This window comes from Tricharina praecox (genome assembly GCF_024521635.1).
Source record: "Tricharina praecox strain CBS 144465 chromosome Unknown BZA05scaffold_8, whole genome shotgun sequence".
In the NCBI taxonomy this organism is placed as follows: domain Eukaryota; kingdom Fungi; phylum Ascomycota; class Pezizomycetes; order Pezizales; family Pyronemataceae; genus Tricharina; species Tricharina praecox.
The window spans coordinates 724195-968192 of record NW_026250410.1 but is presented as its reverse complement, the minus strand read 5'-3'; the positions used below and the strand labels follow the sequence as shown (position 1 = coordinate 968192).

The 243998-nt window shown below is 54.3% G+C and overlaps 71 protein-coding genes and 1 non-coding gene across 72 annotated transcripts; 40 read left to right on the top strand and 32 right to left on the bottom strand.

The window, feature by feature from the left end:
* Positions 1 to 2547: 2547 nt before the first annotated feature.
* Positions 2548 to 4098, top strand: BZA05DRAFT_335194 (S-adenosylmethionine decarboxylase; the record flags this gene model as incomplete). Its single annotated transcript, XM_051480755.1, has 2 exons — positions 2548 to 2632; positions 2711 to 4098. 2 exons carry the CDS (start codon positions 2548 to 2550, stop codon positions 4096 to 4098), a joined length of 1473 nt encoding a protein of 490 aa, XP_051340891.1.
* Positions 4099 to 5280: 1182 nt separating this feature from the next.
* BZA05DRAFT_394061 (mitochondrial carrier domain-containing protein) lies at positions 5281 to 7623 on the top strand. Its single transcript, XM_051483294.1, has 4 exons — positions 5281 to 5970; positions 6062 to 6314; positions 6371 to 6578; positions 6640 to 7623. Exons 1-4 carry the CDS (start codon positions 5458 to 5460, stop codon positions 7127 to 7129), a joined length of 1464 nt encoding a protein of 487 aa, XP_051340890.1. The 5' UTR covers positions 5281 to 5457; the 3' UTR covers positions 7130 to 7623.
* BZA05DRAFT_264149 (uncharacterized protein) lies at positions 7328 to 8276 on the top strand. The gene has a single exon (XM_051480163.1). It carries the CDS (start codon positions 7526 to 7528, stop codon positions 8150 to 8152), a length of 627 nt encoding a protein of 208 aa, XP_051340889.1. The 5' UTR covers positions 7328 to 7525; the 3' UTR covers positions 8153 to 8276.
* On the bottom strand, positions 8197 to 10236 carry BZA05DRAFT_264164 (methionyl-tRNA synthetase-like protein). The gene is made up of 3 exons (XM_051480164.1): positions 9905 to 10236; positions 8316 to 9841; positions 8197 to 8241 (listed from the first exon to the last, which is right to left on the bottom strand). The coding sequence occupies exons 1-2, from the start codon at positions 10086 to 10088 to the stop codon at positions 8316 to 8318; spliced, it is 1710 nt and encodes a 569-aa protein (XP_051340888.1). The 5' UTR covers positions 10089 to 10236; the 3' UTR covers positions 8197 to 8241.
* Positions 10237 to 10319: 83 nt separating this feature from the next.
* On the top strand, positions 10320 to 11181 carry BZA05DRAFT_425067 (Rrp15p-domain-containing protein; the record flags this gene model as incomplete). Its single annotated transcript, XM_051485941.1, has 2 exons — positions 10320 to 11067; positions 11129 to 11181. 2 exons carry the CDS (start codon positions 10320 to 10322, stop codon positions 11179 to 11181), a joined length of 801 nt encoding a protein of 266 aa, XP_051340887.1.
* A 243-nt stretch (positions 11182 to 11424) lies between these two features.
* BZA05DRAFT_335505 (2Fe-2S iron-sulfur cluster binding domain-containing protein) lies at positions 11425 to 12140 on the bottom strand (the record flags this gene model as incomplete). Its single annotated transcript, XM_051480771.1, has 4 exons — positions 11425 to 11533; positions 11618 to 11750; positions 11807 to 11913; positions 11974 to 12140. The coding sequence occupies 4 exons, from the start codon at positions 12138 to 12140 to the stop codon at positions 11425 to 11427; spliced, it is 516 nt and encodes a 171-aa protein (XP_051340886.1).
* Positions 12141 to 12419: 279 nt separating this feature from the next.
* BZA05DRAFT_394053 (thymidylate kinase-domain-containing protein) lies at positions 12420 to 13232 on the top strand. The gene is made up of 2 exons (XM_051483293.1): positions 12420 to 12574; positions 12631 to 13232. The coding sequence occupies exons 1-2, from the start codon at positions 12463 to 12465 to the stop codon at positions 13167 to 13169; spliced, it is 651 nt and encodes a 216-aa protein (XP_051340885.1). The 5' UTR covers positions 12420 to 12462; the 3' UTR covers positions 13170 to 13232.
* Positions 13233 to 13549: 317 nt separating this feature from the next.
* On the bottom strand, positions 13550 to 15413 carry BZA05DRAFT_264123 (translation initiation factor eIF 4e-like domain-containing protein). The gene is made up of 3 exons (XM_051480162.1): positions 14969 to 15413; positions 14042 to 14893; positions 13550 to 13986 (listed from the first exon to the last, which is right to left on the bottom strand). The coding sequence occupies exons 1-3, from the start codon at positions 15007 to 15009 to the stop codon at positions 13863 to 13865; spliced, it is 1017 nt and encodes a 338-aa protein (XP_051340884.1). The 5' UTR covers positions 15010 to 15413; the 3' UTR covers positions 13550 to 13862.
* Positions 15414 to 22634: 7221 nt separating this feature from the next.
* BZA05DRAFT_335629 (uncharacterized protein) lies at positions 22635 to 26384 on the top strand (the record flags this gene model as incomplete). Its single annotated transcript, XM_051480780.1, has 4 exons — positions 22635 to 23273; positions 23332 to 23799; positions 23862 to 25433; positions 25488 to 26384. 4 exons carry the CDS (start codon positions 22635 to 22637, stop codon positions 26382 to 26384), a joined length of 3576 nt encoding a protein of 1191 aa, XP_051340883.1.
* Positions 26385 to 26652: 268 nt separating this feature from the next.
* On the bottom strand, positions 26653 to 29113 carry BZA05DRAFT_371696 (methylenetetrahydrofolate reductase-domain-containing protein). The gene is made up of 3 exons (XM_051481687.1): positions 28725 to 29113; positions 26987 to 28656; positions 26653 to 26912 (listed from the first exon to the last, which is right to left on the bottom strand). The coding sequence occupies exons 1-3, from the start codon at positions 28809 to 28811 to the stop codon at positions 26699 to 26701; spliced, it is 1971 nt and encodes a 656-aa protein (XP_051340882.1). The 5' UTR covers positions 28812 to 29113; the 3' UTR covers positions 26653 to 26698.
* Positions 29114 to 32765: 3652 nt separating this feature from the next.
* On the top strand, positions 32766 to 35302 carry BZA05DRAFT_467965 (Dynamin central region-domain-containing protein; the record flags this gene model as incomplete). Its single annotated transcript, XM_051487831.1, has 7 exons — positions 32766 to 32927; positions 33007 to 33101; positions 33162 to 33201; positions 33271 to 33975; positions 34033 to 34512; positions 34571 to 35082; positions 35134 to 35302. The coding sequence occupies 7 exons, from the start codon at positions 32766 to 32768 to the stop codon at positions 35300 to 35302; spliced, it is 2163 nt and encodes a 720-aa protein (XP_051340881.1).
* Positions 35303 to 35775: 473 nt separating this feature from the next.
* Positions 35776 to 37110, bottom strand: BZA05DRAFT_435372 (uncharacterized protein; the record flags this gene model as incomplete). The annotated part of the gene is made up of 5 exons (XM_051486365.1): positions 35776 to 35959; positions 36010 to 36715; positions 36769 to 36903; positions 36961 to 36987; positions 37032 to 37110. The coding sequence occupies 5 exons, from the start codon at positions 37108 to 37110 to the stop codon at positions 35776 to 35778; spliced, it is 1131 nt and encodes a 376-aa protein (XP_051340880.1).
* An 830-nt stretch (positions 37111 to 37940) lies between these two features.
* On the bottom strand, positions 37941 to 39601 carry BZA05DRAFT_394034 (putative farnesyl-diphosphate synthetase). The gene is made up of 4 exons (XM_051483292.1): positions 39310 to 39601; positions 39110 to 39250; positions 38977 to 39057; positions 37941 to 38918 (listed from the first exon to the last, which is right to left on the bottom strand). The coding sequence occupies exons 1-4, from the start codon at positions 39424 to 39426 to the stop codon at positions 38214 to 38216; spliced, it is 1044 nt and encodes a 347-aa protein (XP_051340879.1). The 5' UTR covers positions 39427 to 39601; the 3' UTR covers positions 37941 to 38213.
* A 1066-nt stretch (positions 39602 to 40667) lies between these two features.
* BZA05DRAFT_435370 (anaphase promoting complex subunit 8) lies at positions 40668 to 42996 on the top strand. Its single transcript, XM_051486364.1, has 3 exons — positions 40668 to 41034; positions 41108 to 41660; positions 41725 to 42996. The coding sequence occupies exons 1-3, from the start codon at positions 40937 to 40939 to the stop codon at positions 42772 to 42774; spliced, it is 1701 nt and encodes a 566-aa protein (XP_051340878.1). The 5' UTR covers positions 40668 to 40936; the 3' UTR covers positions 42775 to 42996.
* A 293-nt stretch (positions 42997 to 43289) lies between these two features.
* On the bottom strand, positions 43290 to 45983 carry BZA05DRAFT_263925 (Mst3-like protein kinase). The gene is made up of 7 exons (XM_051480160.1): positions 45741 to 45983; positions 45601 to 45668; positions 45407 to 45536; positions 45307 to 45344; positions 45137 to 45245; positions 44571 to 45075; positions 43290 to 44515 (listed from the first exon to the last, which is right to left on the bottom strand). The coding sequence occupies exons 1-7, from the start codon at positions 45790 to 45792 to the stop codon at positions 43438 to 43440; spliced, it is 1980 nt and encodes a 659-aa protein (XP_051340877.1). The 5' UTR covers positions 45793 to 45983; the 3' UTR covers positions 43290 to 43437.
* A 754-nt stretch (positions 45984 to 46737) lies between these two features.
* Positions 46738 to 50239, top strand: BZA05DRAFT_472984 (uncharacterized protein). Its single transcript, XM_051488037.1, has 4 exons — positions 46738 to 47474; positions 47532 to 48736; positions 48789 to 49557; positions 49828 to 50239. The coding sequence occupies exons 1-4, from the start codon at positions 46898 to 46900 to the stop codon at positions 50088 to 50090; spliced, it is 2814 nt and encodes a 937-aa protein (XP_051340876.1). The 5' UTR covers positions 46738 to 46897; the 3' UTR covers positions 50091 to 50239.
* A 157-nt stretch (positions 50240 to 50396) lies between these two features.
* On the bottom strand, positions 50397 to 52525 carry BZA05DRAFT_394025 (uncharacterized protein). Its single transcript, XM_051483291.1, has one exon. The coding sequence runs from the start codon at positions 52365 to 52367 to the stop codon at positions 50454 to 50456; it is 1914 nt and encodes a 637-aa protein (XP_051340875.1). The 5' UTR covers positions 52368 to 52525; the 3' UTR covers positions 50397 to 50453.
* On the top strand, positions 52526 to 53459 carry BZA05DRAFT_394022 (uncharacterized protein). The gene is made up of 2 exons (XM_051483290.1): positions 52526 to 53143; positions 53199 to 53459. Exons 1-2 carry the CDS (start codon positions 52585 to 52587, stop codon positions 53417 to 53419), a joined length of 780 nt encoding a protein of 259 aa, XP_051340874.1. The 5' UTR covers positions 52526 to 52584; the 3' UTR covers positions 53420 to 53459.
* Positions 53460 to 56173: 2714 nt separating this feature from the next.
* Positions 56174 to 59766, top strand: BZA05DRAFT_394018 (cation transport protein-domain-containing protein). The gene is made up of 10 exons (XM_051483289.1): positions 56174 to 56706; positions 56771 to 56891; positions 56949 to 57085; positions 57150 to 57438; positions 57502 to 57710; positions 57763 to 58173; positions 58224 to 58335; positions 58389 to 59106; positions 59159 to 59344; positions 59398 to 59766. Exons 1-10 carry the CDS (start codon positions 56640 to 56642, stop codon positions 59527 to 59529), a joined length of 2382 nt encoding a protein of 793 aa, XP_051340873.1. The 5' UTR covers positions 56174 to 56639; the 3' UTR covers positions 59530 to 59766.
* A 565-nt stretch (positions 59767 to 60331) lies between these two features.
* On the top strand, positions 60332 to 62520 carry BZA05DRAFT_263847 (uncharacterized protein). Its single transcript, XM_051480158.1, has 3 exons — positions 60332 to 60508; positions 60611 to 61644; positions 61711 to 62520. Exons 1-3 carry the CDS (start codon positions 60496 to 60498, stop codon positions 62173 to 62175), a joined length of 1512 nt encoding a protein of 503 aa, XP_051340872.1. The 5' UTR covers positions 60332 to 60495; the 3' UTR covers positions 62176 to 62520.
* A 345-nt stretch (positions 62521 to 62865) lies between these two features.
* BZA05DRAFT_417695 (uncharacterized protein) lies at positions 62866 to 64020 on the top strand (the record flags this gene model as incomplete). The annotated part of the gene is made up of 2 exons (XM_051485471.1): positions 62866 to 63325; positions 63395 to 64020. The coding sequence occupies 2 exons, from the start codon at positions 62866 to 62868 to the stop codon at positions 64018 to 64020; spliced, it is 1086 nt and encodes a 361-aa protein (XP_051340871.1).
* Positions 64021 to 65066: 1046 nt separating this feature from the next.
* BZA05DRAFT_472979 (uncharacterized protein) lies at positions 65067 to 66356 on the top strand (the record flags this gene model as incomplete). Its single annotated transcript, XM_051488036.1, has 2 exons — positions 65067 to 65436; positions 65659 to 66356. 2 exons carry the CDS (start codon positions 65067 to 65069, stop codon positions 66354 to 66356), a joined length of 1068 nt encoding a protein of 355 aa, XP_051340870.1.
* Positions 66357 to 67472: 1116 nt separating this feature from the next.
* On the top strand, positions 67473 to 68428 carry BZA05DRAFT_443866 (uncharacterized protein; the record flags this gene model as incomplete). Its single annotated transcript, XM_051486874.1, has 3 exons — positions 67473 to 67992; positions 68073 to 68224; positions 68309 to 68428. 3 exons carry the CDS (start codon positions 67473 to 67475, stop codon positions 68426 to 68428), a joined length of 792 nt encoding a protein of 263 aa, XP_051340869.1.
* Positions 68429 to 69072: 644 nt separating this feature from the next.
* BZA05DRAFT_t125 lies at positions 69073 to 69155 on the bottom strand. Its single transcript has one exon. It is a non-coding gene; the product is annotated as a tRNA-His (tRNA).
* Positions 69156 to 73470: 4315 nt separating this feature from the next.
* BZA05DRAFT_443865 (uncharacterized protein) lies at positions 73471 to 74800 on the bottom strand (the record flags this gene model as incomplete). Its single annotated transcript, XM_051486873.1, has 2 exons — positions 73471 to 74281; positions 74361 to 74800. 2 exons carry the CDS (start codon positions 74798 to 74800, stop codon positions 73471 to 73473), a joined length of 1251 nt encoding a protein of 416 aa, XP_051340868.1.
* Positions 74801 to 80974: 6174 nt separating this feature from the next.
* Positions 80975 to 81424, bottom strand: BZA05DRAFT_394003 (uncharacterized protein). The gene has a single exon (XM_051483288.1). The coding sequence runs from the start codon at positions 81368 to 81370 to the stop codon at positions 81083 to 81085; it is 288 nt and encodes a 95-aa protein (XP_051340867.1). The 5' UTR covers positions 81371 to 81424; the 3' UTR covers positions 80975 to 81082.
* Positions 81425 to 86726: 5302 nt separating this feature from the next.
* Positions 86727 to 90139, bottom strand: BZA05DRAFT_393998 (uncharacterized protein). Its single transcript, XM_051483287.1, has 5 exons — positions 89670 to 90139; positions 88926 to 89616; positions 88010 to 88849; positions 87476 to 87951; positions 86727 to 87411 (listed from the first exon to the last, which is right to left on the bottom strand). The coding sequence occupies exons 1-5, from the start codon at positions 89992 to 89994 to the stop codon at positions 87014 to 87016; spliced, it is 2730 nt and encodes a 909-aa protein (XP_051340866.1). The 5' UTR covers positions 89995 to 90139; the 3' UTR covers positions 86727 to 87013.
* Positions 90140 to 90317: 178 nt separating this feature from the next.
* BZA05DRAFT_393997 (uncharacterized protein) lies at positions 90318 to 92391 on the top strand. The gene is made up of 3 exons (XM_051483286.1): positions 90318 to 90844; positions 90904 to 91015; positions 91063 to 92391. The coding sequence occupies exons 1-3, from the start codon at positions 90449 to 90451 to the stop codon at positions 92277 to 92279; spliced, it is 1725 nt and encodes a 574-aa protein (XP_051340865.1). The 5' UTR covers positions 90318 to 90448; the 3' UTR covers positions 92280 to 92391.
* Positions 92392 to 94754: 2363 nt separating this feature from the next.
* On the bottom strand, positions 94755 to 96631 carry BZA05DRAFT_335470 (uncharacterized protein; the record flags this gene model as incomplete). Its single annotated transcript, XM_051480769.1, has 2 exons — positions 94755 to 96215; positions 96275 to 96631. 2 exons carry the CDS (start codon positions 96629 to 96631, stop codon positions 94755 to 94757), a joined length of 1818 nt encoding a protein of 605 aa, XP_051340864.1.
* A 781-nt stretch (positions 96632 to 97412) lies between these two features.
* Positions 97413 to 99540, top strand: BZA05DRAFT_393992 (uncharacterized protein). Its single transcript, XM_051483285.1, has 3 exons — positions 97413 to 97613; positions 97675 to 99036; positions 99120 to 99540. Exons 1-3 carry the CDS (start codon positions 97577 to 97579, stop codon positions 99125 to 99127), a joined length of 1407 nt encoding a protein of 468 aa, XP_051340863.1. The 5' UTR covers positions 97413 to 97576; the 3' UTR covers positions 99128 to 99540.
* Positions 99541 to 100313: 773 nt separating this feature from the next.
* On the top strand, positions 100314 to 101972 carry BZA05DRAFT_263671 (uncharacterized protein). Its single transcript, XM_051480157.1, has 2 exons — positions 100314 to 100482; positions 100547 to 101972. The coding sequence occupies exons 1-2, from the start codon at positions 100446 to 100448 to the stop codon at positions 101734 to 101736; spliced, it is 1227 nt and encodes a 408-aa protein (XP_051340862.1). The 5' UTR covers positions 100314 to 100445; the 3' UTR covers positions 101737 to 101972.
* A 1253-nt stretch (positions 101973 to 103225) lies between these two features.
* BZA05DRAFT_263649 (uncharacterized protein) lies at positions 103226 to 104830 on the top strand. The gene is made up of 2 exons (XM_051480156.1): positions 103226 to 104373; positions 104452 to 104830. Exons 1-2 carry the CDS (start codon positions 103366 to 103368, stop codon positions 104473 to 104475), a joined length of 1032 nt encoding a protein of 343 aa, XP_051340861.1. The 5' UTR covers positions 103226 to 103365; the 3' UTR covers positions 104476 to 104830.
* A 1524-nt stretch (positions 104831 to 106354) lies between these two features.
* Positions 106355 to 107923, top strand: BZA05DRAFT_263623 (uncharacterized protein). Its single transcript, XM_051480154.1, has 2 exons — positions 106355 to 106517; positions 106571 to 107923. Exons 1-2 carry the CDS (start codon positions 106457 to 106459, stop codon positions 107833 to 107835), a joined length of 1326 nt encoding a protein of 441 aa, XP_051340860.1. The 5' UTR covers positions 106355 to 106456; the 3' UTR covers positions 107836 to 107923.
* BZA05DRAFT_263624 (uncharacterized protein) lies at positions 107924 to 108449 on the top strand. The gene has a single exon (XM_051480155.1). It carries the CDS (start codon positions 108011 to 108013, stop codon positions 108353 to 108355), a length of 345 nt encoding a protein of 114 aa, XP_051340859.1. The 5' UTR covers positions 107924 to 108010; the 3' UTR covers positions 108356 to 108449.
* A 290-nt stretch (positions 108450 to 108739) lies between these two features.
* On the bottom strand, positions 108740 to 112577 carry BZA05DRAFT_467917 (nuclear condensing complex subunit). The gene is made up of 4 exons (XM_051487830.1): positions 111555 to 112577; positions 110220 to 111501; positions 109898 to 110167; positions 108740 to 109848 (listed from the first exon to the last, which is right to left on the bottom strand). Exons 1-4 carry the CDS (start codon positions 112496 to 112498, stop codon positions 109051 to 109053), a joined length of 3294 nt encoding a protein of 1097 aa, XP_051340858.1. The 5' UTR covers positions 112499 to 112577; the 3' UTR covers positions 108740 to 109050.
* Positions 112578 to 112829: 252 nt separating this feature from the next.
* Positions 112830 to 115420, bottom strand: BZA05DRAFT_263586 (phosphoribosylaminoimidazole carboxylase). Its single transcript, XM_051480153.1, has 5 exons — positions 114984 to 115420; positions 114648 to 114881; positions 114061 to 114571; positions 113251 to 113990; positions 112830 to 113190 (listed from the first exon to the last, which is right to left on the bottom strand). Exons 1-5 carry the CDS (start codon positions 115020 to 115022, stop codon positions 112981 to 112983), a joined length of 1734 nt encoding a protein of 577 aa, XP_051340857.1. The 5' UTR covers positions 115023 to 115420; the 3' UTR covers positions 112830 to 112980.
* A 5001-nt stretch (positions 115421 to 120421) lies between these two features.
* Positions 120422 to 123041, top strand: BZA05DRAFT_335290 (glycogen synthase; the record flags this gene model as incomplete). The annotated part of the gene is made up of 7 exons (XM_051480757.1): positions 120422 to 120491; positions 120582 to 120679; positions 120863 to 121138; positions 121228 to 122280; positions 122334 to 122643; positions 122700 to 122892; positions 122945 to 123041. 7 exons carry the CDS (start codon positions 120422 to 120424, stop codon positions 123039 to 123041), a joined length of 2097 nt encoding a protein of 698 aa, XP_051340856.1.
* A 2790-nt stretch (positions 123042 to 125831) lies between these two features.
* BZA05DRAFT_393956 (tryptophan synthase beta subunit-like PLP-dependent enzyme) lies at positions 125832 to 127650 on the bottom strand. The gene is made up of 3 exons (XM_051483284.1): positions 127358 to 127650; positions 127196 to 127300; positions 125832 to 127101 (listed from the first exon to the last, which is right to left on the bottom strand). The coding sequence occupies exons 1-3, from the start codon at positions 127461 to 127463 to the stop codon at positions 126209 to 126211; spliced, it is 1104 nt and encodes a 367-aa protein (XP_051340855.1). The 5' UTR covers positions 127464 to 127650; the 3' UTR covers positions 125832 to 126208.
* A 4342-nt stretch (positions 127651 to 131992) lies between these two features.
* BZA05DRAFT_371661 (uncharacterized protein) lies at positions 131993 to 134486 on the top strand (the record flags this gene model as incomplete). The annotated part of the gene is made up of 3 exons (XM_051481686.1): positions 131993 to 132187; positions 132248 to 132523; positions 132712 to 134486. 3 exons carry the CDS (start codon positions 131993 to 131995, stop codon positions 134377 to 134379), a joined length of 2139 nt encoding a protein of 712 aa, XP_051340854.1. The 3' UTR covers positions 134380 to 134486.
* A 1-nt stretch (position 134487) lies between these two features.
* Positions 134488 to 135259, top strand: BZA05DRAFT_393949 (uncharacterized protein). Its single transcript, XM_051483283.1, has one exon. It carries the CDS (start codon positions 134500 to 134502, stop codon positions 134809 to 134811), a length of 312 nt encoding a protein of 103 aa, XP_051340853.1. The 5' UTR covers positions 134488 to 134499; the 3' UTR covers positions 134812 to 135259.
* Positions 135260 to 137005: 1746 nt separating this feature from the next.
* BZA05DRAFT_324471 (ankyrin repeat-containing domain protein) lies at positions 137006 to 138010 on the bottom strand (the record flags this gene model as incomplete). The annotated part of the gene is made up of 1 exon (XM_051480465.1): positions 137006 to 138010. A coding segment is annotated over one exon (1005 nt), but the record flags the coding sequence as incomplete, so codon positions are not given.
* A 189-nt stretch (positions 138011 to 138199) lies between these two features.
* On the bottom strand, positions 138200 to 139733 carry BZA05DRAFT_335734 (uncharacterized protein; the record flags this gene model as incomplete). Its single annotated transcript, XM_051480784.1, has 3 exons — positions 138200 to 138578; positions 138630 to 139386; positions 139436 to 139733. Coding segments are annotated over 3 exons (1434 nt in total), but the record flags the coding sequence as incomplete, so codon positions are not given.
* Positions 139686 to 142096, top strand: BZA05DRAFT_263415 (uncharacterized protein). The gene is made up of 4 exons (XM_051480152.1): positions 139686 to 140310; positions 140370 to 140971; positions 141032 to 141121; positions 141175 to 142096. Exons 1-4 carry the CDS (start codon positions 139933 to 139935, stop codon positions 142001 to 142003), a joined length of 1899 nt encoding a protein of 632 aa, XP_051340850.1. The 5' UTR covers positions 139686 to 139932; the 3' UTR covers positions 142004 to 142096.
* A 796-nt stretch (positions 142097 to 142892) lies between these two features.
* Positions 142893 to 143534, top strand: BZA05DRAFT_443850 (uncharacterized protein; the record flags this gene model as incomplete). The annotated part of the gene is made up of 1 exon (XM_051486872.1): positions 142893 to 143534. The coding sequence occupies one exon, from the start codon at positions 142893 to 142895 to the stop codon at positions 143532 to 143534; it is 642 nt and encodes a 213-aa protein (XP_051340849.1).
* Positions 143535 to 144582: 1048 nt separating this feature from the next.
* Positions 144583 to 144868, bottom strand: BZA05DRAFT_393943 (uncharacterized protein). Its single transcript, XM_051483282.1, has one exon. It carries the CDS (start codon positions 144818 to 144820, stop codon positions 144608 to 144610), a length of 213 nt encoding a protein of 70 aa, XP_051340848.1. The 5' UTR covers positions 144821 to 144868; the 3' UTR covers positions 144583 to 144607.
* Positions 144869 to 145242: 374 nt separating this feature from the next.
* Positions 145243 to 147614, bottom strand: BZA05DRAFT_263378 (uncharacterized protein). The gene is made up of 4 exons (XM_051480151.1): positions 147357 to 147614; positions 147182 to 147239; positions 146369 to 147075; positions 145243 to 146303 (listed from the first exon to the last, which is right to left on the bottom strand). The coding sequence occupies exons 1-4, from the start codon at positions 147480 to 147482 to the stop codon at positions 145398 to 145400; spliced, it is 1797 nt and encodes a 598-aa protein (XP_051340847.1). The 5' UTR covers positions 147483 to 147614; the 3' UTR covers positions 145243 to 145397.
* A 3381-nt stretch (positions 147615 to 150995) lies between these two features.
* Positions 150996 to 152267, bottom strand: BZA05DRAFT_313020 (uncharacterized protein; the record flags this gene model as incomplete). Its single annotated transcript, XM_051480344.1, has 1 exon — positions 150996 to 152267. A coding segment is annotated over one exon (1272 nt), but the record flags the coding sequence as incomplete, so codon positions are not given.
* A 2110-nt stretch (positions 152268 to 154377) lies between these two features.
* BZA05DRAFT_393928 (Spc98 family-domain-containing protein) lies at positions 154378 to 157873 on the top strand. The gene is made up of 6 exons (XM_051483281.1): positions 154378 to 154633; positions 154722 to 154751; positions 154842 to 154918; positions 154974 to 155551; positions 155609 to 155962; positions 156020 to 157873. Exons 1-6 carry the CDS (start codon positions 154505 to 154507, stop codon positions 157732 to 157734), a joined length of 2883 nt encoding a protein of 960 aa, XP_051340845.1. The 5' UTR covers positions 154378 to 154504; the 3' UTR covers positions 157735 to 157873.
* Positions 157874 to 157997: 124 nt separating this feature from the next.
* On the top strand, positions 157998 to 159691 carry BZA05DRAFT_371646 (glycolipid 2-alpha-mannosyltransferase-domain-containing protein). The gene is made up of 3 exons (XM_051481685.1): positions 157998 to 158552; positions 158626 to 159244; positions 159312 to 159691. Exons 1-3 carry the CDS (start codon positions 158117 to 158119, stop codon positions 159469 to 159471), a joined length of 1215 nt encoding a protein of 404 aa, XP_051340844.1. The 5' UTR covers positions 157998 to 158116; the 3' UTR covers positions 159472 to 159691.
* Positions 159692 to 161288: 1597 nt separating this feature from the next.
* BZA05DRAFT_335300 (glycosyl hydrolase family 26-domain-containing protein) lies at positions 161289 to 163135 on the bottom strand (the record flags this gene model as incomplete). Its single annotated transcript, XM_051480759.1, has 5 exons — positions 161289 to 161379; positions 161439 to 162237; positions 162295 to 162623; positions 162689 to 162947; positions 163009 to 163135. 5 exons carry the CDS (start codon positions 163133 to 163135, stop codon positions 161289 to 161291), a joined length of 1605 nt encoding a protein of 534 aa, XP_051340843.1.
* Positions 163136 to 163601: 466 nt separating this feature from the next.
* On the bottom strand, positions 163602 to 165359 carry BZA05DRAFT_393924 (kinase-like domain-containing protein). The gene is made up of 2 exons (XM_051483280.1): positions 163980 to 165359; positions 163602 to 163914 (listed from the first exon to the last, which is right to left on the bottom strand). The coding sequence occupies exon 1, from the start codon at positions 165031 to 165033 to the stop codon at positions 163987 to 163989; it is 1047 nt and encodes a 348-aa protein (XP_051340842.1). The 5' UTR covers positions 165034 to 165359; the 3' UTR covers positions 163602 to 163914; positions 163980 to 163986.
* Positions 165360 to 168467: 3108 nt separating this feature from the next.
* Positions 168468 to 169531, top strand: BZA05DRAFT_263257 (uncharacterized protein). The gene has a single exon (XM_051480150.1). The coding sequence runs from the start codon at positions 168708 to 168710 to the stop codon at positions 169443 to 169445; it is 738 nt and encodes a 245-aa protein (XP_051340841.1). The 5' UTR covers positions 168468 to 168707; the 3' UTR covers positions 169446 to 169531.
* A 2081-nt stretch (positions 169532 to 171612) lies between these two features.
* BZA05DRAFT_467901 (uncharacterized protein) lies at positions 171613 to 173648 on the top strand (the record flags this gene model as incomplete). Its single annotated transcript, XM_051487829.1, has 3 exons — positions 171613 to 171802; positions 171926 to 172263; positions 172311 to 173648. 3 exons carry the CDS (start codon positions 171613 to 171615, stop codon positions 173646 to 173648), a joined length of 1866 nt encoding a protein of 621 aa, XP_051340840.1.
* A 652-nt stretch (positions 173649 to 174300) lies between these two features.
* Positions 174301 to 175877, top strand: BZA05DRAFT_393915 (uncharacterized protein). Its single transcript, XM_051483279.1, has 3 exons — positions 174301 to 174728; positions 174810 to 174926; positions 174996 to 175877. The coding sequence occupies exons 1-3, from the start codon at positions 174552 to 174554 to the stop codon at positions 175578 to 175580; spliced, it is 879 nt and encodes a 292-aa protein (XP_051340839.1). The 5' UTR covers positions 174301 to 174551; the 3' UTR covers positions 175581 to 175877.
* A 17-nt stretch (positions 175878 to 175894) lies between these two features.
* On the bottom strand, positions 175895 to 178537 carry BZA05DRAFT_393914 (MCM2/3/5 family-domain-containing protein). Its single transcript, XM_051483278.1, has 4 exons — positions 178268 to 178537; positions 178074 to 178200; positions 176601 to 178006; positions 175895 to 176550 (listed from the first exon to the last, which is right to left on the bottom strand). The coding sequence occupies exons 1-4, from the start codon at positions 178405 to 178407 to the stop codon at positions 176061 to 176063; spliced, it is 2163 nt and encodes a 720-aa protein (XP_051340838.1). The 5' UTR covers positions 178408 to 178537; the 3' UTR covers positions 175895 to 176060.
* Positions 178538 to 179474: 937 nt separating this feature from the next.
* BZA05DRAFT_335191 (Vps54-like protein-domain-containing protein) lies at positions 179475 to 182341 on the top strand (the record flags this gene model as incomplete). The annotated part of the gene is made up of 3 exons (XM_051480754.1): positions 179475 to 181520; positions 181583 to 182088; positions 182140 to 182341. The coding sequence occupies 3 exons, from the start codon at positions 179475 to 179477 to the stop codon at positions 182339 to 182341; spliced, it is 2754 nt and encodes a 917-aa protein (XP_051340837.1).
* Positions 182342 to 182660: 319 nt separating this feature from the next.
* On the bottom strand, positions 182661 to 184034 carry BZA05DRAFT_393909 (cytochrome c oxidase subunit VA-domain-containing protein). Its single transcript, XM_051483277.1, has 3 exons — positions 183726 to 184034; positions 183274 to 183437; positions 182661 to 182981 (listed from the first exon to the last, which is right to left on the bottom strand). The coding sequence occupies exons 1-3, from the start codon at positions 183881 to 183883 to the stop codon at positions 182860 to 182862; spliced, it is 444 nt and encodes a 147-aa protein (XP_051340836.1). The 5' UTR covers positions 183884 to 184034; the 3' UTR covers positions 182661 to 182859.
* A 1680-nt stretch (positions 184035 to 185714) lies between these two features.
* On the top strand, positions 185715 to 187414 carry BZA05DRAFT_263183 (GNS1/SUR4 family-domain-containing protein). The gene is made up of 5 exons (XM_051480149.1): positions 185715 to 186309; positions 186366 to 186435; positions 186490 to 186563; positions 186619 to 186757; positions 186820 to 187414. The coding sequence occupies exons 1-5, from the start codon at positions 185875 to 185877 to the stop codon at positions 187146 to 187148; spliced, it is 1047 nt and encodes a 348-aa protein (XP_051340835.1). The 5' UTR covers positions 185715 to 185874; the 3' UTR covers positions 187149 to 187414.
* A 527-nt stretch (positions 187415 to 187941) lies between these two features.
* On the top strand, positions 187942 to 189399 carry BZA05DRAFT_393901 (uncharacterized protein). The gene is made up of 2 exons (XM_051483276.1): positions 187942 to 188691; positions 188756 to 189399. The coding sequence occupies exons 1-2, from the start codon at positions 188134 to 188136 to the stop codon at positions 189338 to 189340; spliced, it is 1143 nt and encodes a 380-aa protein (XP_051340834.1). The 5' UTR covers positions 187942 to 188133; the 3' UTR covers positions 189341 to 189399.
* Positions 189400 to 190130, bottom strand: BZA05DRAFT_393897 (V-type proton ATPase subunit F). The gene is made up of 3 exons (XM_051483275.1): positions 189934 to 190130; positions 189699 to 189869; positions 189400 to 189637 (listed from the first exon to the last, which is right to left on the bottom strand). The coding sequence occupies exons 1-3, from the start codon at positions 189991 to 189993 to the stop codon at positions 189497 to 189499; spliced, it is 372 nt and encodes a 123-aa protein (XP_051340833.1). The 5' UTR covers positions 189994 to 190130; the 3' UTR covers positions 189400 to 189496.
* Positions 190131 to 190169: 39 nt separating this feature from the next.
* BZA05DRAFT_429625 (programmed cell death protein 2) lies at positions 190170 to 191668 on the top strand. Its single transcript, XM_051486138.1, has 2 exons — positions 190170 to 190362; positions 190421 to 191668. The coding sequence occupies exons 1-2, from the start codon at positions 190243 to 190245 to the stop codon at positions 191522 to 191524; spliced, it is 1224 nt and encodes a 407-aa protein (XP_051340832.1). The 5' UTR covers positions 190170 to 190242; the 3' UTR covers positions 191525 to 191668.
* Positions 191669 to 193951: 2283 nt separating this feature from the next.
* On the bottom strand, positions 193952 to 195178 carry BZA05DRAFT_393894 (galactose mutarotase-like protein). The gene is made up of 2 exons (XM_051483274.1): positions 194612 to 195178; positions 193952 to 194552 (listed from the first exon to the last, which is right to left on the bottom strand). Exons 1-2 carry the CDS (start codon positions 195082 to 195084, stop codon positions 194036 to 194038), a joined length of 990 nt encoding a protein of 329 aa, XP_051340831.1. The 5' UTR covers positions 195085 to 195178; the 3' UTR covers positions 193952 to 194035.
* A 397-nt stretch (positions 195179 to 195575) lies between these two features.
* On the bottom strand, positions 195576 to 207620 carry BZA05DRAFT_263112 (uncharacterized protein). The gene is made up of 9 exons (XM_051480148.1): positions 207440 to 207620; positions 207203 to 207366; positions 206477 to 207136; positions 206280 to 206408; positions 206093 to 206220; positions 202092 to 206037; positions 197700 to 202043; positions 196002 to 197639; positions 195576 to 195950 (listed from the first exon to the last, which is right to left on the bottom strand). The coding sequence occupies exons 1-9, from the start codon at positions 207492 to 207494 to the stop codon at positions 195684 to 195686; spliced, it is 11331 nt and encodes a 3776-aa protein (XP_051340830.1). The 5' UTR covers positions 207495 to 207620; the 3' UTR covers positions 195576 to 195683.
* A 1847-nt stretch (positions 207621 to 209467) lies between these two features.
* BZA05DRAFT_335218 (RNA polymerase III transcription factor IIIC subunit-domain-containing protein) lies at positions 209468 to 210986 on the bottom strand (the record flags this gene model as incomplete). Its single annotated transcript, XM_051480756.1, has 6 exons — positions 209468 to 210098; positions 210153 to 210258; positions 210315 to 210392; positions 210447 to 210537; positions 210583 to 210738; positions 210798 to 210986. The coding sequence occupies 6 exons, from the start codon at positions 210984 to 210986 to the stop codon at positions 209468 to 209470; spliced, it is 1251 nt and encodes a 416-aa protein (XP_051340829.1).
* A 1887-nt stretch (positions 210987 to 212873) lies between these two features.
* On the top strand, positions 212874 to 215248 carry BZA05DRAFT_425035 (phosphatase 2A regulatory B subunit-domain-containing protein; the record flags this gene model as incomplete). Its single annotated transcript, XM_051485940.1, has 8 exons — positions 212874 to 212900; positions 213000 to 213320; positions 213395 to 213596; positions 213651 to 214051; positions 214118 to 214471; positions 214532 to 214702; positions 214758 to 214885; positions 214933 to 215248. The coding sequence occupies 8 exons, from the start codon at positions 212874 to 212876 to the stop codon at positions 215246 to 215248; spliced, it is 1920 nt and encodes a 639-aa protein (XP_051340828.1).
* A 1092-nt stretch (positions 215249 to 216340) lies between these two features.
* Positions 216341 to 217482, top strand: BZA05DRAFT_335181 (RmlD-like substrate binding domain-containing protein; the record flags this gene model as incomplete). The annotated part of the gene is made up of 4 exons (XM_051480753.1): positions 216341 to 216413; positions 216480 to 216521; positions 216568 to 217287; positions 217391 to 217482. The coding sequence occupies 4 exons, from the start codon at positions 216341 to 216343 to the stop codon at positions 217480 to 217482; spliced, it is 927 nt and encodes a 308-aa protein (XP_051340827.1).
* Positions 217483 to 217724: 242 nt separating this feature from the next.
* On the bottom strand, positions 217725 to 219500 carry BZA05DRAFT_371600 (putative eukaryotic translation initiation factor eIF-4A subunit). Its single transcript, XM_051481684.1, has 3 exons — positions 219089 to 219500; positions 218135 to 218998; positions 217725 to 218074 (listed from the first exon to the last, which is right to left on the bottom strand). The coding sequence occupies exons 1-3, from the start codon at positions 219372 to 219374 to the stop codon at positions 218025 to 218027; spliced, it is 1200 nt and encodes a 399-aa protein (XP_051340826.1). The 5' UTR covers positions 219375 to 219500; the 3' UTR covers positions 217725 to 218024.
* Positions 219501 to 220116: 616 nt separating this feature from the next.
* Positions 220117 to 221585, top strand: BZA05DRAFT_393876 (uncharacterized protein). Its single transcript, XM_051483273.1, has one exon. It carries the CDS (start codon positions 220177 to 220179, stop codon positions 221350 to 221352), a length of 1176 nt encoding a protein of 391 aa, XP_051340825.1. The 5' UTR covers positions 220117 to 220176; the 3' UTR covers positions 221353 to 221585.
* A 491-nt stretch (positions 221586 to 222076) lies between these two features.
* On the bottom strand, positions 222077 to 223412 carry BZA05DRAFT_262890 (uncharacterized protein; the record flags this gene model as incomplete). The annotated part of the gene is made up of 2 exons (XM_051480147.1): positions 222077 to 222727; positions 222776 to 223412. Coding segments are annotated over 2 exons (1263 nt in total), but the record flags the coding sequence as incomplete, so codon positions are not given.
* A 4456-nt stretch (positions 223413 to 227868) lies between these two features.
* Positions 227869 to 229679, top strand: BZA05DRAFT_262847 (uncharacterized protein). The gene is made up of 2 exons (XM_051480146.1): positions 227869 to 228839; positions 228913 to 229679. Exons 1-2 carry the CDS (start codon positions 228316 to 228318, stop codon positions 229619 to 229621), a joined length of 1233 nt encoding a protein of 410 aa, XP_051340823.1. The 5' UTR covers positions 227869 to 228315; the 3' UTR covers positions 229622 to 229679.
* A 554-nt stretch (positions 229680 to 230233) lies between these two features.
* BZA05DRAFT_472938 (uncharacterized protein) lies at positions 230234 to 232468 on the top strand. The gene is made up of 2 exons (XM_051488035.1): positions 230234 to 230526; positions 230607 to 232468. The coding sequence occupies exons 1-2, from the start codon at positions 230371 to 230373 to the stop codon at positions 232350 to 232352; spliced, it is 1902 nt and encodes a 633-aa protein (XP_051340822.1). The 5' UTR covers positions 230234 to 230370; the 3' UTR covers positions 232353 to 232468.
* A 3384-nt stretch (positions 232469 to 235852) lies between these two features.
* BZA05DRAFT_443822 (uncharacterized protein) lies at positions 235853 to 236289 on the bottom strand (the record flags this gene model as incomplete). Its single annotated transcript, XM_051486871.1, has 2 exons — positions 235853 to 236046; positions 236112 to 236289. The coding sequence occupies 2 exons, from the start codon at positions 236287 to 236289 to the stop codon at positions 235853 to 235855; spliced, it is 372 nt and encodes a 123-aa protein (XP_051340821.1).
* Positions 236290 to 243998: the final 7709 nt, after the last annotated feature.

Below are 243998 nucleotides of genomic sequence, written 5' to 3'. Positions count from 1 at the left end.
AGGAGAGTTCAACTTTCAACTTCCAAGTCCCCCCTCCCCATTGCCCAAGCGTGATGCCACCGGCCATCTGCAGCAGTGTGCTTCATTACTCATCTCTCGTGCCATCCCCGGGCTTTCCCCAAGTTTCATCTCCACACTGCGCAGGAGTTGAAGCATGTACCTGTGTACCTGTGTACCTTTGTACTCCGGGGTCGAGAGAGAGGCTGTTGTGCGAAAGGCTAAAACGCGATATCTGGCCCTTAGAGTAGTTAAACATAGTACCGCAGGCTCGCAGCGCCTTCCAGGCGCCCAGCATTAGCCGTATTTACTGCACACAGGTACGGCAAGGTACCAGTACATACATGAGTACCCATCCAGCCGCGCCTGCAGTCGCGCTCCCAGATGGAGCCCAAAAAAAAATTCCTCCGCTCCCGTAGCGTAGTGCAGCCTCCCCCGTGGCCGCCCTCCTAAAAAGTGCAATTTTCCGCCGTGTCGTCACGATATCCCCGTGGGACAGGGGGGCGGGCGAGTGAGGCGCAGTGATTCGACCTTTTCTTTTCAGGGCAGCTCGCTTCGCAGTTGCACGGAGAAGCACAGCTGTCGAATCTGCTTCGGTGGGAGAGAGAGGAGAGCTTTTTACCGAGGACATGGCTGGTGAGCGGGGCCAAGACGGTCGTGCCGGTGGGCCGGTGGGCCGAGCACTCGGCGGCACGCTTCGGTCGTTGATCGCGCGCTTGTCGTGATCCAGAGGCTAAGAGCCGATCGTGAGACCAACTCGGGGCACGGACGGTAGGCGGGTTGAACAAGTATTACCCTCGTCCCGACGACCACACTATGGCCGGGGGGCGGGGGGCACGGTCGTTCGAGCGGCACCACCAACACGTCGTCGTCGCAACGGGGGGACCAACTAGCGTGGAACTGTGGCCAAGCCAAGTTGTGACTTGTGTGGGAAGATTCGCTTGCGGCATTGAGGGGGCTTCCCTCCTCCTTCTCTCGACATCATCATCTTCACCTCGGCGAGCCGCACAGGCAAAAGGGCGGTGACGGTGACATGGGGCTAGGAGGAATACATGCCAGGAAGCAGGCGTCCACTGCGCTGCAAGTGATGTTGTTACATAGAATAGGAATACGACAGCAGGGATTCCCTTTGTCTCTCCCAGCAAGCAGGGTGGTGGCGCGAGTACCAGCTACCACATCCATACATACATCGCACTCTACTCGTCCCGATGAGTGGCCCACAGACGTTTTTTCGGAGAGACAGAAAACAGAAAGAAGGAACAAGACACGACAGGGAAAAAGGCCTTTGACAGGATTGACTTACAAGAGCAGAGAAAAGGGCCATCGACCACCGTCCACCGTCCACCATCGGGCATCACCATAAGAAAAGGAAAGAAGAAGAAGAAAAGAAGAAAAAAGAAGGGAAAAAAAAAAGAGATCAACCCACCGCCCAACCAACCCCACTTCGCCTCCCAGATTTTTTTTCTAGACTTCCCCTCCTCGTCCTTGTCCCACAGAACCTACTTGTTACTTACGTGCCATAAATCCCGCTCCGCTCCTCACCGCTCTCCCCGACTACTACGCTTCCCTCCTTCCCACCAACTCCCCGAAGAAAAAAAAAAACCGAACCATCCCCCCATCCTTTGTCTTCTCCATCGCCATCTCCACCCTCATCGATAAATTCCCCTCAGACAAAAAAAATCCTCACGCAACTTCCCGTACCAAATCAATACTGCGCTTTGGCTTCGCACCTACCACTACAACAACAACCTTAATTCTAGTCAGCATTCAACTCATCCTCCCCCGCCCCGCCCCGCACCGCCCACCCCAAAGTTGCAAAGCTGTCGGACCCACGGCTCGACGTCCTAAACAAACACCCCGTCGACGGCTGTCAGGTTTGTTCGTCTAGACATTAGTTCTGGCGAACTATCCAGGCACCGTTCTCTAGGCTTGGAAAGCCAAACAAACCTCTTTATTTCCAAAGTTTTTCAATTCTTATGAGCCGAAGGCAACTGCTTCGATTCCTCAGCCTCCGCAAGAAGTAGGTTTTCTCCTCCGTTCTGTGTTTGTGACGTGATGCCCCCGGCAAAGGCCGTGTGGCGGTGGTGGTGTGGCGGTAGCTGGGAGAAGTGACATAGTTCAATTCCACCATTGCGGGGCTTCTTTCTAAAGACAATGGACTGACCATGGTCTTTTTTACCCATCTCCACAGGCCCAGATAACACGACTCCCGATAACCAACCTACAAGATCAATTCAAACTTCGTTGAACCTACGAAACCCCATCCACGCGTTCCCCATCAAGCACACCTCGTCTGCTTGACCGATACTTACGAAGAGGTATCGGTATCTTGACGACGGGGCGGCGAATCGTTTCCGCCCATCCATAAATCAACAAAAACCACTCAAAACCGTCCTCCTCCTTCTCCTCTTAATCCTCATCCTCTGCGTTTCCGATTCTTCTCGGTTCCGGTAATTGGATAGATTCAGCATCTCGAAGCAGGTTTCCCCGCAAGATCGCCTTGAAAACTTGATTTTCAGCAAAATGGTGGCTACTGTTGACGTATCGGCCATGCCGGAGGTTTCCCTGCCTCTCACCACCTACTCGATCAATCACGAGGCTACGATCGATTTGGATTCTACCAATGCCTTCGAAGGTATGTTCCACTACCAATGGGGCCGTGGTGGCCCCCGCACTTGTGAGGTGGATTGTATGTACTAACGGTTTCCTCAAGGGCCCGAGAAGTTGCTTGAAGTCTGGTTCACGCCGTCTCCCGAACTCCTCCCGATGTCTGCCCAGCCGGACGGTCTCAAATCGGTCTCGGAAGACACGTGGAAGGCCATGCTGGACATTGTCCGATGCAAGGTTCTCTCGGTCGTGCGTAACGAGCACGTCGACGCGTACCTGCTCAGCGAGAGTAGCATGTTCGTCTTCCCCCACAAGCTCATCCTGAAGACTTGTGGAACCACGACCCTTCTCAGCGGACTCCCGGAGCTACTCCGCATTGCTGCCCAGGAGGCCGGATTCACCGATGCCGGAGAGGCTGCAGCCACTCCGTACAGGGTGTTTTACTCGCGCAAGTCGTTCATGTTCCCCCAGAAGCAGATGCACCCCCACCAGAGCTGGAAGGACGAGGTCGACTTCCTGGACAGATGGTTTGGCAACGGTAGCGCCTACATGCTCGGCAGGACCAACGGCGAGCACTGGTACCTGTACATGACCACTCCCGGCTCCGAGCTGTCTCCCCCGCTCACTCCTCAGAGTGAGATGGAGGATATGGAGTTTGCGCTCCACCAAACCGAGACTAAGATTCTGCACTTCCCCGGAGAAGACGAAGCCGCCATCTTTAAGAACATTGGCGGAGGTCGGGACGGAGGCAGTGGAAACGGAATCTTCGACGAGACGTTGGAGGTGTTGATGACGGACCTGGACCCAGTCAAGGCCAGGCAGTTCTATCTCGAAGACGCGAGTACTATCGCAGCAGGCCAGTACCGCAAGGAGAACGGTGACAATTCAGCCGACGAGTCTGATGACGACTGCGGAAAGTCGATCGACAGCGGGGTCGCCGACTTGCCCGAGAACCTCAGGAGTGAGGGCCACGCCCTGGGCGCCATAGTCTCGGAGGCATGCGGACTCAACGACGCATACCCTCGGTCCAAGTACCCCGATGCGTGCGTCGACTCGTACATCTTCTCCCCGTGCGGGTTCTCAGCCAACGGTGTCATTCCGTCCCCCGACCCGAACGTCACGACCACACACTACTTCACCGTGCACGTCACCCCCGAGCCTCACTGCTCATACGCCTCGTTCGAGACCAACGTTCCGGGTCGCCAGTCTGGACGGGAGACCGCCGAGATCTTGGAGCACGTGGTCGAGATCTTCCGTCCCGGACGCTTCTCAGTCACCCTCTTCGAGGCTAAGCCTGTGGCCCTTGAGAGCCGCCCCGGCAGGGAGGCATTCCATGACATGACCGCGGCCCGCCGTGCGCACCGCATGGACAAGATCAAGGGCTACAAGAAGATCGACAAGATTGTGCACGAGCTTGACGGTTACGATCTCGTTTTTAGGTACTACGAGCGCGATGACTGGCGCGGCGGAGCAAAAGCCTGCAGGGGTTTCTAGGTGGGAAGCACTTTACCATCTTTTCCTACTGGATAATCGCCTCGATGAAAAGTTGCTCTGCTGTTTCTTGTGTCTGGATTTTATCGTTTTTTATCGTTTTTTTATTTTTATTTTATTTTGCTCGTTTCAGCGAATCGGTTTAGTTAACGGCAGCACACTCAGTTGATGTTGATGGTAGAGTTGTTGTGGTTTTTCTTGGTTTTTTGGTTTTTGCAAGCTTTTTAATAGAAATGGAGGTCTCCGGAATTTGGCACAAAAATCCCTACGAGCATACATCACATACATCACATACACTGGGAGGGGAGTTCATCCCAATCGCCTGACGTGTGATTTGGGTTCCAATTGCTTTCTTTTCTTTTCTCTCGCTCGCTCGTTCCCGCCGTGCCGTGAGCAATTAGCACCACCACCACCACCCGGCGCGCCGAGATAAGCGAATGGGGGATCTTCAACGGGTTGGTGCACGCGGTTGGTGGCGAATCATTGGCTTATGTAAAGACGGAAACTGAAGTCATGCCATTGGACGTCTTCCTATACTTCCTTCACCCGGATTTATTGCCGTGGGAGCTCGTGATTTCGGCTCTATAGTGATAATAATTGGGCATCTCGATCCTTTTCTTGAAGCTTCGAGGATAAAAGGTGGTTTAGCGGCTACTATAGCCAATGGGTTGGCCAATGGGTTTATATCTCCTGAGACCGCGAGACCGCGGGATCGAGTCGATAGGTACTATACTATCTCTACGGTAGAGTGAACCCATCACTGCGGGGTCGGGGAGCAGCTTCAGCAGCAGTGTCGATTCCAATTCTAATCTGCTGACGAGCGGCATGAGGCGGATGAATAGTGGTTGAGCGGGGGCCTGGGCGGGGGGCGCGCGGCGACGCAACGTGGAGAGGCCTCAAAGGCGTAGTTACCGGTGCTGAAAAACACTCCACGTCACTCGAACTTGGCTCGACGAAGTTTAGTTGCGGGGTCTTTCGCTGCTGCTGCCTCGCTGTCATTTGCTGGGGGAGGTGGGCCGTTACTTTAATAGATGGGCTGGGTGCGTGGATTGGATTGGATTGGATTGGATTGGGTTGCGGAACTGGGAGAGGGGGGTGTGAGTTGTTCACGAGTGACAGACATGTGAAGATAAGCTTTGTTATAGTAGTTACCCGGAACGGAACTCCTGGCCCCCCATGGCGGGGGGTGTACACAGCACACACACCACACACGACATAAGCCTTAGAAGGGCAATTATTTCCCACTTTTTTTTTTCTCCTTCCCGCTTGTGAGCGAGTTGAAAGGATATTCCACCCCCACCCCTACATACGCCCTCGACTACGGCCCACGAACGACTACGGTACGACAGACAGCTAGCAATCATGGCCTCCTTCAACAACCACCAGAACCATCACCACCACCACTACGCCCACAGTCCGAATCCGCTAAGACCGTACTACGTACCGACGACGCCGAGCCCGTTCGAAGCCGCCGTTCCCACGTCCTCCTCGTCGGCCATCCCCGTATCATCCTCCTCCCTGCTGCCAAAGAATGGCGGGGCGCCAAGTAGCTTCACGATCCTCCAGGACTTCCAGGATTACTCGGCCGACTACCTCGACAGCCCGTCGTCGACCGGCGAGGCCATGCGAAACTTCCTCGAGCAGGCCGTGCTGAAGTACACCAGCATCCTGATCAGCCAGCCGTTCGAGGTGGCAAAAACAGTCCTGCAGTGCCAGTACGTGCCCAAGAAGGAGGGCAAGGGGAAGCATCAGCATCATCATCCGCGTGGGGCGTCGGCGACTGCGGAGGAGGAGGGCCACGAGTCGGATGCGGACGAGGAGAAGAGTGCCGAGGGGGAGGAAAGTGATAATCCGTGGACTACGTTCGAAGAAGAGGTGTGTGCATGTGTGTGTGTGTGTGATCAATCGATCGATTGATCATGGGCCTGCGTGTTCCCGGGAGACTGATTGGATGAAATTTCTCAAGGAAGCGGAGGATTCAGACGACGAGCCAAAGTACTTTGCCTCGACCGATTCCGCCGATGATTCGCCAAAAGTCGGGCCGTCGAAGGTGCTGGCTACCGGCCCGAAGAAGACGACGGATAGAGCCGGCTACGTGATCGAGGAGAAGGAGACTGCCCCAAGACCGGACTATCAGATCCGGAAGTGCAGCAGCAGTGCCGTCAACGATGCTCTCAAAGCTCTATGGGCTAAGGAGGGCGCTTGGGGTGTCTGGAAAGGTATTTCCGCTGGCCCCTCTGTGATGCCATAGAGGAATTAAACTCACACGCGACAGGCACGAATGCTACATTCATCCACTCTTTCCTGGTGTCGACAATGGAGGCGTGGTCCACATCGTTATTATCGGCAGTCTTATCGCTGCCGGACCCGGGTGTCACCGAGATTGCCGATTCTACGCACCCACTGGCGTCGCTCGGAGTTGCAATTGCCGCATCAGCACTCACTGCACTGCTGCTTGCCCCGCTGGATCTGATCCGCACAAAGTAGGATTCTCCCTCACCCCAAAATTGAGAAGCGGGCATCTGATCTAACAATTTCTTTCAGACTAATCCTTACTCCCCGCTCCTCAAAACCGCGAAATCTCCTCCCATCGCTTCGCGCACTGCCGAGCTACTTCATCCCCACCAGCCTAATCCTCCCGACGACCCTCCATGCCATCCTGCCATCACTAATCAATCTCGGCACCCCGTACTTTCTCAAAGCGAAACTCAACCTGGACCCGCTTCTCACCCCCGCCTCCTACAACATCCTGACCTTCTTCGCCAACAGCGTCGAGCTCTCGGTCCGCCTTCCCCTCGAGACGGTCCTCCGCCGCGCCCAAATCGCCGAGGCAAAACCGGAACGAACAATCGTGCCCGTGGGCCGCTACGCCGGCGTCGTCGGCACCGCGTGGGTCCTCATGAAGGAGGAGGAGCGCGGGAAGTGGGGCATCGAGGGGCTCTACCGCGGATGGCGCGTGGGTGCTTGGAGCAATGCGGGCGTGCTGGGACTTGGACTGCTGGGTGTCCAGGGTGGTGCTAAGCACGAGTTCTGATTGGTGAAAGCAAGCGGTGTGGCGCGGTGTGGCCTTTTCCCTTCCTTCCTTCCTTCCTTCCTTCCTTCCTGTTTGGAGGCATGGTATTTCGGCATTGTTCTATTCTATTTCTATTTCTACTTTTCTTTTTCTTTTCTCCGATGGGGGTTTTCTTTACTTTACTGTTTAAAGGGAAGCGTTTGCGTGCTTATTCTTTTATTTCTTTTTGGAGTTTTTTGTCTTTGTTGGTTGGTCGGTTTGCATTGGTCGGTGAAGGGTGAAGGGTGAGGGGGGAAAGGAAGGAAGGAAGGGGGTGGAATAACCCACTTATTTTACTACACCTTCTACCTACTCACCTAGCTTAGAAGGTATAGACAGTGTGTGGGCCAGTGTGGGCCAGTTGATGACAGTTACGATATGATCTCCGCTTTTCTTTTTTTTTTTGGCTTGGTTTTCTGGTACATACACATTCGGCCTTTCTTTGGCGGGTTGGCGGATTGTGATAGACGGGAGGGGAGGGTGGTGGATGGGAGGTGGTGGATGGGAGGTGGTGGATTGGAATTGGGGGATGATGGAGATGGGAGGGGATTGGTGGAGAGTACATATTCTCATACACACATAACAAACAAATCTCTTGCTCGTTTGCTATCAGGTGGGAAGGAGGAGGATGAGGAGGAGGAGGAAGAAGAAGAGTTGCAATTACGCCGCTATGATACATTCCCAACCCGTCCGTCCAACCAATCCAAAATCAACCCAGTAATCATACACCCTCGCCCTACTCTTTGCTCTTGTTCTCATCCTTCTCCCTCTCCTGCAGCATCTTCCCCTCCCTCTCCATCCTCTCCCACTTCTCACGCTGCCTCTCCTGGCCCTCCCTCCGCGACCTCACTCTCTCCATATTCTCCTTCCACTTCCTCGTCTTCTCGAGCTTCTTGGCCCACATCTTGGGCACCGTCTGCACCTTCCGCAGCAGCGGCGGCACCTTCAACGTCTCCTCGTCCAGATCTTTCCCCTGCTCGTCGCGTATCGTCCCGCCGAACTTGAGCACCCGCTGCTGCACGTTGCTCAGCGCCTTCCACTCGACGAAGCGGAAGTTCGGGTCCTTCTCCGTGCGGCGGAGGATCAGCTGCCAGCTGGAGAGTACACGAAATTGGTGGTTAGTGCTGCGGTGTCGTGGGGGAGGGGAAGGTGGGGGTAGGGGACGGACCTACTCGCTCAGCGGCGGAAAAATCAACCCCTTCTTCCCCTTCGTGCCGACGCCGTAGGAGTCGTCTTTTCCGTAAGCGGCGAAGTCGAAGGACCTCTTCTCGGGGGCGACGTTAAGCTGATCGAGCACGGCCTTTGCCTTGTCGGGCATGAAGGGCTGGAGCATGATGCCAGCCACGCGCACGCACTCGGCACTCAGGAAGATGACCATGTTCTGCTCAGACTTCTGCTCCGGTTTGCGGAGCGACCACGGCGCAGAGTGCTGGATGTACTTGTTCGTTTCGTGGATGATCGACATGATGGTTTTTACTGCGGTGGGGACGTCGAGCGCAGCCATTTGCTCGGCGACATCGATCGCGGTGGTGGTGGGGAGCGCTTTCATCAGCTGGTCGCGTGTGGAGAGCGTCCACACGTCGGTGAATGCCTCGGCGCGCGCGAGGTCCAGGTCGAAGTTGACGCCGCAGACTCGGTTGGTCAGGTTGCCCAGGCCAAATTGGAGTTCGTGACGGTAGCGCTCAACGATATGCTCGTTTGAATAATCGCCGTCGTCGTGGATCCCGCCATCGCGTGCCATGTAAAAACGCATCGAGTCTACGCCGTAGCGCTGGATGGCGTAGAACGGGTTCACAACATTGCCGTCGGATTTGGACATCTTCTTACGGTTCATCGTCCAGTGCGCGTGCGTGAGCACCTGCTTTGGCGGCGGAATGTCGAGCGCAAGAAGAAACGCCGGCCAGTATATTGCGTGAAACTTCACGATGTCCTTGCCCACGACGTGGAGATCCGCCGGCCACCCACCACTCCGCTCCTGGCCGGGGGTCCATGGGTATCCCGATGCCGTGATGTAGTTCACCAATGCGTCCAGCCAGACATAGATCGTCTGGGTGTCATCGTTCGGTACGGGAATACCCCACGTAAGTCTGTCCCTTGGTCTGGACACAGACAGATCATCGAGTCCAGCCTCCACCGCCGCAACGACATCCGCATACCTTGCGGCCGGCACAACAAACTCTGGATTCGCCTTGTAAAACTCCAACAACTTCTCCTTCATCGCTGACAGTCGGAAGTGGTAATTCGTCTCGCTGGTCCACTCGACGACCCTTCCGGTCTCCTTAGAAAGGACGATCTTCCTTCCCGTCGCCGGATCCAGGGTATGCTCCACCCCGCCCTCCGTATAAAACGTCTCATCGCCGACACTATACCACCCCTCATGCTTCCCGGCATAGATATAGTCCCTCTGCAGCAGCATCTGCCAAAAATACTGGACCGCATCGTGATGCTCCTTATCCGTCGTCCTGATGAACGTGTCCCACGAGCACTGGGAAAGGTTCGCCAGCGACTTGAAGCTGTTCGCGCCCGTGTTGCAGAATGTCCGTGGGTCCATGTCGGCGGCTGCCGCCGCCTGCTGGATCTTCATGCCGTGCTCGTCCGTGCCGGTGCACATCTTGGCGGGGCGGCCGTGGAGCTGCTGCCAGCGCTTCAGGACGTCGGTGAGGACCATGGTGTAGAGGTGGCCGACATGGGGGGCTGTAATGTAATCAATGCATCAGTCCGCAATCCCCAACCCTACAGAGACACGGGAATACCAACCCGCGTTAACGTAGAATATCGGCGTGGTGATGTAGTACGGCTTCTCCCCTGCCGGTACTGTCGGAGGTGTCTGTGCCGCCGCCGCAGTGGAGGTGGCGGTGGAATAGCGATTGACCGAGAACAGTCTCGGCGAGCACGCTGGCCGTATCCGCAGCTGGCGTATCAACAACGAAGGCCGCATCATTGTTTCCGGTTGCTGTAAAGATCGTTTGGCGGGGTGGGGGGCGTCACGGATGTGGGGTGAGAATTGAGTTATCTAACACTTGGAGCGTGCGGTAACTACCGTACATGGGCTGCAGGGTTAACTAGAGGTGACACAACGCCAAAGAAAGATCTGAACTTTCTCACCGACGAACGAATTCCACTACGAAGAAGTAGTTACCACCACCGCGACCCACACACGACACACTACACAATGCCACCCCACGCACGCGCCCAGAAGAAGCGGAAGACCAGCGGTGGAGCCGCCGCCGCCGCGCAACTCAGCGAGCCCGCCCGCGCCGCACCCTCACCTAAACCCAAACCTGCACCCAAACCCGCCGCCGCAGCAGCCGCCAAGGAGACCTCCGAGCCCATCAAGCCCTCGAAGCCCGCCAACGACGACGATTCAGACAAATACGCCTCTGCCGAGTCGTCATCCGAAGATGAGTTCGATGAGGACGAGGACGAGGAGGGGGACGAGTTCTCGCTCGACGGCTCTGGCTCCGACAGCGACGACTCGATCAGCTCGCTGGTAGCGTCGCAGAACCTGCAGACGAAGAAGAAGCGCAAGCGCAACGACCCGTTGGCGTTCAGCACGTCGATGTCGAAGATCCTCGGGTCGCACCTGACAACCGCGGCGCGGAAAGACCCTGTGCTTGTGCGCGCGAAGCAGACCGCCGATCACGTCGACGAGGGGAAGATCGAGGCGAAGGCGAGGAGGGTGCTCAAGGATGAGATTAGGAAGGAGAAGGAGAAGGGCCGTGTCAGAGACCTGGTGCCCAGGGATGACGATGAGGCCGCCGGAAAGGCACTTGAGAAGGAGAAGGTCCTTAGGTCCATTGCCAGGAGTGGTGTGGCTAAGCTGTATAATGCCGTCAGGGCCGCGCAGATCAAGGGCGAGGAGGCGGCGAAGGGCGTGAGGAAGGAGGGCATTGTGGGGATGGATAATAGGGAGGCAAAAGGTGAGCTCTTCTTCTTTCTCCATGCCTTAAAGCGGCCTGGAATACTGACGGAACATTGTAGTCACGGAGATGTCAAAACAAGGTTTCCTGGATCTCATCCAGGCCTCGAAATAAGGCTGCGGCTGCGGCGAGTAATGACTGTTGGGATGATTCTTTTTGTTTCCTTTTTGTACATTATAAAAGTTTCCCGGCGCTCCTTTTGTTGTTGTCTATCGAACACAAAAACCTGGCGAAATCTCATCAATCGTACAATGATCCCAGTGACCACACGTAGAGTTATTTTACATGGTTCCCGCATAGATATCAGCCTGCTCCATCACCACCACCGTCGTCGTCTCGCCTGCACGACAGTGCTCTCTACTTCTTTGAGAAATCGCTGCTCTGCAGATTTCTGGTCATGCTCGGCAGCCGTACGGTCAGTCCATCCAGGTCTTTGCTCATAAGCACCTGACACCCGAGACGTGACCTGCACACAACACCACCCGTGTCAGCTCCCATTCCATTCAAATCCCTACCGGCCCGTCATCGTCATCTGATCTGGATAACTCACGTCTCCGTCAACCCAAATGCGAGGTCCAGCATATCGTTCTCGTCATCGCTCGGTTCCGGAATTCGATCGTACATCTCGTCGCCCTCAACGATGATGTGGCACGTTGAGCAGGCGGCCGATCCGCCGCAGGCACCTACCCGGAGTCGATAAGTACTCTGTGTATTCCTCCTGGAAAAATGCGCTACTCACCCTCCATCTCCAAATCGTTCGCCTGTGCAATGTCTAGCAGGTTGTCGCCCGTGGCGACCTGGAAGGTGTGCGAGGTGCCGTCCTTGTCGAGGAAGGTTATGTTGAGTCTAGTTATCGCCATATCAGTATCTTCGCATGTAGAGAAATATTGGTGGGAGGGTACTGACTCCTCTCCGGGAGCTGGCGGGGTGAGCTCATTGTGAGCGCGCACTGCGGAGACTGTGAAGTTCCTTAACGGCGCGGGGGCAATCCGGGGGGCGACTCGGACTCGTGGTACGGGAGTGGGTAGCGCGCGGAGGCGGAGGAGCGACTTGCTGAGGCGCGCGAATGACATAGTCATAGTCGTGGTTGATTGCTCGTAGTGGTGGGGGGAGATGGCGGTGGCGTGGCGGGGCGGGCGGATGTGGGATTGGACGTGGGACGTGGGAAATTTATTTTAATCAGATTCGGATCGGATCGTATTGAGAGTTCGGGCCGATGCCCGGGGTGCGGTGTTGAGTAGAGTACACTGCGGGGAAAGCTGCGGACCGAACTCGGCAGCAAAGCGCCGGATGGGGATGCGTGCGTAGGGCAGTCTGCTAGGGCTTGTCTATGTCACCCCCCACCCCCCACCCCCCGCCTCACCCATATACACAACAGGAGAAACAACGAAAACAATGCCTCGCGGAGCCCTGATCGTGATCGAAGGCCTCGACCGCGCCGGGAAGACGACGCAATGCGCGCTCCTGGAGTCGCGGCTCTACAACAGCCGACTGATCAAATTCCCCGGTTCCACCGCCCCGCGCCGCCCCCCTTCTGTTCTCGCTAACCTTTTCTTTCCACAGACCGCACGACTCCAATCGGCCAGGTGATAAACACCTACCTAACCACCGACTCCGACTCCGACTCTTCTCCTCTACTGGAAGACCACGCAATCCACCTCCTCTTCTCCGCGAACCGCTGGGAAGCGCTACCGTCCCTCCTCGCCTCACTGGAGGCCGGCGAGACCCTGATTCTCGACCGCTACATCTACTCCGGCATCGCGTTCAGCATCGCCAAGGGGACGCTGGGATACGAGTATGCGCGGGCTCCGGACGTGGGGCTGCCGAGTCCCGACGCGGTGGTGTTTCTGGATTTGCCAGTGGATGTTGCGAAAGGGAGGGCGGGGTTTGGCGGCGAGAGATATGAGCGGTCCGATGTGCAGGAGAGGGTTAGGGGGTGTTTTGACGAGGTCAGGAGGAGGGAGGGGGCAGGGGAAAGGCACGGCTGGTGGACGGTCGTTGATGCAGGCCAGGGGATCGAAAAGGTCGCAGAAATGGTGGAGGACCTGGCGGTGAGGGCGATGATTTGGGCGAAGAAGAATGAGCTACGGAGGATCGAATAATCGAATGACGGTCATCTACTCTAGGGGTTTTGCAGGAACGAGATGGCTTGACTTGATATCTGATCATCCAGCTACATTGTAATGATGTTTCTTGCTCGCATGATTCGACACTATGGTCGAAGCATCTACCCACACACCTAACCCATACTCCATACACCTCAAATTCTTCCCTCCTCCTCACCCCCTTCCCCACCCCCTTCCTTAGACCAACCAGAGCGCTAGATATCTGAACAAGCAGAAAGAGCCAACCCTACCGACGGAATAATAAAGGCAGCAGACGTCCCGACTGGAAACCGCAAAAGCACACAAATGAAAACACGACATTCCCCCCACCCATCACTACTAACCCAACCCCAAAAGTAAAACCTAAGAAGTATCCAAGAAAGAATAGTTTCGCTCAATGAACCAATGCAATCCCAAAGATCAAACCCAAAGACGCAAGAAATCGGAAGTAAAAGGCCAGAACGAAATGAAAATGAAGAAAGATAAACCCTAGAACCAAGCGTGAAACGATGGCATGGCAAAGAAAGATGGGCTCGGACCGGACCCAACCCCATAGAAAAGCTAGTTTACAACACAACAGATTCTCGAGTTTTGCAAAGACGCGCGCGGGTAGGCTGACAATGGGATACGCAACAAGAGCACACGGGATTTGAAGCTATCGGGCCTAAGTCCCTTGCTTTAATTCGGTTTCTATTGGGCCTGTGGCTGAGTCTGTGGCTGAGTCTTGCTGTTGACAGCCTCGAGGGAAGAGGCGTGCGACTTCCAATCGATGCGCGTTCCCGAGGGTAGGTTGAGCTTGTTGATGATCGTGCCCCTAGAACAAATATAGTTAGCATCGATATGCGCCTGGATCGAAGGGATGAACATACTTGATCTTCAAGCAGGTGCCTCCGTCTACTCTCGTCCACACGCTCAGAACATCCTCATTTCCCCTGACACTCAGAACCGCACCGCAGAGATCCTCGCCAGCGTCGCCGAACTGGTTTCCGACGATAGCCAACATCAGATCCTCCCAGTACCTGTTGGCAACACCCTTCTTCAGGCGAATGTTCCACTTGCCACCGTTCCGGTTCTCCTTGTCCTCCCAGACCGGCCTGATACCTTGCTTGAACAGGTGGTAATCACTCACGTGCGGCAGGGTGCTAGGCCGCCGCAGGTGCGAGTAGACTGTCCAGAACTCCTCCACTGTCCCAAAGTGTGCAATCTTGTGGGTAGATTTCTCGTAGTCCTGAAATTTGTTTCCAGGCGCGCGGTACCACACAACCCAGGTGTTCTTGAGAGGGTGAACCTCCTGCACCGGAGGTATAGTCACCTTCTTACCACCAGCAACCACCTCCGATGCGGTCAGCTTACCGGGCAAGCCGGGGATAGCCGCGCCCACACCCGCGCCGGCAGCGTTCAAGCCATCACCGCCACTACCGGCACCAGGAGTCTTGGGTGTTTTAAGCCCAAAGGAACCGAAGGCACCTCCGGCACCCAGGTTAAAGGCAGCGGAAGCGGACTTGGCGCCACTCGCGGTGGTAGGTGAGGGGAGAGCATTATTGGTGTTGATGGAATGCAAGTCGAAAGGATTTTTGGCACGGTGCGAGGAAGTGACGCGTGCCGACGGCGGACCGGCAAAAAGTCTGGAGGCAGCCGATTCACCTGGAGTAGTAGTCGTGGTTGTAGTGGAAGAAGCAGCGGCGGCTGCACTTGACATGGAAAGGGAAAGTTTGGTCGAGCTGTTTAAAGAGAAAACGTGTCAGCGCACAAACCAAAAGAAGGTATCAAATCTCAACAACGGCCGGGAATGTTACTTGTTGGAGCGGCGATTCCAGAGCGGGTTGGAAGTATCCATTGGAATGCCGGAGAGCTTGAAAAGTGTGCTCGAGTATCACTACTGAGAAAAGGATAAACGAGCGGCAAGTAACTGAACGGCTTGAGAAGTTTGAGCGGCGGCGGTCTTGAGACGAGGGCTTTGGAAGAGAAGATAGGAATGGCGAAGAGGTAGAAGAAGAGGGAGATGAGAAGGTGGCGTAAGAGACGTGAAGAAGAGGCGGCGGCGGGAGGGGAAGAGAGGAAGGGAGAGGAGGGAGGGAGGGAGGGAGGGGGAGGAGGAGGGGGATGAACTAGAAGCAGGCGATGAGTGGACTATTCAGATGGTAAAGTATGGGGTGGGTTGTTGATGCGATTGACGAGGTCAAGACGTGATTCGTAGAAGGAGAAGTCTCCGTAAGACGGTAGTGGTATTGTAGTAGTTACAGGTGAAGTATCGAAGTAGTTTGCTATGGGTGTTGTGGTTGTGGTTGTGGTGTAGCGGTAGTGAGAGCGTTTGTTGGTGGGAGGTTGTAAGGTTGTGGGGCGCGGCGAAGAAAGTTGATTGAGAGTTGAGAGAGACGGGTGTTGTGTTGTGTGGTGGGTTGTGGTTGGTAAGGGTAGTGGTGTTAGCGGGATGACGGATGGAGAGGATGATGGACAACGGCGGCGGGGGGTAATTCGTCGGCGTCAAGTTTCCGAGAGGAGGGAAGTGAAGGAAGGAGGAGTTTAGTTGACAGGGGAGGACACGCAAAATGACGATTTGCTGGGTGGATCCGTTATTCCTATTGAGTGGGATTGGTGCGGGTAGTAAAGTTCAGTAGGTAGGTGGTGGTTCCTGACGAGGTGGGATGGTAGGAAGGTTCTTGTTGATTGAGTGTGGTGGTGAGGGAAGTCTTGAGAAGGCTAGAGAAGGCTTGAAAAGTTCGGAGGATTCGAGAGAACAAACTGTTTTTTCCTTTTGTATGGGGTCGGAGGGTGGACGAGAAGGAGGGGGGCGGTGGGTAGGATGAGTTTGTTAGGGGGGTTTAGGTAGAGTTACTGCAACGGTTCTTGCTGTTGCATCACAGGAAAGAATCAGAGAAGGAGGAGAGAAGAGGAGACGACTGTCATTCGCCAAGAACGAAGGAACCTTGCAGACGGCCATCACCTGTCACCTGGGAAATTCTTGCGGTTAATGGGAGAAACAAGCCCACGAAAAAAAAAAAAATCGGAAAGTTGTGAAGGAATTTCCCGCCAAACAAAGTTTGACTTCTGTTAATCATCACTATAGCCTAGGGAATGGCCAACAGTATCAGGATATTTGAGTTCGCTGAGGGTATCTGTTCCAATTCAAGACGGCGCGGCACAAACCAGATCTACACAGGTACATGTTGCAGCGCAAGATCTGGGGTACAGCACGTAGAGTGCGAGCACACCATATAGGTAATTATTATACCGCGAATATTACCGTTCCCCAATTACTTCAGGCGAATCATATATCCCTTCCCTTTCGATCTATCGAGTCCATTCTACCGTCGCGTTTCAACGTCACGCGGCGGCACGTGAAGCAGCATTTTCGTTCGGATCTTTCACGAGCGAGATCTTATGCTGCATCTGTAATAGACCACGGAGCCGTCTGCATTTCCATATATAATTCTCCACTCCCGCCGCACCATGTGTGGGTATATAGGAGGTGTGTATGTATAAGTGATTTGCGTGTCGTGGAAAAAACCGAATAGGTTCTCGCGATTGATAGAGGCACGCGTTCCCGCCGGGCAGCCAGCCAGCCTCGTCGGCAACCTCCAGCCGTGCTCGGCCACATCTCGAGCAATCGGCGCCGCGCAATCGCGTCGAGCGTGCTTTCCGTGCGAGCGTGCTTTCCGTGCGAGCGTTATGTCCGTACGTCTCCGTACATCTCTGCGGTATTGCTTCCTACGATCTCACTCCGAGTCAGAAATCTTCAATTATCCCACAGGTTTTGTTCTAACAACGCACGGCGAGGACGACTCGGTATGATCCTGCTGGTTCAGACTGTGCCTTTTTAGATGTCATTTCCTACCAGTATCGGAGCCAGACAGGCCCCGACCGGTTGGTTCTAATTACCAGAGCTCTGTTTGTATCATCTCCACGAGCAGGACGAATCGATGCGGTCGTCCCGTCTGCGCGCGGGCGGTGTAGGGAGGGAGGAGGGTGTTCGGCTTACATACAAGAAAAGACAAACTTCCGAATCTCGTTTCGGTCACACATCGGCACGGATGTAGATATAAATGTTCCTCACTTCAGGTCATCACCAGGTCATGGAGCAGCATCAGTTCAGGCAAAGCCCGAACGAGCGTCTCGTCGCGATGGTTTTTAAGGAGAACTTTGGTCATGAAAACCGCAATCTGATCTCGACACACAGTTCGAGTGTTGCCAGCGGAGTTGTAGCGTTCTGCTGGCGGATTTGTTTATTCAAACAATACGAATATTGGATGATGCCGTGTGTGTCTGGTAAAGAAGGAGAAAGGAAAATGAGGGGTCGCCGGGCTTTTGTAGTCGCGCGCGGGAAAAAATTGCTGGTGCAGCGTTTACCCGGAGGAGTTGATGCACCCTGAATTATCAGCGGGACTACAGTTGCCGGGGGTGACGCCTCATACACGTGATGGTGGAGTTCAGGTTCGTGCCCGACACTGCAGCTGCGCCCTGAGAGTCGAGATGGGCAAGCGGGGGAACCGATGAGGCCGAGATGAGGCATCGGGATGAACTCCACAAAAGTGCCGCTGTGAATGAAGGTCAGAAGTCAGAACACCGAAATTGGTTCGAACAAAGATTGATGACGTAGGTATGGTACATGTGCAGTCGAACACAGGCGTGGGCACTCCAGAGCACCATGTACCGGCCGTTTCTTTTCCGGCAGCAGCAGCGAGTAGAGTGTTTACTATGCCGCCCCGAACGACCGACTCTCCGGGATACCCCATCAGCAACGATGCCTTCGCACTTCAGACGGAGACTTTCCCTGCGTGCTGGACAGGTACGGTATGTACATGAAAGTCGTTCAGCGTTGTGCGACAACACCACGCGAAACCCTGTGCAGATCATCGGTATCACCGGTTACATAATCATACAGCTGCTCCAGACCTACATACGTCAGTAGAAATCCAAGATATGATCCCTTGCAACAACGGGCAGTTTGAAGGCGTATGTAGAGGCAGGTGACAGGTCGGAGGTTGCTTAGGCGACTGGTAGCTACAACACGGGAATAGTACTTGTTGAAGTCTTTAAGGAAATAGGTATCCAAGGAGGTACATAGCAATCAACGCATCGTGATCTCTGACTTCCAAGGGCCAATTCTCTATCTACTCTCCAAATGTCGTTATGTGGATGTGCCAAGAATTTCTCGTGACATAATGCTTTTAGCAGCCACATCTACTACACAGAAGCTTAAAGGGAGAGCGAGCGCAAGTGAACCATTACTGACATGAAGACAGACCCATCATGGAGCGGACAGTTCCCCCTACCGGCAACTCAGCGGACAGTTCTCCCTACCGGCAATCCTCAGCGGCAACTCAGCGGTCGGCCGGCATGGACTCCTCTATAAGTTCACCCTCTCAGCTTGAAGCACCATTCACTCCGACGTCATCACAACATACCCCACAGGCGACGGAATCGCAGACTACCTTACAGGCGTCACTTCTACAGATCAGCGAAAACCAGTGCGAAAGCAGTCCCGCCGTCTCAGCTCACCTCGCTACTCGATGATTCTGATGATGAAGAACCAGTTTCTTCTTTACGCAAGCGGTCCAACTACACGTGGTGTATGTTATACTAGCTGAAGAAGAAATTCGATAGCTTTGCAGGAATGCTTACGTTCAGTGGTTTTGGGGTGGGATGAAGTCCGTGGTGTGCCGACAGCAGACGATGATGTCTGGGAGATGTTTCTTAAAGCCAACCTGAAGACGAGTTCCGCTTGAAGCCCTTCAAGTACTATAATGAACTTAGGGACGTCTTCACCGGTATAAGTGTAACCAGTGCGGATGCAGACCCGCCATCTCAGCTTACCCCGCTACTCGATGACTCTGATGATGAAGAACTAGTTGACATTTCTTCTTTACGCAAGCGGCCCAACTACCTTTCTTCCGACGATGAAAAACAACAACATCCGGTACACGACGTTCCCGCCCCGCCACGAAAGGGATGCATAAGCGTAAACGGATTCGCAGCCAACCTCTCAGGCAACCGGCCGGCAGTCCATCGCAGTTGCATTACTGGAGATCAGTAACCGTACGACAGCCCTCAGCGGCCAGAATCAGACCAGCCGAGCCCTGAAAATTGTACTTGAAGAAGTATTCAACCCTTTCCAAACCGAAGATGTTTCCCCTTTTACTACTGCTTGAGGACAACATGAAAGCTACGCACTTTCTAAACATGGAAGAATAACAGAATACATGCGGCGTGATTACAACTTGTATCTAGAAAGGTAGAGGCTTTCGCGTTAGCTGGATCAACCTTCAGTTGGGTGAGAAGAGGGTAAATTCGGAGTAGAAGGATGTCTTTTTTTTATACATCTTCTCTACCTTTCTAGATACAAATTGTAGTCGCGCCACATGTCTTCTGCTATTCTTTCCATGTTCAGAAAGTGCGTAGCTTTCATGTTGCCCTCAAGCAGTAGTAATAGGCCAAACATCTTCGATCTGGGAAGGGTTGAATACTCCTCAATTGGAACTTTCGGGGCTCGCTGAGGGCTGTCGCACGGTTACTGATTTCCAGTAATGCAGCTGCGATGGACTGGTTGGCCGGTTGTTTCAGAGGTTGACTGTGAACCCGTTTGCGCTTATGCATCCCTTTCGTAGCGGAGCGGGAACGTGGTGTACCCATCGTCGAAGAAAGGTAGTTGGACCGCTTGCGTGAAGAAGAAACTTCAACTGGTTCTTCATCATCAGAGTCATTGAGTAGCGAGGTGAGCTGAGACAGCGGAACCGCATCTGCTGCATTCATACTGGTGAAGACGTCTTTCAGTCCATTGTAGTACTTGAAGGGCTTCAAGCGGAACTCCTCATCAGAGTCATCAAGTAGCGAGGTGAGCTGTGGCGGCGGGACTGCATCTGCACCAGTTGCATAAGTCTGTCTAACATACCGACACATAGGAGCTCGGAGGTTATTTCGGTCTCGTGGAGTGGCGGCCAGACTTTATATGACGACAGTACACTTTATATAAGCTCAAGTTGACAGGGTACGCCATTGCATAAGCTTTTCTTTGCCGTGCCTGGACGTAGCAGCTGCTGCACTCCAGTTCCACGACCTATCAACAACAACCACAGACCACTCATTCTCTTCTCCAGCATAATTTAAGCATCCCCTTACCAAGTTGCATACTTTACCCTTCCGGAAGCAAAATCAATACCCATTCATCTCCTTCCTTGACTCTTCAATTCAAAATGAAAGTGTCTTCCTGTCCGTGCCAGCCCGCCGCACCTGATCCCGGTGCCATCCGCGAACCCACACTTCAATCATTCGAGGACGTGCAAAACAAGATCCAGACCATCTTCACGCTCGCCGGGATGCTTCGGTACATGTGGAAAAGATACCCAGCCGTCGCGGTGAATCTAGACACAGATAGGGATCATCTGGAGAGGATCAGGCTCGCTCTTGTCGAGCTAGTGTAAGCTCTCCCACCACCTGTTATCTCCTCCCTGCTCTCCTCCGGATTGCTGACCAGATACAGTGAACATACGAAGCGTGAGTGCGGGGATGCGGCGATACACTCTCTGAGCTCAGATACCTTCGAGATGCTCGAGGATTCGGAAGTAGGGCTGCCCGTGCTGCTGTCGGTGTGACGGTGTCCGCCACGAACGAAGGCTGATACCTACCCACCAGCAGCAATAGCTCTAGCTCTACGCCGGCTCCGGCATACCAAACCTATCGCCCGCCACGAACGAACGAACTGCAAAACGACTACCGGCCGGCCGGTTAAGGATCGGCTATGTACTCAGCGGTGCTCGAGCACGGATCCATGAATTCGTCTGGATTTATGTTGCTTGAATTGTATGGTCTGTTATTCCATAAAGGTCTGTTTCTGTGGAGAACGGCACTGTGATGTATAGAAGAAGAGTCTTTCTGTATGTGTGTTAGCGTATTCAAGATTTGTATAGGTATCTTGAATTTCTTCCTAAGGCCTTCGTGAGTTTTTGCTGGTTTTTGAATGCCTCTACCTATCAGTTCGTCGTCACGGGTGCTACACGAAAGGTATGGGCTCTATCATCCTCTAGCATGTTCTAACCCTTCAGCTAATAGTACCAGACCATTCATATCCTCCTCGACGGCTCTCTACGCCTCTCTGAGTAATCGGGGATACACCACGCCCCGAACAACTTGGATTACCGCCCTCGCACCCGCTGTGCCCATTCGACGTTGGTGGGCCTGGATCTGTGAAGGTTCTTTGTGGGCTGTGTCGAGTTTATATTCGCTCCCGTGGGGGGAGGTACGTTGTCGGTGTTAGGGAAACCCCCTTTCGTATCATACACGGAATTCATGGGGTTGTTCTCGTGTTGTCCGCTGTGAGGACTTCTGGACTTGCGGTGTATCCGGTATTGCACAATAGACGGGCGACCACGGGGGACTCACCTGTGCATGAGTACAGATAGTACTGGCAGAGGTCACTACGTAACCATTTTCCGCCTCATCAATGGAATATCTTCGTATAGATCAAGCATTCAGTGACTACTCGTGCCCCCGCCGTCCCTACTACCCTCCAGAGCTTCTTCCACCTTGTCTATAGCTTTGATACATTGTACAGAATAGCAAAAACCGGAGATCGAGACATGTTCTTCGGTGATCGTGCTATGCTATCAACAACATTGTGTTTTTGTCTTTAAATCTGGTAATCGGCAACCCAAGTACTGAAGCTCTTGTAGGAGTTAAATATGTGTTGCGAGAGGGGAAAGGAGATGGTGGGATGGGAGGATGCCGTTGTCGTTGTTGTCGCTGTGAGGATCGAGCTCACGTTATGCATTGCACCTATATATGACATAAGTATCACTATTTCACAAGCAGGGGCCCAAAGTTAGTATGGATCACGCCGCACGGTACTAGTAAAGTAAATACTTTAAATGCCAAAAGGCACCTGGCACCTGCGATAAATTGCCGGCTGCTCCTACTTTGTATGCAGAACAAAAGCTATGCACGCTCAGTTGGATGCGCAGGGTCCACGCAACATGTCGTGCTGTTGCGCACGCGGGGGTGGTTTCCTTTTGTCCGCAAACGACGTTTGGAGGGGGGGAGGGGTGAAGGTAATCCGCAGCTGCGGACTTAATCATCCAATGATGTTGGAGGCCTTGCGCCTTGCGTGTGCAACCGCCTGGCATGGCCGGCAATTAAAACGCATGCATCCCGTCATCCCCTTGCGAGCGAGCTGAACACTGCCTTCACCCCCCTCCCTCCCTAACTACCTTACCCCCCAGGACAGTTCGCCTTTCGTCCCTATAAACCACTCACCAAACGCGAAACGAACACTGCGAAAGTACTGATATGATCCTCTGAGCAACCATGGTGCTACCTACGATCGTTGGCCTGACCTCCGGCTCCGGAATACGGCACGGCGACGGCGATGGTTCGCGCGAGAACCCGTTTCCGCAGGACGAAGCCGAAGCGTTCTACTACGGGAGCGAAGGGTCGGTGGCCTCGCCCGCGCCGATTCCAGCGTCGAACCGCATGTCGTTGAGCGTGTTGAACCCGCTTTCGAAGCACTCGCAGTTCACATTGCACACGCCGCTGCCGACCACCACCGAGTATGTGGACCCGTTCATCGCCGTCAAGGAAATGCTGTGGCTGCTGCCGGGAATCAATGGGATCGTCAGCAGCACGCTGGACAGGATGGAGAAGGCCTTCGCTTACAACTCGGTCTACCTCCTCAAGATCATATTGGATCTGCAGTCGCAGTATCTCCCGTTGCGGCCCGTGTCGCCCGAGGCGATGCTCAGCGAACATGGCATCATCCGGATCGCCTGCGTGTTGTCCGGAAGACTAGCCAAGAAGGATAGCGATGCCGCGTCGCTTTCGCGAGAACTGCAGCTGCGCACGCTCATATCTGCACTTTCGTTGCTGCACCAGTTGAATTCCGGGAACTTGGACAGCGATTCACATACCAAGCTGCTGCGGAACCTTACCGAGCGAGATTCGCACAACGAAGCGAAGCGGGAGCAGGGTGGGCCCGACAGCTTTAGGGCCGGCGAGAATGAGTTTCTTACGAGATACGGTTGTGACCTGGTCAAGTGCTTGCAGGCAGAGCTTCCGATACCAAAGGAATTGAATCGGGAAGCTATTCACTTTTTGTTCGCGGCGGGGTTCATCGTAAGTGGCAATGACGTGCTGGCTACTACATATATCCGTTCGCTCACACGAGTACCAGAATCAACTGGAGGCCCAGCCTAGCAAGCAGATGATCGCCGCGGTCTTTGCCAGGGTTTCTGCTCCGCCGACGCACTGGTTCGAGGACATGCGGGGCCTCTACGAGAGCGCAGTCGACGCCATCCTCCTGCATCACCAGGAAAGATCGTCGAACTTGAGACAGGGTCCTTCACTACAGGCTGCAATTCGGGCCAGCGCCGTTGCTCAGACTATCATCGAAAGGTTGGAGCTACAGCTCGCGGCTTTCGATGAAAACAGAGGCAACGACGAAAACAATTGGGGAGCTGCAGACGGCAGTCACATCGGGCTTTCCAAATTGGATGTGCAAATATTCACATGTGGCCTTTTGGATCTCCTCAGCCAGTTGGTAGCAACATTCCCAGGATCGGAGGATATTGTTCTAGGTGCTAGAGCTCTCGCGCTAAGACTTATCCGGACTTCGGGCGAGAAGGCATTCAGATACAAAGGTGTACGTGAACTGCTGTCAGGACTTGGGGTGTTACTGGATTTTTGCTGAGGGTGAACCTTTAGTTCGAAATCGTTATCTGTTCTACGCTGGGTGTCGGCGAGAAGGAGTATTATGACACCATGCGTAACCTAGAGTTTGAGATAGAGATGACCTCTGCGCCCGATGTGCTCGATGCCCGGTCCATGGAGGAAAAGCTGGAATGGGTGCAGCAGCTCAAATTGGAGAAACGAGAAGCCATGGACCGCTGCGAGAAAAAGAATGTGCTGTCCACCGGAGCGGCAGAGTCAATCCAGAGACGTCTGCAAGCAAACACGGTGCCTCAAATGCAGGCGTCACCCGGCGAAATTGCCCAAATCGCGGCCAGGTCAATAGAGGATGTACGTACCGCGAGCCCAGTCCCGAGCAGTTTACCAAGCCAAGTTCCAACACTCTTCAGCACGGAGGGTCAATCCTGGGAAAGCGTTTCTAGTGACAGCCCTACATCCACTCCCACATACGAGCCTTTGACGATATCACCCAGCACAATCAGATCGTCCGAATTTCCTTTCCCGTCAGCAATCAATACACACAATATCGTTCTTAGTCCTGTATCTCCTTCTTCTTGCTCTCCCAAGGAATCCCCAATAATCCAGATTTACACCCCTACGATCCCCCGTAGGCTTCCCACAGCTTCCCCCGAGCCAGAGAATACTGATCCGTACCTTCACCGCGAACTGAGCCAATTGTTTTCCTCTAGCATTTCCCTCTTCGATGAACCAGAGGATAGCGAAGGCCAAATTACCCCGATAACGCCAACTCGGAATGCAAGTCTCAACCCAACTCGGAAGCCAGTCCCAGTGTCCCGCCCATCGTACTACTCTGCCCAAGATCTGCCATTCACGAACAAGCACAACCAGTCCGACCAGACGGTAGGATCCTTCCAAAGCGACACCCTCGCGGACCAATCCTCGCACTCTAGCGGGTCCGCACATTCACTCTCCCGCATGGCATCTGCACAAACAAAGTCCACATCTTCCCGAAGACCGGTAGCTAGACGGGCATGGAGTCTCCAAATTGATAAATCACTACCGCCAGTTGCTGACGGCGTGGAACCCTCAGAAATGAGAAAGAAAGCGGCAGCAGCAGAAAATGCGCCTGAACTGGCGGAAATACAATTACCCATTTCAGACCAATTCCAAAATACACTAGGAACAAACGTAGAGACATCTAACTATGACTCGCTGTATGGATTCCACACACTGCAGCAATCTCAATTCGGCGGTGGTGGTGACGGTCGTGGTTCTTCGCCGCTCCCGCCGATTGCTGATATCTGTGTCGAGTCTGTGACCGAACACCCAGGCCCCGTGGCGGACTATGATAAACCTGCAGTCGAGACAATGTACAAATTTCACTCGAAAGACTCGTGTTTCAGCACGTGCATATCTGCAGATGGAAAGCATGCGGTGTTTCTCTCGCCTCATAGCTTCCAGGTCTTTGCTATCCCCACGCCAGAACAGGGACCGGCCTCAACATTGAAGCCGAAGTTCCACTACCGCCTGGGAGACTGGGAGGGTCTGAAGAAGGGGAAGGTCCGGTGGCAGTATATAGCTGCGGCAGTTTCCGACTCCTACGTTGTTACGATTACCAAAGAACGGGTATGCCCCACCCTCCCTTCGTGTGTCCATTGCTTCCATGACTGACTTCCCCAGCTACAAGTCCACGACCTTGCCGCCGACAACCACGTAATCTACAACGACACTATAAAAGGCTGGGAATACAGCGCAGTTTCCATCTCCAGCACCGTGCTGATCGTCGGCCTTTCTAAGCCCCTCAAGTCCGAAGCAATCGGCATGCTCCGCCTCTACCGGCAAAACGCGCACAGCTACGACGGCCACCGCTACGAGTGCGTGGGGAAAGACATCCACCTGCCGATCCACCCGCGGCAGCCGCAGGACTCGCCACACATCCTCACACTCTCCAAAGACGGGCGTCACGTCGCCTGTGCCACCCCGCGCTTCGGCTACTACTTCGTCTGGAATATTTCCCGCCCGCACGAGCCGCAGCACCTCGCCACATCCAAGACCTCAGGGGAGCACCTGACCTCCGTCACACTCCTGCCAGACGCACGGCACCTCCTCGTCAGCACGCTCCCCGCGAACTTCACCCCCAACAGCAACTCGACCAAGCACCGCTCCGCCGCGGCCGCCGAAGACGCACTCGCCGCGGCCGGCGCATTCACAGAGGCGATGTACGCTTCACCACTCTCTGGCACGGCAAGCCAGCGGCCGCTATCGCTCCTCCCGCCGCGCATCTTCCACGCGGCGGTCAGCCCGTCCGGCGATGCGGCGGCAGTGCTCGGCAGGAACGGCACTGTCTGGGTCACACCCCTGGTCTGGCTCGATGGCGACGATAACCTCACGGAGCTGCCGCCCGCAAGAAGTGATGCTAGACTACTAGACCCCCAGGCGGGGAAGGTGGCGTTTACGCCGGATGGGAGGAGGATTGTTGCTGTGGATCGCAGGGGCAGGTGCTTAGTCTTGACGTTTGTGGAGCGTGCCGGGAGGGCGGGGGGTGCTGAGGGGATGGCGGGGAGCTCGATGTGGTAGTTGGGTAGTGGACGGAGTTTTGGTTTGGGCTTTGGTTTGGCGTTCGGTTTATAGCGGGTGCATTCACATAACCGGGGATTTGGATTATGTAGAATATTTCATTCATTGCGTGCGACCTAGCTAAGCAAGTAGGTCATGACAATGGATCATGTAGCGGAGACACAGACACCTATTCCCATCCCTTCACTCTCCATCACGAGTGACTTTCCAAAAAGGTACATTCAGTAATCAAAAACCATGTAGGTATAATTCCCCTCCCCCCTCCTCCCCCAGTAACCATATATACAACCCCCCATTCCCCCGTCCCCATTCTCTTACAACCCCGCCAACAACTCCCACAGTGCCGCGGGCTCCGGAAAATCGTGGTGTATGACATTAACGAGCCAGTACTTTCTCGCGACGCCGGCAAGGAACTGTGCGGTCGGCGATCTTGGCGGGTACACGCGGCTCCACTCGTACCAGATGCTGAACGCCTCTTCTTTCCACGCCTTGAAGTTTACCTCCTCGATTATTGTTGGAGTGATAATCCTACTGCTGTCAGCCGGGGGATCGCAAGGAGGGGGGGATGGGGTAGGGGTAGGGGGAAATGGGGGGGAGCGTACTCTTTGCCTGTAAACACGCCCCATGTGACGGCGTTCAGGCTCTCCTCGCTCGGCGGCATGTTGGACCTGTACTCGCCGGCGTCGTTTGCGGCATAGAAGCTGACGACGTCGCCGAGCTGTCTTAGTTTTCCCTCGAGGCGGACCAGGTCGTCGGTCGAGCAAAAGAACTCTACAAACGCCTTCTGGAAGACGAAGCCGCCGGTGGGGCCCCAACCGAAAGTAGCGTCGTCGCTGCGGCAGCAGTTTACGGCGGGCTGCGAGGCAACCGTCCACCAGCCCTTTTTGTTGAGCGCAACCAGTTCGTCCCGGATCACCTTCGACTCCTCGTTGAGGTCCTGCTCGGACCAGGGGATGGCCGAGAGGTCGCCCGTGATGTGGCGCACGAACAAGGCGCTGATGTCCTCGGGCGCGGCGGGGAAGCCCCACAGCTTCGCCGCCTGCGAGTGCGACATGTGCAGCGACGGGCCGTAGCCGTCGATGTCACCGAAGGCGGGGGAGCGCGCGTCGCCGAACCGCCCGTTCGGGAAGTCGTCCCATGTTGCTTCGCGGCCGAGCGTGCCTTCACCTTCGGAGATGGTGAGCGTCACGTCCGCGCGCTGCTCCGATTGGTTGTTGTTCTGGAGGAAGCCGGCGGTTTTGGCCGTCTCGAGGAGCATGCTGTCGCCCCGCCCTTCGAGGCCGTCGACGACTAGGCGGTTGTCTGGGACTGTTAGGGAGGATGTCCTGCGGTCCCGTCGTTGCCCGTGCACAATTATCGTGCCGGCTTCGTCGTCTTCGATTATGGCCGTCTCGTCAGGGGGCGGGATCAGGTTGCAGCGCTCCAGTACGAGGGAGACGACTTTTTCCAGGTTGAGAGTGTAGAAGTGGAATCCGAGGGGCCGGGTGGGGAGAGTGTTGCGGAGCTTGGTAACGATATCTTCCAGGATGTCAACGCCGACGGACTTGACCTTCGCATCGTCGCCCTTCACCTTCTCGAGACGGTCCTGGAGACTCTGTGGCAGCGAGGCGTTGGAAAGCTTCGTCGTCCGCCGGAGAATGGAGTAGCTCTGGATCGGCATCAGGCCGGGAACGATCACCATGTCCGCAAACACCCCCGACGGATCCTCCCGCAGCATCTTCTCGAACGCGACGTACTTGTCCACACCGTAGAACAGTTGCGTCATCAGGAAGTCCGCACCGGCCTTGACCTTATCGATCAGGTATGGAAGATCGTGCACGGGGTCCTGGTGCTCAGGGCACGTCCCCTCCGCGTATCCCTCCGGGTATGCCGCCACGCCAATACAAAAGTAATCCCCGTACTTCTCGCGAATATACCTGACGAGGTCAATTGCCCACACGAACTCCCTCCTTTCCGCCTCGTTCTCCCCTTGTTTCTCATCCGTCGCCGGATTGAAATACTCATCGTGCCTCGGCGGGTCCCCCCGAAGCGCCAAGATATTCCGTATCCCGATCTCTTTCGCCGACTCCAGCGCCTCGTCCAATGTCTTCTTCGACATGTTCGTACACGTCAGATGTAGGCACGTGGTGAGGTTCAGATGGCTCTGGCAGATCTCCGCGAGTTGTAGTGATTTGGTCGCTGTCGAGCCGCCGGCGCCCCACGTCACCGTCACGAAGAGCGGCCGCAAGGCGAGCGCCATCCGTTCGAGTCGTGCAGTGAGGTTTTGAAGTCCCTAAGGCAAGCCCCCACAGTTAGCAAGAGGGGATGGGGGGAGCTGATGATCACCCCGGAGTCACGAACCATCTCTGTCTTTGGAGGGAAAAATTCAAGACTGTGGTACACATCGCCTGGCGGCAGCGCCGCGATCTTGTCGGTGATTTTCTGCATGTGGGTTTCGTGGGCGTGGGCGTATGTAGATGTCGATGTAGATGGGGTTGCGGTGGAATTGGATGTGGAGGCCGCGGTTGTGGTGTAGCGGGTAGCGGCGGCGCGGCGGGGAGCTGATCGAGCTTATCGATAAGTGCTCTAGTAGGGTCCCGGATGACGAAATGGGAGCGGGGGGGGGTGGTGGGGCAGGGCAAGCAATGAATATGTAGATCTATATGTGTAGAGCTGGGGATTTCTGGAGAAGACGTCGTCGTCGAGGAGGACCCTTTTCTATCAAGAATCCGGCAGCAATTGAGTTCGAGGCACGGCCGAGAGCTGCGAATTAAAAAGGCTTGTGCCAGCTCTCACGTGAACACGGACAACGGCTCGCGTCGTGTGTGGCTGGCTAGAAGAAATACACCGTCATGCAATGCCGGTGCAGCAGTCCGAATCCAGCTTTTCTCCACCTCTAGCGTGCGCGGCGTAGCCGGTTGTTGCTCTTCGGACCAGAAGACACCGTTGGGGATGGCAGGGTCCAATTGAGACCTGTCACCTCTGCCTGTCAGCCTCAAATCCACTGATGCTTTGAGTGTATGTAGAGTACGACAGCCTGTGGATATTTGCACCCCGATGGAGCACCATGAGCCGCATATTGACAGTGGCCCCGATCTCCCGCAGATGCGTTTACATGCACATTCCGCTGCCTCGTCTCCAGTAAACCCTGTAGAAAAAAGAAAGAAAAAACCGATCGAAACGGTAATACTTGAAATCCGCAGTGGGACGTTGAACCAAGATGCAATTCCATGTGTCTATAGATCGCGCCGTGGCATGATTCTGAGCACTGATACGTATGGCGTAGATTCGAGAGGGAAGCTAAAATACCTAGACATGGCACAGACCAGCACTCGGCATACCATTCCTTCCATTCACTGCATATCATCCAAAGCCTCACCATGCTGGCGGGGCTGGACCGGGGAGAGGGATAAAGTGAAGGGGTGATACTGGTAGTCTTTCCTCAGTGCGATAATTGTTCGAGCCCAGGCAGCAGGCGTGGGGAAGGGGGAAGTGCTGCACCAAGCCCGTCAACGGGACTGCAGATAGGGCGGTTTGGACACGGATTACTATGATCTGGATAGGCCGTATGCAATAAATGATGAACAGAAGAGGAGAATCCAAGGCCCGACTACCGAATACAGAATGGTGATACAAAAAGATCCCGCCACCGTATTTACCACTCCGCATCCCCCTATAATCCATGACCTCATCCGAGCTCTGGCGTAAAGTTTAAGGAAATACCAAAAGCTCTCATCGAATCACCATGAGATGCAGGAAACCCGTGGTTTTCACTGCGACTGTGCAGGGCATAGGTAGTGCTTTGAGCGGCATGGATTATGACTCGAGATATCAACCAACAGTGGAGGAGGGAAAGAGGCAACAGCGCTCTATATCGTCACTCATTCATATGAGAAGCCTCGAGATTGCGTACTTCTGGGCTCCGTACGCCTGTCTCGCCCGGGTATGCATATCTAGGTTAATAGACCGTTCTTTCCCACGGAACAGATATTCATATCATATAAACATCAAAGCACAATTCTGAACCGTATATACGGCAAGCAGTGCTCCAGATAGTCCAGTCTGGACGGCAGTCCATAAAATTGGAGGACGGTTTGAATTCAGTCCGTCCCAAAGATTTGCCGTCTCAGACAGCAGTCGACTGCAGTCGACTGACAGACTGCCACTTTTTGAAAATTTTGGGCCGAACTATGTGGCTAGCGGGCATCACTCTTTCAACTTATCAAATGTTCTCTTTTCGTACCATGCCAGCTCTCTATCTCTTACCCCACCGTTGTCTGAATAAAGATATGATGGAGGTTTTCTAGCAGGAACCGCCCCCATGCGATTCCATCGACAATGGGGTACAGTACCCGGCGAATAAATCACATGAACCTCGCTGGAAAGATCTCGACAGAATAGCCCTCGAGTATTGGAGCATTCCCGCCATGAGAGCAGAGCCGGAATGAGTTTTAGTGGGGCTAAAATCAGTCTCTCTCATCGTCGCTTTTGCATGGGTGAGGACCCACTGAAGGCCCTGGAGTGTCTCAAAAGCTGGCAACGAGATGGTCATGTATGTAGCTACTACAAAGGGCGATATCAGAGAGATGGAGACTATATATCCTCAATGCACTGTGCGAGGGGGATCTGCAGTAGCTGTACTATACGTGTATAAAAAGTTCATTACTGAGTTCAAACATTTTCTATTGAAAGTACTAGTCCATCCAGTCGACTGCAGTCCGTCCAGTCGACTGCAGTCCGTCCAGCCCGGCTGCTGTCCGTCCAGACCTGCCGGTTGCGCAGACTGCCCAGTCCAGTTCACGCCTCCTGCCAGACTGAACCTCTCAGTCCAGTCCAGCTTTTGCCGAAAGACGTACTGGACTGGACTATCGGAGGCACTGACGGCAAGGCTTATGTTGAGGCACCAGAATTTATTGAAGTGCTGGAGAGATAGATTTACTCGGGGAAGCGACTCGTATTTCTTCTGTGGAGCGGACGAAGTTCACCAAAACGCTTACGCAGACGATGTACGGTTGCCATGTACTCTAGTGACAGGATCGACTAGTCGGTGGCATCTCTAATGACGTCAGCGGACCTTAAGGCTCGCCGAGATGCTCATCGTTGGAGTCACCGTGATTCTGGTCATAAAGACAGAGTACCGGTATAGTAGAGTGGGCTGGCCACAAAAGTTCCGACGCTCTGGCTACCGGTAACACTATGTCCCGGTGTATTCCTGGACCTAGGCGGACAAATCGGTACAGTATGTGCCTGCCTTTCCTTCGAAATTTTATTCCATTTCAGTTTAGGTTGGGTTTCTGAACGGGTCATCGGGGGTGATGGGAGTTTGCAGCTGCAGCTTTGGTAACCTTCAACTCATCAGAAACCTAATGTTTGAAAATGCAGCTGGCAACCGGCTAGGCCCTTATTTTTTGTTCGATCATCAGCACATTATTTGAAGGCCTGGATTCTCCGGTACCGCGGCACGTGATGAAATATCACTCTGACTGTCAACACGACGGCGATCGCCTGTGATGCGTATTCTGCAGATCATCAAGTCTCCTACTGATCTAATCGGATCATCTCATTGATTTTAGAGCTACTAAAAGTCGTAAATACAGTATCTTCGCTGTTACCGCGTCTTCCTAGCCATGAGTGCCCAAACTCGAAGGGTTCGCCGACCTCTGAACTTATGCCCTGCAGTCGCTCGTGGATGAGATGTAGACTGAGAACGAGCGCAAGAAAGCAGATCGGCCGCTCTCCCTCGCCTCCCTGTGGTATATACCTAGCCTCTGTCTTCTGCAAGCGGATTGACGCTTGCCTCATGATTCAAATCTATGATTCATGGATTCTTGCCTAGGCTCGCAAGCACTCGCTTGACTTGTGAAGCATGGGATCCCTCGACCATAGCTCTCATAGTTAGAGCACTAGACAGAGGGAGTCCTCGCACGTCCCGTTCAAAACACCTTGGCTTTTGCCGGCCATTTCCTCTCGACCGGTATGACACATACAATGGTCTACCCCAAGGCTAGAGCCTTCCATCCAGCGGCGCGGTACAATTATTTCCCGGTCACTCGAAGGTGGGCGACAGCCGCACAGACGCGCGGATGGGCAGTAGATGCATCCACGTAACCCCCTGCGTAAGCTACACAAGATGTGATCACGTGCAACCCTAGTCATTTGTGGCATAGGTTCACTTGGAGATCCAGCGCATACCCAACCTAACTTCCCCCCAAAAAGTGGGCCACCTGTCTCGAGATACCAACACAACCCCGCTACGACATTCCATCTCTCACAAAGATTCAACCAACAAGGACCGTAGGGGCTTTCTGATACCAAGAACTCGACTACGCATCTCATCCTCAAACCCCACCATCCTACCGAACCAACCCCCTCCCCCTACTACCAACCCACCAACCAGCGCCGATGTCACAGCCAACGTACGTTACGCCTTCCTCGCCTCGAGCCATCACCACCGCCGCCGATGGTGAGGATAGCATCACTGACCAATACAGGAGCATTAACGTGAACGATCCCGGGTTGATCACACTCGTCAACAAGCTACAAGATGTGTTTGCGACAGTAGGGGTGAGCTATCCCCGATCATCCACACCTCCCCCTGATACTCACTGGTCCCTCCCGCGTGCTAACATACCTTCCCTCGAAGTCCACTAACCCCATCGATCTGCCCCAAATCGTCGTCGTCGGATCTCAGTCCAGTGGAAAGAGTTCAGTGTTGGAGAACATCGTCGGAAGAGACTTGTAAGGGGCTCATCGGGTGCACGCGAGATGGACGACGGAGCTGACGTATGTGTGCGACAGTCTTCCTCGAGGCACGGGTATCGTCACGAGACGACCACTTGTAAGTTGATTCCGGGGGAGTTATTTGGGTGATCGATCACGCGCGTGTGCTAACAAGTAGCGATGATAGGTCCTTCAACTCATTAACCGTCCCGCGGTACCACAAACAAATGGCGAAAACGGCGATATGAAGACCACAGACGTCGCCTCGAATGTCGACGAGTGGGGCGAGTTTCTGCACATTCCGGGCCAAAAGTTCCATGACTTCAACAAGATTCGCGAGGAGATCGTTAGGGAAACCGAGGCGAAGGCGGGCAAGAACGTCGGACTGTCGCCTAAGCCGATCGGTCTTCGTATATACTCTCCTCGCGTGTTGACGTTAACGTTGGTGGATCTGCCGGGTTTGACGAAAGTGCCCGTCGGGGACCAGCCGGTGGATATCGAGCGCCAGATCAGGGATATGGTGATGAAGCAGATCCAGAAGACCAACTCGATCATCCTGGCCGTGACAGCAGCAAATACGGATTTGGCGAACTCGGACGGTCTTAAGCTCGCTCGTGAGGTGGATCCCGATGGACAGCGGACGATCGGAGTTCTCACCAAGATCGACCTGATGGACGAGGGCACCGACGTTGTCGATATTCTTGCTGGCCGCATTATTCCTCTACGGCTCGGTTACGTTCCAGTTGTCAACCGTGGTCAACGCGACATTGAGAGCAGGAAACAAATTGCTGCCGCGTTGGAACACGAGAAGGCATTTTTCGAGAACCACCGAGCTTATAGGAATAAGCACGCCTACTGTGGAACACCTTATCTTGCTCGTAAGCTCAACATGGTAAAATTCATCCCCAGCGAGCCCCGAGTAAGGATGCCGACACTGACGATACTTTAGATCCTTATGATGCACATTAAGAATACGCTTCCCGAAATCAGAACCCGCATCCAGGGCTCACTCGCGAAGTACCAAACCGAACTGGCGCAGTTGGGCGACTCCCTCTTGGGCAACAGTGCCAACATTATCCTCAACATCATCACCGAGTTCTGCAATGAGTACCGCACGGTTCTGGAAGGTAACAACCAGGAGCTCTCTAGCGCGGAGCTATCGGGCGGTGCTCGTATCAGCTTCGTTTTCCACGAATTGTACTCCAACGGTGTGAAGGCTGTGGATCCTTTCGAAGATGTTAAGGACACGCATATCCGAACCATCCTGTACAACTCTTCGGGATCGTCACCTGCTCTGTTCGTCGGTACCACTGCTTTCGAGCTCATCGTCAAGCAACAGATCAAGCGACTAGAGGATCCTAGTCTGAAGTGTGCCAGTCTAGTCTACGACGAGTTGGTTCGGATATTGTCGCAGCTCCTCCAGAAGCAGGTAGGTGTATTCAGTGGTTCTGGGGTATTCACGAGTTTGATACTAACGCATGTAGCAGTTCTTCAGACGGTACCCAGGACTGAAGGAGAAGTTCTACCAAGTCGTCATTCAGTTCTTCAAAAAGGCCATGACGCCAACCAATAAGCTGGTGACCGACTTGGTGTCGATGGAATCTTGCTACATTAATACCGGCCATCCTGACTTCATCAACGGCCACAGGGCGATGGCAATCGTGAACGAGCGACACAGCTCGGCTAAGCCCGTCCAAGTCGACCCCAAGACCGGCAAGCCGCTGCCTGGCGGTGGACGGGAGTCGCCGAACCCGCAGAGTCTGATGGCCGGCGACAGCGAGAAAGAAGGCTTCTTCTTCTCCTTCTTTGCCGCCAAGAACAAGAAGAAAATGGCTGCCATGGAGCCTCCGCCAGCGAAGCTCATGGCTTCCGGTACCCTGTCGGAGCGCGAGAACCTCGAGGTCGAGGTCATCAAACTCTTGATCCAATCGTACTACAACATCGTTAAGCGGACCATGATCGACATGGTGCCCAAGGCCATCATGCTGAACCTCGTCCAGTAAGTTTAACCATTCCCTAGCACTCATGCAGTAACTGACACTCTGGTTAGATTCTCGAAGGAGGAGATGCAACGCGAGCTCCTTGAGAACCTTTACAAGTCTGACGAACTCGACACTCTGCTCAAGGAGAGCGACTACACAGTTCGCCGACGGAAGGAGTGCCAGCAGATGGTCGAGTCGCTCACCAAAGCCCAGGAGATTGTCAGCAGCGTGGGCTAGAGATCACCAGAGGGACTGGGGGCTGGCATGGAGGTTATAGGATAGATGTGGTGCAGTCTTATACAGGCCATTTTTGTGTTCTGGCTTCTACTTACTCTCTACTACTCTTGCAGTGTGGGTGGGTGGGCCTTTCTGTTGTATCGCTGGTTCACACTCTTAGATTGACGATTTATGTATGATGCGATGCGTTCGTGCTTGTTTGTTTGGTTTTATTGAGTGATGATGGATGACGGGATGAGTTACGGGCATGTTGGGGAAGGGGAGGGTGGTGGGGAGTTTGTTGTAATGTCAGAATACCTTTTTTTCTTCAAATATCCCTCTGTGGTTACCCCCGTTCAATACGATTGGACTGTCATCGTTTTTTTTCCATTCCAACACCGCCGCCACCGCCGCTGTAGAGTACATAAATGACTAGCCCAAATGCTCCCTAAAGTTACCGATCTAACTTTTTTTTTGCGCTTCTACTTCTGCATTTACGGCAGAGTGGCGACCTTGTCCTTGAATAGCTTCTCGGCCTCCAACCACACGCGCGCGGTCGAGCGGTCCTTCAGCTGCAGCAGGGACGGCAACAGGTCCGCTGAGAAAGCCTCGCTGCTCTCGCGGGGGAGAAGTGTGGGCAGGTGGTCGATCGAGATCACGCTCAGCTTGGGCTCGCCGCTGGTTTCTGTTAGTCCGCTGGTGACCGTAACAGGGGTGGGGAGACATACGTGACCTCCACGGGAACGGTGGGCTTATCGAAGGTGGTGTTGATGGAGTAGATAGGGATAGGATTGTGGGGGTTAGTGGTATCGCAGCTGACATCGACGACTACGGCGAGCTTCCTGCTGGGGCTAGCCAGGGACTTCGCATCGATGAACGGGGGGATGGGGCTGGAGAGGTAGATGCAGTTGACGAAGATATCGCTCTCGATGATCTCCATGAACGGGCCTCCCTTTGCCGTCTCGGCCATATCCCAGCGAATGATGTTCTCATCCGCGATGCCAGCCTTGATGCACAGGTCGACAGCGCCGCGGCCGCACCTTCCCAGCGCGCCGATGACGAGCACGCGCGGCTGCCGCCCGGTCTTGCCCACAACCGCCTTGATGTGCGAGATCAGCGCGTCCTCGTTGGGGTACGGCGACACGGCGGGGAACTCAGCGTCGGACACCTGCTGGTGCGCCCAGACCTCGACACCGAGCGCGGCGCCAGCAAAGCCGGCGTGGTATCCGAACGCCGCTACACGCCGCCCCGACTCGTCTTGCAGGAACTCGAGATCGTACAGCGTCCCCTTGCCGGCGGGGAACCGCGACAGCACGTCCGCCCACCCGCCCTGCGTCTTGTAGCAGTGCGCGAACTGCACGTGCGTATGCTTCAGCGGGAAGATGTCCTCGGGCAGCTCTTTGAGGCCGAGGATGATGTGGTCGGCGGGCGCCTCTGCGACTCATCAGCAATCCACCCAGTAATCCACCCGAGAAGTGGGTGTTTACCGGTCCAGGAGCCTTCCGGCAGCAGCGGGCAGCCAACGGCAGCAAACTCTTCGTCGTCGAAAATGCGCTGCGTGCTCCGCTCCACGCGGACTTCGTAGCCGGCGTCGAGGAGGGCCTTGGCCGTGGTCGGCGTCACTATTCATTCCGCCATCAGTCTTGCACCTGCCCCGCGCCCAAATCGAAAGAACTTACGGGCAGAGCGGTGCTCCAGCGGCTTCGCTACATATCAATCCCCATCAGCTTCCCCACATACACACACACACACACATTCAAACGGGCGAGGGTGAGGGAGAGAGACGGACACTCAGCGCGCAGGTGGATGATCGTCTTCTGGTCAGCCATTGTGTGTAGGAATTGGACTTTTTTTTGTGGGTGGTGGTTTAGGGTGCGTGTTGTGATGTGATGTGTCGGTGCACAGCTGTTTAAGAAGGGAAATGGAAGCTCTGAGTCAATCGAGGTCGGAGTCAGAGTTTTGGTCGGCGGGGCAGGGGGAGGGGGATCTGCACGCCCATTGACTTGATGTTGGTGGGGTGGGGCTGAAAACCCCCGCGCTAACTAATGGGGAATCCCGCTCACTCGGCCATGGGCTGGTGCATGGGGAGTCACTCGGCACTCGGTACTCGGAGCGGGTGGGGACGAGAACGGCGGTGATAGAGTATGGCCAGACCTTCTGCAGTCAAGCGCCGCAGCGAGGCAAGGCTGGAATTCTTGGGGACAATGGACGTGGGTGAAAAAGTCCCCGTAGACAAGAAGTGGGTTCTCTAGGGCCGAACAGGAGTGCCCGGTGGGAAAGGTTTCCTTCGCTCCGGTTGCCACAGTCCAGCAAGACTGTATGTAGAACAAATTTACGTTCTCTCTCCGGGAGAGTAGTCAACTACCGTATGCCTCGTACCAGTACGAGAGCATTACATGGCGTGATTCGTCACAAAAGCAAACCATATCCAGGGCCTCAATGCAAAACCGGGAACCCACACAACCAAGCTGGCCACGCGAGCATAAACTTCCGGAACCCCCTTCCCCAGGGGCACATGGCGACGCAGTGTTAGTTAGTGTTCCGGATGGTTTGCCTAGTGTTGGCTCTAAAGGAAGCCGGCCTTACAGATTTGTCTCGATGGAGTATGAGGGCGCATCTCCATCCCCTGGCATTCACATCGATACTTATGATGTAGTTAGCCGTGTATGGTATCATTTCCTCTCTAGTTACCGCTCATCAATCAACGCTCTGTTACATGCAATCGTGCTCCCATAGAACTGCCGGGAAATGATAATACCAAGCTCTCCGCTCCGAACGAACGAAACGACAGCAAATAAATCAAGCCGCAATAGTCAAATCATTAATGGTATAGTTTACGCAGCCCGCTTCCATTGTCCGGGTGATGCGGTCACCCACACAGGACATTACAACCACACGCCACATCATCCCCTGATCAATCCCCCCAAGCGATCTAGCGCGAGCGGCCAGCGATCTTGTTCAAGAAGCCGGTAAGGACAGCACGCTTGAGCCCCTCGGACTCGTCGACCTTCTCGACGAGAGCGGCGATCTCCTTGACGGACTGGGCCTCGTACTCCTTGTAGTGGGTCTCGATGTTGAGGTCGAGGTAGAGCTTCTTGATCTTCGCCTCCGAATCGGCGTTCTTGCGGCCGTAGTGCTCGTCGAGGAGAGCGCGCTGCTCGGGCGTGACGATTTCGAGAGCCTTGTTGACCAGCCATCCACACTTGTTGTCCTGGATGTCGGTGCCGATCTTGCCGATGTGCTCTGGGTCGCCGTAGCAGTCGAGGTAATCGTCTTGGACTTGGAAGTACTCGCCGAGCGGGATCAGGACGTCCTTGGCCTGCTGGAGGTTCTTCTCGGTGGCCACGCCAGCCTGGTACATTGCGAGGGCAACTGGCAGGTAGAAGGAGTAGAACGCGGTCTTGTAGCGGACGATGAAGTAGTACTTTGAGAAACCAAAGTTGTCGAGGTTGACCTTGTCCTCGGGGGCCGTGATCAGATCGAGAAGCTGTCCGAGCTCGGTCTTGAACGTGATGTCATGGAAAAGCTCAACGACGTCAATGTAGTAGGACTCCTGACGGAAGAACTTTTTAAGGAGAAGGTAAATCGCCGATTCGAGGATGAACGAGTCGTTGATGGCGATCATGCCAACACCGTCCTGCAGGCAGTGTGAGTAGGAGAGCTTTGCCTCACATTTCTGAGCGAACCGAGCATACCATTCGATACCAGCAGGGGGAGCCACGGCGAGTGATGGACGAGTCCATAATGTCATCGGCCACCAAGAACATTGCTTGCAACTGAAGGGGTCAGCCATTGTGGCAACCACAAAATCCAGGTACGGAGGCCCACAAGCTCGGTGCACCATCCCAAGATGGAGGACATATTATACTCATCCTGAGTGAGCTCGTCCACACCCTTAAGGATGCGGTAGGTGTCGGGGACGGTCATTCCGCGGTTGTACTTTCCTCCGATGGTGTTGTGGAGGATGCTCTACATGCATGCAGTCAGCGAGCCGAAACGTCAATCGGCGGAGAGGAAGAGAATCGCACGTTCTGCGCCCAGTCACAGGCATTCGGGGCAATGCCAGTCTTTTGCACTTCCTCCATGATCTTGGGGACAATAACATCCCTGAAGACGGCCTCGAAGGTCTGACGGGTGTTGGCCATTGTGTCGAGCTATGCGGGTGTCGATTGATGAAGATAGGAGGCGATGGCTAGAAGAGAGAGGTATGAAGAGAAGAGTAGAAGAGAGAGGTGTGAAGAGATGGGTAGAAGAGAGAGAGCAAGAGATGGGTTGTAGGGGGGGTATTGTAATAGCAGCGAGCGGGCGAGGACCGCCGGGGGCGGGGGCTGCAGGGGTTCGTTTTCGGAACATGGATGTGTGAGCTGCCAGCCCTAATTGAGGTTAGAAGGATCTGATAACGTTCCGCTTCTTGCTGACGTGCAAATATGCGGCAACGAGAGATGTGGGGATATCACCACACGGCTTCGCCATTCACAACGATAGCACTGGTGACACCGTTTGCACGTGCGGGTGGCTGCTGCGAGCGAGCGGGTGCAGTGCAGAACACAATCAAACCAACCTGGGCCACAGAAAGTTACCATCAGCACACATCTACAATGGACGGTTAACTATTAGTACGGCGTTCGAAAAAGGCCAAGATCACTAGAGTAGTCAGACATACAAGCCGTTCGATTGCGGATGTGCGGCCTTCTTCCGGTAGGTATCTTCATGAGCGGGAGACACCCTTCTTTCAACCATCGAGGTCTCGTGTCTGTCTCCGTTGGAGGTCCAAAGCCGGACGCCGAACACCGAACGCCAAACACCAAACGGTCCAACAAAGCCAGTGGATATGGTCACGCCCGCTTGCGTGCACGCGGACAGCAAACGCAAGCTCTTCTAGATATCTCTCTGATCTCCTGAAAAGTCTTCTGGGTACGTGTGCCTAAGCTGCAATATACTCTCCTACAGAGTGCCTGATATGCACATACTCTCGATGTCAAAGCCCGATCTCTCGCGCACCATAATAAGACACTCTTTGCCCGCAGTGTTGCCTGGCGCTAAGAGAGCCTGGATATCTCTCGGCACGGGAGGGCAAGAATATCTCCCGATCAGCTGGTAGGGCTTCATGGGCTCCACGAACTGGCGAGAGGAAGTCTCTGGAGAATCGAGGGGGGTTTCCCGTTTTTTGGCCTTCTCTTCCGAGCTGGATCTCCGAGTGGGCGAAGCATTGAATCTCCGGCGTCAAAGGAATAGAATACTCTGCAACATCAGTACATACCAGTAACCGAATAGTAGGCAAGAACTTACATCCTAATGTAGGTACTTGGTTGGGCTTCCGGTTAGAATATAACTAGTACTCGGGCTGTGGGTACTCTAGGGCGGTTCGGCTCAGTAGTGTCGGCGGCCCTCAATTGCGACGGCCGTCTCGGCAAACACCCCTGCAGACACATACGAACCCCCTTCCCGGTCCCCGGCCCGCTTCTATCTACCGACGAGAACGTTGCACAAGAACAACGCTGGTAGTACCGGTGTTCAACTCACTAACTACCACCCCCCAAATCAACTTCCCCACCACCTCCTCCTCTACCTCCTCTACCTCCTCTACCTCCACCTTCTCCGCCTCCTCTTCCGGAACTCGTACTCACCTCCCTCCAAGACGACCGCCCCGCTCCCATGGCGACCGAAATTCCCGAACCCCACCAGCTGCAGAGCCTCCTGCAAACCGCGATGCTTAAATGCAGCGAGCGGTGTCTCTACCAATCAGCAAAATGGTGAGCTCACGGCACCATTACTCGTGTTCAAGCTCCCCCGTTACCGGGCGATACAGTTATTGACGCGTCCTAGGGCCGCCGAACTCCTCACATCGATGGACGTACCTCCTCCGTCCGCCGAGACCTCCGTCGCCCTCCCGCAGGCCTACCTCCACCCCATGTCCGCAGACACCGCCGAACTCGCGCTCGAAACCGTCGAATTCAACCAATACCTCCTTGCCAAGTCGTACTTTGACGTGCACGAATATGACCGCGCGTCGTTCGTACTCCAGAATTGCAAGTCGTCCAAGGCGCGGTTTTTACACCTATACGCACGATACATAGCTGGCGAGAAGCGGCGGGATGAGGATTCGGAGATGGTGCTGGGCCCGCTAGATGGTGCCGAGACGAGGAATAAGGAGGTTGCGGGGATTCTCACTGCGCTGGAGGAAATTTTCGCGGAGAAGGATGGCGATACGATGTGGGGCGAGGATGATAGCTGGTTGTTGTTCTTGTATGGCATTGTATTGCAGAAACAAAAGAATGAGGAAGAGGCTAGAGGCGCACTGTTAAAGAGTGTCAATCTATATCCGTACAATTGGTCGGCCTGGCAGGAGTTGGGCGCAACGATAGGGACTTTGACCGATGTACGCTCCCCCCCCCCTCTCTCTCTCCCTCCTTACGTATCGCGATGCTAATCCACAGGAATAGCTCAACACCATCCTCCCGTCGCTCCCAGCGAACATCATGACCAATCTCTTCGTCCTGTCCACCAACCAGGAGCTCTACCAGACCGCCGATCCAATCCACTCGCAGCTGTCCGATCTCCTCAACCTCTTCCCCGGCTCATCGTGGCTCAAAACGCAGCGCGCACTACTTTACTACCACGCACGCGATTTTGAAGAAGCCGAGTCAATCTTCGACAGCCTGATCAAAATCGATCCGCACCGGATCGACGCCCTCGACCATTACTCCAATATCCTATACGTGATGGAGCGGCGCCCAAAACTCGGCTTCATTGCCCAGCTCGCCAGCTCGACCGACAAATTCCGCCCCGAAACCTGCTGCGTGATCGGCAACTACTACTCACTAAAATCTGAGCACGAAAAAGCCGTGATGTACTTCCGGCGGGCGCTCACCCTCGACCGGACCTTCCTCTCCGCCTGGACCCTGATGGGACACGAATACGTAGAAATGAAAAACACCCACGCAGCGATCGAAGCGTACCGACGGGCAGTGGACGTGAACCGCCGCGACTACCGCGCCTGGTACGGGCTGGGGCTGTCCTACGAAGTCCTGGAAATGCACTACTACGCCCTCTTCTACTTCCAGCGCGCAGCCGCCCTCCGCCCCTACGACTCGCAGATGTGGCAGGCAATGGGCCAGTGCTTCGACCGCATGAACCGGCCGACAGAGGCTATCAAGTCATTCAAGCGGGCGCTCATCTCGCTGTCGCCGTCGGCGGCCGGCGGCCACGACCCGCAGATCCTGTACCTCATCGCGACTATGTACGAGAAGCTGCGCAACAGCAAGGAGGCCGCCAAGTGGATGGAGGCGTGCATGGCCGAGGAGGAGAACTCGGGCGTCACGGGCGTCACCGGACAGGCGAGGCTGTGGCTTGCTAGATGGGCGTTCGTCAGCAGCGAGTGGAACCGCGCCATGCAGCTTGCTGAGGAACTTGCACAGGACGGCCAGGAGGTCGAGGAGGCGAAGGCTCTGATTAGAGATCTGAGAGCTAGGGAGGCGAGGGAGGCGAGGTAGTGCGGTGTGCGGTGTGCGCTCGGTGTGTCTGCTGAAAAGGTACGGGTGTAGATGGCGTTTGGGCTGGCATCTTTTTTGTTTTTTCTTGCGTGTGCTTTGAGCGTGGAAAATCTCGGGGTGGTTGTTACTATGGGCTTATACCATGAGAGCGAGAGAGAATTCAGACCGAGGCTATCATAGGTAGTAGGTAGGTCCCGTTTCTGGAATTCGATGAATGAATGCAATTGAAGTTCTTGTTTCTGTGCCATGTGTGTGTAGGTATAACGATATCACTCCAACCAACTGTTCGATGAATACACGTACATCGAAGGCATATGTATTCACCCCTCACCTTCACTCGTCGTCCCCCGGTCCCTTACCTACATAACCTACCAACCTAGTCACTCGCTCGCTCGCTCAAAACGCTCATGATCCAAAACCAAAAGCAATAAAACCAGACCCAAAAGAGAAAAAAGAAAGGACAGAAAGAAACGAATCTAAAACCGCGCTCAATGCAGGCTAAAAAATGCTGTAACGCCCCGCTCTGTAGTAGAAGAAGAAACTAAGGTAACAAGAAGCACGAAGCAAGAAAGAAAAAGGTATGAGAAACTCATTACATAGAAGTAAAGTTGGTAATGTGCAGTAACGTGCGGTAAAGGTGAAGAAAGGTAATGTAAGGTAGTCTCAATGCGAAGTACCAGAAAAGCTCCTATCATGCTGCCACCTCGATTGCAGTCCCTGCAGCCAGCGGGAATACAGCACATCGGCCAACTTCTCACCCTGGGTCTTGAGGTGTGGCTCCTCGTCAACATCCGAGTAGCCGCCACTGCCACCGCCGCCCGAGCTCGAGGTTCTAGTGGTCGCGTTGCTGGAAGTACGTTTGCGCCGAGTGATGTCCTTTTTCGGGGTCGGGATGGGTGCAAGCGGGACCGGGTTGAGGAGGGTCTGTCCCGAGAGGTTTAGGCGGGGTTGGAAGCCGACTTTGGTGGGGAGGGAGGGAGGGGGGGTAGGGAGGGCGGTGGGCGGAGGGGTAAGCAGGGATTGCATCTGGGGTTGATGCTGGAGGCGCTCGAGGAGGTTTCGGACGAGGAGGAAGCCCATTTCTGGGTTGATCGCATCCAGGTCTTTCCAGGCGCCGTCGAGACGGGCGAGGGCATCGCTTTCGGCAGAGGAGATGGTCTGCGGTTGAATCTGTTCGATTGCCGGCTGGACGATGTCCGAGTGCACTTGTCGACCCAAGAGGCCTGCTTCGGTCGATGGGATTATTACCGGCGCTCTGTGCTCGTTCAGGTCTGGTCGCTCGTGGTCGTAGATGGGACTGTAGGATGGCGGTGCAGCGAAAGCATCTGGCACCCTCTTGAAAAGCCTAACCGTCGATCCCATCTTGCCATAATCTGTCTCTGGCGCGCCCATGGGAAGTGCCTGGTCCCGCTCTCGCATCTCCCGGTCGAGCATGAATTGGTCCGCCTCCGTAGTCATTTTCATCGTCCGCCTGCGAGTGGTGCCACTGCCTCTGATTGTTCCCCCAGCGTTTCTGCCACGGGCCGATATGTTCTCACTATTTGGTGGCGCGTTTAAGGAGAGTTGGTGAAGTGCTGTGCTAAGGGCGCCCGGATTTACAGCGGATTTCCTCCGATACGTACCCGGATTCGCCATCGCAGCCAGCCCGAAAGGATTCGTTCGAACAGTGTCCATTGTGCTGCGGATGGTGTCGAAGTCCCACGCCTCATCGGATCCTGAACCGGACGAGTCCATCGTTCTCCTGGTTAGGTAGTTAGTAACCACCTTACGGGGACACGGAGGAGGGGGCGACGCACATTGACTCCTCATACATCTTTGGGTACGGAGAGTGTCCTATTTTCTCCTGTGCCTCTTCCCATTCCTGCTTCCGCTCTATCAACTCAGTCAGAATTTCCACCGGGCCAGCACCCCGGATGAACTTGTGTCGTAGCAGATCTTTTGCGGTAGCCCGCTTGGACGGGTCTTTGTGCAAGCACCGAGCCACAAAGTCTTTGAATTCCTTGCTCCAACCACTCCCGGGAAGAGTCGGCGGCGGGTCCCTCGGGATTTGAAACAATACTTTCATCGGATGTACATCAGCATGTGGCGGGGCACCGCATGACATCTCGATGGCGGTGATGCCGAGCGACCAGACATCCGCTTTGTAGTCGTAACCGGTCTGCTGTGATATCACTTCCGGCGCCATCCAGTATGGAGTTCCGACGAACGTATTCCGCTGCGACTTCAAGCCGGTGAGTTGTGCGGCGACACCGAAATCCGCAAGCTTGACTTTGCCCTGATCCGAAAGGAGAACATTGGCAGCTGGGAGCGATGACATCAGCAGCAGTTCCCCTCCATCCCATGCACAGTTGATCATTCGCACCTTTGATATCCCGATGGATCTTGCCTTCGCTGTGTAGGTAATTCAGTCCGAGCAGCAGCTCCCTCATCATCACGGCGATATGTTCCTCCTCGAATGGACCAGCTTTCAACTGCGGCGAAGGTCAGATCAACTTGCATACCACTCCCGTTCCGTCCCGCAGCTATACGTACCAGATCATGGCACGAACCACCCCCGAGATACTCCATCACTACCCCAGGTTAGCCTCGCTTCCCATCCTATCCCATTCCTTCCCAATCCGTCCGTACTCACCAATCCAAAGCTTGAACCCCTTCACGAAACTACCGTAATACTGGGTGACGAACGAGCTAGAGCAAGTCGCCAGGACCTGTATCTCCTGCTGGATCTCATGTATATCATCTTCGCTGGACTCGAGGTCGATCTAATGGGCGCACCGACAAGTTAGGCGCAGTCCGTTGCGCGCGGGCAAGGAGGTGGGTGAGCACCTGTTTTATCGCCACGATCGTTCCGGATTCCTTTTCGTAGGCTTTGTAGACTGATCCGAAGCTGCCGCCTAATATGATAAGCGTCAGCATGTTGCCTCGCTCGCCCAGCGGGCGGGGGTAGCAGCTGGCAGCTGACTCACTTCCGAGCAGCTCCAAAACCTGGAACTTGGATGCTAATGACTCGCCCGACATGATGGGGCGGGGCGATGATATGCAGTGACAGGTGGGTATCGCTGCGACACGAAGATGCGGGAGGACTGGGTCGGTGGCGCTGGAGGGAGGTGCAGTCGGCTGGCTGTTCGGGCGGGATTGAAGCGCTAGACTCGCTATCGCCGACGACGTGCCAATAGCTGGAGACGCGCGGGGGACAATGCTGCCGAGGCGGATAGCAGTGGTAGAGGTTGGTAGTTGGGACGTTGACGTCGAGTTGGTCGTCGGGGGTGGGTGTGGTTGCTCTCCTTCGGCTAACCTGCTCTCTCACTCTCTCTTTCTTCCTTCTGAGTGATGCGCTGTTGTTGACAAGCGAATAAAGTTAGCGTTGTCTCAGTAACGCGCCCACGACACGAAACGCGAGCGAGCATTTTTGCGGTGAATACGAGCAATTGTGATTGTTATTATTGGTTGCCAAGAATATTGTTCGGATATTGAAATCGCAAGACGAGGAAATGAAGATTTCGGAAGACCTGCGAGGCAGGATCTCTGCAGCTGAGTCGATAGCGAATAGAGTACCGGTAGGATGTATGTATGCACCTGCTCTCAGGCCGCGGCCCCACAAAACATGGAGTGCAGGTGCTGAGTACGCAGATAGTATCCTGCCAAGTAAGGGCAGAAAGCAGAGTAGAAATCATATGATGGACCAAATGAGGGCTGAGCGAGGTCAATCGAATTGGCAGGACTGGAAGTGCTCAAGTGTTCTGGCTGATGATGCATTCTCCTTCATCCACGGTGGCCACCATGACTGCACACCCACCTCGGCGGTCGCCTGTCCGACTCCTCATTTATCACCTCCCACTCTCCCCGCCTTATCGCCGATCACGAGTACGGTCACATGTCTACGCTTCACGTTCGCGTTTCTAGTTTAGAGAATCCGACAACCTTGTCGGTGAAACGGACACACTCTGCAGCCCAGTCCGTTATCTCCTGACAGCAACCGCTCCCTAACTATAAGAGTAAGGCGGGTAGCGCATTTCCTTTTCGACTTTCGAGAATTGAAGTTTTTCGCACAACGATGCGACAGCCATAACCGCCAAATCGCAAGGTCTCGAGTCATCTACATTGCACACACAACCGCAACACCATGCCCGTCCCGTTCCTGCGTGTGGTCGAGCTTCTCGAGGCGATCGAAGCGCTCCAGTCCAACCACAGCCTCCCGCCAACAAAGGTCAAGACGCTCGTCAAAGCCCTGATCTATAGGTGGTTCTCCTCCAACCGCTGTGACATCGACGGCGACCCAAAGACTGTTCTGGCGATACAGTCGACGCTGCAGCCCGCGCTGAGGCCCGATAGGGTGTATATGCTACGTGAGGAGGGCCTGGCAAAGGCAGTGACCAAGGCGCTGTGCATTGCGGGTACGGGGAGGGGAAATGATCTTGCGCAGTGGCGAACGTGTGGGGATCTGGGCGAGGCGGTGAGGAGGGTTATGCGTGGGGTAGATTGCGAGGGAGGCAAGGTTACGGTGGGTCAGGTTGATGAGTTGTTGGATAAGCTTGCTGCGAGAAGCCATTTTTCGAATAAGGAGCTGGCGCGGAGGGTTAGGACCGACCAGCTGGCACCGCCGGCGGAGCTTTTGGAGCTGTTCAATCAGCTCAGTTCGGTGGAGGGGAAGTGGTTGACGAGGTGCATACTCAAGAGTCTTGCACCGGTTCGGATGCCTGGTGAGTGCTGACAACGGCTGGGTCGCTGTCAATCTCTTGGACTGACGACATGGCCAGAAACCATCACCCTCCAGGCATACCACTTCCTCCTTCCCAAGCTTTATATGGTCCAGGACAATCTGGAGAAGGCTTGCCAGCAAATCTGCGACGAGAGGTTGACCAAGGCCTGTCCGATAGCCCAGCCGGACCCGAATAAGTATCAGGACTGGCTGGAGAAATCCATCAGCTTCGTCAAGCCGGTAGCAGGCGTCAAAGTGGGTCGTGGTGAGTTCGTGAAGGCTACTTCGACTGCACATGCCATCCAGCTTGCTGGGAACAGAAAGATGATGATGGAGCGCAAGTATGATGGAGAGTACTGTCAGATCCACATTGACCTCACAAAGAGCCCGAACAACTGGATCAAAATATTCTCCAAGAGCGGGAAAGATTCAACGCAGGATAGAGTGGGACTTCATGAAGCTATATATCGAGCTTTGAAGATCGACATGGACGATGAACGCGAGTTCAAGGAGAAATGTATTCTGGAGGGGGAAATGGTGGTCTACTGCGACCGTGAGAAGAAAATCATGCCGTTCCATTACATACGGAGCCATGTGTCGCGATCCGGAGTGTACATTGGGAGTGCCAACGATGGGATCCCAAGATCGGCCTCCTCCCACGTCATGATACTACTGTTCGATATTCTGTTGATGGATGGCACTTCTCTACTGAACCACTCGTTGACTTCACGTCTCGAACGCTTGGAAAGAGTCCTTGTCGAGCCACAGGAGGGTTACTGCCAGCAGATAGAACGCACCAAGATCGACTTTTCGATCAATAAAGAGGCCGCTGGTCAGCGTCTGCGCCGATACTTTGCCCGGGCAATTCTGAACCGCTGGGAAGGATGCGTGTTGAAACCATGCGACGCTCCGTATTTTAACTTTTTAGGAACCAGACCAGACAAGTCTTCGCGAGGATATGGATTCTATGGAACCGAGAACGCCTGGGTCAAGCTGAAGAAGGATTATATCGTGGGACTCGGAGACACTGCGGATTTTGCGATCGTTGGCGGAGTTTCCGACCATAAACGGGCGGCCACGGTAAAGCAGGCCGCTGGAAGCCTGAACTCGTTCCATGCAGCGGTGCTGTTGAATAAGCAGGACGTCAAGATGTACGGCGCAAAGCCACAGCTCAAGGTGGTCTTCGAAGTTACCTATAGCATCACCCAAGCCGACCTGAGCTGGATCCAGAAATGTGCCTACTTCGATGCTATTCCGTACAAGGTACCCCCGCCTGCCATCCTTCAGCGAACGAGTGTTGACGCTCCATTCCTAGCCGGGCGCACCACTGGAACAATTCGACCTCCTCTTCCCCAGCGAGCTATCGCTCACCAAGCCCACACACATCTTCAGCCACCCGCTCGTCTTCGAGATCTGCGGCGGCAGTTTCGATCGGCAGACAAACTGTGGCTTCTTCACTCCACGCCACCCACGCGTTTCCAAAGTGCACTGGGACCGCGAATTCAGCGATGCATTGTCATTCGACGAGCTGCAGCTTCTCGCACACGATGCGCTGCACGGTGCTCACGGAGGCAGCCAGCAGGAGCGACTATGGATTGCAAAGCTTGAACGAGGCGATGTGGGAGAGCAGATCGAAGAAACCCCGCAGAATTCAACGAGGAGGGGGGACGAGGTTACTCCGTCTGTGACGGGATCACTCGCCCCCGGAACCCCGAAGAGGGCGAGACATGTTTTCTCGTTGACGCCCGAGGATGGGGCTAGGAAGCGGAAGACCGGCAGTGGGGTCAAGAGGGATGAGGGGACGCAGGATGCTTCCCCCCTGAGGAAGAAGCAGCATCGCCGGGATTCGGTCAGTGGCTGCACGAACCTCACCGGCCTGTTCGCGAAGAGCTTTATCGAGTACACTGCGAATGATACCTCGCTGTCGCAACGCTCTTCTGTGCCTGATAGTCAACCGCCAGCGGCGAATGATCACTCACAGTCGCAACGGTCTTCTGTGCCGGATAGTCAACCAACGTTTGTCACCAAGGCCGAACCTGCGGCCACTAATCCACCAAGCCAGCCAGACGTCTGCGCCTCGCCCAGTCAAACCGCCATTTCCCCACCTACTCCCCAAGGCCAACCGACCCCCGTGCCCTTACCACCCTCCCCTCCCCCACTCCCATCCCCCACAACCAGAGCCCCACCCGTCGACACCCCCACCACTACCCCCACTCTTACCCCCACCACTACCCCACCAGTCACCCCCTCCTCCCCCTTAACTAGCAAACCCCATATCCCCCCCGCAAAACTCACCTCACCCTTCCCCAGCTCAACGGTGTGCCTACTTCCACACCTCTGCACACCGTCACTAGTCAGCCGGCTACACCTTCACGGCGTCTCAGTGATCGACGAGTTCCGACCCGCCGCGCCGGTGGTCCCAGCATACGGGTCGATCATTCTCGTCGACGAGCTGCGGCCGAGGTATACGTGCGCGCTGGTGGAGTTTCTCGAGGAGAAGAAGCGTGAGAGGCCCAAGGGCGAAGAGGGGTGGGGGGTTTGGGAGTGGAGGGCTGCTGAGATGAAGGTGGGAGTGACGGGCAGGGCGTGGGAGGGTTGGTGGATTTGGGATATTTGATGGATGAAGGATGGTGTGCTGGGAATGGGCTCTGCTTCTCGACTGGCCGTTTGGTTGATTGCGAGCAGAGCTCTTGTAAATCTAGATATGTGCTATGCGAACGAGTGGTTGTAATCTTCTGGTTCCGTCGAATGTGTTTCCTGTGCCAGCCAACGCCGGCCGCCGCCAGTACCTGTATTTTCCACCTGCTGAAGTGTGCTAGCGAGTGCGAGGCTGTGAGTAATACGTCCTAACATGGAGATTACTCTAGGTACTGAAGTAGTCACGGTCCATGAACTGGATAGTACAACGTGAACCTCGATGCAGCGAGAAATTCCTCTGTCACTGTCACTGTCTTCTAGATAGCATACACACAATCCCCAACTACGCCCTAATCCCGACCCCCAACCTGCCCCTCACCTCCATCTCCCTACTCCTCCAGTCCGGTTCTCCCTTCCGCATGCCCTCGACGACCGTCTGCATATCCATAAAGATCCTCTTCTTCGCGCGCTCCTCATTCCAAAAGACGAACTCATAACCGACATTCTCCTCCTTCTTCCCCTTCTTCTCTTGCACGATCGAATCCCCGGACGCCGCCCTCGTAGCCTCGACCTTCCGCCGCTCCTGCTCGCGCTCCCACCACTCCGCCTCGAACAGCAGACGGTTAACGGCCTTCCAGTTCTCAAAGCGAAGCTTGTCGATGTCGTAGCCGGTCGACGTCTTGGTGCCCGCCGTCTCCGTGTCGAGCACTGATGGCGGCGGCGCGATCGATACGTAGATCTCGTGCAGCTCCGCTTCTTGCGCCGCGGTCAACGTGACGCCTGATGGCGTCGTGTCGCTTGGTAGCAGCGAGAATAGGTCGTCGTTCGAGAGGCTGGAGCCGTCGGAGCTACTGCTGCCGCTGGCGCGGGTGAAGTCTGCGATCCGCCGAGAGGAGAAGATCTCCGTGAGTGTTTTTACCTCGGCGATGAGCGCTTGCTTGTCGAGGGGTGTGGTGCTGGGCGCGGTTTCGGGGGTCGGTGTGGGAGTGGCGGTAGAGGTGATGATCGCGCGCTGGAGCACGGCGATGATGTTGCGCACGAAGATCTCGGACAGCTCGTGCGAGTGCACGGCTAGCTGGCCCTCGAAGAAGTCGACGCGGCCGGTGGCGACGCACGCGCGGATCAGCGCTTTCCAGTCGTTGAAGTCCCACGGGACCCGCAGCTGCTCGCGCCCGGTCTTGAGCATCGACCAGGACTCCTCGAGGAGCATGACGTCTGCCATGTCGCCGACGGCGTTGAGGAGCGTGCGGTAGGTTACCATTGTGGGTGAAAGCCCCGCATCAATCAGTTCTTTCAGCCCCGAGTGGATCAGTTCCTGCCGCCGAAGCTTGCCGCCCAAAGAGATGATGGTGTTGAACGAGCCGGTGGACAGCGGGACGCCCATGCGGTTGAACACGGTGATGAGCGCGCGCACCAGGCCGAGCATGCCATGGTACAACGGCTCGTACTCTGCGTCGGTGGGTTTGAGCTCCGGTGGGAACGAGCCGAGGATCCCGCCGATGAGCGAGTTGAGGTGGATGGCATTTGGTGTTCCGCCGGCACCGACAAACGCGTACACGAGGCGGATCATAGCCCGCACATCGTGGGTCTCCATCCAGGTTTCTTTAAGGAGCGGCGTCAGCACTCCTGGCTTCGGCGGGGTTCCTGCACGGCAGGCCATCAGGAAGACGATGTACGCCTCGCGCACCGGACGCTCGTAGATGAACAGTTCGTAGATGCGCGCGGGCGTCAGGGATGGGTACAGCCGTGTGCAGATATCAAACGCTTCGTATGCCGCCCTCCAGTCGCCATGGAACAGCCGCGCGGTGATGATGCCCTGCAGCAACATGACCGGAACTCCCCTGCCCGTATTCTTCGCGACGGAGGTTACAGTGGTGCCCGAGAACCTCTCCAGCGCCTCACTCCACATCGCCTCGAGCTCGCTGAGGCTGACTCCCTGGTAGGAAAAGCACTCTATTGCGGCACCATACGTTCGCGCATCGCAAAAGTTCTCGTCCTGGGTCGTCAACCATTCCCAGAACTCATTGCTGAGCGTGAACTCCTCCATATCCTTCAGACAACTGAGCAGATGCACACTAGCCAGCGGGTGTCCAGGGATCGCCTTCTTCTTGAAGTCCTCGATGAGCGTGATGACATGCGGCAGGATATCCTTCTTCTCGCGGTCCATACGGAAGCGCGCATGCAGCTGGCGCGCCAAATTCGAGATATCGTTTTCGGTGAGCACCTCTCTTTCGGAGAGCTGAGCATACGAGCTCATGGCGGCGGGGATATGTGTGGCAGTGACATCGCAGCGGAACACGAACAGCTCCTGCGAGAAGATGCTGGAGACCTCGTCCTGCGACAGCTGTGGTACGATGGTATCGGTCACCGTCTGCAACCGAGGCTTCCGGTTCGTCGAGGCCGTCGTCGCTGGCCGCTCCCGTTCCCGTTCCCGCTCGCGCGTTGATCTTCCGTGCGACGGCCCGTCTCGACTGATGCGTGGCCGGTCACCACCTCCCCCGGATTGCGATTGTCCTCCCTCGCGCCTAACGGACCCTTCGCGCCCAACGGGCCTCTCACGCCCCTCCTGCTTCCCGGACCACTCCCGCCGCAGCGAGTACGTCCCCCGGTCCCCGGCCTGCGTGTCGCGCGGCTTGTATTCCCTCCGGTCTCCGCCGGACTGCTCTCGCCGCGGCCGGTGCTCCCTCTCCCTCTCCCTCCCCCCGTCCGGCAGCGCATCCCGATCCCGAAACGACCTTTCCCGTGGAGCACCTTCAGTCCCTTCCCGCTCGCGACCTCCTCCTCCCCGAGATGTGAACGACGAGGGCGTGTACGTCACGGTCGATGCGCATCGCGGCGTCGGCGTCTGCGTCTGCGTCACCCGTATCGCAGGCCGCAGCTGCTGTGTTAGTCGTGCCGCCGTTCGTGAGTGCATTGCGTGCGTGCAGTGGGATGCAGTGGGATGCAGTGCGGAGTGGTGGGGTGGTGGGGACTCGCGAGTGGTGGGGTTGAGGCTTGAGGTTTTTTTTTTGGAGCCGCTGTATCACAGTCTAACTAACTAGCAGGTTACACTGTGGACATGCCTGCATGGCTAACTAGAGTAGAGTACCTAGAGTAAAGCTTGGCTGGCTGGCCGCGAGGAAGCCGATCAATCCGGGATTCCCGGTTAACGTGTGTATGTGTGTAGGAAGTATTCCGGTGCTCACTGCTCGCGTGTCGGCACCAGCACAGGGCGGGCGGGCTTGGGTTTTCCTCTCCTCTGGCTCAGGAGTCTGCAGACTTGCGCGATTTCGCCGGCACACACGGATGTATGTAGGATGTAGGATGTAGGACTTGATCCAACAGCGGCAGTCTTCCGTCAATCCCAACCCCACCCCCATCCCCCATCCCCGCGCCTGCGCTCATCGGTCTTATGTATGATTGTACTGGTACCCGCTGTCTCACCCCGCGATTCTGCGCTGCTGCTGCGCCTCCTCCTGCAAGCCAACGGAGCAGGTCCGTCATCGTCACTGGTGCCAATCACACTCGCTTTTCCGTTCCAACATCGGTAGTGATCACAATGATCACAGCAGCGAGCGCCAGACGACAACGACAACAGCGGCGGCGGTAATAGGTAAACAAACGTCGATATCTATCATCATCATCACCCCGCATTCCGATCCAAACTACCGTCCTACACACATACACACTTCGCGTGGCGCCTGATCATCGCAACTACGATACCCTATAGATATATCCTCTAGCTCAGCGCGCGTGGAACGCTACGATGAACAAACGAGCACTCTATGCCACATATGTACATTTGTTGTTTTGTTCGCGATGGTAAAAGCAAAAGCAAACATAAACACAAACACGTGGAGGTATAGCTGTTACCTAGTATAGCCGGATGGATGAATGATTGTGCAAAGCACTGTATGTACCTATAGTAGTACGTACCGAGTACATTAATCCTGACTCCTGAGAGATTGGATTCCGGGTGGCACCCGTGTACAGCCACAGCCACGGACACAGTGAAGTGGACATGGACATGGACAAGGACAAGGTCGGCTATGGCTGTATGTAGAGCCACAGATCCACCCACCGCCGCCGCCGCCGCTGTTCCCGGGAATGAATAGGAGGTTACCAGTTTCCAGTTTTGCGTTTCCAGTTTCGCATCCCGGAGACCCACCCACGCAGCCATGCTCGGCTGCAGATATTTGGGGGTTGGGGGTCGAGTGGGGGGAGTGGGATCTCGCGATGGGGAGTACCGTAATGTATGTATCATATGTAGAGTGCGGACGTGTGCCATCAACGTGTAGGGAAACATCCGTATGATTGGTAAGAAGCATTGTGCGTACACATACATGCTGCCGAGTGAGGAAGGACGCCGCCATGGCGATTGGGTATTTCATAGTGCAGACCGACCAGCTCGCCGGTACAGTACACTGGACTTCCGGATGGCCGTGGTGATATTGTGGATGAGTTGTCTCATGCTGGGCGGTATCTCTGCAATCGGTAGATAAGGTACGGCATAAAGTACGGCATGTACTCTGGGGGTCTGTGTGTGTGGAGGATGCTGCTGTTAGACAGCTGGAGTTCTCCGATAGATGAATAGAGTATATAGAGCAGATATAAACGACCGATGAAGTGCATTGCGCGCCGTATGGATTGAATTGATTCTGTGGAGTTGTCGTCTTCTCATTTCACGTCCGATCGATGGACGATGAAGGGGAATGGCTGCTAGTTAGTGTTGAATGGAATGCTGGCAGCTGGACCCTCCACGATTCCTAACGATCCCTCGCCATCCCTTCTTCGCGCCGCGTCCTCCTTCTGCTTTGGCTCTCCGCAAAATCGTTACTCCGTGTGTAACCACACTAACTAGACACGCCTTGCGCAGTTGCACTACTCGCGTTCCCGGGTCCCGCCCGTCATTTTGCTTGCATAACCACAATGACGACTCGCTATAGGGGCGCAGGCGGTCGGCGAGAGATCTGAGACTTCGAGAGACACACACCTCGAGTAACTAACCCGGCTTCCATGGTTCTTCGGGGAGGAGGGATCCAGACTTGTCGGGTGAGATGATTGATTGGGAGTTTCTTCCTTCCGAAGGAGAAAGAGAGGGAAACACCGTGCGAATGGAAGGGACGGCGACACGTCTCATTGACTGGGCATTCCGTGTTGTTCGTGCGCTTCTGGTCTGGCGGGCGTGGCGAGCACTGAGGAGGAGTACCGTATCTACCTATCATATGTACCTAGAGGAAGAAGTGACGTGATGTTCCGTGACGTCTTCGCACGAGCTCAGAGCTCAAAGCGTCGTCTAGGTAGCTTGCAGAGGGTTCCCCCGGATGTTCCGTTTGCCTCGCCATCGCGACATCTCAAGAGAAAGTCGGCAGAGAGGCCAAGCATCAGCATGAGTGTCTGAGTACGTAACACATCGCGACTCGGCTTTCTTTGCGCTGCTGCACCCACCCGGCGGATTCATGCGGATCGGCGAAACCTCTTGGGTAGCGAGATCTTGGGAATGTACTCGCTTAGCGGGCTGGAAGCCTGGAACAGCTGCAACTTCTTTCCTGTCCTTTGTTTGCCGTGCAATCGCAGCTTCTACCATGGGAAACTACTGTTCCGCCACGGGCGCTTGACGCGATGCGGATGTCGAGTTCCACCCTGTGCAGTGCGCGAGCTGTGCGATCGCCAGGGACTGTTGCGTGTTGTCAAGGGGTCCTGGAGCAGATGTTGGTTGTCATGGCTGTGATGAATTCGGGGGGGGTGATGGGTCGTGGGTCGTGGGTGGGAGGGTTCCAGAGCTGGTGGGCAATGGGCCAGCCCCCCCCCCCCCCCCCCCCCTCCCCCCCTCCAGAGTTTAAGGGTGCAGGACGAGGGAAGGAACAGCCACCAGCCAGCCAAACCCATCCCAAACATTCCACGGCGTCGAAGTAAGCAAGCTGCTGAGTGCGTCTCGGCGCGCTACCCCCGGCACGAAAAAAAGGAAGAAGGAAAGACACAAGAGAAATCCGTTCTTCTGGTCAGTTCTCACCTCACCTCACCCTGCTTGCTGCTTGCTTGCTTGCGAGCATATCCTCCATCCACCAACTCCTCCAATCCGCGACCTCCACCACCACCTCCACCACCACCACCTCCACCACCTCCACCACCACCACCTCCGCCACCACCACCACCACCAACAGTCCCCAAATATTACTGCCAGCTCAATTGACACAATACACCATGGCTTGTTCCGTCTACACTCTTTGATATAATTACCGTGTCGCCGCCTCGTCACCTTCCAACTGCGACAATCCCGTGGTCCGCCACCGCTCTTATCGTCCCGCGTGAGCTACTTGAACCCATTATTCGAGTCGTGTCAACCCCTAGTCTTGAGGCCTCTCCTCCCTCTCCTCTTCGTCCTCGTCCTCGTCCTCCCTCCTCCTCCGGACACGCTCCTTTGTCGGAACGTAATTGGCCCGCCACCTGCACCAATAAAGACCGTCTCCATCCCCCCACCACGACCAACCACTACCACCGAACCCACCAAAACTAAACTTTGCTGAGGTCAACAACAAATTTCGCGCCCATGGAGCCAACGGAGAAAAGCCGCCGGGAACGGTTCAAGGTCCATTTTAACTTCATCACTCTACACTGTGAGTGCAGGCCGGAAACCGTTACTTTTCTTATCGCTAGAGGAGACGCTGACCCGTACTCTAGATTGTTACCTAATTGGAATGAGCCTTGTTCTGTCCGTCATAATATTCGCCGGCAGCAACATGCCCTATATCGACGCTCTCTTCTTCGCCAGCGGCGCATGTACACAATCGGGATTGAACACGTGAGTTTGACTGCTGTCGCCATCTTCCGTTGGAGCTGGGCTGAGTTTCATGTGCAGTATAGACACGAACTCTATCAAAACGTACCAGCAAAGCTTGATCTATATAGCAACCATGCTTACGACTCCTATTTTTATCAACACTTGCGTCGTGCGAATCCGGCTGCACTGGTTCGAGAAACGGTTCGAGAACATTGGTGAGTTTCGTCATCGGGGACTCGGCAATCGGGTGTCATGGAGTGCTCACGGACTCGTGTACAGTCTCAATGTCTCGCCAGCCATCGAGAGCGCGGACCATCACGCAGGGTAGAAAAGAAGCCACGGCGCTCGAGGATGGAATCCAGGGCCGTGATATCCGTGTATTGCACCAGGATACCATGAACAGTGGAAAATTCGAGGTTGTTGAGGGTCCCGAGGGAATGATCATGCAACGCTCTAGCACCGCAAATACCGCAATTGACCCCAAGGCGCCCATGAGAGAAGAAGAAGACAACTCGAGCCATGGAGGGGCATCCTCGTCGACGATGGCCGAGTTGCCATCGGCTAATGGGTAGGGGATGCATTCGTTCCGAACCGTCCGAACCGGAATGCTGAACGCGGATAAAATCTACAGGAACACAGCCACGGCTAGCCGCAATCCCCCCGGAACTGCTAGTAGCAACATTCAGTTCAGCGATTTGCCTTCCCCCCGCACCCGTGATGGTACGGAGGACTATGGATGGAATGCCGCCAATAACAACCACATCGCTTTCGTCGAGAGCCAAAGGGCTCCCCAGAACGGAAAGGCTCTGCGGATACCCGGCCCACGAGAGTTTGAGAAAGGTACGTTCCCGGAGCACTCCCCGTTGCTGAATACATCTCACACCTGTCGCAGGCGATCGCGCAACGGAAGTGGACGACGATGATACGTACACATTGGCGCCCGCTAGAACCGGAGAAGAGACGCGTGTCGGACACACACCGTCTAGATCTTACAGTTTTTCGGCTGCTGCAACGAATGCTTCGATGCGCTTGCGAAAACTTCCCACGGCGGATAGAATCCTTCCCCACGCAACGGCGGCCATGACGTCGGCATTCTCCATGGGCCCCGCAAAGCGCGTTAGGTCGTTCAGTGTATTTTCAAACACGCCTCGCAAACCCGTACCGGTACCAGATATGCCTTATCTGTCGTACCAGCCCACGCTCGGAAGGAACTCGCAATTTGTGGACTTGACTGACGAGCAGCGCGATGAGCTGGGTGGAATCGAATACCGGAGCTTGAAGTTGCTATTCCGGGTTCTGGTTGGCAAGTAGTACTCTTCCGAGACGTAGTGCTCCAGCTAACAGACCCAATAGCATACTACGTTTGTTTCCATGCTTTCGGAATCATATGTATCCTTCCCTGGATCCATAACGCACCCCAGTACAAAGAGTACATTCAGTCGTTGGGTGTCAGTCCTACGTGGTGGTAAGTCTGAATATCTATGTGAAAGCTTATCTGTGTCTAATTGCCTGAAACAGGGCCATATTCACATCGCAGACGTCTCTCAATGATCTTGGGTTCACTTTGACGCCGGATTCCATGCTGTCTTTCCAGAAGTGCACCTGGATTCTCGTGGTGATGACATTCCTGATCGTCATTGGAAATACCGGATTCCCGTGCCTCTTGAGGTTCCTGATCTGGCTTCTCTTCAAGATAGTACCCGCAGGTTCCTCCATCAAGGAAGCTCTCAACTTTCTTCTTGATCACCCGCGCCGCTGTTTTACTCTGTTGTTCCCCAGCAGAGAAACCTGGGTTCTGTTGTGGGTGCTTCTTGCCCTCAATATTGCGGACGTGATCCTCTTCATCGTATTGGATATCAAAGACCCGGATGTTACGAGCATAGCGGTCGGCCACCGGATCATGGGGGCGATATTCCAGGCGGCTTCTACGAGAACTGCGGGTCTGGCGGTTGTGAATATCTCGGCTTTGCATCCTGCGGTACAGGTTAGCTACATGCTCATGATGTACATCTCGGTCTTCCCCATTGCCATCAGTGTTCGTCGCACCAACGTCTACGAGGAGAAATCCCTTGGTCTTTACGGTGGAGACGATGATATGGAGGCGGGACCATCCGGTGCGTCGTACGTGGGATTCCATCTGAGGAAACAGCTCTCCTTCGATCTGTGGTATATCTTCCTAGGGCTCTTTGTCATCTCGATTGCCGAGGGAAGGCATATCGAGAATATCAACGACTATGTAAGTTCATCCTAGTTTGGGGGTGCTTTATCCGTACTAATCAGTTTTGCAGGCCTTCACGGTTTTTTCGGTACTTTTCGAAGTTGTTTCGGCTTATGGTACTGTTGGACTCAGTCTGGGTTACCCCGGATTCAACCCTTCGTTCTCCGGCAAGTTCAGCGTTGTGAGCAAGTTGGTTATCATTGCCATGCAGCTTCGTGGTCGTCATCGTGGTCTGCCATATGAGCTTGACCGTGCTGTAAGTTCCAGTCCCTTCACGTTTCAATCCATCACAGCTCACAAGTCTGCTAGGTCCTTTTGCCTAAGGAACAGCGCGATGCCGAGTTGTCGTCGATACGCAGGCGCGGCTCGACCATAAGCACCGCCCACCCGTTCCCCAACTCGTTCAGCCGTCCTATACCGTCCCAGGCGGTCGACGACTAAAGACGGGTGTTTTTGCTTATTTTTTTACCGGAGTTTTTTTTTAATTTTTTCCCGTACATGTTGGCAATACTTTGATGATTTAGTTTTCGGATGGTTTGTTTTTGGGGCTTGCACGATACCTTTAGTTTGAAGTTTTCAGGAATGGGTGGCGCTTTGGATGGGTACAATATAAGGAATGTGCCTTTCTTGCTGTAGATTTGTTGAATATAAATGCCGGATACTGATATACATAAAGTGTGAATCATTTTTCGTGAAGTTGCGGATACGACGCCTGAAGATCGTGGCTTGTTCGTGAACTATTTTACGTGGAGCAGGTGCTATGTAAAGTACTCATGTGAGCTGGGGTGCTGCGATATAGCACCCGCCCGCAGGGCCGCAGTCGCATCGCATCAGCGATTTAGCAAGTAGGGTTTCATAGAGAGTGTTTTGCATAGGTAGGCTGGACGTAGCCGATCCATCCCTCCATCGCACACTCCATCGCATTCCCATCCCACATCCGCCCGCCCTGCCCTTTCCCTTTCCCTTCGTTCTAAATCAACTTCGCACGTCACGTCACGGCGGCGAGAGAAAGCGCGCGAGAAGCCAGCCAGCCCTACGGAACGCACTAGAGAGGAACCGGATAGGTCGATCGACGTAGAGGGACTTGACCCCCTAAGTAAGGTCCGGGTTCTTACGCAATCACAACCACAACACCCACCGCCCACCACGCCGGCTACCTTCCCTTCCCGCTCGAGTATTCAACCTTGAACGCTTGACCATCACCTCGCCCCTCCCCCCACCGTCACCCACAAAGCGTAAACCGCGTCGCTGCCGCTGCTCATCTCCGCGAGCATCGAGACCTAACATCTCTTTAAGTTACCATTTCCTTTCGGGCCTTCGGAGAACACTCGAGGACCTTCGAAAATCCTTCGGAATCCTTCGGGGCTATCACGCAACGCAACTCGGGGTAGCTATTAGCGGTGAACTATGGGAATACCATGTGAGTGCATGCGCTCCTCATCTATTCATCTATCTATCCATCTAGCCATGCTTGTCTGTTTATGCCGTGTTGCTGTGTTTCCACGGTGACTGACGCCCGCAGTATGGGAGAGTCCGCCATCGCGGTCAGCCGACAAGTCTTCCGCGTCTGCGCGCTGCAACAGGCTGCCGACCGGAACCTGGTTCGACCCGATCGATCCCGCGGCGGGCGCAGAAACACCGACACCGGCGGCACAGTCCGGAAGGAGGATCGTTATCGACCTCACGGGCGACGAAGAGGCTTCGGGTCCTGCGCCGCCTGCGACGACGGCTAGTGCAAGGAGGAGGGATGGCAGGGATGGCAGGGACGGCAGGGACGGCAGGGACGGCAGGGACGGCGCGGGAAGCATGTTGACCCTCGATGAGTTCCTAAGGGAGACGAGTCAGGCGTCTGCCGCGAGCAACGAGGCGGAACGACATCTGCAGCTGCTGCTGGTGCACCGGCGCAGTGAGCGCGAGCGGGAGCGTGATCGTCGCGGTGATCGCGATAGAGACCGTGATCGTGAGCGGGATCTGGTGCCCATGACGGAGGCGCAGTGGAGGAGGTCGTTGTTTGATCATACGCCGGTGGGGAGGCTGCGGTTCGGCATTGTCCCTGGCTCCGGTGGGGCAGCGGCTGCGACTACGGCTACTACTACGGCGAGCTATACGCCCTTGCCGCCCGCGCCGGGGATGCTGCCACCTGCGGCGACTGCGGGAACCGGAGCGCCGACACCCCGCCCCGCCGCGGGAATTACTACTACTACTTCCTCGACGGCTACTGAACGTACCGCTGCTGCTGCTGCTGCTGGACTCGACTCCTTCGACACGCTGGTCAACCAGATCCGCCGCATCGGCGCGCTGCAGGATGTAATGCTGAACAATGTCGATAATACCACCTCGACGCTGGAAGATGCCGTGTCCGAGGTTGCTCTTCGCGAGGCGATGACGCACGAGCCGGAGCCGGAGCCTTCAACGGGACCGAACCGCCGGGACCGGAATCGCGCCGTCGACAGTCTGCGTATTCGCGAGGCGAGACTCCGCGCCATGCAAACGCGGATCGACCTGCTGGCTAGCGAGTTTGCGCTGCTGAGGAGCACCAGGCGGGAACTGCGCAGGGTGCGTCGCTCCATTCCTACTCGGCGCGTTATGCGTGACTTGCTGATCTGATCAACGACTGACTAGGTCGAACAACAGGCCCTGGAGATTGACGATGCTCGGCGCGAAGTCCGCGGCGCGTTCGGGCTGGCCGAAGACGAGTCCGGACCGCTGGCCAGACTCGGCTCCGTGGGCCCGTCGGAGCGCAGGGTCGTCCGCCGCGCGCTGCTGCAGCAGCAGGCTGAATTCATCCCTGGCAGTGGACCTGGCTCGCTTGCGGCGCTCGCTACGGCCGCGGTCGTTGCGCGCCTGCGGGGCGCTTTCGATATCGATCCTACGACTACGACTGCGACTACTACTGCCGCCAATGCCAATGCGAATGCGCAGGAGCATGGCTCCGGCTCGGAGCAGTCCGATTCTACTACTACCCTCACCCCTCCCATCGAGTCGATCGATAGGAGGAGCCCGCTGATGACGCAGGAACAGAGAGATCTGCTGCTCAGGAATGATGTGATGCAGATGCAGATCGAAAGGCTCCAGAACGGATTGTGAGGACTCGTACTCGTACCTACTGCAGACATCGGGGAGTAGGGCTATTGGGTGTTGGGTTAGAGCAGACATGGCATACCCGAGCGAGCGCAATTACAGTCTTTTGTCTTGTCTTTCGTCCTTTTGTCTTTTGTCTTTTGTCATTCGTCCTTTTTTCTTTCATCTGAAGCCTGGTCTGGTGTCTACTTACTCTACTATTCTCTTGACTTGGGGAATGTATCTACCTACCCGTCGTCGTCGTTTTTTGTTTTTGTTTTGCTTGTGGTCTGTCGGTCTGTCTGTCTGTTTGCGTGTAGGAACTCACTCTGCGGGGGGGACGGCGTTTTTGCGTGTGCGGCATAGCGGAAGGGAAGGAAAGGAAGAGGAGGGGAGGGGAGGGGGAAAGAAAAATCCGTGGGGAACTTGGAACTAGGAGATTCGGTATTGGTTTAGTGGTTTAATAGTCGTCCTGCTGTTCTACCTATTCTAACTAGTCATTTGGTGGTGCGCTTATCTTACGAATGAAATGTCTGGATCTGGAGATGGATCTGCTGGATCTGCTGGTGAGTGTTCAGGGTTGCCCCACCATTGACTAGCTCGCAACGCAACGCGACTCTTTTCCATATACTGCTTCACTCTCGAGTCTCCTCGCCAGGCGCGACTCACCCCACCACCACCTCATCCCCACCATCTCAAACCTCACACATAGCCGCGATGTCGACCCACCCCGCGCCATTGTCCACCGCCCCACCACCGCGCGCATCCGCCACCGCCAACCCCCCACCACCCCACGCTTCCGCCGTTCCCACCCCCGACGATGACTCCGAATACGAAACCGACTCGTCAGCCGACCCAGAGGAGTACTACATAACAATCGACCTCACGATCCCAGCACCAGTCCAAGCCGGTCCCAGCACGAACCCATTCACCAACGCATCCCTCAAAAAGGCCGCCGCGCCGACCGCCACGAGCCACCCGCAAAAGTCGACACACATGCTCGGCGCCTCACGGCTGCAGGCGCCCCGGCAGCTACCGAAGTGGGCGCGCGGCGCTACTGCCCGCCGCGATCGACTGCAGCTCTTGGGGCTCGAGGGGGACGAGGTGCTCGTCGGGTACCAGAATAGGATTTGGGCGGGGCGCTGGGCGGGGACCGTGGGGAGTGAGGTTTATGTTGGTACGCCTGAAGGGGTGGTGGGGGAGGGGGAGGATGGGGAGGATGGGGAGGGGGAGGTGGGGGTGGCAGGTGCGGCCTACAGGGAGCCCCCGCGCATCTCCGGCGGAGGCTATTACTACTCGGAGCGCGACTTTTCGGCGGCGGCGGCGTATGTCGGCGGCAGGCGGAGGAAGCCGGCGGCTGTGCCGAGACCCCCGCTGCTAGAGGAGAATGAACACTGGCGCAAGGCGATGCAGGATCCGGCATGCGGGAAGGTTGTTGCCGTCGGCGTACATAGGGTCCAGTGCTCGCCTGCGGTGGTCAAAGCGAAGGAGTGGCCGTTTGCTGAGCAGTTGGCCGGGAAGAGCGATTTTCTACGCAGGCTGGAAAGGGTGCAGATCGAGAAGGGGCAGATTAGGGAGGGCGAGGCCGAACATCAGGGGGGCCGCAGGAGGAGGAAGGTCATGATGGTGAAGAAGAATAAGGTGCGGGAGGAGGGTGGCGAGGAGCAGGCTGGGGAGCAGGCTGGGGAGCAGGCTGGGGAGCAGGCTGGGGAGCAGGCTGGGGAGGTGGAAGAGGTGGAGGTGGAGGTGGATGAGTGGGTTTGGGAGAGCTTTAGTGAGGGCGAGCAGATGGACGAGCCTGAAGAGGGCGAGGAGGAGGAGGGCCATGGCTATTTCGCAAAGGACCGCGGGAAGGGGGGGAAGACTGCTTAGTAGCGAGTTTTCTTTGTATTGTACATATCAGTACCTAGCACCAGGGCGGACACTCATGAGATATCACTCATGGTATTCTGTCTGGATCATAATAATAGTAGGTACTATACGGTACTGTCGACCGTGTCAACTGGCCTGCCGATGGGGTATCTCATTAGTTGACAGGGGGCAGAGGGGGCGAGTGCGTATCCGTGAGCAGCATTGGGAGAGAATGAGCGAGTGATGTGATGGTGACGGTGATTCGTTCGAGTGTAGTTACCGGTATCTGGGAAAGGCGTGAAAGGCTAAAGCGAAGGAGAGGATGGCTGAATTGCGATAAAGTGAAAGTTATTGGCCCGGTGGGTCCAGTGTGTTTTGTTTCTGTTTAATCATTGCATTCGACCTGACCGCGACCGCCAACGGTCACTCCCACAGAAAAACCCAACTGGGGGAATGAAAGTGTCTTCTTTCTCATTGGTCAAAATCAGCACATTAAAAAGCTACAGAGCTAGCAAGCCACAGCACTTTGATTAACCCGCAGAGGGTCTAGTGCGTGAGGAAAGTTCTAGTTGAGAGGGAGGTGTGGTGAGACTAAACGGCGAGTGATAGAAAATGCTTGGGTTGTTTGGTCGGTGCAGATGGAATGAATCACTGTTCGAAATTCAAATGTTTTGACCGATTGTCATGAGACTTGAATACCGCAAGCTCGGTAGCTTTGACTCCTCTACTTCAACGTTCTTTCCTTCCTTTAGTTCCTTCATCACATCCAGAGACAGCTATGGTTTCACTACTACGGTTACCTATTTTAGACCCAGACAGCTCCTTAGACTCTCCGTCTGCTTCCGGACCAGTGCCCTTTTCCATTCCGGGAAATTTTTGAAAAGATGCTCCCGGGTCTGGCTCTTGTAGCAGCACCACCTTCAGCGGGTGTCTGGCCTTCGTCACATCCAGAGACAGCCTCGATTTCACAACAGTTCTCTCAAAATCCCACAGCTACCACGACCTCGACCCCTCAACCCAAAACCACAAAGCCACAATACCACAAGACCACACAACCACTGTCAGCTATGTCGAGTGACACCATCATGAGCATGGCAACCTCCTCCTATTCCTCCTCCCCCTCCTCCCCCTCCTCCTCCTCCGATATCGAGAACATCATCATCCAATGGACCGCTCTCAAATCTCGCATTAGTCACTACACCACGGCGTACTTCGACGACATCAAGCTCGATCCCGAGAGCCTTCCTCAGCGCCTGCATAATTATGTGGGCTACTACGGCCACATATGGTTGGATCAACAGCAGCCAGCCGCGTGGGTGATCGAAAAGCTCATCTTCACCTGGCTGAACCACCACATCTTTGGCAAGTACTGCTTCGGGCTGGAGGAGGCGGAGGACGAGGAGCTGCAGAAGTGGGAGGTGAAGTTGGCGACGCAGGGTATCTATCCCGCATTCTTTTGCCTCAAATACTTACTGTATAGTGAAGGGGGGAGTAAAAAAATACGCTTTTTTCCGTATCAGTACGGTCAAGTATCGCATTAGTACGGTCAAAATACGTATTTTGACCGTCATGATACGGTAAAAGGCGTATCTTTTTATCCCCCTTCACTATTACAGTACTTCTGTAATGAGAAGTAAGTAAGTGCTAATAACCAGACAGAGTCCGAAGCCTTTGCCAACCTCTGGCGCAAAGACGTTATCTCTCGCCTCGTCAACCACCAAGATCACGTCACCGCTCGCAGCGAGCGGATCCGGTCCCTCGCTGTCGAATTCGAGACCGAGATGCTCCCACACCTCCTCGAGGCACCATCATCCGCCGACCGCGCTGCCGAGCTCCACCAAATCGTGGACATAGCGGTCAAAGTCCATCTCTCGATGCGCGGCGCTCTGTCCCGCTTCGACGTGGTGTTCATGGAGAAGTTCTGGTGCCCGGGGAGTGACCGCTTCCATCTGTGGGCGATGGAGACGCTGGGGACGATGGATATCCTGGACGCGGGGGAGGGTGCATCGGAGGCGATTGAGATGCAGCGCGCTGTTAGAGAGCAGGTGGCCATCCGGGATCGCCGTTCGATGGAGGAGGAGACGAGGAGGAGGAGCGCGGAGAAGGAGGAGGAGACTTTCTGGTGTGCGTTGGGGAGGGAGGCGGAAGGCACGGTAGAGGCGGATGAGGCGGATGAGACCCCCTCGTGGATCCGTGAGATGGATGCAGCGAGGAGAGACCAGTATATGCGCGAGCTCTCGGGGGAGCCGAGGGGTGAGAGAGTGGCGTTGTTTGTGTCGCCAGCCATCGTGGAGCTGAAAGAGGGCGGGAGGGCAGCTTTCCTCGTTAAGGCCAGTGTGTGCACGGCAAATTTCTAGAGGGGGCATAGGGGACTTATTCTTGTACTATTTTGAGATACCGTTGACATTTGGTCTGTATTTTAGCCAGCTTGCTAGAATCCCATGGTATCACTCGTTCTGTGTGGACCTAGGTAACTTAGACATGGCAATTGTTCTACTGCTCCGCTCCTGCGCAGTGCATTCCAGGTACTGTCCGATTTCTATTCTAGTACTGCTCAACCACCCATCCGGCTTTGCCATAGGGCTATCCCGCTGGCCTCGCCGTGGATATAGCGTTCCCCTGCTGCTCCCCACCACACATACAGTCCTTTGTTAGCAGGGGGCCGATACTAGCAGAAGGTCGTTGAAGGGGAAAACGAGAAGCATGTCTATTCTAGAAAGAGGAGCCGTCCGTTTTTTTATTGTTCTAGAGGCTGCTCTTACCATAGGCTACTGTGGTTGTAGGAGCGGTAATGTTCCGTCGAAGTAATGTACACCATACATGGTATGTAAATATTGGGAAGTTGCGGGTATTGAGGCCGAGTTCTTGATCTTGAAAACCGATGTCGACAATCTAAAGTTGATTCCTTTCAGTTCTGCACTCATTTCAACTTGCTCCACAATCTCCGAGCACCTAGCATACGGATTCCTAGATAGATCAAATGCATCAGAGACTGAAAAGAAAGTTCCGGATACAGACAAAGAACGAACTAGGTATCGGCCATTTTGTGCCCTGGAGCTCGAGAAGTAGGAGATTCACGTTCTCCAACACACGATATACTGGTAGCAAACATGCCGTTACAGGCATCCCCGGCGGATGAAAATGGATTGTACGTAAGAACGGTATTCTATGGTCGATACTTCCAGACCATAGACCCTACAGGACCATACGCGGCCGGCCCTTTGTTAACGACTCGTCGCCCTTTGTCCGCAAGCCGGTGTCGCGGAACTGTGGAATGTGCGAGCACAGATGTGGGCCATAGCAGATTCTGCTGAAGCCATTACGATTGTACGGTCCTATCACAGGACCGGCCGGGGAGGGGTGAAGATATAAACCTGGGTCACGTATGCACTCCTTCACAACGCCGGGTTTTCTCTTGCAACTCACAACCACAATCTCTTGTCCCACACCGCACCGCATCAACAATTAAACAAATGCATTTCCCCGTCCGCAACCTCACGGATACGCCCGCCGTGAATACGAACGATCCCGTAGAGAATGCCCCCACCACCACCACAGTCTCTGGTGAGCCCAAAGACCCCGCCCCCGCCGCAGGCTCTGCAAAGTCCACCGCCCCCGGCTCGGCTGCCAGCCGCGGCCAGACGGAGCCTATGGCCCTCACTCCCGCGGCGACTCCCTCACAGGCCATGAACGTCACTCCCGCAGCGGCTCCCTCACAGGCCATGGACGTCACTCCTGCGGTGACTCCCTCACAGGCTATGGACGTCACCCCCGCGGTGGCACCTGGAACGACCCAGTATCTCAGTCCCCCAGTGGCCCCTGAAAGGCCCCAGTACTACGCTCCCCCGGTGGCACCCCCACAGGCCATTACTCGCGTTGGCCAAAAACCCCGGAAGCGCACTACCTCCGTTACCGTCAAACCCGAGCCTAGAATCGAAGAACTGGCCGACGAACGAGTGAATATCGTTATCATTCCCAACGGCAGCCAATGGCGTACGTCCCCCTTCGCACCCGCACCGGCTCTCCATCACTGCACTAACTAACCCGCCCCCCCGCCCCCCCGCCCACCACAGCCGTAACTTTCATGAAGCCGAAGTTGTCAACGCGCGTCTCGAAAGTTCTCATGTCGTACATGGCGCAGAACGCGATCGCGCCCAGCACGATCCGCTTCTACTATGCGAGCTTTGGACAGGTCATGCAGTACGATAGATCTACAGTCGGCGATGTAAGTTCTGAGTCCTGGCGACGGGTGATGGGCAAGGGAAATGGATGCGCTAACGTTGTGGGCGGGGTGTGTGTGCGTGCATAGGTCATCAAGCATTCGGATCCGGAATATATGGATATGGGCGGTAAGCACTACGTGATCGAGGCGTATTATGAACAGGCGGGTGGAAAGCCTAGTGGCAAACAGGAGCTACGGATCACTTAGAAATTTGGCTAGTCAGGCTTGCTAGGGATTTGAGTTTCGTGTGCATGCGTTCTTGGGCTTGAGGCTGGGTCATGGTATGTATCTTTCAGGGTGGCGGTATTCGCGGAATTACTACATAAACTTGGTTAATAGAGTGTCAGAAGCTGCACTGCGAATCGGGGCTTTGCTCGTCGAGACGTGAAGGGCTCGTTGACAACCGGTGGAACTTCAAGCACAAGACCACTTCTCCAGGCCACGGAAATCTCAATAGGACTCTGCTGGCTGGTGTGACGTTTGCTTCCCCTGATTCCTTCCGGACCAACAGTCAGCATACCACAACGGGAGTCAAAGAGCGAGTGATGTACTATTCTTTTGGGACAACTGGGATCGCAACCGACAAGAAACAGTACCCAGCCGCCCATGACTGTGGGTCGCCGTGAGGGCATGTCCCGACTTCGGTTGGTAGTACCGGGCGGCCAGCTGCTTCGGGGATTTCCCGGGAATTGGGTCGACTGTCTTGATCTTCCTCGGTGGTTTGAACCTCCCATGTGTGATGCGCGCTGCTGACCATTCTCTACCTAAATTTTTTCTATTTTTCGTCACTTATCCGTCTCTTGAAGTGTGCGAGTGATGGCAGCAGAAAAAAGGGCAAAAAATTTTCAGATTGTCGGTACCATGAATCGAACATGGGTCTAAGCTGATCTGTTGGAACCACAAAGCTTCGTACTAACCACTATACTATACCGACTTTGGATAAGCACCTGCCTCAATGGCTTCATATAGCCTACTATGAAGTGATATGTGACTAAGTAGTCAACCCCACCATGCCCGTCAACGTTGATTCCCACTACTAAGTAAAATCACATTCGCTTCCTCTCACCGACAGCTCCTTAATCACCTCGCCACCTACATGTCTGGATTTGAGAACCGTCCTAACACAACTCTCATCCAAAAACCACACGACTCTCTAGCAACGAGAGGATGAGCACACTTGGACCGAACCCACCACACCAGTGACCACCGGTGATTTCATGCCTACTTTGTTACTGGCATGTACTCGATAACTAAGGTGGAAGATCGAATGATAAGTTTAGCCTTGGGGAAAGACTACTGGTCCAGTGGCCGCTGAACAGTGCAATCATCAATGATCGCATTACCGTGTGCAACCGTTCGCTCCTCAAGTGTAGCCAGCTACTTGGTGCTCGGCGTTTTGGTGATACCGGTGTACTTGGCACTTGTCGGGATATCATACACTCAAAATCTCGTCTGGACTCTGACAGCTATCCGTATTTATGGATCAACGACTGCGGGGTGTCCTCCGGATTGTGGCTGGTTTATACAGATCAAATTACCATACCGTATATCGATAAAACAACAATCTCAAGGACCGGCCAGCCAGCCAGCCAGCACAAACCCGGTAGTCATGAGTAAGCACTCTATTCTACTCTGCTTGGCGGAATTACCGCATGAATCGAGGAGATCTGTTCGTGTCTAGTGCCTAGTAGTATCGTCGGTCGACTCCGAGCAGAGTGCTCTGGAGTACAGAAAACGAGGCAGCATCAATCGCTTTCATTAACCTAGCACTCTCGTCAGACGCTTCGAGTGTAGCGGCCGTCCCGTCGAGTTGAGCTAGGTATGTGACGCCGGTGAATTATTATTCTCACTCTGACTCTCATTCTCACTCTCATTGCCCACGCCCATTTCCTTTCTCAGTCTCACCTTCCTTTTTATTCCCATTGCCCACGCCCAGTCCCAATCCCATTCTCATTCTCACCCTCTCATTCTCACCCTCTCATTCTCACCCTCTCATTCTCACCCTCTCATTCTCACCCTCTCATTCTCACCCTCTCATTCTCACCCTCTCATTCTCACTCTCGTTCCCACTACACACCGCCGAAACGACGACATCTAATCTCACCCACCGCCCAGCTTTCCTTTTCTTTCCCCCACACCAGCTTGTCGGCCAGGATATGATCGTTGATAAGCTTACTGACCGTTGCGCGCACATCCCTTCGATTAGCCCAGGCCCCAGCCCTACAAACATCACGCTCCTCCACGGCCGACGAACGGCAGCGGAAGGCCGACATCTTCCGGATTCCGGAAGACCATCTTCTGGATGCAATTATTTCTTTTTCGCCAGCAACATCCGGCCTGAGCACTACAAGTAGGTGTCGCCCGCCGGTGATGCTCGCCGAACCCGAATAACAGGCTTGATCCTTCCAGAATGTCGAGGTTTGCGCCCCGTGACCCGTCCGTTCGTACATGGGAACACATGCAACCATCGTACCGTACCGTACATTGTACATTGTACATACATATCAGACCGGATACCGGGCCTGCGTGTGTGCGTATATACATTCCGACTGGCCGGGGGACTTACGATTTCCTGGTCACGGTTGACTATCGTATCGTATGTTCTTGCTGGGTGATGGGTGGGTAATAACTACTCTACTTTTGGTGGACTCTGGAGGAGTGGAAGGTGGAGTGTCCACACCACCACCACATCCATCACTTCCACCACCACCATCCGTGATGTTTCAGCCCTAAACCAGTATCCAGCACCCCCCTCGCAATAATTGGACGGATACTCTGGACAGACAGCCACACAGCCCGACAGACCGACAAGGCACTGTGTTCCGTGTGCTGTGTACTCTATTCTACAACTATCTAGTACTAGTAACTACTGTGTCCTGGCCTTACGACTCACAGGCCTTTCCCGGCCTAGCACGGTTGGTCCCAGGCACGGCGGGATTTCGGAGATATATATCCTGTGCATACCACTAGTTACATCTGGTTACAGTACTCTACTATGCACACCCTACATAGAGTACATAGAATTCCACAGTACGGGTGTGTGGGAACCCTGTTCCATCATCCATGACTGACGAGGCAGGGGTTCATATCCCCCTCCCCCTCTCCCCCACCTCACCACCCCCAACACTCACTCCCCACCACTCCCCACCACCTCCCGACCCGCCGACCCCCAACCTCCGGCCACGGGACCACGGGTACGATGTTTAACCCTTCGGTAAGCCCGACGCACGGAGGACTCGGGGAGGAATGGGTAGTATCAACTCAGGGCAGCGGGGAGTGTGTACCTACCTCCTACCTACCTCTTACTTGCCTCCTACTGACCTACCAGTACCCAAATCACCGAAACCACCGTAGTACCCGGGGGCCGGGATCTCTCGAGTCTCGCATGCACGACATCTGGCTAAACAACCAAACATCCTGGGGGCCGTTTAGCAACTCGCAGCAATTCGCAGCAACCTGCAGCAAGGCAAGAAATCATATGCAAGAAATTCCATCAAGAAATTCTGTGTCGAACAGAAAACAAAAAAAAGAACAAGAAAAAAGAAGAAGAAAGGACGGCACAGTACGGTATTCGATGGTCAGTGGTCAGTGGTAAGCCAGCACCACCACCACCACCAATCCACCAATTATCAACCACAAAGCGGTGCTCAGTGCTGTACTCTGCCGTCCGTGTCCCCTCCCTCAGAGAATAGAGTAAGGTGGATAGAGTGGGATCAGAACTAAATCCCCCCCGTGCCCGTGCCATTGACTTGCCGCACCGTGCACCTGCCGTGGCCCCGACCTGGGGATTAGCCGAGTCCGCCCATGCCTACCCCGGCCGGCTCCTGCTAGATCACGTGACTACCCCGTGATTATCCCGTGACTATCCAGTGACCGTCCAGTGACCGACCATCTGGTCGGATTGGAGTACATACTACCTACATCTATCTATTCATCCATACGTATGGTATGGTGGGTATGGTATGGTGGGTATGGTATGGTGGGTATGGTATGGTGGATATGGTATGGTGGATATGGTAGGGTGATCGTCTGCGACTCTGGTCCTCCGGCCCTCTGTGAAGGAAATTCGAATGGATATTTCGATCCGGTGAGGTCGACAGATCCTTCCCCCTTCTCTTCCATATCCCCTGTACCCCTCCACGTCTAGAGTAGGTGTTGTGTTTGTGCTGTGCTGTTGGCCATTTCATCCCCTCCCCCTTGCGGCGGCTAACTATCGAGACTGACTGGCTGGTCACTGACTGGCCGACTGACTGGAAACAGCAGCTGCATGACTAAGTAGGTGGGTATGCGTAGGGGATGTTTGTCTGCGAGGTGTGTTTTGAGCCCATGCAGAAAACCCTAGAAAAAGGCATGCTGACTGACTGGACTGACTGACTGCCTGCCAGGGAAGGGATTTCCTTTCCGTATATCGCAAGAATCATCTACGGCACCTAGGTACATATCATATATGCACACCCAAAACCGGAGGGGCCAAATTTCTACAATCCGTACCGGTAACCGTACATACTTCAAAGTTCAGAGTGATACCCATAATTCTATCCGTAGTACCTGTATAAAACCCAGAGTGATACCCATAATTCCCATCCGCATATCATATCCAACTTCCATCCATCCCTATATCAAACCACCATACAGGAGTTCCTCCATCCATCCATCCATCCATCCATCCATCCATCCACCCGATATCCAATATCCAACTCCACCATTCCATTCCCCTATTCCCCTATTCCACCATTCCACCATCCCCTTATTCCCCCACTCCCCGCTGCCCCCATTTCCCCTGCATCGTAACAAACAACCGCACAGTCTAACAGGTACCGTTTCCATCCCTGCCTTCCCCCCCTACATACTCACCCATAGCCAAATAAGCCAAACAGCCAGCCAGACCACAAAGGAAAATCCCCAACCCCAATCCCCGCACCAAAGAAAAACAGAAAATAGAAAACAGAAAACAGAATAGTAAGGTAAAAATAAACACAGAAACAGAAAACAGAAAACAAAGATTCGCCGGTTAACTATGCTGTGGACAAAAGAAATGTGGTGGACAAAAGAAACGTGGTGGACGGATGGAAAGGTGTGGAGGAGGGAGGAGGGATCGGAAAGGGAGGGAGGGAGGGAAGTGGGGAGGACGGTCCCCGGTCATCTCCGTTGTTCAGCAGACTCCTGTCCTGCCCATCAACTGTCGTAGACCAGTGCCTTCGCTTGCTTCTCTAGATAGACTATTCCCACAAGACAAGACGGCCACCGAATTAGTGATTTGGCCACGAGGGAGGACCCGGAGAATAGAAGGCTATGGACTCTGCTGGGGGAGTGGGCGGAGAAAGGGACGCTGGGTAGAAGAGCGGCGAGGCGGTAACAGCCGCAGTGCCGTAGTAGCTCGCCACCGACGGCGTAGGAGACGACTGAAAGTATCCACCACTACCACCACCACCACCACCACCACCACCACCACCACCACCACCACCACCACCACTGAAACACCCGCCACCACCTCCGCCACCACCGTAGTACGCCGAAGAATAAGGAAATGAATCAGAAACAGAAGCGGAAGAGTTAGACCGACCATCCTCGAGCTCGGCCCTGAGCGTCTCCAGATGCACCATACAATCCAGTTGCGTCTGTCTCGCGGTCCTCATGCCGTCGTTGGCCCTATTGACTGCCATCTCAGCCTCGCCAATCGCCCTGACGAGCTCGTCCTCTGTCCGATCCGAGCGGCGAAGCCGCTTCGCCTCCCTGTGAGGAGGAGGAGGAGGAGGCGAGTCGATCTCGCCGCAGCTGTTGTCGGCCAATTCCGAGGGAGCGGCGGATCCCCCGCCGCCGCCGCCGCAGCTCTCGCTGCCAACATTGTGCACTTTCCGCATGTGGTTCTTGAGGTTTGCTGAGCGCGAGAAGCCATTGACATGGCGCTTGCACTCGGTGTACGGGCACTTGTGCTGGGCTTTGCTGTTGTGGAGCTCCTCGAGATGACGGTTCAGGCCGCCTACCCAGCCGAAGCCGGCTAGGTCCTTGCACGTGGAGTACGTGCACCTATACGGCCGAGTGTGCTTATCGGAATGCCGGCTAGGTAGCCAATACGACATCAGCACTGGGAACGGAAGATCTCATGTCATCTATGACACGGGGGTGGGGGGAAACATACCGCCAATCGCTCTTGCGGGTGAAGATGCGGTCCTGGGGCTTTGCGTCGCACTCGGCGTATTTGCAGACGAACCGGCCGTACTCGTCCTGTTCCGAAGCGATGAGGCTGGGACTACCAATGGGGCTTGGAACGCGGCGGCGGGACGAGCTCGAGCGGCTGCTGCCGCTGCCGTTGCCGCCGCCACAGATTACTGGTGGCTGCGGCGCCATCGGGTACAGTGTGTCGGATGGCTCCGGCATCCACTGGGATACTCCCGATGGCGGGAACCACGGCGGGTACCGTTGCTGCTGGCTGTGGTGGTGCCCGCCATGCTGCTGCTGGGACGACGATGATGTGTATGAGTCGTCTTGGAATTTTTCGCTGGGCGGTTGAGGAGTGCCGAAAAGCGGTGTTCCGGGCCAGTAGCCTTCTGAGGGCTGCTCTGTAGGCTCTCGGTCCATTGTCTGATATTTACAGACTGTGAATCCTGTTGTTTGAAGTTGTTTGAAGCTGCCGGACTAGGGATTTGGAGGTAGTAGGTAAAGTGGTGTAGGGAGCAGGTGAAGTGGTGTTGGTAGCAGATCAAGTGTTGTGGGGAATTATCCGAGAGACAGGGAGATATATAGAGAGATAGTTAGAGAGAGAAGTCCGAAGCTGAAGTCTGTATGTAGAATCTGCAAAAGTGAAGGATCAAGCTCACGGCAACAGCAGGTGAGCCATACGTTATATGTAGGTAGGCGGACCAACTGGTTGGTAGGGTGATACAAGCTCGATGTATCTAGTGACCCGGCCCCTCTCCTCTCACTGTTCTGACGAGCTCCCAACGTATGCAAGGCAAGCGCGTGCAGGTCTTCGCGAATTAACCAGGTACGTACGGTACTGCTTACTTAGCCCAACAGAGAAGCGTGAGTTGCGGAAAAAAAGAAAAAAGAAAGCAAAACCCGAATTACCGCCCTGGTTGGGTCGTCATCATCTTGAGGGGTGGGTGCAGCCAACGCCGCCCAGCGTATGTGGTTTGTATGTATTGTACATCTGATATGTACAGATGCACACATCATTGAAGGTTCTTCGAGTTGCAGACCCGGACTCGACGCTGAATGGGATTCCAGCTGTTTGGTAATTGTGTTCTCGGGCATGCAGACCACATCAAGTTCGCTTTTTCGGGGCAGGGTGGGGCGGGGGATCGATTAATCCCCTCCCCTCCCCCGCGAAAGCAATGGTGGAACAAGCAACGGGTTTGTGGGGGAAGGCAGGATGAAGCCGAACTTGGGGAGCTCTGACCATCACCGAAGCCATCATTCGGCCGTCCGCAGATGGCTGGAGCGGAAAGCAGACTGCAAAAAGCAGAAAGCATTTCCCAGGGCCACCCGTTCGGTGTCTTGCCCGATTGCAAAAATGGAAAGTATGTATTCTTGTTTGCATGCCGATTGGGGCTCAGTCCCCAGTAGCTAGCGTTTGAAGGGGGGAGGGAAGGGGCTCAGTAACATCTAGGGCTGGTAGCGGATCTCCGGGCTGCCTGTACATTTCCTTTCCCACACAGTGGTTACTATAGCCAGGGTCTCTCTCTGGGCCATGGTACGCCGCGCACAGGGAGATGGGCTCGAGCAGCCATGGGCCCATCTTGGTGATGGATGGTGGTGGTGGTGGTGGTGGTGGTGGTAGCGGCGGTGGTGGTGGTGGTGGTGGTAGCGGCGGTGGTGGTGGTCATCTTCATTCTCTTCCAAGTAATAATACTAAGCCTTGCGGCCCAGTCTACTCTCAAAGCAGGAGGTGCCTCTGCTTCCTTCGCCAACGTTTTTTGGTCGACAGACACGGTTGTCGGGGCGGTCCCTCCATCGATCCACGTAGGATACCTACTTCAGACGAGGCGTTCTGAAGGGTGAGGCAGCTGGCACTCGATTCGACTCGCCAATGCGAAGTGTGGCGGTGGACAGGACAGGACAAGGACAGGACAGGACAAGGACAGCACAGTACAGTACATGACAGTACCGACTAAAATCGTCGCAATTGGCTGACGGCCCGATGCAGCCACATGCGCAGGCCAATCGCGGGGGAGGCTCTTTCGGTGCCATCCACAGTCAGCACAGCAGCGGCCGCCACTGTAACCTACTCCAGATGGTGTCTGGGGGATCCAGCGAACATCAACCGCCGAGCATCGGAGAAGCCTGCGACGTGTGAGCGGGTGTGCGGGCGGGAGCGGGCCACTGGTCGCGATTCCGGTTTGCTCACGCACACACTCACGCAAGTACCGAAATAACTAAACGGTAGTCAGTCAACCACCCAGTTCTCTAGCTTTTCCTCGCACGTTGGACGATTCTCACAGCGAATCACGCTAGCGGCTCAGGATCTGATCTGATCTGGAGTCTGCACAGTTGGACGCTAAGTTAAGTAATGTAGGTGTGAGAAGTATGAGCCTCTTTTTTTTTTTTTTTTGGCTGTGCACTGATTAACCACATAGGGTTGCCCCTCCGGTGAACGGAAGGGACGTCAGGAGAGGAGCCGCATGAGGCTCTCGAGTCCCGCCTTACCCACTGGATACTCTATCATACATATGCCGTAATCAGTGGACGCAGCACGTCACGGTGCAGGGAAGTTGGTCTCACACGTCGCAGAGTCGCAGAGTCGCAGAGCCCCCCGTCTTGAATACTGAGTAACTCTTGCTGCTGGAATCGATTCTTCCTTATTTTGTTTGTTGGTTTGTTCGTTTGTTTAATCATTGGAGTTTAATCGTGAGGAGTGGACTCTGATCTTCCAAGACTACAGTACTAGTAACTAAGGGGAGCGCATGTATCGATCCTTCGGACTTCCGCCGAGTGCTAAGTGCTAACTACATCCTCACGACGGCCAACGGGTCTCAACGGCGGCCACCCGCTAACTATATTTGCACGTGTGTGTCTGTGTATGTAGCTTCCATCTACAGTTTCGCCCCATAATCATCTTGACTCTTAAGGGGGGTCCAACTCGGAACTCCTACCCACGACTCCAGACTACCTACCTATACTATAGTCTCGGTGGTATCGGTACCAGTAGTATATGCGGCGACAGTTGGTCGTCTACTCACGCACGCACGGACGTTGGGGATATCTAGGATTGTGGGTAGGTGGGATATCTAGATTCTACATAGAGTAGGTTCTAGGTAGGGAAAATATCGCCGCATTGGACTGTAGTCTAACCAAATTGGTATGTTGGTACTATATGTAGTACACGGAGCCGCAGATCCGTCTACTACTCTCTACTAGTAGGTGGTCCTGTCCAGTCCGTCGCCGGCTTTTGCTGTCCCTGACTCCCTGCCGCCCCTCAGAACCAGCGTCGACAATTATTTCGCGCGGCTCGGTCAGTAGGTTCCATACATGGGAAAGAAGCTCGCCTGTGAAAGATCCCCTCCATCCATCCATCCCATCCGTGCAATCCATCCAACTAACTTACCTACTATGTAGTTAGCGGCTTCCTTCCGAGTGCGATTGGCTAGTCCGCTAGCGTTGCTTCTCTCTCGTCTCATTGGCCAGCCTTACTTACTTTTAGAGATGAGCCGGTTTCGATTTTGGGGGCCGGTTTCTTCGGTTTCGTCTTTCGTTTTCGGTTGGAGGGTGTATGTACGCTGCAGAGGAGGATGCAACCGAGGGAGGGGGAATATTCTTTAGAGTAGAGTATTTATCGACTCCATCGACTCTATCGAGCAAGGCGGGATTGGGGCGAAGCTCGTGCTGACTGACAGCCGCTGGGGGCTCTGCGGGGTGTGGGCGTGTGGGCGTGTGGGCGTGTGGGTGCTCAAAGTTCAAAGATCAAAGTTCAACGATCAGAGTTCAACGTTCAAAGATCAAAGTGGCCCGTGGGGTCGGCGGGTCGCACCACCCATGATCGCGCCAACGATTTGCGCAAATTAGAGTGTGTAGGTTAGGTATGCTACATACACGGGTACACACACACACACACACACACACGCAGTTGCGGACCTGCGGTTCATCATACATGCTCTCCATACTCTACATCTACACCCATACATGCATACCTGCTGGGTAGTACTCTGCCAGTACCACCGGATTCCGTGTGGGAGTATATACTCTCCATACTACTACCAGGTATATGTAACTCTAGCGCAAGGCGGGTATCACACATCACCACGCACGCATCACCCACGCATCGTACTCGAGGAGTCGAAGAGTCCAGGGAGGGACCCCGGTGCCACGGGGTTCCGCTGTCCGTACATATATAGGAGATAACGCTGCTAGGTAGACTGTGAGTCTGCAACCGCTGCCACGGGAGTCCGTGGATGTAGCGAGGTACGTGCATCATACTCGAAGCATCGGCTACCTAATTATGTACCGGTAATAGCTGCAAGCAAGGTAGGTGGCCAGATACATACCTAGCCTACACATCACCGCCAACTCCGTGGGCTATCCACACATCACCTCCAACTCCGTGGGCTACCTACCTGGTTCGTTGGCTACATACCCGTAGCGCCAAAACGTCCTCTGTGCTGTGTGGCGTGCAGTGAGCTCCGGACTCCGGTGAATAGAGTATGTACTAGTACCAGTTAGCAGTAGTAGTACACTTCCATTCCGCACCCCACCACCACATAAGTTCTACACAACCGCGCTATGTAGGTACATCATACGCACAAGCGACCGTGGTCCGGCGGTGACAGTAATATGGTGTTAACTACTAGTGACCTAGTGCACTATGCATGCAGTATAGTTAGATATTTCCACGATCTCTCCGAGAAAGTATCCGAAAGGTGGTTCATCATATGTATCCGGCACACACACACCCACCCATATGTACACCCATATAGTACATACACCACTACCGTAGTAAATATGCATGCACACTGTATGATGTATGCACTGCCACTGTGGCTCGTAAGGGTCCGACCTTCGAACTTCGAACATCTCGAAGCCGTCCGTTTAAAGCACGCTCTTCCGGCGGCGGAGGGGAACTGCCCCGCTACTCCAGGTCAGTACTAGTAGTCTGTAAGTAGTATTCAGGACTCGGATCCGGAGTACAGACACTCTACTCTACTCTACATCGATGTGCGATCTGCGATTTAACGTGACTGCCCTTGCCGCTGCCGTTGTCGTTGTCGTTGTCGTTGTCGTTGTCCTAGCAACAGGTACCGTAGGTACGGTATCAAGTAAATGAAAGAGAAAAAAGTTTCCGCACCGAGTGCTGTCCCATGACCGGCCCCCAAATACCGTACTTAACATGTACTAGTAGACACGAAGGGCTCCGCCACGTTTCGATGGTACGGTTCGGTCCACATTTAGCAACGGCAAGCGAGTGGGGGCATATGCTCGCTCGGAATAGAGTACTCGAGTACATGGAGTACGTCGACTGTGCTTGCTTGGCAACGGTACCGAGTGGGATGTGGACTGTGGAGGATCATCCCCTCCCCCTTGAGCCTTGAGGATGGGATGGGATGCCTCCGACACTCCATTGCACTCCACGCCACTTCTAATTCCGGCAAGTTGCTCGTTGCTCGTTGCTCGTAGATATTGTCGAGGTGGTCGCTACTATCATAGTAATGTAGGGAAGTTACCGAATCCCGACCCGCGAAACCTGCCAGCTCTTTCGAGCTCTCGGGAATTGAGCATCTTCTCTGCTTCTCTGCTGCTGCTGCTGCTGCTGCTGCTGCTCTGGCGGGATAACAAACGGCGCCACAAACAAAAGCCATTGGCACACAGACACTCCCGCACTCCCACCATGAGCTCTGCAGAGTCCGGGATCGCTTAAACGTCCACAAAAAGAGTCGTAGTCGGCGGGTATTTTGAGATCTGACAGACGAGAAACACAGAAAACCTAAAAGCCATGACTCCTCTGTTCTTGTCCGGTCTAGTCTGGCAGTCCCGCGCTCACACAAACCCACGTACCTGCCGCAGCGTCTGAGTTGATCGATACCGATACCTAAAAGTAGCTCGCCGGCTGAGCAGCACGTTTATTTTAGAGTTTTCAACTGTAGTCTGTAGGTGGGTATAATTGAAGGTATGTCTTGAAGGTATGTACAGCGGCAGCCACCAAACGTGCTTATGTCTGAGTTTACATAACGGTACCTCTCGAACCTATCGTACCTCTCGTACCTATCGTACCTCTCGTATCGTACGTGCGACGGCGGGGCAGCGGCGATTGTGGCAGCAAGGTACACACACCCCGCTTCCCGAGGATCGCAGTATTCTATTCTATTCGTAGGTATACTCGGCTCCACGGCTGTCTGTCTGCCCCACAGCCTGCCTGCCGCAGGGGCAACTGTACTCTAACTACGGGCGAGGCCTAGCCGTGGCTTTACTTATGTGCTACATACTTGCTCTCCGGCCGCGCCCAGATTTCGGGAACATTTCTCTGCAGGGAATATCATACATACTTTAGGTACAGGTCTACTAATGCAAGCCACAGCACGCACGCACGTCTCGCTTCGGCCCGTATGATGTGCGTGCGTGTGGAGTTTCCAGGGAGCTGGTGGTTAAATATATCCACATGGCTGCAGGATGCTATCATACATGGACTCTAGAGTAGACGGATGGATGGAACAATCGAAGAGGTCTGGGGTCATCATGAGGCTCCGCCGCGGCCAGGTCCGTGACTCTCAGAGGGCTTTGTTGTGCACTGTTTCATGTTCCCCGATATCGATATCTATGCGAATTGAAACAGCACTACTGACCGCCACCGATGTGATTGATGCAAAGTCGGATTTCGAAACTGTATCCTCCAATCTGTATGCCAAACCTCCAACGTCTACTATCACGATGAAATCATTCGTGAATCACTTCTTTGGGCCTGAAGATGTTGTACTCGGCCCATCCATGGAAGCTAGAAACCCCGCAAACCAGCATCAGTATGAGCTCAGAGTATCTCGCTAACCGCAACGGCCTGAGCAGAGGTAGGATCGGGATTACATACACGACCATTCCGCCCGCGAAGTACGAGTTCTCGACGCCGCACAGCTCTGTATGGACCCTAATGATATACCCAATGACGCGACAGCTCATGCATCGGCCAACGATGCCCGCCCACTCTACGGCGGCAGTATTATGCGTCATGATAGTCGTACGAAAGTCCCTATAATTGAAGTGGCAGCAGAACTGATTTCCGAGGCCCTGGTCGCTCTCGAGCTTCATTCCGAGATCGTCCACGTCCCACCAATGCGGCCGGTCGGCACCCTCGCGGCCGCCGTCGCGGTGGCAGTGGAACGTCAGCCGCTTCAGGATCGCGCTCGGATTGATCTGCACGCCTGTGTTCGTCGGCCCGATCGCGTCGATGTGGTGGTGCTGCCCGTCGTGATCTTCCGAGTCCGTGTGCTCGGCGCTGCGCCGGGTGAGCGTCGAGCCTTGGATCTTGATCGCTGATGCGAGGATGTGCGCGGGGAGGTGCGGGAGTGCCGCGTGCGGGTTACGTCGCAGCGCCTCGGACTGTGAGGCGATGTCGAGTGCGGCGTGGTTCGGGTCGAAGTCGGAGGGGAGTTGCAGGATCTCGAAGTCACCGAGTTCGACGATACCAGGAGCGTCTCGGACGTCGGTAGCCGGCTCTGAGAAGACCTGCTGGATCAGCACGGAGAGGAAAAGGAGGGTGATGCGCATCATTTCGGTGGTGCGGAGAATGAATTGATGGAGTGTGGTGAGGGGAGTATGTTGTTGTTGTTGTCGTGGGTTGGTAGGAGAGAGTGAAGGCTGATGCTGTGGACGTTAACAGCGGAAGCCTGAGTGCGAGTCGTGATGGCGCACAAATCTCTTGGAATTCAAGCGTCCGTTCGGTTTGTAGTTTTCCAAGAGTCGAGTTTTGCGAGGGCTCTTTGCCAATGCCTCTCCAGGCCGGAAAGCGGCGGGTCGAGAGAAGGAGAGCACACGAGGAGAAAGAGGAGATAGCGATTGATCTTCTATTCTGTAGATGCTGTTAGAGGAAGAAGAAGAAGAAGAAACAGAAGAAACAGAAGAAACAGAAGAAACAGAAGAAACAGAAGAAACAGAAGAAACAGAAGAAACAGAAGAAACAGAAGAAACAGAAGAAACAGAAGAAACCCCCGCCGGACTGACTCGGTCGACCCCCGCCATGGCCGCCAACGTTGATTCCCACTTACTAGCCACATTCATCTCCCTCCGCCGACACACCCTCCTCTCGCTCCCTCCTCTCGCTCCCTCCCCTCGCTTAGTCATACCCGAGTCTAGACTCTCGACAGTTGGCGCACCTGTCGCTGCGAACGAATCACGCTCTGCCAAAGGTACAATATGTTACTGTATCCAAACGTCGGAAACATGCAGCAACCGCGCGAGCTTGAGCCTAACAGTTGGAGTGATGCAGAATTTCCCCCCCGTACTTCATGCATCTCTACCATATCTGGAGGCATGCATGCTTCAAGTGTAGCAGTGAAATTCACGGAATGGCATGGGCGGTCACTCGGTAAATCTTGGTGGCTTTCGCAACGTCATCATGCATCACTCACTTGTGCAATGATTAACCAAAAAAAAGTAAAAATGACTTCTGTTCCTCAATCCGCTCATGAGAACCTATTGTGTGGAATGCAAATTTATTCCACGTTTCTACATCACTACAATATTTTCAGAAACCTCTCCGGAGGGAATGAGTAACCGACTTGCCATCTCCCCCGCTATGTAGCACCTGCATGCGGGCCGCTGGCAGGTACATACGAGCTGGTTGCCGGAGCACGCAACATTCGGCATGTCCTCAAGTCCACAATTGAGCTCACACACTGCGCGACCAACAATTGTTCCGCCAGCACCTGTTCTAGTATCTCCAAGCTCCTTCCCGACCCGACTCATAACTTAGTTGAACTCATCCTGAAGTACAACGGTCTCGGTCTCCGCCATGTTCACCAGACCTATGGGAACCTCGAGAGGCGCTGCCTGCGAATTGTGCCGTGCCTGCGAACTACGGGGCGAGATGGCAAGACAGGAGTTCCCTCGAATTGAGTATGTAGCAGTACATACCAACAGCAGTGGACGTTGACGGTTGTTCCTGCTTCAGCTCTCAGGAGTCAGCCCATGTGGAATGGGAGTTGCCCACTGTACTGCACTGCACGATGTGTCGCAATCTAACGGTTGATGATCGTCAACAATAAACTCCTTGTCTGGGCATATAATCCTGCATTTGCCGCTGGGGCTTAAATTAGGTAGGCACCTGTGTTTGCTGGTTTAGAACTCAGGAGGATGAATATGCACGCACGCACGCAGGAGTTGCACATCCGGACTCCCCATAATGCCGGTCATCGCGGGTTTGCACATACATACGTCGGTAGGTAGGTAGGTAGGTGGGAGTGCTCATTTCCGCGAGATTCTGTTGTCGAGAGCCTGTGGATGGGATGGATGAGGCGTTGGCACGCAGTGGCGGTTTCATCGTCAGAGTTTCGGAAGGCAAGGCAAGGCAAGGCAATGTGGGGGCGGGCTCATGGCAGTGCATGCTGTACTGGCGCCACGGAAGTTGAGTCTCGACTCCCGACTCTCGAGCGCCTCCTATTGGCTGCCGGGGGAAGTCCGGGGCGGACGAAAGAGGGTTTACTTACCTAGGTGGTGGCGGTAGTGCTTATATTTACATAGGTGGGCAGAGCGGAGGGGCCGGTAATAGGTATTAGGTAGGGCCAGTATATGCCGCTCCTGCCCGGGCTTACTTCCCGTCTCGTCCCGTTCCGTAGGTACTGCCAGCCTTGCAGGCTGCCGGTATGTAGTTGCGCAATCTCACCAGCTTTCAACCAGTGGAACTGTCTTCCCAGCTATCCTGCTGGTATCTGGGACTTTGCCTAGGTACCCGGATAGTTGGGATGGCGCGGATGGCAAAGGTGTGAATAGGGCCTTCAGTCCGTCTTTGGGGTTGCCCAAGACGGGACGGAATGAGTCTGGCTGAAGAGAACAAGGACCATTATAACCTACAAAATTTCGGGCCCGAGAAATGAGGACGGATACCCTACAGGGCCCGGAATGGAATGGGACACTAGTAGGACACTGCTGGCGGCGCCGCTGTGCACCTGTGCAACTGTATTTCTGTAGGGCTGCGTGGCTGCGTGGCTGTGTCCTGTATACTGCATAGATTCCACGGTGGTGTATAGTACGTAAGACCAAGCAAGATAACCATGATCGACCATGGCTGATTTCTGCCGCCTGCGACAGTGCCAAAAGTACTCCAACCAAGCTCTCCCGGTATAAACCCCGATGCACAGCACGCTAAGGTTATCAGGTACCTATAGGTACCAGTAGGGTATCCGGGCCTTCATTCTTTGGACTGGACGGACTACCCAGTCCGCTAGAAAACCTGCCCGGAACCGCCCCGCCCTACAGACCGCAGTCGCCTATTCGACTGGCGTCTTGACGGACGATTCACCACCCTGCATGGTGTTGGTTCCCGAGACGGAGGTTACAGGTCGAGTGACAAGCTCGTGATCATACCCGCGGAGCCAGAGTGCATGTTCTCAGAGTGCTGCGAACGCAGCATTGCCGATAATCGGTACTTACCCCGCTTCGATATCATTGCGGCCTTGAAATACCAGGAAAGTTGCAATCGTGAATAATTACCGCCGGCTTTGCGTTCCCGGGTGCTTGCTTTTACGCTGTCCATTCCCCTGTGCGGGCCGTCCTTATGGCTGCACTTACTTCGCTAGTGAGAGACCCAAAAACGGGATGAGACAAGAAAGTTGATGAATTATTCGGGTGGTCTATGATCTATGATGAACATGAGACGACCGGACGAACAGACAGAACAGAACAGAAACAGACCCCCTCTCTCTACCAAACCCCCGAATCTCTTAAATCTAACCCTTGCCCTCTCTCGCTAGCTAACAATCTTCTTCGCGCCAATAGGCTCTCTCACTGATCTCAAAGTCAAAACAATTCACCGAAATCTCCGCCGCACATGTAGTTGCTAATGATGAAATCTACGCAAGCTTTCTTCAACAATTCTCCGCACGTACGATCCTAATTCGAGTCCTTCCTCCATGCTGATCGTCACTAACACCCTCTAATCTGACTAGTACTTTCGATCGCAACGTTGCCGATTTCCATATACCGACTTCTTCCCGCTTCAAACAATTAAATCCACCAGTCAAACCTTCGTCTCCTTCCTCTAGGCTCAAATCAACTTCCTCGCAGGTCTCGATATCCACGGTATTGGTACTTGAGGCCGTCTCGACGGCGTCGTACTGGAATCTCTTCGTAGATATTCGTCGGTGTCACGGATGTAGACTGCAGTACATATCTATTGCCGGCTGCGCCGCGAATGGAGTACGTATCATCTGAGTAATCCACCTTAGCTCGTACTTGTTTCATCCAGCTACGGCCAAGGAGGATGGTGAATGAAGGTCGGATACCTGCAGGGAGACAGTAGCATCGCAGTTTTACCACTACACCTGCAGTTTGCACGTCGATATTGACATAGTATTCGATGGCACGAAACGTGGAGGCGGTTATCATAATAACGACTTCATCCTGGGGTATGAGCTTGAGATGCATGTGCTCCGCCAGATCCAGTAGCATCATGTTGAGACCGGACCCCCCAATCATGACCTTGGTGACCCGGAAGAGGCTCGTCGGCTGGATCTTCGAACTTGGAGTCATACTTTGAGTTACCTTGGCTACGATATAAAAGTTCGTAATCATGCCGCGTGGTTCCGGAGGTGCGATGTCAATATCGTCGTCCTCTCTATACTGGATTACCGCCTCTCCCGTGGCCACCTCCTTCTCCTTTCGTGATCGATTGTGGGGGAGACGCTCCTGTACTAGTGCCCGTTTAACTTTAGTACGTATACTCGGGGCCACCTCCAGGAGACTTCCCCAGGTCAACCCTGTCACCTCCGTATCTCGGAGTGCAGAGATTGGATCGAAATTGGTACACCGAATTCCTTCGACTCCTGAGGCCATTGGGCCAGCTCGAACCTGGATTTGATTCTCCTTCTGTAGAGTCTGCCCTGGCTCGACGCCTGGAGGCTCGGTGGAGTGGCTGGTGGATGAGGTTGATACGTATTCCGTGGTGGTTCGTCACTGGGGTATGCTCTCTGATACAGGACCTGACTGATGATAGACTGTCTGAATTCGTCGGATGCCCTCGGCTCCTGGCACTGAGATTCGTAGTGGCCCGGACGGGCACAGTTATAGCAGGTGGCTGCCCGTCGCCCCTGCCCGTAAGTCCTCGGTGGAATTCCTCACTGCGGAGGACCCATACGTCCTCCGTCTGGTGAATATGCCCTCATTGGCCCCGGGCCTCTCGGATCTTGCCCCTGCGGGGGTTGGTACTGTAGACCTGCGGGGTCTTGGACGGGTTGTGAATCGTTGCCGTAGATGCCGTATCCGACACAGCAGTGTGAAGGAATGATTTCCATGCGACTGATGAACTCGAAAGATCTTGAGGTGCCAGCTCCCACCAATTACACTCAAGATGTATACCAAATATTGTAATACAACCTCTATAATTGTCTCTAGACTTCATCCCCGTCCATTATAATGTACAGTCCACAACCATCTCATTTCCTTCATGAGCAGGCTCCCTATGGCTCAGCTTCCCGACGAGCAGAATCCCCCTTTTTCTTCCTGTCTCTTCTGCGCGAACCCTTAGTCCTCGGTGCTGGCTCCTGATGGTATTGGCCGTCTATATTTTCATCGTCCCACGGTTTTACTTCTGGCGATGGCCGTATAACCGGTGCTTTTCCTTTCCCGCGGATCTCCTACATTCGGTTCGTTAGTAACCTTTCATGGAGGAAACATCAAATAAAAAGAGGGGGGTGGTACTGCAGTCTGAGAGGCGGCCCTCCCCACGGAAATGGTTGGTCGACTAGGACTGGCGTTCCGACTATCCGCCTCCGATATGGCAGGGCTGCGACCCTGAGTAGCCATCTGCTCTACCCTCTCGTAACGTTCCCTAACTTGATCCTTCGGGGTAATGGGGTCGTTCGGCTTCGGGCCTTTCCCATCAAACTCGGCGACCATGAGTTTGATGCGTTCCACGATGGCCTCGGCCACGGGTAGACTTGCCGTTACGACCACCCGTTTCGACGGCGAGTCAGATCGAGGAAATCGCACCACTCGAGATTGCGCTGATTTAGTGACTGGGCCTCCTGATTCTAAAATGATCGTGGCCAGTGTTGCACCTGGAAAGGGATCGGAAACAGAATCAGCTGGAGTCCTATCAGGGGTTTTTATCGAATGACCCACCGCCTGCCCCAATCAACCGGGGGTAGTGCTTCTTATCAACGACGATGGATCGAGTGACCACATCAGCACTGGTTCCAGCATCGGTTCCAGTGGCAGAGCCGGCTACGGCGGTTGGTTTCGGTTCAGGCCGCTTAGCTTGAAGCTCTGGGCTTGGTGTGATGGTAATTTCTGGAGGGTCTGGAGGGCCCGGAGGGTACAAGACGACGTCAGGGGCGTCAGGTTCGGACTGTTTGGTTTGGAGAGGACTAGAAAGGTGTGAAAGATTATCCGGAGTATATGAGCTTGGCCCAATATGGTCGTTGGGTACTGGCGGCCTGTTCGCGAGCTTTGGCAATACGGATCCCACGAGCTGACCCTCAACCGCAGAATGCATGCTTGCTGCAAGAATAGCACTTCCACAGTGGGTACAGAAATTATGGCCGCAATTAGGGCAATCCCGCCTGCTCGATGTGAAGACATCTTCGCAGTTGTGGCATCTGCATCTATGTGAGCGACATTCACAAACGGCACACTCGAATGATCGGGGGTAACTACTGTTGAAATGCAGGGGCTGCCTGTCTGGTGTGTAGATGGTAATAAACCTGATCGTATATTTTCTGATCGAGAAACAAGTCGTAGTCCTCGGTCGAACTAGCTGCGCTTCTGATGCCCACGATTTCCGGCTCGTCTCCTAACATTATCGATATCTCTGCTAAAAGATCCTCCCTCATAACATCTAGGCACTTGCCACTCGCATCATAGGTCTTCACGAGCGAAAATACCCCCTTCTTCCAATCCGGATTATCAACAGACGTTAACAGCTTTGAATACCTTTCATGTATACGATTGAAACATGTTGTCAGCACGCTGGCGACGATTTCTGTACTCCTCCTCCGGGCTTCCATGGTGAGATGATGACCGATCCCCCCATCGCCTTCCTCATCTGTGGAGCTCGCTTCGCCCTCTTCGGAGCTTTCTTCCCATTCGAGGTTGTAGTTCTCCGTCGGCACGACTGCAAGCGAAATCTCTTCCATATGCCTCCCAAGATGCTTGCTTATGCTCCGTTTCGTCTCCGGGATCGTTTCGCGGCATAAGGGGCACACGGTTGTCTGCGTTGCAGGCATAGGTTTTCTCTGCCCGCATTTCCTCACTATTTCGGTGAGCTCGTTATCCGGAATTTCGGTACCGAGATGGGCTGTAAGGTGGTCGCGGAAGGTGTGTTGGTCGTCGAACTCAAGGCCGCAGTCGGTTATGCAAATCCAGCAAGGGAGAGATCGGTGCACGTCGAATTCGTGGTTTACCCATTCAGTGCGAGAGTTGAAGAGATGAGTTACGGGTAGTGGGCATTGTAAGAACGAGCAACTGTAGGGCTGTAGGTCTTTGAATACGTGCTTTCTTCGACACTATCAGTATGCTTCGAACATGGTTTAACATGATAGGATTAGCTCTCATAGGCAAGGGGCAAGCTTACTTCCATCGATACTTCGTTTCGACTCCGTGCAATGTCTCAAAGCACAGATTGCACTGGAAGCTAACACCAGGACCCAATCTCACGGGCGGTGGTGGTATCGTGGTGACTCCAACAACTGCCAGGTCCATGCTGTTAAGTGAACTCATGCTTGCCTCGCTCCTGGCGTAGTTGCGATCATCCTGTAATGTCTGAAGACTCGACGGTATCGAAGCAATACTAGAGCCCATAGTGTACCTGGTTGATGGGGCATATGAGCTAGGGGAATACCCTAGCCCCCCTCCTCCTGCGCTGGGTGGTTCCGGTGGAGCTCTTTCGTGCTTTTCCTTCAATTCCCATATTCGCTTTTTGCGTCGCCCGTTCAACGTTGCCAGACGGTCTACCAGCGCAATGTTGACCTCTGCTGAGGGCCATTTGTCGAGGATGTTGACATACAGCGCTTTGATCTCCGCCGTGCCCGTGGTGATAAGGCCAGGATGTTGATGCTCTCCATTCTCCTCATATTCGATCGGGATCGATTCGAGGAAGGGAGTGAGCTGATATAGCCCGTCATTGAGGATCGAGACATCCTCGAGGGTTTCCAGGAGATCCAACTCATCCTCATCTCCGTCTTCGACAGCTTCGGGGAAGAGATATTCTGCCTTTTCGAGTGTGGATGTGAGGTAGCGAAAGAGGTCGGAATCGCGTTCGACATCTGAGCAATTCGCGTCAACTCATCCGTCCATCACACCGGAATAACGGCCATACATCGACTCAGTTTTCGAGCGATCCCAACGAACTGCACCACGACCGCACCCTGCAACACCGATCCATCCAACAGCTCGTCCAGCCCGCCATCTGCAACGTCGAAGCCAGACCCCCAGATGCGAAATCGCCCCGCCTCGTTTTGGGCCAGAAATGCTTCCTCGGAATCATCGTCACTGACTCTTCCAGACAGGTTAAGGGCGTTGAAGAGGTCACGTATGAGATCGAAAAGCTCCCTGCAAAAGCCGGCGGAGGGCTCACTCTCCTTCGAAGGACCACTGGAGTTGTTGCCGTTGCTATGGTGATGGTCGCGATCGTAGGACACCATTGGAGGTGGAAGTTGGAAGTGGAAGTCGTAGCTGCGGCGCCTGCTCTGCTTTCTCGAAAATCTTCACTCCCCCCGCTCTCTGTAAAGACATCTAGTCGGTTGTGTTTGGTTGTTAGTGGTGGGGCGAAGCGTGCGGGATATGGCAGGCAGCTTTGTGCAAGGATGACAAGCAGGGTACGATCATAATCCTTCGGCAATTTACGAGCCCTTCCATGGGCACAGTCACAAGCGCCCCGCCATGCGCCGCCCCCGCATCGCATCAGGATGCTTGCAAAAAAGGCGCAGCACCCTGCTGCCTAGAACTTCCTGATTCGCAATTGATCGATTGATCGGCGACAGCGTGCCCGACCTCATTCTAGTGTGGCGAAGCTCTGACGAAATACATTGCCGGAAATCGTTCTGATATAACCCCGCTTCGACCTCCACCTCACTTCGCGCTTCCGTCGCCGCCAGTATGGAAGTAACGGGCCTTCTCTTGGGTGCCGTGGGCCTCATAGTCCCAACATATCAGGCGGTACAGTCACTCACGAACCGGATCGCCGCCACCAAGAATTTTCCCCGGAAACTGCGTACCCTCAATGCGCAAATCTCCCTGCAGAAGAAACTCTTCGACAATGAATGCATCCTCCTCTTCTCGTCAGATTTCGACGAGGCCCTGATACGCGAGATGCTGTCGAACGAAGGCCATCCGATGTGGGAAGATCGCGATTTCCAGGAGAAGTTCAAGGCACATCTCGGCGCTTTCTTCGACGAGAGCGTACTACCCTTCGCGATAATTAGAGGGACCATCGAGGAGCTGGAGAAGGAGATCACCAAGGTTACAGTTACCGCCGACAAAGATCAGAAGCTGGTGGGTTGAATTGGCCGGGAATTTTCTCTGGGGAAAAGTTATTAACGAGGTCGGAACAGGCGGGATCGATCAAGAACATGTACAAGAAACTGCATCGGCCATCCGAGACTCCAAATCTTGATGCGCTCTTGACTTTACTGCGAGCCCAACTAGGTGATCTGCTAAACTTGCGTATGTGTCTCTGTGTATCCCGTCGGCTTTCCGGCTAACTCGCGTAGGACGGCAAAGAGAGGCCTCGCAAAAGCGCCGTTACCGCGCCACAGAACCCAAGCCTGTCTTGGCCTCAAAAGCGCCCGTGGCTATAGACCGCATGCCTCAAGTGACGGAGGTGCAAAAAACGGCGAAGCGGGTGTTTGCCGCGATGGCGTCGGTGGTCAACTGCACTTGCCACCGCTTCTACTTCCAGCTGCAATGCGAGTCGGAGAAGGAGGCCGAGATAGAAAGGCTGGAAAATGGAAAACGAATGGAGGTTCAGAACACCAGCTTTAAACTCTTCCTAACACCATCCGGGGTGGAAGAGAAAGTATCCTGCACCTGTCTTTCCGTTCGAACAGACCCGGGTGCCCCAACACCCACCAGCACACCGGCACCACCTCCATACACCAAACTTCCCCCAAAGGAAGCAGCAACAGTTATGAAACCTAAGAAGAAGCTCCAGTTTGTATACGAAACGGATGGCTCCGCTGCCTCGCTCAGCGAAACCCTCACGGACCTTTGCTCTTCCATAAGCTCACTCACTTCTCCCATAAACACCCCCTCTTACCTCGGCGCTCTTCCGAGTACAGACGCCCATCGACACATCTACACCGAGTTCCAAAAACCTTCCGTATCGCGAATATCCCTCCCACGAGTATTTGAGCGCGCGCCATTATCACGGACGCGGTCCATCCTACCTCCCACACGACGCTACCGGCTGGCATGGATCCTCTCTGCCTCCCTCCTCCGCTTCGGCTTCTACACAACCAACTGGTTCCGCGAGAACTGGCGGACTGGCGACATATACTTCATGCAAGACGGCGACTCTTCCGCCGCCTTGGACTTTCCGCACATCTCTGTGCACTTCAACCCATCCACCTCGAAACCCGCTTACAATACCGGCACCTGTCTGGCAAAGAACGAACAACTGTATTCACTCGCAATCGCGCTTATAGAAATTGGGTATGGAGATACCTTGAAGAATCTGTGTATGGAGGGGGAGAAGGGGGAGGCTGCGGAGAAGGAGTGGAATCACGCCAGGGAGTATGCCGGCGCCCAGGGACTCGCTAAGACTATCGACCGCGTTATGGGCCGGCGGTACGGCCTCGTTGTTAGGAGGTGCTTTTATTGCAACTTTGCGATCGATGAGGAGGATCTGACGCCTGCGAGACTACAGAGGGCATTTTATGAAAAGGTTGAGTGTGAACTTAGAGGGTGTATGGTAGAGTTTTCTGGGTAAGGACCAAGCGGAAAATGCAGCTGCGGGGATCTAGAGATGTGAATAATAGATAGATTCCTCAATACTTGATTCACGACAGGACTCAAGACACCAATTAGTCATAAAGAGCATGAAGCCTCAAGTTTTGCAATCGCTTGTCCAATAGGGAGGTTCTGTTGGCCTTTTGTGAACGTGAACGGAACGAAACGGCGGGTATAACCACAGCAACGGGCTGAGGACCTTCTATGTAGAGGATAGGACGAAAAAGCCGTGATGGGTTGTGTCGGTTGCCATCGCTCGCTTCTTCCTGAGGAGCTAGCCAGGCGATCTTGGATGACTCCGATCATAAAACTCCACTACACTTTCTCTATTCCTCATCTCCAGATCGTTTTGTTGGCGATCGCCGAACCGTCGACGAGTATCACAAAAACAGAGCAAGAGGATAAGCAACTAATCCAAGTGCATACTTGCCACCTCAGACGCACAACGGAGTAAGCCAATTCGACTCGCTGACCGTGTTAGCTACTGCTCGTGGCCTGCGTGCTCCGCAATCAACGTCCGCTAAGTGCAAATGTTACCCGGTGATATATAGTGATTTCAACTCATTACTACGAGGTACCTAGCCATAATAGAACACCTTGGGGGGTGGCTACGGACTCCAAATAGGGATCAGGAGTGCGTTCAATTACATGGGGAACCTTCGCCTAAGTCCTGGTGACAGTCAAGGGTTGTCCTCCGCGACTGTCATACTAAAAGCCCCTTCTAATCATGAAAAAAAACGTGGGGTCTGGACGACGTCACCTCCGTCCGGCACTAGCATCTGCGTGTCGCACGTCCTTGCCGCCTAAACTCGCCGTCGCCGCTCCACCTGCGCTTAGTTCTAACGATACGACGCCATCTGAGCCCAATGTCGGAAACACTCGTCTAGAGTCAGGAACACGGAGATATTCCCGCATGGAGACGGCACCATAACCACTGTATCGCCGTCGCGATAGCTACGATGCGTCCGACGTTGTAGCTACGCCGAGCTGCCCGAACTCGCTACCGCGATGCCATCTACGCCCAGTAGTGCGACATGGCGCCATCCGCGTCTATTTTCAACGACACAAACGCCATCCTCGCCCAGAGCCAGGAATATGACAATATCCCCGCTCACAGAGAGCGCGGCAACCGCTGTGTCGCCGTCACGATGGCCACTATGTGCGCGATGCGACAGCTACGACAAGGCCAGGCTTCAACCTTGGTGAAGACTTATCGGCACTGAATGACTTTTCAACCATCACCCATCGCCACAGCCACAGCCACAGCGACAGCCACTGGCCGTGACTGATCTCCTTTACCCCAAGTTCGTGCCTCGGGAAAATGAGCGAGAAGTCCCGTTCTGCTTGTTTGTGGTTGGGAACAGTGATGGGGGCTTCCCCGGCTTCCCCGGCTTCTCATTCCAACCTAATCGATTACCAATGAATCTGACCCGTAGTTATGAAACTTTGGGCGGCGCAGCATGCCGAGCGCCAGGTAAACAGATAGCATTCACAGCGACGTTATCCGGTAACCAGAACAGACCAAAGCGAAAACTATCGCGAGTGACACACTATGATCATCCGATCACCAGATCTGCATACCTACTACATACCTACTGCATACCGTAGTTTCAACGTCCAATCCACCTCGTCTGCTGAAGCCTCCGGTTCGCCGAACGAATTGTTCTCTTCTGCCCGATAGGCACCTACCGGTACCCTTCCCGTAAATGATCCCCACGAGTAACTGTTCTGCCAGCCTGTGGTATAGTAGATGATGAACACCGTCATCCGACGGCGGAATTCACTAAGGCGACCCCGGCCTTCACTTAGCTAGTCTTGGAGCATGCGAACATCCACACACTACTAATAAGAACTACCTTAACCTTGCCTCCGCCATTGCCATTTATTACCGTCGCCATTCCCAGTCCGGGACGAGTCCTGGGGATTTTCAGCTCGTTCGGTGGATGTAGGACATAGGGAACATACCTGAGAGGAAAGTCGCCGGAGAAGAAAGTGAGCGAGGTACAGCTTGCCTAACCCATGGAGTCTGCACACCACCATCCGGTCGAGTATAACGTAAGTACCTTAGGTAGTTGGATAGGGACTGGAGGTATGGCACAGGGCAGAACGGACGAGATCCCAGGGACTCATTTTGAACGGGGCATGCTCAGTTAACTTCATGAATCATAGCAACGACAATAACCGCTTCCTGTCGCCTCCTTCGCATTAAAAATGAACCTTGCTGAACCCCCCTTGCCCCCAGACACGATAGATCGTGCGACTTGCAAGATAACTATTGGATAACCATATGATACGAGAAACAAACGCAAACAAAGCAGACACACATAACGCAATCAAATCAAGCAGATCACAACGCCAACCCACACATAGCGAGGCTGCAAAAAAAAAACTCAATCACGACTTCTACCACTTTTCTGGCCATACACAGATATGCTTCTTCCGGGCGAAACCAGCTTTATGACTTCCTCGGCAAAGGTGGCGGCAACATCAGGCCTCCTTTGCCTTTACCCGAATCCTGCTTCTTCGCAGGCGGCAACATGCTCCCAGATCCCACCTGCGTGAACGTTCCTCCACTGAAATACCTTTCCTCCTCTGCTGCCGCCTTCCTCTTACGCTCCTCCTGCTTCTTGGGATCAATAAGTTCGATGCCCTGGAACGGGGTGAACGCAAGCGAAGACGCGGTTCCACTCGCGGAACCACTCGTACCCGCCATGATGCCTCTTCCGCCCAGTGCTGCCAATCCGGGTGCGTGGTTGGAAGACGAAGAACCGCGCAGGAGACTCTGTGCGCCACCAGCAACACTGCCGACTCCAGCCCAACCAGGATTGTTCTTTCCAAGCTTGGCACGCGTGCGTTGATCGACTTGCAATGCCCTGACTCGGCCGTTCTGTTGCTGGCCGATCATCCCCATGCCCTTAGTGGAGTCGCCGATGCCGTAGCTGGTCTCCTCCTCCTGCCGGCCGAATGCCATCCGGTTCTGCGCCTTCCGGAGATCCGTCATGGCGGTTGCTTCCTTTGCCTTTCTAGCTCTCCGTCCACCACGTTTCCGAGACGGCTTGTCATCCGGTGCCGGAAGTGCCCGGGTTCCTTTATTGGGCGGTGGGATTGTGAGCTTCTCCAATTTTTCGAGAACCTGTTCCTTCAGCTCCTCTCCCTGTGAGCCGTCGGGGGACGAATGTGAGAAGTCGATCCGACTTGCCAGAACGACTTTGGCGGCGACGATCCGCATGGCCTGCCTCTTCAAGTCATTCGGGATTTGTCGGATTACGGGAGAGTGGTAGAGATAGCCCTGCTGTCGGATACCGATGTTCGTAGCGAGACCAGCCTGGGTGTTGCGTTTTGAGCCCAACGCAGCAATGTTGCACGAGGGGGTGGCGGCTAAGCCGCGGAGACCACCTGCAAAGTTAATGAGCTGTGCGGCAGTTTGGGAGCCAATGATAGCTGAGGTGTTGGGCGCGAAGATGGACATGCGTGACTCAACGTATGCCGTGATGGTTCGCTTTGCGCTATCCAGCGCCAATGACATATCTGCGGCTCGCATAATAGTCGCGAGCTCTTTTTCTGTCAACGGCCGTCCAGCGTTGGTCGTAGCTTCAACAGTAACAATCATGAGTGTCGGTCCGTCAAGAACAGATCGCAGCTTGTGTCCATTTTGTTCCTCCAAAGCTTTAATATCGAGATTGTTTCCGATTATCGAAACGCATTTGGCGTAGTCAAGAGGGTTTTGCACAAGAGTTTCGAGCTCCGGGAAGCGGATCGCGTAATGGTCGCGAATGAACTTGTGAACCAAGATGATTTCATTATCGATTGATACTGCGTGGGCGTTTGATTCCACCAGCAGCTTGTATTCGGGGTTATCTTCGACATTTCCTAGGGAAGTTTGTGTTGGAGGCAGCGACTTGTAGTGATTGATTCTCTACTTTCACGTCAGTAATCACCTCAGCAGTGCCACAGCCGGAAAGGGGGGATGATCACCTCCAAAACCGGTTCAAGGACTTTCATCAGTCCCGCGACGCTCCGGACATCGTCTACATCAACTAGGTGCATGCTCTCGACCTTCGCCTTTGTCGTCTCCTCGTCGTCGTCTATCGACAACTCTCCCTTCCCTTTCGTTTGTCCCAGCCGCTCCATCCCTGTCATCTCTTCGTCTTCGTCATTGCCGGGCCCTTGGTCGCCATCGAGTTCCATCAAGTCGCGCGATCTGGAGTGACGGCCATTAGGCTGGTCGATAAGGTCGTTGGAAATCTCGGGAGTACCATTCTCGTCAACCTCCTCCTCATCAGAGTCGTTGAAATCGGCAAGTAAGTCGGCGGCTAACGACGATTCGGCCATGGTGCGCGTGGTGATTGGTGATAAGTTTCGGTGCAGGTAACAGGCGAGGTCGCGAGGTGGAAACACAAGGGTTGAAGAACAATTGAGGTAGTAACTGCAAAGCTAGTTTGGATTATAGATAGGCTTGGCAGCGCCACGTGATAGCAGAATCCTGCGACAGCTCTCCGCTGACTAACTAAGTGCATGAGTGATATCTGTTGAATAGCTCTGCCTGTCGACAGACTTTAAAGGTTCTTCGCCGGGAGACCCTTTAGAGTAGAGTACATCGACTGGGTAAGTCCAATGCGCCCAAAAAGCGCCCGATAGAAGTACCTAGGGCCCCGAAAAATACCACGAAACCTAACCAGTGGATAATCGGTCAGTTACGACCCGACGAACAAGTGATCCTTACAAGGAATCGAAGGCAACGGTCCAACCCATTTCTCCTATCCCGCGGACATGTCTACGCAGGCGTCAACATCATCATACCGAACATTCCATCTCGAAAGGGCCGACGAACCCATCCATTTTATGGGGGATGAGCGGTGAATAATCAAGGTTCTAGTAACTGCGAGTTTTTGTAATCTTGAGGCCTTAGAGATTTCCACCGTGCTTTATGGTTCATCTTACCGGAAATCCCACGGTCTTTTGAGAAACACACCCAACCCGGGTGAAAGAAATGATTATGCACCGGTTACCAAGTACTTCATTGGCCGATGCAACGGCTGCGGGACGGCCACAGCGTCATATCCCACGGTGACACAGCATGAGGGGCTTATGCTGCAGCCTCCAGCTCTCATGGCTCGACTCAGGGCTGGTCAGTCAACCTTTCTGTACCTACTCTACATACCCGAGCCCAACGTGATCCGATCTCCTCTCCACATTAGGATCGAACCATCACCCCTCAACTATCTCATATACCTCTCTACAACCACTCACCGAAGACATCCCGCCCACAAAACTACTATGGCCGATATTATGGGATACCGAGAGCAAATCATGGGTGCGTGCACATGCATCCCACCAAGATACGCGGTTATAGGCGCCTAAATTAAGCCCGACAGCGAACTGCAAGCTCCTCTACCCAGGCAAGGAGTTTATTATTGCCACGACGTATGGGCGCACCGGCACAATGACGTCATTTATCAGGGAGACGGGAACAAGGTCCATGTTCTGGAACGATTCTCCAGTATCGGTTGGGCTGCACACCCGTTTTACAATCAATTCTCTCTCAGGTTTGATGGGTCAGACCGAAACACTACTTGCCGATAAGATTGACGAGGATCTACAGATTGAACGGAAGATCGATGAGGAGATCGCTGGAGAATACGAGAAGCTTACGGATGGGATCGATGACGAAGACGTGAAGGCCGAAGTGCATGCGCAGTTACGGAAACGTGAAGAAGCAAGAGTGTTGAAGGAGAGAGCAGAACGCAAGAAGATGATCCAAGACAAGGCAAAAGCGATTACGCAGATTTTGGAAGGCAAGGAGAGTACTGCGCAGGCAACCGAGACGGCTCCCGACCACGAAATCGTCATTTCTGCCGATGGTGACGAGTCGTCGGGCGCAGAGGAAGCCTCTACCGAGGATAGTACTGCGCAGGCAATCGAGACGGCTCCCGGCCATCAAACCGCTCTTTCTGACTATAGTGCCCTGCGCGCGGATGGAGAGGAAAGGATTCCTCGAGGAGGCATGTTGATATCTGAAGCGGCTACGGAAACGGAGAACATCACGGGCTCGCTACAGCATCCCCCAGACAACGGATCGGCTTCCGAGCAGCAACAGCTTACCACTCTTACCACTCCCGAAGAGGTGCTGGTGTCTGCGGCTGTAGGGCTTTACGCCGCAAAGCTCCTAAGAGGGATTGAAGTGATCAAGAAGCTGAGGGCTGAGAATTCAGAGTTCTGTGTCGAGCGCAGCGCGCTCATGGCCGAGATCGAGTCTCTGAAACGGAATGCCACAGAACAATGTGCACAGCACCAAGTCGTTCAGGCCGAGCTCAGCGAATTGAAGACCGCACTACGGGAACGCGATAATGAGACCGCACTGGAACGGGAACTAGGGTGTGAATCCTGGGCCAGAGCAGTATTTCAATTGCAAACGAGGAACGATTGCCTTACGGAGACATTGACCAGCGGCAACACACGGGCTTCAGCCGCGTTGGCTCGCGCTTCAGCTGCGCAGGCTCGCCAGGCCAAACTCGAAACTGAGTTGCTATCGTGGCGACGATATTTCGAGATGCGCTCTTTTCGAACTGACATCTCCGGACCCGAACGAGCACACTGCGCTTCTGCTGTCTGTACGACCCAAAACGTTCTGTGGCCCGAAATAGAGGCGGCTCCTCCAAGTTCCGCGAGCTCAGTGACAGACGGAGCAGACACACCCTCGACTGTGACGACAGAGTATATAATAAAAAATTACCTATGTCAGTTGCTCTACACCTCCTCTCCTTCCGTCTCCTTCTGGCTACTACCCCATGATTATTCGTACTAATGGATCTGCCTGCAGTGCTGTAGACGCATACCGAAGGATAGGTTTGACTCAGTGATTCTAAATATATATCCGACGATTTCTCATCAGATTTTAACTACTGCGTGCGTGTTATTTGGGAATTTAATGATCGACGATAATCTTTCTTGTTTTGGTCTGTTTTCTTACAATGATTCTCCGCTTCTCTTGTTCTTCTGTCATGCTTGCTTCAATTTGTAAGTGCTTCTAGGGATTTTTGCCAGCAGAGTATTTTTTATCACAACATTCAGTTGCATGCGAACTATCCAGATGATGGCAATATACGCACTTTCTGGGTTTTCCTTCTCCCCCAGTCACCGAAGGCACTGGCCCGCCGATGGGGCAACTTCAATTTGAATTGGTTTTCTAGTTCAAATGAATCGTTGACCAAGTAGATTTGGGCATTGTACCTAGTTGGCATCGTGGATTCTGCTTATCCGGTTGATCATGCGAATCGGAAATCTGGTTCAAGGTGTCATTCTGGATAGCTTTAGAGATTCAGGAATGGCGGCTATTCCAACTTTTCTCAACGACCTCGCTTGCGCTCAGCTGCGATGCACGATTATTGGTGGCCTACATACACTCGCTTCACTTCGACTCATACCATCGAGGCCTCGCTCGTGTGCGCCATTTGATCCCACTTTGCCGGTCAAACTGTTTGGCTGCTTCTCACCGGCAAACCAAACTACCTTGTTAGCTCCTTATTTATACAGCTCGGTTCATATTCCCTTCATCATAGTCGGTTGCATGCAGTTTGGACAGATTTTCAAACCGGTCAGCACTGCTGGTATGTAATTAGGTCTGGACATCCGTAGTATTACTATTTGGGTCTGTTGGGAAGGAGCTCGGCTTCAATGGAGTTCTGCATCGGACTAGATACTGGAGCTGCCGTGTGGACTCGGGACCGGGGCTGGGGTCGGAATTATCCTTCTGTACGGTATAAACCAGCGCGGTGAAGAAGCATCGTTGGGACTCATGCGCGCTCGATATCCTTGGGAGCTGATCTTACCGGCGGGTTACACGGACAGGGCATGGGAAATCGACCCGGTGAAGTAGATAGGTGCTCCAATTATGCACTGCGTACCGGTATGTAACCAGCACCGAACTACTCTATACGCCGTTGCGTTTTTTGCTTTTTCGTCGGTCACCGATGCGCGGTAAACTGCGGGTCGAGCACAGCGTCATATATAATCTACCAGACAGTGCCACAGCAGCAGGCTGCGGACTCGTCTCCAACCCTCACGATCAAACCATCACCCCCTCACAACTATCCCATACACCTCTCCGCAACCGCTCACCGCAAACTTCCCGCCTACCAAAACTACGATGGCCGATATCATAGGATACCGAGAGCAAATCCTAGGTGAGTGCACATACAAACATCTGCCCAGCTCGCGAGAATACGGCGCCTAACTCGGGCACGACAGCAAACTGCAAGATCCTCTACCCAGACAAGAAGTTGATTCTTGCTACTACGTGGACAATGGTCAGACATCACCACGGATGGACGGCATATCTCATCGAGGAAGGATCAGCATCCGTATTTCAGGAGAAATCTCTGGCCGTGCCCCCGCTCCAAGGAGGCACAACCGTTACTCTCGCAAGCCTGTTGAACAGGACCGAACAACTGCTTGCTACTGAGCACCAGGAGAGTCTACAGATTTCACAGATGATCGACGAGGCGATCGTAGACAACTACGAGGAGCTCACGTATGATATCGATGATGAAGATGTGAAGGCCGAAGTGCATGCGCAGCTACAGAAACGTGAAGAAGCAAGGGTGTTGAAGGAGAGGGCAGATCGCAAGAAGGAGATACAAGACAAGGCGAAGGCGCTTGTGCGGATGCTGGGAGGCGAGGATAACGGTGCGCAGACAATCAGAACGGTAGCCGACGAAGACCGTGCCGAGAGTGCTATGCCGGCAGATGCTGAGACAAGGGTCGACAGTGAGCACGAGGAGTTGGCACCAACATCGGAGATGGAATTAGAGAGCTTCGCGAGTTCGATGCAGCATCCTCCAAGCGACGGATCGGCTCCCGGGCAACCACAGCTTACCACACCTGATGAGATGGTGGTATCCGCGGCCGTAGGGCCATACGCCGCAAAGCTCCTGAGAGGGATAGAGGTCATTGAGAAGCTGAGAGCGGAGAACGCAGAATGCAACGCCGAGCGCAGCATGCTGAGGACCAAGATTGAATCCCTGGAATTGCAAGCCACGCAACGGGAGCAAGATGGTGAGGCTCAACGGGAGCACGAGAATGAGACCGAACGTGAACGGGAACTGGAATGCGAATCCTGGGCCAGAGCAGTGTCTCAGCTACAAACGAGGAATGATCGCCTCGTCGAAGCATTAGCCAGAGCCAACACACGGACTTTAATCGCGCAAGCTTGGAAGGACAAGTTCGAAGCTGCGTTAAAATCATGGCAACGATATTTTGAGATACGTTCCCTCAGGATTGACATCTCCGGATCTGAGCGAGCACAATGTGCTTCTGCTGCCGATTCCATTCAGGATGTGCTTTCCCCCGAATTCGATACGGCTGCTCCAAGTTCCGCCAGTTCGGACACTGAGGGTGCACACACACCTTCGACTGAAACCACAGTCTCGCCATGGTAGACGACGTGTGTAAGTAATTTCTTTCTTTTGTTCGTCGTTTCTTTCCCACATATCGTCATCAGAGCTAAAGAATCTGGTTGGTATGTTCTAGACTCGTGCAGAGGGGTCGGTCCAATGGATTTCTCTACATCTCGTATGTTACATATTAACTACGATCTTAGTGTTTTGGAGCATTTCATAAGTAACGATGACCTGTCTTGGTTTTTGTCCGTTATCCTCCAATGCTTCTTTCTTTGTCGGTTCCTGTCGGTTACTGTCGGTTACTGTCGGTTCCTGTCGGAACGCTTCAGTCGGTTATCTCTTCTAAGTACTATGCGTCGTTATTAGTGTGTTCTATTGATGATTGAGGATCATGGCAACATAAGAAGCACGTTTCCTGTTCTCAGTCTGTGAGGTGGATTTAGTTATATCGTGAGACTATGCGCGTCTCATTCGATGGTCCATGATTCTATGTAGGTATGACCGGACGGATCAGGGATGCGAGTGGTAACGTGAGTTCGTCCCACGCTCGCGCGTGGGGCATCCGTAGGAATGGCGAGCACCAGTTATTCAGCCATCGCTAGAGGGGGTCAAAATGTGTTCCATGGAGGAGAAGAATAGATACGGGATTGCGAAGTGCACCCGGGAAAAACATGAAAGGTCGGGAGGCGGGCAGTCGGGTCGCCGAGAGCCTGTGCCGCAGAAATTGAATACACTCGCATTAATCGAATGGATTAGGTCGGGAGGAGTTTGAAGACGGGTACATACTAAGAGACACATTCAAAGATGGTGGCTGTTGACGCCGCGGTTAAGGTGGTAGGTAGGAGGCAATCTAACGAGTGATATATAATGTCCCAATGCCCAGTTCCCTACTCTGATTACAATGTACACGCTACCAACTAAGATGTACTTGCTCCATCTTCTATTTCCCTCGGCCCTTTCACGGTGGTTCCAGCAAACAGATCATTTATTCATATATTCCATTATCCACCCACTGGCCTCTATACTTCGAGTTCGTGTCTTTAACTACTATGATAAGCTGGTAACACAGCATGAAGATGAGCCGCCACCGCGTCTCCAACACTTGGGACGATCCTACCTAGCTCTTGCATCTCGACACCTCATACCCTCCATACCACAAACTCACCACAACCTCTCCACAACCGCTCACCGAAAATCATTCAACCTACAAAATCACGATGGCCGACATTGCGGAACTCCAAGAGCAAATTTCAATGAACGGACACAAAGAACTCCGAAAGTAACTCATGGGTGCGTGCACATACTACTACATCATCCGCCCCCAGCTCCCGCAGACATAGGCACCTAACTCCAGCCCAATAGCAAACTACGAAATACTCTACCCGGACAGGCCTATGCTCATTGTTAAATCTGGGCACAGTAGGGATCGCGATACACGTAGGGGTACTTGTTGGAACTATTGCATGGCACATCTCGTCGAGAAAGGATTAACGGCTCCGTCTTGGGTATCGTCTGTAATCTTCTCCAGCGATCCGGTGCTGGATAAGGGTTTGAGGTGCAGCGCAACCTACAGCTGTCTTGCAAACCTGTTGGGAAAGACCGAATATCAGCTTAATATTGAGTACCAGGAGGGTAATCGGATTGAAAAGATGGTCTCTGGTGCGACAAATGACAACTGCTGGGCGCTCACGGATGGTATCGATGACAAAGAGGTGGAGTCTGAATTTTTTATGGAAACGTGAAGAAGCAAGAATCGTGAAGGAGAGGGTGGAGCGCCAGAAGGAGATCCAAGACAAGGCGAAGGCGCTTGTGCGGATGCTGGAAGACAAGGATACCAATGCCCACACGAACGAAACGGCCTCCGACGATCACACCGCTCACCCCGACCACAGTGTCCCGCCGGTGGAATCGGCCGAAATGAGTGATGACGGTGACGATGTGCTTGTGTTTTCGGATTCGTCCGAAATGAGTGATGACGGTGACGATGTGGTTGCGTCTACGGAATCGGAGAACATCACGGGCCCGCTGCAGCATACCCCAGGCAACGGATCGACTCCCGAGCAGCAACAGCTTACCACCCCCGAAGAGGCGCTGGTCTCTGCGGCCGTGGGGCCTTCCGCCGCAAAGCTCCTCGGAGGGATTGAGTCGATCAAGAAGTTGAGCGCTGCAAACGCAGAGTACATCACCGAGCGCAGTGTGCTCATGGCCGACTCAATCAAGTCCCTGAAACGTGATGCGACAGAACATTGTACACAGAACCAAGCCGTTCTAGCTGCGCTTGAGGGATTGGATGCTGTACCACAGGAGCGCTATAAGGATGCCGAACGGGAGCGAGAAGTGGAATGGGCAAGCGCAGTGTCTAAACTACAAACGAGGAATGATCGCCTAGCAGAGGAATTGAATAATGCCAATACACGAGCCTCGGCCGTACAGGCTCAAGCTTTAGCTCGCCAGGCCACACTCGAAGCTGAGTTGATATCATGGCAACGTTATTTCGAGATGCGTTCTCTCAGATTCGACATCTCCCGTACCGAACGAGCACACGGTGCTTCTGCCGTTGACGCCATTCAAAAAGCGCCGTGGCCTGGAACCGAGGCTGTTCCAAGTTCCACGAGCTCTGTGGTTGACGGGGCGCACACACCCTCGACTGTGACGACAGATTTGTCGACAATATATGTATGTCTGTCACTCGGTTTTTCCTTCCTCTTCCGCCCAAGAACATCTGAGCTAACAGATTCTGTTGCTATGCTCCAGACGCACATGGAAGTTCTGATTTGACTCTTCGTCTCGCGGTGTCTCTTGCTATATTCATATGTACCTTCATTCCTATCCTCCACAGTCTTCTAGTTTCTAGGTATTCGTTTCTGGGTATACTTGGATATACCTATCACAACAGCTCGTCTTATTTATTCGAAAGTTTCCTACAATGCGTCCTTTCTTCGCATGTCTTGGTTTATGCTTTTCATTATTGGATCTTCTCTAGGTTCGTCGACGGTCGTTGGTCGGTCTGTTTGGGTGCTGTATCTACGTTTTGATTATTTTTAGCAATCAGGTCTACATACTTTAGGCAACCTTTTTATGCATCGTATTTACTCGAGAATCATGCATCACACGCGTGGAAATTGATTGTGCACACCTCACGAGCTGTGACGAACACCAAGAAGTAAATTACCCACACATTGTGAAGAATACCACGCTCGCCGCTGGAATCCATGCGCGCCCATAGACCGAGAGCCATGTTCCTACAAAGCAGTAATGGGCCGATCCGACGTGCCTAGTAGTGCCTGCCATAGGTAAAGTACCATGACAAAAAGGATTGGACAAAGCCCGTTTTACACCAAAAATGCCCATTTTCATGCAACCCAAACATACTTACCCTCCACCTCAGGGCAGTCAACCGTCCGCCCGGACTACAGTCCACTAGTGGACTGTAGTCCCGTCCCGTCCCGGGCAGGCTTTCCAGAGGACTGATCCATTCCGTCCGGAGGATGAAATGCCCGGATACCCGCCAGGTACCTATAGGCACCTGATAACATTAGCGTACTATGCTGACTACTAGCCTACAGAGCAATGGCCCGGCGGCCACCGGCAACCGAGCAGATGTTTTCGCCGAGCAGAATTTTTCTCGGTGGTGGGTTTACTTGTTGGCGGGAAGAGAACGGGATTTGGCTGGGTTTGCCGGTGGGAGGAAAATGGGTTTGTCGGTACTGGGTTAACTTGTCAGTGGGAGGAGAACGGGATTCGGCCGGGCTTGCGGGATACGGGTAAAATATTTTTTTCTCCGGCCGCTGCCAAGGAATTACTTAGTGTCCGAGTCCTTTCCGGGCCCTGTAGGGTATCCGTCCTCATTTCTCCAGCCCGGAAGACTGTAGTCCTTGATCTTCTCATCCCGACTAATTCCGTCCCGGGCCGGGCAACCTGAAAGACGGACGGGACGGACGGTTGACAACCCTGCTCCTCCACCTGGTCGAAAAAAATCGTCTCTTTCACATAAGCGTTAGAATCACAAGATTCTTCATCAATAAAAACTTTGACGACTTTCATCACGTATTGGGGCTGTACGACGTTGTATTGTGCAGGAGTTGAAAAGTGACATTTCATTTTGTATGGGGCTCCGATACAAAAAGCTACTTCGCAACCATTAACTTTTCCCCCCGTATATGGTATTGCTCCACAACAACAATCCAGAACTCCTTGAGGAGTTTCCATATCGTTTTCGGTGTAGTTATAGAGGTCTCCCGATGGTCTCTGATCTTTTTCGATACGTTGTGGTTATATCGGTGGTTGAAAATGGCCATTTTTGGTGTAAAATGGGCACTGTCCAATCCTTTTCGCCCTAGTACTTCACAACCGAAACTCCATCATCGTCAAGAGGCTCGACCCAAACTCCACAAAGAAACAGAGAAGAGCAATCACCACGCGGCGGGGTGGCGCCCGAATCGCTGGAGCTCCCGCACTCTCTCCAGCTCTCGGCCCAGCTCTCGGCCCGCTCCTGAGTTCGGCCGATGTCCGTCCAGTCATATGTCTGCATACCAACCCAGGCGGAGAAGATGATCAGTTTATGCACTCGAATTGTTCGCCCATCTATGCACAAGTTGCGGGAGGAGGCGTCACATCCTATCGTAACACTGCATGAGGCTGCGTTACCCCATTTCCAACTCCCACGATCAACCATCTCTCTCTCTCTCTCTCTCTCACACACACACAAACACACAAACCCTCTCACTTATCGTATAACCCCCTCCAAAGCCGCTTATCGATGTGTTATCCGGCCAATAGTTCGATACCCGATATCTCGGGAACCCGACAGCAGATCCTGGGTGAGTGTAACCGCCCGACTCTCGCGAAACCAGGTCTGACTCAAGCCCGACAGCAAACTGCAAGATCCTCTATCCAGACAAGGAGGTCGTTATTGCGATTCGACGCGAGACGGACAGTTCAGAGGCGATGGCATTCGTCATGGATGCAGCGAATCCGGCATCCATGTATTGGGAAGATTTTCTGGTCTCGGTCACGATATCGTCGAAGTATGCGATCGAACATCTCCTAGCGTTGATGCACCAGACCGAAGCCCTGCTCGAAGATAAGTCCCGCCAGGATCTCTGTATTGCAATCGGGATCGATCAGGAGGTCACCAGCGAATACGACAGGCTCATGGGGCTCGATGAGGAGTTCGAGGGCGAATACCCGCGGTACACGGAGGTGATCGAAGACGACGAGGTGGAGGACGAAGTGTATGCGCAGCTAAGGAAGCGCGCAGTAGCAAAGATGCTGAAGAAGAAATCAGAGCACAGAAAGCAGATCCAAGAAGAGGCGAAGGAACTTATTCAGAGGAAGGAAGACGAGTATGCAAATTATCAACCAACCGAGACGACATCCGACGATAATACCGCTCACTCCGACCAGAGTTCCCCACCGGCGAATTCGGACGAAGGGACTTATGGCGAGGATGAGGCGGTGACACTTGCAGCGGCTACGGAATCGGAGAACATTACGGGCCCGCTGCAGCATCCCCCAGACAACGGATCGACTTCCGAGCAGCAACAGCTTACCACCCCCGAAGAGTTGCTGGTCTCTGCAGCCATAGGGCCTTACGCTGCAAAGCTCCTAAGAGGGATTGAGGTGATCAAGAAGCTGAGGGCTGAAAATTCAGAATGCAGTGCCGAACGCAGCACGCTCATGGCCGAGGTCGAGTCGCTGAAACGGGATGCGACAGAACAGCATACCCAGCACCAAGCCGTCGAGGCCGAGCTCAGCGAATTGAAAGCTGCACTGCGAGAGCGCGATAATGGGGCCGAACAGGAGCGGGAACTGGAGTGCGAATCTTGGGCCAGAGCAGTGTCTCAGCTGCAAACGAGGAATGATCGCCTCACGGAGGCATTAAGCAGTGCCAACACACGGGCGTCGGTTGCGCGGGTTCGCCAGACGCAACTCGAAACCGAGTTGATATCGTGGCAACGTTATTTCGAAACACGTTCTCTCCGATTTGACATCTCGGAGCCCGAGCGAGCGCAGTGTGCTTCTGCTGTTGATACCATCCAAAAAGTGCTGTGGCCCAAGATCGAGGCTTTTCAGAGTTCCGCGAGCTCCTTCACCGACGGAGCACATACACCCTCGACTGTGACGGATTGGTTGTAAACAGGTGTGTCGGTCGCTCGCTGCATCCTTCGTCTTCCCGTCCTGAGCTAACGAATCTTGTGGCTGTGATCCGAAAGCGTACAGAAGTTCGCTATTCTGCCTCAAACTTCCACACCTACCGCTTGACAGTTCACACTCCTAGGCGCCACTGCCAACCATCTTCTCGAGCTCTGAAATGCTAGCAACGGAGAAGGCCTGTCTTTTTCTATTTCTTACAGTGCTCCTTCACTCTTTGATGTTTCAAATTTCAATGCTTCTATGGATTCGTCGCTGGCTATGCGTGCCCATGTGTTTTATTTTATCAATGACTTGTTTTGTTACTAGCGATCCAAACGTGTGGGTGAGGCCCACGCTGCAACATGATTGCGACTTTTGCTCTTCAATTCCACATGACACGCATAAATCATGCGTGATGCCCGTTCACAAAAAGTCAAGCTGCCCGCTCTTTGAAAATCCATACCTAGGCGTCCGAGACACTATGCACCTACGGAGACCACCCCATACCCTCACACCCGAGTGATCCATTGCATCAGACTTCTACATTCTACGCTTCCTAGTAGTGAGGAAACTCTCGATTACGGTGACTCCGTGTGTTGGCCGAGTACGGTACATCGGCGACGACGGTATCTATCGAACTTGCACATAGAAGGGGCCTCCGAGACGGATCTGTTCACTGTTGGGTCAAATCTGTATTTTCGTACATACCAGTTAGGTACCTATCTCGACATCGATGTGTTGAATGTTCTCCAACATGCTGGAAACTAAATACCTACGTAATGCATCATAGATGCCATATAGTTCCCCTATTGGCGTCACGGCGTGTGGCAGCCACCATCGGCGTATGTATGTGCTAACCACAGCTAGAGAACTACTGCGATCACTCTTGAATCGACATCACTTGGAACGTCACTTGGAAAGTCAATTGAATCTACAGAAACAATTCCTATCTCATTCATTGCCCACCATCTCCAGGTGGCTGATAGGTACTCATGTACCAGGTTATCCGATATGTCACATCACTCTCGGAAGTTAGAAATCACTTCATCCAAACATCAAAGGGGTGATCTCATTCCGACCAACTCAATTCGTATTCGAAAATCAAACATTGCCCAAGAAGAAAGCCCCCAACCACAACCACAACCATCATCGTAAACCAGACAGACAGACAGATCAGATCACCACTCCATTCATTCTCACGGATATCGTACGCACGCATCACTCGTCGTCGCCCTCATCCTCCGTAACGGCCGGTGTAGCCTCCCTCTCCTCCTGCTCCTCTTCGTCCTCGTCCGCCGTCCGCACGCCCTCGTCGGCGATAGGTAACTCTTCATCCTCCTCGCCGCCCCTAACGGGCTCGGGAACGATCGTCATATCCACCTCCTGCTCCTCGTCCTCCTCCTCCTCCTCGTGCCCATCATCGCCACGCCCATGAATGACCGTCTGATCCGGGTCTCCGCCCTCTTCCTCCAGCAGCTCCGCCAGCAACTTACCCACGGAAGACTCCACCTTCGCGAGCGCGTTCCTAGCCGCAGCCTCAGCGACCACCTTCCCATCGATAGCCTCCGTGACGCGTTCATAGACGTCCTTCAGGAGCTCCTTCCCGGCCTCTTTAGGGATGTGACACTTGGCGATGAGGGCGAGGACGAGGAGTTTGCGCTCCTCCTTCGGACAGGCCTGCGAGCAGATGCGCTCCAGAGCGTCGCAGGCGACGATGGCGTGCTGCGTGTACTCGCGCTCCTTGACGGCGGGCGACGCCTTGCGCGGGTCCGTCCAGTCGATGAAGTGCGCGCCGATCAGCGTCGGCGACACCATGTCCTGGTCTTCGCCGTCGTCGAGCGTCGCGCGCAGCGTGAGCAGGTGGTGGAACTCCGCTACGGTTATCCGCGCCATCATCAGCGCGTTGCTGCTCGCCGAGTGGCAGAATACCGGCAGGAAGTAGGAGAGCGTTTGCCGGAGGGACTGGTTGCCGACTGTGGCCGGGTCGAAGTACGAGGTTACCAGGACTTTGAGGAGCTGTGATCACTGTCAGTAGCTGTCGGACCACGGGGAGAGGGGAGCGTACTTCTTCTTCTCGGATGACTTGCGCAAGCATCAGTTTGCAGATGACTTCGACAGCGGTGGCCTGTACTTCCTCGTACTCGTCCATCTTCGTGGCTTTAGCTAACATCTTATATAACTGCCGTTGCTCCACACTACAATTCTCGCTGGTGAGGAGTGCAGCCCCGTGCGTGAGGAGAATGTCCGAGATGATGTGAAGAGCTTCGATCTGCAGCTTTTCGTGCCCTTTGTTGAAGCAATGTGCGAAGAGCGTCAGGTTCTCTTCTGCCAATGTCTATCCACAGGAATTAGTCCAGCTCTTTGAGAAGCTAAGGAAATGTAAACACCTTATCAAGAAGACAGCTGAGTCCCAAGCACCTGAGACCGCCCTCTCTGACCGGCGCCTCATGCGAGCGCACAGCCGGAACGACCAGTCCGTTAAGCATAGTGACGAGATGAGTATTACTCTTCAGGCCGCCGATGACATTCTCCAGCATGCACTGCGCGATGTGTAGACACTTCAAGTTGACGGTGAGCTCCTTCATCGTTTTGGCCAGCTCCGCCTCGTCGTCTTCTCCTGCGTCCTCATCTACATCCATCATCTCCACCTCATCCACATTGTCGTCGTCCTCGGACCGCTCGAGCTTCCGCTTCTTTGACTTTTGTGCGGGTGCTGCGGGTGCGGGTGCCGGACGAGATGCGCCAGGGCGAGAAGTCATAGAGTCCTCGATTGCGACTGCGCCGTCGGGGTCGCTGTGCGCCGAGTGGAAGCTCTGCGCTCCGTCCTCGTCGTCCTCATCCTCGGCGATGATATCGTGCACCGAGGCGATGACTTCGAGGATGAGCAAGCAGAAGTCGCTCTCTCCGGTCGACAGCTTCCGGATTCCCTTGACGATCAACTTCGTCACCGGCTCCGACAGCTCAATGATCCCTAGACATTCCCGGAGAAGCGCAAACATCCGTCTGCGGCCAATTTCGTCTCCGTAGTCCATAGTCATGGCGATGAGCAGCAGCTGCTGAACGATGAACTCTAGATCCGACGCCTCATTGTCCTCGTTCTTGAGCGCCATGACCAGTTTGTTGATGTACTTCTGCATGTACGTCGCCAACTTCGTGACTTCGGGCATGCGTGAATCCACATCGAGACTTTTAGCCTCCTGCGGCGACGTAGTGCGGCAGTAATCGTTGAAGCTGCGAGCCAGAAAACTTCCCTCGACCGTAAGGTTATCCCAGAAGCTATCGTCGAACGTAAGGTCTGCCAGGACATCTTTCCGGTTCTCCCAGAAGCCGCGGAGCGCCATGTACTTTGGACCGCCCTCGATGCTCTCGTTGGCCACGTCGAGCCGCTCGAGGACCTCCAGGAGATCGCCGCCAGCATCGTCAACCCAGCGGAAGTTGAACATGTGCTTTGCCACCTTCCGCACCGATTCGTCGCGGTCGTTCAGACCCCATCGCAGCAGTTTCTCACGCATGCCGATCGAGAGGTGGCGGAAGTCGCCCAGCGACGGGAGGAGACGGTTGAACACCGCGCGCCGCGTTGCCGGATCAACGTCGCGGGACCGTTCGAGGAGGTAAGGCATCGAGCTAGGCGTCGGCGAGAGGTTGTAGAGGATAGTTCGACGGACATCTCTGTATTCGCATGTCAGAAACCGTAAAACAAGACTGGACCGTGGCACACATACGCGCTGGGATCGTTCTGCATAATCTCGATGAGAAGCTCGACAGTGCCCGACTGCTCCTCATCCTCATCCTCATCATATTCATTATCACTCTCAGAGGTGACGCCCATCTCGAGCAGCCGCGTCAACCCAATCACAGCCTGTACTCTCACAATGGCCTCCTTGTCGTGAAGACGCTGGGTAAGTCCCGCATGGACTTGCTTAAAGATCCTGCGCGATACCTTGTTGTAGTCGGTGGGAAAGTTCGCGAGCGAGTTCGAAAGCACCAGCGCGAGGAACTGGGCCGTACGGTACCGCACTCCGCGCTCTTTCGACCCAAGAAATGTGACGATATGGTTCAGTACGCGGAGCACCACCCGCGTCGCCGACGTCTCTTCGAACGGTTTTGGCTCCTCCTCCATCTCCTCCTCCTGCTCCACCACCTCCTCGGGGGCGTCCATCTCCACATCACCATCGCCATCCACATCTTTCAGCGCTTTCACCTTCCCCTTCCCCCCCACCCCCTTCCCTTCCTTCCCTCCCTTCCCCTCCCCTTTCTTCTTCTCCCCGCCCCCCATCAAATTCGCCACAAACAGATCCGCCAGCCTCAAACACCTATCCCCAACCACCTCACTCTTCTTAACCACCAAGACTCTATTCAAAAACCTACAAAAGTCGCGCGCAAACATCTTCTCTCCCGCGCGATCGCGACAGCCGATCGTGCTGCCGACCGTGCCCGTGCCGGTGAGACACTGGTCAAGGCAACTGCGGAGGTTCACCACCAGCTTCCGGTGGCCGGCTGTTGTACGTTGTGCCTGCGAGAAGATCGTCGCGATCGTGCGCTGCAGGGGCGTGTATGCCTCGGCAGCTGGGGCGGCGGGGGTGTCGGGGGTGGTGGTAGGAGGGGCGGAGGGCTCGCGTGAGGCTCGCGCGGGAGGGCGGCGGCCTCGTGGGGCGCGCGGCGGCATTGTGGTAGCTGGTGGATGTGGTGAGTGTAGCGGGTGTTGTGGTCGTGGTGGTGGGGAAGACGCGCGCGGACGAACGAACAATGAACGGCCGGCGGACGGCAGGTACAAGGTTGTGTTGGTTAAAGTTGTACCACACCTGCGGCATTAGTAACACATGCGCTCGCTTGAGAGAGAGCTTGAGTGTAAGTAACGTGCACGAACAACGATTAGAATTCCGGCAGGAGACTAGGTTTGGTATCCGAGAAAAGCATAAATTCTGGATGGAGGAACGTGCTAAAGCTAATGACGCGAATCGCGGTGGCATTATGAGAAACGAGTGATATCTCAAAAACACTGGGCGAAGTGCGGTGTGTATTGTACAACCACCTACAAGCGTACAAGTCCACCGTTTCTCTAAGCAGCATTCACACAATTTACGAACATCTAGGTAGATACAAAGTACACGCCAAACTTTTACCGCACCGGAGCCCTCCCAAGAGAAACTACTTCTTGACGACGTAGTCCTCCCAACCTCCGGTCTCGAGCTTGTCGATCTTGACATTAACCTCAGCCTCCATGTCCTCAACGTACTTCTGCAGCTTCGTCCGCAGCTCACGTCCCAGCTCGCTGTTCTCCGCCGAGATGATCCGCAGCGCCAACAGTGCGGCGTTGGTGGAGTTATTGATGGCAACGGTGGCGACGGGGACGCCTCGCTGTGGATTGGGTTAGTGGTTGCAGCTCAGGAAATCGTAGGTGTCAAGGGAAGGACTTACCGGCATCTGGACGATGCTGTGCAGACTGTCGACACCATCCAGCACGCTTCCCTTCACGGGGACACCGATGACCGGGAGCGTGCACATAGCGGCGACCATACCGGGCAGATGCGCGGCGCCTCCAGCACCCGCAATGATCGCCTTGAGGCCTCGTGCGCGCGCCTCCTTCGCGAACGTGCACATCCTGTCCGGGGTTCTGTGGGCGGAGACGATAGTTACGTCGAAGTCGACGCCGAACATCTTCAAGATCTCGGCGCCAGCCTTCATGACGGGCAGGTCGGAGTCGGAGCCCATGATGATAGCGACGACGGGGTTCCTGGGGGCGGGACCGGCGGCGGCAGCTTCCTGCGGGATCGCAACGCCGACGGACCGGCCCTGCTTCTCGTCGTCGAACATCTTGACCAGCGGCGCGATCTGGTACTCGGCCTCGCTCATGCTGCCAGCGATCACGGTGACGTGCCCCATCTTGCGCCCGACCTTGGCTTCCGTCTTGCCGTACAGGTGGATCGTTGCGCCTTTGGTGTCCAGTGCGGCGCGCGCGATGTCGAATGTGCTGGGGCCGAGGAGGTTCAGCATTATCGCGTGCGTGCTGGGCGTGGAAAGCGCGGTGGAGTGTGCTCGCAGCGGGAGCCCGGTGATGGCCCGGATGTGCGCTTCGTATTGCGAGGTCGCGCACGCTTCGATGGTGTAGTGCCCCGAGTTGTGGGGGCGAGGAGCGAGCTCGTTGATGAGCAGCGAGCCTGTATTCAGATCAGTCGCTGTGACCACCGCAAAGAAACGGCGCACGGTTGGGATGGCATGGCAACTCACCGTCCGCGAGAAGGAACATCTCGACACCAAACACACCAGCACCCCAGAAGCTTCCCACCGCCTTCTCCGCCAGCCTCCTCGCCTTCTCCCTGGTGCCGGCGCCAACATTCGCAGGTGCGTACACGAGCTTGCAGATGTTGTCTTCATGGACCGTCTCGACCGTCGGGTAGCTGATGCACTCTCCGGTCTTAGTCCTCACGACCATCACGGCCAACTCCTTCGTGAACGCCGCCCACTTCTCAGCGTATAGCGGGCGGTCCTTGAGCGCCTCGAGCGCACCCGGGATCGCATCGGCGTTCTTGACCACGTAGTTTCCACGGCCGTCGTAAGCCAGCGTGCGGGACTTGAGCATGAACGGGTACCCCAGAGTGGCTCCAATTTCCACGAGCCCTTCCGGTGTGGCGGCAGTGACGGGAAGGGACTCGGCGGTGTTAACCCCCGCCTCGATCAGATGCGCCTTCTGGAGGTATTTATCCTGGATGACTCTAACAGTTTTCCAAGACGGTTGTAGCTATCACACACACGCACTCACTATCAGCCTCCCTGGTCCCCGCCTTTCCCCCTCCCCATGAGGACTTCATTCTTACCTCAACAGTCCCAGCGGCATCCAGCTCCTCGAGCACCTTGGTATCGATATGTTCGATCTCGTAAGTGAGGACGTCGCAGCGCGCGGCGATCTCGCGGATCGAGTCGGCGGACGCGAACGAGCCGTCGACGTGCGCATGCAGCGCGTTGATCTGTTTCGCGGGCGAGCCCGGCGCATCGAGGATGAGTGTTTTGACATTGAGACGGTGCGCCGCCTCCACCAGCATTCGCCCGAGCTGTGTGGTGAGGTCGAGATCAGCTTACAGTAACGAAACGAACATGGCCCCCCGACAAAAAAAAATGTTTCGCGCTCGCTGTAAGTCACAGTGTCATCGTACCTGACCGCCTCCCAGAATTCCAATCGTACGGTTGTCCATTTGATTGAGTGAGTGATACGGTACGATACGCTCGGACGTTTTCCTCAATTTTTAGATTGAGGGGGGAGAGTGAATGACGTGACGTTGCGTTGCGTGCGTGCGGATTAAGGTGGGGAGATGGTCCGGATTTGGCGGGGGGTCACGAACGACGACGACGACCGACTCTAAATTTACGATTCCGATGGATGACCGATGCGGATGGAGGGGTTTGTTTCACACCCCACTACGGCGCGATAAGGATTTTTCTCCGCCGTGGCACAAGCTTATCGTTATCTTTATCAGATGGGACAAGATGGATGCCAAGTGATATGATACCATCAGCCAAATCTAAGATAACCGATAACCTTAATTTGGGCTGGCTGGCTGGCCTGGCCGGCCGGACTGGATGTCTTTCCGAGCGAGCTGAGGCGGTTGGGACTTGGGAACTTAGGATACATGCCATCCATAGGTTAGGTTTCTTCCCTCCGGACCATGCCATGCTGCCATGCTGCAAATACACACGATGGATGGATGCGGCGGATGGATGGATGGATGGTCAAGTCATGTAGGCTTACATGGTACTCTACTGCAGCCTGGCCGGCACTCGGAAGCCAAAAAACGGACCGTCTGTGGAGTATGAGATGCGCGCGCGATATCTCCTCGACGGCCAATAATGCCCACTGCCCACGGCCGGTCGGAATATCGCCTACACGGTAGAGTGGATACTCTACTCTACTTGTCTCATCTGCCGCCAGTGGCCAATCCGTCATCAGTTGAGACCGAATATATGGGAGCAGATATCGATATCATCTCCACTCTACTACAGTATACTCTAACGGCGGTGTACAGTGGGTACATAGATTGTGTGTGCGTGTGAAGAGTAGAAGAGAGGGACATATGCAAGTGAGCCCTCAGCCAGCAGTAGTTGCGCTAATTCATTACGAGGCTGACTGTAGGTATACCTCCTACTGGTGGCGATGGACGGATGCCGAAGGCAAGAATCCGCAATTCACTACTACCTAGTATTATCGTGGACTCCATTCTCTCTCTCCTCCATCATACACCATGCATTTGCCAGCCATGCCATGTCATGCCGAGCACGCGTGTTCCGGAAGGAGAAATATGTAACTCATGTATGCACTCTACATAGAGCGACCATATCATAGGTAGCGGATCGGGGGGCGGGGGGGCGGGGGGTGGGGGTGGGTCGTTCGTCCCGACTCCCAGCCAGCCAGGGCCCGCCGTCGAACTACCTACTTCACAGTGCACTCTAAACGCGGAGGAGGAAGGGAGGGAGGCAAAACGCTCGTCGCGTCTCGTCAGATCCGGGGGCGTATGTTGGTCCAACGTCATCTTCTCTAGACCTTCTCGCTCGGATTTTTTTTCTGAGACTTTCGCCCTTCGTTTCCGGAAGGCCATCGCCACGTTCCGCAACATACCGAAACGCGTGTGTCCTGGGTGAGTGCGTGACGCCCGGGAGAATCGATGGGTGCCAGAAGAAAGAGGGTTTATTCCACTCGTGGCCGAGCGGGGGCGGCGACACAGAGGAGGGGGGGACATCCATCCAGGGCCATCGACTACCACGGGCTGGGCACGGGCTGGGGTTGGTGGGTGGTGGATGGTGGTTACTTGGTTAGCAGGAGTTAGAGTAGAGTAGGGTGGAGCAGAGCAGTTAGAGTAGAGTACATAGAGCATGCATCTATGGAGACTATGGAGAGCAGAGGAGTCCTAAGGTGGGTGCTAGTGGTGGTCGAGGTGGAGGGGAGGTGGTGGTGGGTGTGCGGGGTCGACGAACCAGCGAGCGACGAGCGACGAGCGAACGGAGAAACGAGCGAACGGGGGGACGGGGGGAGAACTGAGGAGTTGTCGCTGGCATGGCCGGTCTGGCTGGCTGGCTGGCTGGCTGGCTGGCCGGCCTGCTACATACCGTCCTAAGTTACCCCACAGTTTGTTTTTCGCTCGTCAATCAAAAACGAACGAGCGAGCGAACGACCAGCCCCGCTGCCGCGCAACCACACCAGAACCAGAACCAGAGCAAGCAGAGCAGAGCAGAGAGCGCCCGCTTCCGATCCCATGACAAAACACAACGTTTATCAATTCCGTGCGTAACCTGCTTCAAGTCTAGCAGCCCCAGCAGTTACCGTACTATCTGCTATCTCCCTCAAAAACTCAGCCCAGCTCTTCTGGCGGCATCGAAAAGAATTTTTTCCGCTTTTCTGTGAGTGCTCACACTTCCTTCATTGCATGTAAGGTAAGGTAAGGTAAAGTGAGAAGATGTAGCTATGTGCTGGCGACGAGATGAGGGAAGGCAAGGCAATCAATCGAGAGAGGTGAGGTGTGAGGTGTGAGGGGGGAACGAAACAACTCACGCTCCTCACGGGCTGCCGGCCACTAAGAACCGTCGCGATTAGGGATGATGAGGCGATTGACGATATTGATACTGTTCGATGGAGTCGGAGAAGAGGAGAGGAGAGATTCGAGTCGAAGTTTGCAGAATCGAATGCCCGCCCGCGCGCTTCCTTCCTTCTCGTGCCTCCTTCATGCGGTCCCATCGCAGTTTCTTCTTTTTTTCCCTCCTTCCTTTTTTTTCTCTTTCTTTTTTTTTCTTTTCTTTTTCTTCCTCTGCTTTCTTCTTCTTGTGATACATACCGTGCTCGAAGTACTATTCGTGTTCCAGCATCATCATCATCTTCATCGCAGCTCGAGACTCTTTGTCTAATGAAACATGATGTCATCATCGCTTGGCTGAAGCATCTTGCAGAGGTGTGAAGGTGTAGGTAAAGGTAGGAGGTAGCTGTAAGTTGCGATGTGCTCCAGGTGTGCCACTCCCGTAACTGTCGCTCCGTGGGTGAGTACTACCTGTAGTAATAGTAGCTCATCCAGCTATGCCGCGAACTACGCCACCGTCACCAGCCACAAAACTGTCGGCAGCATTATTGGATCAGCTACCATACTCCAGGTAGTAGTTACGTGCTTGGGGTGGGAAGCAAGAGCAGTTGGACGGAGGCTCAAGCGATGTGCTCGCGGGACCGCTGCAGGCCATCGCGGACGGACAAAGGAAAGACGGGCGGAATGATGATGGTTTAATTTCTTCTTTCGGGGCTGCTTTAGCTTCAGAGTATGATACGGTACCGGTAACATGGCCTGCCTGCGATGGATGGATGGAACGAAGCCGTTTCGATACCGGTACATAGAAGTCTTATTTTGTTTTGCTGATTCTACTGCGTGCGTGCGATGCTTTTTTTCTTTTCTTTTCTTTTCTTTGCTTTGCGCGAACCTGGAATCGGGATTGTCGCCTACCACACACCATCGCATGGCCACCACCAACATCATCACCACTACCATCAACCCCACCACCACCACCACCAACATCAACACCACCACAAATACAAACACCAACATCAACACCACACCACACACCGGTCATCCACTCAATAGTACCACTGCCCATCGGCATCACCGCCTTGGATACTGCCATCGCCATACCACACCACCGCCACTCCTCCGACCATAACTTCGTTCCGTATGTAGATGAGTACGCTCACAAACCGCCACCGCCGCCTCCTGGGCTCCTAGTGCATCCAGCTAACTAACCGGCATCGCACCGAATACCTAGCTCAGTCCGCACCAGCTCTAGAGTGAATCGGTATTCACTCAACTCATCGCAGCGATGAACTGAGGGGAAGCGCGCGTGCGGCTTCGGTCGAGCTGGCCCACACACATGTCCTCGTTGTCGAAGAGGGGGGTTGGCTGCTGGGTGTAGAGTATGGAAGATTCTATCGGCATGCACCACTTCACTCTTCACTCATTGCAAGCACATCGATAGTTTGATTGAAGTGAATTGATGATGGAGCATGATGCGGGTGCACGTAGATAAATAGATAGACAATCAAATGGGATTAAGTACGCAGAGTATGTAAGTTAGGTACTTCCACGCTACATGACCGCACGAGCGAACGCACGCACGCAGACACGCAGACACCTCACGGGTTAGAGTAGAGCACATTACGGCCCGCCTTCAGATGGCAATATCGTCCGTCGATGTGGTGGCTGTTTTTTTTTGTTCTCAGACCAAAGCTGTTTGGCCGACTGGGCCATAGCTGGGCTGGCCGGTCAGATTTCTGGGCTGGCTGGATGGCTCTGGCTCTGGCTGGCTGGTGGGCTGGCCGACTTGCCTCTCTCACCGAACTCGCACTAAACAAAACGAAACTCACTACTGACTTCATTGTTACACCGCTTTCACATTTCTCGCGCACCACCACCACCTCCTCCATCTCCACCAGTTCACCACCACTACCACCACTACTACTTGGTACTACCAGTACTACCAGCACCACCGCCACCAACACAAGTACCGCCAGTACCACCACCACCACCAATCTGTCGTCCTCGTCCCCCTCCTCCGCCGCCGCCGTGGCCACCACTCTATGCAGACGGTTAGGTGATGTAGAAAGTACTCAACGACGACACTGCTGCTAGCAGGCATTACCCCCCCTGGCCGCCGGACTGAAGCGAAGGGAAGATGGAAGAAGCAATAGCAGGGGAGGGATTCCGGTAACAGTTATTGGCGTTCATGCGGCCGGCCTCCTCCTCGAACTCGCGCCTGCCTTCATCCTCTTTTGCCGGCATCTTGATTCCTGCCCCTCACCCTCCCCCTCCTGCCCCTCACCCACCACCCCCCCACACACACACCTCACCCCCCCTACCCCTCCACGTTGCCCAGCTTCACGGCGCAGTACATTATTCCTGCTTCTCCTCCCTCCTCCCCACCTCCACTGCGCAATTGCACCCCTTTGCCCAGTAGCTCCAGCTCCTTCTCCTCCAGCGGGAAACAAAAGCAGCTCCATACGCCCACCACCACTACCACCATCATCTTCACCACCTCCACCAATCCATCCGTTCGTCCCACCACCTTCTTGAACCCCACCTCAAGAATACAACCCTACACACTCTCTCCACTCCCACAACGTATATAACCTCCCCATCTGCACGGCTTTTCCTTCAGACCCCCCCTCCCCCCCCCCCAATATCTGCGATCCAAGTTTACCGCATTCGCTGTGAAAAACTGCACGCACTTCTCGTGTCTCACAACCTCACCCTCCCATCCCCATCCCCAGTTCCAGGTGCGCCTCCGCAACTTTCGCCGCTTTCGTCATTGCAACTCAATCCACCCGTTACCCACCCCCCCGCACATACCCCCCCCACCCCCCGCACACCCCCCTCAGTGCCTCGTCCGTTGCACCGCATCGGCTTCCCCCCATTGCGTCGTTGACATCTGCCCACTGCTTTAAGAATCCGGAAACCTACTTAAGTATCACAGCTGCTGATACCCCGTCCGCTGTTCCAGATCTTCCTACTCCCTCCTCCCACAGAAGGGTTGAGTGTCGATTGAGCACGCTACGAAAATAAATAAAATCACAATGGCTTCCGGATCACGAGACGTCAAGAACCATCTCCTCTTCGAGATCTCAACTGAGGTCGCCAACCGAGGTGCGCATCTCCAATACCATTCCACCCCGTTGATTGGTTCTTGGTGATGGCTCTGGAACAGCTGCTGACTGGATCGTGTGCGACATGCAGTCGGTGGTATCTACTCGGTTATCAAGTCCAAAGCTGCCATCACAACTGCCGAGTATGGCGAGCGGTACTGCCTCATTGGTCCTCTGAACCGCCATTCGGTGCGTGCTCATCAACTCCCCTCTCGTCCTATGTCCCCTTTCCCCTCACAATTTCCTCCTCCTCCGGCTCCCCCGCCACCTTATATCCATCCCCATCCCTCTCAGTCGTACTTTCATCCGTTGGCGCATCCCCTTCTTCCTCCGAGTACACCACTAATCTCGGATTACGATCTACTTGGGCAGGCCGCGGTGGAAGTCGAACAACTCGAACCTCAGGATGAGGCGCTCAAGAAGACGCTCGCCTCCATGGCCGAGCGCGGTATCACTTACGTGTACGGACGCTGGCTTATCGAGGGTGCCCCGAGGGTGCTCCTGTTCGACACCAAGACCGGTTACAAGCACTTGGATGAGTGGAAGGGAGATCTATGGAGCGCTGCCATGATTCCTTGCCCTCCCGGCGATGATGAGACTAACGAGGCCGTTGTGTTCGGATACCTGGTCGCTTGGTTCTTGGGGGAGGTGAGCCGCTTTTTTTTTTTCTTTCTTCCCCGGACGGGGATTCTCCGGAAAAAAGTGGGGGCGGGGATTGACTGGTCCGTCGTGATTAGTTCGTCAGCCAAGAAACCGAGAAGGCCGTCATCGCGCATTTCCACGAGTGGCTCGCAGGTGTAGCTCTTCCGCTTTGCCGCAAGCGCCGTATCGACGTCACAACCATCTTCACCACCCACGCCACGCTTCTCGGACGTTACCTGTGCGCAGGATCCGTCGATTTCTACAATAACCTCCAGTATTTCGACGTGGATGCCGAAGCTGGCAAGCGTGGAATTTACCACCGTTACTGCATCGAGCGTGCCGCCACGCATTCTTGCGATGTCTTCACCACCGTCTCTCACATCACCGCTTACGAGGCCGAGCATCTGCTAAAGCGCAAGCCCGACGGTGTTCTGCCCAACGGATTGAACGTTGTCAAGTTCTCGGCGATGCACGAGTTCCAGAACCTCCACGCCCAGGCGAAGGAGAAGATCCACGATTTCGCGCGGGGGCACTTCTACGGCCACAACGACTTTGCTTTGGAGGACACCCTCTACTTCTTCACTGCGGGTCGTTACGAGTACCGGAATAAGGGTGTCGACATGTTCGTCGAGTCGCTTGCACGTCTGAACCACCGTCTCAAGACGTCTGGAAGCAAGACCACAGTTGTGGCGTTCATTATCATGCCCGCCCAGACCCACTCCTTGACCGTTGAGGCTTTGAAGGGACAGGCGGTCATCAAGGCGCTGAGAGATGCGGTTGGAGTTGTTGAGCAGGGTGTCGGAAAGCGTCTGTTTGAGCGCGCACTGAGGTGGCACGACGGAGAGGACCTCCCGACCGATAAGGAGCTCGTGAGCAACCAGGAGAAGATCATGCTTAAGCGCAGAATCTTTGCCCTCAAGAGGAACGCACTGCCCCCCGTGGTTACGCACAACATGGCCGACGACCTGACGGATCCCATCCTGAACCAGATCCGACGGGTGCAGCTTTTCAACCACCCATCGGACCGTGTCAAGGTCATCTTCCACCCCGAGTTCTTGAACTCGGCCAACCCCGTGCTTCCCCTCGACTACGATGATTTCGTTCGCGGTACCCACTTGGGTGTCTTCCCCTCGTACTACGAACCTTGGGTGAGTCGTTCGGTCTCGTGCTTTCATGGATGAGTCTGGCTAACAATCTTCAGGGTTACACCCCCGCCGAGTGCACCGTCATGGGTGTCCCGTCCATCACGACCAACCTTTCCGGCTTCGGTTGCTACATGGAGGAGCTGATCGAGAACGCGTCCGACTACGGTATCTACATTGTGGACCGCCGCAGTAAGGGTGTGGATGATAGTGTCAACCAGCTTGCCGACTACATGTTCGACTTTGCCCAGAAGAGCAGACGGCAGCGTATCAACCAGCGTAACCGCACTGAGAGACTCAGTGATCTCCTGGACTGGAAGCGCATGGGAATGGAGTACGTCAAGGCCAGACAGCTGGCTCTGAGGAGAGGTAAGCATATCCAACGACGGTCTGGATGATTGCATCGGAAGCTAACGCCTCACTAGCCTACCCGGCCGCGTTCGAGAACGAGGAGCCCTTCCCATTCTTCGACGGTACCGAGCAGAAGGTTGCCCGTCCGTTGTCGGTGCCCGGCTCCCCTCGGGACCGCACCGGTATGATGACTCCTGGTGACTTCCCGTCATTGCAGGAGGGTATGGAGAACTTGGACACGGACGATTACGTTGGCTGGAGATTGCCGTTCGTAACCCACGACATTCCTTATTGATTTCATGCACTGACGTACAATTAGTGAGGAGGAGGACACCGATGACTACCCCTTCCCCTTGACCCTTCGGCAACCCAAGACGACCGGCACCCACGTTCTCAACGGCGCGGTACCTGCATAAGCTTTGTGCCTAAAATATCCGGCGCTCACAGTTCGAGCTATTCAATGACGCAATGACGCAATGAGGCTATTTTTTTACCTTTTCTTTTTTCCTTTCTCTCCAATGGATAGATGGGGGGTGGTTTTCGACATGAGATATGGATGGGCATTTTTCTCTTGAGTTTCGGCAGATAACTTTTTCGTATGTGATAGAGGGGATTCTTTTTTCTGTAGCTTCTCTCATTCTGTTCGGTTCTTTTTTCTCCTTCCCTGGTTGCATCTGCTTGCTGACCGTCTACTGGATGAGCTTTGTAACTTTTGGCTATGTTGATCCTGACTGGGTGCGCTTCTGTGTGTGTTGATTTGTTTTTTCTGTTGTCGCTTTTTGTTTTTTTGCCGCGTTTATGCCCTGCCTGCATTGTGCTTCGACAGTACTTTTGCTTGCTACGTTTGTTTCGGATTTGTGCCCGTTTGTATCATGACGAGGTAGGGTGGGGGTGTATATGGGATGGAGATATCGATGGGATGGGATGGGGTGGGATGGGTGGCTTCGGCCTTCGGGAAATTCGATGGATCTAGGGGCAGATGGAATCTTTGGGATGGCTGGATGGATGGCTGGATGGACTGGATGGATGGAATGGGATGGGGATGAGGTGGAGGAACGAACGATATCAGTGGCGAATTCGAACTTTTTTTCTTTCTGCACCTCCTTTTTTCTCTTTCGAGTGTGAAGCGCGCGAATTTTGCTCAAAATCGTTTTTTTTTTCGGTGGCTTTTTTTCCTTATCCTATGACATGAATACTCTAGGTCTGACATGACGGCAGTGACGGGTGGTGCGTGCTGGGTGCTGGGTGGTGGTGGCGGCTCGCATCCCGATTCCCGCTCCGCTTCCCCAAACGAGCGAGCGAACTTCATATGCAGGGCCCTGAAGCGGAGGGGAGGGGGGCTGGCTGATAAGGATAGGATAAGAAACTCGGGGAGGGAGGCGGTGTGCATCTGTCTACATATGTTAGGTATGTTAGGTTTCGCCGGGATTTTATCGCGCATGTACTCTATGTAGATTTGACGTTCTGTTCTGTTTGCACAGCGGGGTTGGGGGGGCTGAACGATGGGGGCCGGGACGCGCCGGGATGGGCCGGGATCGCGGATGGGCTGGGATCGCGGATGCGGGTCATGGGCGGTGGTTCGGGGATGTGGGTCATGTGGGTCATGGGTGGTGGTTCGGGGATACGGGGATGCGGGTCATGGGCGGGGGTTCGGTGGTTCGGTCACTCGGGCGAGCACTCGGGCGGGCACGTGACGTGACGGTACCCATCATACCCAGGGGAAGCTAGGTACATCGGGCCGCTCGACGAAAGTCGGGTTGGAGTCTGGACAGCTATGGAGAAATGGAGTGTGTACTCACCATATACCGGTATGGGCGGATATTGCGAAGATCTGGATAGGTCGTAGGAAGTATGTACTATGTTACTAGGTAGGTGATAATGAGTACTCAAAAACAAAAAAACAAAAAAAATGAGGGTCGGTAGTCGGTGGACGGTGGACGGTGGATGGTGGACGGTGGTCGGTGGACGGTGGACGGAGACGGTGGACGGGAGCGGGGTGGAGCACTGTCTGCGACGGGGCGGGCGGGTGGGCGGCCAACGGGCGTGGGCCGCTGTGGTTTCAGCGCTCGGGTAGCATGTACTCTGCCTATGTACGCTCGTGGGATCGGTGCCGTGTCCACTGCAGGGTTGCTACTCCCGTCCCGCCCACCGCCGCACGGCTCCGTCGGTTCGGTGCAGTGCAGGCAGGCTGATGCTACATCTCGGACTAGGTAGCTGTGGATCTTGAAAGCCGGTTGGTGACGTGTTCTCCATAGGTAGTCCGGTCCAGACTGCAGTCAGGACGAGACGGATTGCCAAGCTTGATCCAGTCCCGTCCGTCCGTGCCTGTTTGAGGACGGGATGAAAGTACCTAGTTCGTCCCGTCCGCCAATTTGTTGGTCCGGGTTGGACTGCAGTCGATTGCAGTCCGATGGTGAAACAAAGTGCCACTCTTTTCGGCACTTACCCCGCCCCATCCGACCTTACTGGTGGACTGGTTCGTCCGACAGACACCTCTGGACGGACTGAATGTATGTAGTCTAGTCCCGTCCAGGGTCCGGACCGACTGGACTGGACTGGACTGGACTATGGAGAACACTGGTTAGTGATACCATGACCTCGCCGAATCGTCCCGCTGCCGGACCGGACCGGACTGCGAAATCTCGGACATGGATGTCCCGGACAGACATTCGGCGACCCGGACTAACTACATAGTAACTACCGGTCGAGTTACTGGTCCCTACCGATGGTGGTGGTGGCGGCGAGTGATTAAGTACCTACCTAACCTATCTACCGAAGCTACCTACCACCGTATGAACGACCAAACACTCTGCTCTGCTCTGCTCTAGTACAGTAGGTATCTTACGGTCTCACATTCTCCACACAAAGCAAGCACATACCTACCGGTAGGTATTGGTTCGTACATACATGCAATTATTCTACATACCGCGGTCTGCCAGGTCTGGATACCTAATAGCCTATGTATAGGTAGGTAGCGAACTCCAACTTCCACTGATCATTGATGGACCATGGTGGAGCTCATCTGTGTTTTTGATTTGGAATTTGGGAATTTGGGAGCACTTTCATCGGGACGAAGGCGGCACCGCTATGTACCTACCTTGTTCTATTCCAAGGGACGATCTTCAATCGCGACGGCGGGTTAATGTCTGCCCCGTTCATTTCATGCGCACGCAAGCACACACACACACGCACACACGGTGCATCGGTCTCTAACCAACACTGCTTCATTCGTTTAACCCGGGATCTCTCGGCCCCACCATGGTACATACACATCCCACCATCAACCATCCAACCATCCAACCATCAACCATCAACCATCAACCATCAATCGACACCGTCTCAACGGACCAACCATGAAAAAAAACATAAAAGAAAGAAAGGGAGAGAAGAAAAAAACGCCATGAGTGGGGGGGATTTAGAAACAACAAAAGGAACAGATGAGGAAGAAAGAAAGGTGGGTAGGTAGGTAATGAGAACTGGAACTGAAAAAGACAAATTACCACAACACAGCACAACGCAACACAACGCAACCGTAATACAGGTATATACAGCCAGCCAGCCCTCCCACGGATCTACCCACTCTCTAGTCCAGAACAGCGTACTTCTCGAGATGCGACGGAATGGCTTTATCCAGCCCCTTCTCCCTGAGCCACTTCTTGCTGAACAAGCGGTCTGCATATCTGTACGCGCCATCGCAGAGAATAGTAGCCACAGTCTTTCCGGGGCCGATCTTCTGAGCGAGCTGGTACGCAGCGACGACGTTCAGCGCGGTGGAGGCGCCCATGTAGAGACCCTCCTCGTCGAGCAGGCGGTAGACCATCTTGATCGACTCCTCGTCGGGGATGCTCAGCGCATCCGTGATGAGATTGATCTCCTGCTTGAGGTTGTCGGTGACGCGGCCCTGGCCGATTCCCTCGGTGATGCTGCCGCCGCTGCGCTCGCTGAGCTTCCCGCCGCTCTGGATGTACGAGAACAGCACCGACCCCGGCGGGTCCGCAAGCCAGCACTCCGTCTGCCCGTCTGACACCTCCTTCAGATACCGCGTCACACCCGCCAGCGTCCCGCCCGTGCCAGTGGCACACGTGAACGCATCGAGCTTCCCGCCGGTCTGCGCCCACATCTCCGGGCCGGTGGTTTCGATGTGCGCCCTGCGGTTTGCGGTGTTATCGAACTGGTTTGTCCAGACGGCGTTTTCCATGCGCTCGGCGTGGCGCTTCGCCTGGTGGTTGTAGTTCTCGGGGTTATCGTACGCGACGGCAGGCACGGGGAAGACCTCAGCGCCCAGCAGCCGCAGCAGGTCGATCTTCCCCTGCGACTGCGAGTCCGGCATGTATATCACACACTTGTAGCCCTTGGCGCGGCACACGTGCGCCAGTCCGATGCCCGTGTTGCCCGCTGTGCCTTCGATGATCGTCCCGCCAGGCTGGATCAGCCCGCGCTCCTCGGCGTCTTTGATTACGTAGAGCGCGGCCCGGTCTGTGGTTGTTCTTTCTGTTAGTCGCGAAGGTGGTGGCGGGGGAGGTGGGGTAGCGCTGCAGCAGCGGGGGTGGGGTTAGAATTATCTACGCACCTTTCACAGAGCCTCCGGGATTCATAAATTCGGCCTTTCCGAGGATTTCGCAACCGGTCTCGTCCGAGAGTTTGTTGAGCCGGATGAGGGGCGTGTTTCCAATGGCTATTATGGTTTACTATCGTCAGTAAAGTTTGGCTGCTCGGGGCGGAGAAAACGTACCGCCGACGAAGCCATTAACCTTTCCTTGCACCTTGCCGACCTTAATGCCGTATGGAGAGGCGCTCTCCGCTGCAGTGGCGAAGCGGCGGATGCTTTGACGAAACATCTTTTCGTAGAGAGAGGGGGGACAGTGGTGGTGGTGGCGGATGGGTGACGGTGGTGATGGGGAATTGTGACGGTGGAGACGGGTTTATTTGGGTTATCGGGTGCTGCAAACGGTACTCTGCTCGTGCAGTTTTTTGGAAAAGAGTTCGGCGTAATACCTAGGCGATAAACATATGCTCTTCGCTAAATCTTATCTGATCTCATCGAGTAGCCCACTTGTCTGCTCTCATTACACATGAACGGCAACTTTTCTTGGCAGGGCGCGGTTGAAGATTTTATTCACATTCGCGGATCATGTTTTCATCAATGGCAGAACCAAATAGCCATGTCGTATTGGTACAATTATACGGCTATCTCCCTCCCAAATTCTTCTCGCCGCAAGTTTCATTCTCCACCACCACCACCACCTCCTCCTCCTCCTCCTCCTCCCACAGCAACAACCTCCCAGACCAACGCCGACACTGTGTGGAACGAGTAAAGCAAGCACAGGGAACAATCGAAATCAAAGGGAAAGCAAATAAAAGCAAGATCGGTCAGAGATTCAAGAAAATGATGACACCTACCATTCAAACATGCCGGCTGATTCTCAGCACTTATGCCCACATACGATTGTTCATACCCCAAATGACAAGTCATCTCTCCGTTCAGTGTTTTCGCCCACACATAAAACAGGTAGACTTGGCACGGGTATCTCATTCATACTAAATTGATGGGTTTGCGAGTTAGTAAGAGCGCAACATTGGACAGGAGACAGAATCAAAGGTGCGTACCGTCGGGCCGGAGGGCGTCGTAGCGGTGATTCTCCTCGCGGCATGATTTAGCATTCGGACAATTCCTTCTGCTGGTGTGTGGTGATGGGGTCTGCTGGCTAGCTTGGCTTGCCAGTGACTGTGGAGGTGATCAAACGCCGAAGTGACGACGAGACCACACCTCCGAGGACATCGATCCGGTTTTTGCGGGTATTCGAACAGCCGGAACGCTCGACCGTTGCGGAACCACCCTTCTTTTTTTTTTCAAAGCTCTATAGGCCGAGCTGGCTGGTCCATCCGAAAACTCTTCTTAAAAGAAGATTCGGTTCAACAATCCCATCTATCCTTTACAGGACGGACAGGTGCGACATCCACATACTTTGCAGCATAGCTTAACATTCAAAATCTAGTCCGGCGGAGATAAATCTCTAGCCGACTCTTGTTTTGTTGTTATCATATCGCTTTAAGTATCGCTCAGAGTGTCGACCCGACGTTTCGATTCCGAGGACATTGGCCGATGTCCTACTCGAAAGAAACCGTTCGGGAAGCGAATCTCATCTCGATCGGCGCGGATGAGGATAACCAAGGAAACTATATGTTCTTTCCTGGAAGCCTACTGTCGTGGCGTCAGCAGTGAACCTCAAAGCTTAGCTTTCACGACCAATCTGGACAGCGCAGCGCAGGGATGAGCAGGGCCAAAAAGATGGCACGATAGTGAGGTATAAGTACCGCAAGGAAGAGACGGGGAAACGAAACATAGTTTGCGTTGGGTATATTGGGGGGGAGGGGGGTGGGGGAAGTCAGGGGGAAAGTGCTGGGTGGGGTATGTAAGGTAGGGAGGAGGAGGGGCGGAAAGGGGAGTTGAAAGGACAGCTGTGGTTTATAAGGGGTAGCTAGGGCTTGGCGTGCACGCTAACTTGGCGGCGTGATCAGCATGAAGTAGAGTTCCAGAGTGACAGTCCGAGAAGCACCGGAACGTCTCGACAACACCATTCACACCAGTTTTTGTCACGGTCCGATCCTCCCAGAGCCCGAGAAGAGAGTTATAACTGTTGAAAATAGGCAGGTATATAGATAATGATCTTCTATTCGATACAGAAGAAGAACCTATCGTCTACGGTGAAGACCTCTATTTAAGACTGAGAGGCCAACAAAGTTGGCCGCCGAACAATGTTGGCCGCTCATCAAAGTTCGCCGCTCATCAAAGTTCGCCGGGCCCGCTCATCAGAGTTCGCCGCCTCGTAACCATGGACTCGTCGATGGTCCATCGTGGCCGTCGAGACTCTTCCACCGCCAAACCTTAACTCGTGCCTAGATCTCCGGGCGACCAACTTTGACAAAAACGTTATATAGGCATTCGGCATTCAGCTCTGTCCGCGTGCAGAAACTCAAGTCGTTGATTTAGTTTTTGCCGTTGAATCGGTCGGACCTGAGGACGATTCTGCGCTCCAGCGCCAAATCTTGGCATCCGATTGGGTATGTCACTTTCTATATCGGTAGTTCCCCACACTCGTCATGATCGCAACCGGCGCCGACAGAAAGAAGCCCTGCGCCACCTCAACGGCGCACACAAGAAGCTGGTGGGTCCGGATGACGACATGCTCGCCGACCACGTTGCGCAGATGCGGGTCATACATACAGTAGGTTGTCTGCCACCGCCGCCGGACGGACAAGCCATTCGATCGGTCCCATCACTGGGTGGGAGGAGTACCGTAAGCTCCGGCCATGTTTTTCCGACATCGTTGATCTGGGTAGCCCTGCATCCGACGCAGCCGAAGCCTTTCGTGTGTGCTAGTACGCTTCGCCTGTACTTTACTTTCGTCATCGAGGAACAAAGAGGACAACGAGATGTGCTGGTTGCCATGGATACTCTACCGGCTCCGCTGATGTATGTACTCAAGTGGCGAAAGTCTTTGGACACCTGCGCTGGGGTTTTGGTAGAAGGCGTCCCGTTTACTCGTACTCACTCGGCTGGCCGTACGTTTGCACCAAGATAGATCCACTGACGGAGTACTGGACATTTTGTACCTTTGCTCTGGAGTATTACTTGCTACTACTAGTAGTACTGTATTCACTCACTTACGAGGTAGCCAATATCTCAGATCTGGCATTTTTTGCTGTTGGCGCACAGATTATTACCTGAACGGGAAGTAAAACAAGCAACAGTACAGAATCTCTGTTCATATCAGAGGCCAAGATGCCAGATATATTACACTATTGGAGCACCTCTTGAGTGAGATATTACGGCATCATACGTTGCTCTGCTCTACCTACGTCTCTACGCTTCCTTCGCGATGCAATTCAACGGCGCGGTAGGTTCGCACGGCTCCTCGAGCCGTGCACGAAAGCACATCCATCTAAGCGTACCCGGGCTTGAAACGGCGCTTGTACGCCTCCAATTTCCCTTCCGAGGCATCTCCTTTCTTCGCGTCTGTCCACGGTGAAGAGCCCTGCTGGCAGGCACAGCCACAGGCCAGGTCAACACTATCGACGAGGGCCGCAATTGGCTGTTATCCTCCGGTGGCTACTTTGGGAACTGCCAGGCCCACGAAACGCGGTGGACATGGGGTGGGCTGGCACCTCTCTACTCTATCGCATCGTAACCGTATCGTGTGCTTATGCTTATTTTACTTCTCTTTCCTGCAATTATTCGATGGCAATTGTTTCATGCTCCGTGAGGCGTCCAAACATCCTGCTTGCTCGTGTTTCGCACGCACACCTGCGCCATCGTGACTGGATGGGGATGATTGCAACTATGTCGCCCAGACCAAGGAGGATAATGCATTGGAAGACGGCGGGGGGTATTGCGTGTTGATTGGCCACCGACGAGAGATCGTCGAATGTCACGATGCACCATGACATCCAGTGGGGAACCATGATCCGCTGACAGCCGCTAGATCATCGGGTGTGTCTGATGATACATACCTGCCAACCCCAACCGCCTCCGCAGAGTGGCCGAATGCGCACCGGCGGTGTACGAATTACTAGTCTGATGCTAAGTCACTCTAGAGCACCCATTCGTGCTCTGGACTTGGCTTTGCTTCAATGGGCGCACGCAGATGGAGGTATTCCATTCGGACTGCAATCGCGGGCGTACGTATCCCCATATGTACACTTCCATCGTGGGCATACGTATCCCCCCAGATGCATCTCGCCATCTCCTGCGCGCGCGGGTGCTCTCACGGTGGTGGTGGCCATGTTGCACCACGGCGGCGGCGGTGGTGATGGTGATGGTTTGGTTGGCTCTGTGTCGTTCTGCCGGTTGCGGTTGTTGTGTCGGAATTCATGTGGCCGTCCGTCCGTTCCCATGGAGAGGAAGACCACAGCCCGTCGAACGGTGCACGGCAGGCGAGAAGGCCCCCCCTTCCCACCCACCCCCGTCTCTCCCCTCCATCCCCGTCCCGCCATCTCTCACGGCCCACCGCGCTACATCCGACTAACCACTGCCACCCCTGTTGTCGAAGGCACAAGCCCGTCTCTTCCCAGGTTCTTAAACCGACCTGCATCCCCCACAATTAGATTTAGATACCATACCATCTCCACACGCCCCGTAGTTACGTCGAAGACGAAACCACTCGAGCAGAACACCATCCCGATCTCACTTTCCCTGCGTCCACCGTCCCTCCCTCTCCCCGCTGAACCATATCACATCAGCCATCGATAGTAACAGTACCAACCTGTCGAATTACTCCGATTCAGTTAAACCGCACACGCGACCGAAACTATAGCCGACAATATCAACCAGTTCCAGAACAGCCCAGCCCTACCCGCAACCGCAATGATGGAAACCGAAACGTCCCGACACGCACCCCCATCACGCTACAAGACAGTCCGTCGGAAACCGGCGGCCACTACCGCTGCTGCCGCCGTCGCCGCCGTCGCCGCGGCACCAGTCCAATCAGCCCCGTCCAGCCCCCAAAGAAAGACGCGACCGACAGTGTCGGCGGCGGCTCCTCCGAGGCTGCTTATCGATTCGGTGACTTCGTCGCCACGGGCCGACCACTCGGAACATCATCACGTGGACGACCAGCCACAGCAATTGCAGAGACACAGATCGAAGTTCAGGCAGATACTGCGTCTGAACACGTCCACGAAAGATCACACGGCGCCGACTGCGACGCTGTCGACTCCTGCGCAGCACCGCGACCGGGACCAGTACAGGAAGCTGGTTAAGTCGCCGGAGAGATCAGAGGTTCGGTTAGCCGAGAGCGTGGAGGATGAAGAGAGGCAGAAGGCAAGGGAGGATGCTATTGCGGCGTTGGAAGGGAAGAAGAGACGGCCTTCGAAACCGAAGAGACCGTTGGATGATACGGTGAGATTTGATATCCTATATTTTCGCGGTGTTGTTGGTGGTGTTGTGGGCAGAAAAGAAGTGGAAGAGGGAGAGAAAGTTTCCCCTGGGTACTGCAGCTACTACCGTAGCACACAATATAATCACAACCATCTGGTGAAAAAAACCATTGCTGACGACTTTGCGTGTCTCGTTCCCATTGTTTTCAGGCCTACGATCTCAAAATCCAACTCCACCATGAAGCGCACGTCCCAACCACTCACCCGATACTCTACAGCACCGATGCCGGATCGCTTCTGCAGAAAGTGCGGCCAGGTCATCAGCGGTGTCTGATGGAAGTGTGGCCGAGCCTCGGCATCCAGCGTCAGGTTCGCTACTTTGAGCAAGTGTCGGATGTTGTCAACACATGGGACGCCGGTACTACACCGCACCTGCGGTTGGCAAAGAACGTGTGGGGAGAGACCATGGCCACACTTGAGGATTTCCCAAAGGCCGAGCCGACCATCGACGAGACTATGTTCTACTATTACGTTACTGCGGACAAGAAATGGTCGAAACGTTCCGTCAGTATTGGCGGTAGCCAGTTGAGGATCTTGAAAAAAGACAGACCATACGACAAGGACTACCTGCAGACAATCAACCTTGACAACTTTGACGTATACGCGTTCACGGAGACATTCGCACCCAGCAAACAGCTGAAGTGTCCCACCAAGTTCTGTTTCGCGCTGAAATCGCAGCACAAGCAGAGTCTGTTTAGCAAGAACTCGGTGTTTGCGTATTATTTTGCGACAGATGACAAGTCCGTCTTTGCTCGTTGGTATGCCATCGTTCGGGATTTCAAGGCGCGCTTGCTCGCAGAGAAGAAGGGGATTGCCCATTGGATCACCGCTTCCAAGGATGAGCCTGTGCAGTCTCCGGGCCAGGAACGCCTCAATCCCTTCGCTGATGCCTCGCCGACCAGTCCCCAGCGCGGACGACACCACGTGAAGCCTCTAATCTCTCCCGAGGAGCTGGCAGCACCACCTGCTCCATTGGCTGATATGGCACGCTCCAAATCGTTGCATCGCGGTAAATCCTTGAAGCACTCGAGAAGGGACCGATCACCATCAGTTCCGGTGATCCCGACCGGACTGCCGATGGGCGAGGTGTTCTCCCCCGGTGGTCTTCTGGGATCTGAATATGAAGAGAAGAGGAAAGTGGCCTTGATGGCCTTCAAAGAGGAGAGAGCCAAGGAGGGCCTACACCGCTCCAAGACGACTGGAATGCGCAAGCCACCACCAACGGATCGCCCGCAATCTTCCGACTCTCACACCTCGGAACCCAACGCCGCGCTGCAGCGCCGGGGAACCGTCAAGCGACCTTCCACAGCCGGCAGCCGCGAAGCCGCCAACCACGGCACGCTCCTCAGCTTCGGCGCCGACGAAATCACCACAGCGCTCCCCCATCACCGGCGACGCGACAACACTGCCCTCGACCGCGAAGGCGGCTTGATCTCCCTAGCCACCAGCTCCGACATCCCGCCCATCCCCGCCTCCGCCACCACCTCCCCGCTCGCACGGCGACCCACTACCGGCGGGAAGAAGAAACCGCTAGTCTACAGCTCAGAGGAAGAATACAGTCCCTTCACGGGCACGGGGCTCCTGGCGATGAACTTCCACAGCGCCGGTACGGCAGCGACTGGGCACGGTATCAAAACGCAGAGGGATGCGATGGCCAAGAACGGCGAACTCAGCCCGCTCGTGGATGTGGGCCCCAGGAGCATCTTTGCGCCCGGAAGTCTGCTCGAGCGCAGAGAGAGGGAAACGGGCCCCACAAGCCTGAGGCCCGTCATCGATAGGGACCCCCATAGTACCGATGATGATGATGAGTTCAGATAGGTACTTCGTCGCCCTTTCGTTTTTTATCAATTCTTCTGTTTTTTGCTTGCTTGTTTTCTGGATTTTGATGTTTTTTTTTTGCTTGCGGTTTTGGGGATGGGGCGGGGATGGGAGTCGGGGATGGGGGTTGGCGTCGGTACACTTGCTTTATTGCTTTCCTGCTTGCTGCTTGTGGCTGGGCTGGGGTTCTTTTTTCTTTCTTTGTTTGTTTTCGTTTTCGTTTTCGTTTTCGTTTTCTTCCGCTGGGGATTGTTCGGAGGGTTCGTTGCTATTATACCTATCATACGCTTTTGCTTTCTTCTTGTTTTTTCTTTGTCTTTTTCTTTCAGGTTCGGTAGTTGTCTTCAGTACTCTTCAGTACTTAGGCAGGAGGAGCCTTTTACTCTACTCTACCATATCGGCCAGAGGACTTTTGTTTGTTTGTATGTATGATACTTCTGGACTCTACCTACCTAGGTACCTAGTCTATCATAGAAACGATGAATCATGCATGACGGTGGCTTGGTTTGGTTTTGCGGGTTACTTATGAGGTAGGTACTCAGTGTATTTTATCATTGCTCTACGTACCTGGTACTGGATTTATAATCGGTTTCTTTTGCTTTTGCTTTGTATGATAGGTACTCTATACAGACTACTTGAGTGGTTACTAGGAAGTGGGAAGTAGGTGCCATAGATACTATTGGTAGCTGGGGCAATCGACGGGATTGATCTGTTGTTTGTTGTCTGTTATTGCGTTTCCTCGACTGGCTTTTTTTTTTGTTGTTGTTGCAATATTGCCGTAGTAGACGTCCGCGCCGCTGGGCGGGAATCGGCACGGGCACGGACACGACTACATAGCTGGCACGGCCGTAACTACTATATAGCGGGAAATAGTTGAACGGCACGATTCGGGGGTACGGGGGGGCGGGGGGGCGGGGGTGGAGATGCCGTATGTGATGTGAATGAGCACCCGGCTGTTGCCGTAACTACTGACTTAATGTATGTAGGAACCGTGGGTGTGGGTGTGGGTGTGGGCGTGGGGAAGGGCGTGGAGAAGGGCGGGCTTGTCTGGGCTTGTCTGGGCTGGAGGGGCAGTGATGCCTTCCTTCGTTCGGGCATGTTTGTGAATTGTGAATTGTGAATTGTGAATTGTGAATTGTGAATTGTGAATTGTGAATTGTGAATTGTGAATTGTGAATCGTGGGTGCCTCTGTGCGGTATGGTGGCCGGTATACCTATACCGTAACTCCACGAGGGAAAGGGATGGGGGAGGCGGGAAAGGAAGGGAAGGGAAAGGGAAAGGTAAAAGAGCGGGTGGGAATACCGGTAGATATGGTATCTACGGTATCTACGGAAAGGAATGAATTATGGAATGAAGGAATGGCGGAGAGCAAATACAAAAGTACACAAACATACAAACACACATGACAGCGACGGAAATTCTCACTCTCACTCGGAAGATATGTACCTACTACCTACTGCATATTACATACCCATACCCCACAAATACAGGTATCTAGCCTATACATACTACAATGTAGGTAGCATCCCGAAGCCGAACGGGAACACAAACGGGAAAGCAAGAAGAAGAAAAAGACGTGAGAGTCGAGACGCAAGACCAAGAATTTGCCCTTGGTTGCCGTCCGTTGGCTACCTACTTAGTTAGACATGAATATTGCAAACCCAGCCCGCCCGCACGGAGCGGCGGAGATTTTCCGCAAGAATCCAGAATTGCGATTCTGCAATATCACTGACAGCTCGAGAGTCAAAAGTTGGAAGGTGGAAGTTGGAAGTTAAAACCGGATGACCACACCGATCCACATGGGCGCCACGAACTCACGGAGCACGATGAGGCCGCAGACGAAATATCGGGAGCGGTGCGGAATGCAACGCCATGGTACGAAGTATGAGGTAGGTAAATACTATTGCAGCCTTGCAGGATCGGAGCTCGGAGCTCAGCGACAGAGATGGTATATCTACACGACGAGCGATGCCGCCGATCCGGACACTGGATTCCGGACTGCTTCGTGAGTCCAAGTCCAGCTCGAGTCTCCGCGCTCGTTCACTGATCAAAACGCCAATCGGTCGATAATGGGATACGGTTGATCGGAAGAAGAACCACTGGAGTCTAGTACTTATCTACTCCCTTTGATTTTTTTATAAATATGGGGTGGCAATATATAGCGTACTGTATGTTGGTTGTTTGAAGGCAAACCCACAAAGCCTTGGAGGTACCAAGTATATCCCTTTCGGACTGAGGTTGTTGGTTCTGGAGCCATCACTCGCTCACCAAACGCGGACTGATTTCCTTGCAATCCTGCGGGCAAAACTACGCATGCGAAAGAAACTGAAGATCTCTCTCTCTCTCTGCGGGCAATACATACATCGAAATCTCTCGCGCTCGAACAGTACATAACAAATCCGCAACTAATACGCTCACCACGTAGGTAAGTATGCACTAAAACCACTTGAATAACTGAGAAACACACCATCGCACTCTTTCATGTACCTCGTCAAGAATCAACGAAATTCACCATCACTTGTGTAGCTTAATCGGACACTTCAGTCGGTTATCGATCAGACACTTCGCAGAGCATCAGTCAGGAAGTTCTTGGAGTAGCTTGAGCCTTATTTTACCTTGATGAATCGCGCCGGCCCTTCGCAACCGCTCCATCACTGCAAGATAGCCTCCGTCCGATGCTGCTTGTAGGGCTGTTCTTCCGTCATAATGTGCTGGTTCTGCGTTGACATCGGCCCCCTTCTCCAAGAGTCGGTCCACTACCGCAAGGTGGCCTCCGTCCGATGCTGCTTGTAGGGCTGTTCTTCCGTCATAATGTGCTGGTTCTGCGTTGACATCGGCCCCCTTCTCCAAGAGTCGGTCCACTACCGCAAGGTGGCCTCCGTCCGATGCTGCTTGTAGGGCTGTTCTTCCGTGGATCCCTGCTGGTTCTGCGTTGACATCGGCCCCCTTCTCCAAGAGTCGGTCCACTACCGCAAGGTGGCCTCCGTCCGATGCTGCTTGTAGGGCTGTTCTTCCGTCATAATGTGCTGGTTCTGCGTTGACATCGGCCCCCTTCTCCAAGAGTCGGTCCACTACCGCAAGGTGGCCTCCGTCCGATGCTGCTTGTAGGGCTGTTCTTCCGTCATAATGTGCTGGTTCTGCGTTGACATCGGCCCCCTTCTCCAAGAGTCGGTCCACTACCGCAAGGTGGCCTCCGTCCGATGCTGCTTGTAGGGCTGTTCTTCCGTCATAATGTGCTGGTTCTGCGTTGACATCGGCCCCCTTCTCCAAGAGTCGGTCCACTGCCGCAAGGTGGCCTCCTCCCGATGCTGCTTGTAGGGCTGTTCTTCCGTCATAATGTGCTGGTTCTGCGTTGACATCGGCCCCCTTCTCCAAGAGTCGGTCCACTACCGCAAGGTGGCCTCCGTCCGATGCTGCTTGTAGGGCTGTTCTTCCGTGGATCCCTGTTGGTTTTGCGTTGACATCGGCCCCCTTCTCCAACAGTTGGTCCACTACATCCGCGTGTCCATTCCCTGACGCCCAGGAGAGTGGTGTCCGTTCTTCTGTTCCGACCTCCGCGTTGACAACGACTCCAGCTTGTAACAGCACTTCGACGATGTTGGCATGACCGGCCTGTGCTGCGCGATGAATTGGCAGGTAACCGTCGGCATCGGGAGAATTTTTCATGGTCGATAACCCGGTCCGGACAACTGCAAGGTTCCCGTCTCTGATCGCGGCATGAAAGCCTTCTTCGCTGGTGTCAATCGCAGGTGGCGAGTCCGGACCGTGCTCCTTTTCAAAGTCGTCCGCATCCGACTCCGAAAATTCTCCCACAGACTCTTTCTCATTATCGTCGCTGGAGGCTCCGGGAAGTATGAACAAGGCTATCTGTTGCATGTGATGTCCGAGGTGACTCTGGAGTCGGCGTGGGAAGTATGTCTTCTTGCACAGAGGGCACTCTTGTACAGCTTCGATCGCTTCTTCGGCACGTTGGACAAACACTTCGGTCTGTACTTCGTCTGGATGCCGTGTTTGTAGATGCTGGCGGAACATTTCTTTCGAAGTAGATGACTCTTTGCAAGCATTGCAGTTCCACTCCCGTCTATGAAAGGCTCGCTCGTGTTCAAACCATTCCTGGCGGCTGGCAAATAGGTATTCGGATCGGACGCAGAACTCGAAGGTGCAAATATATGGTCGCAAGTCCCTGTAGACATGTCTCCTGGGTTGAGTGTTAGGACATGTGTTACTGCGCGGTAGTAGCAGCACTTACATCCATGACATCTGGTTGGTGAGTGAGATCAAGGTGAAACAGTATGGGCATTGGAAAGGCACGCCGTCGAATGGATCGTCCTTGGGAGGATCAGGGACACGAAGTTGTCTTGCCGATCCTCCGGAAGAAGAAGAAGAAGATGTGTAAGTAGTCTGCGAAAGCCCACCCTCGGAGGGAGTTCCTTCAAATTCAATTGGGCTAGGTTCGTGATACTCCTGTATGGTCGGCTGTGCGAAGGTTGATACTGTAGTGGCGGTCTGGGTAAACTCAGTACTAGGCTGAACTATAGATGCACTCTCAAAACGGAGGGGATCGGCTTTGTAGGTCGTCTTTTCAAAGAGGTCGGCTTCGTTCGTCGTATGCCAATGGCCGACAATTTTCTCATGATGCTTTTTGTGGTAGCGAAGCAGTTGTCGCCGCTTGGTATTGGCCTTCCCAAGGCGCTGGATCAAGTAATCTTTCCCTTCAATCTCTGGAAACTTTTCCATGATATGAGAAATGTCGAAGTGTTTGAAGTGGGACATGTCGATAGCGGCACACTTTTCGAACCTATCACGAGGCGTTGGATTTTGGGTGGTAATCGAGAACTTGTACAGACAAGTGATGACATGGGATATTTCGGTTAAACATTCTTCAAATGGAGTCCGCAGGAGCGTCTGTTCTTCCTCGAGTTCTGTGGCCTCCAAGGAATACCAAGATATGGCATCGGACTTAGGTAGGTAGGAATCATGATAATTGCCGGATATGATGTCACCCGCTAATAACGTCAGATTCGCTCGAGAGACGGCAACGGTGAAGAAACAAACCATCTTGAAGTGCAGTGATCAAGTCCTTCAATAGTTCGATCACCAGTTTCTTCACACGTGTTGCTTCCCTGAGACGGTGATCGAGCGATAGGCGATGATTTCTTCTGTGGGCTCCAACATTCTCGGCCCAAACTCTGAATCGTCCACACTCGTCCCGGATGGCAGGGCCTATCGCCGTAGTACCACGATCCTTGGACACAAGTGGGGAAAGGGCCTCTGAGTTCCCCAAAAGCCGGACAAGTCGAACGAAGAGATTCAGGGATTCGTTGCAAAGCGGCAAAGTGGTGAGTTCGGCCATGACTTTACTGTTCCTATGCATGTAGGACACCTCTTCCCAACTCAACCCAGCCGCTCGGTTCGTGCGGGGGAACGCTGCCAGCCCAAGTTACCATCATGCACCTTCATCCAATGAGAGGGCAGCACCCCAATCACATAAGCGTAGGTTGGTTGCAAGGGCTTGAGCCGCAGTCGTGTCCTCTGCACTTCTCCTTACGACGATGGTTACCGGTATCGAAGCGGCGGGGCTAGCTCTTGCGGTGTTTCCCCTAATCCTCAAAGGCCTGAAAGTTTACCTGGATGGCGCACAAATGATCCAGGACTTGGCGGGTTGGAGGAGTGTCCTCAAGCGACTCGTCAGGGAACTGGATGTCGAATGCATTTGCTTCGAAGATGTTTGCAGCAAGCTTCTCGAGGGAATCGCATCATCGAGGGACGCGACGGAACCCATGAATGGAAACGCCTGGGATGACCCCGATTTGCAACGCAAGCTCCGGGAGCGGTTAGGTTCTGAGGCTACCGCAAGGTTCACAGAACTGATGAAGGAGCTGCATCAGCTGCTTAAGGAACTTAGGGACGAGCTTGGGATTCACGACGAGGTGTGATTCCAAACATTTCCAGCCGAACTATAGATGTGCTCGATGCTGACCTGGTGCAGTCTGTGGAACCCAACCGCCAGACCTGGGGCCGTATGAAGGTTGTGCTTCGAAAGGAAGACGCGCTGAACGACATCTCCAGAACGCTCCGGCTTCTCGAGCGATTGGCACAATGCAGAACAAACTCGGTCACGAAACCACCCCGACAGAATACAAAGATCTACAGCCGCTTCCGAAAGAACGCGATCGACCTGTATGATACGCTGTTGAAAACTTTTCGCGCTCAGCAAACCTGCCGTTGCTCAGCACCGCACAATGCAAATTTACGACTAGAAAGAATACCAAACCAGAAGTCAACTACTCCGAGCCCGCGATTCAGTGTGCTCTTGTCGTTTGACGTCTGTTCGGACATGCAATCCGAATTGCTGTTGGCATGGCGTGAATTCGAATTTCGGCCTCTCGGCGATCGCAACGGCCTGGAAACAGCCTGCAAAGACACCGAGATACGTCCCATTACTCCAGTCAGACGCACTGCGACCCCCACTCCGGCGCCGGCTATAGTGAAGCCGGTGGAAAGACGGCGAGATATCATTTTCGAAGGCTTAAAAATTTACCTCCGGTCGATCTTCAGAGGTAGAAGTAGCCCACGGACACCGATTCGAGAGTAAGAAACCGGCCATACATAGCATCAAATGATTGTCGTATTAAGCTAATTATCTGTTAGTAAAAAGATAAGGAAAGCCGTTTCTTTCGACCGAGACGTCTCCGCAGTACCGCGGGGCACAAGCAGTTTACCAACGGTCAAGACCCAGGGGTAGGTAGCCTTGGAGTGTCGGTTTGGATTGAAGTTTATCTGATCCCTTTCAGTGAACAGGCAAAGAAAGCCGTTTCGTTCGCCATAGAGACTTTGCCAAAAGCGACGATCCAAGCCCCACCGAATGCACGAGAGATAACCGACCTTTGTGCACTCATCGCGAGCGCCGAAGGTAACTCGCCCGACCTAGGAGTACTCGCTTCCGATAAGAGCTGGATTATCCGGACGAGCCCGACGTCCTGCGAAGGCTACACGGCCGAGTTTGTCTCACTCGATCAACTCTTACAAAGAGAAGATCTCGACCGCGGTGATCGATTAAGACTCGGCGTAGAATTGGCGTTCTCGCTGATGCATTTGCACACCACAGACTGGCTGGATGAGAGCTGGGGGGCGTGCGATATTCTTTTTCCTCAGAAGGCCACCCGGGCGCGGGGCGTTTCCGGTGAAGAGATCATGATCCTAGGGGCGGTTTTGAGAAAACCTGTAGTTCGGCGAAGTTTCCACCCTGATCGGCATTATCGGCAAAAATCGAAAGCGACGGCAGAAGTTTCCATCTTGACGAGCAACCAGAGCCTATTCTCGCTCGGCGTTGTCTTGATTGAGCTCTGGTTCGGAAAACGACTTCAAAACCTTTTCAAGCCCCAAGATGCAGTTTCCGACAATAAGTATGTCAACGACTTGGTCTCAACTTTTCAACTCGTTGCGGTCGTAGAAGAGGAGGCTGGAGAGATATATGGAGGTGCTGTGAGGCGTTGTATCCGTGGCCTGGATAGCGCGGTTAAATCCTTGGACAATGATGAATTCAAGAGCAAAGTTGACACGGAGGTGGTATCAGAATTGGAACGCAATTGGAATGCGTATGCAGTCAGTCTGGAGGAGTAAATATCGTAATGCGTACTCTGTTGTTGTCTTTATTCTCAAGCTCAAGTAATTTCATAATTTCTGTTGAATTAATGTCCTCGCCGCAGTTCAGAGAGATCCGCCCGAATAGGTGGGTAGAGATAGTCCATGAACAAAGTGTGATGGTGATGGTCGTAAAGTACATAACTAGTCCGTCCGAAAACAACTCCCGGGCGGACTGCCAAGACACAGTCCAGTCCGAGGCTCAGGACGGACTGGACTATGGAGAACACTGCTCGATGGAAATATGGTCGCCTCATTTCTTCTCACTCGGCTCTCGGTGACTTTCCATGGTCTACCCAGGATGAACTCCCGATAGACCTCCGCCTGGTTTCCGCGCCGGGAGTCCTTGCGCTCCAGGGACTGTGAAGTATGTAGAAGTTAGTAGATACCTAGGTTAAGGTTTGGCAAAGACTCGCCCATCTCATCGCTCAGAATGGGCAGCATGCGGTCTTCGAGATCTTCTCTTGGCCATCACTCCACGCGAGCCGAAATGCGACTCGCATAGCTTTGCAGTAGCTCTCTCATCTGTTCGTTTTCATTCTGCACAGCCCAGTCAAGTGCGGTGCATCCATCCTTATTCACGGTGTTGACGTCGGCGCCTCCATCCAACTCCGCGGGATGGCATAGGTAGGTACCTATACCATTGTTACCCTTCTGGATGCTAAGATTAGTTCTTTACTCCAGGTGACGGCCATGTTCCTTCCACTCAGTCTAATCGAATAGGTACCGCATCCGAGTGCACATCGTAAAATGTTTAGAAAACAAATGGAATCTCGATGGCAAGCAAGGTTGCTCATGCTCTACACAGAGTGCCTTCGAGCTCGCAGTTTGTTGTGCCATTGGATTTGGAGTCCCCGCCGACCAAGGGATGGCCAATTCGTGGTTGAAACGAAGCGGCCCTGAAGCTGCTGAGCTGGAAAAGGAAATCGACTCCCTCAGACATACGACTGGATCCGATATCCAGGTGTTGTACAAAAGGGGTTTGGATTTCATGATGCATGTGCTCGGCGTAAGCAACCCTCGGAAGGATTATGGTGGATTTGAAGGTTTGCGGAAAGCAGAAGTGTATCTGCAGAGAGAGATTAAAGATCTTCGGGAGAGATTGGGAAAAGATCACGCGCTGGGGATCGAGCTCACGAGGAGTTCGCTTTCGATTAAGGATCTACTGGAAAAGACCGGTGAGGCGGAAGAGATGTGCTGGGACTACAAGCTTGCTTCGGAAAAGGTATTTGGACGCGAACACCCGTCAACTGCTGTGGCGATCATCTTACTTTCAAGATTCAGCTTGATACAGAACAAGTGGGATCAGGCGGAAAATTTGGCAGTGGCCGCCATGCAGACATGTGTGAATACTGTCGGCCACGAGAGCCCGCACACACGTGCACATGCTGTTTGGGAGAACCTCGCTCAGGTTATACAGCACATGGGAAGATATACGAAGCGGAAAACGAACGGAAAAAGCTATCAGAAACCCTTGAATGTAATGATTGATGTAATGGTCGGTGTATGAGGTATGTGCTGATGAGTAAGGCTTCAGCTTAAGTCTTGTGCCGTTCACGTGACCTATTCTTGCTTCAGCACAGCTTTTGACCACCCCTCTTACTACTATATACATGACTAAGCTACCGAGTGATGGTTATCACCTACGGTACATAGAGTAAAGAGGGTGAGTGAATATCTGTGCTACATTTTCCATCTCGTATGTCGCTACTCTGCTCTACTCTACAGGCTGCCGTACAGCTACTTATGGTCACTCAGACTATCCCACCATTTACATCGGCTTCTTCACAGCTCAAAGTCACAAATACCCGCTTAGAGATCTACTGCGTCTATTAGTCGTGGGCGTTGAGGACTGCGGAGCGACGGTCCCGAACCTCCCCGCCCCGAACCTCGCGGTCCCGAACTACTCGACGGCATATGTACTCCGCTGGACTCCGCTGGGCTATGTATGGGCCGGAAAAGGCGTAGACGGCGGCACTCACGAGCGGAGCAGGGGCAGGGGCACCAGACATCCAGACGTCCAGCTCTTCCGCGTGGCTCTGCTCTTGCAACGCAGCTCCGAGTGGCTCACTCGCTGTTCAGACTCCAGCCGTACTCGGTATCGGTATCCGAGTGGTACCTAGCGAACTCCACAGGCTCCGGTAGGGTATATGGATCACCAGGAGCACTTATGCCGTGTAGATACCCGCACCCGCCCACCCACCCGCCCGCCCGCCCGCCCGCCCGCTCGCCCGCACTAGGTATGGTCAAAGTTTCAAGATTCGACAAATATTATTCAGATACAGCCTGGCCCATCACGCCTACTTGCAAACCCATCTCATCCCTTTACGATACGATACGCAACACCTCCCCCTCCCACAATCCCCATATCCTCCCGCCTACAAACCCAATGCCCCCGAGAACCGTACAAAGCTCATTCACTAGTGACCGAGCCACACATCTCATCTCATATCATCTCACTAAACGTGGCACCGGAATCAAAATGCGAATCCAAACACGAAGACGAAGGCGAAACAGAAGAAGAAGACCAACTTTTCTTTACCCAGCCCGCACCCAGCCCTGCACCAGCCCTATCAAGCCCTATCAAGCCCTATCAAGCCCGCACGCCAACCCAGCCCGCACACCCAACCCAGCCCCGCAAACCCAATCCAGCCCCGCAAACCCGCACCCGCACCCAGCCATGTAATGCCCCCCCGCCCCGCCCAGATGCAACCTAACCAAATCAACCAAACGGCAGCCCTGAACTGAAAGGAAACAAAAACACACACACAGACACACACACAGACACACACGCATAGACGAGAGAAGAAGAAGAAAAGAAAAATAAAGGAAAAGAAACGAGAAATATTTCAACCCCCCGACCCATTCCCATCCCATTCCCCCATATCCCCTGACTCCAGCCCCATCCATTCCCGTCCCGTACTCGTGGCAGCTACCGGAGAAAACAAAACAACAGAGAGAGAGAGAGAGAAAGAAGAAGGAGAAGACACGCGTGAATACAAATTGAAAACGGCAGGCAGGTATCATGGCAGAGAAGAGAAGAGTAAAAAAGACTACTACCATCTCATTCTTTTGTATGGATGAGCAGCAGCTTTCTTCTTGTTCTTCCCTGTTGCAGAAACCCCCCTCCCCCGCCCAAACCAATCAAGCATAAAGAGAAACCCCGACGCAAACCCCCACCCGAAAAGAAGCCCGCACACCCAACAACAGCAGCCCCAACTCCAAATCCATTAAGCGCACACAACTCACTATATGAACCAACAAACAAATTGCGTCTTAATCACCAATGGATGAAACCCAATTGCTCTGTGCTTCTCTCCTTCTACAACGAGCGCCACCAAACGAATGGTTACGTCTCGTAATCTGCGGGAACCTAAGCGGCAGGCGACTTACCGCCGCCGTTGAGATCCTTTCTCCTGTCGTCGAGACCGAGGCTTCCAAGTCCGCCAGACAAGAATGAGAACGCCTCATTATCCGGTAGTCCGGCGTACAGGCCACTGCCGTTGGGTCCGGACGAAAACGCCTGCTCGGTGCGGTGATCGAAGGGGCCGCTCGAATTGGGGCCGACACCCTGGCCGAGCGAAGTGTTCAATTGAGGGAAACCGCCGCCGCCTCCACCGAGTCCAGATGGCAACCCAAAGTTATTATTGGGCTGGCCTCCAAAATGTTGCTGGGGGAAGCCACCGCCGCCAAACTGACCACCGATCGGCCCAGGTCCGCCCATCCCGTGACTGGGTCCGCCTAGCCCAACTCCACCGTATGCGGACTGCGAGTCGACCGGTGAAGGGAAAGCCGTGTCCGCCACAACTGCGGCACCAGCCCTACTGGCGCCACACCTCAAACAGCTTACGTTCTTGGCAAAGTTGTGGTAGCCACAGTTGTCGGAACCGCACTTCCAGTCGCCGGCCCTGAAAGGCACCATTCCACCGCTGTTCGGCATCGACCGGGAAGGCATGCCGTGGGCGCCTCCGTGGCTCATCGACGGTGGCTGGGGAGGAACCATCGAGGCCGGGGAGTACTGCGAGTACCCGAACATGGGGTCAGCGCTAGGCGCCGAAGCCACCGCCGGGAAAGAGCAACGGAAACAGGCAGTCCTCCGCTGGAAGTTGGAGAATCCACAAGAAGGGCAAGTCCAGTCTCCAGGTCTCGGTCGGTTCTTGCTGGGTGGGAACGGAGTCAGAATCTCGGAGGCACGGTCCAGTACGCGACTGCTGCTCGGTGAGACTTCGATGGCCTTCTCGTTCAGAGCGCGGCCGTTCATACACAAACTCTCGGCAGCCTACAAGCATAGTGTCAGTCCCAACCGACAATTCAATCCGTCACGCCGGTGAGTGAAAAAATTACCTCCTCGTGTGAGGAAAACACGGCGAATCCGGTTCCGGTGGGCTTGTGTTGATCTGGTGTCCGGAGCGTCCAAAAGGCGATGGGCCTTCCGCCGTACTGCGTAAACCAACTTTCCAGCTCTGACTGTGTGGTGTCATGGGGCAATCCATTCATGTGAAGAACCTTACTTCTCTCGCTTAGGAATGCTCTGACGTCTGCACGGGCGTCCATCGGGCGTGCCAACACATCCGGGTGCTGCTCTGGGGGCTGCGACTTCTTGATCAGACCCCTGAGCACCCGTGCCAGGGTGATGGCCTCGTCCAACGCTCTACGCGGTGACGCGGGGGCCAACGCCTGCAAGTGGAACGGGAGATTGTGCTTGATCGGGGCCGAAGATTGAATGGGCTCGACTTCGAGGGCAGCGCAGATGTTGGCAAGCGAAGAGGGGCCAAATGGAAGGGACTCAGGGTGGTGGGACTGCCAGCGCGTGTATTCCGTCCGGAGGTCGAAGGTGCGGGAATGCTGCAGGTACGGGGGTAGCACGACCGCCTTGTCCCGAGCCTCCCGAGGCAATTGGACACGGAGGTCCCAGGCGTCGAGTGTAACAAAGGTGAAGTCGAGGTTCTGAGAGAGAAGCATCTCCTGGGCGAATGCATCGAATCGGTTCACGGCGTCCCTGAAAGAGCCCGCAGTTCTAACGTGTTCCCATGTGAGGGTCGTGAGACTCGCTGCCGATCATCAGCACCATTCATTTCCAACCGGGCAATATAGCTCCGCCAAGTAGCCGTGGCCGCCATGGTTAGGGGATCATCTCAACGACCGGAGGAGACATACTGCATAGCGGAGTGATGGGTGTGTTGACGGGCCGTACGAGGATGCTTTCCCGGTGAAGCTGCAGTCCGACAGAATCATTAGCATCTCAGGCATACGGGGGATGGGGGCTGATCGCCAAGGGGGGATTGGCGATTTAGTTTCAATCCATCATGCATCCAACATCGAAGGCACCGACCTCTTCCAGTGTCTTTGCGTTCAGCAAGATCCATCCAATCTCAATGACCTCCGCGGAATCTTTGGTTACGTAGACGCCGTGCTCATCGCAAGTGGTTGCCACGTGAATAACCACATATCGATCCATCTTGTTGAATCAACCGATCTCTTCTCTTCTCTCCCGCAAAACGAAGTGAACACCGTGGAAGGAGGTGTAGAGTGAGGGCTGGCGTAGGTAGTAGTAGGTAGTGTGACCTGTTGGCTCGGACGGACGTCTTGCGGGGGGGTTGTTGATTCGCTGGCGACTGTAGACCCTAGTGAGATCAAGAAATGCTCGGTGCCTTTCGAACGAGACGGCACTGGACGAGGGAGTCGATGAGAAGGACAAAGGGCTGGAAGTCGTTAGGAGGCCGTTAACAGATAATGATGGCGGGCGATGTGTTTGAGATTGCCGGGGAGTAGTGGAGGGATGGAGACGGGATGAGAAGGGGTTGTGTGGAGCGGGTCGGGACCACGGGGAAGAATGGGGGGTGTGGTGGTGGTAGTTGAGGTTGAGGTGGTGGAGGTAGAGTAAGTGGTGGATTTGAGTTGACGGAGGGGTTTGCGGGCGAGAGGAGGAGGGGAGGGGGGGTTAGGGAGGGGAGTAAAGATGGAGAGAAGAGGGAGAAGAGAGGAGTACGAGAAGTTGTGGTTTCCTCTGACCTGTCTTGTTGTCCGGCAATGAAGTGGAAAATGAAGAGAATGGTCGTAGTGCCAGTTGCCTGGTCCGAGCTTGCGCTTGCTTGGATCTCGTACATAATTTTCTCAAGTTCTCTTCATCTTTCGAATTCGGCTTTTTTTTTAATTTTTAATTTTTTTTTAGTTTTTTTTGTTACCCTTTCTACGATGGGAGGAAAGTGGGAAGGACAACTCTGGTTAGGACCCAGTATGAATGAACTTTGCATGGGGGCCGGGCGGCCGTGGGCAACTTGACTCTAGAGTAGAGTACAAGACAAGACAAGTGCAACACCACGCGCCAGAGACACAACGTCAAACCGTTCGGAGAGAACTCGGAGAAGGTTCTAACCGTCTTCCTTTGCTGCTTCCGCATGGCGGTCTAAAGTAAAGTGGATTCGAGAGACAGTGACAGCCGCCGAACATCATCAACATCATCATCACCATAGCAACAAAATAAAAACACCAAACGACAGTCCTCCTTCCCCCTCCTCCCCCTCCCCTCCTCCCTCCCCCTTCCCTTCCCTTCCTTCATTCTACATATGCGCAGAGAAGCAAAGAGACGGTCGAGGGACTTGAACGGCGAGTGCATATGTCCACACAGACCGCAGCTCCCAGCTCGCAGCCAGTCCGCAGGCCCGTAGACCGCCAGACCACCAGTCCACCAGCCCAGTCCACCGCGCCGCGCCGGCTCTCCTTTCCTCATCTTATTATGGCCTCGCAGCCCAGCCCAGCCACCTCTTCCTAACGGGACCGATGTGGATGGAGACACCAGACACCAGCCATCAACAACCCTCGAATAATAACAATAACAACCACAATAACAATAAAAATTAATAAAAAAGGGGGGGATTTCTCGCCCTCAATCGCTCCGACTACCGGCGCTGGCTCGCTGGCTCGCTGGCTGGCTGGCTTCTTATGATATTTACTATGATACTACTTGACTAACTTACCTACCTGCGCAGAGCGAGTGAAGCTCCCCATGGGCCATTCCCATCAATGATCAGGCCACTCGTGGTCATCACCCTCAGGTATACGATATCTAGCAGCTGGGAGGGAGCTTGCTGGTCGGAATAAATATGATCAGAAGACACGCCCCCTCCCTCCCCCTCCAAAAAAGAAAAAAGCACCGAATACCAATCGAACTAGGGAGTCCCAGTGTCAGTGCCAGTGCTCGGACTCGGTTCTCCAACTCGCCAGATGAGAGATAACTGCTTGCTTACTAGCTACCTAGCATAGCACCAAGGGACCATCATAGCGAGCAGCACTTATGATCACCAACCTATCTGGGCCGGGCCGGAGCATAATTGAGGAGAGACAGATGACGATACTTACATTGGCAGGGCGGTGGCCGGCCCCACGCCCCACGCCCCACGCTCCACGTCCCACGGACACCCGATCGCTCACCGACTGGGGAAAAGTCGGCGGGAATGGGAACTTCCTTTTGCTCTGCTCTGGTACATAGGCACGATACATAGATTCCGCGAGCTTTTGACGTGTCCAGTTCGATGCATGCCCCCTATCGCGAGCCCGCAGTTGCGAACAGGTACATACATGATCATACATCCATAGGTACCTGGTCCATACAAAGGTACATGATATGTACATCCATAGGTACGTCCATAGGTACATGAGCAAGTACATGAGCAAGCACATGAGTAAGTACATGTCCACGGGCTTAGGTGCAAACGCGGGCTGCAATTCGATCGAAAGAGGACTCCCGGCCTACCTCCTCTACCTCCCCCCAGCAGCACCCAGCAGTACCCAGCAGTACCCATCCAAGCACCTACGTCACCTCAGCGCTCAGCCGTCACCTCAGTCGTCACCCCAGCGCTCAACATTCGGCAGCCGCTCACGGTCAGCGGTCACGGCAGTTTCCACGTTGCAGTGTTTCACCTTTCGCGCCCTTCCGGGACTTTCACGCCCTTCCGCGCGCCCTTCCGCGCGTGCCCAGGCCCCAGCCCAACCGACACGACAGATCAGATCGGACGGAAAAGGAAAGGGAAAAGGAAAGAAGCGCCCGTTTGCTTTTTTGTCGGGATTGACGCGTTCAACGTAACGGTAACGCGTCAATTCCTCTGCTAACTATGGGAGTGCTCGTGAAAAGTAAAGTGTATGGTAAAGTGCGGCTGACTGACCGTTGACAAACGCACTGAGAAGCAAGTGCAATCTTCTATGTAGATATGTAGAGTACAATACATGCACAAACGAACTGTGGCGTCCACTGCTACATACAATTGAGTCTGGAGTCTGGAGACTGGAGTAACTATTACCTGCTGCCCGAGTGCAGAGGTGCTACTCTAGAGTAGTTACACCTGTTCAGATGGTAGACACAATCACAGAAACTCGCTCGCGCATCGATCCGCTAGTCGCACAGTGGTATCCCCGATCTCAATCTCATGATGCACAGTACTTGTGTAGAAACAACAGCAGAGCACAAACAGCCGCCCAGCAATGGACGGCATGCACAGGAACAAGTAGATAAGTAAATAGTAGTTAAGTAGTAAGTGCACGCGCCAAATCAAATCCCGTAGGTACATAAGCAAGTACATAACCAATCAGCGCCGGCTACCACGTACAATCACCGCCAGATATCATGTCTCGAATTCCTCCTCTCCTTCTTCGCAAACCCGGGACTCGGTGGTGCAAGCCCTCCTCCCCCAGAGATGGAGGAGTAACTCTCGCCCCTGCTATGTCCCTTAGCGAAGGGAGCGTCTACGCTCCTGCTCCTTGGGCGATCCTGTGCGGCCGCAAAGCCAGGACTGGGGGGCACGAGCATATCACCGCCGCCGCCGGCGTCGCCGCCCCACTCCATAGCCTTCAGGAAGCCGCTCATGCGCGGATCCGAGAAGTCTGCGACCAGCGAGTTCCGCGGCATCTCCCACAGCGCGTGCACTTCGAGGCCGCCGGCGCGGCCCCCAGGGGTCCGCGATGTGATCGGCGGCAGTATCAGGAACTTGCTCCAGTCAAGGTGGTCTTGCTCCGCGGACTTGGTGTGGATCGTGAGCGGGTGCGAGAGAGTCGAGGAGTGCCCGGCTAGCCGCTCGGCGAATTCGGACTCGCGGACGTAGAGGGAGGTGAGGTTGGGGAGGGAGCTGGAGAGGAGCGAGGACGCAAGGTACGAGTAGTAGCTGGGCGTGGGCTTCGCGAGCGATTTGGATGAAGCGTCAGAGGTGATTTCGTAGCGGAGGGTTGTTAGGGTTCGGGATCTGAGGTGCGGCGGTTCCGGAGCTGGAAGCGTTCGAGCAACGGTGCCACGGAAGGTGAGGGATTCGAGGGATGGACACCAAGAGAGCAGCTCGTGGAGGGATTGCGGGGCGATGGTGGTGTTGGTTAGGGAGAGTTCGGTGAGGGAGGCAGCGATCATGGGCCGGCTGAGGTACATCTTGAAGCCTTCGAGAGTGAGGGCGGCGGTGACATCTTCAACGGCCAATTTGGCAAGCGCGGGGAAGAGGCCAGCGGGATTCGGAGTGGCGTCGAAGACCGCGTCCGAGATCCAAGGGAGCCCTTTCAGGGTCAAGTCCTGAAGGGCGGGAAGGGAGTTGAGCACGCGAACGAGGTCCACGTTTTCGACCCGGAGAGCTGAGAGATTGACAACCTCAAGGTTGCGCCATGGAGTTTGCGCCCAGAGGTCGACAAAGTTCTTTTCGCTGCCGGTATTCCAGGCCATTTTCCGGAGCTCCGGACAGCGAGCGTACAGGATCGCCTTCAGACTGGCACACGACGCGTCATCCGAATACACGCCCTCGGGAACGTCGCAATACCGCAGCTCAGGAGTCAGCGACACCAACCGCGCAAGGTCGGCTTTGCACGTTTCCCGCGTCATGTATGGCATCTTGACGAACTGCACCAGATAGGCCACGCGCTCGTTTTCCTGGAACGTGCGGTACAGCAGCCGCATGCGCATCTCGGGCACCTCCATGGGCGGCTCGTGTTTCTTCTGGAAGATACTCCCGCGCTTGCGCCGGGTCTGCAGCTCGTCCTCCAGACCGCAATAGTGTACCGAGTCCAGTCGTATCGAAGTGTACTGCAATCGCTCGGCCACTTCGTGCCAGCTCCGACAAACCGATCCGCACCGCGCGAGGTCTCGCATGTCGCAGAGCATGCAGCCAGCCTCGGTCGTCGATTCCTCCGCCGAGAGGTAGGTCTGGTCGACTGCATGCGGGCAAACGTAGGAGAAGATGCGCTCGAGTATTTGGTCTGGAAGTTGCGGCGCTGGGAACTGGCCGTTGCGGAAGTTGAATTGTGGGTAGTGCGAGTAGTCAGCTGGCGATGACGGCGCGCTCATGGGACGGTTCAGATTCGCATCTGGGAACCGCGGGGGCTGCAGGTAGCTATCGTCCCTAGAGGCGCGATAGTCGCCAGTGGCGTGGCCATTACTGTATTCGTCGAGTTGGGGGTTCGTGCGTGCTCTCGACCGCTTTTTAGAGCGAAAGACCTTTCGGAAGAAGTTCATGATGAATTAATTATTTACGAGGCCGTCGTCGAGCAGAGGGAGGTGTTTGGCGGACTCAGTCAGAATCGTAGGAAGGAGGGCTTTTTGAGTCGAGATGCGTCTGGTATTGTTGCTTTCACGATAGGTAGCTGGTCGTCGACGTCGACGTCGTATGTTTTTGTTTTATTGCAACGACCAACGGTAAGGTAAGCAACCAAATGGCGCTTTGGATAATGTCGATGTGAGTGAAGGCACCTCGAGAGGTATGTGCTTCGAGTAGAGCAGCGGTAGCGAGAAGATTGATGAAGCAATGACGGAAGAGGCAGGTATCATATAGAGGCAATGTCGGCCGTCGCAGTCGTGGATGGTCTCGCGATGGCAAGCGGTCGTCGCGGTCGTCGTCGGCGATTGTTCGTGAGGCACAGATGGGAGGAAAGGGAGCAGGTTCTTGTCCAAGGCCAGCCAGGTATTTAGAGTACGACAAACCGATCCCAACCAACCGATTCCTTGTCTTGCTCGTTTTGTCGGCAACTGTGCGACGGCGGCGGCGGCGGCGGGGAGGGGGTGAAGGGACATTCCCTCTCGGATAGCCACTGGGAATAAGCAGCAGCAGATCCAGCAACCCTACCTAGTCCTCAAGTTGTTATTCGCATGCTCATCGGCTGCCTATCCGAAACTGTGAAACGTCTGGCGATGCCCTGTCATTTCAGCTAACGGGTCTGGATATATCCCCAAGGCAGGCTAAGAAGGAGGACATGGGATGTATTGCGGCGCATAGAGAGCGACAGCAGTCCTCTAGAGTCTGCGGTCGACGGATCGGCAGAACATGGACATCGACATCGCCAGCAGTTGGCTGGTAACTAATCGTCCGAAACATCGCCACGAACCGCCGCCAATACCACTACCTACATCAAGCAGAACACTCCGCACCGCCGAGCGCATCACCGCCACCGCATGTCGTGTCTTCTCAGTGGAGTGGTTAGCGAGCAAGCAGCCGCCCGGCGCAGTACTACGGCGGCATGGTTGGGTCGGCTATGGCAGTTCTGCTGCTGCTGCTTCTCCTTCTTCTGCTTCTTCTCCTCCGCCATACCTATACGTTCCCTATAGACACGCCCACACCCACACATGTCTATACTGTGAGTAGATGTGCTTATAAAGTAACGTCGTGTGCGACCGGCTTTGTGCGGCAGTGGGGGAGCTGCGCAGCCAGCCGGGGAGGTAGAGACGAAAGAACCCTGCCCAGCCAGGTCGGTCTGTGGGGAAGCACTACCATGTATATATGGATGCAATAGTTATATGTGTAGCCGCCAGGCTTCAACTAGCTTCGGAACGTAAGGTCCTTCTGATGACGTCCCGTTGTCCAGTGGCCATCACCTGAAACCTCCATCCGTACTGAGGCCCGAAGTGAAGAGGATGAGCGAACAATCACAGCAGAACGGGTTGCAGCTCCCAGCTTTGTTTGATCTCTTACGCGGAATGATCTACTCTTGGTTACTGGTCCATTTTGGGACACTCAATCTCGGAAATGGCAGACGGCCTCACAGTTTCAACTAACAGACGATGGAGCGGCTCAAATTCTATCCGTTTCGGCCAACTACTGGGCCGCTCATAATCTCACTCGTCGTGTCCGAATCGGGCGAAAAATAAACCCAGAACAGAAAAATAGTCGGCATATCCGCCTGTTGAAATGCCGACGCAGAACCCCATCAACAGGCCGCTGGTCATCCTCACGAAGCCCCCAGCTGCGATTCTGTCCGGGGAGGCTGTGTCCGTCGCCATTAAGACAGACGATCATAACGGAAGCTGGCAGTTGGTACTGCGTGGCAGACTTGAAAAAGAGCGCCGCCATTCGGCACATTCGTTCGGTTTCTTCTCTGGAACCAGCTTATCTAAGCGAGGGGGAGCTCGGAGAACTCTCGTGTAACATCACATGCCGTTGGCTCTGCACGCATCCTTGCCTTGGCCTCCTCCAGTCGCGTCGTCCCGCCTACTCACATGCCTACCGACGTCCCCACGCCGGAATGAACGACACGACAGGACAACCACACCAACCAACATTAACCGACGAACGAAGCATGACATCGACGCAGCTCAAGATCAAGGCTGTGCTCGGAGAACTGATCCAACGCGAGACGGGCCTCACAATCGAGGTATCGTACCAACCGATCGGAGCAAGGGAGGGGTAGCCTCACGTTCATGGCTTCGGAGAAAGCTAACTGCCGACATCACGCATCGCAGAATGACGCAGAGAACTTTACAATCGCTCGAGTGCGTCGTCCCTCCTAAGCCTCTCGCTAGCCAGATGATGGCTGCATTGTGCAGAACTTCGCCTGACACTTCCGTTCGCCGCACAAAAAGGATTATGCGCTGGGCAAGTTCAAACACCACAAATTCGGACGCACAAACCAGTTCGACGTGATCTCGCGACTCGAAGGGTATGAGCGAATCACCCATCTCGTAGACATCTGCCGAGATTCTCACGTTTTGTAGATTGGAAGAGAAATTTCGAATCCTTAACGGCGAAGCGCTCGCCGACGCACTCCAGTCCCGAATTGCTGAACTCAAAGCCCTCATCGACATCGGAAGCTCCAAGAATAGCGTTCCGGAGTCTCTCCACCTGCTGCTCGAACTCTCGAACGAACCTCTCAAAAACACACATCTCTCCGATCTCGAGCGACTGATACCTCCTTCGCCGCCGAAAGAGCTGACCTGGGCGGATATCATTGCCGATGATCCTCTAGAAGGCGAAATTTGGGATGATGTCGACTTTGCTGCAGAGAGTAGCGACGCATGGTCCGGAGACGAGACTGCGGTTCTTCCTATACGAGAACGGTTACGGAGGGTAGGCGAAGAGTTCGACAGCACCAATAATGCCAAGCGGAGGAAGAAGCGGAGGGGGGATGAAGAGAGCGATGACGAAGAGGAGTACAGGACGTCTAGAGTAGAGGGACTTCTCGTCGATGGGGACCGCGCTGGGTTGGAGACGCTCAAGACTGCCCAGTACTGGGTAAGAGGGGTCGAACCGACCGAGAACGAGGTGGATGTGGCCCTGGGGGGCGCTACGGACTGTATGTGCATCTGCAACCACCTAATAGACTATACGCTGGCTAACATACCTGGCACAGTGAACCAAGTTTGGATAGTATCGGAACTCCAGGCGCTGCGTGAGGTGATATTCATGTTGCTCGGCCATCCTTGCGCTCTTCTGAAAAGGGGCGATGGAGACGATGCATTCATCGTTCGGATAGATCTTGAGGTACTTGAGAAACGGTTTGCGCTACGCCATGCATCTTTAAAAGGATTTGAAGCGGTGCTGGAGTGGTTTGCCGTTCAAGGCACAAACCTGAATAGAATCCGAGAATTCACCCGGAACAAGGAGGATTCTCCTGAACGGCAATCGTTCGTAGCTGCTGTGGAAGAGAAGGTCATTGCTTTGGACAAAGAGCTGATAGCCATTGAGGAGAAGTATGTCGGTAAAAGTGAGTTGATTGATGCCTTTACCCTGGCGGACTATCCACTGATGTTATGCTGTTTAGGTGAATCACAGGTCGTCTCCCTACTCGCACTCCAATCCCAACTGGAGCCATTGATACGACCGTTTGCGAGCCTGTGTCGCATCATCACAAACTTGAACAATTCGTCTCATCTAGAACAACTATACCTTGCAGCCTGTGCACTCCAATCCACTGGAAACATGCCGGCCTATAATTTCATAGCAACCATATTCTTCTCTTGCCTCCGGACCTATCTCCGCCCGATCCGTCTCTGGATGGAGGAAGGATTGATCCCGCCGGCAAGTGATTTCCTGATCGCGCAGATCGAGCCCACTGCCGAGGTGGAGCTTGGAAATTTCTGGCACTCACAATTTCACCTCCGCCGCAAACCTCATGGCAGTCTCAATGCTCCCTCGTTCGTACATCCTGTGGCACAGCGTATCCTCACGACCGGTAAATCCGTTGTCTTTCTGAAGCTGCTTCTACCCACAGCAGAGGATGCTCCAACTGCCAATTACAATCTTGAGATCACATTTGAGGATGTGTGCTACCCAGGTACCGAGCTGGCCCCGTTCTCTTCGCTATTTCTCGCCGCTTTTAACCGCTGGATCACGGCAAGGCACCATAGCATCTCTTCCCGATTAAGAAGGCATCTATTCGAGAATTGCGGCCTATGGAAATCACTCGACGCTCTTGACCTCATCTTCTTTGCTCGCAATGGATTTCTGTTCGAATCCCTCGCTCAGGGGATATTTGAAAAGCTCGACCGCAAGGCAGCGACTTGGAACGACCGCTTCCTCTTGACCGAACAGGTCCAGAGCGTGTTTTCATCTGCGCCACAGATCGAGTCGCATCGTCTTCGCATGGTGGTCAGAAAGGAAAACCTCTTCTCCCGTTCCACCCACAAAGATACGACGGGCAGAAAGACCGTCAACTCTCTCGAAAACGTGGAGGTGGAATATCGCCTCCCGTGGCCGGTCCTCAACATAGTCCGGCAGGACTCTTTCGTCACGTATCGCCGCGTGTTTACGTTTCTGCTACAGCTGCGACGCGCACGGTACCTCCTCGAGCGACTGAGCCTCCGGCGTCGGCCGGCAGATGCGGAAGCGAAAGTATTTTATGCGCTGAAGCAGAGGCTGCTGTGGTTCTCCGGAGTGATCGTTGGGTACATCACAGACCTTGTTCTCCGCCCGCTCACGGCACTATTGAAGCAGGATCTGGGGAAGGCGGATGACGTCGACGGGATGGTGGCTACACACGCAGCCTTCATCGATAAGATCAAGGAGCACTGTCTCCTCGGAACAAAGCTGGCGCCGATCCACAAGGGAATCATCAGCATCCTCAATCTGGCCGTCAAGTTCAGCCGCGTCCACTCCGCTTTCCACAGTCAGAGCAGTGAGGAAACTTCGGCACCCGGCAAAGGCGGTAGGATGAGGAGGAGACACAAGGGCCAGGACAGCTCCGACGAGGACGATGAAGACGTTGGGTATGAAGGGTCGGCGCCCGGTAGTCCGAGCAGCACCGGAATGACTACCATCCTTGGACGCGAGCTCGACGAAGACGATGAGGATGAGGACGATGATGAGCAAGCGAGGTATATGAAGAGACTGGGCGCCATACACGAGGAGGTTCGCGGACTGGTCGGGTTCGTCAAGGAGGGCTTGCGTGGAGTCGCGAGAGCGGGTGTCATGCCGCATTTGGAGATGTTGGCAGAGGCTTTGGAGGGGTATGGTGCTGGCTGGAACGGGCCGGCGTGAGGTTCAATTGAGCGGGCCTTTGGATTCTCATATAGGTAGTGATCGTTCGCTCCTCGTTCAAGAGTGCAAGGTCTTGAACACAGCATGTGCAAAACAGAAACTCGAGTGCAAAAACATGAAACCACAAACTTCGGTGAGGACGTAACACTTGATAGATACTAGAGTAGACTGAGTGCCTTCTCCAAGGGACCACGTCACACATCCTTGTGCAAGCTGGGATCAAAAGTGATAAGCACTGCTAAGACTCGTAACTCTCCGGAGCTAAAACTTTGAGGCTCCTTCGCAGCGCCCCTTATGGTACGGACCGAATAACTCAATTCCACCTCAGCCATTCAACACGTTTTGCCTTCAACTCCAACCCAACTCCACGACCATCATCACCATGGCGCTCGCGCGACCCAACGGCGTGGTACGCCTGATATTCGCGGTGCTACTACTCTCATCGTTTCTCCTGATCATCTACAACTTCTCGGCGATCAGCTCGCGGATGCCCAAGTCTCTCGAGGATGTAACAGGACACTCCCGCTTCCAACGCCCGAGAAAGGGCGGATCTCTCAAGGGCATCGATCCGCTCCTCCAGCCGGAGATGGGCCCGCCGGGAAAGCTCTACGGGCCCGGAGAGGTCAACCGCACGTCCGCCACGCTCCTCTCGCTCGTCAGGAACTCGGAGCTCCAGGGAATGCTACAGAGCATGAGGGATCTCGAGGAGACCTGGAATCATAAGTTCAATTATCCGTGGACCTTCATCAACGATGAGGAGTTCTCGAAGGAATTCAAGGAGGCGACCGCGAAGGTGGCGAGTGGCGAGGTTCGATACGGTTTGTCTCTCTCTCTCTCCCCTGTTCGATGATTGGAGGCATGTCCGCGTATAGTTATTGATATCCGTCGCAGAGATCGTGCCGAAAGACCACTGGGAGATCCCGTCGTGGATCAACAACGACCTGATGAAGGAGTCCGCCGACCTACTGACCGAAAACGGCGTGCAATACGCGAAGATGGGCTCGTACCACCAGATGTGCCGCTGGAACTCGGGCAAATTCTACCACCACCCAGCACTCAAGGACCTCCGCTGGTACTGGCGCGTCGAGCCGGGCGTGCACTTCTTCTGCGACGTGGACTACGACGTGTTCCGCTATATGGAGGACAACGACAAGCTCTACGGCTTCGTGATCAACCTGTACGACTCGCCGGAGTCGATCGAAACCCTCTGGCCGCAGACCCTCGAGTTCCTCGCCGAGCATCCCGAGTATATCCATCCCAACAGCGCCATGAGTTGGCTTACCGACGCCAAGAACCGCCCCGAGCACAATCGCAAGGCGAACGGGTACTCTACGTGCCACTTCTGGAGCAACTTCGAGATCGGAGACATGAACTTCTGGAGGTCCAAGCCGTACGAGGACTACTTTGAGCACTTGGACAGAGCCGGCGGGTTCTTCTACGAGCGCTGGGGCGACGCTCCGGTTCACAGCATAGGACTCGGCTTGTTCGCGGATAAGGACAAGATCCATTGGTACGCAGCTCATCTTTCCACATCCTTCACCACCCCTCCTCGCAACCCCCACTAACACACACCACAGGTTCCGCGACATCGGCTACCAACACATCCCGTACTTCAACTGTCCCAGCAGTCCTAAATGCAAGAAGCGCTGCAAGCCGGGAATGTTCACCGACGGCAGCTCGGAGCTGGACGAGGAGGACTGTCGCGCCAATTGGTTCGAGATGGCGCATATGAACTAGTCTCCTCCCCACTCCCCCACCACCCCCCCACCCCACAACACAAAATTGGGTTCTTGTTTTGATTATAGGGTTGGAGTTTTTCTTCTTTCGTCTTTCTTTCTTTCTTTCTGTTTTGTTTCGTTCGTTTTCGCTTCGCTTTTGCGTCCGATGCCACTTGTCTTGTCTCGTCTTGTATAGTTCGTTTTTGGGATTGATTGCGTGCATGCGTGCGGTGGGGGGGGGGGGGGGGGGGGGGGGGGGGGACTGGAGAGGATCAGTGCGGGGTGGCGGTGGGGGAAAGGGTCTCTCTTAATGGGTGTCTGGATACGATACCTGCATACTTCCTTAGTCTTCTCTATATGGATGGCGCAGGACGATTGGTGAAACGATACACGAACATGTTTGTCATCTCAGAGCTGGAGAATTTGATGGGGCGAGTCAGCGACAGCCGGAATTAATACTCTTTTATGCACCTGTGGGCTATGGGGTGGCGTTGAGGTACTGATGTGTGCATACCGTACATGCGGCCGCGCATAACCTCCAGCATTGGGTGGTGCGGATCGGGAAGGGCTGCGGACCGGGAAGTGCCAAGGTGGCGGCTGGAGCTCGAGCTCGAGCGCCCAATCGAAGCCGCCTGAAGCCGCCCGACTGACCGATACTAAAGCGCAACCGCGCGATTGTCAGACACAAGTGCACCGCGGCAATCTTGGGGTTTCCGCAATACCGACGACAGCGGCGGCTGACGACGGGGAGAATAGTGGCTCCCCGGGAACATGTGAGTTCTAGATCTAGATCTGCTGGGAGCGGGCCGGCGGCAGAGGAGGAGGCGGAGGGCGGAGGGCGGCGGGAAGTTGGGTTGCCAATGGCCATGGACCCTACACTACACTACACTGCAACAGTATACCTATCTGGTAGCTTGATACTTGGGTAGGCAGTACATCATGATGGAGCCAGCTGTTTGGACCGCAGACAGGAATAGTGCTTACATGGGTAACCACCTACCCGGAGTCCGGAGCCCAGCCAGTGCGTTTCGGAATATCTCCAGCCAGGTGCAGGCTCCTGCGATTCTGCGAATGATGAAACAACAACCAAACAACACCCAAAAACAGCCAAACAAAACAAAACAAACAACTTATGGCTGAGTGATCTGAGAATTGCCAAACACTCTGTTCACCTCACAGTTCTCCGGAAACTGAAACTGGACAGAATTCGGTGTCCCGTCGGGGAACTGAATTTCGCTCTAAAACTGGAACTGAAAACTGAGGCCATCCAAACGGGCCCTTACTCTACCGTCGATGCCCGTCGGTGCCGCAACCACCAGCGCCCGCCCATCTCCCCGTGGTCTGGATTCTGGAACGACGGCGTGTGAACAAAGCCATGCTCTGTGCTCTGTGCAGTGTGTAGTGTGCCCTACAATTACAGTTCCCTGTGTACGGTAGGCATGTAAGATGTATGTAACTGTTGCAGGCACCAGGTACCAGGCACCCCGGATCCCAACACCACCGCTGGATCCCAACCCCACCGCTGGATCGGCCCTATCCTGCCATACCAAATGTAGGTATAATTCTCCGTTTGGAGTCTGGACTGCCAAAGGAAAGTGCGTACGTCGGTTTTCTTAGGTATCACTTGGAGAATGAGACGTGGAATACAGTAGAAGCTTAGATCACTCGACCGGCCCAGATCTCGGTAGGTCCACCAGCATCCATTGAATCCGCATATCATATCAAATAAATCTCCCCCCATCCCATCCCCCATCCTAGATCATACTCGTACATATTCCACCACCACCTCCCCCGATATCAAATCACAAATTACCGGATATCATTCAGTCACCTCCCCTACAAGCACTGGTAGTAGTACGGCGGCGAGACGGCGGTGCACGTACTTCCACTCACGCACGTTGTCGGTCCGGTGTACGAAGTTCCGCCACTACTCTCATTAGCCCGTGTCCAGTCTGATACGCTCAGTCATTCAGTCGGGGAACTTACCACTGTCCATACTTCGGCACAGTTCCGCTGGCGGCAGTAGTCGACGCCGACGGCGCCGCGCTCGAGATCTTCGAGGACGAGACCACGGTGGTGGGGGTAGTAGTGCTGCTGCTGACGGCAGCAGTGCCGGTCTTCCAGCCCTTGATGTCGCTCAAGTTCTTGACGTAGCTGCTCGCGTAGACCTTCTTGAGGAAGTCGAGGGTGTTGTGTGTGCCCGCGGTCAGGAACTCGCCGGTCCAGGTGACGAACCAGCTCCAGTCGGAGTCGTAGAGCTGCAGCTGGTCGGGGTCGGGGATCGCGCCGTTCTCGCTGAGTCCGATCAGCTTCTTGTCGCCGCCGAGAGCGTACAGCGCGTTGTATTGCGCTGAGACGGGCCCGTGGTCGCCGACGGTCGCCGGGTAGCTGTCGTATGATAGGATGTCGACGGTCGAGGCGCCCGGGTACCAGTCCGACGCCACGCTGTTCCACACCCAGATCAGGTTGTTCAGCCCGTGGTAGTTGGTCAAGCGGTCGTAGACGATTCCGTAGAGCTTCTTGGCCGGCTCGGCGCCCTTTGCGCCCCACCAGAACCAGCCTCCCTCGGCCTCGTGGAGGGGGCGCCAGAGGATCGGGACGTTGGCGGCTTGAAGACGCTTGAGCTGCACGGCGATGGCGTCGATGTCGCGGATCAGCAGCGTGTAGTTGGCGTTGGTGGTCGAGGCGAGCGCCGTCGAGATGTCGAAGTCGACTGAGTCCGTGTAGAATCCGCGCCACCACTCTTTGCCGGTGACGTCGTAGAGGCCGACGGGAGCGTTCCAGTCTGTATTTATTTTCGTCAGCTCATAGTAACACACCCGTGGGGACCGGCATCACTCACGCCAGCAGAAAGTAACGACTCCTCCCCTCGCATCGAACGCGATGGCGTCCTCGACAGCAGTCGAGGTGGAGCCCCTCGCGACACGGGAAGGCGAGTACTCGATCATGTCCAGACCCAGAACGGCAGGGGTCTCTCCGATGTTCGTCTCGATCCAAGCCAAACTCGGCGGGTCCTGTTGACCGCTGAGGATGTACGAGCCGTAGTTGTCCACCAGGAGCTTCATCAGCGCCTTGGTGGCGGGCGAGGAGTTGGTATTGACCAATGCGGTGGTGACTTGGTGCGCGGGACGGGCGGCCGAGGGAGTGAGCGTGATGGCGTCGATCAGGTACCTATGATATATCCCCATCAGTCCTTGTATTGGCATGAGCCAGCAGGAGAATGGTAGGCAACTCACCATCCCCAGTTGCTCTGCAGAGCGATGGTGTTGGTTCCCGCCGCCAGCAGGACCTGTCCACCGGAGGCCGTCGTCCACCCCGTCGCCGCAGCGAGGGCGACCTGACTTCCGCCGGAGCCGTTGAGCACAACGGTGGTGTACTTGGCTCCGGACGGAGACGAGTACAAGATCACCAGATCGTATAGCTTCTGGGCCGTGCTAGTCACGGTAAAGGTCACAGTGTCCGCGTCCGCGTCGAAACCCTCGACGTAGCCAGTGCCTATGGGGGAATATATATCAGTATCCGATGTTCCCACGGGAGTGGGACATGGGCAACATACCGGTGAATCCGGTCTGCGAAGTTCCGATGGTGACTCCGTTGAGGGCACCAGTCTCGGCCTGATACGTAACCGTCTGCGCCAGAACGGCGGGCAGAACGGCCAGGAAGGCCAAAAAGTTGACCAACATAGTGAAAAAGGAGTGTATGTGTTGCTTCAGGAGATGTTTCAAAGGAATGAAGTGACAGACTTGCACGATTCGCAGCCTGGTGAAGAGCGACAACAACAAACACCGAAACAGGTACATATGGAGCATCTTATATACCCCACTACATTATCCGCTCCTTTCCCCACCTTATTTTGCCGCATGCGGTGTGTGCGGTGTTTTTTTTTCTCTTCGTTCGCGTACCTGAGTATGATAGCATGGTAGATATTAATTGGAGGGGATGTGTTGGTGGTCTGTACCTGTTGAAATGTTCCGAACCGCAATATGGACGACGGAACTACCGGAGACGACGGCGGACACTCCGTCGGAATACCCCAGATTTTAGTCCGCGCAGGTGTCACACCCATGTTGCATATAGATCACCTGGTCAACTGACAGGAGATGGCGGCGAACTGACGGCTTATACCCATTCAACCGCATAAAACCGCTGGTTGGAATTACTTCCCGTCGTCCGTAGTTAGAGTACTTGGATATAGTTACAACTACCCGCCCAGAGAAAGCAGCGGATATGGACTCGTATGTTTGGATGTTCGTGGAGCCATCCGTTAAAGTAGCTCACGTAGGAACAGGTAGGCATCCCGGTTCGCCTATTTGTGCCTGTAGGATATATGGATAATGGATTCGGGAGGAAAAGAGAAAACCAAACATCAAGCGCTTCGGTGACGGCAACAGCTCCGGAAATCCCGGTTCTAGAACGAACGAACAAAAGAATCGGAATTAGGTATGTACATTATGTAGTTATCCTCAAGTAATCGCTTCAGCACAGGTCAAGTCAAACACGCGGCCAAGTACAGTGATGGTATCTTACTATTGCGTCATGGGCTGGTGTTCTTGCCCTCCAATCCCTTGAGTATCTCCTTCACCTTCGCTTCCGACACCCAACTATTTCCCCAGAATCCCCATCCAGCTTGGAACCTGAACCAGTCCACCATCGCCATGTCCAAATCCTTCATCATGATCTCGGCCGTGTACTTTCCCATGCTTCCACCCATCCGCATCACCTGCTCCACGAGCTCCCGATAGTACGTCTCGAGCAATTCGTCGGCACACTCCTCGTCCTGCATCACCTCGCCATCCACACTCGTCGCCAGGAAGTACACCAAGTCCACCACGCCTAAGCCCTTGCCGCAATACTGGAAGTCGTACAGCGCACACTTCTTGAAGTCCTTCGAGAACATGATGTTCGCACCCTTGGTATCCCCATGCAGCAGTGTCCGTCCGGGTCGAGTGGGGTCGGCGAGGTAATCGGCCACGGTCCGTACGGCGGCATCGTCGAGGAAGGCGTAGTACGGATCATCTCGGACGATCGCATACTCCTCGGAGCGGGTGTCGAGGTACCAGTATCCGCCGTTCGTCCAGACGCCCGGGGTGACCAGCGGGTCCTGCACCTGCAGCGGCGGCGGCGTATCGGGGATGTCGTCGACCTTGCCCCAGTACGTGGCGTGGAACCCGGCTATCCATCGGAGCACGACCTTTGCTTGCTCCTCATCGAGGTCGGTCCGTCGGGCCACAGGCAGCGGGTACTCTCGGCTGAGGTCTTCGAGCACCAGCGACGTGTCCCCAAAGGCGGGCTCGACCGGGTAGTTCTTGGCGACCTTGACGTGCGGTGGTAGACGAGTCGACAGGTGCTCGTAAAAGTATCGTTCGACACGGTAGGAGATGATCTTGCGGAGGTGACCCTCCGAGCGGGTGTCGACGGGTGGGTCGATAAACTTGAGGATGAGAGATCTCGGGTTCGACTTCAGATTGAGTCGACAGATGGTACCGAAGCTGGACCAAAGCGTTGTGAGGTGATTGTGGGATTTGAGCTCCGACCGGAGCTCGAGCGGGAGGACGACGGAGGGGTTGAGGCGGGAGACCATTTTCGTGAAATTTTCGTCTGGCCAATGTCGCTGTGAAGATTAAGGAACAAAGTGGAAGAAGCTTCGGGCGTTCACAATAGTTAATGCCCTTTTTTTCTTCTTTCTTTCCTTCCCTCCTTACCAGTCCAGCGTTCGCTCTTTATACAACGCCAAGCCAGACCTCGTCGCCTTCAAAGTTCAATCCGATTCACAAGCGGCATGAAATCGCCCCACGATCGAGGGATGCAGTTATCGACTGCAACGACTGCAAGGCCCGCAGAAAGTGAGATGTAAGTAACCATCTGGGTGGTCCTGCACAGTTGGTGCAGCAGCAGCAGCAGCAGCATCGTGCACCATCGGCGCGCTAAATCGGGATTACGATATGAGACCGGGTGTCTCTAGATCGGTTTGCACTTTCTCGTCTCCACAGTTTCGCGCGCGGGCGGGTGCACGAGTGACCTCCGATGAGCGATCAGGAAGCGAACCCATCGATCACCACGGCCCTGAACGGAGACTGCTGAATCGACCGCAGATGTAAGCGTCCATTCCTCTAGCCAAAGCGAGAACGAAAAAATTCATGCCTCAGATGTCAAAGGTGTCTTGACTCTTGATCTGTGCTTCTGCACCTGCGCGCTCGAGCAGACACACACCCGGACAGCGCTACTGTATCCGATGAGCTTGTTTGAAGGGATCGATGGTGCAAACATGCCATGTCTGACTATCATACCTAGTACTATTCCAAGCCCATGTTTTTTTCCTGCCGGGCGATTCCCGTCCTGCCATGATCCATCGTGCACTCGCTAAACCTGTCAGCCCACCCTCTGTTGAACCTGAGAGAAAAGCACTTGACTCGATTGATGTGATGATACGAGAAAGATGAGAAAGACGAGAAATAAGACGGCTTATACTATGAAGGAAGACGAGCTCGTGTACTAGACAAAGAGGCAGAGCCGGAGACAGAGAATGCGACGATACCTAGCCGTCGCCGGACTGGGCTGACGGCTGAGGGCCTAAAAAGGCTGATTCTGGTGACAGGCCCGGGACAATGCTAAGAAGCCACGAAGGCCATGAAGGCTGTATGCGACAATCCAAAAGTACAGAGAAAAGTACCAGTGACACCGGAATAGGCAATAAGACGCATGATATCAACACTATCGGAGTTGTTGCCACCGAGTGAGATGTTATGATCGTAGCTCCCCCGACGTCCGTGACTCTGGTTTACCACTGGTAATACCCATTCTGATATGCTCGCGATGGTGTACTGAGAGGAGTGAGGATGTGGGTGAGTGTGCACATCAGGAAATCATGCATACTGGGGTATGCATCATACTTGGATGAAATGTGTAGAGCGCATCGATTGGAATCACCAGCCACAGCAGCCACACCGGCCCACGGCACTGCCCAGGTCATTTTAGCGCGGCCGCCCACTTCTGGGACCAGGAAGTACCTGCTGTATCGGTCCAGAGTCAAGACAGATGATGGTACGGTCAGTCGACGTCCACCCTATCATATAGATACCGGGAGTAATAGCAGCCATCCACCGTATGTAGCCGGGCTGCCGGGCAGATAGGTGGGCACTTTACACATTATGGCGTCTGCCCGGTGATGTCCACGAACTTGGAGTCGCTGTTCCTTCGAATTCAGGATAATGACCGTAAGCCGGTGGCGACGAGTAACGAGTTGGTCGCGCGTGAGCGACCAACTCGACAACGGCCGATATCCACCACGGTGTGCTGTAAGTCTCGGTTATGTTGGTACCGTTTCGTCGTTGTTGAAGAGTAAGTGCTGGTAGTTATCCAAGTATCCAAAAGATATTCTCCACTCTAGAGCAGATCGCCAGCCCTTGTCCCCATCGGGTATTACCAACCCAGTCACGCCCGCCCGCCCGCTCGCTCGCTCGATAACGCAGGGACTTCTCTACCGTATCTCTCGCCCCGTACCGACCCGGCGCAGGGCAGGCGGGGTGTGGTGGAGCACAAGCATTGGCATGACAACCGTTGCTGCCATCGATGGCGAAGAAAATGTTTGGCGATGGCCACTCAACCGAGCATACAGTGGTTTTTTCCGTGCCAACTTCTCACTTCGCCGCTCGCGACTCCGACCTCACGGTGGAAGCGGCCAGCCAATAGGCCATTTTCCAAGTAGTTCTCCCTCCGTTCCACCACCGCCATCCAGATTCCAGAATCCAGCCGCGATTCTAGAACCCCGCTTGCACTTCTTTCTGTTTTTTTCCCGCTCCAGAGCGCTTGAGAGGAGAACCCCCAGGCTCAGGGTTAGGTCCCCACCGCTTCGCGGATAGTCCTGCGCACCGCCCCACGCCCATCAGCACGCCCATCAGCACGCCCATCAGCACGCCCATCAGCAGTAGCATCGTCGATAATCTTCCCCAAACGGCGAGGCATGAAGGCGATCAAACATTTTTCTGCAGCAGCACCAGAGCAGCACTTGCAGGCCGGATGTGATCGTGTACCTATGTGGGTAGGCAATGTGCTCTACCTACTAGTAGTCATGATTGTCATGATAGTCGTGATAGTCATGGACAAATGGTAGGGTAGGTATCTCCGCAGAGCACCGGGCACACTTGAGCACCTAGAGTGCTATACACATCCGCACGCATTCATGTGTGTGATCCAAGTACCAACATACATTGCAGATTACCGTAGATACAGTATCAGCCGTCGCCAGGTCTTGCGGACTTGAATACCCACTCTCCTTGCTGCCCTGCTGAACACGAGCACGAGCTGACTTGACCTCCTTGGCTGGCTTGCAAGTGGTGGCGACTGTGCCCTGCCTCATGACGCACGGGACCGAGTGAGTGAGCGAGTGCGCGCCTGCCCGGGCAGGACACACAGAGTTGCTCCTTCCCCAGGGACCATGATCTACTACACTAACAAGTAGTAGCTACTCTGCGCCGGCAGGGGTGGTTCTAGAACGTCCCTCCCTGCCTCCACCTCCACCACCTCCAGGTGACCGGCGGCACAATCCGCCAACCAGTTAGCTGTGTGGGAGGTGCGAGGTGGGAACAAAACATCAACTGTCTGACCAAAAACCGGCCCTTTTACGCTTCCCCACCCACCACCATAGCCCCCGCGCCCCGAAGTGAAACCGATTTTTTTCGAGGATTACTGCTTATAGCTGTTGCACACGAACCGTCCGCGGGAAAGGAAGAAAGGAAAGTGAGAAGAAAAAAAGGTACATACTCCGCACGCGCATAATGGATTTCCCGAGTGGTGGAAAGATCGTCGCCCATGATCTGCCAAACACGGACACGCTGTTCTAAAACTACCGCCAGCAGATTTCGGTGAATGTGTGTGACTGACTTGCAGTGCCTCTACATACTATAATATCTATGCTACATAGATAACCCTCCTACCCTCCCCCCACCACCATCACCACCATAACTTCCAACAACCAACAACCAGCTCCCAGCTCCCCCTCTTCCTCATTCAATCCATCGCTCACAGAAATAAACCACCCCAGACAACTGTCGCCTCCTCTTCCCCAGCGACACAGACATTAGCATCGCCACCAGTCGAGTACATAGTCTCGCTAGCCCAGTACGCACTTCATCCTGCTCGCCTGCCGACTCCATCTTGCTCGCACCCAGCCACATATATACCCGGCGCTGCACACGCTCGACGTCAAAACCCAGATCCGCGTCGCCTCATTAGTTCGTCGCCGAGTTCGTCGCAAACATGAAGAGCTCCGTCCCATCCACAGCGACGATCACCGAGTCGCCGCGGAGTAGTCGAAGCGGCATCCCGCCCACCTCCACCTCAGCCGGCGGCTCCTCGCCACGGATCACAACGACCGCGCAGATAATGTCGCAGTCGACCGGGTACACCGGGGGTGGTGGGGGTGGCCTGCCGTTCCCTATGTTCCCGCTGCAGCTGCGCGGGGCGAAGATCGGCGGCGGCGGCGGCAGTAGGATGGGGAGCGAGAGCCCCGTGCGGGAGAGCGGGGAGGGGAAGGAGGGAAGGGAGGGAAGGTGTTGTGGCCATGACGCGGAGCTGGCGGAGGAGCGCGCTCGAAGAAGGAGGGCGGAACGGAAGGTCAAAGAGCTGGAGGCGATGCTACGCGTGGTCATGAAGGGCATGCAGTCGATCAATGAGGAGGGCGAGGATGTGGTCGTGGTGTCGACGCCGAGAGATGCGCCGCTGAGGGAAGCGCTGCCGACTCCATCGAGGGCGAGGGCGCCGGAATCGGAGCGGCAGAGATTGGTGAGGGATAGCAAGCCCCGGGAACGAGAGGGGTACGTGCAGGCGCCGGTGCAGGTGCAGCTGCACGTACCCGATAGAAGGTCGAGTACCGGTAGGGGCAGGAGTGCCGGTGTGGGCGATCAGCTGGGTGGCTCGGGATCGAGTAGGCCGCCACTGTCGCCGTCGTCGCCGCAGGGCGCGAGGTATTCTATCGGGAGAGTGGAGTATCCATGACTGTATGTGAACACGAGTGATGATTACTACTATTACTATTATTGTTATTATAATTTAATGCTGTTACGATCATGGCGGATTCCTTGGTCAGGCGGGGTGTGATGACCACTTACAAGTGACTCTACCCAAGTACGAGTAGAGTACTTATACGTTCTCGGGACGGCATGGAAGCTATCCTTGCCTCCTCCTCCTCAAGGCCCGCACGGCCCGAGTACTACTACTGGTGGTACCAAGTAGTACTCTATGCATAGGCGGACCAGCCAACGGCCAACGGCCAACCCGCCGTACAATTATTACCAGGTCAGTACTAAGAGACCACCGGTGGGTACGGGCAACAGGAGAGACTGAGAAAGCAACAAGAAAGAAGGGCAGCCTGTGTTCTTCAGACCGAACAACCCCAAAGTACCTCTGCGGTGATGATAATAATACCTGACGGTGGACAATGTCTGATGTGACATGTCTCGTGTGTTGAACAAGAGACCGACGGTCGACCGACCAGACGAACATATATAAAAGTATCATAGCAACAGAGAATATTTCAACGTTGACTCTTGAGGCGGACGCATCGGGTCTGGCCCCCGAATCTCACTGTACTCTATGCACAGGCGGACCAGCACCAGTACCGCATGTATGCACAGGCGGACCAGCCAACGGCTAACCCGCCCGATTATTATACACACCTATATATTATTTTTTTCCGCATACCTACTCTACATAGACCAGTCCCGACCAAATTTGGGTATAGTCGGGACTAATCGGGATAGTTGTATCCAGATCAAAAAATCTTCGGTCTGGACTCGGGGTTGGTGGAACTTCGGTGGGATCCAGAGCTTGTCCACAGTCCACAGTCCACAGTCCGCGGCCGGAACTCCTGGCGTTCTGGCGTTCTAGGTCCGGGAGTCTATGTAGGCATCTAAGGGCCCGTTTGGATGGCCTCAGTTTTCAGTTCCAGTTTCAGGGCCAAATTCAGTTCCCCACCAGGACACCGAATACTGTTCAGTTTCAGTTTCCAGAAAACCTTGAGGTGAATAGAGTGTTTGGCAGTTTTCAGTTTCCAGAAAACTTTGAGGTGAATAGAGTGTTTGGCAATTTTCAGTTTCCAGAAAACCTTGAGGTGAATAGAGTGTTTGGCAGTTTTCAGTATACTCAGCCATAGGGCTGAATAATAGGCTTCACTGGAACTTTAATAGTAGACACGTTGCAGCCCCGTTTTTTTCTCTTCCTCGTAAAGGGCGTCTATGGTTGAAGTTAAAATGCGGTACTGAGTAGAGGTGAAGAATAGAGTTCAGACTCTGCGTATAACCGGTTCATACTTCGGGCCTCTATACTTCGGGCGTCAAGAATCGTGAAAACGTAGTCAATCACACACCATCCAAACGTTTTCATGTAGTTACTAATCAGTATGGTTATACATCGATAGCAGAGTTATTCACCGACGAGCGGTGCAGCGAGGCAATCCTAGAGTTTCTAGGAACGATAGATGTGGGGAGGAAAGCTCCACCAGACCTGGAGGAGGAGGATGAGGAGGAGGCAAGCATCGCATCGGGGGCAGAGCAAGAGTACCCAGCAGGGTACTGCGTCTGCGGCCGGTGCAAGGAAGTAGGAGATGAGGATATGCGGTGATAGTTATTCTCTTGGGGCGGAAAGGCGGAAGACGGGGGAGAGAGGCGAGGGGGCAGCAGGAGGAGCGGGCATGTAGGCCCATACCGGTCTTTACTGTCAATCTACTTTTTGCTTGTGTCGGCCCGAGGCGGATGGGCAGGGGAATTGGGGCGCCGCATCGGACTGGTCGGTACCGGGGCTTTCACCTCGACTGGCCAGGGCGGGAAGGAAAAGGAGTGCGTTGGTTCGCCACAGTCTAGATAGGATGCAGGCGAAATAAAAAGGAAGATCTCTCTCTCTCTCAGTATGGTTATACTCGAGCTTTACTCTAGCGACTGCTGCAAAAATTGAACTACATATCCATGACGATACATATGAGGAACTCACACCCAAAAATTCCACTCACCACGTAACCATATGGAAAATATGTACATACCTCATGGGTATAAATAGCGAGCACTTCCTCTCTTCCTTCCTGTCTCCCCATCAGCCTACACTGAGACATCGAGACATCGACAGTCGGCATCTATTAGTATCTACCTACACTCCCCCTACATACTCCACTATGGGTCCCATGTACCCTTGTGGCGGCGGCGATGGTGATAGTGACTGTGGCTGGGCATCGTGCCCAACCCGGGGCACTCACCCGCAGGGCACGACCACAAGCGCAGCGCTGCAGCTCCTCATCGCCGCGAGAAAACCCAAGAACTCGGCGGTGCTAGCGCAGCTGGAGTTCTACTGCAAGGAGATAGCGGGTGAGTAACCCGATCCTCCCGTGAACGCATCGAGACCTCACGCACACACGCTCACTCGCGCACGATTTCTGCCGCCGCTGCCGCTGCTGATGCCGCTGCTGATGCTGACGATATGTGCCATAGACTGCTGCCGCTTTCTCTTCCCCTCCGTGCCGAGCGTCCAGATCCGCACCTCCTTCGGCCAAACGCCGGAGCAGTGGTGCGCGAGCGTCATCGGCTCGACGAGGTACTTCGGCGCGGGGACGAGCGGGCTCGGGCGGCTGGCGCAGCTGGGCGTCGCCGAGCTGCCGAAGGAATGTTCTGTGCTCGTCAGCGTCGCCATACAGTACCCCGACGACCCTGCGCTGGTGGACTACCCGAGGCACGGCAGGAATATCGACCCGGACGAGGCCGCGGTCTGGTTGCTCTACACAACGGTTAACAAGATGGTGCGCAATGATATGGACAGGCTGGATAAGGAGGTGGGTTACATATCTTGGATCTGGAGGAGCGCGCTCATAGTGGTAAGGGCGGCGATAGTGTTACGGCGAAGGCGGCGAGGATCAGTACTGCGGCTGAGCCGCATAGGGCGAATCGCACGCAGACAGACGGCTGGAAGAGCCCCCAGCCTATGTGCCAGCGAGCGCCAGGGTACCAGCCCACAATGTTCGTGGATCCCACCGTTGCTGCGTACAACCAGTATATGCAGGACTACTACCAGTTCGACCAGCAGTCGCCATCGGGTTACCCGCCCAACATTATGCCCATGAACTACTATAGCTGCTGGACTGCCCAACAGCAGAAGGAGGCGAACGCAGCCGTCTTCGGTGCGGCCCCGACAGCCGCTCACCAACCATCACTCGACGTGGCCTTATCCCACATGCAGGTGGAGGAACTGCAGAAGCAGCTTCAGGGGGTGTATATGGTTATCAAGAAGGTACAGGGGCGTGCGGAGGAGCTGAAAAAGCAGCGGGATGGGTTGGAGGATGACATACAATGGCTCGTCGACACATTCCGGGGCAGCCGCAATGCTGCGGTGGACGAGTATGCCGACTATTATGACCACAATCCCAATGATTATAGTAGCACCGGGATGCTGTTCAACGAGATGCAGCGCATGGCTTGGGATAGGGAGGTGATGCGCGAGCTCCTGGAGAAGAAGGCGGCTGAGGTCGCTGGAATCGAGACGGCCCTGAAGAAGAAGCAACAGGAAGTCGACAAGATGCGCAAAGATAATGAGGCCCGCCTCAAGAAGCTGCAGGAGGAAACTAGAGCACAGCTCGGCAAAATGCAGGTCGAGTGCGATGCCCGCGTCGAGAAGATACAGGAGGAAGGTAAAGCACAGCAAAAGAAGATGCAGGCCGAGTGCGACGCCCGCATCGAGAAACAGTCACGCTGGACTTCTATACGCTTCCAGAATCCGAAGGACGAGCACTACCGCTGGCAGCTCCAAGCCGCCAGCGATGCCGAGAAGACCCAAGCCGAAGCCAAGGCACGATCCGAAGACCCCCAGCTCCGTCTAATTTCCATGATGGCACCCACTCAGAAGAAAACCAGCGGCGAGAGAGCAGTGAAAGCCTCAGTCCTGCGCGTTCCCGAACCAAAGCTGGAGACCAAATCTTCCAAATCTTTCGGAGGGTCGCTGTCAGCAGTGGATCTGGACTGCCAAGCCCAGCTGCAGAAGTGCATGCCATTGCTCGAGGGCTACTACAGCGACGATGTGCGTAACGCCCACGAGAACTATCGAACCGAAGCCGGGTGTGACTTATATCCGAGTTTCGGTCGAGCACTGGCAGCCGGAACTCACGGCCTAAACAGCCGAAAGGAAAAGGTTGCAGAGGTATTGCGACAAAAGCGGCACGAGTGATAGGGTTACTCTGGAGTGCAGTGGATATGGCACATGTACCTAGTGTTGACGTAGAATGGGAGGTGGAAATGCACATACAATTGGATCGCTAGCACAACGATATTATTGCGGTTGTCTTTTTGGATTTTGGAAAGGTTTTGAGACGCAGAGAAGTGGGAAGAGAAGGGCGGTGGGAAACCCCTTTCTGTGTTGAAAATGGTGTTGAAAAATGAGTTTTGGAAATGGAAATGGTGGTGTTGAAAATGGGGGTGTTCTGTTGAATCATCATGACATTTGACCTTAGAAGGGTCATTGCCGTTTGGGTGTTGAAAAGGTTTTTTTGGTTTGTTAATCATAGCATTCGAATGTATCAGATCATGGCTGTACACACGTCAAGTTCCACCCGGTGTTGGAAAGGTGTTGTCAATGGTATAAAACTTCACGGCGGGAATCAATTTGTTCAAGTGATATATCATGACGCTAATCATCATCTGAGAAAGTGACAAGACCAACCAAACCCGCAACTGCTCCAAGAGCTATGAAAGTCCTCAGCATCGCCACAGCCATACATTTTTCTGGTCTCTAACCACATGTAGTGTACCGTGGAATTTCATCCCGGCTTCCTGCCCCACATGTTACATATCCATGTCGCACATGTGCGGTTGCAAGCCATCCGGCGCCAACTTGCTCAGCTTGCTTCTCCTCTTTATAGCTAGCCGGCCCCTCGTCATCTAGTTATCGCCATTTCATCATCGACATCACCACTTAACAAAGGGCTCCGGACCAAGTTGGAGGATTCGTGCAAAACATAACAACAAATTGGCCCTCGCCAAGATCCTATCGAGATCTACAAACAGCAAACCCTCCGCCTCGTCGCTGGAAATTTAAAAGCTGTTGGCCGAATCCCAACGCCGCTCGCCCAAGATGGACGTCACCAACTTCACCACCTCGAATGCTCCCACAAACACAGTTACCATCACCGCAACTACCACAGACTCGTTCACTCCACCTTCAACCTTCACTCTCTTCCGTCAGAGGTGTCGACGAAGAGTAAAAAGTCACCTTCACACTGCAAACAGCATCTACATTTACGGCTACATCGTGCGTTTCCACTGCACATTCCCTCTCAAACCCCCCCCCCCCCCCCCGATTTGAACTCAACTCACACGGAAATCAAAACAGCCCCTCGTTCACACGGTCGTCTTCTTTCTCGAGATGGCCATTGTCGCACAGCTAGTCCGCCGCTATGAGCAGTATTTCGACAAGCGCCCGGTGGTGACCATGATGATTACTAACTCGGTTCGTCGCTTCTCCCCCACCGCTCCCACGAATCACCCCACCAACTTCCGTACTGACCTCACAACACAGGTTCTCAACGGCATCGCCGACACCGTCGCGCAGTCTGTGACTGCCATCCGTCGCAACGCAGCCTTCGACCCGACCCGCGGCGACATCGAGCTCGACGTCAAGCTCGACCAGAAGCTCCCGCACTACGGAGACGAGCTCGTGCCGACCCACAGCAGCACGCACATGCTGCCGCCCCCGTTCGATTTCGGCCGCCTGGTCCGCTTCGCCAGCTGGGGCTTCATCATCGCGCCGTTCCAGTTCCGCTGGCTCCGTCTACTACAGAAGACCTTCCCTATCACCGCCACGTCTGCGACTTTGCCAGCTCTCAAGCGCATGGCGTGCGATCAGATCTTCTTTGCCCCGCTGGGACTTGTCGGCTTCTTTAGTTACATGACGTATGCCGAGGGCGGTGATACGCAGGCGGTCAAGAAGAGGCTCGGAAATGTATTTGTGCCTACGATAAAGGCGAACTACATGCTCTGGCCCGCGGTGCAGCTGCTTAACTTTAGGGTTATGCCGCTGCAATACCAGTTGCCGTTCGCCAGTACGGTGGGCATTGCTTGGGGTACGTACCTGAGCTTGACGAACTCGAGCGCCGAGCCTTAGATAGAGTGGGTCACCATACACGATACATGATACACATGTCTTTTTGATTCTGTTCTGCTTGCTTGCTTGGGCTGGGATTTCATAGCGAAGGTCGACATTGGCTCTTTTTTCTTCTGCTGAATCTGTGTTTTTTTAATAATGATACACCGGTGTTTCTTCTACTGAATCTGTGTTTTCTTGATAACGATACACTGGTGTTTCTTCTGCTGAATCTGCGTTTTCTTGACCATACACTGGCGTTGCTTTGCTAGAACGAATGTGGTTCCGGGGTCTTCAAACTCGGTACAAGTCACCTCGCAATCTCGGAAGTGAATGGGTATTTGAAACGTTTCAGCGTGCCATCTTTTGATACACCCATCTAAATCCGTCCATCCTAAAACCATGGGTATATTCCTCCTCCCCAAAATTGCAGTCAAAAAAAACGCCATACACAAGTATCCGTAACGCGTTAACGGGAATTTATTCCATCCCGCGCATCCCTTACACACCACTACGGTAGACATTCGCACCACCATTCCTCATCTGAATCGTGTCCCTCTTATTGAGCATCATGAGCGCCCTGTTGAGCGCCGCATCACTGTACCCACGGTTACTGCACAACTCGCGCTTCAGTGTAGCGTAACTGGTGCTCCATCCGATCGGCAGTCGCCGTCTCAGCTCCGCCTCGATCTTGCCGACTTCGTCGTTGAGCTCCTTACTCATTCCCTGACCTTGGCCCACGGCGTCCATGGTGGACGCGAGGAACAGCCGGATCGCCTCGTCGACGTGCTCTTCTGTCGCGATGGGAGAGAGGGACAGTTTTGCTAGGGACTCGGTGATTCGGATGATCGCTTCGAGTTGGCGCACGGTGATTGGGATGCTGGAACGCTCGTTGGCCGAGGACTCGAGCTCGTGCACGCGCTTGCGGATTTGGACGAAGTGTGAGGAGAGCTTTTCGGAGGCTTCGGTGGAGAGTTTGGGGGCACAACGGCTGGAAGGAGGTCAGTCATGGAAGGGACGCAGGAATGGGGAAGAACGTACGTCTTGCAGTAGGTGATGTATCGCTTCAGCTTATCCATTGGGATCTCCCCGACGACCTCATCTTTCTCGGTCATTCGGTTCATGTGCAGATTCATGACGTGCCTGGCGATAGTCTCGTCTCGGCCAGGGTTATGCTCATCCTTCACGATGAAGATCATATCGAATCTGGAAAGAATTGTGGTCTGAAAATCGATGTTCTCTCCAGGACTCTTCATGTCATCGTATCTTCCAAAGATGGGATTGGCCGCGGCTAGGACGGATGAACGGGCGTTGAGGATGGTGGTGATACCGGCTTTGGCGATGGAGATTGTTTGCTGCTCCATTGCTTCGTGGATAGCAACTCGGTCCTCGTCTCGCATTTTGTCAAACTCGTCGATACACACCACTCCACCGTCCGCGAGCACCATCGCTCCTCCCTCCAGGTAGAATTCTCGGGACTGATTGTCGCGCTGCACCGATGCCGTCAAACCGGCGGCTGACGAACCCTTTCCGGATGTGTAGATGGCGATCGGTGCGATCTTCTCCACGAACTTCAGGAGTTGAGATTTGGCGGTACCGGGATCTCCGAGGAGTAGAACATTGATATCACCACGCAACCGCATGCCATCCGGAAGAATCTTCTTCGAACCACCAAAGAGCAAACATGCGATTGCTTTTTTAATATCAACGTTGCCATAGATAGATGGTGCGAGTGAATCCACGATCATCTCATAGAGATTCGGTTTCCGGGAAAGTTCAAGGAATTCTTGTTCCTCTTCTTCCGAGAAGATTGCTGAACCCTTCGCCGTGTGATCGACATCTGCTTGGATACCGACGAGACGGATGTACGGATTTCTGATGGCGACTGCGGCAGCGGCTCCCTTGCTGCCTTTAGACTGGTAGATCGAAAAAATACCTATCACCGTACAGCGCGATCCCGGGACGACTTTGTTGGTGAGGTGCCGGTCGGCGCTGACCAAAATATGCCGCGGCAGCTCACCGACAGGTACCATATCGGGAGCCTCCTGGAGTTTGAGAACCTGCTGGTCGATAAAAATCGATTTCTCATGGACTACAAAGTACGGATCCATCGGGCATCTGTCGGCATCCTCACCGGGCATAGTAGGTCTGTCACAAGTACGGGGCAAAGATACACCCGTGAATCCGCCCTGAACCGGTATCCTTTTCGTAGTCTGACAGTTCCTGCACATGATCTGAAGCTCGATCGCCTTCGACGACATGGTGGAAGCGCCGATAACGATTCCCGGAATCCGCACTAGCTTCGAGATGTGCGATGCATCCAGATCTCGAATAGAAATGAGATTCGTGTTGGAGTGGAGTATCACTTGACAGTCGGGGAAGACTGCACTCGAGTTGCCTCCAGTCAAGAACATGCGTCGTCCGCAATCTCGTACCGCAGTCTCGAACTATTGCCATCCAGAAGTGTGAGCAGCGAAGAATAATCCGATTCCGCGGGGAAGGAGGGTAGATTACGATAGGCAGGATATCCGTTGGCTCATTGGAAAGTTTGTGTGCTAGCTCTTCGTTGAAGGAAATCAGATGTGCAATGTCGACGTCGAGTCTGTACTGTTTGATGAGGATGTTCGTCCGCAGTGCGTCTCTGTGGCGGGGGCCATTGTCAGTAAGAGATGAATCCAAAGAAGCATCCGTATCAAGCAAGGACATACCGGTATATGAAATTGTTGTCCAATCGGAATTCCAGAACGAACGAACGGAAAGCCTTCAGAATCTCTCCAGGCTGGTCGTCGGCTTGGTTGTCATCTTTTGGTAGGCCCGAGTCGACGGTATATATCTGGGAACGATCCATTGCAGCAGAGATGCGATATTAGATGAGTCGTGGGAGAGCGGGGTAGTGTTGCGGGTGAATTAGGTGTGGATTTTCTGTGGCGAGAAGGAATGTTTTTTTGCGTAGAAGAAGAGGTCCGAGAGAACAGGAGAACGCGGTTGCTTCGCGAGAACTCCATTTACGCGTTCCCAAATGGGACAGCCGCCGAGCCTTCAGGGTGGCACTCTTGTCACGCTTCCATGCTATTCCAGTTCATGTGTCGTTCAGCCGCAGTTCCAAACAAGTCGTGTAGCACAAACCACCTTTCCCTGCTGCCCCCACGAGAACCCGTACATATCAGCTCTGCCGGTTGCCTACTTCCCGCGAACCACTTAAGGAATCCGTCTCAAATTCAAGCACCGAAATATCAACTCTGAACCCCGCAGCTCCTCCGAAATCGGTTTACCAAATCGGTGCTCATGGCGTTCCCCTCCCGCCCATCATTCGACTCTACCTGTCTCTCGCCGATTCTCTCTCCTACAGCTTCCGTTACGGACTTAACCGCTCCCTACCAACCGACGAGATCGCCAAGCGGTCGTCCCGGCGCTGGACGACGGGCTTCTATCGCGAGCTCGGTGGTGTCCTTGACATCCTCGGTGGGCACAGCTTTGGATTGGCGAGCATCGAAAGATTTTGGGAATGGTGGAGGTGGAGGGGCAGGGCCGTTGGGGGGGGGCCCCAATTCTACTGGTGGGTCATTCATGATGCCGGAGAAGCTCCAGCTCGGACGGACCTGTCGTTCTTGGGCAACTCGGATAACTGGCTGATATGAGATACGTTTAACTATAGCTATCTCAGCCCTCGTCGAGTCCCACGGTGCGCGAGCGACTGGAGCTTCCCGGCCGCGACCTGGGGATATTCCCCCCGTGACGCTCACCCAGATCCCGAAGATCAAACCGAGCGCCTTCGCATCCTACCTATCACTAGCCCCTGAATACGAGCGATACCAGCGAGCGAAGGACCGAGGGCTGGAAGAGCATCTCCGACTGTCGAAGACCACCGAGGGCGCGTTGTCCCCGGCGCCAAGCATAGCCGAGCAAACGGTCATCATGGATGACACCTCGTCGATCAAATCGGCGAGACGCCGGAGACCCAGCCTTGCCGTAGCGCCACTACAAACTGTCCCTCGAGTTTACTTCGACGAAAACTTCCGTCTCGAGAATCCCCGGACGTTTGATGTAGTTAGTGAGCGCTCGGAGGTGATCAAGTCTACAGTACCAGCAGGCCAGGGGGAGAACGGCGTGGGGGCATTGGCGGCACAGTCACAGAGGAAGGCTCTGGCCACGAACGCAATACTACAGGAGAAACTATCGTGGTATATGGACACTGTGGAGGTGCATTTGATATCATCAATATCAACAGCTAGCTCGTCATTTTTTGCAGCGCTGGGTGATCTACGAGAGCTTCATTCCGAAGCTGCGGCAAGTGTGCATAAGATTCAAGCCCTTCGGAAGGAGCTGGTACGACTGGACGAGGAGCAGGCCGTGAAGGGCCTTGAAATCGTGCGGCTGCGCCGTCGGCGGGACAATGTCGCAAAGCTTGAGCGCGCGGTAAAACAGATAGAACAAGTGACGCTGGGTGTCCAGCAGGTGGAGAAGTCACTCGAGCACCATGAAATTGAAACCGCGTTAGACGTCATCGTCGAGACGGAGCGATTACTCGCTGGTGAGGGGGAGGGCCTCATCGACCTCCGCGGCGTCAGATCTCTGGAGGCCGTCATGGCGGACCTGAACCACCTCCGGTACAGAATCGGCAAAGCGTATGAAGCCCGGTTCGTTCAATGCCTTCTCGACGACCTTCGCTTCCACGTCGAAAGAGTGCCATCGTCCGAAACCCTCCGCCGATTTGCACAGAGCTTCCAGCGAGAGCAATACCAACGTTTTCTCAACTCACAGCAAAAGAACAACTTCTTCCCGCCACCCCGCTCAAGCAGTCTGCCGCCCGAATTTGCAATCCTTTCTGACAGCCTACGTAATCTACTCAAGCAGCACCTCGACGGGCTTCAGAGAGCGAACCATATCAATGATGCAGTTCAGGCTTACCGGGACGCAGTGATTAAGGAGGCTAAGAATCTCATTCGGCGAAATCTGCCCAGTGAAGGCGATGCCGACAGTGTCGCTTCAAATATTTCGCACTTGTCCCGAAGGTCTCGTTCCGGGGGAATACGACAGTCATCCGCCGACAAGAGTCAAGCACTCACACGAGCACTCAGGCTTCTCGGGCCGGCGGATGCTGAGGATCTCCTGGTCAAGATATACACCGGAGTATCGGAGCTCATCCGGCGATTGGGGTCGCAACAGAAGATGCTCCTCGACGTGACCATGCAAATGGGCGAGACCGGAGTGGGCGGGATGCTGTCTCCACGGCTTGAGCAGAACGGCTTCCAGAACGGCTTTTCTAGCGAAATGCATCGAAGCCGCAGCGAAAGCGACCCGACGATATCGATGGACATATCCGATCTGATCTCCAGTGCTGTGGAGATATCGCAATCCCACATCGTCAAGCTGGTCAAAGTCCGCACAGAGCAGGTCGCCCACTACCCACCAGACATGTTCATACGCTACTTCACCTTGACTCGGCTCTTTGCTCAGGAATGCGAAGCTGTATCTGTTAGAGTTGGTCCGGGATTGCAGAACGCGGTGAGCAACCAGATCCGCGATTTCCTGTCTGCCTACCAGGACGACCGGATACGAAACCTCGCCGACTGTCTGGAGAAAGATAAGTGGGCTGCCAAAGAATTTGAACCGGAGCGGCAGAAGAGCCTGGACAGGATTCTAAAAGCAGCAACCACTGACCCCGAGGAATGGGTTGGCATCGGCCGACTCTGGGAGATTCGGGCGAGGGAACAAGGCGAAACCATAAAGCTACCTCCACCGCCATCCGAGACCGACGATAATCCCGCAAATGGGGTTGTTGCTCCAGCAGCAACAGAACCGCCCAAGAAACTTACACACGCCATCGTCGATGACCAGAAATTCATACTACCAGAGTCAGGATTACTGGTACTCACTGAGATCGAATCGTACCTGCGATTAGTCGTAAACATGCCAGGCGTAACACAAGAGCTGGGCTCCAACATTCTTCAATTCCTTCAGGTGAGCTCCCTTCTCTATCCTTTCTCACTGCATCCATATCCTTCTCACACGTCCATCTGCAGCTCTTCAACTCACGTACATTCCAACTAATTCTCGGCGCGGGCGCCACCCGATCGGCCGGCCTGAAATCCATAACCACCAAGCACCTGGCGATGGCCTCTCAGGCCCTTTCGATAATCACCACGATAATTCCGTACATTCGCGAGGCGCTCCGGCGGCACTCCTCATCCCCAAACCTGGTCGCAGACTTTGATAAGCTCAAGAGGACGACCCAAGAGTACCAGGATGAGATCCACGGCAAGCTCATCAGCATAATGTCGGACCGGGCGCGCACGCACGTCGCCACCATGAAGAAGATGAACTGGGACGAGGTCTGGGTCGGCGAAGACGGGAGGTACTATATGGATATCCTGTGCAGAGAGACGGGCGTGCTCTACAAAGTCCTCAATAAACACCTCCCCCTCCCCGAAGTGCGCGGCATTATGGGTCCCGTCTTTCAGGACTATGCGGATAAGCTTGTCGATGGAGTTTCTGGCGCGGTCGTGAGAACCGAGGACGGGAAGAAGAGGTATGCCATCTCGTTTCCCCATCACCTACAACTCCGCTAACACACTGGAAGGATGGCGAGAGACGCGGAAACCTTCCGTACAAAACTCGGTGGTCTGGAGGGCTGCGGTAATGCTGGGGAGATAGTAATGGATGCAGTCGGGAGCAAGGCGCTCTCCACCACTCCCGGCCCCACCGAAGACGATAGAAGCAACAGGGCCGGTACACCGTTGGCTAGGAATGCGCCCCATAATCCTCTCATGAACGGGAATTAGTTCTTCCTGTAATTTTATCTGGGGTTTGTTATTCCTTTTGTCGGCAGCTTTTTATTTGAGATATTTGGTTGCGTTTTGATTGTTTTGGGCGTCTGCGTTTTGTGCTCTGATGCTATTTTCGTTTAACCAACTGACAATCGGATATCTGCTTTTACCTTACTTCGTCATACACTTGTTTTGGTCTCATGTAAAGTACTTTCTGTGGCAGCGATCGGTGTCAGGGCGTATGCGCGTACCCGAAATCGTCCACGTATGAGCTCGATCTTGGCCTGAGGTAGGTGTGCTGGGCTACACAACGGTATAGGAAGGAAATGGTGGATGTAATCTCCTATTACTACAAGGCACGGGGGAAATGTAGAAGAAAACGTCAGGTGTAATCCAATGTCCCCATTCCCGTGCCCCCCTCCTAACCCCTCCTCCCCTCTCCTCATCTAATCCCACATAGATACAAAAAAAAAGACGATACGGAGGTTTTGTGCAGGTGTGTGTGGTTTTATTGTTGGAAGGGTGTGGACTGTTTATTTGCTGCCCTGGGGGTACAGGTCCTCGACAAGTTCGAGACCAAGCTCCTGTCGCAGGGGGGCGAGCTCCTCAAGGTATTGCTCGTACTGCTGCTTGTTCTCGACCTTGGCCTTGACACCTGCGGTGGGGAGAGAGAGTTAGCTATTTCCCCAATCTCACTCGCCCACACACACACACACACACACACACACACACTCTCTCTCTCTCTCTCGTTGCGTCATGGGAAAATGATGGCGAGCACGGCGAGCACACCAAACAGACGCCCGACACGCTTCATCCGCCCTGCCACCGGCAGAGGGTGCAGTCACACCACTACCCTCTCATCATCGGCATCATATCGTCGGTCGCGCGCGCTGTGTGGAGAGAGAGGGTATGTGGGAGAGGATAGAACTAGAAACGTAGATTCGTACCCTCGAAGATTCTCACAGCGGTGGGGAAGTCATTGACGCGGCGCGCAGCCTTCAAGGCGGCGGTGATGACGGAGGTGGAGGGAACGAGATCGTAGGCGAAAGCGTTGTTCAGGTTGCGCTGGAGCTCGAAGACATCCTGGACAGAGTCGAATTCCTTCTCGTATCTAAGCGGGTTTGGTTAGCAGGCCGCTTTCTTCTTTCCCCTAGACAAACAAAAAGCGCAGTGGTGGTGGTGATGGTGGTGGTGGGGCCGGACGGCAGTGATGATGCAGGCTGTTGGTCGTCTGGGAGACCAAGACTTGGCTGGATAGATGGGTAATGATCACCCCACAATTCGTCCTTTCTTTCCTGCGCTTCAACCTCTCTCCCGATCTCCCCCGCACCACCAACCAAGCCCACCAAGAAGAAAGCCGATTCCGTAATATAGAATCACCGTAAAGCCGGTCCCTTACCTAGCAGTGAACTCCTCGAAACTCTCCTCGTGCGAATCGGAGTAGTTGCGGACAGCGATCCTGGTCGCGAGAACTCGAGGCGCAATCGCGGCAGAGCGGGTAGCCGAAGTGCGGAGAGCAGGCCTGGCAGAGGCGGCGACAAGGCGAAGGAAAGCCATTGGGGTTTCTGGTTGTTGAGCGGAGAGTGGAGATTGGGTGAGGGGTGGTAGGTACCGGTAGGTGATGGGTGTTGGTGGAGTAGTGACGAAACTGATTCGGGTGAATGGTTGCGGTGGTCGATGGGGATTTTACTGGAGTAGCCGCTCCTTGGGCGGATGGGCTGACTACTACGATATTGTTTTTGCCCGGTTCGTTCATCACTCAATGTTGGGGGCTTGATTACCCGGCAACCCGAGCGGTGTCCTCCCTCCCTTGCATAGCATCTCACTCGGAGGAGACAGGTCGGGATAAGGACTGCGGCTCTCGGCGCGGAATGAGGACCGATTGGAGCCCCTACTCTATGTAGAGTCTAGAGGGCTCTGCAAGAGAGCCAAGTGTTTCTGGCGGGAGCGTTGCTACGCCATTTCAGGCAGCAGACCAGGCCTATTTGGGCGTCGGGGATCGTGGCACACTACAGATCTTGTGCGGTTGGCCTGAAGGGTACCGGTACATGTGTACCACGTTCGTCCGCCTACATATAGCAGGTACCGTTATGCAACTCTCCTGCTTTCGTGCCCAGCCTTCCCATCAAAGAAGTCCCACAAGTAACCAGCCGCCGTTAACACATGCTCATGGGATGGACCTCCGGGAGTATTTTCGCCGAATCGCGCTGATGCGATGGCGATGGCGATTGCCATGGATTGGTATGGGGTCGGCACCGGAGATATCATCAATGAGGCAGTCGTCAATGTCGATGTCGTGAATGGAAAGTGCGCCCCTGCTGCGGTAGGAATCAAGGTAAAAAGATATCTCCGGCCGCCAGTACAAACCCTCGACGAAGATCCACAGTAAATCAGCAGCCAAAAATTACCCGTCACAAGCCACAGAACGGGACGCTTCCGCCGGATTGTTAGCACACACCGGCACCTCCCCCGCCGCTCGGACAAGAGATGTCCGGGAACTCAACTCGACCATCGCCGGCGTCAGACGCGCTTAGCAAACGGGCGCAAGTACTCTACTACCTACGGTATACAACCATCAGCGAAAATTTTGCTATGGAAAAGTGGCTATGGCTGGACTCGCGTCCAGAGTTGACGTAGACGTAAGCAGGAGTCTGGTTATGAGCGTGGTTGTTGCGGGAGACCGTGATACCGGTACTCGACATACTTGGATATGTATCGTACACGATGGCGCCGGCCTTTCGGTACCAGTCCGATTCCAAGATTGCTTACTTTAGGTATTTGATTGCCGTACACGAGTACGAGGCTGCGGCGGTGCTGATAATACGCACGCGTACGTACCTCCAGTACTCGCGTCTACTGGCCTCTTACTCTGCCTCATGTCCTCCCGTGTGGCGTGGTGAAACTCAAGCTCCATCCCCATAGTCTGCGGAGAACAGATGTTGCGATTGGAAGAAGGAAATGCCTTCCCGCCGCATGCCGCAAAAAAAAAGAAAAAAACCGGGCTTAAACTGCTTCTCCCGTTTTCTTCTTCTTCACTTTCACGTGCTTGCTTTCCCCCGATCACAGGTTGCCCCTGCGCCCCCCCAACTTCTGCAGCAAGCCCAGCCCATTGGCTACCCCCGGCATCTCGAAATTTGTCTACGACTACTACGGTACTGCTAGATACGCTGCTGCTACCATCTACATGGAGTAGAAGTAGACTACAGTACGGTACTGCCACTCCTTAACCCCCTTTCCGTCCTTTCTCCCCAGGCCTTCCAACGATCGCTGTCGCTTCCTACCAACTTGCTACTTCTACTTCTTCCTCCTTCTTCCCCCTTCCCTCCTAATCACCACTTCCTCTTTACAATCCTTTAATCTTCGTTGCTCCCGCCGCGTCCTCGTTGGCCTCATCCCCCCCATCCTCCCTCCACGATCAAGAACGCGTCTCTCGGTCGTGCTTCCACTCTTTCCTTACGACCCACTCCCGTCTTCGGACAGCTCTCCTCGCTCCCGGGAATCCTTCTCAACCTTATAATCATCTTCTCTCGTTTGCCTTGCGCCGCGTCATGAATTTCATAACATCACTAGCCACAGACCTGGTAAAGGTGATCGATGTCCAGATCCCTTCGGTCGATCGGCCATTCGGAGTGCACCTCTGGCCGATATTCGATGTCTTCTACAAGCGTGCCACCGGCGAGGGTGCAACCGATTTCAGATTCGAATACGGCACAACACCATTAGGCACCTTCCAGACTGCTGGATCGTTGATCATCGCGTACTACGCGATCATCTTCGGTGGCCGGGCGATCATGAAGAACTTCCAGCCGTTCAAGCTGCAGTTTCTCTTCCAGGTCCACAACCTGCTGTTGACGCTGATCTCGGGGATCCTTTTGGTGCTGTTCATGGAGGAACTGATTCCCACTGTCTACCACAATGGTATCTTCTTCGCAATTTGTGCCCGTGATGGCGGTTGGACAAAGCCTCTCGTCACACTGTACTATGTGTGTTTTCCCACTCTGGATGTGCCCGTTTCTTTTCGCTAACACGCTCCGCGCAGTTGAACTACCTTACCAAGTATGTTGAGCTTTTGGATACCGTCTTCTTGGTTGTCAAGAAGAAGCCACTCAGTACGTTCACAATCGATCTGGCTGCCTAGAGACGCGTGCTGACCTTTCCTACAGCCTTCCTGCACTGTTACCATCACGGCGCGACTGCCCTGCTCTGCTACACCCAGCTCATCGGCTCCACCTCCGTGGTATGTGGTTGATCGTCTGATTGGGACATCCGCGCAATTGCTAACGTCGCATTAGTCTTGGGTTCCTATCTCGCTCAACCTTTTCGTTCACGTTGTCATGTACTGGTACTACTTCCAGTCTGCTCGTGGTGTCCGTGTCTGGTGGAAGCAGTGGATCACCCGTCTCCAGATCACCCAGTTCGTCATTGATCTTGGTTTGTGCCCCCGGTTCGCCCGAAAGCGGAATACAGGTCAGGCTTGCTAACTGTGCGCCTAGGCTTTGTTTACTTCGCCTCGTACACCTACTTCACCTCCACCTACTGGCCGTGGATCCCCAATGCGGGCCGTTGTGCTGGTGAGGAGTTCGCCGCGTTCTCCGGTTGCGGTATCCTGAGCAGCTACCTCGTCCTGTTCCTCAGCTTCTACGCGAGTACCTACAAACGTGCCGGCAAGCGCGCCGCTACCAAGGCCGTGCAGAACGGTGAAATCGCGCCCAGCCCCATCTTCTCCCAGGACGTCGTAAACAGCGTCCGGACCAACGGCAATGGCGTGGCCGTCAATGGCAGCGCAAAGAAGCAGAGCACCGTCCGAAGCCGCAAAGCATAATTGAGACACATCATGCTTTCTAGCAACAGCAGTAGTACGAGAGAGAGGGAGAGGGGGCGAAGAAGTCTGGATAAAATATACATCGGAGGCGGGATGAGGATGCTTGCGGGTTACGTCTTTACTGTGGACATGAAGAGATGCGGTGCAATGACGGCGCGTGGTCGATTAGGGTAATCTCCAGGGGCTTAAGGCAAGGCAAGGCGTCTTCCGCGTGTTTGGATTCATTCTTCTCTTCAAATTCACAGTAGGGTGGGATATCGTTCTTTGTTCATATTTTTCTGTTTACTTCTGTATTTCTGGTTACCCGTTTCCTTCCTTCGGACAGTTGTGAGGTAATTCCTTTCACTCACGTGTTCCTGCGGGAGAACGAGGAGCGGGGGATTATTTACTATTGTATTTCTCCCTTCTGGTTATGTCATTTCTTTTTAAACCTTTTCTTTTTTTTTTTTTGCGCACGGGGCTTCCGAAAACCATTACCACAATCAGTTTTTACTCTTCTAGATATTAAACTTCTATTCTTTTTTGCTGCGGTTCATATCCTGTTTGTTATGTTGTCAATTTCTTGGGTTGTGCCGGCAGGCGGATATGATCGTGTGCTAGGGGATGAGGGACAGAGCTTGATGTGGTGGTACTCAGATGGAGAAACGAGGCTTGCGCAGCAGTCGCAGGTGGCGAGGTGATCGTTCATAGTTGCTAGGTACATACAATGATAATACCTATGGAATTGGCAGGGTGTGGATAAGGCATGGAGTGGGCATCATCAGTAAGAATTCAATGGTGTTGTGTGCTTATTGTTTTCTGTTTAATCATCATAGCATTCGACCTTAATAGATCACGGCTGAATTAAACGTCCGGTTCCACCCCACTGTCCCCCTGCCGCTGACAGTGGGCTCGATGTGGTTCCTTTTTTCCCTCTCTGTTTAGCCCTCTCTCACTCATAGCGCACCAAAGAAATCACAGATGAGGGGAGACAGACAAGAAGGTGATGTGTGCTCAGCCAGTCACAAACATTTCGGCAATCGGTACGCGAGTGATCATACATGAATCACTTCAGTTTCACATTGGATTAGGTAGAAGTGTTGCACCGACTGACCCCCACCACGACGCCCCACCACCCTCACCATCTTCCTTCGCCACCACCCTCACCACCACCATGCCCTTCGCCCAACTCGTAATCGGACCCCCGGGGTCAGGGAAATCTACCTACTGCAACGGCATGCACCAATTCATGGGAGCCATCGGGCGCAAATGTTCGATTGTGAACCTCGATCCGGCGAACGACGCGACGGGCTACCCGTGCGCGCTGGACATCCGGTCGATCATCACGCTCGACGAGGTGATGGACGAGGAGGGGCTCGGACCCAACGGCGGCGTCATGTACGCGCTCGAGGAACTCTACGAGAATATTGAGTGGCTCGAAGAGGGCGTCAGCCGGCTCGGGAACGATTATGTTCTCTTCGACTGTCCGGGACAGGTCGAGCTGTTTACTCACCACCAGAGTTTGAGGAAGATCTTTGCCAGGCTGCAGAAGATTGGGTATCGGGTCTGTCGTTTCTCCCCCCTTGACTTGGGAGTGGCGTGGAGGGAGGGGGCGCTGATAGGTGCAGTTGGTAGTTGTCCACCTCGTTGACGCGCACTACATCACGGACCCGGCAAAATACATCTCCGTGCTCCTGCTATCGCTGCGGAGCATGCTGCAACTAGACCTTCCGCACATTAACGTGCTCAGCAAAATAGACCTACTACGTGACTATGGCGAGCTAGCGTTCAATCTGGACTTCTACACCGAGGTGCAGGATCTCAGCTATCTGCTGCCACTGCTGGAGCAGGACCAACGCACGAAGAAGTTTGCGAAGCTGAACGAGGCGATTGTCGACCTCGTGGAGAGCTTCTCGCTCGTGAACTTTGAGACTCTGGCGGTAGAAGATAAGAAGAGCATGACGCATCTGCTACAGGCGGTGGATAGAGCGGGGGGCTACGCGTTTGGGGAGGCAGAGGGCGCAGGCGACAGTGTGTGGGCGCTTGCGATGCGCGGGGGGTGGACTGAGGGGATGGAGGCGCGAGATATACAAGAGAGGTGGGTCGATCATAGAGATGAGCACGATGACTTTGAGAGGAAGCAGTTGGAGGCAGAGAGGGAAGCTATGGAGGAGAAACTGAAGGCCGAGGAGGAGATGGGCGGGATGTATTAGGTGATATACATGACCGGCTGGCCTTCGGAGTTTAGAGACTACGGCGAACACATACTCTTTCCCGTCTATGATAATGCGCTTGATTGATGATGATATCCCATGACCTGACCGTTCCACCCCGTTCCACCGCTCGCCCGATGCCGCGCAATATGTAGTCTACTCCCCAAACAACCTCTTGACCCTCCTCAACACACTGTCCTTCTCCGGATCGTACGGGTGATCCTTACTCGGTATCTCAAGGACCGCCGGGAAAGCCGCAGTAAAAGAATCGATACGATAACGGATCTTCTCGGCGATCTGTTTCCACCGCGCGTCAGCTCCCACCACTCCCCCGCTCCCTCCATCACACAGAACTCACGTGTTGGTTGATCAGCAGGATCCCCACGTCCTTTCTAGTAGTGAACTCCTCGAACGCCTTCTCGATCTCGGAAACCTCCGTCTTTGCATCAACGACGAGAAAATTCGTGCTGCTGTTGGGCGCGGGAGTAACGTGGCCGATGCCGGCGAGGAGCAATCCTGTCACGGAGTCCTATCGTGCGCTCCATGTCAGCTGCGGCTGTCTCCTCCTCCTCCAAGAAGCGGGATAGGCATGCCTCGTCCCCGATCACGGCGAGGAATTGGCGGTCTTTGTAGGATGAGGGGGCGGCCGCCATGGTTGTGCAGTCGTTGGTGTTGTGGAGCTGGGGGAGCTGGCGGATGGAGAGCAAGGTACGGGTACCTTCTCTATCGCACCTCACATGGATGACGGCGACGGCGCTTCTCCGGTTGGGGGTTAGTGCGGGGTGGGGCAATACGAGAGATCCAAAAAGTTTGAAGCTGCTGCACAACCCCACCGTGAAACCCACCAAAAAAACTCAAAAAACCACGGCCTCATAACCACCATACACACAAGCCAGGCAATAATGGACGACTACGGCAGTGACGACGAGTCCGTCCAGGACTACACCGAAACAAAGGTCCTCCTGGGCTACGCCGAGACTGAGCCGAGTAGCGACCTCATCAGCCATCTCGGTGGAGAACCTGTACTTCCACTCCGTCCCTCCTACTGGTTGAGCTTTTTTGCTGAGTATGTGATGTCAGATATGGCCACATCCTTCCTCGCCTGCCGACGCACGCCTCGCTAAATGCGCATGTTGTAACAAACTCATGCCACTGCTGCTCCAGCTCAATGGCGCAATCCCGGAGAGCCCGCACGAGAGAATGTTTTACGTCTTTGGCTGCAAGGAGAAGACGTGCCGGCGGAAGAAGGGGAGCATGAAAGCGCTACGGGGAGTGAAGGTGTCGAAGGATTACGAGCTGCGGATTGCGAAGGCGAAGGAAGAGGAGGAGGCGAGGAGAGCTGAAGAGAAGAGGAAAAGAGAGGAAGATGCGACGAAACCGAAGGCTGGGAATTTGCTATTTGGGTCGGGGGCTGGGCTGGGTATGGGCGCGGAAGGAAACCCGTTCTCTGCTGGCGGAAATCCGTTTTCCACCACAGCGACGGCGGCGGCGACAGCGAACCCTTTCTCGACGAAACCCGCAGCTCCTACTACTGCAACGCCAACGGCGGAAAAGCTTACGAAATCGTTCGCCGACACGCTTCGCATCTCCAGCACCACCAAACCTGAGCCCGAGCCACTCCTCTACGGCCCCTCCGAGCCTTGGCCATCACCGCTCCCCTTCACCTACCCACTCTTCTACTTCGATGCTGACTACGAGACCCTCGTCCCCGACGCTCCGATCCCTCAAAAGATCGAAGAAGTCCTCGGCGACGACAAGACCTCGGACTCCCTGCCTGTCTCTAACAACGATGCGGACGACGGTCACTTGGACACAGTTTTCCAGAAGTTCGCGGACCGCGCGGGACAAAATCCCGAGCAAGTACTACGGTATGAGCGCGGTGGCTGCCCACTGCTTTACAGTCATAACGATGAGGTGGCAAAGACCCTACTCGACTCGAAGAAGGAGTTCACGACGGGAAGGATACCGTCGTGCACTGAGTGCGGAAAGAGGGAGCGCGTATTTGAGTTTCAGCTCATGCCACATGCCATCAGTGTCCTTGAGGGGGACTCGATGGGACTCGATGGAATGGAGTGGGGAACGGTCATAGTCGCTACTTGTACTTGTGCTCCGAAGGTGAGGGATGTCAACGGCGTGGGTTGGGTGGAAGAGTGGGTTGGCGTCCAGTGGGAGGGGCAGAACTAGATGTGTCTGGGGGAACTGGAGGGTGAGCGAGGATGGATGATATATCATGTTAATGGAGAGGAGTACCTGGTCCATGTGAAGTCGCTGGTCAGCCACATTGATTTGGAGCCTGTAACTACAATGTAAAAATTGATCTTAAATGCACCACTGCCCCTCTATACGAATGAAGTATTCCAGAAGCAGTGCCAAAGCGAATAGGTATGCAAAGAATTACTTTCAGTAAAATTCGCTTACCTCGACATGAATAGTCAATTGGCCGAGTCACTCCATCTCCATGCTCCAGTCCACCCAATGACAGCTGACATGCAAAGTCACTCGGATGTAGGTATTGAATCTTCGAATATTTAGCATTCAGCCTTCTTCCAAGCCTCACAGCGCATCTCCCCTTATCCCATTCCTCTGAGCCTTTTTTTCGATTCCCTTCTGTGGGCGTTTAAAATATGTGGAATCCTACCTTGTATAAAGCCCAGTGCTCCGTCACAAACGATCACACCACTCAGCTATGTAAGCACACTTTTAAGTGTGGTGATGGGGTGGGGGAGGGGGGAACTGTGGCTCATACAGCCATTGGGGCTAAGTGGACGGCAATAGGACCTGAGTACCTTACGTTCAGAATAACTCCTAGAGCTTGGTTCTGAATGGGACTTCCAAGCACTTTTCAGGGAGAGGTGTGTGTAGAGACACAATGCCCAAACAGAATGTGGAAAGGTTGACTCCTTGGACTTCCTATTGACAGCCAAACAAATCCCTACTCCTGTTTTGTAACTCTCCCCTCAGTTCCAAGTCCTACCTCTAAAATCCTCTCTCAGTTCCAATTCCTACACATCACCCACACCTACTTCCTCTACGCTTCAAGATATCGAACCCAGAGGTATGCCACGCAATTCCCAACCTCCGCCTACCACTCCCCATCCCCCGCCGAGCGTCAAAACATACGTACGTTACTGAAATTTTCTACTCATGGTGTCTCTGCAGCTCAACTATCAACTTGAGGCTGGAGAACTTCTCTATACCACCTTCAGAGGGAGAGGGAGAAGTCAATTATTGTCGTATACGGCCTTTCTAGACTATGGGGACCACTCACATCCGATCTTTCCTACCAGATGCTGAGCCCGCCATTGTTTGTGGTTCCTGAATAGGTGCTCTCGAGTCTGCTTGGCCCAGTTGGACCACCAGCACTGATCGTCCTCTAGCAGCTTGACCCACTTCAGGCGAGTGTCCGCGAGGGCATGTCACGATTTGAGCTGATAGTACCGTGCGGCTCGGCGCTTCGGGGCCTTCGCCGGGACTGGATCTACCGGTTTGTACTGCGGCTTGGTTTGAAGTGTTTGCGAGTGATTCGGGCTGTCGACCACTCGCGGGCTTCTTTCCATTATTCGTCGCTTATCCGTCGTATGAGATGTGCTAAGGACACGGGAAGGGGGATTCCCGTCTTTCATATATGTTTTGGTAACAGCGCTATTCAACGCCTTTGTTTGCTTTTCGTTTAACGGCAATCTGGGCGTCTGAATATCGTACGGTGCCTGGTGAGTCGGGGCCTCATTGTCCTTTTCCCATGCGCAGACTTTCCTTCCTTAGCACCACCGAGATCTCCGTGTACTATTTTGCAGGAAGCAGCCATAAGAAAGACACGATGCTTCAAAGACCATCGTGTGCATTTTTTGGGACCCTAACACGGCATTCCCGCATTAGTTACCGGTCATATGTATGTAGGAGGAACAGGTGATCTAAGCATGGCGTGTATGTGCCCTTGCGGCAGTGCGCAGACAGCGCAACGGCGCCACAACTTTAAACAGACATCTTGCATAACTGCATAACTTATTGACCGCGCGCTTATCGTCATCGTAGGTTACCTCCGATGAATCGGCGGAGTGGGGATAAGCCATTTCCAGAATGATGTCAGGGATTCTCGGGAATCCGATGCTACATGTGCCGAAAACGACGCACTCGGCGGAACGTTCGACGTCGTGAGATACTTACCAGTACATACCTCCACTACCTATCGAGCGGCTTCCGCCCCTGCGGCACAGCTACCGAATGAGGTCTGATCGGAAGCGGTAGCCGCATAGCTCTTTGCTTTTTCGTTCGCTTCCATTTCTCGCCCTATTTCTATTAGCACTCCCTCCTGGTTTTGCTTTCTTCGATTTACTCACTAAACTTCTTGGGCACCGTGCCCATCATCGGAACAAGCTAATCTTGGCCATCACGCGAAAAAACAAATTTCCCCCTACCACGGTTTAGCACAGATGTCACTCGCCGAGTGATACACTGTGATACTTCCAAGGGCTCAAGAGCGGGATCCTCCCTAACCCATCGCCATTGACGTTTGATTGCCTTTGGATAGTTTCCCGTTAAAGCCTTGTATCTTTGGATACAATTGGAAACCTGTTTAGGAGTGCCAAACCACATATGCACAGCAACAAGCATTTGCATTCTTCAGCTTTCCGAATCCATTCCATTCGTACATAGTTACGCTAGCTATAACCCCACCTCCCTCAAGCCGTTCCCACTCTACTCCTGCCACGCCGTAAAAACGATCCTACTCCCGAATACCTCGCCCTTCTTCAGGGTCACCATACCCTTCCACTCGTCCCTCGCCGCCGCGTCCACAAACCTGCTAGGCTCCACACAGAACCCCGCTCTGGGCACTCTCGCGGGGGTCCCATCCTCCCTCTCCGCAATATCCACATACTTCCCCGTATAAAACTGGAACGCCGGCTCGGTGCTTTTCACCTGCAGGTGGATCTTCGTGTCTGGATGGGAGAAGGTTGCGCAGGTGCGCAGCGGGAGCGACCGTGTATCCAGTGGGATTGAGGAGGGCGAGGAGTGAGTGTCCGCGAAGACGAAGCAGTCGTCGACGTCGGGCGAGGTGAGCCCGAGCGTGAAGGGGACGCTGGCGCTGATCCCTGGGTACGGAGCCGCGGAGGTGTCGATCGGGATGCCGGCGACGTCGAGAGGAAGGTGCTGGTTTGTCGCTAGCGTGGCGATTGTGCCCTCGATCGTGGGGAGGCCGGAGAGGTTGAAGTAGCTATTCGGCAATATCAATATCGATCACCTGGTAGGCATCGGACAGGGCGAGGGACTCACCTGTGGTTCGTCATATTGACCACCGTCTCGTCCGCGCCGCCAACGAGCTCGACTTCATAATCCATGACCACCTCGGTCTTCCCCTGCTCCCCCACCCCTTCGCCCTCCATCACGGTGTAGATGACCTTAACCTTGACCTCTCCGGGAAACCCCTGATCCTTGTGCTCACTGGTGAGCACAAACGTTCCCTTCTCCGTTTCCTCCCAAGCCCTCGTGCCCCATCCCATCTTTCCGCCATGGAGGGTATTCTTCCCATCGTTAACATCGAGGGCCCACTGCTGGCCGGCGACATTGACGACTGCATTGTGTATACGGTTCGCGACGCGGCCAATGGTCGCGCCAAAGTGCGCCGGGTTGTGCGCGTACTCCGCCGCCGTGTTGAAGTTGAGCACTATGTTCCGGCTGCTGGGACCGACGCGGAGCGCTTGCAGGATTGCACCCCGCGGGATGAGTGTGACGCGAGATGTGGACATGGTCTTTGCGGTAGGATTTGACGATTCACATTGTGGGATACGTGTGGAATTTATGCTTCCGGGACCGCCCCGCAACTCTCCCACTCACCCCGCATTCATTCTTCCCCATAGTATGTATAGGAGGAGGAAGGGAGAGATAATAGCCTAAATGATTGGATGTTTTCACCCGTGGTCCCGCGTGCGTACCCGTATCTAGAACAGGATGAGCCAGATGGCGTCGCATCGTTTACTCGAAAGTTTACCGAACTTGAGTTCGGGCTAAAATCAGCTTTATCCACCCAGCCATAGACCACCAAAACGCCCGCCCCTCATCAAGCAATAAGAATAAAAAACCTTTGAATTAAACCCAGAAACGAACACTACATATAAAAAAACACCCATCATCAAACACCCAAAAAGAAATGCCAGAACGCACGACTAAGCAGAGTAAAAACCAGCAATCATGAAAGAACAGAAGAAACGCGCATTTACCCCCTACAAAGCAAAAAAAGTAAAGTAATACAAAGGACCAAAACACCACATTCACAATCACCATCCCCATCCCTAACCGTCTGAAATAACCCCCCACCGCCCCCAAAGAAAACCTTCGACAACCAAGTCTACAAATACGGCATCCACAGATGATCCAACTGAGCCAGATTCGCGGGATTCGCCGCCTTGGAGATAAGATCTATGACCGTCTGGTTTGCCGGCAGAGTGCCAGTTCCAGGCTGGGCCAGGCTCGCGGTCTTCTTGATGATCAGGTCCGAATTGTGCTGGACCTTTTCGCGGAGCTGCTGCTCTCCCAAGACGGGGCGGTGTTGCTGGGTGAACCACCAGATCATCTCGTCACGAACGAACACGCTCAGGTGTTGTTCTAGCTCAAACTGTCGAGGTGTTAGAATTGAAAGGTTATTGTGAGAAGGGGGTTGGCTTACATCAGGCTCGCTGAGACATCTCGCAATGGTCATGACTGCACACGAAAATATTCCTTCGATGGCAATGGGTCCCATGAGAGACTGAATGTTTGGCGTCAGACGGAACGGCACAGCCTCGTTGTTGTGGAAGGTCGGATTCGTCGAAGCCAAAGCGGGAATAAGTTCAGAGCCCCAGATATTTCCGGTCGCGCGGGAGATGAACATTTTGTGCGGGTATCGATTGCTCATGGTCATGACGTAGGTAAGGAACGTCAAGGCAGCGAATTGATAGCTGAACTGCCGACGGAAGAGGAAGAACTCGGAGAACGAAGGGTATGAACTCGACAGGAACTCCAGTACAATCGTCTTCGGCACCATCTTCTCCTGGATTGTATTGAAGATCTCGAGCTTAACGTTGGGATCCACGAGCTGCTGACCGGTCCGTCCAGGCTCTAGAGAAGCGATAACCTTCCTGAGGGCAAACACGATTGGATCGTCTTTGTTGATCCCAATCTGACGACAGTGGTCCTCGAAGATACCCTGCAGTGAGATGTATGAAGCGTCATCCTGAACCAGGCGGAGGTGTGGCGCCAGAGGAACCATCAGTGGCAGATGGAAGTTGAGATTCCTGCGACGGCTCTCCTTGCGGCGTCCGAGAACACCGTTGAAGATCCTAAACAGCTGGAGTATCCTCTCTTCACGACGGCAGTGCCTGGCTGCGGGATGCTGGACAGCAAATGCGTGGATGCTGCCATCGTGCCCTCTCATCTTTAGTCGACGGTGGCAGATACCGTAGCCGCGAATGACATCCACCTTGGGGAGGAAACGATCAATCCGGACAAAGTCCTTGTTGTTGTCCCTGTGGGAAAGATACTGTCCAGGGATCTCGACATCGTCAAACTTCTGGAATTTGAACTCGCTCAAATGAGGACTGTAAGATTCCAAATTCTGGTAAGGTGGTCGGCGATCAAGCTTCTCCTCAAACCTGTCTCTCCAGCGGCGCAGCCGCTCAATGTACTTGTAAAGATTCGGCTTCTCCGCCACGAAATCTGCCTCGAACGCGACCCTGATGTGGGCAGGAAGGATCGTCTCGGCGAAACGGGAGATATTGGCCTCGGTAGACGGCGGCAACTTGGTATCCTCCAACGCAGGATTCATCCTAGCAATCCACTGCAAAGCGTCGTTCAGCAACGCAACGATGAGTCGATACGCGTCCTCATCCGGCGGGCACTTGAAGAACTTGGAGATCTGATCTCCCATAGTCTCCATGGATAAAGCCAAGAGGGGAAAGGCCGTTTTGAGGACCGACATGATCTCTTCCGCATGTTCCCATGGGAGTCGGTTGACGTGTACCGGTGGAGCAGCTGACGTGCCGTTCTGGCCTTGGGGACCGGGAGACGACGAGGTCGGCTGAGCACTCTGCAGGGTTGGAGATCCGGCTGTTCCTGGTTGAGCCGCCACCATTGTGTTTTGCAACGGACTGCCCGCCCTTCCTGCTTCTGCAACACCATTTGGTTGCGGCTGTGCGCTGCTTGGCCGTGGCGGAACCTGGCCCTGGGGAACAACCGGCGAGCCAGCCTTTCTCGACGCGGCGGCGGCAGTCTGTTTCTTGATGACCTGGTAATCCTCCCTGCTGGTACGAAGTAAAAAGTATAACGCCTAAAAACCACCATCAGTCATCTCACCCAAAAAACAAAAAAACAAATGCGGGATCCTTACCTGAGGATGGTTCTTCGCGATCTTGATCAATATCGCCCTCGCTAAGCGTGCCTCCTTATGCGAGAGGCTCGTCAACAGCTGCGGAATATACGTGATCCAGTACCACACTGGCACATCACCCTTGTAGGCATCGAACGCGGCCGAAATCGACGCACTGGCATCGTCCAAACTGAGCAGCCACAGTACGCGACCCAACAACTTCCTCGCCTTGCCGTTCTTGAAGAGACCCGCAGCCTCAAGGTAACAACTGACCGCATTGCCGGCGGGTGCCATGTCGGTGGGATTCTCCTTGAATAACTGGTCGTTGTAGTGTCCCCACTGCGCCCAAGCCTTTGGCAATTTCAGATCGTGATAGAGGGCCAAGCTGAAGGCCTCGTTCGCTTCGTCTTTCTGCTTCAGCTTGGAGAGGAACATTCCCTTGAGCGTGTAGAACTCGGCCTTCTGCTGCGACGCGAAGTATCCCAGGTTGGTGTTGTTGATCACCTCCAGACCTTGGGTGAGCTCGTTCGGATTCTGGTAGTGGCACTTGGCCTGCTCACGCAGCTTGAGGAACGCCTCCTGAATCTCGATATTCGGCAGCGTGTAGATTTTGCTGAGCTGGCTGATGCATACTTCGGGGAGCTGATGTTTACGGGCGACGTGCGCGAAGCGATTGATGATCCATGCCGTCTCGTGGTATCCGCGGTATCCGTAAGAGTTGCTATTCCCACCGGCACTCTGATTCTGACTGGGAAGGAGGGGGAGATACGTCTGATTGATCGAGTGGAAGATATGCTGACGCCAGGTGACAAGGTCATGCCAAGCGTTGATGTCGTCCCAAACATTCGGTAGGCGATCCCGCCAGGTTCCGAGAAGCATCTTAAGCTCCTGCGATTTTGCGTCGAGGTTCTGTGCCGTGGTAGAGTTGAGGCTAGCATAGATCACACTGGCGTCGTGAAGCTCAACCAACTGCTGGAAAGTTTGCAGAAGCGGGATGTGGGCCTGTGTGATATTCTTGGGCAGACTATGCCACTTGCGCAGCGACAGTTGAATGGCCTCATCACACAGCCTCGAGAACTCCGTGGGGACCTCCGTCTTCTGGTGAACTTTCTGCAGCGCCATGAACGCAGCAAAGAAGAACCGTCGAGGCGTGGGCGCATCCATCAGACTCTTGATAGTCTGGTCCATCCGCTCTCCTTCGCTACCATTCCAGTTATCAATCAACCGCCATCCGCACTCAAGCATCAGGTCGGGGTAGTTCTCGTGCTTCGCGAACTCGCTGAGAATCTCCCACTGCTGCAACTTTTGGGCACAAATAACCCAGTGGTCCTCCCAGAGCATGTATTCCGAGTGGGAGAACGGCAACATCCCGGTCCTGGCCTTGATCTGCGCATTCTCGTACATCTGCTGCGCTTTATCCCACATGCCATGCTGCTCGAACGAGATCGCACTATTCGTTTCGATGTAATTTGCACGGCGGCGCCAGAGGCCGTAGAACATGTCCTCCTCGGCGATAGTAGCATACATCTCAGCGAGGGCGTCGAGATTGCTCTCGCGGACAACAGCCGCGTCAATGGGCGGCTTGTTGACATTATCCTCGAGAAGGTGCAACGAAGTGTACCATGCGTCATAGCTTCGGCTCAGGAACTTGACCAGATGCGCCGGCAGGTTGAGCTTCGGCTTCGAAAACTCGACACCTTCCAACAGACTCTGAATGACGTTGGGACGCTTGTCCATCGCGCGGTTATGCCAATCCTTAGCGAGTAGTCCGACGATTCCACGCGACAAGTCCATCCGATCCTCCTTTCCGATGGCAGACCAACATAGCGGGAACAGATTAACCCAGATCTCATGGCCCGATTTCGAATCCAGATGCTGCAGCTGCCGGAGGGGCTCCAAGATATCCGCGCTGCGAACATCCGCCAGGCCTTGCAAGAACCGTTTGTGCTTGAACATGAACTCCTCAAACTTGTCGTCGAGCATGACATCCCCCTTACGTGCATCCTTGGCTCCGTACGTCGTAAACAGTGTCGAGGCGGGCATTACTCTGAGGTCTTCATTGTGGAGCTCAATCCGCTGGTCCATATCGACCGAGCCAAAGAGCAGATGAGTGGCCTGATGCAACCAGTAAGAATCGCTGAGCGTTTCCCAGTTCTGGGTTGCCATGACGAAGCTGAACCTATTGCTGATAGTCCGCGAGATGCTGCGATCAAATATCTGAAGGAATCGATTGCGCATATTAACATCCTTAGCCCTGGTACCGACCAAGAACGCGTGCTCCAGGCGAACAGTCAACTCCGTCTTCGTGATGACCGGGTCTTCATAGATCTTGATGACGAGCTCCAGGAAGCTGTTACACAGCTCTGGATCCGGACGCGATTCGAACGAGAGCATCTTGGACAGGACGGCCGTCTTCTCCTTGAGAGTCGGAAAAGTTTCTGTCGACTTAAATACCCAGTTCTCAACGATGCCAAGAATCTTTTTGCAGAGCGTTGTGCTTCCAGACTTCTCCACCAGTTGTGCCATGACGCTCAAGAACGGCCGGCGTTGATCACCGAGGACCGAGACCCTCGACGCTGCCACATCGATAACCATGCACAACAGCTTCGTCGTGGTATCAGGGTCAAACATTTGCGAGTTGCCGCCGGGGGTGTCCGGTCTCGCGCCATTCTGAACTATGGGTGTCCCTCCCGGCCCGACGGCTGGCGCAGAAAGATGGTCTTTGCCCAACTTCTGGAACGCCTTCATTAGGGCCGAGATATGGTCGTCGATGACGCTAGGGCGCTTCTCTGATAGAGTATGAAGGATGTGAACACTCGACATGAGATTGGTGTTCAAATTCTCCTGGACGATGCTGCCCAAGGACGCGACAAACTGGCTCTCGGGCGACTCCTTCGGCTCCTCATCCTCATCCTCACCTTCAACCTTCTCGATGGGCAGAGCACTAAGGACACGTGCCAGGACGGGCTGCAAACTCTCTTGAACCTCTGCACTGTCTGACCGGAGGGGCTTATCCAGATATTTCTGGATCGTGTCGAGTTGTCTCATGACCCATTCGTCGGCCTTGAGGTCAAGAATAACCTTCAGAACATTGAGCGAATTCACGAACCCTGGCAAAGTCGCGTCCGAGATATCGTTGGTGACTAAGTATTCCGTCATGATCTTGGGGTAGAGGTCGATCTCCAATCCTCCCCAGTAACTCGGTCCCAAAAAGTCCCGCAGAAGGAGGAGAGCCTTGGTACATGGCTCATCCGGCTTCGCGATATACTTCTCGGGCAGGCGGCAGATGAACTGGACAAGGTGGCGAATGACCAACGCTCTCAGCTGCATCGATATGGCTTCGGTTCCCTGGGTACCAGTCTGGGATGGAGATGACACCGTGATGTTGCTCATCATAGTATCGAGTTTTCTCTTCTTCGACGGGGAAACATCCGGGCTAGCGCTTCCACGAGACATCTCAACTCTATGCTGCTCCCACTTCCAAATCAGAGTCACCAGCTTGATGAAGAGTTTCTTATACTCCGCAGAAGGGCTAGGGATTTGGATGACAAGCTTTGGCAACGCGGTGACAATCCACGTCGCGAAATGTTCCCGCGAATCGAAGAACAAGTCGTCATGCCTGACCAAGAACTGGAAGATATTTGTCATCTGGTGTGGGTTGTGGCCCTCCTCCGACAGAATCCTCCTCGGCCATCGAGCCCAGATAGGATATTTGTCATCGGGACGGGTGGGAACCCGCTTCTTCAATACCGGCGCAATGAGTTCCAAGGCCTGGGTGACCAGCGGCCGTCCTTCGTGTTGATGTGCCTTGAGCAATGCAACGTAGATCTGAATCACAATCTTTGACGGTGTGTCGAAGTGCTTAATGAAGAATGCGATGAGGACGTACGCGGCCTGCTTGTTGACGATATCCTCAAGTTTGATGTAGTTCCAACCAAATTTGATCACGTCCTTTCTGGCTTCTGCGAGGGACTGCTGGTGGTCACGGATCAAGAGCGCAGACATTTGCAGCAGCTCCATTCGCGAGTGATCAAGGCCTTGAGCAGAGTCATCGCCCAGGTCGCCAAGATTCGGCCGCCAGATCTTGTTGTGTACATTCTCGATCAAGTTCTTGTCGACCAGCTTTTCGCCATTGATGATTGGGGATCCCCGCTTCTTGTCCATAGCCAGAATAGGGTTGACCAAGTAGTGGAAAGCAAACGTCTTGGTCTCCTGGGAGGAGCCATTAGTGTAGAGGCTGAGACACTTGTAAATGATGTTCCGCCATTGCTCGATGGTTCCCGAGCGGATGATTTTGGTGTAGATGTGATGTGTCAACACATTAGTCGTCTGAGCACGCCTATCAGAGGTCGTAGCATCGATAACCTTCCACCCATATTAGCTTTGACCACGCACCGCTCATGAATAACTCACCTGGAAAAGAAAGTCCAAATCGTCATCCACCTCCGTCATGTACACCATGAAAATCTCCACCGCCGTGGCTGACGCCTGCTCAACCGCGAGCTTGATGGGAATCGGAACTTCGCCCGCCTTCGATTTCTGACGGATCATCACCGCGGCCTTGAGGAGTTTCACCATCAAATCCCTATTACCCCGCATCCATTCCTTAGGAGCAAACGGCGCGATAGACTTGACTATGTTTATGGCGTTGATGATGGCCACAAACTTCTCCGCGTCTGACTTGTCCTTTAGTTCAATAGAGTGTTCTAGCAGACCGGGGATATCCTCTTGCACCACATCCCTCAGCGGCTTGCTGGACTCGTCGTTGAGGAGCTGAGCGAACAGGCGTCCGTACTTCATCTCCCCTAGCTTCGGTTGGACATGTTTCCACGTCTCGCCAGGATACCGGTTGATGAACTTCAGTAGCGGCAATCGCACTGGGCTGTGTTGGGTTCTCCGCAGCTTTTCCTCGAGGTCAAGCACTATGGTGACCAATCCACTCATGAACCCAACCGCTGCCGGCGGCAACAGGTGGAAGATGTTGAGGATCGCGGCAATGACCTTGATGACCGGGTTCTGCTCGAGGAGCTTGGATGACGTCTGTTGAAGGAAAGCGGTGTCTGCTAGTGACTTGAGATGTTCAAGAAGTCGAGACCCTATCTCAACCTTGAAGTAATTGGTCAGGAGCTCGAGCAAGCGCGCCAGTCCTTCCAGTCCAGCCACGTTCAGCCTCTTGGGGTCGGAAAGATTCATCAGGATGGGCCGAAGTCCACTCTGCAAGAGGTCCCTGGGCAACTTGTTGGTCTGTTGCAATACACCCTTCAGACCATTGTTAGCGGCCTCAATGACCTCGGGTGCCTTGTAATACAGAGACTTGAAGAACACCGAGATGATGCGTGCGCGCGATGATGCCTTGTCGGGAGTATTGAACTCGGGGGCCAGAATAGCCGTTGAGAGCAGCTTGATACATACAACTCTGAGATTGAGAACCGCCTCGGTGGTGCGATGCTCCTGGAGCCTGTTATTCGACAACTGCTCGTCGTCGGCATCGGCCAGTGCAAGGGCTTCCATCATGAGCCGATTCATCTCGTCATTGAACTCGAGGAAACCCGGTTCGAGCTTAAGACAGTAGGTGATGGCGTCGATGTATCCGATCTGACAGGCGAACGGCAGGGCTCGTAGAGGCTTGTTGAAAATAGGCGTCAGGAGCCGCTCCTTCACCGGAAGCATCAACGTATGCTTGGGGATGCCGATCATATTCTCCAAGATGACAAACGCATTCTGGACTGCTTCTCGTACGTGCTTGTTCGGATTTGAGATCTCAACGAAGAGCAGCGCGCAAAGGTTGAAATTCTTGGTATGCTGCCTCGTGAACTCCTCCTTCGAGGCGTTCTGGTTGCACGTCCGAAGAACCAACTTCAATGTTTCTTGTGCCAATTCTCGGGTGAAAGCAGGTAAATCTTGTGGGACATCCTTAATGACGTAAAGAAGTGCTCTCACGAAGTCGTTCTGACGTTCCTTCAACCAGTCCAGACCCATACCCAGGTCCTCAACAAGCGCCCGAATACCCTGAACGCCACCAAACTTCGGATACCACTCCTCCTCGTAGCAGTTATGACAGAAAGTCTTTGAGAGGTAGAAGAAGAATGGCAGGCGGTGCACCTTCTCATCCGAGCCGAAGACAACCGCAGCTGCCTCAAACATCACTTTCATGGCGTTCTTAGCGGTCTCGCGGACTTCGGTGCGATCGGAGGAGAGGCAGTCGCCGATTGCATCAGCCAACACTCTGCTGTCAAGGTGCATAGGACCTTCGCCGCCATTAACGGCGAATTGCTGCTTCCGTTGCCGCATCTCGATGACCGCTCGTCCAACTTCAAGAATGATGAAATGCCGACACACATCGAACGCGAGCGAGGTAGCCTCCTCAGCCAACTGCCCGATAGCGGTAGCGTGCATCACTGCCTGGAGAAGCTTACGCAACACTGCCTCCTGTTCGTGCTTTTTGAACACGGACTTTGTGCGGTCTGATATGGCGATAACAGACTCCGACGACTCGGTTGACCCCTCGTAGAGATCGTTGGCGTACAGCCTAACCATCTGCAGGAAGTCCTCGGGCAACTGATCATAGCCGATGAAGATCTTCAATGTGGAGGCCAGGTACCGGAGGGACTGCTGCTTGTAAAAGATATCGGTCTTCTTCTCCTGGTCCGTCTTCGACAGCTTGACTTCGAGGATCTTGCCGAGGGCGAGCTCGACCATTTGCAGTATGGGGAAAGGCCTCTCGCCGGGTGCACCGATGAGCTTGACATTGATACTTGAAGCATCATCCGAGTAAGTCTTATACTCGAGCTCCGGGGGATGGGTGAGAAATCTCCTGTTCCGTCCACCAAGCTTGCCGAGAATGCGCATAGTCGTATGACTGTGGAAATGGTTGTACGGAAGCGGCTTGAGGTGCTCCCACAGCGCCGCCATCAAATCGTCGATGTACGGTGCCATGATAGGATCCAGGTAGTCAGGTGTCAGGTTGTCCACACAGAGCTCGAGCGTCTTTAGTCCCTTGCTGACCAGTTCCGGGCCGGCACGCAGAGCCACGACTAGGGGTTTCATCAGGTAGCTAAGATGGGGAAGCAAGTTGCTGAGTCGTGCAGGGACCGTAAGACATAGCTCCACGTACAAGTCTCTCTCTTGTGGCTTCCGCGCAGAGTTGAGCTGGGTGTTCAAGTTCTCCAGGAGGACTTCGAGCAGAGGAAGAATCTCCTTGTACAGATGTTCGAACCGTCCACCTCCGATACTTCGGAAGAGAGATCGTAATAGGTAGAAGTAGTTCATCGGCTCGGCCGCCGTAGTTGCCAGGTGGAGGGACTTGAGGACGATGTCACGCACGTGGGGGAGCAACACGGCCTCGTTCTGCGCCGAGAACAGCGTGACAGCCATGAAGGACAACTTGAACAGTCTCAGCAGCACATGCGACTTCTTTGGGTCGTCGGTTCCAACGTCCTCGATGTTGTTCATGAGGAATTGCAGCAACATGCCGCAAAAGCTGGGGGATGTTGCCTCGCTCGCCAGGAAGAACTGTGGAACATGCAACAACGCCGAATGCTCAAACATCATGCGGTACAAGAATGGGATCTCCGAGTGGAAAACCTCATGGAAGGTGGCCGGATCGATGCAATGGAAGACAGTAGCGAAAGTCTCCAAAAGCTCCTTCTCCTCCTTGCCATTAGGGGCCACGAAATGCGGAGTGGTGGCGACGTCCGAGTCCTCGTCGGCGTCGAGTTCCTTATAATACCTGAAAACGCGGGCACCTTCTCGGAACAGCTTGATAATGATGTTGACTTCCTCGGCACTGAATCCAAACGCTACTTCATTCCAATTGGACGGCATGTTCTCTCCCGGCGGCGATGGTGGGTTGCAAGCCCTGAGAGAAAAGAGCATACTCTTCAGCCCGTTCATCAAATTCTTGAAGAGGAACTTGTTATCCGTGACCGGGTCAATTCCACGTTCCCTAGCGTTCGATGTCTTGATCGGTGTCGCCATGAAAATCTCAATTTCATCATAATCCTCCTTGCTCATATCCTCCGGTGGGTCCTCGTCCATCTTGCCCTCGTCCCGGTGCTTCTTATGGAGCCTGCTTGTCTTCACAGCATTAGGGTATTGCCGGTTCATGGCGGCAAATTTCTCGGCGATGGCATCCAAGATCATGATCAAGAAATGTCGTGCCTCCTGCTTGTCTTCCAGCTTTGCGATATACTCGGCCAGGTTCAACAACAATTTGGCACTCATGGTCTGGAAACTGGTGCCAGGGAAATTATCGTGGAGGTTCTTGGTGTAAACATCCACAGTGCGCCTGATTTGGTCGGGCTTGAGCTGTTCGCGGACGTGATGAATCAGATCCGCCAACATACTGTAGGCTAACGGCCTATCGCGAATAAGTCAGCATGATGCAGGGATCGCGATGATTCGAGAAGCCGAACCTCATGGTCTCGTAAACGGTAAGACCGTCACCGATGAGCACTCGCTCGTCCAAGAGCTCATCGATCTTCTTAAGGAAAATCCGCCGGAAATTGAAATTGATGATATGTCTTGTCGCCACCAACAGTTCCTAGAAACGGGCGGTATTAGAGACGACAAGCCATATACGGGGAGGTGAACATTGCACACCTTTCTAGCCCCCGATCTTTCTCTCGGGCAATCTTTCAGTAGCCGCACGACGATTTCGGGAAGAAACGGCAAGAAATCCGTTAATTGCTGTGCGTAAACCCGTAGGACATATGCTAAGAAGCTCATGGTCTAAAAAACCTCGTCGTAAGCTATGGCTGCTACTACACTACGTTCATTGTATTAAAAAAGCATCTAACCTTGACCTGAGCGGTGACGAATTCGCCAAACGCCACTCTGTTCTTGATTCCCGAGCTGACGCCAGTGAAGTTCTCACCCCTGGCCTTCGCCTGATCGTGGGCCTCTTTCTGTGGGCCAGCCTGAAGCTGCAGCATTTCCTTGATCAAAGGGACGAAGAGCTTCACGTTCTTTTGCACAGAGTTGCGATGTGCTTGGAACAAGCTCACAACGATGATGGGACACTCTGCTAGCACTTTGAAGCTCTGCATTCCCTTCGTCAACGTCTTTGCGGGCTGGTTCTGGTCGGAGCCAGATGGATCCGCTCCTGGGACCGGTGAGTTTGGTTTCGGACTCTGGAGGTTGCCTGGTGTGCTGGGCATCGGCGTGGCCCCCGAGGTCGTTGTCGAAGCGTTGTCGAATGTATCCTTTACCGCCTTGGGCATCTGCTTGAACATGTCCATTATTAGGTCTAAGAATGGTTGGACCTGCTCGCCTAGTTGTTTTTGGTACGTTCTCTGGAAATCCATTATCGTCTTCATACAGAGCACGGCATTCTCTTCATTCTCTATCCGGACCAAGTTCATCAGTAGGGTGAGCACTTCTGTCCGCCATGGTTCCAGAGCGTCTGCTGGTACGAAGGGTAGTCGGTGTATAGTGTCGAGGATCATATTCCGTAGTTTCTACGCCCGACCGCGGCCGTTAGCTATCTCGAGCGTAGTGCAAGCACGGGGAATGCGAGCACACACCTGTTCCGGTGACGTCGAGACGAACACCGGGGGTCCGCGGAGGATTTCCAGAAACACGGGCATGAGCTTCGTCAGGAAATTTTTGTATTCGGCCGGGACGGTATGCGTGAACAGGTCTATTGAATCGCGCAGCTCGCCCGCGGTCTGCAGCTTCACCTTCGCCTCTATTCATCCCCCCACAGGGTCGTCAGAAACCAGGTCCATCAGGTCTTCGCACGGGCGTCGAGGGCTTCAAACCTTTGGTCGGGTCGGCCAGCCTAGCGGCATAGACTTCGGCACCTACGCCCGCCATAGTCGCAAAACTTCGGTCCGAACCGGCTTCAGCTGTAGTATACTCAATACAAACCAGCAGCAGCTATTGAGGTATTAAATGAAAGGAAGCGCAGGTATGTGAATGAAGTTGTGTTCGTTTCGAGTCGTAGGTTATTGTTGCTATTCGGCTAGGAGTGCGTGGCTGCGGGGAAACGTTGATGATCTTGAGCTTGGAAACTGGAAGGAAACACCGAGAGTGAGCAGAAGCACTTCAGCCTGGCTGCAAAGTCGGAGGGAAGAGGAATGGTGGATGTAGAGTACTACGAATTGCAGGTGCAGCTGTTGTGCGCGACAAGCGAGCGAGGTAGCATCTTGCGCGAAAGTGCGCGTGTGACAGCAATTCATTCTAGGACTTACAGGAGCGAATGGACGAAGGTATTGAGGATCAAGCTCGGCAGGTGAAGTAAGTAGCTCAGTCGTGCAGAGTTCGGGAGGTGTTGCAGAGGTGTGATGTGTAGGCTACTGAGTCGTGGATTTGGAGTGAAGTATCCAGGACGGGCCTGGGCGCCTTTGCTTGCTGCGGCGGACCATAAAACGCGAAGAGAGGAATCGCGATAGACCCCGACAGACCTTGGTTACTAAGCTGCCAAGAGGTCATTCGTGGTTAGAGGAGCTGGGCATGTTGTACAGGAACAGAGCCGCAACGAATTGGGCTAAACTTGGATTGTAGGCAGACAACCAACCCGCACCACCGCAACGGTAGAGTACTCCACACAGTGAGGACCAAATCTCAGAGCCCCAAGACCCATTCCGTACGCAAAGCCTGTATCCATGTCCGCATACATCATTGGACTCACCACTAGTAGTTCATTCCTTACTATTCCCACCGGTGAGACGGTTTCCAAGCATATGCACCCGGAATGGAAGTTGAATTCAACCCCGCTCCAGAAGCACATCGTAAGCCTCGCGAATCAGCCAATCCATGCCGGGACAACGATAACCGCCCTATCACCAGGCACCCGTCGTCCCCAACACCAACCATGCATACGTGAGGTAGACCAACAAACAACTACTACGTCTCCGAGCAGCGGGTTATCGGATGACGATCCCTGCAATTCAAAGCTCAAGATCTCGTTGTTTGCCCCGCAGGCCATTGTGCTTCTGAGTTTATGGCGGTTATACAATTCGATCTGCTGACCAGGGGGCTACTTTACGGTGTGCTTCTACAAAGTTGTGCATTAGAGTTGCTCACTTGTAATTGGTCAACCTCTGGTTTGCAAATACGTCCGATCACAATCCTCTCGATAATGGGATAATACATTTCCCGTGGTAGGAGAAATAGTGCTGCGTGACTACTTAAAGGGCCAACATGGACTCTCCAATTGTTGCAATCACCTTATCGCACTCGATTTGACTTCCCAAGCAACCTGCGAGCTGATAATCCTATTCCTCATCGTCGTCATCCTCGCTACCAAGGACATCAAATCCGGCCTCATCATCGTCTTCGCCTTCAAATGCTACTCGGTGATTAGCTGGAGGTGATACGAAGCTGGTGCTACTGGACTCACCTATGTCGCCCTGGTTCATGTACTGAGCCATCATCTGGTCTACACGACCATCAACCTGGCCCTGCGACGTGGGCAGCTCCAATTCCTGCTCCCATTCGCCATTATCCTCATCTTCATCCACATCATCTTCGCCGCGGGTGATCTCGGCGGCTTCCTCGTCCCCAAGTTGTGCTTCAGGCCTTCCCTCGGCGGGGTTCATCCTTTCCGGCAAGGAATGTCTCAAAAAGCGAGTTCCAACACGCCTCTTCTGGGCCCGTAGCTCCCTCTCTTTCGCGTCCCTTGCTTTTCTGGCCGCCTCTTGGTCCTCGTCTTCGCTCTCTTGCTCAAAGATCGCAACATAGTCAGTCTCCAGGAGTTGCTTGTCTTCTGTCAGCGCCATGATTTTGGCCTTCATGACAGCTTTGATCTTGGCGATGGTGCTGTAACGATACCAACCGTCTGTAGTCTACTTGCTCTGTGTCAGTGAACCGTCACACAGGACCGGTATTGGCGGTCTGTGACTTACATCACACGTTTTCCTGAGGTTGGGTGTATTGATCAACTGTTGCATCAACGGATCCGTCACATCGCACAGCTGGAAACATCTACCATCCCGAATCAACCGTTTACCGTCAAAGATATGACTATTATCAATGTTGCTGCCGGATTGGTAGGATGGCCTAGATTTATGCGTCTCGATCTGGAAGAAGACGCTTTGGTAAAAGCGGTATTTAGGATCCGAACGCGGATCCACTCCATACTTAACACAAGTATCCCTCCAAGGTCCGGCCCGCCACATATACGCCACATGTGCCATGGTGAAGCGGACCATGGTTTGGAGATGTTTCGGAAAGTTGTTGTATAGTGCACGGCGTGTCCAGATGGGTCGCTGCTCGAAAAGAGCCCGCAGATGATCAACGCATTCTTTGTGCAGCGAGTCGAGTTGTGCGTACTCCGGGACGTCAGCAGGCTTTGTGGGAATTTCGGCGATGGTTACGTGGACCATCGGTGTTAAAGTCTTTGGTGCAGCCTGGAAGTTGAGGAGTGATGTTTTCCCGTCGATCAGGGCCCGTTTCACCGCGGGGTTCTGGCGATAGCTGTTGCAGTAATATCAGCACCGTAGGGTTGACTGGCGGATGGGATTGGGTTACAAGTATGTGTGCGGTATCACCGTGTTCGAGAATGTCGGAGGCGGCAGAATTTCAGAGTTAGGATCTCCTCTGTCCTTGCTCAGCTCGAAAGAGCGAATCTTCTCATCTGGACGTTTGGTCAGCTTCGCTGGATTTGGTCGAGGCCTGTATGGGAATGGATACAGTCGCCGTCCATCAGTTTATCCTTCATTTTGTTTATGAAGTCCGAATTCGAGGAATTCCACTGGAAGCTCGCCATGTCTATCTTGCCATCAATGATCCGACCAAAGAAGACTGTATGGACATAAAGCCAACCTCTAAACCGGACTGTCTTCTCAATTCTCCCTATAGCTTCCACTTTGTAGTTTCCCTTTGCGGCCCTTAATTTTTCCGGCAGAGTCATTTCCTTTGCAGACGATGAAGCGCCATCCGTCCCAGGTGCCTCATCAACACCGTCCTTCGTCCCCCTTCTCTTCTTTCGTCGTGGGATGGTAATCTTCAGTAGCAAATTGTTGGTGGGAACGGTGCGCGACTCGATGGGTGGCTGCATTGGATCGTCCGGACGAAAGCGCAGGTGAAGTGCCATATTTCCGTTGGCGGCGGCGAGCTGTTGTTTCAAGCTCAAGTCAGAGTGCCTGCACAATGCCACAGAGCCATAGGAGCTACCTTTGCAAGAGCTTCCTCTCCTCCGAGGGTAGCAATTCCCTTCTCGACATTGCGGATTATCCCGGGATGCTCGACGCAGATGATGCGCTTGTCTGGTATCGGTATCCAGGGGCTGGATTGGATGTGATTGTCCCGGGAGCTCGCTGCTGTGGACTGGACGGGGTCCGCACGTTCGGGTTGAGCATCCATCTCGAGGTTGCCGATGGAGGGCACCGCAGCGGTGGCAGTAAGGTTGCTGACAACAGCGGCAGGAATTGCTGACGCTTGGCTTTTAACTTCGAGGACTTGGAAGCTGGGAACCACGTGTTTTTCGAGAGAGATGCCTTTGTTTTTCCTTTGCATGAACCGTGCGCGTGTTTATACGCGGATAATTTTTTTTGGTGGGGCTGCAAAAGTTTGTGCGGGGGAACGCGTCGCAACACGTGGGGAATTGGAGGAGACCACGCACCGTGAGCTCGGGCCACATCGGGTCAATTAACAGCCTTTACCCGCCCATGCAGCAAATTGACTACAAATCGGCCGGTTCGGGCAATTCGCGGTGCCGTAACTCGGAACTGCTGTCGGTGAAGGCGAGCGCACAGGTCTCTCCGCTCGCGAGCAGAGCACGGGTTGGAACAGAACGAAATCGAACAGACTTTGGAGCCTAAGCACCGGCGACGCAACACGATGTCAAAGTGCTTGGACATTCTACATACCCTACACTGCAGACGTCTGTTATATATATGCTTCAACGTGAGCTTCGTCATTCTCGCTTGCTGCCCTTTCGGTGCCCTTAATTGATTCTCGGCGAGTTAATTCTCCGGACTCCGTCACCGAGGGTATTCAAAACTTAGAAGAAGCATCTACATCATCGAGGGATTCGGTCATGGCCCAAACGATGGCTCGATTGATTGATTGACGATTGAGACATGTGTAGACCCAATGTATGGTTCCACTCGTAGACAGCAAGCAAGCGTCGAGGTGACAATAGAAGTTACGGTAGACTGCATAGAGGTACATGTCAACCGTATGATTATTGGTGAAAGACAGAGAGAGACAGTGAGAAGAGCGACTGAAAGGGACTGACAGACAGTGAGAGCTCCTCCCCCTCATCAACACCTCGTCACCCCGTCCCCATCTTCGCCACCTCCCCAACCCAGCAAACCCCCTCCCTCCTCATCGTCACTTCTCCTCACTCCTACTCTCCAAAAAGCGAAACGAAACGAAACTCCCGCCTGCCCCTGGACCCGCAGCTACAGCTTGGATCCAACCACCACCACCGCTACCATCACCAGCTCCACCTCCACCACCTCCACCACTACCATTACCACCACCCCCTCCCCCAAAACCACTAGCTACCCTACTGATACTAATCCCCCTCCCCCAACACGTCCGTGTTGCTTCACCTCACCCTCTTCATTCTAAACCCTCCCCCGCCCGCTCCCGCCGCCTGTCGCCCGCGAATCTTCCGTCCCAGCCAGCCGTCAACTCGATCAACGTGCGTGCTGTTTGCTGCCGCTCTCGTTCCCTACTTGTCGGTCCAGCCAATCCTAGTCGACCCAGTCCCAGTCGATTCTACAACTCCACTTCAAACCCAACCCCAACCTTAACCTCGACACACGGCTCCCAGCAATAGCACCAAGCACCACCAACAACGGCCAACAGGAAGCAGCAATACTACCAGCACCATTAATAGCAGCAACAATAGCAACAGCAGGACCAAATACCACGGAAACACAATCTCGTGCGTATCTAGGGGCTAGATACTCTATACAGGTCACATAGCTGGGATCGCTTGCTCCCGTCACCGCTCCGTTACCCCACAGCCACCGCTGTTCAACACACCTCCACCACCAGAGATACTCACCTCCACCCAACCTCCGGAACCCACGGCCAATCCAGCTTTCAAACCTCTCCACAGACTGCCCTTCGCAAGAGTAATAATTCGGCTTCCCCAATTGATGAGCATCGGACTCACGCACGACACTTCGACGCAACAATCGTTCCTGCCCATTCAGCCCCTGGAAACTGCACTGCTCACCCTCTCTAGCTACCGTAATAGCTAGAGTCCCTAATAAACCCATCGTGGATTTCAAAATGAAAAGTCTTAGGCAGAGAGTGGGTGTATGTGCGCTTTTTTAGCCACATTATTATATTTTCCCTTATTTCAATCGCTCGATGAGACAAAGGTGCTGACGAGTTGGTGCGTTTGTCCTGTTGTAGTTATCTCGAACCAAGGAGTCCAAGACCTCCTCAAAGAAGAAGGACTCTGGTTCCTCGTCATCTCAAGCCTCGTCCGGATCTTCGACCACCTCCGACAAGAGGAGCAGTGGTGATTCAAGCCGGAGTGGGGATACCTCTGCGGACAAGACCCCCAGCAAGTCGAGGGACCCTGCTGCTGCCGGGGCGACTCAGTCATCGCCCGCAACCGGATCTCCTGGCTCTTCGTTGGCCAATCTCCATGCTCACATCAACAATGCTCCTTCTCCTGCGGGAGCGAGAATGATCGCACCTTCTGTGATCATTAGCCCTTCGTCTGCGCCTGTACGTTCATGCCGGAATCTTCGTGATCCGTTGTTCCCAGCGCTGCGCTGATCATGGTTCGTGTCGCGATGTAGCATGTGCCTCCTCCAGGAGCCGCCGAAACGATGCCGGGCGATCTGGTACCCCCCAAGGCCGGTCAGAAGACTTTTGACAGATTGCAGACCGCCCCCAAAGCCGACCAGATTCCTGAGGGTCTCAAGACTCCCAAGAGGCAGCACAGCTCGCGGTTTGATATCTCCGAGAAGAGAGATCTGGAGAAGCTGCCTGGCTTCCTCGGTATGATCGACGCTTGGTGAAGAATCCGAACGAGACATGCTGATATAAATGTAGACGTTCCCCCTCAGCGTAGGGAAGAGCTCTTCCTGCAGAAGCTGGATCAGTGTAATGTCATCTTCGACTTCAACGACGCTTCTGCGGATATGAAGCCCAAGGAAATCAAGCGCTTAGCACTTCATGAGCTCCTCGACTATGTCGCTACCAACCGGTCTGTCATCACGGATAGGATGTACCCCAAGGTGGTGGAAATGTTCGCCAAGAACCTGTTCAGACCCATCCCTCCCCCGGTGAATCCGGTTGGAGATGCGTTTGATCCGGAGGAGGACGAACCTGTGCTCGAAGTTGCATGGCCCCATATTCAAGTGGTCTATGAGTTCTTCCTGAGGTTCATCGAAAGCCAAGATTTTAACACCAACGTCGCTAAACAATACATCGACCACCAGTTTGTGCTACAGGTCAGTTATCGCAACCTAAAAATCATGGGTGTTCTTGGCTTGCTAACTTATGCTTTTCTTGATCAGTTGCTGGAACTCTTCGATTCTGAAGATCCCCGAGAGCGCGACTTCTTGAAGACGACTCTTCATCGTATCTACGGCAAATTTCTCAATCTCCGTTCGTACATCCGGAGATCCATCAACAATGTGTTCTTCCAATTCGTCTACGAGACAGAACGGTTCAACGGAATCGCAGAGCTTCTCGAGATTTTGGGTAGTATCATCAACGGATTCGCATTGCCTCTAAAGGAGGAGCACAAACTGTTCTTGACCCGGGTTCTCATCCCATTACACAAAGTCAAGAGTCTCAGCATGTACCACCCGCAATTGGCGTACTGTATCGTCCAGTTCCTCGAAAAAGACTCAGCCTTGACCGAAGAGGTGAGATCTTTTAACACCGGAAGTCTCTGTTCTGGCTTAGTGCTGACCGGCCCGCTTTAGGTTGTTCTGGGGTTGCTGAGGTACTGGCCGAAGACCAATAGTACCAAGGAAGTCATGTTCCTGAACGAGGTTGAGGATATCTTCGAGGTCATGGATCCTGCAGAATTCGCAAAGGTCCAGGAGCCACTTTTCCACCAGCTGGCCAAGAGCGTGGCCAGCCCGCATTTCCAAGTTGGTTACCCTTGCACCGCCATTTGTGGCTGTCATCCGTACTGACAAACAATAGGTTGCCGAGAGGGCCCTGTACTTCTGGAACAACGAGTACTTCTGCAATCTCGTCAGTGACAATGTCGAAGTCATCCTCCCGATCATGTTCGCACCATTATTCGAGAACTCCAAAGGACACTGGAATAGGTACAGCCCCCTGACTCAATGGTGCAGGACGTAACTAACTATCGTAGAACAATCCACCAAATGGTCTATAGTGCGATGAAGTTGTTCATGGAAATAAACCCCTCCTTATTCGACGAATGCACTAGCGACTACGCCGCTCTCCAAGAAAGTGCCCCTCAACGGCAAGCGGAGAGGGAGAATATCTGGAAGGCCTTGGAAGAGAAGGCGGCGAGGAAGCGGAAAGAGGCAGCGTCCGGCGCCAGCTCAATAGCAAAACCACGTGCCGGATCACCTATGCAGATATCTGAAGACGGGGCAAGCGACAAGCTGGACGCCCTCCACCTCCAAGACGAAAGCCCAAACAAAGCGGTAGGTCACGCTTAATTCGTTGGATTGTGTCAATCAACGCATTCTTTTACGCCATTTGCTCTCGATAGACAACGATTTTGTTCTTTTTGGGGGCGGCGGTGCGAGACATGGTTTCTTCTTCTCACTTGACTGGCTTTCGAGTCGCCTGATTTCCTTTGTTCTGGGGAACACGCATTCTTTTTCGGGTTTCATTATTATGTCTATCCTTTTTCTCATCCTTTTTCTTTTCTCTTTTCTTTTCTACTGTTCTTCGCATGCTTTGTTATGTCGAGGCGTTCCATCTGACCGTTGTTAATAAGAAACGACGTCAGGCTCCCGACTCTCATTACCGTCAGGGCAAATCGCGGTCTCGAAGCGGGAGCTCGTCTTCGTCAAACCAAAAAAGATAATATGAAGGGTTATGGTCCGGCGGTCGTGGTATTGGGTGGCTGGAGGTTGTCTTGTCTTCTGTGTATGGGGAGAAATTAGGGTCGATGAGGATATAGAGTGGTGGGTACAAGGTTGGTTGGTTTGGGGGGGAAGAAGAAATTGAATTCGTAAAGAGGGCAAGATCTTTTGCTCCGAATATTGCTTTTTTACCTGTCACCTTCTTGCTGTGGTGTGTGCAAGTTGGAATCATATCGTTTGTACTTTATGGATGCCCGTTTTTATTTTATAGTTTGCCGGCCGGAGGAAGGGGGATTACTTTGTTGCGTGCGTGGTTTTTATATTCATATTGCTTTACAAGTACGGTACCCACTTCGTTTGATGCATAAGGGGGACTCGGGGAGACAGCTGTTGTAATTGCCGGTGGATGATTTGTTTTCTGTTTCTGGTTTCCTTTTCATACTCTATACTCAGCTTGAGAGATTTGCTGCTGCTCTGCTCTGCCATGTGATGTTTGATGGATGGACGGGACGGGAGAGGATGGTGGAGTATTATCATAATGGCTGTCTGGACTCTGGATATTGATGGATAGAATTTGGGGTTTCCGTGCTTGGCTGTTGAAATCTAGAGATTATTTCTTACTTATGTAAGTAAGTCCCTTGAAGATGCCCCTACGTCATCCAGCATCCCCCCGCCAAAGTGAAATACCTTCACAAACCAACCATCCAAATCGCCGATACTATGTCGGAGCAACAACAGGAGCAGAAGACGGTGGTCATTACCGGTGCTACGGGGCAGTTGGGGCGACAATGCGGTTTGTATCCCTTGGGAACTGGCGGGATGGAAGTAAGAAGGAGCGCTGACTGGGTGTGCTGAACAGTGAAGGCCTTTGAGAACGCCGAGTGGAAAGTCATTGGCACGGGTAGGCACCCGCCCCCCCTCCTCCCGCCTCACTAACACCCACCTAGGCTTCTCCCGCGCCTCCGGCTCGATCCAAAAACTCGACCTGACGGACTCCACCGCGGTGTCGGCCCTACTATCATCCACCCGCCCCTCAGTAGTAGTGCACACAGCCGCGGAGCGTTCCCCCGACCGCTGTGCGACCGACCAAGCTGGCACGACAGCGCTCAACGTGGACTCCACGTCGCTGCTCGCGCGCCTCTGCGCCGATATGGGGTCGACACTGATCTACATCTCGACGGATTACGTCTTCCCTGGCACGCCGGGCGAGGCGCCGTACTCCGCCGGATCCCCCACCGCCCCGCCAAACTTCTACGGCGCGACGAAGCTGGCGGGGGAGGGCGCGGTGCTCGACGAGCCCGGGGGCGTGGTGTTCCGTGTACCCGTGCTCTATGGCGAGGTGGAGGTGAATGGCGAGAGCGCGGTTAATACGCTGCTGGATGTTGTGTGGAACGCCGGTGGGAAGGCGAAGGTGGACATGGATCATTGGAGTGTACGCTACCCGACGAATACGGCGGATGTGGCTAGGGTGCTGGTTGATGTTGCGGAGAGGTATGCGCGCGGGATGGAGTCGAAGGAGGAGATGGAGCAGGACCTGCCAAGGGTCCTCCAGTTCTCCAGTGAGGAGAGGATGACGAAGTATGAGATCTGCCAAACTATGGCGGATGTCGCCGGCCTGCCGCTGGAGCATGTCGTGCCGAATGCTGAGAATGATCTGAATGCTGCTGGTTCGTTTCCCCCCGCTCCCCCCCGCTCCCCCCCCCCCCCCCCCCCCCGAGGCTGTGGAGGGGAGGTGTGCGTGTGGGTGCATATGGCTAATGAAGTGCAAAGTGCAACGCCCGTATGATTGCCATCTGTCAACACAGGAACTCAAGGATTTGGGGATTGATGTTAGGACGGTGAAGTTTAGAGACTGGTGGTGAGTGCATCTGGTGGGAATAGTGGGTGGAGTGGTGAGCTAACTTGGGCGTATGTACAGGCAACGGTATATGAGGGCCTACAAAAAGTAGGTAGGCTCGGTCAGGTCATCGGTATACCTACTCTAGTACATAACCGCCGTAATCATCCTTGACCGAGCTGGCTACCGCCACTGTAGAAACACTGAAACACGTCGGACATAGGTACCAAAGGTCCAGACGATTATTCAATTCACTGTGAAAGTTGTCATTTGTTCATATCATTGATCTCATTGAGCATCATCACCCCGATAACTACATTCTCAGTGCCCTACTCATTCTCACCCCTCATCAAGTAAAAAAAGAGTCTATCACACACAATATGTAAGCGAGTGCTCATTAATGAATAGTTGCACCACAACAGGGGCCGGGGCACAAACCATTGGTAGTCATAGCCCATTTCCCCCTCACTTATTCCTTTTCCTTTTTGCCCAGGTCTTCAACAACTGAGAAAGTAACTATCAAATTATGGTAATCTACACAGTTTCCCCGACGCAGTTCATGCCCACTTATGCTAGTAGGTCGGAGACGTTCATGGGCATTTCGTCGATTTGGGTGCCTGTTTGTGGGTTAGCTAACAGTATGAGGAGGAGGAAAAGGGGGGAAGGAGAGGGCATACTGTAGAACAACTCGATATCTCTCAAGATCCTGACGTCCTCGCTGGTGACAAAGTTAATGGCGACACCTTTGCGTCCGAAACGGCCCGATCTACCGATGCGATGGATGTAATTCTCACGATTGCTCGGCAGGTCGTAGTTGATGACTAAGGAGACCTGTTGGACGTCGATACCTCTCGCCCAGACATCGGTCGAAATGAGGACTCTGCTGTTTCCCTGCCGGAACTCCTGCATGATGGCATCACGCTCCTTCTGCGGCATCTCGCCGTGCATGCTGCTGACCGTGAAGTTGGCCTCCCGCATCTTCTCCGTCAGCCAGTCGACCTTTCTGCGCGTATTGCAGAAGATGACGGCTTGCGTGATGGTCAGTGTGTCGTAGAGATCGCAGAGCGTGTCGAATTTCCACTCCTCCTTTTCCACGGCGATGAAGTATTGTTTCAGGCCCTCCAGCGTGAGCTCGTCACGCTTAACCAGGATGCGCACGGGGTCGGTCATAAATTTCTGCGTCATGTCGAGCACATCGTAGGGGAGGGTAGCAGAAACGACGACGACCTGGGTGGACGGCGGCAGGTATCGATACACGTCGTAGATCTGCTCTCTGAACCCGCGGTTCAGCAGCTCGTCGGCCTCGTCGAGCACGAGCATCTTGATCTGTCGCGTGCGCAGGTTGCGACGCCGGATCATGTCCGCGACGCGTCCGGGCGTGCCCGAAACCACGTGCTGGCCGTAGTCGAGCTTGCGAATGTCCTCGCCGATATTGGTGCCGCCAATGCACGCGTGGCATTGCACGTTCATGTAGTCGCCAAGCGCCATAATAACGGACTGGATCTGAGTTGCCAATTCACGGGTGGGGGAGAGAACCAGCGCTAAAGCAAAGCCACACCATCAGCCCTTCCCTTCCACTTTGCACCACCACTACCGCCGCCGCCCCCGCGCACCGAATCCACTCGACTAACCTTGGGTCTCTCGCACCGCCGTGTCAATGACCTGCAGTATCGAGATCGAGAACGTAGCCGTCTTTCCGGTTCCGGACTGCGCCTGGGCGATAGTGTCGCGGCCCTTGCAGATCTGGACGATTGCGCGGGACTGCACAGCAGAGGGGGACTCGTAGCCGTAGGCGTAGATTCCGCGCAGCAGCGTTTCCTTCAGGTGCATCGCCTCGAAGGTCGGCGCTACCGTTACCTCCTTCGTCGTGGAGAATTCCAGACGTTGGTCTTCGCGGCGGTCGATTCCGTCGGCCATGGTGGGGGATTTCTGGAATTGAGGTGGGTGGGATTCGGGTGGGTGCGTTTGTTTTGGTTGCGAGAATTGGGTTGTGCAGAAGATGTCTAGATCGTATCGTGGCGGTAGTTGTTAGGTCAAGGAAGGATGGCAGAGACGCATGGCAGGATTGAAGTCGAGCTCGGTACGACCCGTGGCATGGCCGGGTAAATGCGAAAGCATGACCAATGGCAGCCTTGGTGTCTTCCTTGCTGGCGCCACCAACAACCTCGCGTTTCTACAACTGCCACGAGTTCCGTACGCGATTTCTTCACCAAGGAAAAGAAAGACGTATACACCAAATACACCATGGCGATTCTAGAAGAGCAGCGGAGCTTATGCGAAGATCTTGAGCGCCTAGAGCAAGCATGTGCCGACCGCGTGCTAGAGGAACCACGGACGGTACCACAAAGCCATCCTCTCCACCCCACCAGGTGCGAGTGAACCATTGAACTGACCAGAAGCCCAGGTGCGAGACCGTCTAGCCCGCGACCACCAGATCGCCAAATTCGTCGACCGGTTCCAGCAGCAATCCGCGCGGCTCGTCTCCCTCAAAACTGACAGTGACGGCACGCTGCGGCGCGAGCTCGAATCCCTCACCACGCACGACCCGTTCGAAGAATTCTACAAGCAATTGTCGACAATCAAAGACTTCCACCGCAAGTACCCGAACGAGCCAGTCGAGAACCTCGAGCGCGCCTACAAGCGCGATGCCAGCACCGCCGCCGCCGCCGTCGCCGCCGCCGCAGGCACGCAGGAGCTCTTCCTCTCGGAGATCGACGCCATGTTTACGGGCGAGGAGAGCAACGGCCGGTTCTTTGACCTCACCAAGAACCACGAGGAGTATCTGAACCTCAATCCCAACGTCAAGAAGATCACCTACCTACAATACCTGTCGGTCTACGACCAGTTCGCGCAGTTCACGCGCGCCCAGAAGATGAACGATCGGTACTTCCGGTACCTGACCGGCGTCGCGGACTACCTCGAGTCGTTCCTGCGGCGGACCCGGCCGCTCGAGGACCCCGACAAGATCGTTGCGGGCATCGAGGCCGCGTTCGCCGAGGCATGGGAGAAAGACGAGGTCCCCGGGTGGTCGAAGACCTTACCCGCCGCCGCCACAGAGACACCCTCCGATAGCGGCGACAACACTACCACCACGGCATCAATCTACTGCGACGCCTGCCAAAAGTCGTTCAGCAACAAGAACGTGTATGAGCACCACACGTCGTCGAAGAAGCACCTGAAGAACGTCGCGGCCATCGGCACGCCGCTCGACCAGTCCTCGAACGGCGGGAGCACCTCGCAAGACGCACAAACCAAAGCCTCGCTCGCCCGCCTCAAGGACCGCGCCATCGCCGAGCGTGAATGGCGGGTTGTGAAGCTCACCGCAGTCCTCCAAGCACAGCGCGAAGCTACCACCACCAACGTCGAGCGCAAACAGTCGCTCACCGAGCGTGAGCGGCAAATGGAGCTCGAGGCGCTATACCTCGAGAGCAGCGAGGCGGCTGGAGCTGGTGGCGGGGGCGGCGGCGGCAACGGCGACGGCGGCTCAGACGACGACGGGGACGACGACGACAGCAAAATCTACAACCCGCTCAAGCTGCCACTGGCATGGGACGGCAAGCCTATCCCGTACTGGCTATACAAGCTGCACGGTTTGGGAGTCGAGTTCCCATGCGAGATCTGCGGGAACTTTGTGTACATGGGCCGCCGCGCCTTCGACAAGCACTTCAACGAGAGCAGACACATCCACGGCCTGCGGTGCCTCGGCATCACTAATACCACGCTGTTCCGCGAGATCACAAAGATCGACGAGGCACAGCGCCTGTGGGAGAAACTCGAGTCCGACAAGAAGCGCCAGAAGGTCCAGGCCGAGACCGTCGAGGAGATGGAGGACGCCCAAGGAAATGTTATGCCCAGAAAGGTCTTTGAGGATCTGCAGAAACAGGGGCTGTTGTAGTGCTGTGCTGTGCTGATCTGCGAGCTGTGCGCTGAATTTATTATATTACGTTCTTACACATCCTTCTTTCTTCGGTGTTAATGTTACTTTGCTTTGCTTCGCTTGGGTTGGTTTGGTTTGGGTCTGTGTAGAGTGGTTTGTTCTTGCTTGCTGCTATGATGCTTCGTTTTTTTTCCCGTCTTACCTATTACGACTACACTATTGTACAATACCATAACCATGCCATATCACTCGCATCGCACTCCCAGTGTTACTCTTGAGATCCGCATTTTATTCATCATTGCATGCGCTGAGTAGAGTAATGGCACAAAGGCAGTGTCACTATCGCAAGCCAGCGCAACCAAGCAAACCAACCCCTCCCATCCATCCATCCATCCATCCATCCATTCATCGCATCCATGTCACCGCATGCCAATCCCTCGTACCTCTACAGTACAAAAACAAACCCACCGACCCCCCGGCCCCACTGTATCGTACACAGTCAGACCCAATTGCAGTAAAGAAAAAGACAAGCAAACACAAAGGTATCATTATCGCAAAACGCATCATCATCATCATCATCATCATCATCATCATCATCATCATCATCGCTATCGCCATCTGGCAACAATTGGTGTCTAAAAAATACAGCTCCAGCTCCAATTCCCCGTCATTACCACGACTTGCCAAACGCCCCTCCCATGTAGCAAACCCCTTTTAGAAGCGTTCTGGTACCCTCCCCTTCTTCCATCATGCATCGAAAGCCCAGCCTAGTGGGCAGCAACAGGAGCGGTGCCGACCTGTCCAGTGACGGTCTTCTTGACACCTCCAGTTCCCTTCTGCTCGCCTTCCTTCTGGCCAGTGGCTCCGTCAGCTCCGCTCTTGTCCACCAGGCTGCGTCCATTACGAGGGTTGTTGCCCTTGTATCCGCCACGCCTCTTGGGATAGTGATTGGGTCCACCGGCGGCAGCAGCGATGGTAGTAGCAGTCGGGTTACCCTGGTTCTGAGTCGTGACATCGTTGTTCAAACGGGGTCCAGTAGGCGGGATGTTCTGTAGAGGACCTCCCATGTTCTGCACGGGGATCCTCGAAGACGAACGTCCAAGGCTGCTGATCTGCTTGAGACTCGGTACCGCGGTCTGAACCTGACTGCTGGTGATCTTCTGAGTTCCCGCGCTACGACGAGTACTGCGCTTGTTGTTGCCGCCGCCGGTGCTAGCCTTGGAGCCAGTACCCTCCGCATCGGCCTTGTTGGTCCTACCTAATGGAGCAGGGACCTTGGCTAAAGCATCCAACGATGGGGTAACGGCAACCTCTGGGACGACTCCGGAAGTGGCATCGGAATCTCCAACGGACTTTTCGGTTGGGACAACCTTCTCTTCCTCAACCTCGGTAACTAAACAACATTAGCAATGTGGACTGAAAATCGGAATATGAAGCATACTCTTATCCAAGGGAGTGCTCTTGAATCCCTTCGTAGTGGTTCCCTTCTGCCCGCCAACCTGAGCCTTGTTACGCGAAACTCCTCCCCTCTTGGATCCAGATTCAGTCGCAACCTTCTTCGACGCAACAGGGAGCTCCTCCTCCTCCTTAGCCTTAAGAGACTCCTCCACATCGGCCGTAGTAGAAACCTCGATGACGATCGAAGCGTCTATTGGTTCCTCCTTCATCATGTTCTTGCCATTGTTTCCTTCTTCGTCCGTCGTAGCTACGGCCTCATCGGCCTCACCGGCTTCATCCGTCTCCTTCTTGACTTCGTCATCCTCTTCCTCGTCGGGGTTTTTGCCTTGGAAGATAGACTTCAGTCTCTTAGCACGGTCCTCCTTCCTTTCCGCATAGCTAACGAACACCCTCTTCTTTCCAACCAAGATATTGTTGATCTTATCCTTCGCCTTCGCGGCATCCTCAGCTTTGGCGAAAGCGACAAAGCCATATCCTCTGGAAATTTTCGATTCGGGATAGGTAGCAAGATGAGCGGAAGCAACCTGCCCGAAAGACTCAAAGAGATTCTTCAGCTCCTCCGAGGTGCTGATGACACAATCATCCAGGTTCTTAATGAAAAGGTTGCAAGGATCCGTCGGCTTTTTGGTTTCGGGAATGATTGGAGGAGTGAGGGTCTCAAAGCTGTTCAGTCCCACTCCAGTGTAGGTGGAGGAGCTCACCACCGCTTCTTTGCCGTCCTTATTCTCCGGTGGGGAATTCTCGCATTCCTGCTTGAAGCTCTCTTCAGCGGGGAACACAGAAGTTGCCGCGGTACCAGTGGAGTCAATGGTGCTATTGGACACACTCCTAGGCTGGAGTTCCGAGTTCGAACTGTCGGCGTACTCGGGCTGGTGCTGCTGACGACTGTAGTTGTTGGCATGAAGCCCTTGGGGAGCATCGTAGCGACGATCATTGCGATTTCCGGAGAAATGCTTCTGTTCGGGGGACTGTTCCCAACGCATCCCATGCATAGGAGGAGACGTAGGGTAGTCAAAGGGTGGATTGTCGTCGACATGTGGCTGACCGAACATGGAGACTTGGTTACCTCCAAAGAAAGGCATCAGGTGCGGTGCTGGGACTCCGTACGGTGGCTGCTGCATGCCGCCAAAGTGCCGGGGTGGAAAGTTATTTCCCATTCCATTCTGAACCCATCCCATGGGGTGAGAGGGATTGTGGAAGGCCTGGTTGTGTTGAACAGACTGGTGCTGATGGAACGAAGGATGCGGGCCAAACATCTGCTGCATCTGGGGAGGAGCAGCAACGACATGCGGCGGAGAAGGAGGCTCCGAAGACGAAGGTGGTGCATCCGTACCATCCGAAGTCTTGTAGGAGACATCCAACACATGCTCACCGAGTACACGGCCATGCAACGACTCAACCGCCTTCTGTGCAAAGTAGAACGAGTTCATCACGACGTGTCCGTAGCGACGTCCTGCGGTGTCTGCAACCGGGAAGATGTAGCAGCCCTCGACCGGTCCGATCTCTTCGAAGAGCGCGTAGAGATGCTTGGGACCCATGTCTGGCGGGAGGTTCGCAACATTCAAGGCCTTGCTCAGCAGAGTGGGACGTGCTTTGAGCGGGTGAGTCTGGTGGTAGTCGTTCTGAAGGCCATCCATGTTGTTACGGTCGTAGGACATCCTGTCCTGGTAATGGTGGTTACGATTTTGATGATTGGATCCCGAATGGTTCTTGTTGATCAATCTAAGGATCTGCTCGCCGCCTCTAGCACCGTATGACTGAGGTCTGGATTCGGGACTCCCATGGGAGCTCTGTCTCTGCGAGCGAGTTCCCTTCTTGTCACGAGGCCTAATGTTCCTATGTTTTCCATATCGTCAGTTGGGCAGATTCTTAGATGGTGAGCGATGTGTGGGAGTGACTAACAGCTTACGACCCTGGACATCGATTTCACCTTGCTGGATGGCGCTCACGGCCTCCTGGGGAGAAGAGTATCTAATGAAGGCGTATTGTTGTCCGCTAGGCTTCATCTCGAAATCCACGGTGCGGCGCACACAGGACAGGATATTTCCTGCAATTGCATCAGTGAGAATGTTCCGTTGGGTAGGCAGAGTGATGACATACCGAACTTGCGGAAAGCCTCGAAGAAAGTACTATCGTCGATACCAGAGTTCAAACCGGAGACGTAGACGACGCAAGAGCGTTCAAAGTCCTAGACAAACACAAAATTCAGGTCAGCAACTAAGACTCAAACGACCCCCTCCCCCCCTCCCCCGCCCAACCGATGATACCAAGCAGGACAGGAGAACGGAACCCTTACATCTCCGGAGACATGAGCATCCGAGGTTGGGTCCGTCTTCTGGAGGGAGGACAAAACAGGAACTGAAGAAGAACGGACCTGTTCGCGGTAGTTGTACTGTTGCTGTTGCTGCATATGGATCGGCGGCATGGCGAAGCCTCCTTGGATTCCGAAATGCTGCTGCTGCTGCGGGTAGTGAATCGGATCAATGGGGGAACCGTGATTGCTGACTGCCATAGCGTGAGGATACACAGCACTGCCATGAGTAGTGGGTCCGGTGTGAGCGTGGACGGGGTCCATCATTAGAGGATTCATCGCGGATGAGTTAGGTAGCAATGGAGAATTAGGAAAGCTTGGAGAGATGTTGCTGTTTGTCGGAGTAGACAAAGGGAATGGTGGGGGGTAAGAGTGTTTTTTTAGTTCGATCGTGAGGTTGAGGAAGTGGTATTGGTGAAGTAGAAGAAGGAGAAAGTAGTAGTAGTAGTAGTAGTAGTAGCAGAGGGGTTGAAGGAGAAGTAAGTGGTGTGGGAAGCAGTGCTGGTTGTGGTGGGTAACGGTACTAGCAGTGCAGTATTTGAGTGTCGTGGAGCAGGAAGAGGAAGAGAATGGGTGTGGCTTCGAGTAGGGTTGAAGTGGAGATGAGATGGATGAAGTAGAAGGTAGAAGGTAGAAGGAGGAGTTCGGGTTGAGCGAAGAAGGCGAGGCTTGTTTGGTTTGGGGGGGCTTGAACGTTGAAGTTTGGCAAGGCTGGGGTTGTCGTTCGTTGCTGCTCTAGCTGTGCTGCTCTAGCTGTGCTGCTCTAGCTGCTCACCAACAATGATACCGCTTTGAGGTTGTTGCTGTTCCCAGCTTCCACGTCGCTGCTTTTACGTTCACTGCTTTTACGTTTCCCCCTCCTTCCCCAGACGCTCCACGTCGCTCCAAAAGCCCAAACACGTAGTTAGCGAAACTTCGCAAGTATTCTGCATACACACATTCATCGCCCGAAGTTAGCATTGAAGCTGTTGCTACGTTCAAAACGAAATCGACGCGGAGTATGTGCATTGAATATTTTTGTCGATTGCGATTGGGTGGCACAATCACTCCATTCAAGAGACATCATCGCCGTGCTGCCTCGACCCCGTTCGGGGACGAAGTGCATAGTTAGGATGGTTTCTGTGCCGATTGACGGGCTATGACTGACGATGGGGGTTGTCTAGCAGTGATGGATGGTGATCTTGGACGATCGGGCCCTAGCTGATTCACGTCACACGGTTTCCCTGCACTCTTCCTCAGCTCTGCTTAGTTATGCTAGCTGCTGTCGCCTGCCCGCCCTGACATCATCCCGACAGAGTCCCCTGTCGCTCACTTGCCTGACGCAAGAGAGGCGGTCCCAAGCGTGACAGCCTGACACAGACAGCCGAGACCGAGAGCGCGAGGCCAATCCCTATCTCTCGTGCCCTCGTATCGTATCGTGCAACAACTTCTTACTTGCTTAGTACTATACTTATCGGCCCCCCCTCCCCTCGCCCCGCAATTGCTTTCTTTTGTCCAACGCCCCATGCCTTCTCCCCTATACGGCAAGCCCAGCAGAGAAAGAAAAGAGGAAAAAAAAAGAAACGGAAAAAATCACCCCTTGCGCTCGGCTGGTGTGGAGATATAGTATGAGGAATGTGACTAAAGAAAGTAGATAACGGCGAGCCGCCTTCCATGTGGTGTGGAGTCGTCGGAGTAAACGTTGGCACGTGCACAGATTCACACGACGGGATTCAGGACAGCTGTGTGATCCGCGCTGATTCGTCTCGTGCCGGCACTACGAATCCTACCGAGCAGAGCCATACGCACCTACTTGATGCAAATACTTACCTGATTCGAGGACTCGAGCTCAGGTGTTTTCGACTCGTGCGACTAATTGATGCCTGGTCTCGTCTCATCTCTCGGATATCTCCAACACGGCTCTTGATCACACGGACGAGTGATTACCCATGTACCGCCTTTGGGGGTTTCAGTTAACGGTCGGGAACTGGGAACTAGAAGCCATCGTGGACCACGGCCTGGCCAGCGTCTGTATGGAATTTCGCTACTGGGTCCACACACCGCGGCCAACCGCCCCCATCGTTCTCAGCAGGGTCCGACAGGCATGGCCATGTATGCCATCGTAATTTCTGCACAATGACCGATCTCGTTCGCCACCCACCCACCCTCTCACCCACGCACCTGCAGCCGACTGGCGTTGCTGCAGGTCGCCCGCCCTTCCTCCGGGGACGGCGGCAACAAATGTGCTTTTCCGCCCTCTTTGCGCCATCCATGGCTCACCGCGTTGTCCGTTTCTTTCTTTCTTCGCTGTCCTCTACTTGATATCCCCCTTCTACTCGACATATTTCATCGTCGTCAGGCAATTGAGTCCCCGAGATAGAGTTTGGGCGATGATCTGCCGGTTAGCTGTGTGCGTCGGAGTCGGAAGATAGGAGTTGGAGCTGTGCATAGCTTCAGCTTCGGATCCTCTCCGATGATAACGCTGTTCTTCCCGCTGGCAAAGAAAGACACCGCACGTATGTACTGTAACCACATGCTGTACGTGTGGACACAAACGGTAAACGTAAGCTGACCCGAAGAAGAAGATGAAGAGAAGAAGATGAAGGAGATGAAGGATGAGACGATGAACGGTGGTTGATCCCTGGTTTGCCCAAGAGATTCGCTTTCGTTAGCGACCACACTAGGTAACCGCCATCGGCTTTCCGGATTGGACTAACCAACTTCCAATCCACCACCTCCTCCAGCACCACCACCGCCGCCACCACCACTCCCCGGCTCGTGAGCTAGAGAGAAGTCCGAATGACTCTGCGCGGTCGTTGGCCTTTTTCATAAGGAAGCCGTCTTCTTCTCGTCATCCAGTTTCCATTGCCGTGTTGTCTTTAGAAAAGTATCACAGGTCTTTCATATTGTGTACTACCTATAACTATAAAGTCACAGCTCACTTCCACCTACCCAACCGAGACAAAGGATCTGCTCCCGGCTTTTATCGCTATCGCTCTGAATAGTCATCTATCTTGACTGAAACGCTCCCGCGCATCGAGACCTCTCAGCTTCTCAACTCAACCCCCACCGCCGTTGCAAGCTCGGCCCTGAACAGCAGAGACCTAGAAGAGAAAGAAGAAGAACAAGAAAAAGAAAAAGAAGAAACCCGATACACTTGTCGCTTGCTTTCTAGAAACACCGGTAAACATCTCCAGTACGTGCACCATATACAAAGCCGACAGCTCGAGTCCATGCCCTACATGAGTGCCTCAATTCAATTCCTGGTGGGCTTCTTTCCTCGATGCGACTGCGGCTTCAACGTCCCCCGCGAGCCAATCTTGCTAACAACTGGTTTACCGTGTCTCCAGGACTGCCGGTTGAGCTTGATCCACATACCGCTGCAGCTATATCCGCACTTCGTCCAAGCAATACTATCACTCATCCTTCCGGAATCGTATCGAAAAGAGGACGGAAATGCTTCGGAGCCACGGGACCCGAAGCCGGATGAGGCGGAGGAGGATGAGGACTTCTTCGAGTCCTCGGTAGCGACCGATTTCGTCAACATATCGGTGACTCCGGTCGAGTGCTCGATAGTCTGCTCGAAAGAAGCGGCGACCAGGTTCTTTGTTCCGGTGATCGACAAGCTCGATCCCAGCCTACGAGGCGAGGTTTCGATCTCTACCGAGGAGTTTATAGCCATCCAGGTGGACGGCGAAGGCCTCGATGCGGGACAGAGAGTGCTGGATCTAACCAGTCCATTGGCGTTGGCCAGAGTGTAAGAGGCGCTTCCTCCTCCGTCCGTCCGTCCACCACGTGCACCCGCAGCTGACGAGAGAGCCCGTATATAGATCGATTTTCTTCATCACCACTTACTTCTCCGACTACATTCTCGTACCGGCGAAGAGCCGCAGCAGCGTCACAAAAGCTCTACAACAGCGAGGATTCGTCTTCGAGAAGTACTCGGACTCCTTCGTGACGCTGAGCCACCACCGCCATTCGTCGTCCACATCGTCGACGCAATCCCTATCTCCGCCGACAACACTCGCAGACCTCGAGAACACGACCTTCAGCACCCTGCGAAAACAGAACGTCGTGCCGATGGTCAACAAGACCTGCAAGCTGATCCTATGCGCGGGGCGTCGAGGCGGGGGCTCTGGCTGGCGAGGGATCGGCGGCCACGACGCCGCGCTGAAACTCGGGCTGGTGCGGTGCCTAGTCGCGCAGCCGCGATTCATGAGCGTGACCCTGACGGATCTGGAGCCGGTGTCGCTGTTGCTGCAGAAGGACATGCTGTGCATGTTCGACGCGGACGCGGACATCCTCCTCGGCAGCAAGGACGATGTGCTCATCCCCATCGTCCTCGACCTGTGCGGTCTCCCTGTAGACTCCACCGGCATCGTGTGCGGCGTCGCTGGGAGACTCGTCGGCGGCACGAAGGGCGGCGTCGCGAATGGAAATGGCGCCGTCGAGATGAGCTACCTCAGCACTGCTAGGGCGGGCACAGTCATGGTCGCCGAGGCGGATATCGCTAGAGCTGTGGCCGCGCTGAACATGTAGTGCATGTGCGGGACTTGTTAGGCTCGGCCCCCCCCCACTATTTCTTTTTTAAAAGATGCTTTTTTCTTTTTTTCGGTTTTCTTGGACCAACTTATATGCGATCTGGGATGGTTTATTTACTTTGGAGTTCGAGGGAGGCGGGTCTTCTTCTTCTTCTTCTTTCGGGGTGGGAAAGCGACATCAATCTTGTAAACTGCAATTATGTACCTGTATCTACTCCAGTAGAGTAGAGTAGTTTCTGGCGGTTCGGGGCGGGGGGGAGGGGGAGCGGGAGGGGAGCTGGAGCGGGAGGTTTCGAGAGTAAAAATGCGGACAAGCAAAATGGGACAAAGCATAATGATAATGCACACATCCGGAGTAGATACATAAAGGCGTGATTCTGCGATAAGATGATAAGATGATAAGATCGGTACACGGTACACTTGACAATGCACAGCGGCGTGATTGCGGGATCATGCATCTCTTTCTTCATCTACCACGGGATTCATGGCCGCAGTTCGTTGTCACCCGGGTTGTTGGTGGTGTTGGGGATCTCACATGTGGTCAGAGATCAGCACTATGAGGTTCTGAAGCTTGACGTACCTACTCTAGGTAGAGTAACTTCAGTTCGCTACTCCCCACCTCCCCACCAATACCACCTCTCCCCACCAGCACCTATCCCCACCGCGCACAATCCGCGTCTTCACCAACCTCGACCCACCAACCCACGCAACCCGCGCACTCGAACCACCATCCATCCATCCAGCGCGATGACGACACCCACACACGCCATCGCGATCGCGCGCGCCTCTCTAGCCGCAAGCCTTCTACGCGCCGACCCCGCGGCCCTAACGCGCGACGAGATCTCGCACTTCCACTCGCTGCTGTCGACAGCGCTGTCCGTATGCTCGCCGGGGAATATTCAGGTTGAGACCACGGCCGACGGGACAATGCCATACAAACTTTTGAGCGCGTCGGACTAATGTTCGTTGTTTGGAACCCGTAGGTCTGTAAACGATGGATTGTCAAGAATGTCGCGTCTGAGGGAAGACGGGCGGGACTCGCGAAGTTCCTCGCGGCGCTGGCGACTGCGCTTGCGGATTCGACGACGACGACCACGGTGACGGCGACGGGGGCGGAAGAGGTGGCGGGGGTGGCGGGGAAGAGCAGGCGGGAGAGCGCGCGGAGGAAACGGCTGCACCTCCTCTACCTCGTCAACGATCTGCTGCACCACACGAAGTTCCTTGCGCCCGACGGCGGCGCGCTCAAGACTGCGCTTGAGGGCGTGCTGAAGGGCATGTTTGTGGCCGCGACGTATCCAAAGGCGGCGAAGCAGCTGGCGAGGCTGGAGCGGTTGCTGGATATATGGGCGAGGAAGGGGTACTACTCGCCTGCAGTGCTGGTGGAGTGGCGGACGGCGGTGCGGGATGTTGCGGCGGAGAAGGGGGGTGAGGGGTCCGCTGCTACTCCGGCGGCGGCGGCAGAACCGCAGTCGAAACAGAAGATGCTGCTGCTGCCGCCGTTCCACGGCGACCCGTCGCTGCCGTTCTACGATCTGCCGGCGGGGAACCTGCTTCCGCTGATCACGCCGAACTCCACGGCGCCGATCAACGCGCGCCTCGTCAAGCCGGTGCAGTTCGCGTCGATCACGCCCGAGCCGAAGTTAGTGACTGCGGTGCAGGATTTCCTATCGTCGATGGACGCGATGTTTGCGGGCAAGGAGTCGGGCGACGAGCCGGATGCCATCGGCGGCTTCGGCGGCATCGATGGTGGGGGGTACTACGGTTGGAGCCGCGCGTTCTGTGAGCAGATGCGGCATAAGAAGAAGTCCGCGGCGGAGAAGGACCGTGGAAGGGGCCCGCTGAAGAAGGAGGATGACCGTGGGAGAAGAACGTCGTTCTCGAGCGATTACTCGTCGAGATCTAGGTCGCGGAGACGCTCGAGATCGGTGTCTTCCGACGGCCGGACAAGGGCGCGACGGGACCGGGATCGATCCCGCAGCCGCTCGCCACAGCGGGAGCGCGAGCACGAACCCACGGCGCCGCAGTACCACCGCGGCTTCGCGCAAACCTCAATGCAATCCGTGCAATCCAGCATCCTCCAGCCACCCCCGCAACAGCAACAACAACAAGCACCACCACCACCCCATCCGCAGCAACAATGGCTCCCCCAGCAACAGCAACAACAACTCTACACTTTCCAGCAGTCGCAGCAGACTGCGCACGCGGCCTTCGCGCAAGCCCCACCACCGCCGCCGCCGCCGCCGCAAGGCTGGATCCCGCCGCCATTCCAGGTCCCGCCCCACATGCAGCAGACGTTTCAGCACTTCCTTGCGCAGATGGGCGGTGGAATGCAGCAGATGGGAGGTATACAGAATATTCAGCAGGCTATGCAGCAGATGGCCACGTTCCAGCAGCAGCAGCAGCAGCAGCAGTGGCCGCAACAGCAGCAGGGGTATTCGCAACAGCAGATGCAGCAACAGATACAGCAAATGGGGCAACAGCAAATGGGACAGCTACAGCAGCAGGGGCTGCAGAGGTATGGAGATGGTGGATATGGTATGCAGGGTCCTCCACATCCGCCTCCGCAACTGCAGCAGCAGCAACTTCAGCAACAGCAAATCCAACAGGAGAGGCCTAGTAGTAGTGGTGGTGCCGGTGCCGGTGCTGCCGCTGGTAACTCGGAAGGGTACGAGGATTACAGGTCCATCAAGGGACGGCAGATTGGGACCAAGAGGGGGTGGAAGACGTAGTTACATACTTGGTTACTTGGGTACTTTTGTGTTTTGTGCGTTATGGTGCGTTCTACATATGTGTATTGTGTGTATTTTCTGGGAGTCATGAATTGGATTGGATTGCCCCCGCCCCGCACCGCCCCGCACCGCCGTTTGGTCTGCGGCTTTGACTTTGACCACGTAGTGCTATGCAGCCACTTATCGCGTGTATGCGTGTGTGTGTGTGTGTATGTGTGTGTATGTGTATGTGCAGCCGGCGGGACGATAAGACTAGCTTTACTTATTTTAGTTCTAAGGGTCCAACGGTTTGTGTTTCGTTTCGGCCGACACCGGCGTGACACTGGCGTGCGCCGTGCGTGGTGCGTGGTGGAGCCAGGGCCATGTGCCAGGGCCCGGTGCTAGTAGAGCTCCGAGAACCGAGAACCGAGAACTGGTCGACGATGGGTCGGTGATGGGGAGTTTCGAGGTTGGGGCTTGGAGGTTGGAAGGTAATGGTGATGGTAATGACTATGACAATGCTAGGTACTCCAGCTTGAATAGAATACTATGTAATCCACCGTACGCAAAAAATGAAATGGAACCTCCCGCCGACGAGCGTCCCAATTTCATTTTTTTTTTCGTTTCGCTTCAACATGACGTATGATACTCCCGTTCAATTTATAAAGACTAACAGTACGCACAGTCCAGGTCACTGTCTCGGCGTCCATCCCCCACACCCACGTTCCCTCCACCTGGAGGGACAAAATTTAACAGATTTCAAGATTGTCCAAGTGCTAATATACGATGCAATGGAGTGAGTGATACGTTATGAGGATGAGGGTGAGGAGGTGGGTGCACTGGGTGCGATGTCAAGACTCGTGGGGTTCAGACAGCGGTCGCTGGGTTTGATATTTAAGTCTAATTTGCTGGGAGGAGGGGCTTACACGTGTGTTGGAGCGAGAGGACGACCTGTCGGCGGGAGAAAACGAATATGGTTAGTACTACAGTGGACATCAACGTTGGTGGGAATCAACATTGGCGGCCATGGCGGGGTTTTCTTCTTCTTCTTTCTCGATCATAATCTACCGAATTGGTAGATGATCAACCTCCATATCTCCTCTTTCTTCTGTGTTGTGTGTGTTCTCAATCCCGCCTCCCGCCTGGAGCCTGGAGAGGTGTCGGCAAAAGAGCCGTCTGCAGAACACGGATGCTTTATGTTTTGTTTGATCATTGACAGCATGCGAACTTATCCAGGTCATGGTAATATATAGTACACGGTGCACACACCGTTTCTTTGTCCATCGTCCAATCCGACCTCGACCTCGACCAGTCCACAGCGGCCCGTGATGACCCCCGCCCTCCCGGCCACCTAGGCACCCAAGGTACCGTAGTGAGACGCACCAAGGAAAGTGCAAAGAAAATAAAAAAGAAACACAACGGAGATCAGACACAGAATTGGAAGGGTCAGATTCACTAGCAAACCAACCAACGGTAGGGGGAGAAATGTCGAGTGACGCCTAGTGAACTACGTTCCGGCATACGACCGCCGACCGCCGACTGCAAACCACCACGGCATCAAGATATGTCGATAGATCGATCGCGAGTAGCTACCAGACCCACTCATGATAGCGGCAAGGGCAAGGCAGGGAGAGTGAAACTTCACGGCACATCATCAAGCCTTCCCCACAACCCGCCCACCGCCCGCCACTCACGCGCTCACTCGGAGCTCACCAAAAGAAACCCGTCCATAAGCGCAGGCAGCGCAGCGCCGCAGCCGCCTCGATCGATCGCTTCCCCCATCCCCCTTGAGTGAACGAGCGAGAGAGAGAGAGCGAGCGAGTATGCAGTGTGCTGACTACCGCAGTCGCATGTAGATAGGCAGGCAGGCAGGCAGTTGGGTAGGCAAGTGGGCATCTCCACGTTCAGCCGTGCGCGTGCGGCTGGGGGCATAGTCACTCTGGGTACTTACCTCCTACCTAAGCACTTACTCTTGCCCACCGCTTTTTTCTTGGGCTTTCACTTCGTATTCACTTCCCCTCGCGCTGCTCTTGCTACTGCCACTGCCACTTCACTCTCACTTCACTTCACTCGCCTTCCGCAGGTCCCATTCACTCTCACTTCCCTTCCTCTTCCCCATCCCCTCCCCCTTCCTCTTCACTTCCCATTAACTTCCCCTTCCTATTCACTTCCCATTCACTGCCCCAACCACTGCCATTGCACTTCCCTTCCCATTCACTTTCCCTTCCCCTTCACTTCTCCAACCACTGCCACCGCCCACTGCAACTGCCCCAACCACCCTCAAATATTGTTGCAACGCGACGTGCGGTAGAGTAGGTATCACTGTATCACATCATCCGCACCACACCACCCACCCACCACCCACTCCACTCCAGAGTCCAAAACCCACTCCCAACCCCACCACACAAAACCGCACCCAGCACCCACCCAATACCCAACAGTAGTTAGCTAGAGACTAGAGTAACACCCACCACCCACCCCACACCCACACACAAAAGAGTTCCAGCCGCACAGACTGACGCACGCACGGTAGCAAGGCGAGCTGGACATGCTGGGCATGCTGGACTCCTGGAGTCGAGGTGAGACTGGCTACTAGTCAACCACTAACCATTAACTGCTACGGTATCAACTACCAGCTAGTGGTAGGTGAGGTGATGTGATCCTGTGAAGTGAGGTGAGGTGAGAAAATGAACGCGCGGGCATGCGTTGCTGTGGGTATACCTCCTACTAGTATTATCCACAGCATACCGGAGAGGGAAGACGAGCCTGCGGCTGGAGAACAGAGTTCGAGTTCGAGCGTCTGCCTATCTAACAAACTGAGTAACAAACCGACTAGCACGCTCGTCGCTCGGGTATATGCGACGTGGGGTTTCTTTGTGCTTGCACCGAGTAGGTATTCTACCGTACGCGCGGCTTGCAAGTCTGTAGATGCTGTTGCTCAATCCACTAGGCGTTGCGTGCGAAAAGTAAAAAAAGCTTATGAAGACGTGTGTGTGTGTGTGTATGATCATCAATTATACCCCTCCCATCCAGCCCGTCCCCGTCCCAAGTAACCTCCCAGCCTTCCCCCATCACCTACTGCCCAATCCCTCCTCCTCCTCCGCATGTCCCCACCTAGTTGACCGAATCAAGCGCCTCCCTCCGATAGAAGAAGAAAAGTAAAAAGAAGAAGAAAAAGAAATTAAATGTTTATAGCCGTCAAAGAAGAAGAAAGAAGAAGAAGAACAAAGAACCCCAGAGCCGAATCAACACCCATTTTTAAGAGCCAACAAGGAACAAGACAAGAACCCCGTAATATACACGCCATATCAACCATCCCATCCCATTCTGTCCGTCCATCCATCCCGTCATCACACATGCCCATGCCCAATTTCAATCCCCACAGGTGATTGTCATTGCCATCATCCCCCATTCCTCGGTCATTATTACAAGGAAAAAAAAAGAGCCCCAACGAAAAAAAAAAGAAAGGGAAGTGCAAGAGAAATAGGAAGAGGATGCTTGGACTGGTACGGATTGATGGCTTAGATCATCTGGCCGGCGGCCATGACTCCGACAGCGATGACGAAGGCACCGATCGAGTTGGCGGTGTACATGATGCCGGCACCAGAGGTGCTGCTGGCCGACGGGGCACTGCTGGATCCGCTGGCTCCTCCACTGGTGGCAGAGGGCCGGCGGGTGGTGCTCTCGCTCTCGGTGTCGGTGGGAGTCGGGGAGGCTGTGGGTTTTGTTAGCAAGCTGTGGGAGGGAAGGAGGGATGAATGGATGGATGTGAAGACTTACTCGACAAGGTGGCAGTGGCGTTAGCGGTACCGTTGCCGACGATGACGCTCGTGGGGAGGGGAGAGCCCGACGGGACGACGATGACCGAGGGAGCGGCCGAGAGGGTGGTGGTTCCGTTGGTCTGGGCAGACGCGAAGCCGACGATGGCAGCGACGATGACGGCGGAAGAGAAACGCATTGTGAGGATTGTTTGGGGATGTTTGTTTTGTGTGGTGGAAGGGAGTTTCGTGAGCGACTGTGTTTCGTGGAAAACGAAGGTGGAGATGGAGGTGAGGGATTAGGTGGAGATGGAGGTGAGGGATTAGGTGGAGTGGTGGTGGTAGAAGGTGGAAGTGTTTGTGGTGTGATGTGGATGGGAAGGAGGGAGGGAGGGAGGTTGAAGGAGGAGGAGGAGGAGTTATAAAGGACCTGACACATCGGTGAGACCTGCACTTGGTGGTCGTCGGTCACTCACTCACTCACTCACTCACTCACTCACTCACTCACTCACTCACTCAGCTCACGCAACTCAGCCCAGCCGTCTCTGCCTGGCTCTTGCTGTTTGTGCGATAGTCGACGCACACTCTCAATCGGCAACGACCCTTGCATCGCTCCCGTAATAGAGTACGGCAGCTTTTTTTTCTTTTTCTTTTCTTTTCTTCCTGGCTGGCAGCCTGGCACGCCACAGGGCACTACACCACTTCACCATTAAAAATTATACAGTGCACCGCTTGCGCATTTTCCCAGCGCAGGGACTAGCACAGGGCTGTGGCATGCAGCTTGTTTGCGAGGGACCAAAGTCGCTGGTCGGGATGTGACGTCTATTTATGGCATCACTCGGTGCGAGGCCGCGTTGACAGTTTCTTCCTGGCCGACACAACCCGGGAGGCCTAGTTACTTACCAGTACTAGCACAAGGTAGCAGTTACCGGCGTCCTCTCATTCGCACTTTTGCGACTTGCCTCTCCGAGAAGATGAAAACAAAAGACGAGACGAAGACGTCCGGGGTCCCCTTGAGCCCTGGGCCCTGAGCCCTGAGCATCTTCGCCTCTTCCGTCGACCGCCGGTCCTGGTCTTGGTCCTGCCTCCCCTCCGGACTAACTGACCCGGTGATGGCTTGTATGTATGATACTCTATGTACCATGTACTCTATGTACCGGTGGATACTTACAACGCCTTGTGCGAAATACGGTAATACAAAGTCATCCGTATGCATCCCAGGGAGGGGGGAGAGGAGAAGGGGAGTCCCTTCGCGACCGATCGATGGCTACGGTGTGGGGTGTGGAGTGGTACATTGTACCACCACCGTCGCCCGCTCGCTCCAGCCACCTCAACACTGCCTAGCATATCACGTCCGGGGCTGATCTGTCTGACAGACAGACAGACAGACAGACAGACAGACAGACAGACAGACAGACAGACAAAGCTCAGCTCGAGTCAGGCAGCCCACTGGCATGGTGGTGGTGCTGATGCCGATGCTGGCTGATGCTGGTGGCTCATCCGAGCCTCGCCAGCCGCGGTATGCAGTGTGCACTCCACTCCACTGCCTACTGCCCAGAGCATGTACGTACTATGAGATGGGGTTATTTGTGGAAGTCGTCACCTGTGCGGATTGCGGAAAGAGAAGAAAAATAAAAATAAAAATAAATGAAAACTACCTCATGCGACGGGCTGCATAGGCCAGTGATGGTTAGTTGCCTATGCTCGTTCGGGGGGATTCTGCAAATCCCATGTATAGTAGTCCACGATCGGAGTCTCAGTCTCAGTCGGATTATGATCATATGGTATCGTCGTGACGATCCGGACGTCACTCACTCGTGGACACTGGATGTGGCTGTGGCTGTGTATGTACATTATTAGGTACATAATTGATACCGCACCGTACCGCTCGTTACTCTACTTGCCATCAACACATCACCGGATCCCTCCTCTTCTGCGATTCGGATCAAGAGCTCTCGACGAGATTTTCCCCCAGCTCACCGGTAATGATTCATATCGACGGATATGTACTTTACGGTCCATCTCGGTTCGAGGGAGCAGCAGCAAAGTAAGTATGGCAAATCGACAATGGCGATAAGATCGCTGCATGACAGGCTCTGCCCTCTCTGCCTCCCTCCTCAACTCCCCCCACAACTCTACTCAGCATCATCATAGGCTGAGGACGGATGCCTAAATTGATCATTATTGCCAAGCATGCGTTTGCTTGGCTACCGGTCTCGTTGCGCACGTTACATAATCCCACGCTGAGTGACGTCGGGGTCCAGCACCGATGGAGCCCAGCGCCGAAGCCCCATCGCCGAAGACCGAAGACCGAAGTCTACCGGGCGAGATCATACCTCCTATGATACCACCAAGAGAAGAGTACGAATTTGAATCACGGCCACGCGGCCTACTGTTTTCTCGGTGTGCACACGCACAATGCACCGGTATCGGTATCGGTAAATGGTCCGTCTACTTTACCAACTACGGTAGTAGGTGCTAGTACAACACAACTACGGTACGGTGCTGAGACACTTTATCGAGAATCTTCAGCCGCACCGCACCGCGCTGCGCTGGTTCAGCTGGCTGAGCTGAGCTGATTACGTCGCTCACTAGCAGTAGCTACTGCGGCCGCGAAAGCTGCAGCTCACTACTGTACCTAGAGTAGGTAAGTTCACGGGTTGCTTACATAGCGATGAATGGCGATGAATGGCTGCGTGCCCGCGGGCCTGCGGACGGCGGGCCTCAGGCGGCGGCGCTTAGTTCATTGGCTCGCGCGTGTGGCGGCCTAACTGGCTCCAAGCCTCCAACTTCCAAGCCTCCACTTCCAAGTATCTACTAACAGCACTTAAGCAAGGGCGACCATAACCTTGTTTGCACCTCGTAATAGTATTCTTGAACATCACGAGCGTTCAGCCTCAAGCCTCAAACCTCAGGTCCCAAGGCTCAAGGTTCAAGGTGGAAGCCGTGGCTGGCAGCTGCTAGCTGAAGCCACCAACAGCTTATTTACTTACCCTCGCATCGACGAACGAACGATCGGGGAACCGGAAGACGGAAGACGAAGCATGGCCCGGTTACGGTGAAACAGATCTGAACCTCGAATCTCGAATCTCTCACTGCACGTGCACCCTTGCCGCGCCCAGTGATTGGTTAAATATCTTCAGGGAGCTTGGAGGGTATCATGTAGGTACCTCATACTTACTTACTCCTTATGTTGCATCGATCGTGATGCACTGCTGAAGCGGTCGCCGCCGCCGCCGCCTCCGCCGTCAGACACGGCAGAGAGCGAGAGAGAGTGTGTGTGGTCTCCACCATCTGATGGTTACCGGTGCCGTATCGAGTCGACAGTCCCATTGCGCACGGAGAGGCTGCGGAAAAAGGAAGGAAAAGAAGGAAAAAAGGAAAGATACGTACCGTGCTAATCTCCTTTTCTTCCTACATATTGGCGACATGCATATGTCCAGTGTTCACCCACCAGTGCCAACCCCCTCGGAATCTTGATCCCAGTAACGCCCCATAGTTTGAATCCCACCGAACCCACCGAACCCACCGGACTTGGTCGGCTGACTCAGGGGGTGGAGGGGAATCACGAAGTCGAAGGGCGACTTCTCGGGTCCTCATATGTATCATATCCTCATATCCTCATATCATCGCTGATAGGTAGCTTGCATACTCTACCTACGTGGCTTGCATATGTACTCAGTTCCCGCGCACTCCCTACCTCGGTAAGAGCGTTCATCCCGTCGTCGTACGGAGTACGGACCCGTACTTATACCGCACTCTCACCGAGTCCATCACTCCCTCCTGTATGTTGGTATATAGAGTAGAGGAGAGAATATAGAGTAGATCCGCACCCGGAAGCCGCAGCGAGAGCGACGTCAGATAGTACCAACGCTTTCTTCCATGCCATGTCGGCACACATCCATTAAGTACTTATTACTATAGAGTAGATTCTCTCCATGTACCTACTCTATAGTAACGTTACCGTCTCACCCGTACCCGCAACCAACACCGGTACCAACACCTGTGCCGCGCTCGCAGCCTCCCGTTCCGGCTGTCGAGCACGGGTCGAGCACGGGATGCAGGTACATATCATACATACATACCTCATACATATGTCTTGTACAATACATACCGTGCCGCACTGTGCCATAGTCTACATGAAACACCAGCCATCCATCCATACATACCCAACTCCCAACTCCCAGCCTCCAACCTTCCAACCTCCCAACCACATGCTTGGAGCACTTAATACATGGTTCACACCACCACCACTATGTAGGGTTGGGGAAGCGGGCAAGGATGCGGGTGGCTGGGTGGCTGGGGAAACGTGGGCTGTGTGCCGTGCGCCGTCCGGCGCAGGATCGGTTCATGGGCTATCACTCATATTGGCGTCACTAGACATCACTCGGTTAGGCACATACTCTTAACGGCAAGTAATTCTCCGAATCTTCTAGCGGTACGGGTTCATGAGGCGGTACATACTGTATAGTGAGGGGAGGGGGTAAAAAACTGGGAGTAATACGATATTTCTGGCGAAATATGATAGCGTTTGCATATTTTCGCTATAATACCTACGTGACGAAGTGAGTAATACACTCCAAAAGTTGAAACATTGCGTCAGAAAGCATATAGTTTTATTTACGTGGCGTACCGCTGAGCAGATACGGCAGTGCAACGCATAGCCAGCACTGATGCATATTCTGAACAGACTACATGTCTGGTACTACGCTGACACTACATATTGATATGGCTCAGTTACATACAGCCACATATCACACCTACGTTGCGGGAAGACGTGCGAGTGTATCCGAATACACGTACATATCGATATGCTTGGCTAAAAATCGATATGGCACCCAATACTTTGTTTTCTTCGATATGCGTAGCGGCATGGCCGTGCTTTTGACGATACGTTGCGCTTTCTTCGGTCATCATACTGTTTCTCGACGATGTGTAGTACACCTACAATACATATTCCTGACTGTACGTATCGGATTATCTCTGTTATAGCGCCTGCATAGCGGTACCATATTCCGGCCCGGCACGTAGTAATTCAGGATATTGTATTGCTACCATTTATTTTACCTCCCCTTGACTATAGTACTGACATACCACCGATGGTCTCCGGAGTCTGAATCTACCAAGAGAAAAGATGCAAGGCTCTACACAGTACATACTACTTACGCCAGCTCCGTACTCTACTTAACCCCAGTTGTTTTTCGTACACACCGTCGGCTCCGAGATGATCACCGAATCATCCTCCACGAATCACCTCCATTGTTCACTTTCGATTCCGCCGCCAGATAGACCGTTGGGTCTCCGATGTGAGCCAAGAACTTACGTGAGTCAAATTCCAAGCCGCCCGAAACCACCAAAGGAAGAGAAGGATTTCGATTTTCTTACGCCTTCGGTTTACGCACTCCGGTCTCCGCTTGCAGCAGATGATTGATCAGTCAACCAGCAACTTCCAAGCACACCACAACACTCGAGGAAAGGGATCGAGGGAGCCAGCGAAGTGCGTTCCAAGTTTCCGACGGACAGCAAGTCAAGTGGGAGTGGGACAAGCAGGGCCGAAATCGCACATACCGAAACCCCGAGTTCACGGCGCCGCTTCGATCGATGCTGCTGGTAGGCATTGAAGCTGGAATTACGAGGCCGCTGCTATTGTGCTGGAAGAATCTCCTGACCAACCAACCAACACCTTGACCGAAACACGCGTAGACTTTGGGCCCTGCGCTGGAGCTATATATCCGGGAGGTCTTAACTAAGTACCTGACGTATGTAGGTTCCATGTAGCCCATCGTCCGAAGGTATACCGGCGAGCACAAGGCCATCGTCGCCATCAACCCCTTCCCGAATTACTTGGGGGAGGATTACAAGAGGACGGGAGGGACCTCGTTGCGATATACGCCGGCTCCGCCACCGCGGCACGAAAAATAGCCTGGGCCCTCCCAGCAATCACGAACTGTGTTGGGAGGAGGTGTTGGATGTCCAGCGAGCCCCACCAGCGAGGGTATCGAGGGTATCGCAGCGAACTTACTATCCCTTGGTCTGGCAAAACAGTGGAAAAGGTATTGTACATTAAGTATACCTATTGTGCATTCGCGCCTTCGCTTCCTGACCGATACATTGAGTGATATCAAAAGCATGCAGATCATCCCACAGCCGGATTCGCAGCAGCGAGCGCCCCCTCTCCAACAACCTCACTCGGTTCCGCAGCAGCGAGCGCTCCCCCCTCAACAACCTCACCCGATTCCGCAGCAGCGAGCGCTCCCTCCCCAACAACCTCACACCCGTCATGCCACTTCACCCAACACTCTCCCCCCTCAGGTGCACACAGCGCCATAGGAGGTTTACATGAAGTACACTCAAACAACGCCATCTTTGGAGTTTGCCGGCCAGTTTTGGTCTTTTTAAACCCATATCTACAGACCACACACGCACGCTTCTTCTCCATTTTGACCAGCTTGTGGTTCCTTGTGCCACCACTATACGCCGCTGCCTTCGCGTGTTCCCACACGAGATCTCTGGACTTAGAAAATACAATACGGTCTGTCTTCCTAGAACGGCAACGCAAACGCACTCGCTTGGGCTCCGGCTTCCGCGGCTTTGGTATACGCGTGGGCGCCTCGACAGGCTCACTGGGTATACTCATGAGCGCACCGGCAAGCTCACTACGGAAGCGGGCGGCATCCATCGTGCGGCGGAAAGGCGCATTGGCTGGATTGCATCCAGCCTCGATGGCTTGAAGGGATGCTTCTTTGCAAGCCAACTGCATGAGGATATGCGAGTTGACTAGAGAGATATCGAGGAGGAAGAAGAATAACGAAAACCAACTTTGAAGGCTTCGCTGGTGGGTTGTGTGGGCAGCTCGGCGCTGGTACGCTAAGTCCGCGCCGTTCATGCGGTTGAAGATGTAATCGTCCACAACTGTTGGGATATTCAGCATCTTGCGTTCCGAGTCTCCGAAGACTCGGTGGATAGCAGCAGCATTGGTGCTGGTTGCTAGCGGCCTGCGGCGTAGCTTGAGTGTGACCTCGTTCCACGGATGGACTGTTGTAAGGAAGCGGACATTTTTGCCATCCTCCCATCGAATACAAAGGACATCATCTGTAGATCCATGCTCATGTGGCTTCACTACCAACCCATCAAGGCTGTTCTGAGCCTTCTTCAAGTCCGACTTCATCTCAACTGGCAGCTCTGCAGAATGAAGACGGGAAGTGCCACATGCACCAATTTCGTGGCTACGTAGCAATCGCAGCAAGGGGACCGTAGTGAAAGCTTTATCCACATAGACGATGTAACGATGGTCCCCAGGAGCTTCAAGGCTACGGCAAAGCTGAAAGATCGCTGAACCAGTGGATGTCAGCTCTGGGATAGGCTGCTCGAGACCGGCAATCGACTGGGTGCGAGATGAGTATAGCCAGTCGAGGGTGTAGCCCGCGTCACAAATAGCCAGGACCTTGTAGCCAACACGTATCGGTTTATTCGGCAAACGACAGGTGTGAACGCTGCGCCCCTTGAATAATACCATCATCTCCTCCGTCGCTACGTGTGTGCCGGGGAGATACAACTCCTTAGATCGTTGACGGAGGTGAGAGGAGAGTGGCTCGATTTCCTCCGTCCAACTTGCCTTCCCCGCCGGTGCATCCAGCTCGTCCGCCGGTGTATTGAGCTCATCCGCCGATTCATCGAGCTCGTCCGCCGGTGCATACAACTCGTCCGCCGGTGTATCGAGCTCGTCCGCCGATTCATCGAGCTCGTCCGCCTGTGCACCGAGCTCATCCGCCTGTGCATTGAGCTCGTCCGCCTGTGCACCGAGCTCATCCGCCTGTGCATTGAGCTCATCCGCCTGTGCATTAAGCTCATCCGCCTGTGCACCGAGCTCATCCGCCGGTGCATTGAGCTCGTCCGTCGGTGGCATGGA

What these genes read in the sequence shown, in the direction of transcription:
- BZA05DRAFT_394061 (XM_051483294.1), top strand. Translation starts at nt 5,458, where the DNA reads ATGGCCTCCTTCAACAACCACCAGAACCATCACCACCACCACTACGCC. An exon ending in GGACTACGTTCGAAGAAGAG is followed by an intron (nt 5,971 to 6,061) that starts GTGTGTGCATGT and finishes AAATTTCTCAAG; the next exon opens with GAAGCGGAGGATTCAGACGA. An exon ending in CTGGATCTGATCCGCACAAA is followed by an intron (nt 6,579 to 6,639) that starts GTAGGATTCTCC and finishes AATTTCTTTCAG; the next exon opens with ACTAATCCTTACTCCCCGCT.
- BZA05DRAFT_264149 (XM_051480163.1), top strand. Translation starts at nt 7,526, where the DNA reads ATGATCTCCGCTTTTCTTTTTTTTTTTGGCTTGGTTTTCTGGTACATA.
- BZA05DRAFT_264164 (XM_051480164.1), bottom strand. Translation starts at nt 10,088, where the DNA reads ATGATGCGGCCTTCGTTGTTGATACGCCAGCTGCGGATACGGCCAGCG. An exon ending in GATATTCTACGTTAACGCGG is followed by an intron (nt 9,842 to 9,904) that starts GTTGGTATTCCC and finishes ATTACATTACAG; the next exon opens with CCCCCCATGTCGGCCACCTC.
- BZA05DRAFT_394053 (XM_051483293.1), top strand. Translation starts at nt 12,463, where the DNA reads ATGCCTCGCGGAGCCCTGATCGTGATCGAAGGCCTCGACCGCGCCGGG. An exon ending in CCGACTGATCAAATTCCCCG is followed by an intron (nt 12,575 to 12,630) that starts GTTCCACCGCCC and finishes TTCTTTCCACAG; the next exon opens with ACCGCACGACTCCAATCGGC.
- BZA05DRAFT_264123 (XM_051480162.1), bottom strand. Translation starts at nt 15,009, where the DNA reads ATGGATACTTCCAACCCGCTCTGGAATCGCCGCTCCAACAA. An exon ending in TGGAATCGCCGCTCCAACAA is followed by an intron (nt 14,894 to 14,968) that starts GTAACATTCCCG and finishes CTCTTTAAACAG; the next exon opens with CTCGACCAAACTTTCCCTTT. An exon ending in GGCACCTGCTTGAAGATCAA is followed by an intron (nt 13,987 to 14,041) that starts GTATGTTCATCC and finishes TATTTGTTCTAG; the next exon opens with GGGCACGATCATCAACAAGC.
- BZA05DRAFT_371696 (XM_051481687.1), bottom strand. Translation starts at nt 28,811, where the DNA reads ATGCAGAAAATCACCGACAAGATCGCGGCGCTGCCGCCAGGCGATGTG. An exon ending in TCCCTCCAAAGACAGAGATG is followed by an intron (nt 28,657 to 28,724) that starts GTTCGTGACTCC and finishes GGCTTGCCTTAG; the next exon opens with GGACTTCAAAACCTCACTGC. An exon ending in GGCGTGTTTACAGGCAAAGA is followed by an intron (nt 26,913 to 26,986) that starts GTACGCTCCCCC and finishes TGACAGCAGTAG; the next exon opens with GATTATCACTCCAACAATAA.
- BZA05DRAFT_394034 (XM_051483292.1), bottom strand. Translation starts at nt 39,426, where the DNA reads ATGGCCAACACCCGTCAGACCTTCGAGGCCGTCTTCAGGGATGTTATT. An exon ending in TGGGATGGTGCACCGAGCTT is followed by an intron (nt 39,058 to 39,109) that starts GTGGGCCTCCGT and finishes TGACCCCTTCAG; the next exon opens with TTGCAAGCAATGTTCTTGGT. An exon ending in CCCCCTGCTGGTATCGAATG is followed by an intron (nt 38,919 to 38,976) that starts GTATGCTCGGTT and finishes CACTGCCTGCAG; the next exon opens with GACGGTGTTGGCATGATCGC.
- BZA05DRAFT_435370 (XM_051486364.1), top strand. Translation starts at nt 40,937, where the DNA reads ATGGCGACCGAAATTCCCGAACCCCACCAGCTGCAGAGCCTCCTGCAA. An exon ending in CTCTACCAATCAGCAAAATG is followed by an intron (nt 41,035 to 41,107) that starts GTGAGCTCACGG and finishes GACGCGTCCTAG; the next exon opens with GGCCGCCGAACTCCTCACAT. An exon ending in CGATAGGGACTTTGACCGAT is followed by an intron (nt 41,661 to 41,724) that starts GTACGCTCCCCC and finishes CCACAGGAATAG; the next exon opens with CTCAACACCATCCTCCCGTC.
- BZA05DRAFT_263925 (XM_051480160.1), bottom strand. Translation starts at nt 45,792, where the DNA reads ATGTCGGGCGAGTCATTAGCATCCAAGTTCCAGGTTTTGGAGCTGCTC. An exon ending in GTGGTTCGTGCCATGATCTG is followed by an intron (nt 45,246 to 45,306) that starts GTACGTATAGCT and finishes CCTTCGCCGCAG; the next exon opens with TTGAAAGCTGGTCCATTCGA. An exon ending in GATCCATCGGGATATCAAAG is followed by an intron (nt 45,076 to 45,136) that starts GTGCGAATGATC and finishes CATCGCTCCCAG; the next exon opens with CTGCCAATGTTCTCCTTTCG.
- BZA05DRAFT_472984 (XM_051488037.1), top strand. Translation starts at nt 46,898, where the DNA reads ATGCCCGTCCCGTTCCTGCGTGTGGTCGAGCTTCTCGAGGCGATCGAA. An exon ending in TGCACCGGTTCGGATGCCTG is followed by an intron (nt 47,475 to 47,531) that starts GTGAGTGCTGAC and finishes CGACATGGCCAG; the next exon opens with AAACCATCACCCTCCAGGCA. An exon ending in TCGATGCTATTCCGTACAAG is followed by an intron (nt 48,737 to 48,788) that starts GTACCCCCGCCT and finishes CTCCATTCCTAG; the next exon opens with CCGGGCGCACCACTGGAACA.
- BZA05DRAFT_394025 (XM_051483291.1), bottom strand. Translation starts at nt 52,367, where the DNA reads ATGAGCTCGTATGCTCAGCTCTCCGAAAGAGAGGTGCTCACCGAAAAC.
- BZA05DRAFT_394022 (XM_051483290.1), top strand. Translation starts at nt 52,585, where the DNA reads ATGCGTGGCCGGTCACCACCTCCCCCGGATTGCGATTGTCCTCCCTCG. An exon ending in GCCGCTGTATCACAGTCTAA is followed by an intron (nt 53,144 to 53,198) that starts CTAACTAGCAGG and finishes AGAGTAGAGTAC; the next exon opens with CTAGAGTAAAGCTTGGCTGG.
- BZA05DRAFT_394018 (XM_051483289.1), top strand. Translation starts at nt 56,640, where the DNA reads ATGGAGCCAACGGAGAAAAGCCGCCGGGAACGGTTCAAGGTCCATTTT. An exon ending in ACACAATCGGGATTGAACAC is followed by an intron (nt 56,892 to 56,948) that starts GTGAGTTTGACT and finishes TTTCATGTGCAG; the next exon opens with TATAGACACGAACTCTATCA. An exon ending in GAAACGGTTCGAGAACATTG is followed by an intron (nt 57,086 to 57,149) that starts GTGAGTTTCGTC and finishes ACTCGTGTACAG; the next exon opens with TCTCAATGTCTCGCCAGCCA.
- BZA05DRAFT_263847 (XM_051480158.1), top strand. An exon ending in CCAGGCGGGAACTGCGCAGG is followed by an intron (nt 61,645 to 61,710) that starts GTGCGTCGCTCC and finishes ACGACTGACTAG; the next exon opens with GTCGAACAACAGGCCCTGGA.
- BZA05DRAFT_394003 (XM_051483288.1), bottom strand. Translation starts at nt 81,370, where the DNA reads ATGACGCATAATACTGCCGCCGTAGAGTGGGCGGGCATCGTTGGCCGA.
- BZA05DRAFT_393998 (XM_051483287.1), bottom strand. Translation starts at nt 89,994, where the DNA reads ATGGTGTCCTACGATCGCGACCATCACCATAGCAACGGCAACAACTCC. An exon ending in CGCTCGAAAACTGAGTCGAT is followed by an intron (nt 89,617 to 89,669) that starts GTATGGCCGTTA and finishes CGAATTGCTCAG; the next exon opens with ATGTCGAACGCGATTCCGAC. An exon ending in GAAACGAAGTATCGATGGAA is followed by an intron (nt 88,850 to 88,925) that starts GTAAGCTTGCCC and finishes ATAGTGTCGAAG; the next exon opens with AAAGCACGTATTCAAAGACC.
- BZA05DRAFT_393997 (XM_051483286.1), top strand. Translation starts at nt 90,449, where the DNA reads ATGGAAGTAACGGGCCTTCTCTTGGGTGCCGTGGGCCTCATAGTCCCA. An exon ending in CCGACAAAGATCAGAAGCTG is followed by an intron (nt 90,845 to 90,903) that starts GTGGGTTGAATT and finishes AGGTCGGAACAG; the next exon opens with GCGGGATCGATCAAGAACAT. An exon ending in AGGTGATCTGCTAAACTTGC is followed by an intron (nt 91,016 to 91,062) that starts GTATGTGTCTCT and finishes TAACTCGCGTAG; the next exon opens with GACGGCAAAGAGAGGCCTCG.
- BZA05DRAFT_393992 (XM_051483285.1), top strand. Translation starts at nt 97,577, where the DNA reads ATGGCCGATATTATGGGATACCGAGAGCAAATCATGG. An exon ending in ATACCGAGAGCAAATCATGG is followed by an intron (nt 97,614 to 97,674) that starts GTGCGTGCACAT and finishes TAAGCCCGACAG; the next exon opens with CGAACTGCAAGCTCCTCTAC.
- BZA05DRAFT_263671 (XM_051480157.1), top strand. Translation starts at nt 100,446, where the DNA reads ATGGCCGATATCATAGGATACCGAGAGCAAATCCTAG. An exon ending in ATACCGAGAGCAAATCCTAG is followed by an intron (nt 100,483 to 100,546) that starts GTGAGTGCACAT and finishes CGGGCACGACAG; the next exon opens with CAAACTGCAAGATCCTCTAC.
- BZA05DRAFT_263649 (XM_051480156.1), top strand. Translation starts at nt 103,366, where the DNA reads ATGACAACTGCTGGGCGCTCACGGATGGTATCGATGACAAAGAGGTGG. An exon ending in CAGATTTGTCGACAATATAT is followed by an intron (nt 104,374 to 104,451) that starts GTATGTCTGTCA and finishes GCTATGCTCCAG; the next exon opens with ACGCACATGGAAGTTCTGAT.
- BZA05DRAFT_263623 (XM_051480154.1), top strand. Translation starts at nt 106,457, where the DNA reads ATGTGTTATCCGGCCAATAGTTCGATACCCGATATCTCGGGAACCCGA. An exon ending in AACCCGACAGCAGATCCTGG is followed by an intron (nt 106,518 to 106,570) that starts GTGAGTGTAACC and finishes CAAGCCCGACAG; the next exon opens with CAAACTGCAAGATCCTCTAT.
- BZA05DRAFT_263624 (XM_051480155.1), top strand. Translation starts at nt 108,011, where the DNA reads ATGCTAGCAACGGAGAAGGCCTGTCTTTTTCTATTTCTTACAGTGCTC.
- BZA05DRAFT_467917 (XM_051487830.1), bottom strand. Translation starts at nt 112,498, where the DNA reads ATGCCGCCGCGCGCCCCACGAGGCCGCCGCCCTCCCGCGCGAGCCTCA. An exon ending in ATGCAGAACGATCCCAGCGC is followed by an intron (nt 111,502 to 111,554) that starts GTATGTGTGCCA and finishes ATGCGAATACAG; the next exon opens with AGATGTCCGTCGAACTATCC. An exon ending in TCAGCTGTCTTCTTGATAAG is followed by an intron (nt 110,168 to 110,219) that starts GTGTTTACATTT and finishes TCCTGTGGATAG; the next exon opens with ACATTGGCAGAAGAGAACCT.
- BZA05DRAFT_263586 (XM_051480153.1), bottom strand. Translation starts at nt 115,022, where the DNA reads ATGGACAACCGTACGATTGGAATTCTGGGAGGCGGTCAG. An exon ending in ATGCCGCTGGGACTGTTGAG is followed by an intron (nt 114,572 to 114,647) that starts GTAAGAATGAAG and finishes TGTGTGTGATAG; the next exon opens with CTACAACCGTCTTGGAAAAC. An exon ending in GATGTTCCTTCTCGCGGACG is followed by an intron (nt 113,991 to 114,060) that starts GTGAGTTGCCAT and finishes ATCTGAATACAG; the next exon opens with GCTCGCTGCTCATCAACGAG.
- BZA05DRAFT_393956 (XM_051483284.1), bottom strand. Translation starts at nt 127,463, where the DNA reads ATGTTTCGTCAAAGCATCCGCCGCTTCGCCACTGCAGCGGAGAGCGCC. An exon ending in GGTTAATGGCTTCGTCGGCG is followed by an intron (nt 127,301 to 127,357) that starts GTACGTTTTCTC and finishes AAACCATAATAG; the next exon opens with CCATTGGAAACACGCCCCTC. An exon ending in TCCCGGAGGCTCTGTGAAAG is followed by an intron (nt 127,102 to 127,195) that starts GTGCGTAGATAA and finishes GAACAACCACAG; the next exon opens with ACCGGGCCGCGCTCTACGTA.
- BZA05DRAFT_393949 (XM_051483283.1), top strand. Translation starts at nt 134,500, where the DNA reads ATGGGGGTTGGCGTCGGTACACTTGCTTTATTGCTTTCCTGCTTGCTG.
- BZA05DRAFT_263415 (XM_051480152.1), top strand. Translation starts at nt 139,933, where the DNA reads ATGGTTACCGGTATCGAAGCGGCGGGGCTAGCTCTTGCGGTGTTTCCC. An exon ending in AGCTTGGGATTCACGACGAG is followed by an intron (nt 140,311 to 140,369) that starts GTGTGATTCCAA and finishes GACCTGGTGCAG; the next exon opens with TCTGTGGAACCCAACCGCCA. An exon ending in CCAACGGTCAAGACCCAGGG is followed by an intron (nt 141,122 to 141,174) that starts GTAGGTAGCCTT and finishes GATCCCTTTCAG; the next exon opens with TGAACAGGCAAAGAAAGCCG.
- BZA05DRAFT_393943 (XM_051483282.1), bottom strand. Translation starts at nt 144,820, where the DNA reads ATGCGTGTGTGTCTGTGTGTGTGTCTGTGTGTGTGTTTTTGTTTCCTT.
- BZA05DRAFT_263378 (XM_051480151.1), bottom strand. Translation starts at nt 147,482, where the DNA reads ATGGATCGATATGTGGTTATTCACGTGGCAACCACTTGCGATGAGCAC. An exon ending in ACCCATCACTCCGCTATGCA is followed by an intron (nt 147,076 to 147,181) that starts GTATGTCTCCTC and finishes GATGATCGGCAG; the next exon opens with CGAGTCTCACGACCCTCACA. An exon ending in TGTTTTCCTCACACGAGGAG is followed by an intron (nt 146,304 to 146,368) that starts GTAATTTTTTCA and finishes CTATGCTTGTAG; the next exon opens with GCTGCCGAGAGTTTGTGTAT.
- BZA05DRAFT_393928 (XM_051483281.1), top strand. Translation starts at nt 154,505, where the DNA reads ATGAACGACACGACAGGACAACCACACCAACCAACATTAACCGACGAA. An exon ending in AGACGGGCCTCACAATCGAG is followed by an intron (nt 154,634 to 154,721) that starts GTATCGTACCAA and finishes CACGCATCGCAG; the next exon opens with AATGACGCAGAGAACTTTAC. An exon ending in AGAACTTTACAATCGCTCGA is followed by an intron (nt 154,752 to 154,841) that starts GTGCGTCGTCCC and finishes CCGCACAAAAAG; the next exon opens with GATTATGCGCTGGGCAAGTT.
- BZA05DRAFT_371646 (XM_051481685.1), top strand. Translation starts at nt 158,117, where the DNA reads ATGGCGCTCGCGCGACCCAACGGCGTGGTACGCCTGATATTCGCGGTG. An exon ending in GAGTGGCGAGGTTCGATACG is followed by an intron (nt 158,553 to 158,625) that starts GTTTGTCTCTCT and finishes TATCCGTCGCAG; the next exon opens with AGATCGTGCCGAAAGACCAC. An exon ending in GATAAGGACAAGATCCATTG is followed by an intron (nt 159,245 to 159,311) that starts GTACGCAGCTCA and finishes CACACACCACAG; the next exon opens with GTTCCGCGACATCGGCTACC.
- BZA05DRAFT_393924 (XM_051483280.1), bottom strand. Translation starts at nt 165,033, where the DNA reads ATGGTCTCCCGCCTCAACCCCTCCGTCGTCCTCCCGCTCGAGCTCCGG.
- BZA05DRAFT_263257 (XM_051480150.1), top strand. Translation starts at nt 168,708, where the DNA reads ATGAAGAGCTCCGTCCCATCCACAGCGACGATCACCGAGTCGCCGCGG.
- BZA05DRAFT_393915 (XM_051483279.1), top strand. Translation starts at nt 174,552, where the DNA reads ATGGACGTCACCAACTTCACCACCTCGAATGCTCCCACAAACACAGTT. An exon ending in TCTACATTTACGGCTACATC is followed by an intron (nt 174,729 to 174,809) that starts GTGCGTTTCCAC and finishes AAATCAAAACAG; the next exon opens with CCCCTCGTTCACACGGTCGT. An exon ending in CCATGATGATTACTAACTCG is followed by an intron (nt 174,927 to 174,995) that starts GTTCGTCGCTTC and finishes CTCACAACACAG; the next exon opens with GTTCTCAACGGCATCGCCGA.
- BZA05DRAFT_393914 (XM_051483278.1), bottom strand. Translation starts at nt 178,407, where the DNA reads ATGGATCGTTCCCAGATATATACCGTCGACTCGGGCCTACCAAAAGAT. An exon ending in GACAACAATTTCATATACCG is followed by an intron (nt 178,201 to 178,267) that starts GTATGTCCTTGC and finishes CCCCCGCCACAG; the next exon opens with AGACGCACTGCGGACGAACA. An exon ending in TACATCACCTACTGCAAGAC is followed by an intron (nt 176,551 to 176,600) that starts GTACGTTCTTCC and finishes ACCTCCTTCCAG; the next exon opens with CCGTTGTGCCCCCAAACTCT.
- BZA05DRAFT_393909 (XM_051483277.1), bottom strand. Translation starts at nt 183,883, where the DNA reads ATGGCTTTCCTTCGCCTTGTCGCCGCCTCTGCCAGGCCTGCTCTCCGC. An exon ending in TTCGAGGAGTTCACTGCTAG is followed by an intron (nt 183,438 to 183,725) that starts GTAAGGGACCGG and finishes AAACCCGCTTAG; the next exon opens with ATACGAGAAGGAATTCGACT. An exon ending in CGCTGTGAGAATCTTCGAGG is followed by an intron (nt 182,982 to 183,273) that starts GTACGAATCTAC and finishes TCCCCACCGCAG; the next exon opens with GTGTCAAGGCCAAGGTCGAG.
- BZA05DRAFT_263183 (XM_051480149.1), top strand. Translation starts at nt 185,875, where the DNA reads ATGAATTTCATAACATCACTAGCCACAGACCTGGTAAAGGTGATCGAT. An exon ending in CTCTCGTCACACTGTACTAT is followed by an intron (nt 186,310 to 186,365) that starts GTGTGTTTTCCC and finishes CGCTCCGCGCAG; the next exon opens with TTGAACTACCTTACCAAGTA. An exon ending in TCATCGGCTCCACCTCCGTG is followed by an intron (nt 186,564 to 186,618) that starts GTATGTGGTTGA and finishes ACGTCGCATTAG; the next exon opens with TCTTGGGTTCCTATCTCGCT.
- BZA05DRAFT_393901 (XM_051483276.1), top strand. Translation starts at nt 188,134, where the DNA reads ATGTGTGCTCAGCCAGTCACAAACATTTCGGCAATCGGTACGCGAGTG. An exon ending in TGCAGAAGATTGGGTATCGG is followed by an intron (nt 188,692 to 188,755) that starts GTCTGTCGTTTC and finishes TGATAGGTGCAG; the next exon opens with TTGGTAGTTGTCCACCTCGT.
- BZA05DRAFT_393897 (XM_051483275.1), bottom strand. Translation starts at nt 189,993, where the DNA reads ATGGCGGCCGCCCCCTCATCCTACAAAGACCGCCAATTCCTCGCCGTG. An exon ending in TCGCCGTGATCGGGGACGAG is followed by an intron (nt 189,870 to 189,933) that starts GCATGCCTATCC and finishes AGCGCACGATAG; the next exon opens with GACTCCGTGACAGGATTGCT. An exon ending in TCCTGCTGATCAACCAACAC is followed by an intron (nt 189,638 to 189,698) that starts GTGAGTTCTGTG and finishes CGGTGGAAACAG; the next exon opens with ATCGCCGAGAAGATCCGTTA.
- BZA05DRAFT_429625 (XM_051486138.1), top strand. Translation starts at nt 190,243, where the DNA reads ATGGACGACTACGGCAGTGACGACGAGTCCGTCCAGGACTACACCGAA. An exon ending in GCCATCTCGGTGGAGAACCT is followed by an intron (nt 190,363 to 190,420) that starts GTACTTCCACTC and finishes ATGTGATGTCAG; the next exon opens with ATATGGCCACATCCTTCCTC.
- BZA05DRAFT_393894 (XM_051483274.1), bottom strand. Translation starts at nt 195,084, where the DNA reads ATGTCCACATCTCGCGTCACACTCATCCCGCGGGGTGCAATCCTGCAA. An exon ending in GTCAATATGACGAACCACAG is followed by an intron (nt 194,553 to 194,611) that starts GTGAGTCCCTCG and finishes ATTGCCGAATAG; the next exon opens with CTACTTCAACCTCTCCGGCC.
- BZA05DRAFT_263112 (XM_051480148.1), bottom strand. Translation starts at nt 207,494, where the DNA reads ATGGCGGGCGTAGGTGCCGAAGTCTATGCCGCTAGGCTGGCCGACCCG. An exon ending in TCGTCACCGCTCAGGTCAAG is followed by an intron (nt 206,409 to 206,476) that starts GTTAGATGCTTT and finishes GAGGTTTTTTAG; the next exon opens with ACCATGAGCTTCTTAGCATA. An exon ending in TCGCGAAGAACCATCCTCAG is followed by an intron (nt 197,640 to 197,699) that starts GTAAGGATCCCG and finishes GGTGGTTTTTAG; the next exon opens with GCGTTATACTTTTTACTTCG.
- BZA05DRAFT_371600 (XM_051481684.1), bottom strand. Translation starts at nt 219,374, where the DNA reads ATGGCCGACGGAATCGACCGCCGCGAAGACCAACGTCTGGAATTCTCC. An exon ending in GGCGGTGCGAGAGACCCAAG is followed by an intron (nt 218,999 to 219,088) that starts GTTAGTCGAGTG and finishes GCTTTGCTTTAG; the next exon opens with CGCTGGTTCTCTCCCCCACC. An exon ending in AGATATCGAGTTGTTCTACA is followed by an intron (nt 218,075 to 218,134) that starts GTATGCCCTCTC and finishes ACCCACAAACAG; the next exon opens with GCACCCAAATCGACGAAATG.
- BZA05DRAFT_393876 (XM_051483273.1), top strand. Translation starts at nt 220,177, where the DNA reads ATGTTTACGGGCGAGGAGAGCAACGGCCGGTTCTTTGACCTCACCAAG.
- BZA05DRAFT_262847 (XM_051480146.1), top strand. Translation starts at nt 228,316, where the DNA reads ATGCCCTACATGAGTGCCTCAATTCAATTCCTGGTGGGCTTCTTTCCT. An exon ending in CCATTGGCGTTGGCCAGAGT is followed by an intron (nt 228,840 to 228,912) that starts GTAAGAGGCGCT and finishes GCCCGTATATAG; the next exon opens with ATCGATTTTCTTCATCACCA.
- BZA05DRAFT_472938 (XM_051488035.1), top strand. Translation starts at nt 230,371, where the DNA reads ATGACGACACCCACACACGCCATCGCGATCGCGCGCGCCTCTCTAGCC. An exon ending in GCTCGCCGGGGAATATTCAG is followed by an intron (nt 230,527 to 230,606) that starts GTTGAGACCACG and finishes TGGAACCCGTAG; the next exon opens with GTCTGTAAACGATGGATTGT.